This window comes from Eleutherodactylus coqui, chromosome 2, assembly GCF_035609145.1.
Source record: "Eleutherodactylus coqui strain aEleCoq1 chromosome 2, aEleCoq1.hap1, whole genome shotgun sequence".
NCBI classification, from domain to species: Eukaryota; Metazoa; Chordata; class Amphibia; order Anura; family Eleutherodactylidae; genus Eleutherodactylus; species Eleutherodactylus coqui.
This window is the reverse complement of record NC_089838.1, coordinates 58,807,995-59,081,292: the sequence shown is the minus strand read 5'-3', so window position 1 is coordinate 59,081,292 and position 273,298 is coordinate 58,807,995. Positions and strand designations below refer to the sequence as shown.

The following is a 273,298-nucleotide window of genomic DNA, read 5'->3' as shown; positions in this document are numbered from 1 at the left end:
AGAGAGGGTTGTTGAGAGCCCTATGATGTGGGTTGGAAGTGGTATTGTTTCTCATTCTAAGGCTACCCGTCCACGGGCGTTGCGGTATCCCCTGCCCAGGAGCAGGAGCCAGCAGACGGATCTCCGCTGTCAGTCTATCTGACAGATAGGCTGACAGCGGAGAATTGCGGCAAATCGCAGAGGAGAATCACAATGATTCTTCGCTCGTGGACGGGGGGCTGCACTCTCCATAGCAACACAATGGAGAGTGGCCGCGGGAAACGCAATTCAAACCCGCCCATGGACAGGCAGCCTACGGAGACTTATAAGGTCATGCATGCTCCTCTAGGACATTAAGTATATGATAGGAGATGTTATAATGCATATAGGGTACCACCTATTACAAGGCAGCATTCCTGCAAGTCAATGCCTGACCTTTTAAAAGTCCTTGTAACATGACTAGGAATATATAATTATATGTATCTCCAGTTTACTGTGGGCAAAGCAGAATAATTCTTATTGGATTGATCTTTAATAGCTCATTTACTAAGTCGTGTGTTTGCAAGGACACAACATATATAGAGATTTCTATACATGCGTTGGCCATGTAAACAGACAATATCTAGTGGAGCAGCTAATAAAGAACAATCCAATAAGAATTATGCTGCTTTGCCCACAGCAGGATGACAACACATTTAATACCTACAATATAAAGATAACTGAACATATGAGGTTAGGTAAAACTAGCTTCAGGAGAAGTAATGATTGTGTACACACTGACTGCAGGTCTGAGAGCAGTGAGAGTGTAAGCGAGTGAGCCTAATGACAAGCAATCGCTTTAAGCAGGACTGGCACTTCAAACTTGATTTGCAGTTTTGTTCAGAGCCTTACGCTATTTGTGTAGCCCATTGTATCTTATTGATAGCCAGACTACAAAAATGGCATAGGCACACTATGATAGCTAAATAGCTTGATGCAATAGTAAATATAAACAGTGCTATATCTGTAGCCTCAGAAATAACAAACGAAGGTTTGCAAGTAAGTAATAGAATAATTTTTCACAGTGTCACCTATTGAAAGTGTGGCGTCCGGGCTCTCAAGACAGTTGTCACGGGTGGCTCAGTGATCTCTCCCCCCAAACAATGGTGTAACATAGCCCAGCTCAGCCATGTGCAATGCAAAATGCACAGACAGATGTAAATAATGGTGATTAGTTTTAATGGTGTTGTCACGTGACACCAGTACCTCTGTTCAAGCAAATGGTTGCCCGTTGTTAAATAAAAGCGTCCACTGATGAAGAGCTAGTTTTCAAACTCGAGCTACATGGTTTTCTTTACTCACATAGTCCACCCTTGATTTTCCAAGTATAAAGCAAGAAGACAGCTTCAGACACAACACCTCTGGCAGGCTCACTTCTGATATCAACTCTGTTACACAGACATGCGTTCTTCTAGGAGACACTTTGCTTCCCGTAATCAGGGTGTCCTCAGTCTAAGTTCTCTGCAAGACGATCCCCAGGGGTACATTCCTGACACGGTGGGTATAAACACAACTTTTGCCTTTTCTTGCTTGCTAGTTACTCCTCCCAACTTGTCATAACAGGAACTGTTACTCTGAGCTTCAGTCCCCGTATGGGAGATATCCCATGGCAAATGAAATAGGCCCACGGCTCTGCACAGACAAAAGCTAAAGCCTGCTTCAGCCTCCCACTGACAAATCCTCCTCCACCGACTACATCTCTGCACCTTTTCCCTCTCTCTCTCTCTAGGCTCCACATCCCAACTTCTTCTGAATTCCCAAAATACCACACACAACAAACAAGTTAGGTAAGACAGATTTTGCCACGACAAAGCTTGTTAGCACTTACATAGAACATAGATCAACACAAATATACACAAGACAGTTTACACCTATTCTAAAGACACCCCAACTCTGGACCACTACAGAAGGTAGTTACATTATGATGTAATATTCCTCCTTTCAACAGGCCTTACAACATGACCAGTAATGTAAGCCAAACCAGAATAGCCAAATGCATAGAGCTGTTTTAAGGTTCTTGCCCCTCATAAGTGGACAGTAGGGTTCTGGATGGCTAGTTTATCCACAGGATAATGTTTCTCTGTTGGAGAACACCACAAGGTTGTAGGGAGTCTTATAGGTCATGCATTGTTCCATGGGAAATGGCCATGCAAATGAGTAATGGAATAATCTTCTGTAACAACAAATATTGGAAGGGGGTTATCCTATGAGTAAATATCCAACTTGTCAACAAGCCATGGCCATAACTAGTAATGTAAACCAAACCAAAGTACCCGTGTACCTAGAGCTGTTGTCCCTCGTCCGTACGCAGAAGGATTCCTGTTGAAAGCGCTACTTTGAAAACTTCTCTGGGACAATTGAAAATGAATTATGTCTTTATAAAATACTATGTTGCTACATCTAAAATACTAATTCCTCTGTCAACAATCAATGTGTTTATTTTTTTTCATGGATGGTCGAGTGAAGTTGAGTAAGCAGTGATTGCTGCTAGGCACATACTGGCAAAACATACCACTCAACACTATTACAACATCATTAGAAGGAAGTGATGTCTAAAATATGAAAGCAAGAGTAAAAAGGTATATACTGTATATTCATTCTAGTCATCTTCACAGCTCTGTAGTGTTTTCCAGAGTCAAGAATAGAATAATTATACAATTCACATCCAGAGTCCTCATCCGTGGACAGCTTTCTGTATTTGGTAAGTATGCTTGCTTTATGAAATAGTGACAAACGTTCTCACTTTTTATATGTATTTAGCTTTTGTAGAATATAATGTAGGGCAGATAAATATAAATAGGTTGTGTGGAGCTACCGAGGGATTAATGGCATGCATATAGGATAATAAGAGAAATGTAAGGTCTCTCGTATGATGAAGGTTGGACAAGAGGTGATTATCTTAACATACATAAATATACATAAGCTATAGAATCTCAGTTAATAACACGCTACGTTGTGTTTCAGCATATTTTACTGTACTTTTTGCACTTGAAGGGCATTTTTTTGCACACAGTATCCAACTATGCTCTGATTTAAATAGCTATTGAGCCTAATGAGTTCCAGACGTGTCCTTTTTTCACAGAATTGTGCAGCATATTGCACATCCCACTGCGCATTGGGCACGCATTTATGTACCCCACAACAGACTTTTATGGGGAGCTCTGGTGTGCAAATGTGCACAAAAGTAGAGCATGCTGCATTTTCTTTCGGACCCGTGGAATGCAAGCACAAAAAAGTGATGAGGATAAACCCATTGAAATCAATGGGTTCTATTTTCTGCTTATTGCATGTGCAATTTTTGCATGCGTAAATATGCTCATGTAAAGCCGCCCTTAGCAGCATCACTTGCAGATTTAGTGCAGTTTCACGCGAGTATATTTGTGTACACAAAATTTGTACAGATTACGCGTGGAATAGAACCCATTGATTTCAATAGGTTCATTCTCATTTCCTCTTTTTGTGTGCGTGAAAAAAAAACATCATGCCCTACTTTTCTGCACATTTGTGCACCAAAGGTCTCCATAGAAGTCTATAGGGAAGCGCAATGCACAATGGGACACGCAATTCCGTGAAAAAAAAATTATCTGGAGCTCATTAGGCTAAATAGCCATTTAAATCGCGGTGTGGTTGTGTCCCAGCAGCAAAAAAATTATGGCCTGCAAGCATGAGAAGTACAGAAAAATACGCCGATACGTGCAAAAAAGACCGGTAAATAGTGCAAATACGTTAAGCTGAGTTGTGCGCAATTGTGCATACACCCATGGAAAACTACCCTAAGGCATTCCCTTTATTGGGATAAAAGGGGCTTTTCAAAGAAAGAGTAGTCAAACTTTGCAATGCCATATCACAAGAGGTAGTCAATGATCTCTTACTGACACATGATGGATAGAGATGAGCGAGCGTACTCGTAAAAGCACTACTCGCTTGAGTAATTTGCTTTATCCGAGTATCGCTGTGCTCGTCCCTGAAGATTCGGGTGCCGGCACGGAGCGGGGAGCTGCAGGGGAGAGCGGGGAGGAACGGAGGTAAGATCTTTCTCTCCCTCTCTCCCGCCCGCTCTCCCCTGCTCCCCGCTGCGACTCACCTGTCAGCCGCAGCGGCACCCGAATCTTCAGGGACGAGCACAGCGATACTCGGATAAAGCAAATTACTCGAGCGAGTAGTGCTTTTCCGAGTACGCTCGCTCATCTCTAATGATGGACATGCACTGGTTCTGTATATTTTATTGTGTTTAGTAACTCATATTTAGCAATGTGTGCTAACAAGTAGAACTCTGCACACAAAACCACGCACCTGAATTATGGCAACTAAGGTTGCCTGCTCTTTAATCCAGTGCTCCACATTCACTCCAACTACAGATCTTCCTCTTTTTCACGGCAATCAGTGTCTGCTAAATGTCCCTTGAACCGAAATGTCATGTGTGCCTTAAATAAATGACAGTATTCAAAGACATAATATTGTATGTGGAGCTCTATTTCTTATTTTAAAGAGTGATGTCCTACTCCAACACTAACCTAAATATATCCAAGTCCCATAGGCACTCTTCTGACTATCCCCTTCCCGACTGCCCCACATAAATATACAGCAGCTATCAGATGAGCTTCAGCATATTTATAGACCTTCCTTTTACAGCCAAAACTGGGCTCCAGTTTCGTGGAGGTTCCAGCTATGGCTGCAACGAACAGCCTCTGATTGGGTGCTGACATCAGGACCTGATTGGTTCATAGCCTCTGATCCAGGTGCCATTAGCAGAACCTGAACCAATCAGGTCCTGATGTCAGCATCCTGTCTTCTCTGTATTTCTTTGACTACAGATCACTGCTAAAAGTGATCTAATGGGCTTATTGCATTAGATCTCTGTTATTAGTGGTGTGTACGTGGGGACAGCAGGGAACATGCAGTTAATGTGTTCCCTGCTAACCTGTGTACACACAGTAAAAAAAAAAAAAGAAAAAATGTGTACAAATTTTAAAAGTTGTGAATAAACATTTAAGAATGTAAAAAGTAAAAAATGGAAAGCCACCCCCAAAAAACTATTGTAGACATACAGCATGACACAAGCATGTTTTGCATGGGGCATCACGTGCTTATGCATTAGTCAAAAAAGTTGCATGTTTGAAAAAGCCCATTGAGGTCAATAAATCAGTTTACTGACCATGTCCATGCATGGCGTCACTGATTCCTTTCTCTCCAGCAGCACCAACTAGTCCTCTCCGAAAACACTGGTGACCTGCTACTCTGAGCTCTCTTATTGAGTGTTTCTTCTCCTCTGTCAGTAGCTTGCAATCAGGTAGCTGTCTCTTTCTACAAGCAGGGCAGACCTGGGGGACCCATGCTCGCTCACTCCTGAGCTACTCCAAAACTAACTGCCTGACTAGTACTCTTAGGGCATTCTCCACAACAACTATTCCACCCCTTCTTTGTCACTTGACTTATAGACTACCAATCAGAAGATCGTCCAGAGTAGTGATCCAGAGGTGTAACTGCACAATCTGGCCACTAGGTGCCACTATGAGATCAAGTTTTACCTAAGTCTGTATATTTGTCAGCTATAATGATTATGTGTGCATTTTCTTCAAAACATGGTAGCCCCTTACATCTATAGTTAATGAAGCTGCTATAAAGCAAATCTCTAAATGCTATTAACTGCAGTTCAGGCAAGATGGCAACCCCACTGTGATTTACAGAAAATAGAATTTGAAAACCCAATAAAAACAGATTAGAAAGGTGGAAAATGTTTCACTATCTGGTCATTGAATCATAGATTGGTAGAGTTGGATTCAACCTTAAGGGTCATCGGGTCCAACAACTGAACAATGCAGGATCACTAAATCATCCCATATAGATGTCTGTCCAGCCTCTGTCTGAAGACTTCCATTGAAGGAAAACTTACCACCTCCCATTGTAACCTGTTCCACTCAATTATCACCCTCACTGTCAGAAAGTTTTTTCTAATATCTAATCTGTGTCTCCTCCCTTTCAGCTTCATCCCATTGCTTCTAGTCTTTCCTTGTGCAAATGAGAATAGGGCTGACCCCTCTGCACTGTGACAGCCCTTCAGATATTTGTAGACAGCTATTAAGTCTCCTCTCAGCCTTCTTTTTTGCAGGCTAAACATTTCCAGATACTTTAACAGTTCCTCATAGGACATGGTCCTTCAAGTGTGTGTATATCTGTCTCCCAAAAGTATTCTTCAAGTCTCTCTCTCGTTCCTAAAATTGCCCTTCAAGTGTCTGTCTCAAATTTGCTCTTCAAGTCTCTTTCACTCTTTTCCGAAACTTTCCTTTAAGAGTTTCTCTAAATTGCCCTTCAAGTGTCTCTTTTGAAATCTTTCTTCTAGTATCTCTCTCACCTCTGCACTCCGGGATTCTCCTGACATTGTCCTTTAAGTGTCTCTCTTTCTCTTTCTATCTTGAAATTGTCTTTTGTCTTTCTCAAAATTGCCCTTCAGTTGTCTCCCTTTCTCTCAAAATTGTCCTTCAAGTCTCTTTTTTTCTCTAAAAATTACCCTTCAAGTGTCTCTCTCAAATTTGCCCTTCAAGAGTCTCTCAAACTCCTCTGCACTCCCAGAATTCCTCTCTTTATATCTCTCTTTTCCTCCAGAACTAGCCCTTTGAGCCATTGATGGTGAAGGAAATGTGTCTTTCTCTTTACCCAAGAAATTGGCATCTGAGCAGTTGACGGTCAAGCAATTGTGACTAACATTATTTAAAATATAAGTAGCTAATACACTTATCTGCATTTTAGATAATGTTGTAGACAATTGCTTGACTGGCAACCAATCAACTATTTGGGGCTCAGTCAGACGAGCGTGTTTTTCATGCATGTATTGGTGCATTTAAAAAACAGCTCTGTTAGAACCAATGCTTTCCAATGAAAGCGGTCACATGTCCATTTTTTACAAGCGCTAAAAATTCACATCTGCAAAAAATAGGACGGCGTTTTTCGCTTCACACGAAAACAGTAGGAAATCCTGTCAAAGCCTTTAAATAAGCCCTAGCTGCAAGAAAAAAATTAAAATAATACATCACCTAGAATCGCTGTCTGGCTCTGGCATGTCTTCTCCCCAGGTTCGCATAAAAGATGGACGATGAGCTGATCGCTTATCGCTCAGTGTAAATAGCGTTCATTCAGTATTAAACGGTCGTTATGTCAATGGAGAGAGAAGAGAGAAATCTCCTGCAGCCCCCCGCTGGCCGCTCCGTGAGCAAGACAGCTCTGCTAGCTCCCGTGCAGGAGCATGGGAGCGAGGACACACAGGGACAAGTGTTGGGCATCGTTTGCTCAACATTCATTCTGTGTAAATAGGCCTTTACTTTAGTATTGTCTAATGGCTGATGACTATTTTGAAATTCGACTCAGATTAGTCTCAGACAACCCCTTCAACTTACATTGCATTGTACATTGTTGGGGAATTTGAGCTTGCATTCCGTTGCCGAAATTCAAGAGGAATTCCACTTTCTGTGAACTCACCTTAAATTTTCCAAGGTGGTCACACCTACTCAGTCTTGATTCTCTGCAGTTAGGCCGGGCTCAATATCGTCGTGTTTACCTGCAGGCTCTGTGCATATCTCTCACACATAAGTACTAGAGATGAGCGAACGCGTTCGTCCGAGCTTGATATTCGTGCGAATATTAGGGTGTTCGGGATGTTCGTTATTCGTAACGAACACCATGCGGTGTTCTGGTTACTTTCACTTCCTTCCCTGAGACGTTAGCGCGCTTTTCTGGCCAATTGAAAGACAGGGAAGGCATTACAACTTCCCCCTGCAACGTTTAAGCCCTATACCACCCCCCTGCTGTGAGTGGCTGGCGAGATCAGGTGTTCGCCTAATATAAAAGTCGGCCCCTCCCGCGGCTCGCCTCAGATGCGGTGTGAGTTAGATGAGGGACAGTGCTGTTTATACCGGAGCTGCTGTAGGGAAAGAATTGGTAGTTAGTGTAGGCTTCAAGACCCCCCAAAGGTCCTTATTAGGGCCACTGATAGCTGTGTGTTGGCTGCTGTTAGCAGTGGCTTTTTTTTTTTTCTCAAAATCGCCTCTGCAGACCGTTGCACCTGGCATTAGGGACAGAAGTGCTGCATAGGCAGGGAGAGTGTTAGGAGTGAGTGTAGCCTTCAAGAACCTCAACGGTCCTTTCTAGGGCCATATTTATCCGTGTGCAGTACTGTCCAGGCTGCTGTTGGCTGTGCTGCATTTTTTTTGCGCTTCTCAAAATCGCCTCTGCAGAGCATTCCACCCTCCATTGATACTGCAGGGAAAGAATTGTATAGGCAGGGCCACAACACAGTTATTATTCATAGAATATACGCAGTGCTGCCTTTTGGTGGGAAAAAACTGAAAACAAATCTATTTGTCCAGCCTCTGTCCGTCCTAACGCCTGTGGACACGTGTGAGCTGCGTGAAAAACATTGCTAAATCATACGCACCCAGCTACGCTTTACTGCTGGCTTCGCCATTTGCTTTCCTTAATTGGGAAAAAAAATTCCTGCTCTGCCAGAGTTATAATAACTCTGCTACCCTCACGTTCTGTGACACATAAGCAGGGACACAGCACAGTTATTAAACTTCTCATGTTCATTGAATATACGCAGTGCTGCCTTTTGGTGGGAAAAAACTGAAAACAAATCTATTTGTCCAGCCTCTGTCCGTCCTAACGCCTGTGGACACGTGTGAGCTGCGTGAAAAACATTGCTAAATCATACGCACCCAGCTACGCTTTACTGCTGGCTTCGCCATTTGCTTTCCTTAATTGGGAAAAAAAATTCCTGCTCTGCCAGAGTTATAATAACTCTGCTACCCTCACGTTCTGTGACACATAAGCAGGGACACAGCACAGTTATTAAACTTCTCATGTTCATTGAATATACGCAGTGCTGCCTTTTGGTGGGAAAAAACTGAAAACAAATCTATTTGTCCAGCCTCTGTCCGTCCTAACGCCTGTGGACACGTGTGAGCTGCGTGAAAAACATTGCTAAATCATACGCACCCAGCTACGCTTTACTGCTGGCTTCGCCATTTGCTTTCCTTAATTGGGAAAAAAAATACCTGCTCTGCCAGAGTTATAATAACTCTGCTACCCTCACGTTCTGTGACACATAAGCAGGGACACAGCACAGTTATTAAACTTCTCATGTTCATTGAATATACGCAGTGCTGCCTTTTGGTGGGAAAAAACTGAAAACAAATCTATTTGTCCAGCCTCTGTCCGTCCTTACGGGCGGTGGAGACGTGTGAGCTGCGTGAAGAACAGTGCTAAATCATACGCACCCAGCTACGCTTTACTGCTGGCTTCGCCATTTGCTTTCCTTAATTGGGAAAAAAAATTCCTGCTCTGCCAGAGTTATAATAACTCTGCTACCCTCACGTTCTGTGACACATAAGCAGGGACACAGCACAGTTATTAAACTTCTCATGTTCATTGAATATACGCAGTGCTGCCTTTTGGTGGGAAAAAACTGAAAACAAATCTATTTGTCCAGCCTCTGTCCGTCCTAAGGGCTGTGGACACGTGTGAGCTGCGTGAACAACATTGCTAAATCATACGCACCCAGCTACGCTTTACTGCTGGCTTCGCCATTTGCTTTCCTTAATTGGGAAAAAAAATACCTGCTCTGCCAGAGTTATAATAACTCTGCTACCCTCACGTTCTGTGACACATAAGCAGGGACACAGCACAGTTATTAAACTTAGATTATTCATTCACTAGAGGCAGTGGGGCCTTTCGTTTTCCAAAAAGGGCAAAAATTATATTTGGCCTGCAGTCTTGCGCCAATTTATTTCCTGCCTGTGAAATCAAATCACTGGTAATACAGCATGCTGAGGGGTAGGGGTAGGCCTAGAGGACGTGGACGCGGCCGAGGACGCGGAGGGCCAAGTCAGGGTGTGGGCACAGGCCGAGCTCCTGATCCCGGTGTGTCGCAGCCGACTGCTGCGCGATTAGGAGAGAGGCACGTTTCTGGCGTCCCCACATTCATCGCCCAATTAATGGGTCCACGCGGGAGACGGTTATTAGAAAATGAGCAGTGTGAGCAGGTCCTGTCCTGGATGGCAGAAAGTGCTTCGAGCAACCTATCGTCAACACGCAGTTCTGCGCCGTCCACTGCTGCAAATCCGAATCCTCTGTCTGCTGCTCCTCCTTCCTCCCAGCCTCCTCACTCCACTACAATGACACCTGCTCAGGAGCGGGAACACTCCCAGGAACTGTTCTCGGGCCCCTGCTCAGATTGGGCAGCAGCGGTTCCTCTCCCACCAGAGGAGTTTATAGTCACTGATGCCCAACCATTCGAAAGTTCCCGGGGTCCGGGGGATGAGGCTGGGGACTTCCGCCAACTGTCTCAACAACTTTCTGTGGGTGAGGAGGACGATGACGATCATACACAGTTGTCTTGCAGTGAGGTAGTAGTAAGGGCAGTAAGTCCGAGGGAGCAGCGCACAGAGGATTCGGAGGAAGAGCAGCAGGACGATGAGGTGACTGACCCCACCTGGTGTGCAACGCTTACTCAGGAGGACAGGTCTTCAGAGGGGGAGTCAAGGGCATCAGCAGGGCAGGTTGCAAGAGGCAGTGCGGTGGCCAGGGGTAGAGGCAGGGCCAGACCGAATAATCCACCAAGTGTTTCCCAAAGCGCCCCCTCGCGCCATGCCACCCTGCAGAGGCCAAGGTGCTCTAAGGTCTGGCAGTTTTTCACAGAGACGCCTGACGACCGACGAACAGTGGTGTGCAACCTTTGTTGCGCAAAGCTCAGCCGGGGAGCCAACACCAACAGCCTCACCACCACCACCATGCGCAGGCATATGATGGCCAAGCACCCCACAAGGTGGGACGAAGGCCGTTCACCGCCTCCGGTTTGCACCCCTGCCTCTCCCCCTGTGCCCCAACCTGCCACTGAGATGCAACCCCCCTCTCAGGACACAGGCACGACCGTCTCATGGCCTGCACCCACACCCTCACCTCCGCTGTCCTCGGCCCCATCCACCAATGTCTCGCACCGCACAGTCCAGCCGTCGCTAGCGCAACTGTTGGAGCGCAAGCGCAAGTACGCCGCCACGCACCCGCACGCACAAACGTTAACCGTCCGCATCGCAAAATTCATCAGCCTTGAGATGCTGCCGTATAGGGTTGTGGAAACGGAGTCCTTCAAAAGTATCATGGAGGCGGCGGCCCCGCGCTACTCAGTTCCCAGTCGCCACTACTTTTCCCGATGTGCCGTCCCAGCCCTGCACGACCACGTCTCCCGCAACATTGTACGCGCCCTCACCAACGCGGTTACTGCCACGGTCCACTTAACTACGGACACGTGGACAAGCACAGGCGGGCAGGGCCACTACATCTCCCTGACGGCACATTGGGTGAATTTAGTGGAGGCTGGGACAGAGTCAGAGCCTGGGACCGCTCACGTCCTACCCACCCCCAGAATTGCGGGCCCCAGCTCGGTGCTGGTATCTGCGGAGGTGTATGCTTCCTCCACTAAAGCACCCTCCTCCTCCTCCTCCTCCTCCTCCTCTGTCTCGCAATCAAGATGTGTTAGCAGCAGCATGTCGCCAGCAGTCGGTGTCGCGCGGTGTGGCAGCACAGCGGTGGGCAAGCGTCAGCAGGCCGTGCTGAAACTACTCAGCTTAGGCGATAAGAGGCACACGGCCCACGAACTGCTGCAGGGTCTGACACAGCAGACCGACCGCTGGCTTGCGCCGCTGAGCCTCCAACCGGGCATGGTCGTGTGTGACAACGGCCGTAACCTGGTGGCGGCTCTGCAGCTCGGCAGCCTCACGCACGTGCCATGCCTGGCCCACGTCTTTAATTTGGTGGTTCAGCGCTTTCTGAAAAGCTACCCACGCTTGTCAGACCTGCTCGTAAAGGCGCGCCGGCTCTGCGCACATTTCCGCAAGTCCCACACGGACGCTGCCACCCTGCGCACCCTGCAACATCACTTTAAGCTGCCAGTGCACCGACTGCTGTGCGACGTGCCCACACGGTGGAACTCTACGCTCCACATGTTGGCCAGGCTCTATGAACAACGGAGAGCTATAGTCGAATACCAACTCCAACATGGGCGGCGCAGTGGGAGTCAGCCTCCTCAATTCCTTTCAGAAGAGTGGGCCTGGTTGGCAGACATCTGCCATGTCCTTGGTAATTTTGAGGAGTCTACCCAGGTGGTGAGCGGCGATGCTACAATCATTAGCGTCACCATTCCTCTGCTATGCATCTTGAGAAATTCCCTGCAAACCATAAAGGCAGCTGCTTTGCGCTCGGAAACGGGGGCGGGGGAAGACAGTATGCCGCTGGATAGTCAGGGCACCCTCCTGTCTATTTCTCAGCGCGTACAGGAGGAGGAGGAGGAGCATGAGGAGGATGAGGAGGAGGGGGAAGAGACAGCTTGGGCCGCTGCTGACGGTACACCGGCTGATTGCCTGTCATCCTTTCAGCGTGTATGGCCTGAGGAGGAGGAGGAGGAGGAGGAGGAGGAGGATCCTGAAAGTGATCTTCCTAGTGAGGACAGCCATGTGTTGCGTACTGGTACCCTGGCACACATGGCTGACTTCATGTTAGGATGCCTTTCTCGTGACCCTCGCGTTGCACGCATTCTGGCCACGACGGATTACTGGGTGTACACACTGCTCGATCCACGGTATAAGGAGAACCTGCCCACTCTGATTCCCGAAGAGGAAAGGGGTTCGAGAGTGTTGCTATACCACAGGACCCTTGCGGACAAGCTGATGGTAAAATTCCCAGCCGACAGCGCTAGTGGCAGAAGGCGCAGTACCGAGGGCAAGGTAGCAGGGGAGGTGCGGAGATCGAGCAGCATGTACATCCCAGGCAGTGCAACAGTCTTTAAGGGCCTGGCCAGCTTTATGGCTCCCCACCAAGACTGTGTCACCGCTCCCGAGTCACGGCTGAGTCGGCGGGAGCACTGTAAAAGGATGGTGAGGGAGTACGTAGCGGATCGCACGACCATCCTTGGTGACGCCTCTGCCCCCTACAACTACTGGGTGTCGAAGCTGGACACGTGGCCTGAACTCGCGCTGTATGCCCTGGAGGTGCTTGCTTGTCCTGCGGCTAGCGTCTTGTCGGAGAGGGTGTTTAGTGCGGCTGGGGGAATCATCACAGATAAGCGTAGCCGCTTGTCAACCGACAGTGCCGACAGGCTAACACTCATCAAGATGAACAAAGGCTGGATTTCCCCAGACTTCTGTTCTCCACCAGCGGACAGCAGCGATACGTAAGCAATACGTAGCCTGCACCCGCGGATGGAAGCTACGTTCTCTCTCACCATCCAAAACGGGGACATTTCTGCTTCATCAATCTGTGTCTAATATTCCTCCTCCTCCTCCTCCTGCTCCTCCTCCTGAAACCTCACGTAATCACGCTGAACGGGCAATTTTTCTTAGGGCCACAAGGCTCACTCAAATAATTTTTCAGAACAATTTTTATAAGTTTCAATGCGCTTAAAAGCGTTGGAACTTTAACTTGAACCAATTTTTCGTTACACTGGGCTGCCTCCAGGCCTAGTTACCACTTAAGCCACATTAACCAAAGCGATTAATGGGTTTCACCTGCCCTCTTGGCTGGCCATGGCCAATTTTTGGGATGTACATTAGTACTGTTGATACAGCAATTTTTGTGGGCCCTCACCTACAGTGTAATCAAATTAATTTTTAGCCCACCTGCATTACAGCTGACGTAACCTCAGCTGTGTTGGGCAATGCAATGGGATATTTTTATGTACCGCCGGTGGGTTCCAGGGAGCCACCCATGCTGTAGGTGCACACGGAGTTTTTAATACATCTGTACACTTCTAAAGAACCCCAGTCTGACTGGGGCATGCAGTGTGGGCCGAAGCCCACCTGTATTACGCACGACATTACTACCTCAGCTGTGTTGGGCAATGCAATGGGATATTTCTATGTACCGCCGGTGGCTTCCTGGCACCCACCCAGGCAGTGGGTCCACAGGGAGTTTAACCTACATGTGTCCACTTCTAAAGAACCCCAGTCTGACTGGGGCATGCAGTGTGGGCCGAAGCCCACCTGCATTAAGCACGACATTACTACCTCAGCTGTGTTGGGCAATGCAATGGGATATTTCTATGTACCGCCGGTGGCTTCCTGGCACCCACCCATGCTGTAGGTGCACACGGAGTTTTTACTACATCTGTACACTTATAAAGAACCCCAGTCAGACTGGGGCATGCAGTGTGGGCCGAAGCCCACCTGCATTAAGCACGACATTACTACCTCAGCTGTGTTGGGCAATGCAATGGGATATTTCTGTGTACCGCCGGTGGGTTCCAGGGAGCCACCCATGCTGTGGGTCGACAGGGACTTCACAATAGGGAGTTGTACCTGCCTGTGTCTATGAATTAAAAAGCCCGGTCTGACTGGGGCATGCAGACACCTTGTCAGAATGAATAGTGTGTGGCACATAGGTTCCCCATTGCTATGCCCACGTGTGCAGCTCCTGATGGCGGTGGCACAGGATTCTATTTCTCATTGCTTCTGTACAGCATTGTGGGCTATCGCTCCGCCACTTTTAAAGAGGGTCGCTGCCTAGCCGTGCCAACCTCTGCAGTGTGTGCCTGCGGTCCCTCGTCATGGCAGACGCACTTCTAAATAGACATGAGCGTGGTGTGGCATGAGAGCAGCTGAAGGCTGCCCAGGGACACTTTGGTGTGCGCTGTGGGGGGGAGGGGGGGCGGTTGGTCAGCATGTAACCCAGGAGAAGTGTCAGTGGAGTGTCATGCAGGCAGTGATTGTGCTTTGTTGGAGGTAGTGTGGTGCTTAGCAAAGGTATGCCATGCTAATGAGGGCTTTTCAGAAGTAAAAGTTGTTGGGAGGGGGGGGGGGCCACTCTTGCCGGTATTGTGGCTTAATAGTGGGACCTGTGAACTTGAGATGCAGCCCAACATGTAGCCCCTCGCCTGCCCTATCCGTCACTGTGTCATTCCCATCACTTTCCTGAATTGCCCAGATTTTCACACATGAAAACCTTAGCGAGCATCGGCGAAATACAAAAATGTTCTGGTTGCCCATTGACTTCAATGGGGTTCGTTGTTCGAAACGAACCCTCGAGCATCACGGGAAGTTCGTTACGAATAACGAACACCCGAACATTTTGGTGTTCGCTCATCTCTAATAAGTACGCAATGACATGTACTTGCTGCGTGCCACCAATCCCCATACACTATTTTTGTGTGTATGCATGAGTACTATGCGCCAAGATAGAAAGTATGTAATATGCAAGCAAAAAAATATATAGACGTGAAACCAATTGGGATTGCGTGTTGCACATGCAAAAATTGCGCAAGTGACTTGCAATGACATTACACTCGAGTGAGCACGGCCTAACTCTGTTTCACTCACTTATCACTGCCTCAACATCTCTACTGACATCAGAAAACATTTTGCCAGTTCAGAAGCAGCCGCCCACCACACCAGGAATCCATGCATTAAACTATGAACAATATTTTCTGAGGGACAACCCCTTTTGGCATCGATGGAATGAAAAAGTACCAAAACCAGCACTAAGTGGTAAATACTAACTAATTACACTTTATCCTATAATATTGTTGGAAGCTGTGGGTGAATACAGTTAATATATTACTTCCAAGTCTAACTTGCAATAACTTACTAAGGAACAGAATGGGCCTCATTTATCAAAACTGTCTAAAAGAGAAACTGTCTTTATTGCCCATAGCAGCCAATCACAATGCAGCTTTCATTTTGCCCGAGCAGTTTCAGAAATGAAAGCTGTGCTGTGATGGCCTGCTAGGGTCCACAAAGACAGTTTTTTTCTTTTAGACAGTTTTGATAAATGAGGCCTAATATGTTTTTATAACAAATAGTAATAACAGTATTTGAAAAGCGAGAAAAAAAAGGAGGGCTCAGAGACGGCAAAACTGTAATGAAGTATAATTCTCTGCAGCAGTATAACTCTGTGGAGGGCACAGAGGGGGCTATGTAACCTGCAGGGGCTCAGAGAGAGATCTATAATTTTATGAGGGCATAGATGGGGTATTATTACTTTTTGAGGGGCACAAAGAAGGTATTATTTATTGTGTGGGCAATATGGTGGAATTACTACTATATGTGGGCACTATTACTTCATGGGGCACATAAGAAGCCTCTGATACTGTTTGGGGCGGAAAGGGCGGACTACATGAACTATGGAGAAGCATGGAAACTGGCATTGGGGATAGTAACAGGATGCAGAGCTGAGACATGGCTAGAATAATTCTTTATGGCAGTCTGGGCCCAGCTACAGAAGAAAAAGGGAAAAGTGAATGACCCCTATTTCTGTGAATGCCATGTGTTACTGGTTGCTTATAGGCGGTACAGGAGCATTTACAAGGGGAACTCTAACTGTCACTGATCATGTGGATCAAGAGATAATAGGAGATTTATGAAGAGTAGGGAGTAAGGCCTGTGTCACACAAATGTATTTGCGCAGCGTTTTGCACGTGCAGAATTTGCATGCACAATACGCTGTGAAGATAATCCATTGATTTCAAAGTATTCTATGATTCTAAGTTTCAAACTTGGATGTTAAAATCGTCCATGTGAATCAGCCTTTACATTATGTATAGAATGAGACTCTGTGTTGGCTCAGACTCAAACTTAAAGCTGAGTATAACCCTAGAAAGAACCACAACTGCCATTAACCCCTTGAGTGGCACGCCCGGAAATTTTCTGGGATGAGCTCCACTGCTCATAGCAACATAGCCCGGAAGATTTCCGGGCTATGTATCACTATGGGAGCTGCAGAAACAATGCCACAAGCTGTGACAGTGTGCTCTGCCTGCACAGACGCACAGAGAGCAAAGCAAGGGCTTTGAAAAACCAGCAGAAGATATTGCCGATATGTCGGCAATCTTCTGCTTTGTTTACAGGTTGCCATAGAGACCATCGGCTTGTCAGAAGCAAGCCGATGGTCTCTGTGGCAGGGAGAGCTGGTTGTTAGCTGTCAGAGGACAGCTAGGTACTAGCTCTTACAGCAGAGATCAGAGAAAACCTCTGATCTCTGCTGTGTTAACCCCTTATATGCTGCAGTCTATGTGACTGCAGCAAGTAAAGGGCTGTCACTGCAGCATGTAAAGGGCTGTCACCATCGGACCCCCGGAATGTGATCAGGGGTCCTGATGGGTCCCTGTGGAAGTCCCCTAAAGGGACAAAAAAAAAATTAAAAAAATTAAAAAAAATAAAAAAAGTTTAAAAATTATAAAAAAAATAATAAAAACACTTGTCTCCCTTTACTTTGTAAAAAAAATCAAAAATACAATCACACATGTGGTATCCATGCGTCGTAATGACCCAGAGAAGGAAGTTAATGCATTATTTAACCCCTTAATGACATGGCCCTTTTTTTTCTTTTTTCCCCATTTCTTTTTTTCCTCCCCCCTGTTTAAAAAATCACAACTTGTCCCGCAAAAAACAAGCCCTTATATGGCCATGTCAATGGGCAAATGAAAAAGTTATGGCTCTTGAGACGCAACTGCAAAATTAGTTGAAATTCAATGATTAGACCATTTTAAAAAACCTGCCCTGGTGGGCACGACAGGGTGGTAGGAAACCCGCCACTCAAGGGGTTAATCTGCTTAGTCTACACATTCTTGAAAATTCCATCTAGCATTCCAAATGGAATATGACCATTGAATACTCAAACTGGAGAGACGCAGGTGAATATGTCGGTTTAATGTCGTTTACTTATTAAATTCCTATTACATTACTTATTAAGTACCTTTTCAGCTTATTTCCACATTGGTTGGATAACAGAACCTTATGTAGTATAATTAATCCTGAACCTTCCAATTCAGGCTGTATTCACATGTACTTTGGCGCAGATAAAACCAGTTTGATGGTAAATGGCTGTGTTTCTTCCTCAAGGGCGCCCACCCACTGGCGATTGCGATTTTCGTGCGTGAAAAACGCTGCGTTTTCGCTGCGTTTTTTGCCGCGTTTTCGCGGCGTTTTCGCGGCTTTTCCATTGACTTTCATGGGTGCATTAGGAGAAAAATAAGGACACATATGCAACTGACAGTTCCTATGTTAAAAAACGCAACGCAACGCAAAACGCCAGTGGACAGGAACACATGTTATCTCTATGCCTGTGCAGGAAAAACGCAAAACGCAAACGCAGGTAAAAAAACGCAAGTGGGTGGGCGCCCTCAGACAGGGATCATTGAGGGAACAGCTCAGCAGTTCTAAAGTTAGTTCTCACGCCTGATTGGCTTGTTCACTTCATTAATAATGTCCCTTTACTAGCACTCATAGTGGTAAAATAACTGATGAATATTTACCCCTCTTCTGCTGCTGGGATCCAGCGCTGCAGCCCCACCACAGTCCCAATGTCTGTTGTATGCAAGTAACAACAAAATAGGTCCGCGCTCCGGGGATATGGCACTTCAATACTTTAATCTCCACAACGCGTTTCATCCCTTTACAGGGACTTTATCAAGACTTGATAAAGTCCCTGTAAAGGGATGAAACGCGTTGTGGAGATTAAAGTATTGAAGTGCCATATCCCCGGAGCGCGGACCTATTTTGTTGTTACTTGCATGCATTTGAATTGAGCGGCTCTCTGTGTGAGAGACGGAGGAGGACCGCGGCTCCCCGGCTGACTGGCCCAGCAGGACATCAGGGGATTAAAGGCGCAGGAGCACATATTTACAGGAGAACTTGGATAAAGAGTGTTAGTGAGGACCCTAATAAACAGGATCCTCACTAGGCACCGGGTGAGTGAGATATAATTTATGCACCTATATCTATCTATATTTTCTCAGCACACTCAGGCAGCGCTATCCTAATTTTTTCTGCATATACCAATGTCTGTTGTGACAGCTGTCACCGGAAGTCAGATGACTGCTGCAGCCAATCAGAGGCTGTAGAATCTCCACTCTTTCTCATGGCATACATAATGTTTTGCTGTAATAAGACTATATGAGTTCTGCTATTCATCTATTAGAAATCTGATCAATATTAGTTAAATATCAGGAGTCACGTAACTAACACTATGTTTAGTCCATTTTTATGGACTGGTTATACCATTCTACTGTACAAATAGAAGGCTACTGTGCTGATATAACAAAGGTATGTGAGCAAAACTTTAAATACATGTATATTAGAAAATGACATGATCACCTATTCTATAACTAAATAAAAACAGTAAAAAGTGAACAAAGCTTTAAATTAGCCAGCAACTTATGCTAGAGTACATCTGTGGGATTGGACCAGACAGGTTAGCCTTTACTCCTCACACACATTAAAAGTCCTTGGATGTCTGTTGGCGCTTAACTGGTTGTCTTTTCTTGGACCACATTTTTTAATTACCACTCCATCCTGGGATTCCCCCACAAGACTTTCTATGTTGGATTTTGGAGATGCTGTGACTCAGTAATCCTACTATCACAATTTGGCCCTTGTTAAAGTCGGTCAGATCCTTACATTCGCAATTTTTTCCTGCTTTCAGCATTCTGGGGGGAAATTATCATCAAGGGAATTTTTGATGGCAGTTTTCTGGCAGTTTTTTCATCTTCTCCAGTTTAAAATACAGCAGATTAACAAATGTTGCATGATGTTGATAAATTTGTCGCATCTTTAACCCTTTAAGGACATGGCTTATTTTGTCCATAAGGACACAACGATTTTTGGGGGATTTTCATCTACTTTTCAAAGACATAACTTTTTTATTTTTCCAACTACATGGCTGTAAGAAGGCTTTTTATTTGTGTGGCAAACTGTAGTTTTTACTTGTACCACTTTTGGGTACATATAATGTATTGTAACATTTTTATACTTTTTTTGTGGACAAAGAGAGAAAATGCATCAATTCTGCAATTTATTTACAGCATTAATCATGCAACATAAATTATGGGAAAGTCCACAAAAAGTTTTTTTTTGTTCCTGTAGGGGACTTGAACAATAAAAGCTCTGATCGCTATGATAATGGACTACAGTACTTCTTTACTGCAATGCATTATCACTCACAATAGCAAACACAGGCCATGGCAAGCCTGGACACCAGTGCATGGCATTTCTGTACCATGGCAACCCATTGCCCTCTCCCCCCTACCCCCACGATTACATTTGTGAGGTAAGCCCCTGATCTTGGGTGAGAAAGTCTGACTCATTATAGAATGGTGCATTATTCAGTTGGCATATACCATCATTGTGGGGGAACATCAAGTTCATGAAGGGCTACAAATGGTCATCAAGCAGTGAAATGTAGTAGGCACCAGTCAATGATGGGTTTAGGCAGACTAGTGGACCCAACTGATGCCATGAGAACACACCCCATGGAACCACAACCTATCTGTACAGTGCCTTATTGAAAACTGTGATCCATGGGTTCATAGATTCTGTGCCACACATGAACCACACCATTAGTCTGAAACAACCGGTAGCATGTCTCAGTGGACCCTACCACATACCGCCAGTCCTCTAGGGTTCAATTTGCAACCTCAAGAGCCAAGCTGAGGTACTGTTTCTGGCTTCATGGTGTTACCAGAGGTACTCTGAGTCTTCTGCTCCCATATCCTATTGAAGGTAAAAAGTGCTACACTGACCTGCAGGATATGCATGTGGGGCCTTCCATATTGAATGTGGATTTCTTCCACTAGTTCACTGGAGCAAGAGTAATCCAAAGAAACGTAATTTAATTAACTGACTAGACTACCAATAAAATTTAACTTTTAATAATACCCATTAAAAATCATCTACTGAGCAAACAAACATTTAATAGGGTCGTAATCCATTAAATGGATAAGGTACGGAAAGGAATTTGTGAAGAACACAGGAGATTAGATGTTCTCTACTACCTCACTCGTTTAGTGAAGTGAGAGGTTGTTGCAATATGTGTCACACAAACTGTTGATAAGCAATGGTCAATAAAACAGACGCTGTTTTCCTAATTCTGTTCCAACTCACAGCCTACCATCTGGGCTGTTGGTTTATTCATTTGTTATTTTATTTTGTTTTTTTATCTTGCTGGGTTATTATGCTAGTCTTTATCTTCTGCTAGCAGTAGGAAATCACTTTAGCTAGCTTTGTTTATTGGAACACAATTAGGAACAGTCTTAGATAGGCAGAAAAGATAGGAAAAAAGACAGATCTTGAATACAAGGTCCAATTTGAATACAGCAAGACCATAGAATTAGTGCAGAATCAGCACATTTAATTGTGGAAAGGATTTCTTGTGAGATCAATAGGATTGCGTCCCCTAGATGCGCACAGAGGATTGCAATTGTTGTGAAGGAAAACTAAGTGTTAGTTAATATACAGCACCTTACTAGTCTATTCCTTCACTGCTCCTATTTCCCTCTACAACCTTAATTAAGGGACTAGGAGTACATTCATCTTCTACATGTGTCAGGAAATATAGTTTCTATTGCGCTCTTGTGCATAAAATTATTAGAGGTCATTTAGGTCCCTGAGGAGCTCACCTTGAGCGAAAAGCGTTAGGATAAAAATATAACCTGGGCTAACAACCTTTTTGAGTAGTAGCAAGCAGTAGTGTAATCAAACCAACGTTTCTCAATTCCATCTGAGATAAGCGTCTGTTTTTATTGACCATTGCTTATCAACAGTTTATGTGACACATATTGCAACAACCTCTCACTTCACTAAATGAGTGAGTGAGTAGTAGAGAACATCTAACCTCCTGTGTTCTTCACAAATTCCTTTCCATACCTTATCCATTTTATGGATTACTCCCCTATTAACCCTTTCCAATCCAATTTGTATCCTGGTTTTCCTAGGCGGCTTACTCTTTTCTGCTGTTATACAACAGCGCTATATGCTGGCTAGAGCCAGTACTGTATGAGGTGACACGTTGGATAGGCTCCGAAAGCAGAGGCTGGCAATATACAGTAAGAGAACCCTGACAGGTGTCTTCCAACATCAGAGCTGTACAGCCTTAAATTATAATGTCTTTAGGCATCAGACAGTGGATTGGAAAGGGTTAAATGTTCGTTTGTTCAGTAGATGGTTTTTAATAGGTATTATTAAAAGTTAAATTATATTGGTAGTCCAGTCAGTGAATTGGATTTCTTTCACAGTTGCTTGTCCGTTCGGACGCACAATTCTAGCCTGACTCTGCTGGTTGCGATCATTAAGCTGCACTGTCCACTGTGGTTGGTAATGCCTTCTATGACATTTCATGATAAACCTGAATTCAATAGCTAGGAGAGGAACTGTATTAGACAGTAAGGAGACAGTAAGTACTTAAAGTTAATGTGTTGGAAGCTGAAACAGTGGGCAAGCATAAGGATCTGAGCATCTTGTGATGACTAGAGGACGGAGTCTAAGCATCTCTAAAGCAGGTCTTGTGACATGTTGTCAAGGTTGCCGATCGTTCGTGAAATGTGCCCTACAGTAAAAATAGGGCGCATCTTTGCTTTCTACATTTTTGGAGGCTGGAGCCGCTTCTGTAGACTATTATGATTGTAATTACCATCATTTTACAGTTCACAGTAAATGGTGCTAATAGATTCATATGATTATTCAGAGCTATAAAGCAATATAATTACAATTTTTATGGTTCTCCAATCTGTCCGTGAAATTTTTTTTGCAGTCTGTGACTTTTGGACAAGTTGTCAGAAATTAAAATCAGGTTGGCACCTCTGGGTGTTGTCTTTGCAGAAAAGGACAACCAATGAACTGTTAACAGGACCATGAGTGCCTAAGGCTCATACTGATCACTTTATCAGATATACCTGCTTGTTAATGGAAATATGTAATCTGCCGGCCATGTGACAGCAACGTAATAAAAATTAATAAAAAAAACATGCAGTACTAATCAGGTTTATGTGATGTTCGGACCAAAGTGTAATTACACTCAGGAAGAGAAACTAAACAATCTTGGAGATATGATATCCCTACAAGATTATGTGGTTTCACTAACTGAAAGCAGTTAGACTTTTTTTTCAAACAGTTATGGTCAAAACTTTTTACTTTTGTTTAGACCAAACACCCCTAGCTTTCATGCAGGAGTGTGTATTAGACTGTATTCTGGCAAACTGAGTCCCTGTAGCTCCATAGCATGTGTGTTACCGTTTGGCTTGGTATATAATGTCAGAAACATTTTTCCGTAGTAGTAATACAGTGACCAAGGTACTCTCCTTAAAGGGGTTGTCTCGCGCCGAAACGTTTTTTTTTTTTTTCAATAGGCCCCCCGTTCGGCGCGAGACAAACCCAACGGATGGGTTAAAAAAAAAATATATATATATATATATTACTTACCCGAATCCCCGCTCTGCAACGACTTCTTTCTTCCTTCTCCAAGATGGCCGCCGGGATCTTCACCCATGATGCACCGCGGGTCTTCTCCCATGGTGCACCGTGGGCTCTGTGCGGTCCATTGCCGATTCCAGCCTCCTGATTGGCTGGAATCGGCACACGTGACGGGGCGGAGCTACGATGACGACGCGGGACCAGCTCTCCGGCACGAGCGGCCCCATTCACAAGGCAGAAGACCGGACTGCGCAAGCGCGTCTAAAAACGCCAGAAGACAGCGAATTTAGACGGATCCATGGCGACGGGGACGCCAGCAACGGAGCAGGTAAGTGAATAACTTCTGTATGGCTCATAATTAATGCACAATGTATATTACAAAGTGCTTGCCCACTTGCTGCCGCGAGACAACCCCTTTAAGGAAAGATGATACCCTTACTGACTCACGTTATAAGTCTCTCACTAGCCAAGCTAGAAACCTACTGCACACTGATGAGGGGCAGAAAACCCCAAACTACTGTCTGTGTATGGATTCTGGCTTGGCTTTCAATTTGCAGTCATTGTTATAAGGCTTATAGAAAGTCAAACATTGGCTTGCAGGAATGCTACCTTCCAATAAGTGGAGCTGCAGAGGTATTATTCTATTTTCCTTATTTGCAGTGTCCAATGTAGTATGCCACAGAATTTTTTTCCTTATGGATTCTACATAACTCCAACAACAACAAAAAGCCTTATGCCTTTATATATAATTGAAAGAATACAGAAGTACACTAGGGTCCCAAAAAAGTCTATAGGTGCTCTATTCAACTCAGAAGTTGTATGTAGTTGTAATGTGATCATGTGTATGAGCCCAGGGGCGTAACATGAAGCTTCTGGGCCCCAATGCAAAATCTGTAACAGGGCCCCCAACTATAATGCTTTATTCATAGTACTGGGCCCTTATATGGAGAGGAGAGGCCTTCTGGACACATCCCCTGCATCCCCTATAGTTACACCAGTGCATGAGCCTAGGTAATATTAAGCACAGTATGATTGTGGAGCCACATGTGATTGTTTTATGTAATAAGTGATGCGAGTATTATTCACTCAACGCTTGCTTGGACTTGCCTATTGGTGAAAGAGTCTAAGGCCTTATTTACAGGAGCATTTTTACATAGACATGATAAAACGCTGTGACCATCTGAAGCATTGGATTTCATTGCATTCATTCAGATGACTGATTTTTAGCCACGTAAAACGTCACAGATGAAAATATAGACCAAATAGGGTGGCTGATTTTATACGCGCCTGGAAAAGATAGGTCTTGCTCTATCTTTCGTCCGATATACAATGGTGGCTCCCATAGGCTTCTATGGGAGCTGCCGAAAAAGGTTGGGGGAGGGAGTTTAGCAGCGGCTAGCACTGTGAAAACATGACAGGTGCCTCTATTTAGGCATTAGAAGTAATTCCGAGGATTAATAGGGACCAATGGAATTCCGGGCTGTGTGGATGAGAAAACGCTAATTTTACCCGCTTTTTCCCATTCGCGTGTTTTCAGCAGCGATGCGGCCAGCGTAAAGATGCATCGTCTGAATGAAGCCTAAGTGTCCTTTATAGCAGATGAGAAAAATAAGGAGCTACTAAGTGCTTTATTTCTCTTCCTAAATGTCAGTAAAAGGACTAGTCATGTCTCTGCAGCTTACCAGACAAAGAAGAAAGAACACATTAGCTTATTACTTGTTTTCTTTAAATTTTTACCTAATAGATATAGAGTAGTTAATGAGTTGCCTAGGCATATCACAGGAGATTACAGAGTAACAAGTAACAGAGTACTCCATTGATGTTTTCTTGAACAGATTTGCAACTTGTTGCATCTGAATTGAAGCTGAAATGGATGAAGAAGACACGTCTCCAAAGGTAAAAAGTACTTTTTTTGTAATTCCAATTCATATGTTATAATGAGATAATTGGTATTGTTGTAGAGTTCTTTCTTTTTAGTAATTTCCCTTTGATTTTGAAGAAAAATGAAACTGTTGCTTGTGTTACTGTCATTTTAGTGATTGACTACACAATAGTACTGGTAGGTTATACCTATGTAATACGCAGTGGAGCTCTGTAGAAGCTTAACTATATGCAAACATTGAATTTTGAAATAATTCAAATGATTTAAAAATGCATTGCTGCTACACTTTTAGGCCTCATTCACATGGGGGAATTCACACAGCTAACTTACATGCACAAAATAGCGCAACTATTACAACCAATGGTTTCCTATGGAAACAGTTAGACAAAAGAATTTTAGGCGCCCTAAAAAGATAGCACGTGCACAATTGAAATCCCACAAATTCCCTGCTGCATAAAAAGATAGGACCTGACCTAACTTTGGTGCGCAAAGACCAAAAGCCTCCATAGACTCCTATGAGCAACTACGCAAGGTGTCCGTCAAAGGCGGAATAAGGGATTTCCCCGCTGCAGGGAGAAAGAGAGATGAAGAAAAGCCCTGTGGGAACATCTTTGTGCGGCTTCCCTTCATCTCAGCAGGGCTGGAGGAATAACCCCACAGTGGGGAGAGACAGAAAGCGATGGAAGGAAGGCCCAGGAAAACCCCCTTTTTTTTCCTTGGAGCTGAAGGAATTTTCCCACAGCGTGTTTCCCCTGCAGGGGAGAATAAGAAATTCCCCAGTAGCAGGGAAATATCTTACTCTCCCCTGCAGGGGAACACCAGCATCGCACTGCTGGAGATTTCCTTCTTCTCCCCTGTGGGGGAACCTTGCTCTCCCCGCAGCTGGGATGTCCCTCCAGCCCCGCTAAGATGAAGGAAAGTCCCATGGAGAAGGAGGTTCCCCCGGGGCTTTCCTTCATCTCTCTCTCTCTCTCCTCCCGACACAGCAGTGCTTTTTTAAAACAACATGCAGCTCCCAATCATGTGAATGAGCAATTCCACTGCTAATTAAGCTTAGGACTGGATAGTGGGAAATCATTCATTCACGTGATTTTCTAGCAAGTTGATCACAATTTTTTGCGTGGTTAACACCTACGTGATTTTCACACCCATGAATGAGCCCTCAATGTGAGGCTTTTGGCACAAAGTTTGATCAACTTCTGTAAGCCCCCCTGTGACTCATCAGTGCAAGAACCAAACTAAGGCTATATACATGGGTATTTTGGTTTGGCTCAGGTTCCTAGTCATGTTTCAAGCTCTGTAATAGGTCAGATATTGCCTTCCAATAATTAGGGATTTGGAGGAATTATTTTATCACTCATTTGCATAGTTCTTTCCCAAGGAGCATTGCATGGCCAGTAAGACTCACTACATGCTTATGGTGCTCTCCACTGTGATACTTTTAACTAGGAGAAACATGCCTTTCCCCAACTCACCTTTAGGGTGCATTCCCACGAACGTATATCGGCTCGGTTTTCACACCGAGCCGATATACGTTGTCCTGGTGTGCAGGGGGGGAGGATGGAAGAGCCAGGAGCAGGAACTGAGCTCCCGCCCCCTCTCTGCCTCCTCTCCGCCCCTCTGCACTATTTGCAATGGGGAGAGGTGGGGCGGGGACGGGGCTAATTCGGGAAACTTAGCCCCGCCCCCGGCCCACCTCTCCCCATTGCAAATAGTGCAGAGGGGCGGAGAGGAGGCAGAGAGGGGGCGGGAGCGCAGTTCCTGCTCCTGACTCTTCCATCCTCCCCCCTACACACCAGGACAACGTATATCGGCTCGGCGTGAAAACCGAGCCGATATACATTCGTCTGAATGCAGCCCCCTAGTAACCTTAAATAGTAATTACTGTATATTGGTGTATTGCATTCGTCTAATAAGAAATAGTACATTAGACTATGTTACTTACATACCCTGGATACAAAAAGGGACTAACATTCTACCTCAGTATATGAAAATGTGCTACAATAATGATATATTACACATACACACCATTATTCATGGGTGAGCTCTCCAACAATGAAATGTCAGGACTCGTTTATTAGAAGTGACTCGTAATCAAAATTGAAAGCCTCTAGTTAATTTGTGTTATATTTAAACATTCAGAACCAGGATCTGGATAACAATGGCTGTCTATACACCAGCTGTATTCTGCTGGAATAAGATGCGCCAAATTTATTAGGAAGCGCTTGCCTCTTAATAAATCTGGGTCAAGAAGGATGTCGTCTCCCACGTCACAGGCCTCCTACCAGCCAAGCCAGAAACCTGCTGCACACGGATGAGGGGCAAACCCCCCGAAACAGCTGTCTATGTATGGATTCTGGCTTAGTTTCCTATTCCCAATCATTATTTTACATACTTCTTAAAAAAGTCGTACATTGAGTTACAGGAATGCTGCCATCCAATTGGTGGCGCTACAGAGGTAAATCTTCCTTATTTTTTTAATAAATCTGGCATACCTCATGGCAGACCATGCTCTAAGAGATCAAATCTTTGTAATGAACTAGTGTAGATATGTGTCATAATTTACACCAGCTTCTTGCAAAAATTCCAGGCTGACATAGGTCATGCCTTCCTGATAGACCCCACCCACTTTTTTTGAAAAGTAGTTAGCATGGTGGAAAATTTGAAAAAGTTGCTAAATTTCATGCAACAATATTTCTAACTTTTTTATGCCAGGAATCTGGTGACATAAATTCTCTGTTCAGTCCTTCAATACTTGATCCAAATTTACCTGATGATGACCACCATCTGCCTGAAAGCAGTCATTATAATCTATTTGTGCAATCAGCAATTACAGCAGCCTAAGGGCTCTTTCACACAAGCGTTTTCTCTCCTTCTTTCTGGCTGTTTGCAATGGAAGGTGGGCGGTGTGGGGGCGGAACAAAACTCCAGCCCCCTTCCCTTGTCTGCAGCCAGCAATGGGAGGAGGTGGGACGGGGTGGCACTTTGCTCTGCCCCCATCCCACCCCCTCCCATTGCAATCAGCCAGAGGGGAGGAGAGAAGAGGGAGGGAGCTTAGCAGTCATGCTGCTAAACACCCTCCCACCTCCCTTCTCCGGCCGCTGTGATTGGCTCCCATAGGAGCACATGCAGTGGCTGACGTATTCCGGCCCAAAAGCTAGTTCCAGGACTATCTTTTGGGCCCGGCGCTATATTGGCCCAGCTGGGCGCTTCTACGTCCCAGGAATATGGGCATGTGAACTGATGCATTGGAATCCAATGTATCAGATCATAGCATATATTGGCCGACCGTGAAAATGGCGGGCCAATATACACTCATGTGAAAGAGCCCTAAGGAGGGTGCTTTCACATTTTGTGGAATATTACACCATAGGAGAAACATACCAAAATCCATATGTCTAACATGCAAATTTCGGTGTGGAATTGCTACGTAATTTTTCCATCTGCAAATTTGCAACAATTCTGCCAAAAATTCATGGCAAAATCCACATGTTAGAAATGCATTTTTTTCCGTGGCGGAATATTCCCCTTATGTTGGAAAGCACCCTAAGGGCTTATTCCCACGAGTGTATATCGGTCAGGTTTTCATGCCCTGGCGATATAGACTACCATCTATGCAGTTTCCCCCTTCTCTCCCCCTCGCCATCTCTCTCCTCCAGTTCTTCATTTGCAATGGGAGTGGGCGGAAGGGGGCTCTGTCCCGCACACTCCCATTGCTGGCTAAGGAGAAGGGGCAGGGAGGGGGTGGGAGCTTAGCTCCCCCCATTCCGCCCATTGCAAACCACTTGGAGGGGAGGGGAGGAGAGAAGCAGAGAAGCGGTGAGTGGGAGGGAAGGCATATATCAACCAGCCATGAAAACCCATCCAATATACGCACATCTAAATAAGCCCTAATTATGTACTTAATCCTTTGTAACGTCACATATGGGAACCTTTATCTTAATAAGATGAAAAAGATCTTTAAACCAGCACTGAACATTTTTCTTTTTATTAACCATTTATTTAACAGAACAAGGATGATAATCCATCATTGCCAACCATAGAAATGCAAACAGAATTTGATATGTTATACAAAATTGAAGATGTTCCTCCGTGGTATCTTTGCATTTTCCTTGGACTGCAGGTAGAGTAAAATGTGTATTTTATAAGCAATGTAAAGTAATACCTGCTATATACTATACTAGCTGATATACTCGGCTTCGCCCGAGTTAATTTGGTACTGGTGTTTATCTGGTGTTCACACGGAAAATCTTATGAAGTCATGGTTACTTTAGAGATACCGAGGAAAAACATATGTTCACCATTTTGCATAGTTCTCTGCGTTACGCAGGAAACACCACAGGAGGTAACCATGCGACGTTTCCTTTATATAAAATGACATCAGGAAGGTAGAGAATTGGAGTCCATACGTAAAATTTGGACGCTAATTCTTTTGCACTTAGAATTGAATAATCGAGTTTGGACCCATTAACTTTTCCAATTCATGACATAATCAATGCCCATGCCAAATTTCAAGTTTCTATGACATCGGGAAGTGAGAGAATTAGATTTCGTACGTAAGATGTGGACGCTAATTCTTTTGCGGTTAGAATTGAACAATCGAGGTGGGACCCATTAACTTTTTTTATTTATGACATAATCAATGCCCGTTCCAAATTTCATGTTTCTATGACACCAAGAAGTGAAAGAATTAGATTCCGTACGTAAAATTTGGACGCTAGTTCTTTTGCGCTAAAATTGAATAATCGAGTTAGGACCCATTAACTTTTCCTATTTACGACATATTCAATGCTTATAGAAAATTTCATGTTTCTATGACATTAAGTGAGAGATTTTGATTATGTACGTAAAATTTTGACGCTAATTATTTTGCGCTAGAATTAAATAATCGAGTTGGAACCCATTACCTTTTCCTATTTATGACATAATCAATGCTTGTGCCAAATTTCATGTTTCTACGACATCGGGAAGTGAGAGAATTAGATTCCATACGTAAAATTTGGACGCTAATTCTTTTGCGCTTAGAATTGAATAATCGAGTTGGGACCCATTACCTTTTCCTATTTATGACATAATCAATGCCCGTGCTAAATTTCAAGTAAGAAATTTAGATTACGTACGTAAAATTTGGACGCTCATTCTTTTGCGCATAGAATTGAATAATCGAGTTGGGACACATTAACTTTTCCAATATATGACACAATCAATGCCCGTGCCAAATTTCAAGTTTCTATGACACCTGGAAGTGAGAGAATTAGATTCCATACGTAAAATTTGGACGCTAATTCTTTTGCGCTTAGAATTGAATAATCGAGTTGGGACCTATTAACTTTTCCTATTTATGACATTATCAATGCTCATGCCAAATTTCATGTTTCTACATCGGGAAGTGAGAAAATTAGATCCCGTACATAAAATTTGGACGCTAATTCTTTTGCGCTAGAATTAAATAATCGAGTAGGGACCCATTAGATTTTCCTATTTATGACATAATCAATGCTTTTGACAAATTTCATGTTTCTATGACATCGGGAAGTTGGAGAATTAAATTCTGTATGCAAAATTTGGACGCTAATTCTTTTGCACTAAGAATTGAATAGTCGAGTTGGGACCCATTAGCTTTTCCTATTTATGACATAATCAATGCTCTTGCCAAATTTCACGTTTCTATGACACCGGAAAGTGAGAAAATTACATTCCGTACGTTAAATTTGGACGCTAATTCTTTTGCGCATAGAATTGAATAATCAAGTTGGGACCCATTAGCTTTTCCTAATAATGACATAATCAATGCTCTTGCCAAATTTCACGTTTCTATGACACCGGAAAGTGAGAAAATTACATTCCGTACGTAAAATTTGGACGCTAATTCTTTTGCGCTAGAATTGAATAATCGAGTTGGGACTCAATTACTTTTCCTATTTTGGAAATAATCTATGCTTGTGCCAAAATTCATGTTTCTACGACATCGGGAAGTTGGAGAACTTTTAGCGAGTCTGTCAGTCAGTCAGTCAGTCAATCAGTGAGTCAGTCAGTCAGTGAGTCAGTGAGGGCTTTTGTCTTTATATATATAGATAGGAGAGGTGCTGTGAATACCCTCCCTAAGGCTGGATTCACATGAACGTATTTGTGCAACAATACGCAGTGAATAGAAGCCATTGATTTCCATGAGTTGGTTCATATAAGCGTTTTCAGTGCACATTTTGGTATGTAGCACGCTATATTTTATTGCACATCGCAGGGTAAGAGCACATAAAGAACTAAGTGCCCATTTCAATGAACGGGAGCATGGTTGTGTGTCTTGTGCGCATGCAAAAAGTACAGTAAAACATGCACATATATATATATATATATATATATACACACACACATACACACACACACACAAATATGCCACTCCCATTGCACAAATGCACATGTAAATGCCTGTGTATACCTGTGGGGCACCACTTTAAAGCTTAAAGACATCGATCAAAAGATATATTTGGGGCCCAAATATGATGTTCGCAGCTTACAGGGCTTTTTTCATTTCAAAAAATTGCTCCTCAGCCACTCTGTACTTCCTGGTTGCTGCTGACCATGACATGTGACTACTGTAGCCAATCACTGACCACAGCAGTGACCTTCTATAGCCAGTGATTGACTGCAGCAGTCACATATCCTGGTCAGCAACAACCAGGAAGCACAAAGTGACTGTGAAGTAATTATAAGTAATGGGAAAACTCCTTTGAGGCTGGCTAACTTTCTGTTTAGTCAGTGGAGGCCATAGAACAATGCAGTTCAGTTCCGTGCTGAGACAGAGCCTTTCGGCCGTGGGGATTCCCCTGATGCAGGTGTGAAACCACCCTTAAATGATGCTGGTCAAAAAATTAAATATACTATAACAAATTTGTTAATTTATTTGCTTTTGTCATTCGAGTGACGGTTATTCAAAGTCATAGCTGGTGGTTGATAATGACAGAGTGTAGTAATGAACGGTTGGGAAGGTGGACTTGTATGGCGAGAGGTTGGTGGGGCATATCACTTCCCAGCTTCCACTCCTTTATTTGGTTAATACAACTTGTGGGTTGTATAGTTGAATTTGTTTTAAATTAATGCTGTGACCGACTGCCATCAACTTAAATTTTAACATCTGCCTTGTGTGTTTATTTCAAGGAGTATAGGTATGTGTTCGTTCATGCTGTTGGTCTTGGAGATGCCATGGGATTCTGGTGGTTGTGTCTTTGCCATAAGTACTGGGTCTTGCCAGAAGCTGTGAAAGCTCTTCTCCCGTTGCCCAATAAACAGGCTCTCCAAGGCTACTTTTGTGTAGTATACTCCAATTGAGAGATTGTTGACTGCTAGACATGCTCTACACTGCTTTTGAAGATGTTTTTCCTAATTAACAAACTTTGAGAAGGGTCGGATCATTGAGAAAAGCAGGATGGTTATTTCCACTAATTCCCTGCCATCTTGGCTGTTGTGACCGAGTTGTTAGGAAGTGTTGGGAGCAGTGGTTACCCAAGGACACACACACATAGGTAACAGGTTCCAGATTGTCCAGACAGATCACCAACAGAGAGGACCATTTGATCTGCTGACAAGCACGAGTAGATCCAACAGTTTTGTTGGCCATCGTCTAGACACTGGTGGCAGCTTCATTACAGAACCCTGTTTCAGCTGGACCATTTTCAGGCACTTAGCAGAAGGAAATTTATTGTCACGGTGGCCATTACGTGTCCTGCCATTAATATCTCAGTGGTGTCATGAATGAGAAACCTGGACAGCTATGGACTGGAACCATATCCTCTTTAGCGACGATCCCAGATTCTGTTTGGGAGCCGATGATGGTCTTCTGTTGAGTGCTTCAATCCTGCCTTTGCTAAGGAGCAACACACCGCCTCTACTGCTGGGGTGATGATCTAGGAAACTATCACCTAGGACAGTCAATCACCCCTAGTAGTGATTGAGGGACACTAACAGCTTAGTGATATGTGCTGGAAGATCTGCGGTCACAGGTGTTGCCTCTTGTGGCTGGCCTTCCAACAGACATTTTTTAGCAAGATAATGTTGGTCCTCACACAGCAAGGGTTTCTAAAGAGTGTCTTCACCAGGTTGCCATACCTTCTTGGCCTGCCCAGTTGGCAGATGAATTGCCAATCAAGCTTTTATGGAACCCGCTAGTACACCAGCTTCAGCAGTCTATGAGTGTGCAGGATCTAGAGGCTTCAGTGCAACATCTATGGGCACATGTGCCACAGGAGAATATATGAGGCCTGTATGTCTCCACGCCTGTAAAGCAGATGGATACTGTGGTAGTGACAGACGGAGGCAGAGACAGCACACATTTTTTTATCAGAAATAAACTTTACTGAACAGCAATAGTGGAAACATTACTTTGGTCCGTAGGAAGGTTTCTAATAGTTAAATGTCGCGTCATAACTCTTATCAATATTCTCTTAAAGCGACAGTAATCATTTATGGCAAACCCGAATTACCATTACTAATATTCGGTATATTATATCAGTGTATACCCTGCCTCTCAATTTTCTGGCCTGGCAGCAGCAGCAAAGCATATGAATTTATGGCCTCTCTAATCATACCCATCTCACTTACATGCAGCACCATCCAATATTAAATTGAGCTTCTTTATCTGTAGACCCGACCTCTTCCACTCCATAGGAAGAAAGAAAGAACAATATAGTTGAAGCCTTCTATATTCAGAGGTCTCTCACCCAAAATAAGCCATGGTTTTACTCCCATGTCACTTGTGTATCTAAATATAATATGTTGCTCAACACTAACAAGTGCCTTGCTGCACCATTACATAAACACTTTAGATGGCCTCAAACATAGTACATTCTAACTACATAACATAGCGACTACTCTGCAAGGCCTTGCACAATCATATAGAGTCCATGTCCCCCCATCCTATGCAGTCCCGGGGGCTAAATATTACACTCACTCTCTCTGGACACTGTTGGCAGTTGCTTTCTGCTTCCTTCTTCATCTGCGCCATGTCTGATTTGCAGACTTCCCGAAGCGCCCATTGCACCTCTGCCTCTAGGTGATTGCAAAAATGTACAGATGTTTACCTTATGCATTGTCCTTCAAATCCATTTCCACAATGTACCCTATAGGCACAGATAGAGCGTGCTCCACATCTCGGAACACGCTTTGTGACGAAGGTTACTGTTATGACAATAATCAACAACATGGCTGCCTCCCAGTATGAACAGTGGCCACATAAAATATTGCAGCATCAACCTGTATGAACCCTATGTGTCAAGTAAGCAACACCGCTTAGGGCTTAAACACAAAACTGTGATTTCGGATTATTTTGTGGGTGTGATTCTCATGCAATATTACTAAGCGCGAGAAAAGATAGGCCTTTCCCTATCTTTCTTGTGTGTAGTTTTTATACGTGCTTTTTGTTTCTCGCGCAGTAGCGCAGAGTTTAAAGTATTTTTTTTAAATATAACTTTTCACTGGTTCATGGACAAATACTCTCTGTAGCGGTGAAATGTATTCGCGCATATGCCAGTGTGAAGAAGCCCTTAGAGATAAATGAGTCCCGCTCCACGTGCAAAATATATATAGTACATGTAGCCCATTTGGGAAGAAAAATTCCTTCCCAACTCCATAATGGCGGTCAGAATAATCGATGGATCAACGTTTGAAAGTTCCAACCTGACTCCAACACCCGGATCAACAACCCCGCTGGTCATTTAATATCTATATCCTGTAATATCATAGTACTCTAAAAAGACGTCTAGTTTCACAGTCTCACTACTTTTACAGTAAAGAACCTCTATTTGTGTTGGTGATGAAACCGTCTTTCCTCTAGACTCAGAGGATGCCCTCTTGTTACCGTTGCAGTCCTGGGTATAAACAGACCATGGGAGAGATCCTTGTATTGTCCCCTCATGTATTTATACATGGTTATTTGGTCGCCCCTAAACCATCTTTTTTCCAGAGTGAATAATCCCAATTTTGCTAGCCTCTCTGGGTATTCCCAACCTCCCATTCTGTTTATTAATTTAGTCGCCCTTCTTTGAATCCCCTCAAGCACTGTAACATCTTTCCTGAGCACCGGTGACCAGAACTGTGCGCAGTATTCCATGTGAGGCCTGACAAGTGCCTTATAAAGTGGAAGAATAATGTTCTCATCCTTCGCCCCTATGCCTCTTTTAATGCACCCCAAGACTTTATTTGCTACAGTCAACTAGTACCCTCAGGTCTTCTTTCTATGATTTCTCCTGCATTATTTGTTAAAGGGACAGTACTTTCAGTGCAAATCCTTTTACAGTTTACATAATTGAAAAATAGTTTGGGGTTATTTTTGCTCTCTTTGGCGATCAGTCTTTCTGCCTTCTTCTTGGCAGTTTTGATCTTTTCCTTACATACTTTGTTTTTTGCCCTATATGTTTTTAATGCTTCTTTGCTGCCTTCTTGCTTTAATAATTTAAACACTTTCTTTTTTTCATTGCCCCTCTTTCAGTCTTGTTGAGTCACATTGGTTTCCTTCTACTTGTAGTTCTTTTGTTTTTAAATGGTATGAACTGCTCACATGGGGTAATTAGGATACTTTTAAACTTTGTCCCATTTGTCACCTCTACTGTTATTTTTGAGGACATTGTCCCAATTAATATTGCCAAGAGTAGTTCTGAGCTGTTAAAATTTTGCTTTACTAAAGTTTAGGTTTTTTTGCCTCCCTGATAAGGCTTCCTATTGAATGGCAGCTGTAATTTAATTATATGGGGGTCACTATTTACCAAGGGTCCCTCAGCCTGCACCCCCATTATTCTGTCCGGTCTGTTAGTTAATAATAAGTCCAGGATGACCCTTCCTCTAGTTGGCTCCAGCACAAGTTGGGAAAGGTAGTTATCTTTTATTGTTCTCAAAAATTTATCGCCCTTGTGACATCCGCAGGTTGCATCTTCTCATATTATATCCAGATAATAATTAAAGTCCCCCATAATAATTACTTCATTGCGGTTTGACATCTTTTCTATTTGTCTTAATAATAAGTTTTTAGTTTCTTTTGTTATTTTTGAGGGCCTATAGAAAACCCTATCAGGATTTTGTTATTTTTCCCTCCCTGTATTTCTACCCAAAGAGATTCCACGTGTTCATCCCCTTCACCTATATCTTCTCGTAGCCTCAGCATTAAGTACGATTCAACATACAGACACACCCCTCCCCCTTTCTGGTTCTCATGGTCTCTTCTATACAGATTGTAATCCTGTAAATTCACCTCCCAATCACACTTATCATTGAGACTTCTTGCACTTGTTGCCATACAATTTATACGATAGTTGTTATTCTTTATATTCATTATGCTACTTATGGTGCTATTAGCTGTTCTGTCAGTTCTAACTGTACTACCCCCCCCCCCCTCCGCTCAACCCCCATCCCCATTACTTGGTCCCAGGTCACTGTCTACACTGTCTTCCCCCCTATTGCTCTTTCTGCCCTCCACCCGGTGCCTAGTTTAAACACTCCTCCAACCTTCTAGCCACCCTGTTGTACAACCTCTAGCTTGGAAGAAAGATATGATACGAGTGGGCATGGAGGCTCTAGTACCCTTTTGGGTCACCTCTAGCTTGGATACAAGATGTGATATGGGTGGGCATGGAGGCTCTAGTACCCTGTTGTACCAACTCTAGCTTAAATACAAGATGTGATACGGGGAGGCATGGAGGCATAGAGGTCCACATTTGCTGTAATTGAGCCTCTAGATTGAGCGAACTTGTAGGTTTTTGAAGTTGGTCGTCCCATACACGTTCTTTTGGTGATAAGTCTGGCGACTGGGCCGGCCACGAAATTGTGGCAATGTTGTGGAGGCATTCCTGTGATACTCTTATGTGTAGCCGAGCATTATCTTGCCTTGTCATATATATATATATATATATATATATATATATATATATATATATATATATATATATATATATATATATATATATATATATAACCATATCTGAACTAAACTTGGTAGAACTCTTAATTGTGAAGTATATGGGGTAAGTTCTGCATCTTGACTGCCCACACTTAAAAAGCCTTGGGTGCACAGCCAAGTAACCTTTATACAAACATTAATGACAAAACTTGGGGCTGAAAATTGGGTGTTCTCCTAGACACAGTTCTATCAATCCTGTTCCAGGACATTTGCTAATTCTCCAGCAGCACAAAAAAAAGGCTAAGGCTGCCTTCGTATCTGCATAGATCCAGCACAAAATACCGGAAGAAATAGCACTGCATTCAGCACTTTTTCTACCAGTAAAATACCGGGCAGCTGAGCGGAAACCGAATGGACGCCATTATAGTCAATGGGGTCCTTTCAGCGCTGTTTGGCCAGCAGAGTCCCCTTCCAGCCCCCGAACGGAGTAGGAAACTGGAACCCCCAATGCAGATGTGAAGGCAGCCTAAATGTTTCAAAGTAATCTGCCTTATTTCTGTAAACTGTTTGCTACACTACAATACCAATACAGGCCCATCACTTTTTTGACCACACTAGTTCCTTTTTAAGACAATCCAATCCAGATCTACAAATCATTTGTCATTTGGCCTTATCTACCAACAATGAAGGGTAACCCCTCTTATACAAATGGGGTGCCACTGTATGAGACTCCTTCTCAAATTCAATATCAGTATTGTAATTACTAGTTGTTAGCGCTCGTGCAGAGCATTTAGATGGGCAGATCACCGCTGAATATCGCTGACTTCTCGCTGACTTCTTGCTCAGTACTTCACATTCCATGTGAAGGGCTGACCGGGGAGCATTTAGACGCAGTGAGAAGTGAGCGAACCAGCAATGATTTTTATGCTGGTTAAAAGTGACCAACAAACGAAAAGTAAGCGAATAGTAAATGATGGCTTTGCACTGAGACGGAATGATTATAACGCATTTTCGTTCGTTTGAATGAATTTTGCACGATAATTGTCCAGTGTAAATGACCCTTACGTCCCTGAAACTGGTTTTAAGGATCTTCCACTGATCTTTAACCCATTAAAAACCAAGCACCATAAATATACAATGCTTGATCCTGGACTTTAATCCCGGCCAATAGGAAAAGCTACTGCAATCTTGTAGGAACAGGTTGGGTGCTTAGTTGTCAGAGACATAGAAGACATAGATGGTTTATAACCGCTTCTGCCTTCTCTTTTACAGGCTACATACAGCTCAATGAGCTCTATGTCAAGAATAGAGGAAGAGGCAGTGCCATTTCCTATATGGGACACAGCAATCACTTGATTAAGCTACTGGGTATTAGCAGACCCAAGCTCAGCTCTGCCAATGACCACTGTCACACTAGAAGGATGTTTCCTTGTGTAACTGGGGCTCTCATGGCTTCCCTAATTATACTGGAAAACTGGGAAATAAGGAGAAAAAATAACAGTGTGAATGTCCTCCAGAGGTTTTATATGACATCATAGGGGTTATATATGTGAAAATAAAAATAGTTACAAAAATAGGTAAAAAAATTTACAGAATAAAATACAAATATATTAAAAAAAAAAGAAAATAGCTGTAAACCATTGCCATATCCGGCCTGTAAGCCAAGACTATAAAAATTATAATGAAATAAGCAAAACATCCGAAATAAAATGGGAAACCTATTCTTTTACTTTATTTTTGCATAATTATAATAATTTAAAAAATAAAGGAATACAAATAACAGAATCTTTTTTTTACTTGTTTTTAATACATATTGCCCCTAATAAAACAAAAGAGGGAAAAAATGAAGTGACACAAAGTTTTAGAAAATAGCCCTACATGTCATGAAAAAATGTAGTAAAATTGACTTTGGTAGCCCAAGAAAAAAAATACAACCATAAAACCACCACATACATAAAATCGCTAAAAAGTGTCTTATCCTTTAGGGAGTTAACTTGGTCATTGGTGCCAATGTGCACCATGACAGTTGGGTCTTCACCAGCCCCTTCTATTAATCTGTCAACCCAATCTGCAATATGTCAAAAATCGAGCACCAGAAAGACAACACAATGTTCAATGATCCTGGTCTTTGTGGCAGATTGCCCTGTCTGTCCCCCTAATAATGGCCTCCACTAGCAGGATGTCAGGACAGTGTCCGGGATATGGGGGTCCCTGAGATATCCCGCAACCCCTGTCCCTGCCTACTTGCCCCCCTGGGCTAACCCCCAGGGTGACAACTGGGCGGCGGTCCCTACCCTGACTAGGGAAACGGGACACGGGAAGACAAACAGACACTGAAGACAAACAAACGGTAGAGTGGTCAGACAATCCGGGTCGGCAACAGGAGGGTACGCAGTACAGAGGGGAAGGCAAAAACGTAGTCAAGGTCCAAAAGCAGAAGTCAGGAAAGCCGGGGTCACAAAGAGCAGTCAGAATAAACGCGGGTGCAGCTGGAGAACCAAACTAACACTGGCAAGGGCTGGAAGGAAAACACACACTTTTAAATGCTGTCAGAGCTCCCGCCCCAGCAGCTGATTGGGGCGGGGAGCCTGACAGCAGCAGGGCAATCAAGGAGGTGCTGGGGACACGCCCCCAGCCTTGCAGAACAGACCGTTACCAGGGAAGCCAGCTAGGTAGTCAAGTAACTAGAGAAGCACCTGCTGCCTCCCTAGCAACCCGGCGGTGACCAGTTTTACAGCGGCCCGGGGAGATTACTAGAACCGGGGCTCCCCTACGCCGCACTCCTGTAACCCGGGTGGCATGACCGGTGGTGCGGGCACCGCGGCCGCGAGAATTGCTGGTTCTGACAGTACCCCCCCTTCTACGGGGGGACACCGGACCCCATGGCCAGGAGCGGGCTTGAGCGGGAAAGCCCTGTGGAATGATCGGACTAGGCGTGGCGCATGAACATCCCTGGCAGGGACCCACGTCCTATCCTCAGGGCCAAATCCTCTCCAGTGGACCAGGTACTGCAGCACACCTCTAACCCGTCGGGCGTCAACAAGCCTTTCTACTTCATACTCCAGTTCCCCCTGTACCAAAGAAGGAGGGGGCGGCGGGTTCTGGGTGGGTAAAACTGGAGTCACGTACTTTTTAAGCAAGCTTTTATGAAAAACCTTGTGGACCTTCCAGGAGTCCGGAAGTGACAACTTATACGACACCGGGTTGATAACCTGCGACACAGTAAATGGGCCAATGAACCGAGGAGCAAGTTTCAGGGAGGGAACCTTAAGTCTCAGATTCTTGGATGACAATAAAACTTGCTCCCCAACCACAAAAGGTGCCGAGATAGTACATATTTTCTTGGAGTATTTACGTAGTTTCTCTTGGGAACCCTGAAGGTTCTTACGAACCTGGGCCCAAACTGTGCACAGTTCCTCAGAGGATATGTCAGCGGCCGGATTGTTCGAGACAAAAGGAGTAGAAAGCGAGAATCGGGGGTGGAACCCATAGTTACAAAAAAAAGGTGACAATTGGAACGACGAGTTAACATGGTTGTTAATAGCAAATTCGGCGAGAGGTAGGTAGTTGGCCCACTGAAACTGGTTATCAGAGACAAAAAGTCGCAGGTACTGGATAAGTTCTTGATTCATCCATTCCGTTTGTCCGTTACTCTTGGGATGGAAGGCGGAGGAAGAAGACAAATTAACATTTAGATTTTTACAAAAGGCTCGCCAGAAGCAAGCGACGAACTGTACCCCTCTATCAGACACAATATCCTCGGGGATCCCATGTAGCCGAACAATCTCCTTGATAAACATTTCAGACAGAGGTTTGGCGTTAGGCAACTTGCAAAGCGGAACGAAATGTGACATTTTAGAGAAATGGTCAACCAAGACCCAAATGACCGTATTCCCCAGCGAGGATGGCAGATCAGTAATAAAATCCATTGACAAATGGGACCATGGCCTAGACGGAATGGGCAAGGGAAGAAGAGGACCCTCAGGACGTCTCCTGAGATTCTTCCCCCTTGCGCAAACCGGGCACGCGGACACAAATAACCGTACATCCCTAGCCATATGCGGCCACCAATAGAGTCTGGATACTAACTCTAGAGTACTCCTGATACCGGGGTGTCCAGCTAGGACTAAAGCATGTGTCTCCTCTAACACTTTCAATCTCAGTGACAACGGAACAAAAAATTTGCCTTCCGGAAGGGCTTCAGGGGCGGATTGTTGAGCGGCGTGTATGAGAGGTGAAAGGTCGGAGGAGACAGCAGCGAGGACCACCCCAGGGGAGAGAATACTCTCAGGCTCAGACTCGGAAGGTTCCGGGGAACCAAAACTCCTAGACAGGGCATCTGCCTTGACATTCTTTGAGCCGGGTCTATAGGTAACAACAAAATTGAACCGAGAGAAAAACAAGGCCCAGCGGGGTTGCCGAGCATTTAACCTCTTAGCAGAATCTAAATAGGTAAGGTTTTTATGGTCTGTGAGTACCGTGATCTGGTGACGAGCTCCCTCCAAAAAATGCCTCCACTCCTCGAAAGCCCACTTAATAGCCAGCAATTCCTGGTTGCCTATGTCGTAGTTCCATTCAGTGGAAGAGAACTTTCTAGAAAAATAGGCACACGGTCTAAGGTTAGTGAGTGTGGAGGGACCTTGGGACAGTACCGCTCCCACACCAAACTCTGAGGCATCTACCTCCACAACAAACGGGCAGGACAGATCCGGCTGTACTAGGACGGGCGCTGAAGAGAACGCCGCCTTTAGGGTATCGAAGGCCATAAGAGCATCAGAAGACCAGGTACTCACATCTGCTCCCTTTCTGGTGAGGTCCGTTAAAGGTTTAGCCACCACGGAGAAGTCTTTAATGAACTTGCAATAGTAATTGGCGAAGCCGAGGAAGCGTTGAAGAGCTTTAAAGGTACCTGGCCGGGCCCACTCTGTGATGGCTTTCACCTTCCCAGGATCCATCTGGAAGTCGCATGGTGTGATGATATACCCTAGGAATGATATCTTTTGTACCCCAAAAACGCATTTCTCGAGCTTAGCAAACAGCTTGTTACGTCTGAGTCGAGCTAGCACGGTCTGAACATGAGTACGGTGACTTGGCAAGTCGAAGGAAAAAAATCAGAATGTCGTCTAGATATACAACAACGAACACCCCCATGATATCCTGAAACACAGAATTCATGTACCCCTGAAAAATGGCGGGGGCGTTACACAATCCAAAAGGCATTACTAGGTATTCAAAATGACCGAGAGGCGTATTGAAGGCGGTTTTCCACTCATCCCCCTCCCGAATGCGAATGAGGTTGTACGCTCCCCTGAGGTCAAGTTTAGAAAACCATTGGACACCAGCGACCTGGTTGAGGAGGTCAGGAATGAGTGGAAGAGCATACTGGTTTCTGACTGTGATTTTATTTAGCTCTCTATAATCTATGCAGGGCCGGAGACCTCCATCCTTTTTCTCGACGAAGAAAAACCCGGCACCCACCGGGGATTCTGAGGGCCGTATGTGCCCCTTGGCCAAGCTGTCCTGGATATAGTCCCTCATGGATTCTCTCTCTGGAACCGTAACATTATAAATGCGGCCCTTGGGAAGTTTGGCCCCAGGAATCAAATCAATTTTACAGTCCCATTCTCTATGAGGTGGCAGGGCTTCAGATAATTGCTTGGAGAACACGTCCGAGAACTCGGAGAGGTAATCTGGTAGGGGAACCCCCTCGCAGGTGGAGATACCCACCTCCACCGGACATAGGTGGTTGGCACAGCGGGGACCCCACTCTACCAGTTCCAACGTCTCCCAATTTACTACCGGATTGTGCTCCCGAAGCCAGGGGAGACCTAGGACGACGTCCACAGACAAATCTCTCATCACCAGAAATGTGCAGGTTTCAACATGTAGGGCTCCTATTGTAAACCTTACCTCAGGGGTAACCAGATTAACTACCCCTGCTTGCAATGAAGTGGAGTCCACTCCTGAAACAAAAATCGGAGTCTCTAAACGTAACAAAACCCCGGACAGTTGAGCAACGAAATTAAAGTTAACGAAATTAGCAGCAGCCCCAGAATCAATGAAGGCTTGCCCAGTACGGTGGAAAGAATGGAATTCTAGGGTGCAGGGCAATAACATTTTGGACAACACAGGGAGTACCTTGGCTCCTAGACAGTCCTCCCGACAACTGCCTAGGAGCGGACGTTTTTCCCGCCGTGGTTTCTTGGCGCAGGTTGCAATGCGGTGACCCGGCTCCCCACAGTAGAAGCAGAGATTCTTCTTCAGGCGATATTCCCGTCGCTGCTTGGGGTTCATGGCTCCCAGCTCCATAGGCTCGGTGGTGGGAGGTGAAAAAGTCGGGTCCGTAGAAGAAGTGGGCGTGGGGAGTGGAGTGGTCCGAGCGGCGTGTCTGGCCCTCAAACGTCGGTTGGCCCGAATAGCCAGCGACATGGCTTGCTCCAGGGTTCTTGGCTCCTGGTGGGCAACGAGTAGGTCCTTAAGACCCTCAGACAGACCGGCCAAAAATAAGTCTTTTAAGGCGGCATCATTCCACCCGGATTCCGTACAATGTTGGCGGAATTGGGAGCAGTAGTCCTCCACCATCTTGCAACCCTGGCGCAGGGCCAGAAGCTTGGAGACTGCGTAGCCGGCCTGGTCGGGTTCGTCATAAATTTGGCCCAAGGCGGAAAAAAAGGCGCCAAGGGATAGTCGGGCGGGAGAGCCAGCTGGTAACGAGAAGGCCCAATTTTGGGGCTCCCCCCTCAGGCGGGTAATTACAATTCCCACTTTCTGGTACTCAGTACCAGAGGAGTGGGGTCGGAGATCAAAGTAGAGCTTGCAGCTCTCTCTAAATGCAAAAAACTGACCTCTCTCCCCGGAGAAGCAATCCGGAAGCGTGGCTCGAGGTTCTGACATCGCTCCTGGAGCGGAAGGGGGCTGCATGGGACCTGCAGCCGCCACTTGTTCCTGTAGCTGCAAGCGGTCAGTTAGGTCCTGGGCAAGGTTCGTAAGGACCTGGACCTGGTTTGCTAAGGCCGCCACAGCCTTCATCGAGGGGTTCAAAGTTGCCGGGCGGATACAAGGGTCTGACCTTCCTTCGGCCAGTGTTACTGTCAGGACAGTGTCCGGGATATGGGGGTCCCTGAGATATCCCGCAACCCCTGTCCCTGCCTACTTGCCCCCCTGGGCTAACCCCCAGGGCCACAACTGGGCGGCGGTCCCTACCCTCACTAGGGAAGCGGGACACGGGAAGACAAACAGACACTGAAGACAGACAAACGGTAGAGTGGTCAGACAATCCGGGTCGGCAACAGGAGGGTACGCAGTACAGAGGGGAAGGCAAAAACGTAGTCAAGGTCCAAAAGCAGAAGTCAGGAAAGCCGGGGTCACAAAGAGCAGTCAGAATAAACGCGGGTGCAGCTGGAGAACCAAACTAACACTGGCAAGGGCTGGAAGGAAAACACACACTTTTAAATGCTGTCAGAGCTCCCGCCCCAGCAGCTGATTGGGGCGGGGAGCCTGACAGCAGTAGGGCAATCAAGGAGGTGCTGGGGACACGCCCCCAGCCTTGCAGAACAGACCGTTACCAGGGAAGCCAGCTAGGTAGTCAAGTAACTAGAGAAGCACCTGCTGCCTCCCTAGCAACCCGGCGGTGACCAGTTTTACAGCGGCCCGGGGAGATTACTAGAACCGGGGCTCCCCTACGCTGCACTCCTGTAACCCGGGTGGCATGACCGGTGGTGCGGGCACGGCGGCCGCGAGAATTGCTGGTTCTGACACAGGACTTGTCTAGCCTGCCCTGCACTCCTATTCTGATTCTTACTGGAGCATCAATCCCCTTGGCGGTCAGAGGACATGTTGTGCTGCCGCAGTACTAATCCTGTAATAGAATTCTCCTCATCCACAAACTTTTGGGGTTTGCCAGATCAGTACTAGCCTCCCTAACACTCTTTCCTCTACCCTTCCTTCTGTCACTTAGCTAGCTGCCTGCAATAAAGAAATGACGTGACAGCATCAAGTAGTGCAAAAGATGATCAAATGTTCTTTTTTCCAACCAGACGAACAAATAACAGTGACATTTCGACTCACATGAGTCTTTATCAAACTTGATGCTGTCACGTCCTTTCTTTATTGCCTGTATATTGAACCTTGGATTCAGATTCTATTGTGACTTTGCATCAATGCTGGCCCGCTGGAGACGGCTTAACTGATTGCGCTGCTGGCATCCTTTCCTTTCTTCTATCAGCAACTTGCCTGGTCATGTTGTCACTGGATCTGTGTTGCAAGCTATGATCTAGGCTTCCAAATATGCACCATGTATACATCTCGTACAGCACTATGTACTCTCATGGAGATCCAGGATGCACAAGGAGAAGCTTGTCAGACTGGATTAGGGAAGTACTAAAAGTTTATGCACTAAACTGCAGTGTAATGTTAATTGGTCAGTGTAAAGTGTAATGTCAGCAGCGCCTGAACACGGTATATTACTGCAGAATCTCCTGAATGATAGGTGCAGAGTCCAGGCCAGTGCAGTGATGTGATCTGCTGCCTCATCAGTTTACTATGTACAGTAGAGGAGAAGCTGTAAATCAGCAGCTCTAAAACCCACTGGACCCCAGCATATAAATGATCTGCTAACTGCAAAAGCCTCAAAATATTTTGTTAAAATGTTAAAAATGTTAAAAACCCTGATAGAGCCCCTCATTGTTATATGCACCACTATGTAGCTTGTAGAAATAGACATAACCTTGTTACTGCAGATAAGGGCTGGTAACAGAGGAAACTGAACCTATTAGTAAAAATTAAAACTAAGTCCCCTGACATGTTTCACTGTAGATGTGGCTTCATCAGAGGGTTGGGTCCAGAAACCAATATTCCCAGTCTGATGTATCCCTGCATTTTCCACTGTTGCTGAGGAAAAATATGAGGTACAGGAGATTCTCAATATAGAGCCAACGCCCATTCTCTAATTTTGACCCCAGTCAATCCTGTTCCACCTCTGGCTATTTTAGGCCTCCTGCCCCCATGGAGAATCCCTAAGCAATTGCTCCTATTAGCCAAGACCCTCTATTTCTGACTATTCTGACTTCTGTGCTCCCTGAGCTTGGCTCTGTATTCTTGACTTTATTATTTCCTTCTGCCTGCCCTGACTTACAGCTTGGACGTCGTTATTGCACATATGCCACTAGCCCTGGCCACAGCTGCTCTTCTGGATACTCACCTACTCATACAATCAGGTACTGTGCCTCAGCCCAGTGCAGCGTCAGCAGCCACAATACCTAGACTGTCTGGATGACTAATGGCTTAGGGACCCCACAGCAAAAGCCTATCCTGCTTGAAGGGGTTAAGGGTGAAAATTGGGATACTCTAGGTGCTGCCTCTTCAGATAGCCCAAAGTCAAATCAGTCTGTACCAGACAATTACCTTTAATTAGCTAAATATATTCATCATGTGATCATTGTAATAAAATGAAAATGGTCACCCTGCGTACTGCTTGGTCAGTCTGGCAGGATATTGGATGCACGGACCATGACTGCAGCAATAGGCAATCTACAATCATCTGTTCTACAATCAGCCACTGATGCTGCAGCCACGGTCCATCCCTCCAATATTCTGTTAGGCTTAGTGCCAATCAGTGAGATATATGCACGTGGCACGCAGTCAGTACACAATGACGCTGCGTACCAGCTGAGTGCCCAACATCACAATATACTGTCTTGGCGTGTATGCACTCGTATAACATGCAAAGAACATTCTACAATTTTTCTTGCGTGTATATTTTGTACAATTCGTGTGAGCGGTAACATTGACGCCTATGGGAGATTGGTACAGCGTATTCCTCGTGCAAAACACCTCATATTGTTAATACTCTGTTAAACTATTTAGACTAATAATGTTCAGTTATTTCCATGATTTTAAATGATCTCATTTAGGTCCCCCGGTGGTGAAAGCACAAGAGCAATTATCCTGTTTGCCTTCCCTTTAATCCTGCCTTGAATTTTGCTAAGCATTAAAGGGGTTGTCCCGCGAAAGCAAGTGGGGTATACACTTCTGTATGGCCATATTAATGCACTTTGTAATGTACATTGTGCATTAATTATGAGCCATACAGAAGTTATTCACTTACCTGTTCCGTTGCTAGCGTCCTCGTCTCCATGGTGCCGTCTAATTTTCAGCATCTAATCGCCGGATTAGACACGCTTGCGCAGTCCGGTCTTCTTCTCTTCTGAATGGGGCCGCTCGTCCCGGAGAGCGGCTCCGTGTAGTACTTACGCACCCGAGTACCGCCATTTTCGAGTACTTCAGTACTCGCGCGCAAAGATTCGGGGGGCGCCGGGGGGCGGGGAGAGGCGCGGCGGTGCGGGGGGGAGCAGCGGGAAACCGGGGGGAGCCCTCTCTCTCTCCCTCTCCCCCCACTCCCCACTGCTACCCCCCGTGCCGCCACGGCGCCCCCCGAATCTTTACGCGCGAGTACTGCTGTACTCGAAAATGGCGGTGCTCGGGTGCGTAAGTACTCGTAACGAGTACGTTCGCTCATCTCTAACAAGTACCTATCCACATACTCTCTGGCAAGAAATCACTTAGAAGGCTTAGCCTAGAAGCACCCCTCACATTCTCCGCGTGGGTATCAAAATCACGTACCTCTGTGTCGTGATCCTATTGACGGACGGCCACACAGGAAAAATAAATGCCTGTAGTGTGAACGGGTACCTTTATACAGCATTATTTGGGGAGGATTGCTCTCACTCTGGGGAATTGTTAGTGACTCACTCGTTCTCTCATGCGTTTCACATATGGCAAGGCTGTCCCTCCGTCTCTTCCATATTAGACGCGGGGAAACCAGAGATGTCTCCCTGCGCCCCTGCGGTTTCTTCAGCTGATCGGGGAAAATCCTCAGCTCCTCCATAGGGAGCCTCTCCTTCTTCTCCATTTTCAATGCAGAGAAGCTGAAGGTGCTTCCCTGCATCACGATGGGTCCTCCAACAGCATGGGTAGATGGAAGATCATCAACCACCACTCCCACTCTCAGACACTCACTTTTATAACCTCACTTGTACCACATGACACTATAAGAGAGATACATTCAGCAGCTGGAGCTGACAGGCAATGATTTTAGGGGAGTTAACCCTTCAGACGCCGTAGCTGTGTGACATGACAGTTTTGGACAGTGCATCCACATAAGACAATACATGTATGACAATTATGGAGGGGACCAGGATGTTGTTCTGGGACACTACATTACAGCAAGCTTTCGGGTCTTCTATCGACCCTTTATCAGGCTAATGAAGGGTTGATATCCTGAAAGCTCACAATTACATCATGTATTTTTGTTAGCCATTAAAAGGTATCATATCTATAAGATTACTTGGATTCTCTTACTGAGAACAATCACACTTTACTCTATTGGCTAACACAGTACCAAACCTTTTTTACGGTTTTACTGTTTTTCAGCACTACTTGACGTGTTTCAGTGGAACAATCGCTATACCATTTCTTCTAGCAAATGCTCTTTGTGTCGGAAATGATCAACAAACTGTAAGCCGGCTTATAGGAACAATATTCACATGTGTAGGAATCACTACATTTATCCAGACGGTATTTGGTATAAGGTATGCTATAATCATCCCTTGTTTTGGCATTTCCAAATTTTACACTGCATAGCATGCTGTTAACGGGGTTATACAAAGACTAGACGTTATCCTGTATCCACGGGATAGGGGATACCTTGCTGATTGGTGAGGATCTTGAGAACGGGGCTCCCGTGTCCCACTCTGCCTGTCATTGCCGGATCGCTTTCCTCTTATCCCCGCAGTGACGTCAGAATGAATGTAGGGTTGGCTGAGCATGCACCGTCAGTGCTCCATTCATTTCAATTGGACTGACAAAAATACCTAAATGATAAAACTCGGCTGTCTCAGCAGTCCCATTGAAAGTGAATGGTGTGCTAGTGTGATTGCGTGACCATTGTTCCATTCAGTCTCCTCCACACTGCAGTCTGTGCATTAACTCCGAGGTGGAGGAAGGACACGGGAACCCTGTTCTCAAGTTAGGTATGGGTGTCAGTTATTTTCTATCCTGTGGATACATTTCTAATTTTGGACAACCCCTTTAATGATTCTACTTTTCCACTTTGTCTCTTTGTTTTCTCCATGTATAATCACTTTGTGTCGAGGACAGGAGTTGTTCAGGATCTTGCACAATACGCATGGTATTCAGTTAAAATAAAGTGGAGCCATTTTCATCCAATATTCAAATCTGTAGCTCATCCTGGAACAGCTTGGGATCCGTACAGTACAGGTAGTACAGGAAAATAGCAGTAACGGTTATATCCTCAGAGTTAAACAACAGAAAAAACAGAAGTTTTGGACCCGGATAGTGCCAAATGGACCCCATTGACTAACTGGACACTTTCAGTTTCCGGCACGCAGGGAGACATTTTCCCAGACAATTTAGTGCAGCAGGCTGCACTATGTCTTCCGGGATTTCACACCGAAACTGCATCAGAGGCTCTGAACAGATGTGGACCTAGCCTTGGATGCTGCAGTAAGCGGTGACCACAGTAAATAAGTGGTTTACAGAGGGAGAGACCTCCTTGGCCTTCTAATGCAATCACAGAGGGTCAATAGATAGTCTCGGCAATAAGAGGCCTAATAGTAGGCCTGCCGTTACTGGTATACTATCAAAGAAGAGAGTTACAGCAGTCCCTCAACATACAATCTTAACTGGTTCCAGGATGACAATTGTAAGTTGAAGATATTGTATGTAAAACCATGGCTCTGTGGAAAACTGATAATTGGTTTAAAAGCCCCAAAATGTTGTCAAAAATAATACAAACTGAAGATTAAAGAACATTAAAGAGTAACTGTACTTTCATTTTTTTTTTTTTTAAATCTACAAAATAGACAATGATAATAATTTTTGCAATATGTTTTATTGGCCTATTCTTTAAATTTTGAATACAAAACTTCTATTCAGCTATGCAGCTAGGTTGCATGGGACTGAGAAATTCACCTTCAGCTAGCTAACTGCATAGCTGAACAGAGAGCTCCATCTGTGCCCACACTATTCTCTCCAGTGCAGGCACAGATGTTTCTATATAAAAGTTTACTAATAAAACCTGCTATATATTTTATTGATTTTCAAACGTAAGTGGTCATGTGTCCCCGTGATCTGTTTCTCAGTGCTGGTTTTATTAGTCTATTGCCTCTGCTCATCTGCCCCCTTGTGCTGTGTAAGGAGAAGCCATTCTGTGTCGCAGACAGCTTCTCCTCTTCACAGTGAGCACAATCCCCACTAGCCTAGACGCACTATCAGGGTCTCAGTGCATTGGGTTGTGACATGTAGTGCTGTACAGCCAATGTGGATTTTAAAATGTGGATGTGGATTTCGGCATGAAATATGAATTGTAATCAATGTGAAAAATACTTGTGTGAACGTAGGTATGGTGTCGGAGTAGCCTATCTGATTGAAACTCACACGTGATTTCATAGTAGCTTACACAACTAAGACTAATGAAGACACCCCTCACACCTGATGCAAACACAGCTGTGTTGTCACTGTAGCTTGTGATATTGTTAGGCGCACATGGGTAGTGATATCATGCTGCAGGAGGGGTCAAAGATGGTTGCAACACATACAAAAACCTCAATGTACATTGTACCTAAATATTTACATGCTTTAGTCTGAAGGAGTGCGCACTACTTCAAACATTGCCCCTCCCCAAAATCCACTGCAGTTACACAGTATGCATGCAGTATATGGTATGTCCACATCTGCTTGGTGCCTTTAAGGCACGGCAAATTCTCCATGAGTGCTGATCTGTTTTCATTCAAGCCTTTAAGTATATTAGAAAATTGGTGAGAATTTGACTCGCCAAACCTGAAACCTTTCTTTTATGAAAATGAATCACGTCAGATAGGCCTAAAATAACCAATCAATCAAGTGAATGTATAAATAATATATGCTTTGTAATATAATTCACTTTTCCTATTCTAGGCTACCTCTCTTTCAAGCAAGTGCATTTGCATTTTTGGTACCTGCTCGAGCCATACTATCCCTCGATAAATGGCAATGCCCACCTGACGGTAAAGATTGCTTTTGTAGAAAACATTTGATGTCTCAAAGTATTATTTCTGACAATGCATAACAGAAGAATACATGCTTGTTTGTATCATCTAGGGAATTGGTCCCCATCCAGTGGCTTGTGACCCCTTGCTCTGTGGCTTGTAATAGGAGTCCAGAGTTATTAGCATGTGTACCCACTATTAACATTATTGCAGACATATTCCAACCACAAAGTGGTGCCAATTTATATGGCATAATACACATTGAAATATTAATCGGCAAATGTCCGCTATTTCTTAACATCCTGTCCACATTTAGTCTAGGTCTACATCATTTTTCTACAAGGTCTTCTTCCCATTTAGGCTAGGACTACAGGGTGACCTTGGGAGGGCACGCTGTGCAGCTAAAGACCACACTAAGGTACTGCTACATCAAATATTACTGTAAATGAGTACAGTCACATTGTGACTCATGAGTTATTTTAGATTCTTCTGATTGTCAGGTCGTGGACACTTGCAATTTGCAAAACTCCTGCACTCACTTACACCAGGATACGATGTAGCTGGGCCATAGTCTGAACCTTGGCCTAGTGACATGTTTCATGGCTAAAGTCGCCATGTAGTCCTAGCCTAAAAATTTACCTCCTCAATTTTTCAGTTCAATATGGCTCCCGACCTTGACTCAAAGTTGAATGTGTAGTACTTCTGTTGAAAGTAGAAAATGTTGGGGACCTCTGCTCTAAGGATGCATAAATATCCTCTACTAATAAAATAATATCCTAATTAATGTCTCTGGAGAAGGTGTCGCCAAGTTCATGATGCCCGAACCACAGGCAGCATAAATTTGGGACAGGTATGTGCAATGCGGTCATGAATATCTTATTCTTAAACACTGTAGTGTTTCAAAATAAATATACTTTGAAGATTCATTCCAAATGGAGTTCCAAGTCAAGAGTGACCAAGACTGACAGCTCTCTTGCTCCGTGTTTGTGTACAGGAAGGGAACTGTCACTCTAGAAGATCCCGGTTAGGAGACACCAGTGTGGCGCCACTCCATGACCCCAAACTCCATTTGGAATGAATCTTCTAAGTATGTTCATTATGAAACATTGCAGCATTTCAGAATATGACATACATGGGTGCACCGTACATACCTGTCTGGGGTCCATGCTGCCCTTCCTTCCCTAACAATGAACCTTTTTGACACACAGACTCATCACATACTCTTACATACTCTTTGGATGTGTGAGGTTGAGCTGGGAATTTGAAACTCTGTAACAGAAAAATTTAGTTCTAGATGCTATTAAGGTAATTTATTAAATTATAGGAAAAAGGATAGAAGCTCCGTAATATTTGAAGCAGTTGGTTACTTTCCAGTATTAACCCCTTAATGACCGCCAATATGCCTCTTGACGGCCTCCCAAACTGGGCTTTATTCCACATGGCCTCACTTAGGGCGCCTACCCACTTGCGTTGCCGATTTTCGCGCGTGAAAAACGCGGCGTTTTCGCGCGTTTTTTGCGTGTTTTTCGCGGCGTTTTTTGCAGCCCTCCATTGACAATCATGGGTGCATTAAGAGAAAAATAAGGAGACATATGCAACTGACAGTTCCTATGTGAAAAAACCCCACGAAACGGAAAAAAAAACCCAGATGGACAAGAACACATTCTATACTAATTGCTCTTGAGAAAAAACGCAAAACATCACAGGAAAAAAAATCGCAAGTGGGTAGGCGCCCTAAGGAATAAAGCCACAAACCCAGGGGGTGTCACAGCTCTAGGCTCTCCCCTACCGGAGGTAGATGGGAGTCTGCATCGCACCCTGAGAGCCGCGGTGAGCGTTCGGCGGTCACGCGATCACCGATATCCACCGGATAACAGCGATCAGATAAAACTGTAAAAAAAAGTTAAATAAAGTTAAAGATTCAGCTCCCCTCATGGATCAGATCCATGAGGGGAGCTGAAAGTACTCATCCCCGTTCTCCACGATGGTCCCACAACTTTCTGGTGTTTTTCAGGCCCCAACGTGACCTTCTGCGCATGCGCAACAGATGTCAAGTGTCGATCGCACGCTCAGAAGGCCACGCGGCCTGGGAGATTTAAAAACTCCCTGCTCACGTCAAGCATAAGTAGCGGTTCCTGGTCACATGATCGCCTTTATCCAATGGATCATCTAAAAATTTAAAAAGTTTTTTAAAAAGTCTTAAAAGTTTAAGTTTCATATCCCCTGAAGGGATCATATCCATGAGGGGAGATGAAATTATGTTCCTAAGGCCCCCAGATTTATCTGTGGACCTTACTTCGCTTCTGCACATGTGCCCATCACCAGCATAGAGGACGCATGCGCAAAAGCCAAGGATCGCCAGGATAATTTAAAATCTCCCTCCTCCCGGCTACCAAACGTAGCTGAGAGCCAAGAGAGATTCCACGGGGAGCTGTGGTATGCGGTCCCTGGTCACGTCATCGCTATTATACAATTGAAAACAGCGATCATGAAAAAACAATAAAAAAGGTTAAAGTAAAGTTTCACCTCCCTTCATGGATACGATCCATGAGGGGAGGTGAAATTACTTACCTAAGGCCTTACTTACCTAATGTACCTGATGTACCTCGATGGGATCTTTATCTGCAGACCTTTCACCAGCTTTGGCGCATACGCCCGTCGGCGAAATGACATACACATGCACAGAAGCCAGGGAGCGTCTTTGAAATTTTAAATCCCCTTCCTAGCTACTAAAGAGAGCCAAGAGCCTGGAGCAGTGACCGAGCACCGCGGTAAGTGGTCCCTGGTCATGTGATCACTGTTGTCCAATAGATAATGGCGATCACAAAAAAGTTTTTAAAAAGTTGAAGTTTAATCTCCCCTCACCGATCGCATCAGTGAGGAGAAATGAAGCTTCTGACACGATCATCCTCCACGGACCTTCCCCGGCTTCTGCGCATGCTCCCACTGGCAAAATGACGGACACAAGCGCAGAAGCCAGGGAGCGCCTGGGAAACTTAAAATCTCCTAGCTCCTTGCTACTAAAAGTAGCCGTGAGGCTGGAGCAGTGACCAGTGGCCTCGCTGAGCGGTCCCTGGTCATGTGATAAAAAGGTAGCGATCTACCTTAGGTCGGTCTCACACTACTGGATAGAAATTACGGATTCCGCATGCGTTTGATCCGCGGTAATAGACAGATCAATCAAATACACTGGATTACACAATTCCGCTCACATTAGTGGGTCGGAATTACGTAATCCAGTCGCAGAAAACAGAACACAGCATGTTCTATTTTACCATGGGTATCCACAGCAGAGAGCCTATTGGGCTCTATGGTCGCGGATATACCCGCAGCCCATACGCAACTACATTGTGTACGGGCTGTGGGTACCCTCGTCACCACTAAGCCACCGCACGGAAAATATAAAAAAAAACAAGGTGTACTATGCATGACCACCTGTGTGAGCACGCATATTGCACAGTACATTACGCAGCCGTACGTAGGTCCATGGCCAGGCTCACAGCTGGTAGGCACTGTAGGCCTCCACGAGCGGATTCCACATATGGCCGTGTGAGCCCGGCATTATTCAGATCACTACTTGTAATCCATAATTTACAAGAAGCCCCGGGAATGCTCGCCTTCCTGAGGCTTGTTGAACGCCTTCTGCTTGAGACCGCCGCACCTCAGCAAGCTTACAAAACCTCACAGAGCGCCACTTTTTATACCCCATCCTTGTCGCTGAGGTCAAGAAATACCCCCCCAAAAAGTGTGGGGTTTGCAGCAAGCATGGGAGGAGGAAGGATCATTGTCACATTTGCCCATCCCAACCGGGCCTCTGTAATTATCCCTGTTTTCAGACATACCACATGATTTTACATAATTACTTTTATCTAAGATTAGGGAAACACTAAAAAGGGCGTGGAGGGGGGGGATTATTTTTAGGGAGTCAATTCTTTTCCTGCACAAGTGAGCAATGGTGCCTGAAATTTATTCACTTGTGCTCGAAAATCCAATGGGTGTTCCATGTGTCCGGTAAACAGATTAGGGCCACAAAGGGTAAGTTTCTGAACACGGCGCAAACAGGTGGATCCATTTTCAGCTCCAAGTCTTCATTTATATGTGTGCTGTACAAAAAAAAACAGTTTTTAAAATGACAATTGACAAAAAAAATGAAAATCATAATTTTTTTCCTCTGCTTTGCTTAGATTCATTAAAAAACTGTGGGGTCAAAATACACAGTATACCCCTAGATGAATTCATTAAGGAGTCTAGCTTTCAGCATGTGGTCATTTGTGGGGGTTCCCTATTGTTTTGGCAGCTTAAGTGTGTGATGGGGCCTAAAACACCTTCAAGCAAAATATCTGTTCTGAAAGTTGTTCCTTTCAGTTTGGGCCTCGCTGTGCATGCAGACAGAAGATTAGGGCCACAATGGGTATGTTTCTAAACACAGGACAACCAGGGATATCCAGGGGTACATTTACATGTACAAAAAGAAAAATTGCATTAACTCCTGAAAAGAAACTGTGGGTTCAAAATACTCATGACACCCCTGCATACATTAAGATGTATATTTTTGAAAATGGGGTCATTTATGGGGGTATCTATCATTCTGACACCTATGAGCCTTTGCAATTTTGACTTGGTGTAGGAAAACAAAATGTTCCTGAAAATGTTAAATTTGTACATCTTCTAAACGGTTAAAAAAAATACTAAAGTTTTTCAAATGTGCGTCCAGAATAAAGTAAACGGGTGGAAATATATATCTTACCAAAAATTTGTACAGTATGTTTGCACATATTTGAGACATTGCAGTTAGAAATCTGAAAAAATGATAATTTTTTCAAAAATTTCCCATTTTTGCCGCTTTTAATAAATATACACAAATTCTATCGATCTATTTTTACTACCTAAATGAAGCATGATATGTGGCGAAAAAACCGTGTCAGAATCACTTAGATATGCAATACCTTTACAGGGTTATTCTATGTTAAAGTGAAACATGTCATGTTTCCAACATTTGGCTTAGTCATTAAGGCGCAAATAGGCTTCGTCACTAAAGGGTTAAATGTCAGGCTACTGTGAAGCTTTCACAGATATTTTTTGGGATTTTATACAAGAAGAGTCACAACTATATTTGCATATTAAATGCATACAATTGCAAGAAAATTAAATGAACCCTTTAGAATTATAGTCACAGCTATAGACAAATACAATCTAATTGAAGTAATAACATGCAGACAGTTGTATCTTATTCATGTCTTTTATTGAGTAAACTTTCATAATACAGGGAAAAAAGTAAGTGAACCATTGAGTTTAAGAACCTGCAGATTTCTCTTTAGTACTAGTCACCTGCACCAATTGCTTCCTGTAACTAGGAAAAGCTTTAAAGCAGTTGTCCAATTTTAAACTATTGATGACCTAGCCATAGGATAGGCTATCAATAGTAGTTTGGCAGGGATCACATTGAAGTGAATGAGAACTTTTCCTGCAATACCAAGCTGGGCCACTGCAGTAAGGAACGGAGCTGTCTGCATCCTATAGAAATCAGTTCAGCATATGAATGTACTGGCCTGGTGAACAGCAGATCTTCGGGGTCCTATCGTAAGGATACTAATCATTTTTGTATGATTATATATTATTATATGTATTACCTTATTAACAACTATTGATAATGTAATACTTTTTTCCTAGATGAAATTTATGGAAATGGTACAGTACCAATTGATACATCACACATCTGGCAACCCAGAATAAGAGAGGTAAGAAGATTTGGTTACAGTATGTTACCTATCATTTAGTAAATCTACTAAGCTATGTTGTACAGCATGCTATTACATGGATTCTTATTTAAACATAAAGGTTACATGAATAACACATAAACACGTTGATAATTGCTCTAAAAACCTTGTTTTCTGTTAAACAACATACTGTTATGAAAGAATACTTGCCATATTCCAAGCCGCCTATTTCAAACATTTATGTACAGCGCTGTGAAATGTATGTGCTATGTAAATAAGCACAATAAATATGTGTCACTAGTCAATATACACAAACACTTTTTCAATTTAACTGCATTCATTTCAAAAACATAGTTATTTAATGTAATCTTCAAAAAATTACGTAATGAAAAGTTTTGCTGCTCCACCTCTTGGAATCCTCACCAATCAGCTGTTTGCCAGGCCAGCCTGGTCCTTAAGGGTTTAAAGGGTTTTGGGGGACTTAAGGTGCTTTTAGATGTAACGATTATTATTCAAAAACCTAAACTTGAGCCAACAACATTATTGATATCTACTCTTGGTTACATATAAATAGTTCTTCAGCTATGTTGCTAATTGAAAGGTCACTCCAGCAAAAACACATTTCTCCATTCCTGCACCCCTCACTTGATTGCTTATCGCACTTTGGATGTCTATGCACTTTGCAGTCGCTTTCATGCTGTGCAGCCTCCTGTCTCATCTTAAGGTTCACATTTGTCCCTGCTTTCTCTTTCACCATTCTGTGCTATCAATCCCATGATGCATCAGCACATGACATGAGCAGCTAAAGACTGTACCATCTCTGCCTGCTAGGAGAAGAGTGTAATTATTACCTTCTATATTCACCTAAATAAACTGAAAAAAACAAGGTAATACTAGTCAACTTGTATATAGGGGAGGGCTAGTTACATAGTGAATGAAAAAAAAAAGCACTGAAATTACCGTTCTTTTACAGTCCTCTTTTCACAGTAAAAGTATTCATTGATCCTAAAGGAAGGTGAAGGCTAAATTAAAAAGTTATATTTCTCTATTTTTGATATAATAAAATAAACATTTATAGGCAAAAAATTGCAGTTCTGAATTTAAATACAGATTTTTTTTGCACAAGTAATAAAGTATTTTTCTTACAGATACAAGGAGCAATTATCATTTCAAGCCTGGTTGAAATAGTGATTGGGTTTGTTGGCCTTCCAGGAGTGTTGCTTAACTACATTGGTCCTCTAACAGTTGCACCAACAATATCCTTGATTGGTCTCTCTGTTTTTGAAGCTGCAGGGGAACGAGCCGGGTCCCACTGGGGTATATCCATTTTGTAAGTAAAAGAACACAATTTTTAAACATATTTGTATTCACATGAAGATAAAAAATGATGCACAACAATCTTGCTTGCTATAACTCTTGCTTGTGCTGTTCCTCTCTTCTTCCTTTTCGAAATACACAAATAAATTGTCAACATTGAGTGTGTGCAGCAAGTGCACAAGAGACAGTGTGACCTTCTGCGTGAAAGAATGGAGACAATTAAAAACTGGGCATTACCTTTCCTCTTGTTACTAAAGTGTGTCCCTACAGAGTCTGGCACTGTCAGAATTGATTGGACAGTGTTAGTTTCTCAGGACATGCTGCTACATTTTTCATCTGAAACTTGGTCATCCTGCTGCATATTACCGGTTTATATCCTGAACAATCGGATGATTAGGTTAGGGGTTTAGAGCCAAAAGTATAACAGAAGAAATCGCTTCCATTTATGTCAATGGGAGCGAAGCCTTTTTACTTCACTTCCGGCCCTGGCCACCAATAAGGATATCTAGCTCCGATACCCAGAATACCCCTTTAGGCGGAAAACTAAAGTGATTTTTAAGAGGCTTCCACTTTAAAAATCACTTTATAGAATTTTCTGTTGAGTTAGCAGTGAAGCATTAGAAGCATTTCTACCAACCAAGGGAATTCCAAACAGCAGCGCATTTTTTTGGCAACACGCCGCTACAGAACGTCAGAACCGGCAATTTAAATGATAAGGAAGCTCAGGGTTTGATCACGGCAAATCATCCATTCATGCGATTTTTAGTAAAGTTTTGTGCAATTTTTTGTGCGCTGAACTATTGCATGTTTAGGTTACTCGTGTGAACAAGGCCTTAATCTGAGGCGCCAATCACATCTGTGTTTGAGTTCCGTGAGGGCTTTCTATTTCTCTGTCCCGTTTTTGAGGCCACTTTTACGTGGCCGTCAAAATCTTTTGAATGGGATCATATATATGAGTTATTTTTTTCCACAATGCAATGTGGGAAAAATTTGCGGCATGTCCTATTTTTGGGCGTTCTCTTGGTACGCATCACTCATTGTTTTCAATGGGACAGGAAAACACATTGCACGGTGTGCGATGTGCACGTGAGTGCGGTGCTAGGTTTCCCATTGAAAACAATTAGAAAGACTTGCCAATCCTCCAACACAGCTCAAAGCCACGCCGAAGGATCGCAAACCTAACGAAGTGATGGGAGGCATTTTATACAGAAAAACGCCTCGTATCCACCGGTTACATAGCATGTGCACCAAGTTTCACAGCCCGATATTGTGCTCGGCAGTGTGTAAGAAAAACTGAATTTAAACTGACATACTTTTCCCATTGAAATCAATGATAGAAAAAAACTGAAATGTTTCCATTTGAACCCGTTCTGTTTGACTTCAGTCTTTTTGTTGTACCAAATAGAAAAAGCGAAGTCAAAATGGAAAGGATTTAAACAAAAACATTTCTTTTTTTTCCTATCATTGAGTCAAAAGATGCTTTATTTTTCACGTTTTGAGATTGGCAGACCTCTTCATCAGACAACTGGGTATATATGGATCGTGTGGATGACATCTTGGTCCAAATACAATAGCGCAAATAGACTGCAGGTCAGCTTATTCTGCATGTGGCCAGGAGTGAGAAAGAGCATGCAGAATGCAGATTCCATCTCAAAAACTGTTGTTTTCTACCTCAGCTCTGCAAACATGGATTTAGTTATCAGTGTGCAAATCCACAAGCAGATTCTGTGTCAAGAAGTGGCGCCACGTTTTTTCTTCACATGTGGATTTGAAATCCACACTTGGCAAGAATTTGTGCTATCTGGACTACAGCATAGATTCCCATTAAAAGTCATAGAATCCGCATCAAATTTTCCTCTGTGAAGAGCCTTACTAATCACTCTCACAATCTCCCTGGATTTACTGATCCCAATGCCAATACACTTTAGGCCTTTTTTCTGGACTTCAAATGAGTATTCACATCCCTGCTTTTCATTGCCAAGATGGGAAAATCCGTCACTCTATGTTGACCACCTGTCAGAAAGAGTTCAGTGTTTCAGCCCAGCACTGTTTCTGTAGCTCTCATTGAAGTGAATGGTAATTACGAAAACAGCATAGCATACTGCGCTATGCTTTTTCCATATCTCCTATTCACTTTAATGAGAGCTACAGAAACAGTGCTGGACTAAGCACTCAACACTTTCTGTAGGCTCCAGCTAGGTGGCTGGTAACAATGGCAGCAGTTTCCCATCTCAGTTATGAAAAGTTGAGATGGCAATACCCTTTTAACTGTCCACAGCTTCTCTTGGGCTCTTTGTCATCTTCAGTTCATCAGCTTGCTGTTTTTCTGTATGTTGCGCAGTGGCCCAAGTTGGAACTGCAGGCTGAGTCCTATTCACATCAATAGCCTGAAAGTACCAACACAGGCCACTGCACAATATACAGAGCTGTCTTCTTCCTGCCGCAAAACTGCAAGAAGTGGGACAATCGACAGCAGATAAGTAATGCTGAGGAATTTTTCATAGCTTGCCCTAAAATCCATGCAGATTTTTGTTTCTGCCGCATGTTATGGAAGTCAGAAAACATTAAACTTGTTGCTTATTCAAGAACTCGAACCTGTGCTCCAGCCAGTATCTCTCCCCAGTAAGCTATCCAGCTTGCTGGACAAGTTCCTCTGCCGAACCTAGCCTTGTTCCTTACTCCTGTGAAATCTAGCTCCTGTCTCCCTGTCCTGGCCCCACCCTGCTTCTAATTAGGCTCAATATAAAAGCATGACCCTGCCACTGCACCAGCATGTGATTATTGTCCTTACAGCTGTAAATAAGCGCCTCTTCTCCTTCTCCGCAACAAGCGACCTGAGACTTCCCAATAATGACTCCTGGCTTTCTGCACGACAACGCTGCCCACCTCCTCCATCTGCACCGTGACCTAAAACCTCCGGATTACGACTCCTGGCTATCCTGACTACTCTCTAGATCTGCACGACTACTACACCCGCGGCTCCAACCTAGCACCTCAAATGACATTTTTTTTATTTGTCCAGGATCAAACTTTTACTTCATCCCAGAGTTTTATTTTAATTCTTTTTTTATTCAATTGAATACATTTTTTAAATACATCTAGATATTATTTGCTGGAACCAGAGTTGATTGCAAACTTTGTTGTATGGTCATTTGTATTATTATTTTTTGTATACATTAATATTTTCAAGAGTGAAACCAAGAGATAAAAAAAACTAATGGAAAACCGTGCACCCCGTCCATGTTGTGGATCCATGCCTGGTTCTGGCTTATAAATACTGTACTGATGCAAAATACTGGTGTATGAAAGTGGCCTTATGTATAGACTGATCATTATACTCTATTGTTTCTCTCTTCCAGGGTCTTGGCATTGATCATATTATTTGCGCAATACCTTAGAAACATTCCTCTTATTATACCTTACTATAAATTTGGAAGAGGGATGAAGACTTACAGACTGCAAATCTTCAAAATGTTTCCAGTAGGTAAAACTAATCAAATGTTGCATTAACCGTTGTTGCAAGCATTCTCTTGTAGCTACAATTCTGCTGTCTTGTTTGAAGCAAGTCTCAGTATGAAACTATTGTGGCATCAACGACTACTTTAGTTTCAAAGGTATTTATTAAATGAAAGGCATGGTATACATATCAAACTGTAGAAGTAGAACACAAAGTAACAGGTAGAGATGTACATACGAAAAAGGTCGTCCTCAAGTTAAAAGTTAGCGCCTAAGGGTAATTCGCATGACAGCAGAGTGGTGGCAGCAGCGAGCAGGAGCAGCAGCTGCCATAAACAGTAGCTCTCTCTTACTGTACCCACATAGTTTCCGTACAATGCGTGTTGTGAATGCTAAACATGTCGGGTGCCAAGCGCAAAAGCAGTGGTGATGCAGGTATTTCTTAGAAACACCAGGCCATCACGATGGAAACAAAGGTTGACATCATAAAAAGAGTGGAGCGCGGTGAGGAGATGTCAGATGTTACTCGCTCATAGGAGATGAATTGTTCTACCATCGGTACCGTTCTGAAGAACAAGGATAGGATCATGGAACATGTGAGAAGTTCAGTGCCTATGCACTCTACTATTATGAGTAAAAAATGTGGAAAAGTTATGGAAGAACTTGAAAATCTTCTGAGCATTTGGATGGAGGATTGTCATCAGAAAAGAAAGCCACTAAGCTTAATGCTGATTCAAGAGAAGGTTTTAAGTCTTTTTGAAGATGTAAAGACAAAATATGAGGATGAAGCAGCAGATGTAACCTTTACTGCAAGCCATGGATGGTTTAACCGCTTCAAGGCACATGATAACCTCCATAATATAAAGGTGACTGGAGAGGCGGCAAGCACAGATACGGTAGCAGCCCAGGAGTTCCCTTCCACACCTAAGGAAATTATCAAAGAAGGTGCGTTTTCACCTCAGCAAATAATGCTGACAAAACAGACCTTTAATGGAAAAAGATGCCAGACAGAACCTACATCAGTAAGGAAGAGAAGTCTATGCCTGGCTTCAAATCCGCAAAGGACAGACTGACGCTACTGCTTGGTGGTAATACCGCAGGAGATATGAAGATCAAGCCATTGTTAGTGTATCATGCTGAAAACCCAAGAGCCCTGAAAAAGGCTTCACTTCCTGTTGTGTGGAAAAATAACCGAAAAGCCTGGGTCACTCTTGCTATGTTTGAAGACTGGTTTATCATCTTTTCATCCCCGACGTGGAGAGGTACTGCCGGTATAAGAACATTCCCTTCAACATTCTTCTCCTTTTAGATAATGCACCTGGCCACCCTCCTTTCCTGGATGATTTTCATGCAAATGTGAAGGTAGTTTTCCTGCCACCCAACACTACCTCCCTACTCCAGCCAATGGACCAGGGGGCCACTGCAACCTTCAAAAAAATACTATCTCCGTTGCATGTTTCGTCAGGCACTGAAGGCAACTGAGGGTGATTCTGGGATGACATTATGTGAATTTTGGAAGAACTTCACTATCTATAATGCCACTTCATCGCTACCGGGCCATATACGATGAGAAAAAGGCGGCCACCACCCAGGCATCCTTAGACTGGTTCTTTAGGAGGATGAAAAGATGTGATGAGTCTAATCATGACCCTGAACCACTGCCATCGACGTCAGGTATTACAGCATCCACGCCAAAATCTTCTCACCCTCCCTCTAATGTTGACGTCCCATTACCACTGAGTGCTGATGACTCATCCTACAAATGTTGATGCATCATTGTCTCCAATTACTGCTGCTCCACCATCACCCAACGCCTCCTCCAGTTCCAGTCAGTAATTTCACACAGAAAGCCAGTCCACGTACTCCACCTGTGTCACCTTATCAAGGTAAGATCCAATTTTTGTTACTATTTTTACACCCAACGATTCTATTATTTGAATGTGCATTTGTTTGGACATACGAACAAAATGTACTTGGGAACAGGCTCCTGGAACGGAACCTGTTCGTAAGTCGGGGACTATCTGTAGTTTTGGAGATACTGTAAATATTTACAAAGACAAAAATAAACAAAAACGATTCTATAAGAAAGCTTACAAGGAAGGCCAAGTTCACATCTGTGCTGGAACTATCGCTCTCTGTTTGGAGGTTCCAACATAGATCCAGTACAAAATCCCGAAAGAACTAGCGTTGCATGAAGAAACTGAATAAACCCCATTATAGTCAATAGGGTGTGTTCGTGCTGTTCCTGGCCCCCAGGACTGCCATGATTGTTTACCTATTAAAACATTTTCCAGACATGTGACGTCTTTAATAGGCAGCCTGGTAAAATTAAGTATACTACAATACCTCATATTGCCTTATACTGTATAAGAAATTGAACGTTCAAGTCCCCAGGAGGACTAAAAAAAGAAAAAGTAAAAATAATGACTTTTTAGTGATTATAAAAAATATTACAAATTTTAAAAGCCCCCCTTTTCCCAGTTGTCACAATAAAATAAAAAATGTAAAAATTGGTAAGCCCGCATGCATAAAGGTCTGAATTATTAAAATATTAATACTGCATGGTGAATGCAGTCAGAAAGAAAAAATTGCAATACCAGAATTATGCTGTTTTGGTCACCCCATCTCCAAGCACAAATTTAATAAAAAGTGATCAAAAAGTTGTATGTACCTCAAGATGATACCAAGTAAAGACAAAGGTCACCCTGCAAAAAATAAGCACTCCCATAGTGCTATTCATTCAACTTTTTTTTATCGTGTATTTTGATGCAGAATTGCTGACAGTATTCTGCATGTAAGGCTGGATTCAGACGAACGTATATCGGCTGGGTTTTCACGCCCAGCCGATATACGTCGTCTCTCTCTGCAGGGGGGAGGCTGAAAGAGCCAGGAGCAGTGCTCTGAGCTCCCGCCCCCTCTCTGCCTCCTCTCCGCCCCTCTGCACTATTTGCAATGAGAACAAGCGGGATGGGGGCGGGACTAATTCTCGGAACTTAGCCCCGACCCCTTTCATTGCAAATAGTGCAGAGGGGCGGAGAGCGGGTGGAGAGGAGGCAGAGAGGGGGCATGAGCTCAGTTCCTGCTCCTGGCTCTTCCATCCTCCCCCCCCCTGCAGATGAGGACACCGTATATCGGTTTGGTGTGAAAACCGAGCCGATATATGCTCGTCTGAATCCACCCTTAGGCTGGGTTCACACAGGGTGGATTTGCTGCGGTTTTGCCGCGGCTTTTCCGTTGTGGTCTTGCTGCAGAAGAAATGCTTCTGCGGGAAAACCGCTTCAAAGGTTAATTTTGGCTTGCGAATTTTCCTGTGGATTTTCTTGCGGAAAAATCTGCAAGCGTTTTTTTCCGCAGCGTTTCTTACTTTTTGCCGCGGATTTTGGTGCGGATTTTGCTGCATCCATAGAGGTCTATGGACAAAAAAGCGCTGCGGAAAAGACAGAAGAATGGACATGCTGCATCTTTGAAAACTGTGCCGCAGTTGCATTTCCGTACTGCGGCTGTGCGGAAAAAATCCGCCCTGTCGGAACAGCTTTTTTTCAATCTTCCAACCTCCTCCCCCTGCAGACAGAGACGCCGTATATCGGCCGGCGTGAATACCCGGCCGATATACGGTCGTCTGAAACAGCCCTCATGCTGTGGAATTCAACCCTAGCAATATAAAGGTTAAATTCTACAGCTGCTCCCCAATTTAAAATGTGGCCAAATCCACGTAAGCGCAGATTTGGCCACCATGGATTTTCAGCAGAATTGCTGTGTGTATTCCATTGCAGAGTGCCCGCACTGATTTTGCCGCATGTGATGTGGCCTTAGACCTCCCTCACGAGGGCGCTTTTTTCTGCGATTACTGCAGCGTTTTCAACGCCATAGTATAACACTCCCATTGTTTTCAATGGAGCCTCTCAGACAGGCACTCAATTTTTGAGCAGAGTGTGTTTTATTTTTCAGGGTTTAGCACACCTCATCATTGATGGGTAGCGCTAAAATACTGCAGCCGAAAAGGGAAGTTAATCGCAGCAAAGCGCCGAGATAGCAAACCTGTTGCTTTGCCAAACGCCTGTGTGAGGGAGGCCTTAGGATGCTATTACACAGAGCATCTGTCATCAGAAAAATGTAATCAGAGCAAACCCAGGTGCCAGCTGCAATCAGGGTTTCCTCACCTGCATTTAATGTGAGAGAAATGCTCCCATGTAATAGCAACCTTAAGTCTCTTTCACTTAGGTAACAGCGATATCGCCACGAAAAAAATCACAGCAATATCGTAGCTGTCTTCTGTGCGATATTGGCATTTTATGGCACTACAAAATCGCGTGACTTTGTAGGATTTTTTGGGGTGTTTATAATATAAACACTACCCTGAAAATAAGCCCTAGCTACATTTAGAAAAAAACTATACATTACCTAACAGGCGATGTCCACTCTGCCGCACTTTAAATCCACAAGCGCCTTTTTCTGCTGCAGATTTTGACAGCAGTTTTTATGGGTTTAAATGAGGGGGCAGAAATCCGTGTCAAAATGCTATTTTTATGTGGATTTTTTGCTGCATTCACTGTGCGATGTTTTAATATTATAGCTTGGACTTTCAAGGACGTGACAGTAACAATGATGCAGGAGTTTTCCCACTTTTCTGTAAAGAATCCAAAGGGGGTGTTTTCAAACATTTAAAATGTATCATTGTTTTGTATTTTTAAAAGTATTATTTCACCTAATTTTACTTTTTTTAAGTCCCTGTAGGAGACTTGAACTTACGATCGTTTGTACAATAAACTGCAATGCTGAATTTATGAAATATTGCAGGGGTCCCCAACTCCAGTCCTCAGGGACCACCAACAGGTCATGTTTTCAGGATATCCTATAGTAAGAACACCTGTGGCAATGTCTGAGGCGCCGACAATAATTACATCACCTGTGCAACACTGAGGAAATTCTGAAAACATGACCTGTTGGGGTGCCTGAGGACTGGAGTTGGGTAACACTGAAATATTGTATAAAGAAATCAACCAAAAGAATTACAACCCAGATTCCAGTGCAGATTGTAGAATCTATATCAGTATCTATGCCAAAAACTTATGTCAACAACCTAGGGGCTTATTCACACAGACATCAGCGTTTTTACGTTCGCCCACCAGCAACGTAAAAATGCAGTTCGTGTGACTGTTTAGACGGCCTGGCGCATTTACGCCAAGCCCGCAATGCTGTCAGGTAGGGGCAGACAGTTTGGCTCCACTAAACTGTCTCCCCTTTCCCTCCCCCTTGGCAATGGGTGGAGGCAGGATGCTGTGTTCTAAGCTCCCGTCCCTTGTTTGCAGCCAGCAATGTGAGGGGGTGGGATGGGGCAGGAGCTTAGTAACTAGCTCCACCTTCATCCCGGCCCCTCCCATTACAAACAGTCGACAAGGATCGGAGAGAAGGAGAAAAGGGCGAGGGAGTTTAGCGGTCACGCTGCTAAACTCCCCCCCACCTCCCTTCTCCGGCCGCTGTCATTGGCTCCCATAGGGGTCTATGCAGTCGCAGATAAACTCTGACCAGGAAGATAGTTCCAGGACTATCGTTTCTGGCCAGCGTGAAAGCATCCTGCTAAAATGCGCTATCTTGGCCGGCCAGGCGCTTTTACAGAGCAGAAAATCACCAATCTGATCTGATGCATTGGAATACGGAGGCTGATATACGCTCGTGTGAATAAAGCTGGTTTCACATCTACGTTGGAACATCCGGTTGGGATTTCCATTGTGGATCCAGCACAAAATAGCAAAAGAAAAAGCGCTGCAGGCAGCTAAGCAGAAAGTGGACGGACCCCATTATAGTAAATGGGATCTGTTCAGTACCGTTTGGTTCTATCCTAAGACAGAGCCGTTCAGCCAGGGGATTCCACTTTCCTGCTCCCTGATGAAAAGCGAAAGCCCTGATGTAGGTGTGAAACCACCCTAAGGGCGAGCACCCACTGGCGTTTTTTTACCTGCGTTTTGCGTTTTGCGTTTTGCGTTTTTCCTGCACAGGCATAGAGATAACATGTGTTCCTGTCCACTGGCGTTTTTTTTGCGTTGCGTTTGCGTTTTTAACATAGGAACTGTCAGTTGCATATGTGTCCTTATTTTTCTCCATGGAAATTAATGGAAAAGCCGCGAAAACGCTGCGAAAAACGCCGCGAAAACGCCGCGAAAAACGCCGCAAAAACGCTGCGTTTTTTTCCCGCGGAAAACGCAAACGCCAGTGGGTGCTCGCCCTAAGGCTGGGCTCACGAGTGCATAACGTAGTGTTTTACCGCTGTACCAGACGGGCCTTTGCCGCGTATGGCAATGATTTTTCCCTGCGCACGACAGAGTATCTCACACAAGTCTGACTTGTTTCTTCTAATTTCCTGCTCTGTTGCTTAAAAACGTTGCACATAAACGCAGCGCTTGTAATTGCGTATGTACAGGGTTTAATATGTACCCATAGACAGCAATAGGGTTCTATCGCACGTACCACGGGGTAAAATAGAACACGCTGTGCTCTTTTTTATGCGTGTATTATACGCAATGCATATACGCAAGTGTAAATGGATCAATAAACATTTATGCATTTCCAGTGACTCCATTCACCGCATCAATACGCTATTAGATTGCGCTGGTGTGAGCCCGGCCTTAGACTCGCAGTGAAGGGAAGAATGTGTCATTTAAAATGACTTGATTGTTGTTTTTCTCAGAAAAAAACAAACATTCATGTTATTCAAATGTCTTTAATTATAAAATATTTTCTTTTTTGTGTCAAATAGCAACAAGCTTCAGGGTAGACATATGTGGAAAACCATAGTAACTCATCTATACTTTGTGTTTCCATTACAGATCATCTTGGCTATAATGGTGTCATGGTTGCTGTGCTATACTTTGACCCTGACTGATGTGTTCCCTTCAAATAGTACAGCATACGGATTTAAAGCAAGAACTGATGCAAGAGGAGAGATAATGTCCAGCGCTCCATGGTTCCGTTTTCCATACCCATGTATGTATGCTTACTACAAGCTGGAGCGCCTTATCTTAGAACTATACACTGTGCCATTCCTCTGTTATTCCTCCTGTAAATGTATACCTAAAATGACAATTGGCATTACCATTCACTTTGATGAATATGAGGTCCAGCAGCATTCACAGAAACAATAAAGCAACCTGTGCAGGGTGGCGAGGAAAAGGAATGCAGAGCCAGGATAGGGTTGATGAAACCCAACCCACAATACAGGCATAAGCAAAAAAATCCGGCAGGATTCAAAGGGTGATTTTTAGAATAAAAGTCTAACCTTAAATGTTCGATAGTTTTAAAAAGATCTGGCAAGGTTTCAACTTTGAAATGTCTTTGTCAAGCCTGATCCGCCATACAACTTAATCCCTATATATTCAAATCACTTAGAACAATCAACAAATGAGCATCAGGTATCCGCCCACAACAGAATTATACATATACAATAAACAGGTGTGATTCCCGATACCTCCGTACTAGAGTGTCAGCCTCCACGTTCCGCATAGCTCCCTCCTTCCCACGGCGTTCAGTCCAATATACGGTACATGCGCGAGATTTACATAGGTCTCGCGAGCGTCGGCTGGATTGCACAGACATGTCAGCCGGGCAAGCGCAGTGGAGCTATCCCATCAGGAAGCCCATCTAAAAGTGCGCATGCGCGAGAGTATGCAGTCTTGCGAAAATACAGCCATGATAAAAAAGGGCAATGTATCTGTTGGCTAACACGCATGCTCGATGCCCATTTATCCATACTTAAAAGTATAAAAAAACTCAGCATTTTATAATAATATTATATAATATCAAGGCCTCTCCCATAAGGCCTCTCTTCTCCATATAGGGAGCCCAGTACCATGAATAAAGCATTATAGTTGGGGGCCCTGTTACTGGTTTTGCATTGGGGCCCAGGAGCTTCTACTTACGCCTCCGTGTTAAGGGGTTTAGAGAAGTTGGGCCCAAGATAAAGCAGGCCCATAAGCTATGCCTCTGTGCTGACCCTTAGAGGTGTCAGGCATAGTTCATTTTGATCAGTTTTACTTTCTAGCACTCTTTTGCCAGGATTTTTAGGGGGGTTACTGCAGAGGAGACGTGTGCCGGAGCTGACAGCGCCTGATATGTGATGTTTTTTGTTGTTTTTTTAATGCAGCTCCTTATTTTAGGACTTTTACAGTAGGGTGTTCTACTGCAAAGGTTGCACTTCAAGAAAACCTCGTTTTCATGCATTGCAACACAAAGGAAGGCTCCATAGGGAAACATTGGCTACAAAACATGGCAGCTGTATATAGCATGCAGCAAATTTTTATTCTCCCAATGTCGCAGGCTGCTAAACATCGCTCATGTGAAAGAACCCATTGGACAGCATGGGCTTCACATACATGCGATTTATAGGGATTAGGGATGAGCGAGTATACTCACTAAGGCACTACTCGCTCGAGTAATGTGCCTAAGCCGAGTATCTCCCCGCTCGTCCCGAAAAATTCGGGTGCCGCCGCGGGGCGGGGAGCTGCGGGGGAGAGCATGGAGGAACGGAGGCGAGATCTCTCTCTCCCTCTCTCCCGCCCGCTCTCCCCTGCACCCCGCCGCAACTCACCTGTCAGCTGCGGCGGCCCCCGAATCTTCAGGGACAAGCAGGGAGATACTCGTCTAAAGCACATTACTCGAGCGAGTAGTGCCTTAGCGAGTATACTCGCTCATCCCTAATAGGGATGTTGCATTGTGAGAAAATCGTGCAATTTTGTCATCCGTGTGGAAGCAGTTTAAATGATACATATTTGGCCAAGGTCTTTCTTGCAAACATTTTGCTGCGGATTTTATCCCTTGTGTTTTAATGGTTTTAGTCATGCGGTGGATTTAGACTCTACAGACATTTTAAAACTGCTGCAAATTAGTTGTGGAAAATTGCCCTACCAAGTGAAGGAGATTTCTCAAACCTTCTCCACATGGCTTGTACTAGAAATGCTGCAGAATTTCCGCCATGTGTAAAGCTGGCCTAAGGCGGAAATTGGTTGCAGAATTGCAGCCGATTTTGCTATTGAATCAGATTCACATGTACATAAATGCAAAATCCGCAGCATTTACTGTGCAATTCATGTGAAGGAGACTTCAAAAATTACATGGAGTGGAAAATTTCTGCACTCAATCATTAGCGTTTTTGAAAAATACTGCGGATTTATATGCGTTTTCAACCCTAGAAGTACAAGGATTAAAACTCACAAGAAATCTGCAACAAAAAGCATATCTAGCATATTTGCTGTGAGTTTTCTATTGCGGAACGCCCGGAGTTAATAAACTATGTGTTAAAGTACCTTAAGGGATTTCCGCAGTTGATTTTTCTGTGGAAATACCATAGCATTCAGGGAATGGGCACCAAAATGTGCCAAAGGTGCTACGTGGGACATGTGTACTGTTGGGCCGCCTTCACAAGGGCTAGAAATTCTTAAGATTTTTGATGCTGTATTTCCTTGAAATACAACATAGAAATACACTTTTTGTCCAAAATAAAAACTCAGCTCTTAGAAGGAGTTGTCGTTTTGCTGCAAATCTCGGCATGCAGTTCCATCTCAGGCGGATATACAGATAATTAGAGTTGTGGCATGATTAGATGAACGGTCTTGTCACCTGAGGCCCTAAAAGTGGTTCCTCCCCATGGTCTATAAAAGGCTTTCGAAGGTTCCTTGTGTGTAGTGACCTCTTCTTCCGCTTCTGTAGAGCTTGTTGACCACTAGACGCCTCTACAACGCAGAGAAGAGATTTCACCCCATTACCAGAGTCTGAGAGTGACACATTATTGGGGTGTGAGAAGCTGGATGGTCATATCCACTAATTGCCTGTCATCTGGACCGTTGTGACCAGACTGTTTGGAGATGTTGGGACCAGGGGTTGCAGGAGGGCACACGAGGCAACTAGGCTCAGGACGCAATCAAGAGACAAGTATAGAGGATCATCTGATCATCCAACACGCATGAGCAGCTCCAACTGTTTCATTGTCTGCCATCCAGTGACATGATTGTTTTGGGCACTGATTGCTTTGGGCTCAGCGATATGTTCAGGACATTTTGCATCCACATGTGTTCCTCTCATGGCGGCTTCCAGCAGGATAATGCTTGGCCGCACATACAAGGGGGTCGCAGGAATGTCTCCACAACATTGTCACACTTCTGTGGTCTGCCTGGTTGCCAGATTTATCGCCAATAGAACATGTATTTTGCCAATAACGCATTCATGAATGTGATAATACGATGCATCTCACTTTATACCAGCCTGTATCCATTATAGGTTCTCGGCACAAAGCACTGTTCATGCCTAGATTTATTTAAATGACTACTTATTTGCAAAATATATCATCTATATATATATAAAGACGAAAGCCCTCACTGACTGCCTGACTGACTGACTGACTCACCACTAATTCTCCAACTTCCCAATGTCGTAGAAACATGAAATTTGGCACAAGCATAGATTACGTCATAAATAGGAAAAGTGAATGGGTCTCAACTCGATTATTCAATTCTAGCGCAAAAGAATTAGCGTCCAAATATTACGTACGGAATCTAATTCTCTCACTTCCCGATGTCATAGAAACGTGAAATTTGGCACGAGCATTGATTATGTCATAAATAGGAAAAGTGAATGGGTCCCAACTCGATTATTTAATTCTAAGTGTAAAAGAATTAGCGTCCAAATTTTACATACGGAATCTAATTCTCTCACTTCCCAATGTCATAGAAACATGAAATTTGGCATGAGCATTGATTATGTCCAAAATAGGAAAAGCTAATGGGTCCCAACTCGATTATTCAATTCTAAGTGCAAAAGAATTAGCGTCCAAATTTTACGTATGCAATCTAATTCTCTCACTTCCTGATGTCATAGAAACTTGAAATTTGGCACGAGCATTGATTATGTCATATATAGGAAAAACTAATGGGTCCCAACTCTATTATTTAATTCTAAGCACAAAAGAATTAGCGTCCAAATTTTACGCACGGAATCTAATTCTCTCACTTCCCGATGTAATAGAAACTTGAAATTTGGCACAAGCATTGATTATGTCATAAATAAGAAAAGCTAATGGGTCCCAACTAGATTATTCAATTCTAAGCACAAAAGAATTAGCGTCCAAATTGTACGTACGTAATCTAATTCTCTCACTTCCTGATGTCATTTTATATAAAGGAAACGTCGCATGGTTACCTCCACGTGGTGTTTCCTGGGTAATGCAAAGAACCATGCAAAATGGTAAACATGTTTTTTTCTCGGTATCTCTAAAGTAACCATGACTTCAGAAGATTTTCCGTGTGAACACCAGATAAACACCAGTAGCAAATTAACTCGGACGAAGCCGGGTATATCAGCTAGTACTAAATAAATAACTGTGGATTATTAAAAATGTCAAGAGAATAATGGTCTTTTTCCTACCCAGGTCAGTGGGGACTACCTACAATTACCATTGCTGGTGTTTTAGGAATGTTCAGTGCTACACTAGCTGGAATTATAGAATCCATGGGTGATTATTATGCTTGTGCAAGGTTATCAGGAGCGCCACCTCCACCTGTCCATGCAATCAATAGGTATGTATAAATGTAAGGACATGTGGTCTAGTCAAAATGTGCAGATGACAGCAAACAGTTTTTTTTACCAAGTTATTGCAGTTGTGATGTATTTATTTAACTTTGTGTCTAAAGAGCACATTAATAGTACTGGTGTCTAGTATAATAGATCCAAACAAACTGAGCAATATCACTACACCAGTAGGCCCAGAAACATGATGAATGATATTAGAACGATCGTCGGCTGATTGCATCTTTTATGCAGCCACAAAAATTGGCCTCTGTACAAGGCCAGGTAGATGAGCATCAAACACCTACATTAATCCATGTAAAAGGGTCCTTGGGCCGAGGCTACATGCAGACTTTTTGTTGAGTGATTTTCCAATTTTAACGATAGAGTAAGGATACTGAACTGATGGAGCCCTTCTGTTGGGATGAAACAAAGGTGAACTGCTAGCAAGAATCTTCATACAAACTGACCAGTCGCACGGATGCCAGCTGGAGCGCTCTGAGCATCATCCGACTTCTTTTGCTCCTACTGTAAGGCCGCATGCACACGGGCGGGTCAGATTCTGCATGCGGGAGCTTACGGTGGCTTGCATCATCTGACATGCATCACTTTATAACTTTGGAATGCTTTTACTTATCCAAGTTATTCTGAGAATGTTTTATACGACACGTTGGGGGTGTTTTATTGAGACTGATATTTCATATGACGGTCTTAATATTATCCCCATCAGCACATCTTGACTCCTTCACGTTCCTCAGCCATGCCCCTTCTGACAAGCCATACCCCTTTTTCAGGTAAGTAGTGTAGAGTGGTGTACCTGTCAAAAAGTCACAAACTTCTTGTGCAAGCAGACTTTGCACAAGATTTTGTAACTTTTTTTATGCCAGAACCTGGAGTAAACAGTTTTTTATTAAATTTCCTGCGCTGTAATTTGTTAGTAGTGATTTTTGATTAATGTGTTTTGCATTTATAAAAAGAAAAAAAACTACATTTAGACTCCAGTAAATACACTGATTTATATCTACACCTGCAGCTCTAAATCCCTTACTTCCTTTCATACCGAGTATCACAAATACTTAGCTGCAGCAGGCATCACTAGGGGGACAGGTAACTATAGGAAAACACGGACTGTCAAGGATCAGATCAATGCCGGATCCCATGGTAGCTGCCGGGTCTGCCTCTTTGGTAGGTACCCCACAGAAAGCCCACCTAAGTGCAAGCTGGAATCATCAGCCCAAGAGTGAAAGATTAAGTGTTAAAAGAGGAGTTTGCAAAATAATTGAAAAGCTTGAATAATTCCACAAACGGCAATCAAATACAATAATGTTCTATTCTGGAAATGAATCCCAGCGCCATAAAACAATATTTAGTTCTTAATGAGCATAGTCCTTCTTTTGCAAAAAGCATGATATTTATACAACATTTTTATTAGCATGTGTAAAAACGCTAACACTATTATAATAAGTAGGTCTCAAAAGTAACATATAGTCTAATTCACAAATTAATGCTTTTTTTCAGAGGAATTTGTTTTGAAGGAATTTGCTGTGTTATTGCTGGATTGCTGGGAACTGGAAATGGTTCTACCTCTTCAAGCCCAAATATAGGTGTTTTGGGTATTACAAAGGTAAAATCCTAAAAAAGTATCATATTTACTGATTACAACGGTAATGACCAAATAACTTGTGGTGCAATAATATAGAAGTGCAATATTATCTGAGAGCGAGCCTGGCCTTCCATTCACCATTAAGGATATATAATAAGATTACTGTACATTCAGTAGTCTATGTGCTGTTAAACACTGTTGTAAAAACAAAAAAAGAAGCATTATGAAGGTGATACCTTTATTGGCTAACTATGTTATTTTTGCTCTACTTCATACATTCAGTAGTATATAATAAGAGAGCAGAAAGACAATGTGGTAGATTTACAAATCCTGTTTAATAGACAGTGCAAACTTAGGCCTGGTAGTCTGAAAATATGCCAAATTTATCACAGTGGCTAATGCTGGTTGATGAATTTGGAGCATATTTAGTAGACACTGGGGTATTGAGTGCAGAATAATTGGGAAAAACGAGACATTTTGTAAAATGTGAACATAGTAAAGGATCTGAAGACTTTCTAGATCTACTGTGTATGTATATATATATGCTCCATGGCTACTGTGAATACCTGGGAGCCATCCTCTTCTTCTGAATGTAAGTCTATATAGGAGGCTAGGCCGTGAGCTTACTGCACATGTGGAAGCAGACAGTAGCTACTGTAAGTACGTGACCAGCATTGTAGTGAAATAATGGCTGTAACCCGTGATGGTCATCTTGCTAAAAGAGTGCAAGAGGGGCTTGGATGCCTCTGAGTGTAATAATATTATATGTTATAGTCACTGATTATTTCAGAAGGGTTGGTGATTCGGGGATTGCCACATTGGAGTCGGGAAGGACTTTTATCCTTAAAATGAGGAAAATTGGTTTCTACCTCACTGAGGTCTTCTGCCTCTCTATAGATTAGATATATTGAAGAAAACTATGCTGAACTGGATGGTCATAGTATGTAAGGCCGAAAAAAGACCTATGTTAGAAAAATGGAATAGATTTCACTATTTGGTTTTAATTAATAAAAAAACCTATAGCTGATGCATTCCCTTTAGAACAGGATGCCTATGTAGTTGCATCCTCTTGCCTTTGACTTGCACTACGAAAAAAAATAAATTGTAAAAAAAGATCTTTATCATGTTCTTCATTAGGACAGAAAAGGCAGCACTGCTGGGTTGTGTTTTGATTGTAAATTTAACAAAAAAAGAACTTTTGACCAGATACAAAAATATGATGTGAACTGAGCCCATTTTTGGATTGATGTAACCTTGGAATCCTGGGACATAACAGGAAATGAAGTGTGAATGTCCCCTATGCCAACCAACAGGTGGTATAAAGTTAGACAAAATAGACTGAAGATGTGCCAACTGTATCATCCAGCATTAACTATCATGATAAATTTGACACATTTTTAGACTAAACAGTTCATTCGGTCAGGATTAGTAAATCTGCTCTTCTGTGTTGCAAATCTGCACACTTTTTTCTCCTTTAAATTTGTACTTGTAATCTTAGGCCTTAGTCAGACGGGCGTTTTTAGCCGCGATTTGCGCATGCGTCCGGCGATTTTATAAAACCATTGCTTTGCAATGGTATCGGACACATGAGCGCTTTTTATGCGCTCGTCCGATAAATTATAGAACAGAAATCGCAGATCGCACCTATCTGCGATCTGCGATTCCTGTTCTCTTCTCTATATGCGCTCAATGGGGCCAGCGGCAGCAGCGCCGACCCCATTGAGAACATATAGAAGAGAAATCATTCTTCTCTGCCACAGCTGTAACAGCTATGGCAGAGAAGAACGATGTTTGCCCATTGAATTCAATGGAGCCGGCAATACAGCCGTCTCCATTGAAAGCAATGGGCTGCCGGACAGCGCTGAATTCATGAATGGGTGTGACTGAGACTTGCCTCTGATTGGCTCAGCGCTGAGCCAATCAAGGGCAAGTCTGAGTCACACCTCCTTCACACCCACTGCAGGACGGCCGTGCGGATCTCCGGCTGCCGGGAGCAGGTGAGTACATACTGTATATATTTTTTATTTTAACACTTTTCTGGATGAATTGCAGGGAAGGGCTTATATATTTAAGCCCTTCCCGACAATTCATCCCACACTTGCCCGCAGCGCATTGCTTTCAATGGAGACGGCTGTATTGCCGTCTCCATTGAATGCAATGCGCTGGACAGCTCCAGCCCGTTTCTAATGAAACGCGGCTAGGAGCAGATTTTTGGGCGATTTTTGGGCCGATTTATCGGCCGCGGGTCACGTGATTTGCGCATGCGCATCCGTCATGCGATGCGCAAATCGCGCGAAAAAACGCCCGTGTGACTAAGGCCTTAAAGTGAATCTGTCAGCGTGAAGGTGCTCTCCGAATTTCAGGCAGCATCCAGGAGGAGCTCAGCAGGTTGATATGTAGTTTCTTGGGAAAAGGTCGGATATAACTTGTGTTTTAACCATTTAAATCTCTGCTAATTCTATGGTTAGCGGTCCAGTAGGCGGTCTTATCTGTGTATGACACAAAACTATACACCAACAGAAATTGATAAATCCTAGTAGACTGTAGGGACGGATGAGGTCTGTTAGGTTTCCATTCAAGTTCCAGTATTTTTGATGGCAAAAATAAAAAGAAGATAAAATGGATAGCGCTCCAAGAAATGGATAAGATGTGGTTGTCAAAAAATACAGAGAGTATACATAAATAGATAAGGGGCAATCGTATGTGGGAGATAACTCACCCCGTGACGCCGGGCCCGTCTGTAGGGTGCCCGTGCGTCAATATCCAAGATGGCGTATCAATCCAAAAAGAGATTCCTCGCACCGGTCTCTCGAGACATCCTGGGGAGAGCGTCTTGGTTGCTCCCGGCGATGAAAAAAACACCACGGAATAGAGATAGATCAATGTGAAAAATGATGCTTGAGAAAGGCCGATATTACGGCCGAAACGCGTCGCAATAAAAAGAATTACTATATACACCTTCTGAATTCTGCCTGCCACCTTGGATTCAGGGGTGCTTAACCATTAGCACCCCTGTAAAGTAAGTAACATCCACATTATACATACCTCATTTGCACAATCTTGCATCATCTGCCTTTTTCCGAAGCACCGGAGCGCTGGTTAATTTTCTGTTTTTCACATTGATGGCAAAAATAGCAACTCTGACTGCACTATTCTTGCCATCAAAAAGAAAAAAGTGAACAGAACCAAACAAAGAAGGAGTGTAAAGTGTACATAGAATGTATAATATGACTGCATAATCCAGCACTGCATAATTCAGTTTTGTGCAGTAAGAGGTACATTTTAATTTACATTTATATCATTATTTATTGCTCAACAGTTTAAAGGGGTTGTCCATTTGTAAACTATCCATGTCCTATTCCCAGAATAAGCCGTCTGTAGTAGAATAACAATAGACAACAAAAATGCGCTTTGAGATTTTTTTTCCATTCTCAAAATAGTTAAACTACTGTAATTTGGGGTCGAGAAACACGAATGTGACATCAGATTTTGTTTATTAGCTCTGATCTCATAACTGGATACCAAAATATTGGCGATATGCAGTTTTTATGATTGGAATAATTCAACATTCCTAGGCAGAAAATGTCACCTCACTACACATGTAACAAAAATTTTCAGAAGAGTTTTTACAATTACGTGGCATCCTGGATTCGAACATGAAATTACGAAAAAAAACAAGTTGGAGAACACGCCTTTTTCTATTGTAATATATACATATCAATTCTAAGATTTAAGCATTACGGTATCTGATTTACATTATAGTCATTCAACTATTTTCAGTGTCATTTCTTCTACGATGAAATGATTAAGAAATACCTATTTTCAAGTCAGAAAGCTTTTCACTGTTGACCAGTGTAACAGAAGTCTGCGTACCTGGGATCCAGGGAGAACTGCTGTTTCTCATGCCTGGCAATACTGACCAGAGCGGATTTCTGCCGGAAGTTAATATCTTCAATTCCACTTCAGTGGGAACTTTGAAGGCCACTACAGAGGGATTGGAGCTGTCTGTTTCTGGCAGAAATCAACTCCAGTTAGTAGAACACTGGCTGATTACTTGGGGTTCTACTATTGATTGCCTATCCTGAGGAAATCCATCAATAGTGTAAACCTAGGCAACCCTTTTAAGGACTATCTAATTGGTACTTTTTGTACATAGTATAGAATTGGAAATTACATGTTGCTTTTTGTTTGTCTTTATTTTTGAATTCTATTTCCATCAGGTTGGCAGTAGAAGGGTTGTGCAGTACGGTGCCGGCATCATGTTCATTTTAGGAACAATCGGGAAATTTACTGCTCTGTTTGCTTCTATTCCAGACCCCATACTTGGTGGAATGTTCTGTGCATTGTTTGGTAAGAACACACCTACATGTATGTTATCAATAATTACTTACCAGTCCCTATCAGTACTCAACCATAGCAGCTAATGACTAGTTGTAAATCTCCAATTAACGTAGAATGAATATAGTGATGTAGAAACTTTCACAGCAAGATAAAGAAAACAATCTGGAGCTCAAATTAAAGTGAACAAACATTTAACCTAAAACATGTTCATGAAAATATCATGTGAAAATGGGTCAAAACTCAATTTCAGTAATTAATTGATTAAAGGGAACCTGTCATCTCCTAGGAGCTCCGTAAACTAAGTTTATGGCCTCCTAGGACAGGTGCCATGGAGTCTGTTCTGCGTTCCTTTACTGTTAGTCTGGGAAGCCGCCACTCAATGCAGCAGATTTCACCCCTTCCATTTGAATTGAATGGATGAAGTTTGCAGGAGATCCACAAAAAATAGGCAGGAAATTAGAAAAAAAATGAACACACGCTAAAACACACTGCAAGCGAAAGTAAAAAGCACAGTATATACAAAATGGTATCAAAAAACTTAATACCGGTAAAGTTAGTTCATCCATTAAATCATAAATGCTTGACGTATACCTCCACCTATCAATAGAATGGAATCTTCATAACCCTCATTTGTGGAGACTGCTGGCCACTTTCCCATAGAAGTCAAAGGAGAAAGGAGAGATAGCTGCCCCCTCTCTATTAAAGTCTATTGGAGTTAGTGAAAGAAACCAGTGCTTCTCCCCCACCTCTTCTCAACCCCTCATCAATGATTGATGGCTGATGTGTATACGGACAGCTTATTCAACAGGCATCAAAAACTGTTGAGGAGGTGAGAGGAAAGATGGTGGAGTGTATCCAGGAATATTGTAAACTCTTAGGGCTTATTCACATGAACGTATTTATGTGCGCATTTGTGCACTGGGCTTTGTGTACTTGTGTGTGCATGCTGCGTGTTTTACTGTACTTTTGGTGCGCGCAAACCGTAAGTCCATGTGAAAAAAACGTAAATGTGTGTAGCCTCATAGGTTATAATGGGGCCATGTGCTGTCCATGGAATTACACAGACAGCACATAGCCCTAAAATACGCTAGTGTACACCTTGCCTTAAACAACGTTTCCAAGACTACTACTAAGTTCCTTAGCACCTTGGTACTACCTTACTAGAGGGCGCCAAGAATTCTCTGTTCAAAACAAAAGATACTATAAAAGATTCATCAAAGAGAGGGCCAAATCCTAAGAATATTCTAGCAGGAACTCAGCTTAGATAATATAGAGATTATGAAAACCCACGAGAACTAATGAAGGAGGCTGTAGATGCCAAAGACCCAGATGTGCGATAACACAATAAAACACAATACCAATCCTGGCCAAATATTTGTTATCATCTAACATGTTGTACAGACTGGCTGGCACTCAGCTAAGGGGTTACTAGGAGTTCTGGGTGGCGGTCACCCACCGATCTACTATTGATGGCCTATTCTGAGGAAATCCTTAGTGTTAAGGCAGCAGAATGCAGTCCTAAGCTCTCGCTCACGACCTGAAGGTTGCGGGTTCAATCCTCACATAATTTAGGTAGCCGGCTCAAGGTTGACTAAGCCTTCCATCCTTCCAAGGTCGGTAAAATGGGTACCCAGTTTGCTGGGGGATAAAGATGACTGGGGAAGGCAAAGGTGTCTTCCCCGGTGCAACCACCCCTCAAAAAAAGTCTGCCAAGAAAACATCACGATATGATGTCACCCTAGGAGTCGAACCTTAACATGTTGTACAGCTTATGTAGCTTCCCACATGGTATGTAGTTGTGATATTTAATACATAGGAAGTGCTATAAAAGAACTGAGTAACAGAATCAATCAGCACAGATATAACACTGAAAGTGGTTGCTAGGAGTTCAGTATTTCTGCTCATCAGTCTACAAAAAAGAAAGAAATGGCTGGGCTCAGACGGACGTAATTCGCTACGTCATCTGCAAGAGACATGCGCATCAATGACATTTCATACTTGCTGCGTGCCACCAATCACCATGCACTATTTTGGTGTGTATGTGTGCATACTACATGCCAAGATAGAACATGCTGTGCTTTTTCTTGCATGCATATTTCTCATAATTTGTGTGAGTGACAACATGGCAGCCTATGGGAGATCGGTAAAGCGTATTACGCATACAAAACCTGCACACATAATATGCTGTGACCACACTCTCCTGTGAGCCGGGCCTAAAAAGGAGAGGTGTATTCTGGATCTACAAAAGTTTGCAACCACAAGGGCTTAATGACGTTTTTTGGAAACACATTTTTTTAAATATATTCTGATGCCATCTTGTGGCTTAATTTCATTACAACATCTTGATTGCCACAAAGTTAGTATAAATGTACTCTGAGGCCCTCTAGTGGCCATTCTCATTTACAAACAACCAATTTTATTTCATTTCAAGCCATGCAGATTCTGTAGTCCCAAAGTGACCACATAGGTCAGGGGTGTCAAATTCATTTTCACCAAGGGCCACATCAACCTTATGGTTGCCTTCTATGGGCCAATTGTAATTGTAAGATAGTATAGTAAGGGCTTGTTCACATGAGCGTATTTGCGTAGTATATTATGCAGTGGATAAAACCCATCCACAAGTGCATGAAAAAATATGCAGCATGACCTATTTTGGTGACTATTACGCATGGCAATAAGCCACTGCACGGAATGAGGGGGGGGGGCGTAATTACGCAGTGAATGCACAGGAAACCTGCATATTCACTGCATATTTGTGCACCATTACAACGCGCATATATGCTTAATTTTTAGCCGGCGCAATTACGCCGTGTATTTGGGCATGCATAAACATGCTGGAGAGCCAAACAACGTGAGCATAAGCCATTTTCAGTCATGTAAAAAAGCAGCATATTTGCGTGACCGAAATGCGCTTGCGTCAATGTGAACAAGCCCTAATAGTGGCCCCAGTAGTAATAGTGACCCCCATAGTGGCCCCACCAATAATAGGCCGTCCCCATAGTGGCCCCAGTAGTAATTGTCCCTTATATCCCAGTAGTAACAGTGCCCCTGATATTAGCCCCAGTAGTAGTAGTACCCCCCCCATAGTAGTCCCAGTAGTAATAGTGTCCCCTACATTGGCCTCAGTAGTAACAGTGCCCCTGATATTAGCCTCAGTAGTAGCAGTACCCCCCATAGTAATCCCAGTAGTAATAGTTTCCCCTACATTGGCCCAGTAGTAATAGTAGCCCCTACATTGGCCCCTGCAGTAATAGTGTCCCCTATATTGGCCCCCATAGTAATGGTGGCCCCAGTAGTAAGCCCCAGTAGTAAGCAACCCCATAGTATTTCCAGCAGTAATAGCAACCTGTTGGCATCGGGCATTCCACTCACCCAGCCTGCAGGTCCGGTCAGTATTAGTGTATCTTGACTAAGAGTGACAGGGGGTGACAACCCCTGAACCTGATTGGCTTGAAAAAATGGGCTGGCTGAAGGTCCTGTGATGCCACAATAACTATTCAGTCCCGGCCCCCAGGCCGTTAAGTGTGCTAGGCATTCCTCTGCTCTCAGTTGCAGTACTTTGTTCCCCGGCACTGTGTTCCAAGGTAGTGCTGCAGCGTCGGCAGCCCTCTGCTCCCATTTAGTGTATTTTAGTCCCCGTTGCTGTGCTCACCCCTTCTGCTGTAGCGTCCCCAGCGCGCTGCTCGCAGGTGCTGTAGCTTTATTTCCCCACCACTGTGCTGCCCGCTCCTGCACTTGCCTCTGCGGTCCTCTGCTCCGAGGTGCTGTCGCGTACTTCCCGCCGCTCTGCTCCCTGCTCCTGCTGGATTGTCCACCCCACCGCTGAAATACTCCCTGCTCCTGCTCTGTACTCACCTGATGTTCACCGCTGCAGCTCGTCATCTCCGCTGGCAGCCAAGTTCCAAAATCGCCTCCACTGTCCTCTCTGCGTGTTACGCTGCTGCACTATCTTCGGCTGCACTTGCTGCTGCTGAATTTCATCCCCGGACACACTCTCCCCTCTGCGCCGCCAGCAGCACTGCTACATCTCAGCCTGCTTACTGTGCATAGACTGTTGGCTGCCGTGGACGCTTTAGGGATGTTTCCCCTGTTTGCCCTACATTGTTACACATTTACCATGGAAGCATTTACAACTAACCATGCAAGGCAAACAGGGAAAACATCCCTAAGCATCCACGGCAGCCAACAGTCTATACACAGCGTCCTGCTAGGACCTTGGACTAGTCACCCAATCAGGAGCTAGGGGTGTGACAGGGGCATTTCTCCTGTCAAACCCCTAGCTTCATGGTTGCGTCAAGATACACTAATGCAGGTCCAGCGGCGGCAGTGCAGTCTGTGACCTCTGACCTCTCCCCTCACTATTTGTGCTGCATACAGATCGGCGCACACAGATGTCGGGGAAGAGAGGTCAGCGGTCAGAATGCACTGTCACTGCCGGACTGCAACTGTTTACACTGAGTGAGAAGTCACTCACTAGTTGTTTCATTCCAGTGAGCTTGAAATGAAGCGACTAGCGACTAATGAGCGATTCCTTGCTATCGGATCCTGTGTTTACACAGGACAACTATCGCTGCATATCGCTCGCTTGAGTGATTTTTTGGCCAATAGTGTGCCCTTATAAAAGTACTCTACTTGTGTTAAAAAGATTTTCCAAGCCATTTTTATTGATGAACTATCTGATCCTCAGGATAGGTTATCAATAGTTGATCAGCTGGGGTCCGCCACCCAGGACCATGACCGCCCAGCTGTTCTGCGTCTGCTGTCACTGGCATAACACAGGGTATGCAGCAGAAGCAAATCACCCCAACCCCTGTGTAGTGGCCAATGTTAATAACTGTAGGAGCAGCTCCCATTAAAATGAGTGAGAGATTAGATTCTGTTTGGCACCAGAACAGCTGATGACCTATCCTATCGTCAATAAAAATAACCTTGAAAACCCCTTTAAGAAAGATATAATGTTTTATATACACACCTAAGATAAACTAGATTTGTAGCAATTTGGTATGATGAATATAGTTCATTCATTTATGGTTTTTTTCAGGCATGATTACAGCTATTGGACTGTCTAATCTACAATTTGTTGACATGAATTCATCAAGAAATTTATTCGTGTTGGGGTTTTCATTGTTTTTTGGACTAGTTCTCCCAAACTTTTTAGACTCAAATCCCAACTATATTAAAACAGGTAAGAAAATAACTTAAGGGGGAATATATAACCATTAGAGATGAGCAAGCCTACTCGCTAAGGCTAACTACTCGAGCGAGTAGTGCCTTAGTCGAGTATGCCCGCTCGGCTCTAAAGATTCGGCTGGCGGCGCGGGTGACAGGTGAGTTGCAGCGGTGAGCAGGGGGGAGAGAGGGAGAGAGAGATCTCCCCACCGTTCCTCCCCGCTCTCCCCCGCCGCTCCCCGCCCCCTGTCGGCAGCCGAATCTTTAGAGACGAGCGGGCAGATACTCGACTAAGGCACTACTCGATCGAGTAGTTAGCCTTAGCGAGTATACTCACTCATCTCTAATCACCATCTTTTTGTAGCTCTCTCTGAAAGCAGTATAAGGTAGTCACAGCTACACGGATTACAGCCATGTTTCTGCTGTGTGTATCTGGACAGTAGTTGCATTTTATTAGTAGCAGCCACACATAAAGGACTACAGGAAGTAGTTTTCAATAATCATAAGCTGCAGCCAGTCATGCCTCCCCAGGCCATTGATAGACAGCTAACTCACCATGAGCAGTAGTAGGAGAACAACTGTCAATCAGTAGGCTAAGGCCGCCTGCAGACGAGCGGGTCGGATCCGGCGGCGAGAATTCTCGCCGCGGGACCCGACCCGAGCGCCTGCAGAGACGAGCGCGTACTCACCCGCGCCCGGCGGCCCCGGCTCTTTCATGTGCCGGCTGCCGGGCAGCCGGCGCATGCGCAGACCGGAGCCGGCGGCCGGGTGAATGACGTTTCTGTGCGAGGCTCTGCGAGCCCCGCACAAAAATAGCACATGTCGCGGTTTGTTTGCCGCGTGAGATTTCGCGCGGCCAAACCGTGGCCGCCTGCATAGGAGTGCGTATTGTAATGCACTCCTATGCAGGCTTTCAGTGGCGGAAATCCTGCCGCGGGATTTCCGCCCGTGTACAGGCGGCCTAAAGATGGTAAATTTCAAGGACTATTTCCTGTAGTCCTCTATGTGTGGTTGCTGCTAATAAAATCCAAGTTTCTCCCAAACTATTGCATATATATATATATATATATATATATATACATATATATATATAATGTTATAGCAACCCGGGGATCATTCGCTCACATCACAGGTAGACACCAATGGGTTACACTCCAAATTTATTTTCACCTTCACAGCAATATCATCTTGCTTCAGCACAGCACTTCATCAAGTAAACTTGAATGTCCTTTTCAGCAGGGTTTCATGTAGTTCAATAAACAGTCCAACTGTGTTTCTCACCCATTTTCCAGGGCAACTTCATACAGTTGTCTTCAGGTCAGGACTCACTCTGTTTTCCTCAGGAATGCTTCACCCAACTTTCCTGAGGCACACGAACAGCCTCTTCAGTGTCCAGGTCTCTCTCTAGACCTCTTGATCTCAGTCCAGGTCTCTCTCTAGACCTCTTGCTCTCAGTCCAGGTCTCTCTCTAGACCTGTCTCTGGTTCTCAAAGCCCAGGTCCCTCTCTGGACCTCTCTCTGGCTTGCAGTCCACTTCACCACTGACTGTAGCAGCAATGAACACCTATATCCTACTTCCTGACCACACCTGTGGGTGTTTTCCCTTGTCTCAAGCACCAGACTGCCTGTCTGTTGCCCCCTACATGCCATTCTCTGTAGTCCACCTCTAATATATATATATATATATATATATATATATATATATATAGCAGACTTACTCGGTACTAATGGGAGTCTGTCAGCTTGATCAAGCTTTATGGGAAAAGATTCAGTATATCTTGTATTTTATTCATTTAAACCTTTGCTCAATCTAAGCTTTATAGTCCAATGGGTGGAGCTATCAGTGATTGACAGCTATCTGTGTGTACATATAAGGGTAACTATCAAACACTGATAGTTCCACCCATTGGACTGGGTGCTTTTGTTTCCCACATTGCATTGTGTTGCAGGAGAAAATCGTAGCATGTCCTATCTATGGGTATTTCCTTGGAATGCATTGCCATTGTTTTCCATAGGACAGGAAAACCCATCACACAACATGCAATGTGCATGCGAGTGCGATGCGAGATTTCCCATTAAAAACAATGGAAAACACTTGCCGATCCTACGACACAGTTGAAAGCCGCACCAGAGGATCACAACCTCACTCAGGTGATGGGAGGCGTTTTTTATAGATTCTACACTTTTTTATGGTGCTCACTAACAAGCTTTCTGATGCATGTGCCTTTTTATGGTGCTGCCTTGGAAGCTTTGCCATGCTGGGTAAAATATGAGCTCAGTCATCTGATGATGGCTGGGTTCCTGCTCACACTGTAGCAATCAGAATGAAATCTGATCTTGGCTGTTAAACCCCTTAAATGTTATGGTCAGCATTGACTGCAACATCTAACATGCACCGGTACATCATACATGGACAAGCGTGATATCGGGGTGAGTTTCACAGCCTGATATTGCGCTTGGCTGTGTGTAGGAAGCCTAAGTGAACCATTCAGATGTTATGGTTAGCATTGACTGCAACATCTAAGTGGTTTAACAGCCAAGATCAGATTTCATTCCGATTGCTACAGTATGAGCAGGAACTCAGCTGTTACTGAGCTCATACTGGGCATGGCAGGGTTTCCGAGACAACACCATGAAAAGCTACATGCATCTGAATAAAGCTTGTTTGCAAGCACCATAAAATGTGTAAAATCACCAACAGGTTGAAGCAAATACAAATCTTTATTGGAAACACTAAGTGAAAAATTTCATGTGGGATCCTGAAATAAAATCAGAACCTTCAGCTGGGGAGAAGTGTCTGTGTGAATACTTCCATTGAAGGAGAACTCGCTGCTTGTCGGTCACAACAGCGTTGTGGCATGGTGGCCTCGACACAGGCCAAGACCTGTCGCCTTGTTTGCAGGACAAGGGTTAATGCAACATGTGCAGAGACTGCTGGGTGCTGTCTCTCTTTGCTGCATGGAAGCATGCTGGATTAGTCATGCCTGGGAGAAGGTTGAAGGTGTGGTTCTCTAATTGCTCTGCCAGCCCCCAGGTGTGGAGTAGCTTTATATTCTCACCCCTCCCTTTGCTCAGTGCTGCTTATTCAGCTCCATAGAGGAGTATTGGAGAGTGGAGCTCCTCTGTGCTGGGTGTACTGCTACTTCTAGATAAGTTGCTGCAGTTTACTTTTAAGTCACATTTCTGTTTTCATTTCTGTTTAGTTCATCGCTAAGGGGCCTCTATAGGGACAATCAGGGCCCAGGAAGAAGACCGTGGGGCCACCCCTATCAAGGCGATTGCTCCACTTCTAGGCAGGGACCCTTCACCCCCCCTGGTAGCTTAGGGCTAGGCTTCCTTCTTCCTGGAGTGGTGCTACTGTTCAGCATAGCGTGGTGTGCACTGTTCTACAGTGCATGGTATTATCAACTGCAGTATTTGTGAACATCACCCTCTGTCCGTGCTGAGCGTGGTGCTTGTGTGCCGCACAGACGTGACAACCACCTTCCGTGGCAACCTGTTCCGCTCATTAATCACCCTCACTGTTATTTCATAGCTCCTGTCATCTTGCATTGTGCAGACATAATTGTTGGGGAATTAATGAAACCTAGAGAAAATAAGACTGCATACTTTTCTAACAGTAATGATTGGTTTTTACAGGTGTACCAGAGCTGGATCAGATATTTACAGTGCTTCTAACTACAGAAATGTTTGTTGGAGGATGCATAGCATTTTTCCTGGATAATACCATACCAGGTGATGTACATTACAATAGTAAACCAGCAAACAAAATAATATTTTAGTTGTCAACTAATAAATAATTTGAACACAATAGGGGTGATGGCCCTGCTTACAGTCCGAGAAAATAGATGCTTGTTCTGCACAAGGAAACAGACATATTTCACTAAATCGGTTAAAAGGGTTTTCTTGGAAAAATACTATTGATGACCTATTCTCAGGATAGGTCATCAATAGTTGATCAGCTAGGGTCCTTCGCTCAAGACTGCGACTGATCAGCTGTTTGTGCGCCCTCCGTGTAGTATGTTGGCGCTTGTAACTGCAGGTACTGCAGGAAAATCGATTAGTGGTAAGATACAGTAGTCAAGCTAAGAAACAATAATTGTTCTTGCTTCTTTCACTGTAAAAAGAAGTTTGATTTCAGAGATGTTTTTGATGTGCAGATGGCATGAGTGTGCAAGTGATTGAATATAGGGAGTGGAAAAAAAGACTGGAGTAAAATTTTACTCCAAGACAGTGGGGAATTATGATTATACGACACACCAAAATGGAGACATCAAATGTATTGATTTTCTTGTGCAGGCAATAACACTAGGCAACCACCCCTCTCATTATAAAGAGGCTTAATGAGCTCAAACTGGTCCACACTAAACCTCAGGCTTCCAGTTCCTGATGCGGTGCCTTCACACCGCCTCTCACTAGTCAACACTGGACCTCAGGCTTGCAGCCCTTCTAGCTTTGCTAAGCTGTTCCTTTTCCCCTGAGTATGGTAGGAACTGCTCCTTTTATCTGATTTCCTGCAACACCCATAGGTGTTTCCTCTCTCTGCAGGTATCAGAATGGCTCTGTCTAACACCCTCTGGAGGCCCTTCTGTACACTGCACTCCCTCAACACTCAAACCTTTAACTCTCTTCAAAAAGATATAAAGGGGGGCATTTATTAAAGGGGTGGTCTCGCGAAACCAAGTGGGGTTATACACTTCCGTATGGCCATATTAATGCACTTTGTAATGTACATTGTGCATTAAATATGAGCCATACAGAAGTTATTCCACTTACCTGCTCCGTTGCTAGCGTCCTCGTCTCCATGGTTCCGTCTAAATTCGCTGGCAGCTTGCTTTTTTAGACGCGCTTGCGCAGTCCGGTCTTCTCCATTCAGCACGAGCCGCTTCAGTGTGCTCCCCGCTACAGCTCTTCTGCGCATGCGCAGACGAGCTGTCACTGCTCGGGAGCGCGCTGAAGCGGCCATTCTGTACCTTCCTCTGTTAGAGGAAGGTGCAGAAACTGGAGCTGCCCAGCGGAGAAGCCCAGCCCAGCCCAGCAGCCCCGAGAAGCCTCCCAGGTAAGTGATGGGTCGGGGGGTCGGGGGGTCTGTCGCTGCGCCGGGGGGGCTGCCGCTGCGATGGGGGGGGCTGTCGCTAGGCCGGGGGGGGTTGCCGCTGCGCCGGGGGAACTAGCGCTAGGCCGGGGGGGGCTGTCGCTGCGCCGGGGGAACTAGCGCTAGGCCGGGGGGGGCTGTCGCTGCGCCGGGGGAACTAGCGCTAGGCCGGGGGGGCTGTCGCTGCGATGGGGGGGCTGTCGCTAGGCCGGGGGGGGCTGCCGCTGCGATGGGGGGGGCTGTCGCTAGGCCGGGGGGGGCTGCGGGGGGCTGTCGCTAGGCCGGGGGGGGCTGCCGCTAGGCCGGGGGAACTAGCGCTGGGCTCCGGAACCTAGCGCTGGGCTCCGGGGCCTTCACCTGGGCTGAGGGTCTAGCGCTGGGGAGCCGGGGGCTAGCGCCGGTTACCTGCTGTCTGGTCGGCGGCTGCGGGGCGTCTGGTCGGCGGCTGCGATGCGTCCGGTTGCCATGGAGACACAGCTGGCGGCGTCTCGGGAGCGCGCACGTCGGGCTGCAGCGAGCGACTGGGAAAGAGCCGGCGGCCATCTTGGGGAAACTTATATAAGTTGCTGAAACGCTGGAACGGTAAGTACGAACCAGCTAGAAATGTCATTTACAGGGGGGCTTAGTAATGTATGTTTAATGGGGGGGACTGGGCAAAAAAAAAAATTAACTGCTTCCTCGAGACATCTCCTTTAAGCTCAGCATTTCTGATACTGGGCTTAGTACAACTTCTTTGGGCGCACAATGCGCTGCATACATGAAGAGCTGCATAACACTTCATGTATTAGGCGAATCCTCAGCAGCTCTGTGCACCTAAACAGAAATGTATACCAGGTTTAACAAAAGTTAAACAAAAAGGCACTTCACAGTGAAGAGATACCCAAACAGAGGGCATTAAGTAAAAACATTCAGGGCTCCTGTCCACGGGTGAATTTTCACTGCGTTCCCCGTGGTGATAATCCGGCTGCGGGAAACACAGTGAACGTTTTTCATAGCGTTGCTATGGAAAACGCAACCCCCCCTCTCCACGAGCGGAAAATCATAGTGATTCTCTGTTCGCGTCCGGCAAATCGCAGCATGCTGCAAAGTGCCGTGATTCTCCGCAGTGAGCCTATCTGTCATCTGGGTCCTGCTCCCCGGTGGTGGCTCCCGCGGCAGACATCCACCATGGGATATTGCAATGCCCATGGACAGGCAGCCTTAGGAAAACAGGTACCTCCAAAAGGTTGTACAGCACCACAACACCATAGAAGTGCTAAATACGTTCCAGCAGCAGCTAGTACCCACAGAACAATGGGGAGTCCAAGCATGGAAAGTAATCCAGGCATGCTGAAGAGGAAGACCAATTAATTAGTAGATCAGCAACACTTTATTAAAGCTATGCAGCGTGTTTCTGTGCCAGACCGCCACCTTCATCTGACCATTTAGACAGTAACGCTGGAGGACAGGAAGATTTAAAAAACCAACATCTCAAGTCTGCGAGTGATGTCAAAGTCAGAGCAGGGAACTTCTGAAGAGAAAAGTGATCCAGGCGCGCTGAGAGGAGGACCAGTCAATGAAGTGCTGCTGCATAAACGGCCAGATGAAGGTGCTGGTTCGGAACAGAAACACATTGCCTAGCTCCAGTATAGTGTTGCTGACCTACTGATTGACTAGTCCTCCTCTTCAGCGTGCCTAGGTCACCTTTCTCTTCTGGAATTCCCTGATCTGACTTTAAGCAGCGGAGAACCGTGGTGGAGCAGTAGGAGCCAGTTATCAGTGCCCTGTGGGCCAAATGCAGGTGAGTATGCTTTTTGTTATTTTAATGCATGACCGGCCATTCTTATAACACAATTTGTTTAAGAAAGATCTACATTTATAGTGGAGTATGTGTTTAGAATTAGGCTAATTTAGCTAGTTAAGTGTCAACTGGAAACCTAGCTTATTTGTTTTACTGTGTTTCAATGGCATTTTGTAAATGCTTTTGATGTGTGTTTACCATCAAACATTGCTGTTTGTGGTGTGATTTTGAGCAGAGTAACAAACCAGCTTATACTTGCCTTTCTCAGCTCCTTGCTATGTCCAGTGCCGCTGCTGCAGATCTCCCCTATGCCATATTGTCTACAGGCCACTCAATTGCTGAGCTCTGGCATTGGCTGCAGCGGCCTGTAGCGTCCCATACAGAAGCAGCTGCAGCCTGTAAACAATATGTCACATGAAAGACTCAGAGCAGCAGCACCGGACACAGCTGGAAGCCAGAAGAGGTACCGTATATACCGGCGTATAAGGCGACGGGGCGTATAAGACGACCCCCCAACTGTCACCTTATACGCCGGTATTCAGTGGAGAAAAAAAAAATAATTCATTACTCACCTCCCCCGGCGTTCTGTCGCGCTCCGGCAGGATGTCGCTCGCTCCGGCAGGCTGTCGCTCGCTCCTCGTCCCCAGCGCAGCATAGCTTTCTGAATGCGGGGCTTGAAATCCCCGCTTCCAGAAAGCTAATACACACGCCGGCAGCCATGACAGCATTGAATGGCTGTGATTGGCTGAAGGCGCACGTGTTAGCAATCACACTATTCAATGATGTCATTGAATAGTGTGATTGGCTGAAGCCACGTGCGCTTTAGCCAATCACAGCCATTCAATGATGTCATGGCTGCCGGCGTGTGTATTAGCTTTCTGGAAGCGGGGATTTCAAGCCCCGCATTCAGAAAGCTATGCTGCGCCGGGGACGAGGAGCGAGCGACATCCTGCCGGAGCGAGCGACATCCTGCCGGAGCGCGACAGAACGCCGGGGCAGGTGAGTAATGAATTTTTTTTTTTTACACTTTTTTTTTTTTTTAATTACCGGCGTATAAGACGACCCCCGACTGCAGAGCAGATTTTTCGGGGTTCAAAAGTCGTCTTATACGCCGGTATATACGGTAAGTTTAGTTTGTTATTTTTACACATGGGGAGTGTGTTGAGATAAAAATTGAATAAGCTGGACTTATGTCATGTTTAGCCTTTAAGGCTAAACATGACATAAGTTGAATATACTAAGTAGAGGTAAATAAACGTACTTTCTGGCCTGCTACATCATTAAAACTAATGAGGATCAAAGTATATAACAAATGTTTATAGGTAGCATCAGATCAAAAAGGAATACAGATTTATGTACCATTATACTTGTAGCTATTAAAATGGAGAGTCAGCAGAGATGTGGTTAATACATCAGTAATTAAATTGACTATGTAACATGAAGTGGCCACTAGTACTCATCTATACCAGTTGAACGCTAGTGGCCACTAGCTAGTGAAGACTGTCTTGCATGGTCTCATCCCATAGAGTTATCATAGTGATCTTGTGAGGTCCATGATTTGATGTGTCCGAACTGGTTTTGTGGGAATGTGGGAATTTAGGCAGTGTTTTTATGCTAAGGCTGGTCAGTGTTTTTCTGCCACAAAATTGCAAAACAGTTTGGACTTTCACAAAACCAAAAGCAGTAGAATGAGCAGAGGTAACCAACTATGAGACTCTTCTGTTTAAAATAAGTGATAGCAGTAGATTTCATGTCAACGTGTTATGTTGGATGGGTGGTCTACTCTGCCTTTAAGGTGGCCATACATATCAGGTAGTTGTTGGCCGAACAGGTTGGCCAAATGTGCATATTTTCTCAATGGGAGAAGAGAATAAGTCACTGTTGGATACCTTCTATGAGAAATCAGTTAAATCTTGATATCATTGGATTTGGGCAACATTCATCTTATGTGTGCACATTTGATAATTCTATTAGTTGTTATTAATGAGAGACTAAGGCTTCTTTTACACGTAGCGATAAATTGTTTGCACGAGCAAAAGATGACGGAGTTCACTCATTCTGGGCAGCCTGTTTATACGGGCAGATAAATTGTTCACAATTTTATTTGCATATCTTTTAGTTTTTGACATTCAATGCACCAATGAATGTGAACAATTAAACGATCGCTGTTCACACCCAACGACATGCGAACAAGCTAACGATGATTTTTATGCCTACATAAAATGAATAAGGAGTAAACTAATTCTCGTTCATGTTTCAATCATGTTTACACTAAATGATTATCATTCAAATTCACCCGATCCAACAAAATTTTTGAGCTATATAATTCTTCGTATAGAAAGACCCTAAAGGGATTCTTCTGTACTTTGTTTCCATTCATTAATATTTTGTAATTATTTCTTTCAGGCACAGAAAAAGAGCGGGGCCTGGTGCAGTGGAAGCAAGGAGCACATGCCACCAGCGACACATGCATAGACCTAAAAACTTATGATTTTCCATTTGGGATGAAATTACTTAAGAAAGTAAAGTGCTTTAGATGGCTCCCGATATGTCCAACTTTTAAAGGATTCAAAACCAAAACCAAAAATAAGATGAATCGGAATCAGGGAAACACATCAATATGTACTAAAGTATAATATACAATATTATCCATAAGTGATGAAAGACTATTTCCTATAAAAGCTGCTACAACAATTTTAAACCCCAATCCCAATGTAAAATAAAGATTTTGGTAAATGGACTCACGTGGGTGTTAATTTTTTTTATATTCTCCGCCTCCAAATGATTTTTTTTTTAGGTCATTAAAAGTATTGGACTGGTCCATCAGAGGTCCAGAGCGTTCTACAACGGGCCCCAGCCTGGCACTGACTGATCATGCATTTGTAAGGTGCTCGGCGATTCTCCAACAACATGCAGCAACCTCTGCTGCTCCATTTCCCCTTGCAACCCGGGCTGCTTCATTACCTTCATCCCTTGTTCATACACAGTTGCCTGCCACAGCACAACAGCTTGCATAGCCCGACTCCCCTATATTCAATTCTCCTCAGACCCCTTTCATTGACAAAGTTGTTGAAGTCCACAGGATCCGCTTTTGCTTATATTGTTCCATTCTACGTATACTCTCGGCACTAATGCAAGAAGAACCCCACAAGATTGCTAATTTTTGAAATCCTGGCCCCCGCTAATCTAGCACCGATGACCAGGCCTCGTTCGGAGTTGCTCTGATCGCTTGATTTTCCCAATCTACTCATGGATTGACATTAGAACTCATATGCAAGAAAATTGCTCACTTGATTTTGCTAGACTCCAGAGTCACATGTCTAATTTCCTTACAGGGCTCAGAAATGCTATATTTTTTCTCCTTAAGGAGAGCAGTGAGTGAGGAGACTTAAAAGGCCATTCATGCTCCTCTGGGTAATATGCAAGTAAGGGAGATGGAACAATACCACCACAGTGCCACCTATTGGAAGGCAGCATTTCTTCAAATCAATGTTAGACTCCTTATACAAGCCTTGTAACAATGACATTATTACAAGGCTTGTATAAAGAGACTAACATTGATTTGAAGGAATGCTGCCTCCAATAGTTGGCACTGCGGAGGTATTGTCCATCTCCCTTATTTGCATAATTTCTTTACAGGGACGCTCCAATCATGAGAAGGCAGGTGTCTGAATAAAATGACCATTTAGTGTATGTATATATGTGTATGTGTGTGTTGCATTAACCATTAAGAAATTACAAGCATTTATATACTCCCTTCATTTTAAATGTCAGAACAGTTTTCAACTACAGTGTTGCCTGGCCTGAAAAGAACATGATGTACAGTCAAATGTGCATTGAGAGTACACAAAAAAATGCAGAAAAATTGTATGTATAAAAATATTGCTTTTGTTGCACTTACAATTGAAGACAAACAGACTCAAAGTGCAATAAGGGTCAAATGGCATATCTTGAATTCTGTATCACCCAATTTTTCGTAGCAATTAAAACCAGATAGAGAAACATTTAACATTTTTCTAATCGTTTTTATTTTTTGATTGTCAACATTTTTATTCTATTGTTTATACATGGCTGCCATTTTTTCTGAGCTTCTTGGGCCCTTCATACAATATATAGGAGGGAACTTGTCATTTTGCAGGGGTGGGGGAGTAGATAGTCACAGCTAATCATCTATTGGAGTTGTCATCTGTTAGCTTGGAAGTGTTCTGCATGTAAAAAAAACATTCAGTTAAAAAGCTTGTTAATTTGAACTTGAGGAGCTACATAACGACATGTCAAAAGTACTGATCAGTGGGGGTCCCGCTGCTTAGACCCCCGCTGATCGCAGAAATAAGAGGGCTGCAGTGCTGACCTGAGCACCATTCTCCCTTGGCTATCTTTGCTCATTTTCGTCAGCTTCCAGCAGGTGAAGATGGCCCTATACATATCTATAGCGCTTTCTATACACCTCTGTGCAGACCATCTTCAGCTACTGGAAGCAGCCGAAAATGAGCAAAGATGGCTTAAATTGGACCTATTATATATCTATTGAGGATAAAAGCATTACAGCTTGGCACTAACATTATATTGGTCCTCCCCGTCATTTACATGAGCAGGTTTAGTGTATATGACGCTTGTATATTGAATATGTATTTGGGAGGTGCATCATGTGGCTTCTAAGGTTTTTCTTTTGTTTTATTATTATATCTATTATCTATATTTATTACTATTGGTCAAAAGAAACACAAGCAATATGAATATGCAACGTAAGGAATTTAACACCTAAAATGCCAGGCAAACGCAGCGCAGATGCAGAAATAATCCTACATGATTAATTTCTTGGAACAGTAAATCTAAACAATAAATTGTTGAGAGAGAATGTTTAGGAACATATGTGAACAGCTAGGAACATGTCAGTTTAAACTGCCGGACAGTCTGAATGCTACATAGCTATCTTCTTTAAGCAAAAGCCTTAGTGAGTCACTCAAGGTTTATAAAATAACCATTTAATATCCATGAATGCTCTAGAAAGAGGACAAATGAAGACAGTGAAAAGAGGCACAGAAGATGGCTACTTGCTTACAAAATGGCTACGCATAGGATAGAACATGGAGTCATATTCATTTCACTAAAAATGTAAACTTGTGAACAACACTTTTTGTTAAACCTAATAATAACCAAGTACATACATGTATGTTGCTTGGTTGTGAGTTTTAATCCCGCACTATTGTACATGTACGTTGCAGGCTTAAAGTTCTTGCACTCTAGCAAGGGCAGGTCATGTGCTGGATCCTGAGGAATAGGCAAAAATATTTCATAACAGCTTCTGTTTTCTCTTTTTCCAACCTACATACATATTGCTTAATCAGAGGTAAAGTAGTCAATGTTCAACCCAATGATCATCTGATCACTGGGTCCTCCCTGCATGGGAGAACCCACTGGGTCCTATAGAGGCTTCAGATACAACAGAAGACTGAAAAATGTAAAAAAAATAGGGTGGATGTCCTCCGAAGCTTTTTAAGACCTCGTGGGAGCTATATTGGAGTATATTTACTTATCTTGTCTTATAGTTAGACAGTGTAAACTTTAACTAGATGGTCTGAAAATGTGCTAAATTCATCACAGTGGCTTATGTTGAATGGTAAATTTGAAGCATCTTTAGACTCTTTTGTGTGAGTTTACATTAACTATTGATTGGCTTAATTTAAGCCATAATTTTGGTGCACAGAGTCACATCTGAACTATGTCCCTTTCCCTATGCAGGAGATTTGGAGCTCTCTAACAGAAAATCTGCCACTACAACGACATACTAAGGAATTTATTCCCAATGCGTGGCTCAAAATATTCATGATATTAAAAAGATGAACACCTACTATAAGGCTATGGAAAATTTTGTGCATGAAAAATTCATATGCAGATATCTTACTAAATTTCTGCAGAAAAAAATGATGCACTTGCCTGTTTTGTTTTTTGGCATGGAGTTTTCCTTCTCATTCATTTAGAAAGCCTCATAACTGGTTTTGTTCTCTTACATTCAAGTGTTCCCTGCACTGAGCAGCTGGTCTGTTTCATGAATGCACACAAATGCAGCTCCCCCTCCCCTCTGCACAACTATTTCATTCTCATCCTCTCTCTGAGTAGCTGCTGGTCCCGTTCCCCCTCACTGTTGATACTAGCTCCTGATCTCCTAAACCATCACCCCACACTGTCATACAGCCCTCTGTAATAGCAGTTTTCTCTGCTCTACTATCGGTCCTCATGTTCTAACGATTGGTGTAGCCCCAAACCTTATATATTTATCACCTATAAATGTACTCCATAAGGAAACCTTTTTGGTCCCTTAAAGGGGTTGTCCCGCGAAAGCAAGTGGGGTTAAGCGCGTCAAATCCAGGCAGAAGAAGGCTTTGGTCGGCGCCATGGAGATTGGGAACGCCAACACCGGAGGGGGTAAATGTATAACTTCTGTATGGCCAATATGTAATGCACGATGTATATTACAAAGTGCATTAATATGGCCATACAGAACTGCTTAACCCCACTTGCTATAAATTTATTTTAACTATAAAATGATAAAATGTACAGTACAGCAGAAAATAATCTATTATATATCTGGCTACTACTGATATTTTTATCTTACCATTGCTTGTTGCAGAAACAGCCCAGATCCTTGCTTTAATTTACTGAAATGTTAATTTCAGGAGCTTTTTCTTGATATTTTAACTCCGACTAGAGTGAAATAAAGCAGAAAAAATGCTATAAAAAGGTGTTTGGTGATTGATAAAAACAACAAAACTTTGTTATATATGTCCTCAGAATATTTTATAGAACAGCTGTAGCTTTGACTTGTAAATGTTAAGTCTTTTGTCTTTATAATACTACTAAATTCATTTATTTGCTCTTCCATCCCACCGTCAGACCCGGGATACACCGGGGTCAGGACAGAAGCCTCTGCTCCGACTCTCTGTAGTGGACAGAGTTCATAATTGCAGATGCAGCTCTCATTAAAATTGGGGATTTAAAATTGTTAGACTTTATTTTGGGGGACTTTAGAAGGAAGCCACATATCTATTTACTGTTATTTTTGCTTGTATAAATTACTTGATTACTTGATTTTTATCTATACCATCCCCGTTTTGAATGTGCTCCATGATTGACAATGCAGTCCAGTGTACATCTTGTGCCATGTATAAAGTCGTTGAAGAGACGTTCGTGGGGGGGCATACTGCTGTACAAAATGTGAGTGTGTTGCACATTTCAAAGACCAGATCCAGGATCTAAATACACAGCTTGCAACGCTGAGACCTGGAAAGGGGTTTGCGGCTCACTGAGCAGATACTCGCTGGGGCAGATGTGGAAAGGATGGTAGGGGGTGTAGCACCAGTGGTCATGGTGCACATTGTCATCAATGACAAAGTTTGAGGTAGGTGGAGGGTCCTTAAAAACAATTACACAGAACTAGGATGCAAGCTTAGGGCAAGGACCTCAAAAGTAATATTCTCGGGGGGCGGAGCCTGGCCGCTGAGGTGAATGGCCGTGTGAGAGTGTAGCTCCCGCGGCAGGACTCCGTTACAGGACCTTCAATAGCTTCCAGCAGCACAGAAATGAGGAGAGTCGGCAGGGAGAAGGGACCGGAGCCTTCAGGGACACCGCGTGTGAGCAGAGGGCAGTCCGACATGCAGCGCTACCTGAAAGAGAAACCTTCCCGCTCTCCGCTGTTCCCTGTAAAGATGGCGCCGGCCCAGCTATCGGCTGCAGCTCACAGTAAGGAGGGGGAGGAGGGGGCTGCCTCGGACAGCGAGGATGATGAAGCCGTGTCTAAAGGCTTCATGAAGGACCTTATAATGAAAGCCCTGAGCCCTGTCATGCTAGAGCTGGGGGAAATTAAAGAAGACATTAAGCTTCTGGGCAGACGAGTAGAGGACCTGGAGACTTCCTCCTCCGCCATTATCACACATGCCACGGAGGTAGAGCGCACCCTGCGTGAGCATCACAACCATATCAATAAAGCACTCCTGATGCAGGAAGATCTGGAGAATCGTAACAGACGATCTAATGTACGCATCAGGGGTCTTCCGGAGTCATGGGCTGCAGATTCCCTCCAAAAGGTAACCAAAGAGATTTTTTCACTTCTCCTAGGGGCAGAGAGAGCAGCCCCCATTTTGATTGAAAGGGTACATAGAGCCCTCAAACCCCCCCCAGCAAATTCAGAGCCCCCACGGGATGTTATTTGCAAAGTGCTTGCATTCCAGGACGCTTTCGCTATCCTAAGGGCAGCCAGAAACTATAAGGACTTAAAATATGCGGAGGCTTCGATAAAGATTTATCAGGATTTGGCCCCGTCTACGTTGGCTAAGCGCCGCCTTCTCCGTCCACTACTTGATGCGCTGAGAGAGAGGGGGATCAGGTACGCATGGCTGTTCCCCTTCGGTTTAGGCGTATCTCACCAAGGTCGCAGGCTGAGCATCCGTGACCCGGAGGATCTCCAGGCCTGCTGGCAGTTCCTCGAGATGGAGCCCCTAGATGTACCATGCTGGCTCCCTTTACCAGAGATGCCAAAACTCACAAATCTACCCTCCACAGCTGCCTGGAACCTGGCACCACCGGCCAAATCACCGAAGAATAAAAAGAAAAAGAGCCGCGACCCCACCCCCGCAGGGGAATGAAGATCTAACCTAGCCCGGGTGCTGCTCGGGTGAAATTTTGCTTTTGTTTGACCTCGGTTTGCATAGATGAGACTCCTGCCTGACAGCTGGACTGAATAGGTTGCGACTATCAAGAGATCGGGCAGGACTTTGGGATCATCCCCTGCGACCATACCATTTCTGGGAAGAACTCTTATATCGCGATTGAGGCCCCAAAGGTCTCTCACACATATCAGCCGATGGTCACTTTGCTGTTATTTCACAATTTTACTGGTTTTACCTTCAACCTCTCTCTACCTCTCTTTTCCTTCCTTCTTTGCATTCTTTGTCCTCCCCCCCCTCTCCCCTTCCCCCCCCCCGCCACCCACTCCCTACCCCCCCCCCCTCCTCCCTTCTCTTCTCTCGTTCCATCACAAATATTTTTGCATTGCTGGTTTTAAGAGGTTTACTACAAATGGTCCTAAGGAGTCGTCCAGGGCAGGTTTAGTACACTTCGGTCTCCGTCTGATCGGTTGGGAACCCCAATCCCCACTGTTGGAGCGGACACCGTTCTGTACCCACCCCCCACTGACCGTCCTAGGACGAATCGGTCTTGTTCTTTCTAAGTTTGTGTATTTCATTGCAGTACTACCCCTCCTTTCTGTGTCTTATACTTCCCTTCTGTGTTTGTTCCTTACCTCCCTCCACTGACACACCCCCCCTATCGATAATTTGCTTGAAGTCTCACTGTGTTTTGTGATCCCTCCTCTAACAACAGCATGTCTCCGGGCTTCACGTTGCCTCCTCCGTTGCCTGCTGCCGACGACCGCTTCCGTCTCTCCTCGTTTAATGTGAGGGGGTTGAACTCGCCTTTCAAAAGACATAATGTAGCACAACTTCTGCGAAAGTACGGTACTAAGATCGCCTTCCTACAAGAAACCCACTACAAGGAGGGTAAGTGCCTTTCATTGCCGGGTAGACAGTTCCCACAGGGCTTTCACAACCCCCACCCAACATCCGCCTCCAAAGGAGTCTCTATCCTGTTTCACAGGTCCACCACATTTAAGTGCGAGGCACAACACACTGACGGAGAGGGCAGGACCATCTTCTTGAGAGGACGCCTTAATAACTTCCAGATTACCCTGGCCAATCTCTACACTCCAAATTCCAATCAAGTGGCGTGGTTGGTGGGGCAACTGGAGACTCTCAAAGAATTTGCAGTAGGTCCTATCATCCTGGGAGGGGACCTGAACCTCACTTTGAACCCCCTGCTCGACTCGTCAGTCGGGCGTTCCCAAATATCCCACCCCAAGCTGAGACGCCTACAGAGATGCATCTCGGAATTGGGTTTAACTGATGCCTGGCGCCAATGCTCACCCTCCACTAAGGACTTCACCTATTTTTCACACGTCCATGCCTCGTACCAGAGGCTGGATTACTTTCTCATAGCATCCTCCCTTCTCCCTATGCTGATAGATTCCTCCATCGCCGCCACCACTGTGTCCGACCATGCCCCGCTACACGTTGATCTTAGGCCACTATGCAACTCCCCCCGGGAGTGGAGGTGGAGGCTGAACGCCTCCCTTCTTGATTCCGCGGAGGATAAATCCGAAATTTCTATACAATTAAAAGAATTCTTTGAGCTGAACGGTGGCGGGGACCAGTCGGTCCCGGTGGTGTGGGAAACGCATAAAGCGTTTGTCAGAGGTGTCCTGATAGCTCTTGGAGCTAAGAAAAAGAAAATCCAACAAAAAGAAATAGATGACCTCCTGAAGCGTATAGCCAAGTTGGAATATACCACCAAACTCTCGGCCAGCAAAGAAAATCTTTCCAAACTATCTGATACCAGAAAAGAGTTAAACCTCTGTCTGGAAAAACGATTCAACAAAAAGTGTTTATATTTTAAACACATTGCCTTTACCCAAGGTAACAGAGGCAGTAAATATACGACTGCTATGATTAAGAAAGCCCGTACCAAGAATCAAATTGATTCAATAAAAACCCATCTAGGTCCCCAAGCCACTTCATCTCAGGATATTGCAGCTGAGTTTCAGCACTTTTACTCCCAACTCTATAATTTACGTCCGCAACAAGATCAAAACGAGTTGGACGAACCTGATAAACAAATAAAGGACTTTCTGAAACAGCTTTCTCTCCCTAAGCTAGACCCAGAAATAGCTGATCAACTCCTGGTCCCTGTTACGGAAACGGAGGTTGATGAAATCCTGAACTCTTCCCCCCCGGGCAAAAGCCCTGGCCCTGACGGCCTCCCCCTCACCTATTATAAGTCCTTCCGTACCACACTAGTACCACGTCTTACAGAACTATTCAATGCCCTCCTGGTAGGTGGATCCCTCCCGAGACAAGCTCAGGAGGCCCACATCACGTTGATCCTGAAGGAGGGCAAAGACTCGGAGGTGTGCGGCAGCTACCGTCCCATTTCTCTCATTAACTTAGACGCTAAATTATGGGCCAAACTCCTAGCGAAGCGTATGGAGGCCCTCATACCTAATTTGGTGGATAGGGAGCAGGCCGGATTTGTGAAGGGGAGGGAGGGGAGGGACAACTGCTTCCGCATCCTTCATGCAATGCATTACGCCCACATAAATAAAATCCCACTCGCCTTAGTAAGCACCGATGCCGAAAAGGCATTCGATAGAGTCGACTGGCAGTACATGAGATCGGTTCTTCTTCACTTTAACTTCCCACCGGCCTTTGTCGCAGCCATTTTCTCTTTGTATGCCGAACCCTTCGCCAGACTGAAAATAAACAACATCCTCTCACCGCCATTTGATATAAAAAATGGCACGCGCCAGGGCTGCCCCCTTTCCCCTTCCCTGTTCGTACTGGCATTGGAGCCTTTGCTCCAGTGCATCAGACTGGACCAGGAGATACGGGGACTCACAGTAGGAGACCAATCTCTGTCTGCAGCCGCGTTTGCAGACGATATCATCTTCCTAATAACTAACCCAGAAACGGGCCTCCCCAGACTCACCTCACGCCTGGAGCAGTTTGGGAACCTCTCAAACTTTAAAATAAACTTTAATAAATCAACGGCCCTCAACGTCTCGATCCCAAGAGCGCGCTGTGCGAACTTGATGTCTGACTCCCCGTTCTCCTGGTCCAATACTGAAATTGCCTTCCTGGGTGTAAGGTTAACAAGGAGGACAGAGGACCTCTTCGCGGCAAACTTCCCCCCTCTGATTTCTAAAATTAAAGCTCTTCTGCATAACTATGACCTCCCTTACATTTCTTGGTTCGGGAGGAGAAATATAATAAAATCCTACATATTTCCAATTATCTTGTATCAGATCCGGTCTCTCCCTATCCATCTACCTGCACATTTTTTTAACAACCTCCGCAAGATGTTTACCAAATACATTTGGAGACAAAGAGGCTCCAGATTGCCCTATAGCCTCTTGACAAAGAGAAGGGAGGAGGGTGGGATGGAGCTGCCGAACATCTCTGACTTCTACGTCGCATCTCACATTAGCTATTGGCTGAGATTGACCAGGCCAACAGGAGACCCGCTCCTGTTCCGGATGATTACGGCCATGTACGGCCCCTCGCTGCTGGAGAACCTGTGGTTCCCTAAAAAAGCCATTTATAGAAATAAGAACTATAACATGCTCCTGAGGGGCCCTAGTGAAGCGTGGGCTTCCCGAATCGAAGTATTAGCGCCCACTCCCTCTCCAATCTCCCCACTTTGTTCTCTCCCCTCCCTGATGGGTCTCCCCCCGGACCCTTGTTCGGCCAGACTCTGGCAAAGATTCAATAACAAGTCCCTGGGAGAGCTCCAGTCCCTGAGACATTTGGACCCTGGGGAGATAGTGGGGTCATTGCTGCCCGACCAGTCCCTACCTTTCCTTCAAAGAGCTCAATTTGAAGGCGTTATTAAGGACTTCAAGAAAACTTTCACTTCCACTAGACCCCTCACAGCCTTTGAGAGGGCAGTAGAGGCAAACAGCACGTCTGCCGGAAAGATTGCTTGCTTACGCAGACTTTGTTTCCCGCCCCCTCCACCTGGCAAACCCGCGTTTATTTCCTCTTGGGAGAAGGAGCTAAATATTACCTTATCCTCATCAGACATACAATTAATTCTAAGGTTCGCCTACGGAGTCTCCGCTTGCATCATCAATCAAGAAGCCCACTACAAGTTACTGGTCCGTTGGTATAGGACCCCACAGTGGTTGGCCGACCACAAACTTACCTCTAACAGCAAATGCTGGAGATGTGAGAACGACTCGGGCTCATACCTCCATATTTGGTGGTCCTGTCCTCTCCTAGGGACCTTTTGGCATAAGATAGCCGATGCACTAAAAATAATACTACCCAATTTTACATTGACCCCGGAGGTGATGTTCCTGTGGAGGCCCTCTGGTGACTTTAGCCCTCTGAGGCATAGATTATTGGCGCACGCAATTGACGGTGCCAAGGCGCTTATCCCCCCCCTGTGGCTGCAGAAGACTCCACCTGTTTTCTCTCAGTGGAGGGACAGAATGGACCGGACTTACAACTTAGAGGAATTATCTAGTTGGTCCAACGGCTCCCATGAGAAATTCATTGAAATCTGGGGCCCATGGCGAAGAATACGCTCAGAGCTCTCGTGCTGACACCCTTTGGGTGGGGAGACGGCAGCGGTAGACCTTGGATTGCTTGCGCATGTGAGAGGCCCCCGTCAAGAGACGTGATTACCAGCACAGATCGCACGTAAATTTCCCCCCCCCCCATACTCTCCTCTGACCTCCCCCCCCCTCCCCCTCCCCCTCCCCTGTGCTGTAAGTCTTTGTCTGTCCACACGTTTTGTCGGGATATGTTCTTTCATAAGTGGAATTATCGGCCCAGGTCCATGATGTATGGTGCAAACCTTCCCGCTGGATTTACCAGGGACCTATGATTCCCGACATATTTATCGATACCTGTTTTTTGTACCTTATGTTAAAACTCAATAAAACTTGGATTTAAAAAAAAAAAAAAAGTAATATTCTCTGAAATACTACCTGTACCACATGCCACAGTAAGGCAGTGCTAGATTAAGGAGGTAAACAGGCTCAAGAATTGATGTAAGAAGGAGGCTTTGGGTTCCTGGAGAATTGGATCAACTTTGCTGTTTGCTACAGGTTCTACCGTAGGGATGGGCTGCCTCTCAATGAGGAGGGTGCAGCTGTGCTGGGGGAGAAGAAACTTGAAGGAGTGCTTAAATTAGGGACTGGGGGTAGAGGGCCACCAGACAGATAGAGGGGAAGATAGTGTAGACAATAATCTGAAACTAAATAATGGAAATGGGGGTGGAGCGACGGGAGGGGTTAGTACAGTTAGAACTGGCAGAACAGTTAATTGGGATACAATTAAAATAAAAAATAACCAAAACTTTCTGAACTGTTTGTCAGTGTTAGACATCTGACCAATAAGGTTGATGAACTAGAAGTAATAATGTCTGAGGAAAACCATGACATAGTGGGACTAACAGAGACCTAGTTGGATGAAAGCTGTGACTGGGTGGTGAACTTAAGGCTGATTTAGACACAACGATTTTCACTCAAAAATTGCTCAAAGCCATCTTTTGAGCGATAATCGTTGTGAATAACTGCACTGACATCGTTCAGTTTTCGTTAAGCTGGGCGCTCCGAGCAGAGAACAGCTGGGTGCAGAAGACAAGCGGCCCTGCTTGTCTTCTGCATCCTCCACTCGGAGGGCTCGGCTGTATAACAGTCGGGTGCTCAGAGTGGGGAACAGCTGGATGCAGAAGACAAGCGGCCCGCTTGTTTTCTGCATCCCTCGCTTGGAGCACTAAACTGTATAACAGCCAGGAGCTTCAAGCAGAGAACAGCTGGATGCAGAAGACAAGCGTCCCCACTTGTCTTCTGCGGATGCGCTCAGCTGTATAACAGCTGGGCGCTCTGATCGGGGAACAGCTGGATGCAGAAGACAAGCTTGTCTTCTGCATCCCCTGCTCAGAACGCAAGGTGATTGCTCAATGTTTCAGCGATCTCCCTGCGCTGTAAAAAAGCACACAACAATTATCGCTTAAAAATCACTCAAAAGATTTTTTGAGTGATAATTGTTGTGTCTAAACCAGGCTTTACAGTTTGTTTAGAAAGGATAATAAAATGGAAAGTGAGTTCAGGTTCAGACTTCCCGTTTTGTTCTTGTTTAGAGTTTTTCTTTTGTTTGTATTCGTAGGATATTTTCACCCATTGAGAACATATACATTTACGCCCTGCATAGATGTTACAGGGCCTTTTAGGACATTATATTTACATTTGCGCATGCTACCTATAAATAAGCCCTGCACGGACGTAGCAAGTCTTTTAAGCAAACTTTACACTGAACAGCTTTTTATCATATTTTTGTATGTGAAAATGTATACATTTGTACAAACAGCTTTAACCTTGATTAACAGTAAGCATTGAATAAGTTATTATGTAACGAACAAGGTAAAAATTAAAAAAGGTGTATCCATCTTTTAAATTAATGTATTTACAATGCTGACTTACATCTTCACTGTCGGTTGAATCTGAATCTTCTGTCTTAGACTCTTCATCCGTTACAACTTTCTCTGGCAAAATGTCATCCAGCCAGCTTAGATCATGTAAACAGAAAATATACTCCATGGCCTTCCGTATACCAGCAAGAGCCAACAGCTGAAATAGACAACATAAGCATTTAGATATTTAACTATTAGACAGAGTTCAGAAGTTTGGTTGTTGTCTTTGCAATAGAGCTGGGGGAGACCCCACATGCAGGTGGAATAAGACCCCCAACATGCAGCAGGAATCAGTAGTACATTTACTTGAACGCAACACATAGCTAGTTTTAGAGTACCATGACACAGTCAAGCGTCCTCTAGGAACACTGTTACGACTCACCAGCCTTTGCAGAAACAAGTTACAGTCTCTCACATAAATACAGGCCTGTTGCAAGTTACTATGCTTCTCAAATATGCACAAACCACTTTAGTTACGTGTAGGTCAGGCAGACCTTTCATGGCTCTGTGGGCACTCGACACATTGCTCACATTCTTTGGAAGTCTCTTACATTTTCTCTGCAACTGAGCGGAAAAATAACCAGAGGTACCCCAACCTCTACAGTTAATTGTCAGGGCACACTCCTCCGGACATGAGGCTTCGGGACCTCTTACACAGCTCACATGACACTGCTACTCCTGACCTCTCACACAGCCTTCCAGAGCTCTCAGCATGGTTCTTTGGTTCAATCACACCTAACCTTGCTCTGCCCGCTTATACTTGCTGGGTTTCCTCAGCATTCAGCAACACAACTACAATCTGTGTGTCACACCCCACCTTTTAGAACTCATTCGGCAACACCCTGTGGGGCACAACTTGACTTCCCATTTGCTCACACATGCACAAGTCCTACCCAGCAGGGCAACTGATTACAATGCATTCCCCATTTGTCACCAGATATGGGTTCGAGAACACACACACACATACACATCCTCATGGGCCATGACAGAGACTATTATAAAACCCAGTTACATAGTTTAGCATAAACAATATGAGTCATACTTTACTAGTTGCACAATGCACAGTTACATTATTGTTTCTTCCGCAGCTATTAGAAAGAGTGCAAGGTAAGCATCGGTAAGTAATTACAAAAAAGGTACAACTTCTGGGCCAAAACAGCAGTATAAAATACAAGAAGTGACACAGTACAGAAAATGCATACTCCAAATATATACATTATAATATACTTTATTAAAGCCTACACCATTAAAAGCATTGAAATCCAAGAAAGCCAGGAGACATCACAGACATCATCAATAGATATAAACACATCAGCCAATGCAAAAAAAAGTGCAAGCAATGGTAATATATAATGGATTGCATAAATATGATTTGTATAAAGCGCATATCTCTTACAAGTTGATATATCTATTCGTAAGAAGTAATGCATGCAAATCAGAAAAATATACTATAAAACAATTTTAAAAAGGGTGCGAAAGCAATGGCTGTGACATCCAGAGGATATAATCTCAAAAAAGCTGAGTAATGACCGAAATTAAGCCATTGCTAAAAACTGGTGTAAAAAGAAAAGTGTTAAGCCGCCTGCAGATGGGTGGAAACTCCGCGGCAGGATTTCCCGTGGAATTTCCAGCTGTGGAAGCTGCCATAGGGTTGTGTCAACAAACGCAATCCTAAGCAGACGGCCGCGATTTGTCCGCGCGAGAACAAATCTCGGTGTACTCTATTTCTATGAGAGAAATCTCACTCCCCGGCCGCCGGCTCCGGTCTGCGCATGTGCCGGCGGCACGCCAGCCGGCACATCAAACAGCAAGAGCTGCGGGAGCAGGTGAGTGCGCGCTGCTCTGTGCAGGGGCTCGGGTCCGGTCCAGCCGTGAGAATTTTTGCAGCCAGATCCGACCCAGCCATCTGCAGGCGGCCTTACTCAGCGCCTGTGGTGCAGATCTGGCACAAAATCCACGATGAAATAGCTGAGCTATTTCATCCAGAAAGATTTCAGTGGGCATGCTTGAAGGTGGATGGACTTCAGAATAGTCAAAAGGGTCCATCTGGTGTTGCTCAGATCAAGCATGTGCTAGATCCAGCGGTTCTGGTATTTTTATTAATCGGATCAGAGGACAGAAATCAACAATGGACATCCCATGGATATCCGAATGCAAGTGTGAAAGGGGCCTAAATGCACCAATGGTGATCATCCCACAACTTGAATTAATAATATACATAAAAACATTTTTAGCATATTTACCATCAATGGGAAAATAATTGCTGCTTCAGTTGATTTCAGTATCCACAAGATGACCAAACAAGATAGCTGAATTAGGGTAAAGAAATGGACTTTTCGCAGTGGAACATGACGGAGGTATATTAGGTCTGGCTGATGTTTTGGTGGAATAAACAGCAACTTCAACCGTTCTGTGAACTTTAAAAAAAAAAAAAGCTCTGTTAGTGAAACATTGAAAATCATACACAACCTGAGGGCCCTATTGACACTGGCCAATAAATTGTTCAGATTCCAGTATTTTTGTGACATATTGTACTTTATGTTAGTGGTAAATTCTCAATAATAAATTTTGTCTTTATTAAAATAAAATTCTAAATTTTCAGGAAATGTTGAAAATGTTGCAATTTTCAAACTTTGAGTTTTCTACTTGTAAGACAGTCATACACCACAAATTAGTTTATAATTAACATTTATCATAGTCCTACTTTGTATTGAAATCAGTTTTTTAGCGCTCTTTTATCTTTTTAAGAACTCAGCAAAGTGTATCAATTTAGCAGTAATTTTTCAGATTATCTAGAAAATTTCAAAAACTGATTTAGTTAGGGACCAATTCAGTTCTAACATAGCTTTTAAGGGCCTATACAGGGTTATTCAAAAAGAAGGGACAGATTTAAGGATTTAATTACGAACAAACTACAAAAGACAGGAACACAATCCTCACATCACTGAAAAGAGCAAAGTTCAAAGTTTTTTTAAGATATACCAGTAAGTTCCATTTTCTGCCACATCGCAGTGGTGGGTGTTTGCTTTACAGTTTTATGGTCCCTGAGGTGTGTATACATATGCAAATAAGTCCAACAAATTTGCTGTGCCACTCATAAATTTGCTTATGATGAGGCGGCTGTTTTTGGAATAGACAACAAAAATTACATTGCACTTGATCAATGGATTCAAACTTAGCAAACTGAAGCACACAAACGATTTCTCCTGTGGTGTCGCCACTTTCCTAAAAATTGTAAACAAGTAACAGCGCTGCAGTGCGGCAGAAAATGGAACTTACTGGTATGTCAAAAAACTTTGAACCTTCCTCTTTTCAGTGATGTGTGGATTGTGTACCTGTCTTTTGTAGTTTGTTTGTAATTAAATCACCAAATCTTCTCCCTCTTCGAATAATCGTATATATCAGAAAACCCCCAAGAATCACCCCATTTTAAAAACCATACCCCTAAAAGTATTCCAATCGGCATTTGGGAAGATTGTTACCCCTTTAATATTTCACAGCAATTAAAGCAAAATGGATCAGCAATTAAAACATTTCTCTTTTTTTCAGATTTTCAATTAAAAATGTTTTTCTATAACACAGCAGGATTTAGCAGAGAAAAAAATTTATTACCCTAATTTTGCAGTTTTTAGAAATATCTTATATGTGGACATATACTGCTGTTTGGGCACATGACAGAACTCAGAAGGGAAGGAGCAGCTTGCAGCTTTGAGCCATTTTTCTGTCACTTCCACCGTGCACTCCTTGATCTGTCTTGTACAGGTATACGTCTGGCTGGCAGCACCTCCCATATACACTTGTACCATTATTCACTAAGGAATGTTGTATATCCACCCACAGAGTAGCTCCACCACTTTTTTTTCACCCTTTCTTTTCCATGTGGCATTGTATGGCCTGATTACTTGATTAGACAGGCCAACGCCTTTCATGTACCTACTGCAGTCTGGCTTGGGGGGGGTTCTGTATTAGTATTTCATACTGGGCAGAGAGTACTGTTCTGGCCCTGTATTATGGACAATAAAAGGACTTCCCTCTTGTCCTTATACTTGACATACAATACTTTGTCACTGTAGCGTGCCCTGCTCTTAACATTTCTTTGCATTTGCCCAAGCAGCGACTTAGGGAGGCTTTTCTTGTTTTTTGTTAAACAGTCCCCCATGCCAGTTTTTCTTGAAGCGATGCTCTGGAATAGGGGAACACTGGTGTAATAATTATCCAGGTAGAGGTGGTAGCCCAGGTCCTGTGGTGGGTGTACCAATTCCCATACAATTTTCTTGTAATTCCCAGGAGGCGGGTGGGAAGACATTCTTGGGGCTCAATTTTGGTGTCCTTTCCTTCGTAAATCTGAACCTTATGGGTGTACCCTGATATAATCTCGCACAGCTTGTACATTTCACACTATACCATGCCCTTTTACTGGGCAGGAACTGGAGGAAACATAGCATCCCTTTGAAATGTACCAAGCACTGATCTACAGAAATGTTTTTCCCTGGGGTTTACGCCTGGGCAAACTTAACATTAAAATGCTCAACTACCAGTCCAATTTGATATAAGCCATCATAATTGGGGTCATCGCTGTGTGGGCACTGCGTATTGCCATTCTAATGTAGGAATTTTATACCTGCTACAAAACACTTCCTTGACATACTCATGTGGAACATTGAGGTGTGGTATAAAATATCCACGCTCCAGTAGGCCCTACTGCTCAGCTTCGTTACTAGCCCCATACATAATACAATACCATCAAATTTTATGATTTCTGATGCATCCATTGGGTCTACCTGTGCTGTTTAGCAAAACTAGAGTTAGGGTTTTTGGGTTATGGGCATAAGATATTAGTTTGGGTAACCATGAGGGCAATAACATCATTTGAAAAAAAAAACTTTAAAAAGTCCACCCTTCTGAGCCCTGCTGTGTCAAAATGTATCCCTGCGTTCCCAATAAAATCAGGGATCTGGGGTCAGAAATGTTATGGGGTAATCTACATAGGATCAGATGAATCAGGATTGCCTGATTTCTTGTAGATTCAGTCACTACGAGATGAAGAGGAAGACACCAGAAAAGTTGCGCCATCCTCACTAGCACAGCCTGTTGTGTTAAAGGGGTTGTCCCGCGCCGAAACGGGTTCCCCCCCCCCCCCCCCCCCCGTTCGGCGCGAGACAACCCCGATGCAGGGGTTAAAAAAGAACACCGGAGAGCGCTTACCTGAATCCCCGCGCTCCGGTGACTTCATACTTACCTGCGGAAGATGGCCGCCGGGATCCTCTCCCTCCGTGGACCGCAGCTCTTCTGTGCGGTCCATTGCCGATTCCAGCCTCCTGATTGGCTGGAATCGGCATGTGACGGGGCGGAGCTACGCGGAGCCCCATTGAAGAAAGCAGAAGACCCGGACTGCGCAAGCGCAGCTAATTTTGCCATCAGACGGCGAAAATTAGTCGGCTCCATGGAAACGAGGACGCCAGCAACGGAACAGGTAAGTGAATAACTTTTTATAACTTCTGTATGGCTCATAATTAATGCACAATGTACATTACAAAGTGCATTATTATGGCCATACAGAAGTGTATAGACCCACTTGCTGCCGCGGGACAACCCCTTTAAGTATCTGCCAGCCAGGACATAAACATACACCTTAGGTGGCAAGAGGTTAAATATACAGTACATTAGACATGTAATTACTTACTTGAATACTTCTTAAAGCAGCCACGCCCATTTGAAGAAAGATTCCATATAATACAGGCATTGGTATATACTAAAAAAACATAAGGAAATTTGAATGATGAGATATAAGGTAGAAATATAATGCAATCTATAAGATGTAGTATCATTTGCTTTAGCCAATATGGCTAAAGCAATTAGATTTTGCTAGCATGCTTAAGGCACCTTTACACGGGCGATTATTGCCCAAATTATCACTGGAAACAGCAATTTTGGACGATTATTGACCCATGTACACCCGGCTTCTGATATGGCACTGAGCGAGAAATCGCTCACTTATTAGAGTTACTTGCTTTTTAGCAGAACTAAAAAACAAGCAACTATCAGCCTGTGAAAAACACAATATTTCAACTATGAACAACTGCTTATTTACTGTAAATACAGGTGGGCGGCCAGAACAATATCCAGCCCACCCCACCTGCATTAATACAGCAACTACCACTCCTGTGTAAAGCACAAGACTAGAGATGAGCGAACCTACTCGTTTCGAGTAATTACTCGATCGAGCACCGTGATTTTTGAGTACTTCAGTACTCTGGTGAAAAGATTCGGGGGGCGCCGGGGGGTGGGGGGAGGCGTAGCAGAGCGGGGGGTAGCAGCGGGGAACAGGGGGGAGCCCTCTCTCTCTCCCTCTCCCACCCACTCCCCACTGCAACCCCCCCACTCACCCACGGAGCCCCCCGAATCTTTTCGCTCGAGTACGGAAGTACTCGAAAATCGCGGTACTCGGGTGAAAAAGGGGCGTGGCCGAGTAGGTTCGCTCATCTCTACACAAGAGCGATAGTTGGACGGTAGTTCGTGAGAAGGCTGCTGGGCACTTGTGTAAAGGTACCTTAGTCCTTGAAAATTAACGTTACAAAAGTACCTTAAGAACTGGTGACAGAAACACGGAGATTCCCGTCAAGAGGAAGACTACTAAACCCGTTACTCTTTGCTCCCTGTAAACACAAAACAGTTTTAAAAGAAAACGTGTGTATCTAATTCAACACCTGAAAACATGTCTAAGCAATTTTACAGACAGTCATATATATGCAGAGCTAGCTAGTGCAAACTTGCAGGTGTGTACTTATATGAACTTTTACATGGAGCTGGTAAATATTCATGATTAAGGGCAAAGCATTCAAAATTTCATTATGGTGCCAAGTCTTTTACTTTTTTTAGATTTTAATACTAATTTATAGTAAGAAGACATAAAAACAAAAAAAAAGTTTTCCTCTGGATTATAAAGCAAATCTTACCTGAGGCCCAGAAATTTTGGTTGTTCCCCAGGAGCAGACTCCGTACTCTCCATTTTTAGGCTATTCATATGTGCAAGAGAGATTACTGTGGCGGACACATACCATGGAAGACCCATGAATGATGTCACGATGATTAATAAAGATATGCAGAAAAAATCCAAATGAAGTCCGGCACCTTTCTGCAAAGCAAAGATTACACTCACAGTTAAATATCAATATGCTTTAAAAAGCCCTTAAAGGGAACCCATCAGGTCTCTAATGGTGCCTGAGCTGTGGGGACTGTAGTATAGTGACAAACGCACTGGTTGTAGCAGTTTGTCACTTACAGAGTTTTTGAAAAGTTACATTTCAAAGTTTGCAGTGAGACGCAGTGATGATTACAGTTTGGCTCATTACTATTTATATACTTGCTGCTCACCGCGCCTTTCCTGCCCACCTGACACTCATTGACAGTTCTATTTATGTTAATATACATACAAAGAGACCTGTCAATCAGTGTCAGGGGGCAGGGTGAACCGTGAAAATAATGGGCCGCACTGGGCTCATCTCTACGACTCACTGTAAACTAGCAAGTATAAGTTTTCAAAAACTAAAATCAACATGTCTGTCACTATATTGCAATAAACTCAGCCCGGGCACCAGAGGTGTTCCATTTATGAGCCAGATGAGACTCCTGCCTCAGGCAGCACCACATTGTGGGAATGGGGGGGGGGGGGGGGGGCAGACAAGTGAAGTAGACAGGACCTGTGTAGGTGATAATTGAATAAGGACCTGCAATGATGTCAGGAAGGGACGGAGCAGTGGAGACAGAAGGATCTGTGATAATAGGAATTGGGTGAGATTTTATAGCTTGTTTCAAGTAACAATACCGGGAAAAGACTACGGTATATAGAAAATATTGTTTCCGGAGGCCATTGTATCTTAAGGGATCAGTATATTTCTAAAAGACATACAGTAGCATGCGAGCTGACACATCCTCCTTGACTGCTTGGGACTCTTTCTGATCAGTACTGTTTTCTTTTGTATAGTCTGGAGCATGATAATACTTTGCAAACCACCCGTGTAGATCATCGCTATAGGTTTGGTCAAAATTGGTGCTTACATAGTGCTTCTATGTTCTACTTATTTTACTTCTTCGCTCAATGATGTCATTCACATACTCAAGCAAGTGGCAAAGGGTGTGGCAAAATAGATCAAAATAATGAAATGTGTCACATTACCTACCACTGTTTTTCTCATTGAAATCAACACAAGCGATGCCTGCAGTTATAAGCGCCGGCCACTACACAGAGGTTGTGAGTGACGAATGAAAGTTTATACTAATTATGAATAATAGAAAATATATTAACCAATTAATTTTACGAAGATGCAATTACCTTCAGCTTGTATTCTTTGCGGTTAAGAATTACTGCAGTGATTTGCTGGTCCATGAATAAGAGGATCGTGATCAAGATAGCTGGAATTCCAGACAGAAGGCATACCCACCAAGGATTTCCTCCAAAGGGATATACAAACCAACCTCTATTTGGGTTAGTTGGCTGTGAATGCAAAATGAATATTGGAGAAAATTAATTATCAAGTAAGTGTATATACATTATACGGCCATAAGCCTGATGAAAACCTCAATTCGAGGACGAAGCATAGAGCATCATATGTATAAAGAATTTAGTTTATTTTAACTTCTATGGCTTGAATTCCACATTTCTTTGGTCCACATAGAGCAGCACTCTGGAAAGAAATCTTTTTCTGGCATATTTGCCATATGGTATTAGGCTAATGGGATACACCTCCAGGTCACTGTCCACTGTCGACTTTGTGAGCCTGCAGACTTGATTGATACACTAAAGTTTGCAAATATTGAGTTGTATCAGTACACAACTCTACTACGTTCTGATTAAATATAACTGTATCTCTACAAGTCCTGTCTATATTTCCCCATTGGAATGCTTTCTGCTCATTTTACATGATTTAGGAAAAGCACCAAAAAAATTATAATACTTGGGCAAAGTCATCAAATAGAACCACAGCCTTTGCTGCTTGTGATATATTCCCTTTATGGCTCCTTATAGCCCTGTAAAAATACATAACAGCACTTAACATATACATGTAAAAGGAACCTGTCACCTCCGAAGAGCACTATAAAATAAGTTACGGTGCTGTTCCTGTGGGATGTATCTTTTATAGTCACCTGCTCCCCCATTCCCGCCATGTCCACTGGTAAATTCTGTGCACAGTCTGAAAATCAGACTCTTTTCAGACCCTAATGCACGCACTCTCCCATAGACTTTGTTAGAGAAATTTAGTTGTCTTTAAGGGTGGATGCCTTTAAGGCATCAGAAAAGATTTTGTAATGTCCTTTCCTTTGACCTTCAGATAATTATAACACATGCTTTTCTCAGAATTTTGGAGAACATCTAAATAGCCAAGATATTATCATCAGAAATAACTCATAGGATGCTGGACGTGTGGGAGACATGTTCCGTGATTGTCTGAGATATCCCAAGAATTATGAATCTATCCAATTGATTCAAGGTAGTAGAATGCCAGACTATAGGGTCTAATTAAAAAGACTTGGGAAAAATTGGTTTCTTACCATTGGCTCTATTTGTTTTCTAGGACAGAGGTTGAAGTTAAAGTTGGTATAAGTCTAACCTAAGCCAGGGGACCGTGAGAGCTGGCACAATAAGGTAAAGCCATCTCTTGTAATGAGAGTTGATTTCGGGTATAGGTAGTAAGCTTTACCCCTGGTTCACTGAGGAATGAGGATTGTCTAGCGAGTGGCCAGATGGTCGGAACTTACTTTGCACACATTTTGTGTGAAGTTGGCAATTCTATGTATAGTAGAATAAGAGCTGGAAAGTACAGTTTGGAAAGAAATCCATTTTACCACAGTGATTGGGATCCCATTGAGCTGACATCCCCTCAAATTGTCAAATACTATATATATATATCAGATACACACACATAATACAGTAGATCAAGTATATAAGTATATAAAGCTTATAGTCACACACAGTATACACTACATACATACTATATAGTATATAATCATACATAATACAAAGGAGAGCCTTATTACTGAGGGGCCACAAAGGGGACATTATTACTTTGTAGGAGATGCAGACTGAGAGGTTTTACTGTGTGGGAGTACAAAGGAGGCATCATTATTTTGTGGTGCACACAATAGGGAAATTATTACTGTGTGGGGGAGCTAAAACTTTTATGTTTCACAAAAGAGGGGTCTGTGTGCTGAAACAAATTCTAGCTGCTAAAAATCTTTATAGTGGTCTGGACCTGCATAGGAAGAAAAGGAAAGTGGACGACTACAGGAAACACGTCACATCTGATCACTGGATGTAACTCTACTATAGTCACTTTCACCATATAATACTGATCCTCTGGGCCTGAGCCGACTGTTTTATAGATGTGCTTCCAATTTTATTATATATTTTTTTAGGGTTTCATTTTTTCCTTTTTTGGGAGCATCAAATGTCTTCTGGTTTATGCTAAGAAAAAAAAAGAGGGTATTCCAGTTCACCACCACCTAATCCAATACTTGTAAATTACAAGGAGGTGCAGGGAAGGCGAAAGACGCTTCAGCAGGGGACACAAGAAATCCCAAAGTTGCAGAGATCTTTTATCACTCCAGCAAATATTTAAAACTTAAAGGGGTTGTCCCGCGCCGAAACGGGTTTTTTTTTTTTCAACCCCCCCCCCCCCCCCCCCCGTTCGGCGCGAGACAACCCCGATGCAGGGACTTAAAAAAAAAACAGCACAGCGCTTACCTGAATCCCCACGCTCTGGTGACTTCTATACTTACCGGTTGAAGATGGCCGCCGGGATCTTCTTCCTCCGTGGACCGCAGCTCTTCTGTGCGGTCCATTGCCGATTCCAGCCTCCTGATTGGCTGGAATCGGCACGTGACGGGGCGGAGCTACACGGAGCTACACGGAGCCCCATTGAGAAGATAAGAAGACCCGGACTGCGCAAGCGCGTCTAATTTGGCCATTAGACGGCGAAAATTAGACGGCAACCATGGAGACGAGGACGCTAGCAACGGAGCAGGTAAGTGAAAAACTTTTTATAACTTCTGTATGGCTCATAATTAATGCACAATGTACATTACAAAGTGCATTATTATGGCCATACAGAAGTGTATAGACCCACTTGCTGCCGCAGGACAACCCCTTTAATTGTTATTCCATGTTGATAAAAGCACAGTTAATACAGAAGCGTAAGATAAAAACAGGAATGCCCTTACAGATTTTGAACCAAAAATCTTGGTCCATACTCATACTATGAGTAAGGACTAAGTTTTTTTTGGCTTGAAATGTATCAGTCCATTCCTGTTTTTAGCTTATGCTCCTGTACTAACTGTGCTTTTATCAACATGGAATAAAATAAAACTAAAGTTTTACATATTTGATGACGTGCTGGAAGATCTTTGCAACTCTTGCACTTCTGGTTTGTGCCACTGATCTTTTAGGCCTCTGGCAATGATCCTGGCTGCTACTGCTGCATAAGTGGGTCACTTAAGAGATGCCGCTGAAAGATATGGATGGGTGACGGTCATGAAAACAAGTTAAAGAAAAGTTATGTCGAGGACAGAAGCTAATCTATTGCACCAGGGCCCATGAGCATTTAGCTACACCCCTGAGTGGGATGGCATATCTGTGTTTTTGTGCTTGATACAAAATTGCAATGTTAATTTGTTATTGCTTTTTTCTTCATTTCCATCACTGTAATATTTATATGCTCCTTAAATGGAATTAAATATTGATATATCTACTTGTGTTACAAAGTGCATATATGTATAAAATGAACTCTCACCTTAAATTCATTTGGAACTACAAGTTTGGGAGTTTCTAGTCCACACATAATATCAACAGCACAAAAAATAACTATAGTCAGTATCACTGAAAAATCGCCTGTCAACTTTCTTATCTAGGAAGAAAAATATAGAAATAGCGGATAAATCAATTAGATATTTTTAATAGAAAAATTGAAAACTAGAAATAAGTATTAGGCCTCGGTCAGACGACCGTTTTTTGCCGCAATTTGCGGATCGCATGTCGGATGCGCATCCGCAAATCGCGTGTTCTCAATGGGGTCGGCGCTGCTGCTGCCGGCCCCATTGAGTGCATATAGAGAACACAAGGAATCGCAGATCGCAGATAGCCGCGATCTGCGATTTCTTGTCCTATAATTTATCGGACAAGCGCATAACAAGCGCCTATGTGTCTGATACCATTGCAAAGCAATGCTTCTATAAAATCGCAGATCGCATGCGCAAAAAAATCGCCCGTCTGACCGAGGCCTTATACTGTATATAGTGCGCATGCATATATCAAAGCACATGGGCTTTTTTTTCTGTAGCTGTGTATAGCTCCAGTCATTGGAAGAATTCTATTTTATTTTTATACGTATGCATTTTTATGCTACTTACGGATGTAGATAAATATTTGCTTGTCTGAAAACTTTTTAGCGATGTAGTACAAAGAAATGTGCCCAAAAATAGAATTACAGACATTAGAAAAATATCAGGTACGTAGTTACAGCTGGTTCCTTCTAGATGTCCACCCAACTCAGTACACTGTTCTTGTGTCAGATTTAGAGCATTTTGCATAGTCTGTGGAGAAAATAAGCAGATATAAAAGTATTTCAAAGGGACAAAATAAGAAAAAGATTAAAGAAACACCAATTACTGAAAATACACTAAAGAGTATTTTTAAAAATCCCAGCAATGGAATACAAAAGTATGTGAAAATTGAGAAAGTGGTAGAAGTAGAAGTTGCAGTTAGACAACCATATGCACACTGCACTATTGGATTGAAATGGTATGTTTGAAAGAAATCTGACAACCTACCACATTATGATAAGGCTCATACAAAGTTAAATTGCTTGAAGACTCATTTCCTGAAATAGATGGAGAACAGCAGAAAAAAATTGTAAATGCCTGAAAACATTTTAAATAAATTAAAAATTCCATCAAATAACACAGGGGTGTGTTGATCAAAACTTTCAAGACTACAGGTTTTTATTGTCGTTTTTTTGTCCCCACCTTGCAAGAGCCTTACCTGTTTATTTTCTATCGATATAGCTGTATAAATGTCTGTTTTTTTCTTAGGAGTTGGATTTTTTCACAGTAGTACTTATTATTGCATTTAATGATTTGAAAAAGTTTTTAAAAACTTTAAGTGAGGTTAAATGGGGAAAAAACTGCAATTGTTTTATTCCTGTTTTAGCTTTTGCTTTTATGGCATTCACTGAGTAAACTGTATACTTAACTGGACCAACCAGTGTCAGGCAGCTGCTGCCAAAACAAATAGGATCATGGGGTGCATCAAAAGAGGTCTAGGGGCACATGACGAGAGCATTGTTCTTCTTCTTTACAAGACACTAGACAACTCATGGAATATTGGTTTGGGCACCGGTACTCAAAAAGGACATATAGGAGCTTGAGCAGGTTCAAAGACAGGCAACCTAAGTAATAAATGAATTGGGCAAACTACAATACCCAGAGAGGTTATCAGAGTTGGGGTAATTTAGTTTAGAAAAAAGATGGCTGAGAGGCGACCAAATAATTATGTAAAAATACATCAGGGCTCAATACAGAGATCTCTCCCATGATCAATCAATTACAGAGAACTGTGACTTTCTGAAGGTTCCTATACCAACATAGAAAGGGGTTCTTTACTGTAAGAGCAGTGAGACTATAGAACTCTCTGCCCGAGGATGTGGTGATGGAGAACTCACTAAAAAAGTTGGTGATCCAGGAATTATTCTGATTGCCAGACTTGGAGTCAAGAAAGAATTTTTTCCCTAAAATGAGAAAAATTGGCTTCTACCTCACTGGGATTTCTTGCCTTTCTCTGGATCAACACTGCAGGAACGTAGGCTGAACTGCATGGACACAAGTGTTTTTTGTGTCCTTCCAGAGTCTATTTAGTCTGAATAACATGTTACTGTGTTATATATATTTACTGTATCTAAGTATTCACATACAGTAGTATGTATACACATTTCTACCAAAATGCAATAGAAAAATAGTTTATCCTACTGCTGCAGTTTTGTATAAATCTTCAACAATTTCTTATAATGAACAACTTTTTACTTTATAGGGGTATTCCGAACACTTAATGTTTTTTCTGATAGCTCCTTGGGGTCTAACTGCTTGGACACCCAGAATCCCAAGAACAGGGATCCCATGTCCCCTCTCTTCCAAACTGCCGCCTTACTGCAACCCCCTCTCCCCCACAGTGAGGAAGGGATTGAATAGAGCAGTGGTTAAGCATTCACAGTGCCACTCTAATCATTTCAATGCAAATACATAGTGCTTGGCTATTTCCATTAGTCCCATTGAAATGAATGGAGCGGCGACTGTACATGCATTATTAGTGCTCTATTCAATTTGATGTCACTGCAAATGAGAGCAACAACCCTGCAGTGAGGGGGGGGGGGGGTACAGGACGCCCATTCTCGAGACCTTTGAGGTTCCAGTGGTCAGACCTCCACAATCTATTAGCTTTCCCCTATCCAGTGGATGGGTGAAAACTTTAAACATTACGTCTCTTGAATACCCCTTACACTTGTTTGCTCTCTGTGATGTACATTTATGTCACAGAGGTGCAGGATGGGTATGAAGCAGGCTTGGTTTACTTCCTATTGGGCAGGTGCTGACTATTTGAAACAGCTCACACCCACCCAAAATGGCCAAAAGCGAGGCTAGCTTTGATCATGACCGTTTGATAGCTTACATGCTGCGTTCAATTCTGACTATGGCAAGTAAGCCACTATTGATTTGATCATGGGTTACTGATGGGTTTACATGGCAGCCTAGGGTCTAGTGCAAGCTCCAAGGGTTGCTATCCATGCAAGCCTATGAAGCCCTGCCTGTGGAACTAACAATATGTTAAAAATTACTCAATATTTCTTTTTGGTTGTATTCCAATTTCCTAACCTAATCATGTGAAAATCACATGAAGATGGCTTTATGGCTATATATTTTTACTATTTTAAAACCAGATATTGAAGTATATTTTTGCAGATATCACTATGCAGGGAGGGGGAAGAAGTGAGCTTTGTCCATCACCTATTGTCAATGTTGTGATCCTGCATTATCTGCTTCCAGCCTTATGATAGCAAGTTTCTAACCTGTCTTCTTTACAGAACAGGCAGTGTTTTGCGAGTGGAAATCTATTACAAGGCTCAATGGCCAATATAAAAACTGTTTTATAAAGGTGGAGACATTCTAAGTTAAAACACCACTCAATTTTTAAAAATGTATACCATGAAAACTTGACTTAAGGGTGAGTTCACACAAGCGTGTTTCTGTGCGCATATACGTGCGCACCTACGTACAAGCAAAAACACGCGTGTATGCAGCTGCGTGCAGTGCTACCAGCAGGCGGGGATTTTAAATCCCTGCATACTGATCGCTCAGCAGCGCTACAGAGTCGGGGACAGCACAGCCGTCAATGGATTTCAGGGAAGGGCTGCATAAGCCCTTTCCTGAAAAGCCATTTAAAATATTGTAAAAAAAAAAAATAAATAAATACTCACCTGCCTTCAGCTGCGGGGGCTCAACCGCCGACTTCTGCCGCTATCGATAGCTCAGAACTACAGAGCCGGGGACAACAGCAGAAGTCGCGGCTGAGCCCAGCAGCTGAAGGTAGGTGAGTATTTTTTTATTTTTTTTTACACTATTTTTATTGGATTTTCAGGGAAGTGCTTATGTTTAAAGCCCTTCCCTGAAATTCAATGCCAGGGATGCCGGCAGCAGGATTCTCTACTGCAGATGTCATGTGTGACAGCTGCGGTTGAGAATTGAAGAATTCCTCTGCTGCATCTGCCACAGATGTGGAAAATGTAGCAGCAGGGAATTCTTTTAACTAGCAGGGGTGAAGGAAACATCTGCCACATGCGGCAGATGTGTTCTTCATCCCCGCGGGGGTCACGGCAGCGGCGGAGAGGTTTTTTTTTTGTTTGTTTTTTTTTACACTAAAATGTTTCTTTTTCAGGGAGGGGCTTATATGTAAAGCCTTTCCCTAAAAAAGAATGCAGGGGGCCGGCAGACCATTGTTTTCAATGGAGCTCCATTGACAACAATGCGTGCATTCCCTGTGATGCACGCATGTCCTATCTTTGCAGGCACGCACCTGCAAAGTACAGACATGTGCACACACCATAGGGAATGCAATGTTGCAAATACAAGCGTGTTTTTGCGTGTACGTATGCATGCACAAAAGCATGCTCGTGTGAAGCCACCCTAAATGATACTTTTGTTTATACACTACCTATTTGTACTTACCAATGTTAAGTAAACTGCACTTACAGCTGTACTGTGTTATATTATCTATATTGTATCTCCAATTAACTGGAAAGTAATCAGCGAGGTTTAACATCTTCTTCACGGCATCATAAATGAAAATACAGCTTATTAATGCACAAAAACTTTCCTCTGTAAAACGAGTGAAATATTGCACCAAATAAGCAGCATTGGTAGCCACCAAAATTAAGCAATAAAATGCTACCCAAAGTCCAATCCAAAGTCTAAATTCTAAATATTCAAAATTGTAGTCTCTGGAAGAAAAAAAAAAGTGACAGTTTTAATGCATGAAAAAGACCATTAGAAGATAAAATCTCTGCAAAACAAATTAAATAGTTTTGTATTTATACAGTATATACAATATGTTATAGCCAATTAGGCTATGCACACAGGCAGATTTTTCACATGGAAGGCTAGTTCGTGTAAAAAAAAAAATTGCCTCATACATGCAATGTCAGCTGCCCACAGGGATGTCTGATGCAAGGCCCTAGGCTATCAACCAGATTTTAGCAGTCCCACAAGATGAACAAGACTGTGCAGTAAATATTTAGGGTTCCTTTACATCGGACTAAATTGCCCAACAGTTGTCCCATCGATAATCACTCCTGTGCTTTCACAAAGGAGCGAGGATCGCTCAATGAATGGAGTTAGAGCGGGTTGGAGATCATTCTAACCACCTGGCTCCATTGACAGTAAACAGGTAGTCATTCATAGAAGAACAACTGCCTGTTTACACAGGCCAATTGTCGTTTGATTTTTATGGCTGCAGAAATAGACTAGTTCCCTCAATAAATATTTTTAACACTTAAACCCTCCAGTTGGTAACTATATGTACAGAATAGGTCACCAAGGAAAAATAAACCTTTAGTTTGTCTCTAGTTTCTGTGGAAATGAATGTATCTCTTATGATCTGGGAGAAGCTGTATCAGGCTGGATTGATATTTTTCAATGGAATTTGTGACACAAAGTCCAGAGAAATCTGATAGTGGTTGTTCTCTTTTTATAAGCTTCACTTTATTACTATTATCACTATTAGCTGCTTATCTTATATTTATGCTAGTGCTACAGGGTGACTGGCTGCAGAGTCAAAGTTCACAGTGTATACCAGTGATTTCCTAATCTCCTCAAAATTTACTATAAACACAAAGTGCAGATTGCAAAAAAGGCAACCTTGCTGGATTTTTTGCAATCTGAATATCACAGTAACGGCAACTTGCAAGTTCTAACGAGATCCACATTGACTTCCATTAGACTAGTATATCACAGGGCTACACTACGATCTTTGACCATGCAACCTAGGTTGTGGCCAAAGTCGTGTATCCCTAGCATTAGTCTTCCTATACATTTGATTTGAACTATAGAATGTTTTGATCATACACATAGGACATTATAAATCATCTGAAACAATAGATCTCACATGGCCAATTTTAAACAAAATGGCCTACCACTTCCATATGATATGTAGAAATGGGGAGACCAACAAGTCTGTTTTGCCCAGAAAGTTTGCCCAACAGCTCTGGCTGGAATTCTGACTACTAATTTTGATTTAGGGGGTAAATTCTGGCTGTCACTGCTAGTTAATATGAGAACTGTGAGGGTCACTTCATATTTTGTCAGGTCTAGATAGAACTCCGCATAAGAATTTTGTCACAGAATCTGATACGATAAAAACCTTTTGAACCATTGATGAAAACGTTTGGAGCATAGAACAAACACATTGGCATATTAATTAACTCAAGTTTATCAATTAAAAATGAAAATTGACCGAATTATCATTGTAAACATTTCTGTACATTTTAAATACCAAAATGTACTCATCTATTTAGTTTGATATAATCTCTTATTTTTCAAATATTATGAAAACTACAAATAAAGTCACTTACTTGCTAAAACTGTATAAAAGTTTCTCAAACACAAGTACAGGTCCCGTGCTGCTTATAATAGTTAGTGGTTGTCCAGAAAATAGACAAAAAAATCCACCACAAATTGCTGTGCCTATAAAATTTTCAAGAACCCCCTGAAATAGAAAGAAAGCACAATAAGTTATTGACTTATTACATTTTAACAAAAGTAAATGCAAGTACAATTATAAGACAAATGTACATATTGTTAAAACATATACTATTTTGTGTGACTAAAATATATCTGTTATCATTCTAAAGTTATTCTAGTTAACCCTTTAGTGACTAGCTTGTTTTGGGCCTTAAAGGTAATCTGTCATTAGAAAAGGACTATTTGATTAATTTAAGTTGTTATACTGAACATATTTAAGAATTGTAATTGTTTTTTTTACTATTCAATGTCCTGTTATTTCTGAGAGGGGTTGTATTTTTTAATTCATCTTAACTTGAAATAACATGAAACAAAAGGCCATTTAAGTAGCTTAATTTAACTCTATGACTGCTTCACTTCAGTCATAGAGTTAAATTATTGTTCAAAAAGTTTTTATTAAAAACTTTGGTATGTAAGATACAATTAAGTGATAAATTGTACAGAATTATGTGATCATCTCTCTTCCGTTTTAGTAGCAATTTGGCTTTCATATTATATTTAAATCAAATAACATGGGCAGGTGTCACGACCTTGAAATGTTTCTCCAAGTCTGGATTATAAAACGTAAAAGTGGCCCGCCGTGGATTCTTCATGTAGAATCTGCAGCGGGTCCCTCCTGCCCCGCGGACATGAGGCCTAAAAATCAGAATAAACTCACCTGCTTCCTTCGCAGCCGGATCTTCTTTCTTCAGCCCATCGTCCGGAGCAGGTGAGTTTAATTCTGGTACAGGTCTCCCGCGGATCCGGACGGCTTCCATAGGCTTCAATAGAAGCCTGCGGGAGACCAGCACGAAAATGGAGCATGTCCATTTTTTTTCCCGCACGCGGATCTGCGCCTGACGGGAAGAATGACATCCGCAGCTATTTAACTACCTGGTGTCCAATGCATCCCTATGGGGCGCGGATCCGCGTGCGGGAAAAACGCTGTGGATTTAAAATAAAAATTATCCCGTGGACATGAGGCCTAAGACATAATGTTAATTTCCCAATGATGGAGGTGACAACTGGCTAAAACATGAGACTCAAACCATTAAAAACCAAAAACCAAGAAATAATAAGTGGTAGGATTAAAAAAGGGTGTATCTTAAATTAATAAAAAAATAGAGAAAAGAGTAAATGATATAATTCTGCCTGCATAGAGCTACCACCACTGGGAGCCAATATTGGACCAGTTGGAGCTTTAAAAAAAAAAACCATCAGGCAAATGTAATGACATAATGAGAAGCAGTTCAAGCTCAGAGTCCCTCTACCCACAGCCCTAAAGCAGTCACATAGTCTTTCTGTAAATGCTACTAAACCAAAATAAAACAGAGAAAATATAAAGTAAAAAGACAAAGATTGTCTGAATGGTAACTACCTGCATGTTATCCGTTGCATCTCCCAGCATACCGCCAAAAGTGATAGCATTTGTTACTGTTGCCAAATAGATAAACAAAATTGAAGCAAAACATTGAAGATTCAGGGCGTCGTAATAATCACTCCAATACCATGGTGCCTTTCTTCTCACATCTTTAATGAGTCCACCAAAAAACCTTAGTGACAAAATAAGCAATTTAATACTTACTGCAAGAGAACACTACAGACCCTTACACCTATCTGAAGCGGTGCACATTTCAAAAAGAGGGCTACTGCTGTGCATTGGGCAAAAGGTAAAACAGTTACTGTAGGACACTAATCAAACTGGAAGAATCAAAATTCTAACGACCACCTGTCCATGAGTGACTGTGTGAGTTACATGCTCTCCTCCTGATCACATGATGGTGACATCTGCAAAGGTCCTTGAACATAAAACATGCAGAGCCTGACAGCAGCAGTGTACCTACAGGACCTGTGATGATGTCACCGTCATGTGATCAGTCACCTGGGCTCGGTGTCCATGAGAGAGTTACATGCTCCGCACCCTGATCACATGACAGTGACGTCATCACAGGTCTTTCATCCCTGTGTAAATTACGGGCAGACAACATCCCCTACAAACCCCCGGGGCCTCAGTTGCTATGGAATACTAACAACCACCTGTCTGTAAGTGAGTGACTGTGTGAGTTACATGTGAAGATGCCATCATCTTGGGATCAGTCACCAGGGCTCTGAGCTTTGCCCCTGATCACATGATGGTGACATCACAGGTCCTTCACTTTGCTAAGAACCTGCAGAGCCAGACAGCAGCCATGTGCCTACAGGACCTGTGATGGTGTCACTGTCATGTAACCAGTCACTTGTGTGGGAGGAGTCCGGGGTCACATGACCAGGGATTGCTCCGTGTGTGTGTGTGTGTGTGTGTGTGTGCCATACATGTAGCAGAGCTGAGTGTTTGTGACATGCATGTAGCATAGTTGTGTGTCTGTGATGTGCATGTAGCAGAGCTGTGTGTGATGTGCATGTAGCAGAGCTGTGTGTGATGTACATGTACCAGAGCTGTGTGTGATGTACATGTACCAGAGCTGTGTGTGTGACATGCATGTAGCATGAGCTGTGGGCACATTGCGCTACCAGAAACACTGGTGCTATAATTTCCTAATAATTACTAACATCATCATAAAAGGAGGTAGTTTGAATGCTTATAGGGAACTGCTCAACTTTAATATGCTGTCTAAACTGCAGGTAGCATGTTATACAAGGAGATGAGCGTGTTGATAAATACTGTAGTTTTATGGGGAAAGATGCATTATAACTTGCATTTTATTCACTGACATCCATTCTCATTCTGGGCATGGAAATCCAGTGGGTGGTCTTATCAGTGATTGGCTGTAAATATAGAACTAGCTATCGACCACTGATAGCTCCGCCCACTGGACTCTTCAGCAAAGAATAAGCAGAATTTTAAATGAATAAAATACAAGTTATATTCAGTATTTCCCCATAAAACTATCTATCAATCAGCTCCTCCTGCTGTAAAACATCATGCCTGCAGAAAGGACTGCATTTTCAATGCGACAAGTACTCTTTAAAGTTCATTGTCTCAGTGGTGCTGTGTGGTTTTATTGTCTGCTTTGTTTTTACCCCTTGTTTATCCAGAGTTACCCGGTTGAGAATTTGTTGAGAATTTTGTTTAAAAAAAATAAAAGAGAAACAATGGACTTGATTATAGCAGATTTATTGCATGGCTGGTACAGTATTTTGATTTTTCGCACATTGTCATATATTTCTTTCTCTGATTTTGATGTACTGACGTGGTAATGTTTTGAAGCTGTATTTTACATGTGTTCTTTAATAAACGCTTGTTTAAAAAAAAAAAGAATCATAGTCATCAAATAACTTCATCCGAGTACACTTAATGTCGTAGGTATATTGCAGAAGTTAACGTGATCTTCCGATCTCAGTTCAAATTTTGACAAGACAGCACTAATGTATAGGAGACAAAGGGGGTGCTGTCCTTATGTTCCATCCTGCTTTGCATTCTTCTGTTTTTATTACCCCACTCCATTCATTATAAAATGTTCACCACCATCTCAGGGTTCCACAGCATTGTTTAAAAATCTGAGACAAGCCCCATTCTCCATGCCCTGTATAACCCACCACCAATTACATGCACATCCTGCCTGTGTCTTCCCTGTAGTTCTCCTTACAAGGGTTCTGGAAGCAGGTTTTCCATTGCAGATAGTAGCGGCTTGCCTCAGGCTTTCTAACAATGCTGAAATAGGGAAGTGAGACAATGGCAGCCATTTTGTGATGAAGGCAACAAGGTAGCAGAATGAAGGCGGGCACCCCCTATACACCTAAACATTAAATATCTACTGTCAACTTTCCATTAGAACTGGAAGCTCCAAAAGTAATTATTATGCAAATGTAATATAAATAAGCCTACATGCTTTTTCTTGCACCACACTTTGTCCCCTTTGCTGTAACTTTGGTGGATGATGTTGGTGTCATTAGATGACACAGATGCTCACCGGTGCCATAAAATCATCAAATGTGAGTTTAATACATTCAGGGACCGTCAGGCGGGTTGGAAGTTACAATGTTAAGTCTATGGCGTGGTGCTGCTGTGCTTCAGGCATGCGTTGGAATGAGTGAAGCGTTGCTAAGCAACACAGCATACATTGCTATGCTGCACTATACACTGCCCAACCAAGAGCAATAGAGAGATAGAGAGACAGAGAGCAATGGAGAGACAGACAGAGAGAAAGAGTAATAGAGAGATAGAGTGAGAGAGCGATAGAGACAGAAAGCAATAGAGAGAGACAGTGAGAGAAAGAGCAATAGAGAGACAGAGAGAGACAGCGATAGAGAGACAGAGATAGAGAGCAATAGAGAGACAGAGTGAGAGAGCGATAGAAGCAGAGAGAGACAGTGAAAGAGCAATAGAGAGACAGAGAGAGAGCAGTAGACAGAGTGAGAGAGAGATAGAGACAGAGCGCGCGATAGAGAGACAGTGGGAAAGAGCGATAGAAACACACAGAGAAAGCGATAGAGAGACAGAGAGAGTAATAGACAGAAAGAGAGATAGAGAGTGAGACAGACAGAGAGAGAGCAACAGAGAAACAGACAGAGTGATAGAGAGACAGATAGAGAGAGTGATAGGGAGACAGATAGATAAAGAGAGCAATAGAAAGACAGACAGAAAGAGAGCCATAGAGAAACAGACAGAGAACGATAGAGAAACAGACAAAGAAAGAGTGATAGAGAAAAGGTGAGAGCATAGAGAGACTGAGAGAGAGATAGACAGACAGAGAGATACAGATACAAATAGATAGAGATAGCAATAGAGAGACAGAGAAACAGACAGAGGAAGAGCGATAGAAAGACAGAGAGAGTGATAGACAGAGGGAGAGCGATAGACAGACATACAGAGAGAGCAATATAAAGACAGAAAGAGAGCAAAAGAGTGACCCAGAGAAAGCAGTAGAGAGGCAGAAAGAGAGAGCGAAAGACAGAAAGAGAATGAAAGAGACAGACAGAGCGACAAAGTGATACCGAGACAAAAAGAGAGAGAGAGAGAGAGAGAGAGAGAGTGAGATAGACAGAAACAGACAGAGAGAGTAACAGACAATGAAAGAGACAGAGAGAGAGAGAGAGAGAGACAAACAGACAGAGAGACAGACAAACAGAGAGAAAGAGACAGAGAGACAGACAGACTGAAAGAGACAGACAGATAGAGAGAAAGACAAACAGAGAGAAAGACAGACAAACAGAGAGAGACCTGTAGGCTTTTTTATATTAGATGTCTGCTCCAAATACAAAGTGACACTCTAAATAATCACCTAACCAAGAAGATTTACAAGTTCAGAACCACCACTTTTGAAACATTTTATGTTCACGTAGCGAACATCGGGTCAATCTAGTAATAATAATGTATGATAAAATAATCCATGAGCTCCTCTTCTGGCACACTTTATGGTAAATATGGTCATGAACTGTGCATAGCAGCCACATTTATCTAGAACTTTATTTGCAATTTTATATAACAACATTTGGAGAATTACTTTTGTGACATACCTGCCAAATTTAGTAGATTTGGATGAAATTATTTGAAGTTATCTAATGACTTTGAACCTTCAACCTATAATTGATTCCTCTTGTTGAACTTAAAGCCTATAATTACATTTCTTGCGCTATAAAGGTTTATTTGGGATCAGTTTACGAAAATGTGCACTGCAGGTGAGCTTTGGAATTAGGTTTGTGTTCACCTGCAATTTCAAAAAAACAGTATATTATTCAAACAAGGGCGTAGCTAAAGGCTCATGGGTTATGGTGCAAAAGTTAAACTTTGGGCTTTACCCATGGAACTTCTCTTTATAGCCTCCAACCATGGACAGTCTGTATGTTTCACTTATATCTCCATCAATGTTCACTCTAAGCTAGTGTGTGGGACAACTAGGGACTGGGACATTGTTCCCTCCAAGCTTGGCAAGATGAAACAGCAAAGTTATATTAACGTGTAGCGTCCTAATCTCCAGCTGTAAAACGGCCATATATACGGGGCCATGTAGCATCCAGGCAATTATTATTAAACATCATCTATTGTTTACTGCAGTGAAGTTTATTGTCGGCAACCCTGGTTGTCTGGGGCAATACAGGGGTTAATGTCAAAAAAGAAAAAAGGAGTTATTGTCAGCATTTCTTCTGATCTAGGGCAGAGAAATGAGTAATGACAATATCCCTGGTGATCTAGGGCAATGAACAGGTTAATGTCAGTATCTCTTGTATTCTAGGGTAGTAAACAGATGTGTATACATTATATTTCCTTTTTGCAAGACACTTTTAGATATGTGCGTCAAAAGATACAGTATGCTTTCAAAGCAACATGGTTCTGAGATAGACACTCCTATCACGAGATGCTTATCACCTCGCAGCCATCTTTTTTAAAAAACGGAATAAGCCCAATTTTGATATAGAGGCTATTAAAATTGGAGTTATTTAGTTTAGAAAAAAAGACTGCTGAGGGGCGACCTAATTACTATATCTAAATATATCAGGGGACAATACAGAGATCTCTCCCATCATCTATTTATACCCAGGACTGTGACTGTAACAAGGGGGCACCCTCTAGGTCTAGAGGAGAGAAAGTTTCTACACCGACATAGAAAGGAGTTCTTTACTGTAAGAGCAGTGAGACTGTGAAACTCTCTGCCTGGGAATGTAGTAATAGCGAATTCACTAAAAGAGTATAAGAGAGGCCTGGCCACCTTTCTTGAATGTAATAATTTTACATGTTACAGTCACTAATAACTGGATTTTTTCCCCTAAAATAAGGTAAATTGGCTTCTACTTCATGGATTTTTTTTGCCTCCCTCTGGATTAACATTATGGGATAACTGGATGGACACGTATCTTTTCTCAGCCTTGTGAACTATGTTAATATGTTATTCTATGTGTCTGTGTGTGGCACCCAGGGGTTGTGTTCTTATTGCAGAATTCAAGGGTTTTCTAGTAATTTGCAGTACTGTATTGAATTGGTTTCATGTGTAATTGTAATCCTTTACAAATTTTAGCTAAAGTAAGGGTGGACATTTATATGCTTGGTGGTCTACGTAAGGCCATTAAATGAAGTATCCATGGTGGTTTTGGAAAGTAAATGTGTTAATATAAGAATCCCTATTGGTCTAGGGCAGTGAAGGGGTTACGTTCACTATACCTAGTGATCTAAGTCTGGGAATGGGTTAAAGTCAGTATACCTGGTGATGTAGAGGAGTGAATGGGTTAGGGTCAGTATACATGGTGATCTAAGTCAGTGAATGGGTCAAAGTTAGTATACTTGGTGATCTAGGGCAGGGAAGGGTGCCTGTATAATGCCAGTATACCTAAGGCAGTGATCAGGTTAATTCCAGTATCCCTGGTGGTCTAGCACATGTAGGGCATAAGGTTCCATAATAAAGAAGCCATGTAGGCTCTGTGCCAATGTTCATAAGCCCACCCCTAAGGAATACATTTCTATTTGCTGACAGATACTTTGGGATTCAAGATACTGGATGCTATGAAGACCACTTGGCACACTATATACAAATACCTTTATACAGTCTATAAGGTTCCCTGCATAGACATTGCTAGGCTTTCCTTTACCCAAAGCAAAGATTTAGTTTATCACCCTAGTTCTGTATTTAACTAGATCAGCTAAGGTAGAGTGGATTGTTGGTCACATAGCCCACAACCCCATTTGTGGCATACTGAACTATGAATATCACTGTATTGTACCCTGTAATATTATATTATACACCACTACTAAGATTCCACTGATTTGTTCTCCATCATGAAACTTACTTGGTTGTTTTTAGGAGTTCTTCGCTGACTTGTGGATGTCCATGTGCTAATTTCTCTGTTACATGGGACTTTCCATTGCAGTGGTTTTTTGATTCTCTTTGTAGTATTGCTTGCCTATTAAAAGAGCATTAACTTAACAACTTGGAAAATGTAGTCAGTATAAATTGGAAATCAATTGAAATTAGAAAGCAGAATAAACAGTTTGTAGGATGTAGTTTTTAGTTTACAGTACATATTTAGCCTGGATAGTTTTTGAGAGTTTGTAGTAAAATACACACAGTGCCCTGTGGGCCATCCAAGATGACATTCTATGTGGCCCCCAGCCACTCCCATTTTTGGATCTTCGGACAGAAAGCAATGAAGTGCAGAAATGAATCTGCTTTCTCCATTGTAGTTTATGTGGGTTGCGAAATACCTGGCTGCTTCCCTAATTCCTATATACTATAATGGCAATAGTCATGCAGGAAACCTTTAATCTTTGTTCACAAAAACAGTTTTTTAACAGAATAAAAATGGAAATCAGAAAACGGAAGTGAAAAGCCTTCATTCCTTTTTACATGCATTATAGTTAGGTCCGTTTTTCAGCATTTACGAAGATGATGATATTGATTGTGCTGGTTCTTTAATAAATGTGATTCTGTGGTCAACACTGTTGCCATATAGTCCTGTGGTCCTAGGTTCAAAACTCATCGAAGACAACATCACGTTTGAAAAACCCAGTACAGACATAACCCTTGGTCAAATTTGAACTCAAGACTCCAGCACTGCAAAGCAGCCGTACTAACAACTCAGCCACCACGCTTGTTCTTTCACCTGTAGAGGAGGTGAAGAGCAACAAGAATAAGCACAAAGAAAACATAAACAACCAATACAGACATCACCCTTGGTCAGCTTTGAACCTAGAACTTCAGCATTGCAAGGCAACAGTGCTAAGGACTGAGGCACCATACTTGCACTTCCTGCTTACTTCTTCTTTGGAGGAGGAGAACAATGAGAAACAAGGGTAATATTTTAAGTCCATGCAGATGTTGTCTTTGGTCAGCTTTGAACCTAGGACTCCAGTACTTAAGGTAAAAGTGCTAATGACTGAAGACTTCAGCAATTCTACAGCACATGCATCCAGATCTGCACAAAGTTGCACGTGTCCTCAGCACTACTGAAGAAGAAGCATTGCATTGCTTCAAAACATGTAATTATAAGCAGGTATTATCAGTGAATTCATCTGACAATATTTGCATATGTGCATGCTCATCAAAGGGTTGCGCCCTATTCCCAGTTTTTGGTCCATACAATTCTGTGCTATACACATGTACCCGTGGGTTGAATATTTTCTGGGTTGACTACACCAGCCACTTCATGTATATATTACTCTTACCAACTACCGTAAGACAAGGATAAATTCATCCCTACTGCAACTAATTTCCACTGGGATAGCTACATCTCCTATCATCTGTCCCAACTAGGTGTGCATTTCTGGCATAATTTAGGCTGGTTTATGGCATTAGTTATAGATGAGTCTGTCAGTCTGGATGACCACGTCTGCTCCTGACAAGCCTTGCCCACTTTTTGGAAAAGTGCCACGGTGGCACAAAAAGGGGAAAAGGCACAAATTTGTGTACAAAGACCCATTTGTGTATAAAATTGCCTCTTTTTTACGCCATAAAGTGTTGAAAAAACCTTTTCTAAATGTGTCCCTATGGGTCCAGTATATTCCTATTAACCCAAAACAACAATATTCTTTATGCCATTTTGTCGAGTAGGAAATTGGACCTGTCCCATTGCTATTCTGCCATTACATAGGACAGCATAATCTGATGACAATTCCACTTTAACTCCTTAAGGATGTGGCCCTTTTTTCATGTTCAGTTTCTCTTTCCCAATTTAAAAAAACATAAGTGTTTTACTTATCTATAGACATAGCTGTATGAGGGCTTGTTTTTTGTAGGGCGAATTGTATTTTTTAATGGTACTATTTAATGTATCATATAATGTACTGAAAATCTTTAAGCATTTTAAAAAGTGGAAGTAAATGGAAAAAAAAGGAAATTTCGCCATCTTTAGTGGGGGGAGAGGGGGTGTCTTGTTTCTATGGTGTACGCACTGCAGCAAAAATGGCATGACATTGATAATTTTTAATGAAATTGTTTTTGGACACAGAGTGACCAAGAAAATTCTTTCTCTGTTTTGCTTTGATTTTTTTTTTAAATTATAAACATAGGAAAAGGGTTTTTAAAAAGCTTTTAAATTGCTTTTATTTTTTGGATAATTAATAAAAGTTTTTTAAACTCATTTTAACATGATTTTTAGTCCTCATGGGGGACCTGAACTTGTGATTGTTTGATTGCTCTTATAATATAATGTAATATGCAGTATTACATTTTACTGCCCTCTGACTAGCATTCTATCGAGTCATACCTGTAGCTTTAGAAGGCCCCAGGCTGTTTTCTCAACTGAACAGCACCCTACGATGGGGGGCGGTCACAAACCCACAAAACTGATCAGAGAATTTAAATGCAGTTGTCAGAACTGACAGCAGCATTTGCAGGGTTAACAGCCATGATCAGTGTTAATGCTGATTGCGGCTGTTGATGGCGGTTGTCAGCTGTAAGAAACAACCGGCATTCACATTGTATGTAGCGGAATTGGCTCTGAATCCCCCTACATACAAACCCCATTTGGGGTTAATACACTTATAAGAAAATGTAACCATATTAAGCATTTTTACCTTCTATGTAATGATGGCAAAAATTTAGGAGGCTGTATGCGTACAGTAGGATCCCATTTACCAGGAGGTAAAACAGCAACTTCATCTAAAAAATCATCAATTCCTGTTGTTAGTTCATCCCTGTTCATAGCTTTATATGAAATTTTCTGGAACAACTGCAAATAATTGTGAAAAATGAGAGGTAAAAAATATTTATTTAAGCAATGATTTTTCAGAGCTCAGTATACATTTCATATTTTTATGCTGAATAAAATTTATAGTCCAGTTCTACACAGAATAATAGAAGCTAAACTGTATACAAGTCTAATGGTGCATTCAAAGGTAGAATTAGCCCACATAAGAAGCGGTAAACTCCATGTGGATTTTGATGTGGAATTAAAAATGGCTTAATTCTACCATCAATTCTGCATGAAAACCTGTTGGTAGACCTGCGGGTTCTGTAGTGGAATTCTTCAGCGGCAGATTAAGCCACGTCTTTTCATGCGTAATGCAGGCTAATTGCACCCTAAAGTGACCGTAGACAAGCTATTGTAATCTGCAAGACATTAATCGTGTTCAGATAATGACAACTGTAGAGCAAGAAATGTAAAGATATTGTAGAAGAAATAAAACATTTACCTCATCGGTGAGTAAGGTGGCCATGGCTCTGCCAATTTCATGGTAAGCTCTTACATTCCTTCTTGGACCCAGAAGAATAAAAATAAATCTGCAAGAATAAAAACTGGTTAGTTGAAAAAAGGTTCATGATGAAATATACTTTTATATTGTATTTAATGGACAGTTTTTGCGGGTACATATACTGTACATGCTGTTGGAATGCAACACGACAGGCACATGAAACAGGTGTCAAGAGAAGTACAAAGTCTCCAAGTTTTCATCTTGAGGTTAGTGGGAGTGCATACCCATCACTACATGGCAACGATTCATGTGTGAGTACCGCTGTGTGATAAAAGAAGGACTACCAACAAAACATGAACACAACATTCTGCGTTGAGATAGACAGTTGAAAGATATGGGTAGTTCACTGGACAAACAGTGTTCAAGAAAACCATCCATCAGTGGTCAGTAGGTACCATCGGTTAGCTGGTTGTAGACATTTGAAGTTTACATCAGCAGTCCAAAGAAATCAGTGTGTAAATATGCTTGACAATTAGACCTTTCAAAACAACTGTTCATAGAGTTCTGAAAAAAGTAAATTTTTTTACTGACTTGAAACTTCAGTTATTACATGCATTCCATCCAGATGATGCATCGCCAAAGATACAATTTTGCTGTGGCTATTCTTGATGAAATTGACAATGACAAGTGTTTTTTACATCATGTATCTTGTCCATCAGCACGACGTAAGAATTTGGGCTAGTAAATGTCTTCAGGAATAGGTTGACTACAAGCGTAATAGCCCTAAAATTAATGTATGGTGTTTTTTTGCCATAGATCGCATGACTGGACCATTTCTCTTTGAAGATAGCACTATGACATCAGACAGTTACCTCAACATGTTGGAATGGTTTGCAGAACTCCAATTTGATAAGAATGCTAAGTTTCAGCAATATGGTTCTCCTCGGCTATATGACAAGGATTGAATTTTAGAGGAGGCCACAATAGTTTTGTGGGGTCACAGAGGAAGCAGCAATTTCTTTGAGGGATCATAGAGGTGGGCACATTTGTTTTGTGGGGGCACATGGTGAAATTATTACTGTGCAGGGACAGTTTTACTTTTTGGGGAACAGAATGGGGAACCATTACTGTAAAGGGTGCACTGAAAAGGGAAGAAGTAACAGCAAGATAGTGAGTGTGTGCATAAATGAGTTGTAGCTGGAAGAAGTCGTCATAGTGGTCTGGGACGAGAAAAAGGCAAAATGTGTAAGCAGATAACTAATCAGGGGATATGTCATCTGCGATCACTGGAGGTAACTGCATTGCACGGTTTTACTATCACTGTGTAGAACTGGTATCTGACCATTATATGGTAACTGCATTATATAGAGGTATTCTAGAGATGAGTTTGCTGTATCAAAGTCTACCATGTTATAAAAGTTGTTTTATACTGTTTCCGGTGTATATTATCAGGGAAAGTGTATATTATGAGCAGAATATAGGGGAATATACATTAATTACTACTACTGTTTTTAATTACTACTACTTTATACTTAAAGAGTAGTACTACTTCTGTAGACTTGCCATGGCCTTTGATGTGGCCTGCTAAACGATTATCACCATATAAAGGGCTCTTCTAGGTTGACATCTCTGCATAGTCAACAGAAAAAAGCCAGTTATTGGGCTGTGTGTCAGATCTTCTGGTGTGTCATCAGGTAACCACAGATCTTACCTAGTGGGAAGAGCCACTTCTGTCAAAGTGCCAAGTACAGCTGCATCCTTTAGTCGAATGAAAGTAGCAAATGGCTGAGTCAAAAAATCCACCTCACCAACAAGAATATTTGCTGCTTCAGTTCCATCGGGAATTTTCCTTCTGAATTTATTCTTTAGCTGAAAGAGAACATAGTAAACATAGAGCAAAATAAAAATAATGTAATACAGTAGTTAGAAATACAGTAGCATGTGACTTAATGGCTATGGACTGATTTGACTTGGAAAAAATATTTTTTCAAGTCAAATTAGATGCAGTGATAGAAAGAGGAGTTTGTTATAATGAACTGACAGCTCGTCCCTCACCTATGATGTCACCAACATCAGCCGCCTGCAGTACCGCATGACGCCTTGTCAGAATGCAGCTGGAAGTGGTTGGTGCAACACAGCGGGACCGAGTAAGAAATTTAAAAGCCCACATATTCCCCTCGATGTTATAACTAAAATATCAGTTAAATGGACTAGCAAGTTGAAAAATTATTATATTCCTATCAAATTGATACAGTAATTAAATAGCAGAGTATAAGATTTCATGAAAGATATAAAGTTATTACAAGAAAGCTGTATAGGAGAAGCCCTCATTCAGACCTGCTCAAAGAGCTGTGTCTGATTGGCTGAGCACTCAGCCAATCACAGGCAGCGCTCAGCCATTCATTGAATGACAGCTGAGTGCTGCCTGTGAATGGTCACAGCGCTCAGCCGCCAATCACAGGCAGCGCTCAGCCATTCATTCAATTCATTAAATGGTCGAGCGCTGCCTGTGATTGGCATGGTTCTGTAATGCAAATCAATGCATGGTCTCAGGAATACTTCCAGAAATCACTGTCTGTGAACACAGTTACGGTAGCAGTGCAATCCACGGATGCAAGTTAAAGCTGTAATATGTAAAGAAGCTGTAACATGTAACACAAAAACTGGTAAAACTTATTGACTTGAGTATAAGCCTAGCTATACCCGAGTATATACTAGGTAAAAAAAAAACAAAAACGCAATACTCACCTCCCAGCCGGTGTCTGTGTCCCCGGTGCGATGCTTTTCCCAGCGGTGCAGTAAGCTGCTTCAGACTTCTGCCCGCTGTCATCACCCTGGCTTGATTTTGAATTCCCTGGCTGTCAGAGCTGTGTAACTAAGCCATATGATTAGATCGAGAGCCAGCCAATCACAGCAAGCGCCTGATAGACCAATACAGCCATTCAGTGATGTCATTCATCACTGCTGTGATTGGCCGGCACTCGATCCTATCACAGCGCTTAGTTAGACAGCGCTGACGGCGGGGGAATTCAGAACCGAGTCAGGGAAATGGCAGCAGGGAGAAGTCTGAAGCAGCTTGCTGCACCACCGGGGACAGCATTGTGCCGGGGACATAGACGGCTGAGAGGTGAGTATAGTTGAGCAGCTAGAATCCTACATCAGGCAAGAATAGGAAAATACTTCTCTCCCAAACTCCAGTAATTGGTCTCCTCTCTTCCCAGATGTTTACAGATTATTGTAAGAAGAAAATGGGATGCTACACAATGTTAGACACATCCCTGGACCAACGTTTTTGTGCTATGCTGCTATCAACCATTTTTAAATGAGTTCATTTTTTTTTTAAAGAAAATGGAAATATGTATCACTTTTAACTTCTGATATGTTTTCTATGTTCTATTGTCAATAAAATAGGGTTATATGACATTTCTAAATCAATGCATTCTTTCTTTCCTTTAACCCCTTAAGGACATGGCCAATTTTGGCGTTGAGGACCAAACGATTTTTGGTATTTTTTCATCTCCATTTTTCAAGGGCCATAACTTTTTTATTTTTCCGTCGGTGCGGCCGTATAAGGGCTTGTTTTTTGCATTTGCGAACTGTAGTTTTTATTGGTACCATTTTTGGGTACATAGACCATATTATAAAAGGTTTATTATTTTTTTTATTATCGTAGGGAGAGAAAACGCATCAATTCTGCCATAGATTTTTTTTTTACAGTGTTAATTATGCAGCATAAATGACACACTTTTTTTCTGCGGGACAGTACAGTTACAACAATGCCAAAGACAGGAATTAGGTTTACCTGTTAATTCCTTTTCTTATAGTCATCCTGACAGCATACACATGGAGGTTGTCCGCTGGACACCTGTTGGGACAGGAAGCGGAAAAACATACAAAAGGCAACTCCCACCACCGGCTCACCAGTGTGTACCAAATAACTACAGTGACCCGGCTTTGCTTAACCAATCATTTTTAATACCGAAATCATAGTACAGTACGTTACGTCACGTAAAAATTAACTGAAGGGGAGGGAAAAGCCCCTATGCTGTCAGGATGACTTCAAGAAAAGGAATTAACAGGTAAACCTAATTCCTGTCTTCCCCTCGTCATCCTGACAGCATACACATGGAGGAATACCAACAACCAAGGGCTTTAGGGAGGGACCACTGCCTGCAGCACCTTCCACCCAAAGGCCGCGTCACGGCTGGCCCCCACGTCCAGGCGATAGTGTTTTACAAAAGTATGGGTGCTTGACCATGTGGCGGCTCTGCAGATCTGGTCGGTTGTCGCCTGGGCTCTCTCCGCCCAGGAACAGGCGACCGCCCTAGTAGAATGTGCTCTAACTTCACCCGGGAGTGGGATCACTTGGGATCTGTACGCCTCTTCTATGGCCCTCCTGACCCACCACGCTAGGGAATCCTTAGTAGTGGCCCCTCCTCTGCGTGGACCCTGAAATTGAATAAAGAGGTTGTTAGATTTCCTGAAGGTATGTGAGACCTCTAAATACTTCAGGATTGCCCGTCTGACATCTAGGTTATGGAACCTCTGTTCCGTGGTGCTACGGGGTTCCAGGCAGAAGGAGGGAAGTACTATCCTTTGCTCTCTGTGAAAGTCTGTGAGGACTTTCGGTTGAAAGAAAGGGTCAGGCCTGAACTCTATTTTGTCCGGGAAGATGGTCATATATGGAGTTTTAATAGAGAGGGCTTGGATTTCCCCGATCCGCCTGGCAGATGTGATGGCCACTAGGAAGGCAACCTTATAGGAGAGGATCTTAACTGAGAGCTCTTCCAGGGGCTCGAAGGGGTGTGCGCAAAGGGCCTGCAAAACAAGGCTCAGGTCCCATGAGTCTGACTGCCCCTTTAAGGTATTTTTTAACTAGCCTATGGTCGCTTAAGGGGAAGTCAAAAAAGGCTCCCAGGGCGGCCACCTGGACCTTAAGGGTACCCGGTTTTAGCCCCATGTCCAATCCATCCTGAAGGAACTCCAGAATCTTATTAATGTCAGGTTGTTGGAGGTCGTGAATACTATGCCTCAACCACCTAGAGAAGGTATCCCACACCCTGGTGTATATATTCCTGGTGGATTCTTTGAGGCTCTCACATAAGGTGGTGGTCACCCTCCCTGATAGGCCCTGGTTCAGGTATTTTACCCGCTCAGCCTCCAGGCCGCCAGTCTGAACTGTCGGACTTTTGGGCAAATCAGGGGACCTTGTTGAAGGAGGTCGTCTCTCCGCGGCAGATGTAGAGGCTCCTGTGTCGAGAGAGTGGCCAGGAGCGGGAACCAAGGTCTCTTGGGCCAGAATGGGGCCACCAGGATAATGGAGCCTGGGGACCCCTGGATCTTCCTTAGAACCCGAGGGATCAGGGGGATAGGTGGGAAGGCGTATGCCAGGTCCCACTCCCAGGGAGCCCCCGTCTGCCCCCCTGGAAAAAAACCTGGGACACTTGCTGTTCTCCCGAGAGGCAAACAAGTCCACCTTTGGTGTCCCCCATCTTTCCGTAATTAACTGGAATGCCTCTGGATGTAGCGCCCACTCCCCGGGGTCTATCCTCCTGCGGCTGAGGTAGTCTGCCATGGAATTCTCTGGGCCCCTTACGTGGAACGCTGAGACGGAAGGTGTCCGCTGCTCTATCCACCCGAGAACTTTCGCCGCCAGGTCTTGTAGTCGGGGGTTCCGCGTGGATCCCTGGTGGCGAATGAGGGACACCGTTGTTATATTATCTGAAAAGATCTTAATGGGTCTACCCCCGATCTCTGTCTCGAGGCCCCGGATGGCCCTCCAGACAGCTCAAAGCTCTTTGTAATTGGAAGATTGAGTAGCTTCCTTCTGGTTCCAGCCCCCTTGGACGTAATGACGGCCTAAGTGGGCCCCCCAGCCAGTTGCGCTCACGTCAGTAAAGATGGATACTGGAGATGCAGGGTCCCAAACCGTGGCCCTGGCAAGGTTGGAGATAGACGTCCACCACCCCAAGGAGGACTTTACTTTGTGGGTAAGGACGACTTTCTGATCCAGGGAAGCTGGTAATTTATCCCAATTGCTCAGGATGAAGTCCTGGAGAGTTCTACAATGTAACTGGGCCCACGGGACTACTTCAATGCAAGCTGTCATGAGGCCGAGAACCCTCATGCCTCTCCTAGGGAGACTTGGGTGGCTAAAGAAAGTGCCTGGCTCTTGTCTTGGATCGTTTTTTGCTTTTTCTAGAGGAAGGGAAGAACACTGGCGGTGTGAGTCCAGAATAACTCCCAGGAACTTTTTCTTTTGTTCGGGCAGAAGACTGGATTTGTCGAAGTTGATGATCCAACCTAACGACTCGAACAGACGGAGTGTGAGGTTGACCCGGCACTGGAGTTCCGAAGCTGATCCTGCTATGAGCAGGAAATCGTCGAGGTATGGGACAATCAACACCTTGTCCGTCCTTAGTGCCGCCACCATCTCTAACACCAGCTTGGAGAACACCCGAGGTGCGGAGGAAATCCCGAACAGCAGGCACGAAAACTGGAAATGAGGGACTGACCCCTCTATCACCAGGGCGAATTGCAGAAACTGTTGGGAATCTGAGTGTATGGGGACATGATAGTAGGCGTCCTTTAAGTCCACCGTGGCCATGACGCTCTCTGGTGCGATTAAGGGGATCGCTGACCTCACTGATTCCATTTTAAATCTTTGGTATGATATAGATTTGTTCAGGTGTTTCAGGTTAATTATGGTTCTATAGGACCCGTTAGGTTTTTTGATGAGAAACAAGGGGGAGTAGCACCCCTTGAACAGTTCTTCTGCGGGAACCCGAGTGATGGCCCCTAGGGACAACAGGTCCTGTACCCCCAACTGGAGGGCCCGAGCAGACGCGGGTGACTGGCAAGGGATAACCACAAACCTCCGGGGAGGAGGGGAGGAAAATTCAATTTTATAGCCCTCCGAGACTAGGTGTAAGGCCCAGGGATTGGAGGTTATTTCGCGCCATTTACTGGCGAACCCCCTCAGTCTACCCCCCACTTGCCGGATCCCGGAGGGCGGATTCTCACCCTTTCCGCCTTTGGGATAGGACCAGCATCCGGTTTTCCCCTTCCCCCTGTATGTTCAAGCGGGAACAAAGGGAGGAGGGTAGGAGGAGGAAGGCCGCTTGAAGGGTTTCTCTGACGGTAATCCCTGGCTCTTGTCTGATGCCTTCTCTAGGAGTGTATCCAAGGAAGGCCCGAAGATCCGGCGTCCTTGGAAGGGCAAGGAGCAGAGCCTGTTCTTTGAGGCATTGTCCCCCGTCCAGGCCTTTACCCAGACGGCCCTCCAGGCTGTGTTCGAGAGCGCTGCTGAACGGGCCCCGAACCTCACTGACTCCATAGAGGCGTCTGCCAGGAAGCCGGTTGCCTGTTGGAGGAGGGGAAGACAGTTGGAGATGTCTTCCCTCGAGCCCCTTTGAGTAATCAGTGTCTGGAGTTGGTCTAACCAGACCGTCATAGATCTCGCCACAGACGTGGCCGTGATATTGGCTTTAATGGTGAGGGCCGCAGTCTCCCAGGCCTTTTTCATTGCCGAATCCACTCTGGTATCCAGTGGATCCCGCAATTGGGAAATGTCCTCAAAGGGGAGGGCAGCCTTCTTTGAGACCCTGGCGACCGCCAAATCCACTTTAGGGACGGTTTCCAGGAACTCAATGTCTTCCGGGGTGAAGACCATCTGATCTTTGAATTCTTTGGACAGAAAAAACTTGTGTTCTGCCTGTTTCCACTCGGTCAGGATTAGCTGTTTCAAGATGTCATTGACCGGGAATGACGATTTTGGCTGCGGTAGGAGTCCCCGGAACAGGCTATCCTGAAAGGATGGCTGCTGCGGCGTCTCTTCCTCCACCTGCATGGTGCGTCGGACCGCGGTTAATAGTTGCCCCAGGTCCGCCGATGAGAAGAAATACTTCCTTGCGTCCTCCATAGGCGGCATGGATTCTGAGGGGGAATCTTCTAGGAGCCCTTCCTCAGAGTCCGACTCTTCCATCTGTGACCGCCTTACCCTTTTCGTGGGGGGCGGAAAGGAAAGAGATGAGAGAGAGGCTTCAATCTCCTCGCGGATCATAGATCGGATATCCGATATGCCCGAGGAGCCTTCCTCACGGACCACTTTCTCCGTGCAGTCTGCGCATAAGGGCTTGGTGTGGCCCTCGTCTAGTCGCCGCAAGCAGACCGGACACTTGCGCACTCGCTTCTTGGCCTCTCTAACCTTTTGTGCTTCTCTGTCCTAAGAGACGGAGACAGCAAAAGGGGAATTTCCAGCACCTGATATTCTCTTCTTCTCCCCTGTGCGAGACCCAAGGAGGTCTACTCACCAGCAGGCTGCTCTCCGTGTCCTCTCTGGCTGACATCTTCTTCTAAGGTGCAGACAGAAGACATGCGGGGAAAATCCAGCTTTTTTTTTTTTTAAATTTTCAGATTTTGGCGCCCTTTTTACGAGGCCCCGCCCCCCCGTGACGTGGCCGCGCTGACGTCATTCCGCCGCGCCGGACCCGGGGGATACCCCATACGTCGGGACGCTCTGAAGAGGACACACTATGTGGAGACGCTGGCTCGAGCGCGCCGGTCGGACCGCGCCGCGCGCTCTCTCCCCGCTGGCATACCTGCTCAGATGCTCTGGTTCCCTGCCTGGAGGCGCCGGCGTTCGGAGGGCGGATTCTTCCAAGCCCTGCAGGTACCGGGCTGTATCTTCCCAGTGCGACAACCCCACTGGGCAGCGCACTGGGGAAGGATTTCCCCGCAGGGAACGCGGTGCTGGGTAGATCCTGCGGGTGAGTGTCCCCACATAGGGTCTCACCCGCGCAAGCCCTGCCAGCCCGAACAGAGAGTTGTCCCCCCACGGGCGGACAGGCTGCATAGGAGTTTTCTTTCCTTCTTTTTTCACCTCCAGCATACACCTGGAGGCTTCCACATGGACTGTCCTGTAGGGACAGGAAGACACTGGTGAGCCGGTGGTGGGAGTTGCCTTTTGTATGTTTTTCCGCTTCCTGTCCCAACAGGTGTCCAGCGGACAACCTCCATGTGTATGCTGTCAGGATGACGAGGGGAAATTCTTATTTGTTTTTTTTAGGTTTTTCCACTTTTCGACAATAGAAACCCTTTTTTTGAAATTATTTTTTTTTCTAAATCGCTGCATTTAAAGTCCTATAACTTTTTTATTTTTCCATGGACAGAGCTCTGCAAGGGCTTATTTTTTGCAAGACGAACTCTAGTTTTTATTGGTACCATTTTGGGGTACATACATTTTTTTAATCACTTTTATTGCGCTTTTTGGGCCTCAGTTTTTTAGTGTTTTTTTAAAACGATTTTTGCCATGCAGGATAAAAAGTATGTTCAATTTATTGTACGCGTCGCGATGCGTCGATACCAAATATGTGGGCTTTTTTATGCTAATATGAGAAAAAGCATAAAAAAAAGGTTTTTTAATAGAGATGAGCGAGCGTACCTGGCCATGCCCCTTTTTTGCCCGAGCGCCGCGATTTTCGAGTACTTCCATACTCGGGCAAAAAGATTCGGGGGGCGCCGTGGGTGAGTGTGGGGTTGCAGCGGGGAGTGGGGGGGGGGGGGGAGAGGGAGAGAGAGAGGGCTCCCCCGTGTTCCCCGCTGCTACCTCCCGCTCCGCCACGCCTCCCCCCACCCCCCAGCGCCCCCGAATCTTTTTCACCCGAGTACTGAAGTACTCGAAAAACGCAGTGCTCGATCGAGTAATTACTCGAAATGAGTAGGTTCGCTCATCTCTAGTTTTTAACTTTTTTCACATTTTTATTATTTGTAATTTATTTTTCTCTTCTTTTTACACAATCTGCAGGACTGAAGATCACTTCAATAAGGCATGGCAGGACTTCTCTCCTGCCATGCCTTATCGCTTATTATAGCGATCTTAGGCAATGGCAATACAGGAAGCGGGTATCTGGCGTCCTGTTGCCATAGCAACCAGCTGGGCTCTCGCGATGTTATCGCGAGAGTCGGCTGAAGTCACAGAGGGAGCGCGCTCCCTACGTGAACCTTTTCCCTGCCGCGATCTACTATTGACAGCCGGCTCCTGCTGCGGGATAGCGCGAGATCTGCTATGATCTTGTACTATCCCTATGACGTAAGGGTACGTCATTTGGGGAGGGAAAGAGTTAAATTTATTTACTTTCAACACAGAATCTTAATGTTTGCAATTTGGATTGTATCTAAATTGCCCCTCTGTGGTCCCAATTCCTGCTGATAAAGTCCCCCAAACTCAAGCATGTTACATCACCACGATGTTTTACATTTACATGACACGATTTCGAAGTGTCCATGTTGGTCCGTATGCAGCTTGGATGTTTCAAAATCTGTTTCCTAAGATCTTGGAACGTTGTCCCTAAATAGATTTTAGGTTAGGAACATTGTGCTATATAAATAAAAACCATGCTCCTACAGTTAATAATCTGTCTAATGTCATATGTTCTACCATTGTTAGGATTAGTAAACATTTTAGACTTGCCCACTACAGTAAAGCAGGAGCAATAACCACACGAATAACATCCTACATTTTCATATATAGCGAATTTGTGCTGGATTCTGTAGTCCAGCAGAAACACTATGGCCTGGGAAGAACCCAGAGTGGGTTTGAAAGCCCACTATAACTTTATGTATTTTTGTTAGCCATTAAAAGATATCATACCTACAAGATTACTTAGCTTCTCTCACTGAGAACAATCACACTGTTGGAAGATGAAACCTGGGACCTATCTGTAGCAGGTCCAGGTACAAAATCCTTGTGATTGTTTTCTCATGAAACAAGAAGGGCCGTACACTTTCCTACAGACTATAGTACAAAACACATTCACCTTGGGGGCAGTTGCACATTCTCTCCACGTATACATATGAGTTTTCCCTCCCCCGATTCTGACATTATGTTTGGTAACTTTGCCCGAAAGGTAGAAGGCGGCTTCATCAATAAATACTAAAGACTCCACTAAACCATCAGCTTGCATTAGAGCTTGCATGCTCGCGCAGAAAGAACATCGCTACGCTTTGTCCTCCAGTTTCACTGCCTGTAACAGTTGCAATTGGTAAGGATAACATCGTAAACATTTGGGCAGTATCTTTCACACGGTCGGCTGCGGGACGTCCAATTTTCTGCTTTGACAGTCGATTTCAGAGGACTTCGTGTGACTCTTGCACGGACACGTTCCGCTGCTTCCACGCTTACTGGTGATGATTTTTGCTTAAAGATGCAACCTTTTTGCTTAAAATTCGAACACCGCTTACGAATTGTTTGCCAACTAGGTGGATCTTCAAAAATAATGTTGCACACTAAAAACAGACTAGTAGACCTGAAAATCAAGGACACAAAATGCTCTCCTGGCTTCCTTGGCAGCCATTTAGTCTCAAATACCCCTAGTGACGACCATGGCAGAATAAAACTTTTTGGGCCTCACTTAGTAAAACTGTCTAACAGTAAGACTGTTCTTCTTGCCCGTAACAACCAATCACAGCGCAACAGCTTGGGAAATGAAAGTTGTGCTGTGATTGGTTCCAATGGGAAACAAGGACCATCTCACTGGTAGACAGTTTTGATTCATGAAAATCTTTGAGTTTCTATTTCGATTGATACAAAATGTATGTATCTGAGTGTCATTAAACCTGAGTGAGGGTTTTAGATTAGGAAGATAACTTTAATAACCCAGTATTTACTCTGTGTTTACCTGTTCACGTGAAGGCTTTTCAGGTAGTTCCAGAAGTGGGTTTTTTGGAGATGTCTTCTTGCCTGCAATATAAAAATAGGTTCTTACACACAGATCATAAGAATGGATGTGAATAGACTACATGCATTTAGTTATACTACAAAAAAAGTTTTGTGTAATTGTATTTGTGAAGGAAATCAAACCATAAACATGTTTAGATGCAGCATTGTAGGTCCCTAAGCCTTGATGCAATCTGTAACTGGTACACGCAATGTTACATGAAGTGTACACAGTAGTATTGAGGAATATGTCCAGTGGCAGATTGGGAAATCAAAGTGGCCCTGGAAAAATTATAAAATTGCCCCATGTTGTGGGCCCAAACCAGCAGCAAGTGGGTTGAATACAAGTAGGCAGAGTAGTCAGCAAATTGTCAGCTGCAGCCAGAAAGGTAGTAGGAGAGAAGGTAAAAGGTAAAGGTGCAAACAGGTAAAAGGTAAAGGTGACGTCACATCGTGATGTTTTCTTGGCAGAATGTTTTTGCAGGGTGGTTTGCCATTACCTTTCCCAGTCATTTTTACCCCCCACCAAGCTGGGTACTCATTTTACCGACCTCAGAAGGATGCAAGGCTGAGTAAACTTTGAGACGGCTACCTGAACCACATGGGGATTTTGGCGAGAGCTTACGACTGCATTCTGCTGCCTTAACACTCTGCACCACACAAGTCTCAGAAGCCTATCTATTTCATACTTGTTATTCTTCCACGATGTAAATGAACGTCATAGAATGGCTTGTCTCCAGCTTCTATGATGGCCATTTATGTCACGTGTCCTGTGCCTGCATGAATCCTGTTTTGATTGACAGCTGAGCTCTCACTGTAATGGCCAGGATCAGAAAAACTCTGATCCCTGTTACTTAACTCTCTAGATGCTACAGTCAGCAGCGACCATTGTGTCTAGGTGATTAGCGGGGAGCTCCATCTATCCTCATCAGCCCTCACAAATGCAATTACAGGATTGCAATGGGTAACCATTGCAGTCCATTGCTAGGAATGGACCCCAGGCATACCATACGTGTATTAGGTTGATCTTTCAGAACCGCCTTACGGTGCATTCACGCAGGCATGAACACTTTTTTGCAATGGGCACATTTACATGGGCTAACGTGGATTTTGATAAGGATTTGTGGCAGAATTGCTGCAGATTTGCATTAAAATCTATATTATACTTGCAGATTTTGATGATCATATGTTTTCCGTAACATATTTCCATGCATATGAAAGCACCTGACCTGTTCATGTGAGCCTGGCCTTAGAAGCTTCATAGCAAAGGACGTGAATACCTGTACACAACTTTAGTTTTTATTTCTTTTTTTTAACAAGGTTTTTTTTTTTCATTTCAGTGTAACAATGTGAACTATTTTGTCAGGAATGCTACATAAAATCTAAATTCAAATCCTTTTTTTAAATAACAGGTTGTAATGCAACAAAACAGGAAAACCACTGAGGGGGTGAAAACTTTTGCAAGGCACTGTAAATGCAGATTCCCCCTTTTGGACCTACATCTATGTCCAAAGATATACATCTCACCTGCTGAGGTGATGCCGGCTTATCAAATTTAGGCAGAAAATAAATTTGAACTGATCTCTTTATTCACGTCTATGGAAGTTACAGAAACAGCCGAGCAAATTATCAGAATTATGCGCAAAGTGATGTCACACAACAGGAGGAATGTGAAAGATAATAAACAGTTATATCACAGCTAATGCAAAGAACCGCTGTTTAGTCACAGCACAGGAATTGCAAATATAGCATCCTAATGCAAAGACTAATGCTGTACGCAGGCATTCAAACAGACAACCCGTTGGATCAAAAGACCTGGAGCTCCAAATCGTGGCTCAAAGACTGGACAAGATATGTCTTCGTCACACTTCCAAAAAAAGGTGATGCTCAAGAATGTTCCAATTCACCATTCCTCATACCTCAAGCGAGAAAAATACTTTTAAAGATCATACAAAAACGCATTGCGACAATTGTTGAACGGGAACTGCCAGACGTTCAAGCTGGCTTCTGCAAAGAACATGGAACCAGAGACCAAATCGCGAATCTGCACTGGATCATGGAGAAGACTCGGGAGTATCAAAAGGACGTGTACATGTTTGTCATTTACTACCACAAGACATTTGATTGTGTTGAACATGATAAACTTTGGAATTGTCTGAAGCAAATGGGCGTCCCAGAACATACTGAGCAGCTTATAAGGTCGTTTTACAACAACCAAGAAGTAACAGTCAGGATAGCTTATGGAAACACAGATTCGCTTGGAATCCAGAAAGGCGTACGGCAAGGCTGCATTCTATCACTTGTCCTTCTGAATCTGTACGCAGAAACGATCATGAGGCAATACAATCTGGATGAATCAGAAATCAGAGTCAAAATCGGTGGCAGAAATGTCAACAACCTCCGATATGCAGATGACACCACCCTGCTTGCGGAAAGTGAAAGGGACCTGGAATACTTTATCTAAAGAGTGCAAAAGAAAAGCAAATGCATGGGACTGTATCTCAACAGCAAGAAAACAAAACTCATGACCACGGTAGGCAATGTACAGTGAACATAAAAATTAACAACGAAGAAGTCGAGTCAGCCCAAGATTTCATCTTCCTTGGATCCAAAATCGATGGCAACGGGCAATCTGGACCTGAGATCAAGAGACAGATTACACTTCATGGGATTGCAATGCAAGGAATGGGAAAGATCTGGAAAAGTAAGGATATTAGCATTGCAAAAAACACCAGACTGGTCAATGCAATCGTCTTTCCCATAACGACGTATGGTTGCGATAGTTGGACGCTCAGGAAAACGGACAGAAGGAAAATTGATGCATTTGAACTCTGGTGCTGGAGAAGAATGCTGCGGATACCTTGGACTGCCATGACAACGAACAAGGTAGTGTTAGATCGCGTCAAACCACAAATATCACTAAAGAACAAAATTATCAAGCAGCGACTCTCTTTTATTGGCCACATGATGTGCGCTAACTCACTGGAAGCAAGACAGATGCTTGGCAAGGTCAGTGGAAAGAGAAGATCAGGACAACAAAGATCAAGATGGCTAGATACAATCAAGGCCACCAAGAACATATCAATCCTGGAACTGAAAGCCATGAAAGATAGGAATGCATGGAGAACATTGATTCCGTTCAGTCGCATTCAACATTTGTTCACTCCATGGATCAATCAATCAATGCAAAGACAAAACACAGTGATGCTAGTAAATATGTAGTCAGGCAACAGCACACAGACTTCATGGAAAATGCCACTTTTTTGTCAGTAGTAACACTGAAAACATCCTATAAAGCACTGCAGTTTTTTTAGTGATATTTTTTCTCACTTTTGCTGCATTTTTTAGATCCAATAAACACATATACATACAGTACATAGAAGTTTACTTTTACAGTCTTGAGATGAGGCTTTAACACACTGAATTCTGATCTATCAAATAACTTACCTTTATACGACCGTTTAAGAACATCCTTAATCATTTTACTGTATGATTTTTTGATTTGGTGTTCATGTCCTTGAAGAAGGGTATATAATATGTTTGCATTTTCTTCTTCAGTTATCCCATCACTGGAAATTCTTCTTTTTAGAATGTTCTCTGGAGAAAAAAAAAACAATTCAATATCTGTCAATATTTAAAGCCCAAGTTCAGTGACAAAACAGCATTAACCTCATGTAACAGATGCAACATGCCATGTAACAGCATTAGGGTGTATTTACACTGGTGATTTTCAAGCACAATTTCTGTGCATTGCGAAATACATAGATATCACACGTAACAAGAAACCATTACTATACATGAAATCAGAGAGCTGAGAGGAAAACAGAAGCGTTATTCACTGGAAAAGAGACAACAATGCAGTACCTGATAAAGTGCAGAGCAGGCACATTCGCCGCTAAGCAGGCATAATCGCCATAGGGTAGGCACAATTGCCGTAGACCCTAGTAAAATGCAGTAAGCCAGACTATAGACTGGATGAGCTAATTGTCCAGTGCAGACTAATATGCAGTCACCAACTCAATCCAGCCCAGATTGGGGAGGACCAACTGCAGACGAACCTAGTCTGCAATGTGAACGATACCATAGAAGCGCGCCAATGGATGAGTGCGTCGGCGTCCCACCATACAGGAATTCAACTCACGCTGACATGGCAGTCAGTTGCCCTGTATCTCAACAGTTAATTTAAAGGGGTGCATTTACATGAGTGAATTATCTCTTGTAAATGTCCATAGTACAGATCCATAATATGGAGATATTATGACACAAGATGCATTAGTATTTATCTTCATCTGTATTTGCATTGATTGGTATTATTTTCTATTTAGCAAAAGCTGATTAATTGTTTTCATAATAGGAAACAATGTAAAAGAATTCTAACACAGATGGAAATACATGTTAAATACGGATAGAATAGAAACGCTATAGGGATGCAGCTGTACTTTAATCATTCTCCATAAACATCAATGGGCGTAATGCATCCATAAAACAGGTGAAACTAGTGCATGCTGCATTTTCAAATGCACACATATTTTACACACCCGGGTAAACAGATTCATAGATTTTCAATACCTCTGTATTATAGTCTGTATAACATGAGTTAGGCACAGATATGAAATGCACTCTACAGAAAAAGGATTTGCTATTGTGCTGGCCTTTCCGCTCCTAAAGTGTACCTAACTTTTCAGTTGACTTTTCAGAACTTGCTGTTGTGTGTGCACATGAGGAACCCCACTATATCTGGTCATTATATGAATTGTATCCAGCATTTCCCCCCGCTATAGTTCTCTCAGAATTGGTGAGAGGAACCTGGATGCTGTGGTATGTTCAATAGACTGCGCACAGGGAACTGCAGGTTCTGCTTTCTAACTGTCTATGACACACACATAAACATCATTTAAGAGAGTGTATAGAAGAATTGAGCAGTGTAGATGTGAATAAATACAGTGGATATAAAATGTCTATCCACTCCTTTTAACCCCTTAAGGAAATGGCCTATTTTGGGCTTAAAGACGCAACGATTTTTGGCGGATTTTCATCTCCATTTTTTCAAAAGCCATAACTTTTTTATTTTTCCGTCGACACGGCCATATAAGGGCTTGTTTTTTTGCGTAGCGAACTGTAGTTTTTTTTGGTGCACTTTTTGGGTACATAGACTATATTGTAAAACTTTTATAATTTTTTTATGACCGCAGGGACAGAAAATGCATCAATTCTGCCATAGATTTTGGGGGGTTTTTTACAGCGTTAATCATGCAGCATAAATGACACAACACATTTTTTCTGTGGGTCGGTACGATTACAATGATACCAAAATTCATATTTTTTTTAGGTTTTTCCACTTTTCTGCAATAAAACCCCTTTTTTTTGAAAATCTTTGTTTTTTCTAAATCGCTGCATTTAAAGTCCTGTAACTTTTTTAATTTTTGCATGTACAGGGGTATGTGAGGGCTTATTTTTTGCATGACAAGCTGTAGTTTTTATCAGTACCATTTTGGGGTTTTTTGATCAATTTTGTTGCATTTTTTTTAAGGCAAAATGCTAAAAATTAGCATTTTGCCTCAGTTTTTTAGTGTTTTTTTTAACCCTCTTTGCCGTGCAGGATAAAAAGCATGTGCAACTTATTGTACCTGTCGTTACGGACACGACGATAAAAAATATGTGGGATTTTAATTCTTTTTACACTTTTTTATGCTAGTATGAAAAAAAGCACCCGAAAAGGTTTTTTTTACATTTCTTTTTACATTTTTCTTTTTTGTACATTATTTTTTTCTTACACCATTTGTGTCCCTGTGGGGGACTTACATTATAGCACCGATGATTGCTATGATAAGGCATTGCAGGACAGAAGTATCGCTTGTTACAGCGATCACAGGCACTAGCAATACAGGACGCTGGTAATTGGTGATCTTGCGCTATCCCCAGGACGTAAGTTTATGCCCTGTTTCGGGAAGTACACCACTGCCAGGACGTAAGCATATGCTCTGGAGCGGGAAGGGGTTAAAATGCCAACTTTTTGTCATGTTAAAAAAAATCCAACAAAGATGTATCATTTCAAATGCATTTGCACCTTCAATGGGATCCATTGTCTGTACAATTCTAAGGAAAAAAAACCTGAAATCTTTTAGGCCGCCTGCACACGAATGGGTCAGATTCTCCACAAACCTGTCCGGAATCTTCTTGGTCTGTACTACAGATGGTCCAACCTTTGCGCCAACACACATAGTCAGTACAGATTTTGATGACATGGATCCCATGACCTTTCCGTAATGATGATTGTGGAATGGCCGCAGGACAGATGGCTTCTATTGACTTCAATGGAAGCTGTTCGTGCGGAATGTGCACTAAAAATGGAGCTTGCTGCGATGGCATTTTAATGGGTCTATCCAATGTAGCAGTAAGTAACTCACCACATCACACAAAACATAATAATGAATGATTTTAAAAATAAATAACACCTCCCAATTAGGGTACCATAGAACTTCACATAGACCATGACAGGGGTGCAGGGGCAATCAAATTAGGATGGGTACCCTCTGTTTTTTATCCTGTGGCCACCACTCACCAAACATTTGAGGAACGAAGCTCCTAAACCTTGCAAATATATTTCAGGTTAGCCAATAAAGGTACCACCTCTATACTACTTTTGTCTAAATTTTTTAATAAAAGAGTATTTCTGGCTAACAGGGTACCACACAACCTTTGCTGTACTGCATTACAAAAATAATGTGGGCTGTTCTAATTCTCTACATTTTCTTTAATTGATGCTAACTTGTATTGGATGCTACACCATGTGTAATACCATTTTTATGTTACTTACCCACAATTTCTTTGAAGGTGGTATTTTCTGCATCCAGTGAAATAATTCCTCTTTCAAAACACATTCTTAGCTCCAATAAACTATGCAAGGTGAGTGTGGTAACATGGGGCTTACTCCATCTTTCTCCTCCATCTTCAGTTTTTTCTTCAAATGTAATCCACCTGTAGAAACAGCAGACATAGTATTAATACTATTCATTCTGACTTCATTACAAATGGAGAACTCGGCAAAATACTTGTTTGGGGTAACATCAAAGGGAATGTGTTAGCAGAAAATGATCTACTGTATAAGGGCTTATTTACAAGAGCGTATATCAGCCGGTATTTTCACGGCCGGCCAATATACACTTCTATCTAAGCGATCCCACCTTTCCCTCCCCCTCACCGGCTCTCGGCCCGAAACCGTGGTCTGGAATGTGCAATATTTGTTTCAAAAAAGCTTCTCATCACCTCAGGGAAGTAGCGATCCTCTGGCGCAGCAAGTGTTTCTCATTGTCTTCAATGGGAAAACTTACATCACACTGCGTGCACTTTGCATGCCATGCAGTGTTTTTGCTGGTCCCATGGAAAACAATAGCGATGCATTCCAAGGGAACGCCCAAAGATAGGACATGCCATGGTTTTTTCCCCAATGCACAAATATTCCGCAACATTTGTTTCTAAACGCACAAATTTAGCACGATTTTCTCGTGATTTTCTCCTGTGAAAGCGGCCTTAGCTGCAGTACTTTCTCTAATGAAACCTCTCTTTGAAAGGACATGGCAAACTCAACAGATGTAATGTATCACACCTTGATTAGGTAACCCACCCTTAATTACACATGTGTGCAAAACATTGGAGCTTGAACACACTAGAAAATTATAGGTGGTGTAACAGGGTAAGAGGAATGGTCTGGAGTGGAAGGTATGTGTCACAGAGGTTATTAGCCTCTGTGAGGTAGTCCGGTCCTATCTTTCACTTCAGGCCAGATCTTACCACCTGCCCAGCATGCCATTTAAGGAGACAAGTGGAAGGTAGAGGGAGGTGTGTGTGTGCCTGGGAGATACAGGCTGCAGTACTTTGTGACTTCCACTGTGAACAGAGAGAGGCGCTGTGGACGAGGCGCTAGCTGGTTGCAGCAGGACCCCTGGAGGGGATACCCCTGCCCTTGGACTACAGCCTGAGAGAGTGAAGGCATAAGTACCAGCGGCGCTCTGGACATCCACAGGTCTGTGCACCTCTAAGGACTTGTATGGTTTACTCAGCTGAGGATTTACCTGCGTCACCTCCGGACTGAGGAGGGTTAAACCTGAACAGAGACTTTTGTGTTGCTATCATTTACTATGCATCTGGAGACCCAGTTATTTATGTTTCTGTTAAAGACTGTGTAAATAAACCAAAAGAAACGAAAAGTGACGATTTGGAGTGCTCTTTAACCCCCGCTGTGCTACAGTGGTTTTACATGTAGCAATGTATAACAATGTTACACGCTACTATATCCCTCAGCACAAAATATTTAACTTCTAGGAAAAACATATATATATATATATACACTGTATAATCTATAAGACTACTATGACATGATATAAAACACAAATAAATAAATACAAATAAAAATACCAGCAGAGATCCACCCTGCAATATCCGCTTAATCTTAAATCACACACTTAAGACACAACACACTTCAGATTAAAGCACACACTCGCACTCTACTACACTTTCTTTTTTGTTGGTTTATATAGTTTTTAGCTGCAGTAACTCCTCCAATGAAACGCCTCTTTGGAAATGAATGATGTTAAAATTTAAGGGAACTTGTCAATACAGTTCAGTCCTTCCTTGAGGAAGCTGCAATCATAGTGATACACGTGGGATCTTTTCCCACAGCCTTCCTTTTATTCTTATCCATTCTTTCAGCTCCTTGGCTGCAATTCTTTATATGGGTGACATAATTGCCATATTTTTTATGCATTCTGACACTTAGGATGTCATATGTGGCATCCTGACCATGAAAGAAGCAGGAAGTGTAATGGGATCATGCTGGTGCTCCTATTGATCTTCAAGGAAGTGAACATGTTGCAGATGCTGTTGACAGCGGACCAGAAAATCAGATGATGGATGAGGGTCCTGGGCAGCCCCGTTGATCAACTACTGATGGCCTATCCAGAGGATAGATCATTGGTTAAAAGAAAAGCCCAGACAACCCAATCATTTGCACCTTTGCTCTTTGTTTTGTTGGTCTCTTGAGCACAACAAAAAATGATATAAGTGCCAGATCTAGCACTTAATCCACCCAAACAGAGCCAGATGAACCCCATTGTCTATAATGGGGGTTCATCGGTTTTCCAATATGCCACCATGCATTTTAATGGCCAAAATAGTACAGCATGTTGTGCTATTTTGGACACGAGCCTCTGAGGCAGATGTGATAAGAGCCTTAGCCAGTAGTACAAGTAGTTTTTATTAGAATACTTTCTACCTGGTGGAAATATTTACCAAGAATAAAATCAGCATCAGGGCCAGGGAAAGGTATGTTTGGGTTCTAGGCAGATTATAATCTAATTAGACAAATTGTAAAGGTGCACAATCACAAACACACACACACACATCACATGTAGAATCAATTCAAAATGATCCTACTTGTTGATAAATCAGAGTTAAATACATGTTAGAAGCAAAATAAATAGAAATGAAAAGACAAAATCTTAATTGATATTGTGTTATCCTTGGCCAATCCATTGTCAGACTTCCCTAGTCCATATATGTTGTAAGACCTCTAGGAGACATTCACAATAATATTTTCTTAATCACTGTTTTTTACTGTATGTGGGGCATCCATAGGAGCCCCAGGATACATCACAAGAGCTTACAAACTATAAAGTAGGGGTGGCATAAGCGGTATAAAAGCTTGTTCTGTACAGCCTGGGGGGAGGAAAAATATATGTATATGTAGTGCATTCTACTAAGCCTATCACAGAAGCCTATTAGACTCTGCCAGAGGTGGGGCTTAATAGGCTGAATTACATGGCAGATACAGAGACCTTTGTCAAGCTCCTGGCTGCCAGAATTTATTAGCACCATGCCATGACACTGCGAGGTGCCACTAGGTGACAGAAAGAACATACTAGCCCTGTCATCTGCTTACATATTGCAGATGCTATTGATTATGGCATGTAAGGGTTAAACTGCCTGGATCTGAGGTTTCTCTATTCCTGGCGGTTAGAGCAGGATCCTGGCTGTCAGTACTCAGCCAAGCCACCACCTTAAAAAGATGTATGTGCAGCCTTAAAAACCTAATGGTGAGGTCAGTAAAAACACATATTGGCTGTCACTAAGGGGCTAAATAAATGAATGGAAATTGTAATAGTAGAATGACAGTAATACCAACAGCAACAACATTGACAATACCTTGCTGTTTCCTTCCATAGTTGATCTTCATGTACTGTGACAAGTTCGTTAAGTTGTGTAAAAAGGACACGTCTGTCTTCATCCTCCTCTTCTTGGTCATCTGCATGAAATCTAACCTCAGCCTCCTCTGCCGTTGGAGGTGTTCTAGAATGAAATATGCTGCGACCCGGTTCTTGAGACAGAATGATAGAACTCCGACTTCTCAGGCAACCAGTGTGTCCATAATTCCCATTTTGAAAATGCTGGGACTCAATGTCTTGATAATCAAGGAAGCTATCATTTTCTACTAGTTTCATCCTAGAAATCTCCAAGCCAGAATTTACTGAATATACAAGAACTGAAGTGAAATTGAAGTATTCACTTTATATACTGAAGCACAACAGCCTGATGTTTACACTAAACATTCATGGCCCTGAAATGCAACGAGGGTCGGAAATTGCCTGTTGGAACAACCCAAGACAAGCTGCCAGGAACAGTAACAAAACACTGTCTAGTACACCTGTACCTGGTGGAGCAGCTTCTTCATAACACAGAGACAACATATGTGGTGTAATCCTGACACCGTCATCTTTAGAAAGTCATCTATAATAATTAATAACAATGGGGCTCATTTCGGTCCGTGAATATGCAGTGTAGTCGTGGGCCACAATACACTACAGCGCTGCGTTTTCCTGCCTATCGGCAGTATTTTAAGGCCGATTTCACACAGACGCATGCACAATTACATGCACTTGCGTGCAACGTTTTTGAGTTGTGAGCTAGGCTTTTTGCATGTGTATCAGTGTATTTCATAGTACTCTGAAGAATGGGTAAAGGATCTGGGAATGCTTAGCTTGCAAAAAAGAAGGCTGAGAGGAGATTTAATAGCGGTCTACAAATATCTGAGGGGCTGTCACAGTGCAGAGGGGTCAGCCCTGTTCTCAATTGCACAAGGAAAGACTAGAAGCAATGGGATGAAACTGAAAAAGGGGGAGGCAGATTAGATATTAGACAGTGAGGATAACCAATGAGTGGAACAGGTTACTACGGGAGGTGGTGAGTTCTCCTTCAATGGAAGTCTTCAGACAGAGGCTGGACAGACATCTGTCTGGGGTGATTTAGTGATCCTGCATTGTGCAGATGTTGGACCCGATGACCCTGGAGGTCCCTTCCAACTCTACGAATCTATGATCATATTTGGCAAACAATTAGTTCTAGATGTATTCCTTAACCAGCGCAATTGCGTTGTGTTTCACGCATGCGCATTTTTGCACCCTCATTAATTTCTATGGGGGCCTTTGTTGCGCAAATACGCAGAAAGATAGAACATGCTCTATCTTTTTTGCATGGCCGAAATGCGCATGCAAAATACGCACATATGAACGAACTCATTGAGATCAATGGGTTCTATCAACTATATACTGTGCACACAAGCACAAATATGCGCACAAGTATGTCTGTGTGAAGATGACCTAAGACATCTTGTACATAGTATTGCAGGCACAGATCCCATCCACTTAAATTGGAACAGTACATTGAGTACCATGCTGGGCCATAGCACAATGTGCGGAGCCAGCTGCTTTCTGCTTCATAGCAAAAGCGTGCTACAAAGTCACGCGACAGCACGATATCACCGCGAGAAAACGCAGTGAGGCCGCATAGAACACAGATGCGATATCGCTGTGATTTCTCGCGGCGATATCGCTGTGGCCTGTGTGAAAGAGGCCTAAAGTGGATATGTCACTACTTTTATGCTGCCCTACCGAGCAAGTTTCAGTAAAGCCGCTGTCATTGACTTGATAGTGGGTTGCTCTTGCTCAGTCTTTCCCCTTTTAACTCCTGTCAAATTCTTTCAAACAAAAACGTCCCAGGCTGCTTGCAAGGCCAGGGCCTCAAGTTTACTACACTGTGCAGCATGCATCATGGCAGCTGCAGCAGCACAAAGTGGCAGCCACCAACTGAACAGACAACTTCACAGGCTGGAACAGTGACCTGCCTTCACCATGCATAACCCTTTCCAATCCATTGTCTGACGTCAGAAGACATTATGATTTAAGGCTGTACAGCTCCCATGTTTGAAGACATCTGTCAGGGTTCTCTTACTGTATATTGCCAGCCTCTCTGCTGTTGGAGCCTATCCAACGTGTCACCTCATGCAGTACTGGCTTTAGCCAGCATATAGCGCCGTTGTATAATGGCAGAGAAAGAGTAAGCCCCCTAGGAAAACCAGGATACAAATTGGATTGGAAAGGGTTAAATGACAGCGGGATGCCCTTATATTGATCACACAATGGAAGGCCAACCTCATGTGATGTTCTCAGAATCTCAAGTCTTCAATGAGGTAGAGCTGCCCCCACCTTAATATCAGACATCTCTGCTCTTCTCTTCCTCATTGATTTCCATGGGAGTGAAGCTGGTGCTTTCACTTCCTCCCCTCCCACTGCTGACAACATCCGACCCCACGGCACTGATAGAGAGCTGAACGATCAGCTCATCAACTGGGTTCTGGAACGGCAAATCTCTGTGGATCAACTACTGATGACCTACTCAGAACAGAGTCCATACAATTTTACAGTGTTCTCAGTAAATAACTTGGTAACGTCCCTGACACTTGGAAGTCCAGGTAAAGCCACTAAGTGACACATTTTACTAAATCTGTCGACAACCACCAAAACAACTGTATTTCCTCCTGAACTTATAATTGATAGGCTGACTGGGTTAAAAGACAACCCAACCAGCTTATCAGCACTGGCGCCGGAGGAAAATGTTTCTCCCTCAGCATTCAGTGCAGAATAACACAGCGCACATACTGCCCAGCGCATCACATGATCTAGAGTTACGAGCTGACGTCATCCCGGACCTACAGAGAACCAGGACGTCACGGCATGTAAGAAATACTGACTGGTGAAAGTCCAAATGCTGAGCCCCCCCACCGATCACCTAAGCACTTTGCCTGTTTAGCTACTATTGACGAGCTGTGTACACATTTCACATACTTTCTTTGGAACCTGTAGATCGCTCCAAGCAGGGGCAGAAACAACTTAACGAGCGCAGTGTAGTTATGCCCTTTATGGTATGTCAGAAGGTTTTTTTTGTACTTTAGTTAGGCTGCTTTCACATCTGTGCCTGAACATAGGAGGTTCTGTTGCTGATCGGGCACAATATACCAGTAGAAAAAGTCCTGCATGCGGTCAACTGAACGGAAACTGACCAGACCTCATTATAGTCAATGGGGTCCGTTTGGCGCTGTTCGGTTCCATCATAAGATGGATCCATTCAGCTAAGGGATTCCCCTTTCCTGCTCCTATAATGCAGCAAGCAAACAGAACCCCCGACGCAGATGAGAAAGCACCCTCACCCTCACCCCCACACTGCCCAGTGTACACATACTTTCTAAAAACTCCTGGACCCGAGGCGTCTTTATGTGAAAACAGCCTCGCATCACTGCGGGGGTTCCGTTTATCCCATTGCTTTCAGTGGGGTGCAGCAGTGCCGGCCACAGTTAAAGCAATGGGAGAACATCGTGATCTCTTGCCGCTGCTGTGGTAGCTGTGGCAGGGGTTTCCTTCATTCCTGCGGGGAGTTCCCTCGTCACTGAACACGCTGCCACTGCTGTCACAGTGTTCAGTGATGAGGGGACTTCACACGGGGATGAAGGAATCTCCTGCCGCTGCTGTCACAGCAGTGGTAGGAGATCACAATGTTCTCCCTATGTTTTCAATGGGGCCGGCCTCATTGAGAACAAGGTTAAAGCCCTGGATGTGACAGCCTCTCATCCATGCGGGGTATAGGAATCCCCTACTGTAGCTGTCACAGCTGTAGCAGGGGATCGCGATCATCTCCAATTGCTTTCAATGGGGGCGGCCCCATTGGAAACAATGAGCGTTATCGCAAAAAGATTTTTTTGACACAGCATTGCAGAATGAAAACATCGCAAATGACAATGAAACCATTGAAATTCATTGGTTTCATAATCATGCGTTTTCACTCACTCTCGCAGCGCGAGAAAATCGCCCGATTTTCAGGCCAGTGTGAAGGTGCCCTTACACTTTAAAAACTGTAATTATGTATTTGTTTGTTGGGATGGGATGTACATACAATTTCTATTTAATTTCATGGCTATTTCAGATTGCCCTTTTATTAGGATGGAATTCAAATTTTTAACAAAAACTTTCCAGGGTCCAAAGTAAATACTGAATATGATTGGCTGCACTCACCCTTCCGCTGCTGCATTTTGTGATGGGCTCCTGAGAATCCTCTCCGCCAGCTGCAGTGCAGTGGCTTGTCGTAGCTTCCTCCTCTCTGTTCTCTGACGCATGGAGTGCTGCCGTGAGTAATGCTGCGGCGTATGGGCTCCCGGATCAGCATCTGCAGCGCCAGCGGCGGGAGTTCACACTGCAGGGGAGAGTACACATGGGAGGCAAGGTCCTAGTGGCGGCTATGTGTGTGTAGGGGGGGGGGGGAGGGGGTTCAGACACCAGCGGCTAAGTTCCTAGGAGCATGGAAGGACTTTGTGCTTGGATGGAGGATAGCGTTATGGGTAGTTTAACAGTTAGGCGTACATTCTTTGCTGTAAATGCTTTCCGCATTAACATGGAAGCATTTACAGATAATAATGTAAGCCTAACTGTTAAACTACCCTCAACCCTCCATCCCAGCACAAACTCCTTCCACACTCAGGCAATCAAGAGCGTCACCTGGCTGTCAAACAGCCTAACATTTGACTACCACTTCCAGTGGCGTCAAGATACAGCAGTATCGACAGGATAAGTTAGCTATAAAATGTGTCTGGAGTAGAGGAATTTCAATGCATTCACGCAGGACAGTTGGGATGCGATTAAAAACACCTTGGAAAATAAGGTCTACAGTTTGCGGTTTTTACTGCAAGTGCGGCAAAACCGTGGCAAAAATGCATGCAGTTTTTTCCAATTTTTTGTGCCTTTTTAACCACATAAAAACTGCGCCATGTGAATATACACTGATCAGGTACTGATGAAAGTGAAGACAAGTGTAGGACTACAGAGCAGTCACCTGAACATTCGCACAACATGTGCACAATATACTAAACAATGCAGCTCTGTATATATTATCTATGCAACAAGATAGTGATTGTTAGAGGGACGGGGTAGTCAAGTGGCCAAAATATGAAGAGGTTCCCAGTAAGCTAAGGGTCATAGAATGCTTGCCCACGCAGTGTTTACTACACATTACATCACATCTACTGTACCTGTTTGTCTCTTCTTGCTTTGTTTTATCTCATAACAAATGTTCATTTTTACTCTATACTTACTATCTCATTCCTACAACATTGTACTAATTACAAGGAACTTAAGAAAGCATCTTGAACAGTAATGGATGGTAATCCACTGGCAAATTGTATTATGAGCCATTCAGTAATAATGTTTATCAAGCAAATATAAATTTAGTCTTTTAAACTAATTTTAAGAGGATTTGTCATCAAGTTGTGTTATACAAGATTATTGTGTGTATTAGTGTGCATATAAGACGTTCTGAAGGTTACAGGTTCAATCCCCGCATGATTCAGGTAGCCGGCTCAAGGTTGACTTAGCCTTCCATCTTTCCAAGGTCGGTAAAATGAGTACCCATCTTGGTGGGGGGTAAAAAGATGACTGTGGAAGGCAATGACAAACCACCCCACAAAAACAAGAAAACTTGCACCATGGGACTTTATCTATAAGATGTTCTAAAGTCATATTCTTATATCCTTTGTGGCATTAAATTAATTATTTTATAATCTTTGATTTTCAAAAACCATAACTTTTCATTTTTCCGTCCACATAGCAATATGGGGGCTTGTTTGTTGTGCAGCAAGCTGTAGTTTTTATTGGTACCATTTTGGAATACATAGAATGTATTGTATAACTTTTGTTAGTTTTTACCACTACCATCACTTGCCAACCCATGCTACCTGTCAGACTGAACAGTAAGATTAGAGGACAGAGTCCTCCCAGATTCAGCACACAGCACTGCGTTCACGCTGCCATCCAGTTATGAGGTCAGAGTGTAGAAGGGCTTCCAAGCAAAATTCGGTGCGGATTTTGATGTGGTTTTGGATGAGGATCCACAGCAGTTTTCACCCTTTCAATTGAATGGGTGAATTCTGCTGTGCATTTACACCAAAATCTGTATCAAAATTCGTACCAATGGTGTGTTTTTAGCACCAAAATTGACACAGCAGAAAATCCGAACCAATTTTGCTATGTGGGAACGTACCCCAAGGGAGACCTACCATGTGTTCCAGAAACACTGAAAGGGCTAATAGACAGAATTCTGGTTAATTAGAGCAGATAAAAGTTTAATGGGGCACACCTATGGTGGTGATCTAGAACAGTGGGGCATTAATTGAGTCCACCTTTGGTGGTCTGGGCACTGAGAACTCTCAGCTTGGCCTGTGGCACATGTCCAGTATGGCTTAACAGAGGAAATAACAGGGGGGAGAATATAAGGGAAATGCAAGTCCCGGCATGCCAATGCTGTCACTATGTGATAGTTAACATAACAATATATTACAGAGAGGGAGTATAAAAGAACTACAACTCCCAGCACATCCAGGATAATATAATGGTAAGTCAGAAGGTACAAGAGGAGAGAACCTCAACTCCCAACATTTTTCTGGCTATAAAAGATCACTCAAATATTCATGTTAAGAGGACCTTCACTCTTCACCGCTGCGCTCCTCCCCTCATGACATCATCACTAGTCCTTAGTGATTCACTTCACGTCATGGAGGTTCCTTAAGTTTTAACAGATAATTTCAACTCAATATTCATTACCCTGGTTCTGCAGCTTTAAAATAAATATCTGATATATTGCTCTAGTGTGCTACTTGACTCAAACACAGGCTTCAGAAATCAAGGAGTATGTTGTGGATTTTAGGACCTTGTTTTTTTTAATCAGATCTGATGCAGCATCTATGGGGAAGAAAGAGGTAGGAACCGCCCTGTGTCACCCATCAACCCCTCACAATCGCAATTGGTTGCTATGGCATCAGGAGGCCTAACAGTGGCCTCCAGGATGAACCTGCAAGATGCCCCCTTGTTACAGTCACAGTCTTGGGTATAAAAAGACAATGGCAGAAATCTCTGTATTGTCCCCTGATATATTTATACATAGTTATTAGGTCGCCCCTCAGCTATCTTTATTTTAAACTTAATAACCCCAATTATGTTTCAAAAAGATTTTAATTCACATTTTCAACTTTACTGGCATGCTGTGTGAGCTCGGGTGCGTTACATTAGAAAAATCTAATCAAGAACTCAATCAAAGCCTGTCACGGCATTACAACATACAGCCAAGAGAAATAGGGGGGAAAAAACAATAAGAACTACGAATAGCAAGAAGAAAAAAATCTTGTAAGCAGTTAGACGGTTTAAGACACACAAGACACAAATGACAAAACAACTAGACAAGAGAACCACAAGAGGGGGGGTTGGGGAGAGATGATGGGGTGGGCCTCAAAAATATATATTACCTAGGATAGGATAGTGGCGCCCATGCCGAGCCACGGCCGGAATTACTGGGTTTACTCATTAAATCTGTCCCGTATCTACCCACGTTTTGAATCTCTCTGAGGTTCGGAAGGAGATCCATACCTGACAGAATTCTTCATATGCGTCACTCTCGTCTGCCTTCATTTCATCAAAGCGCATCAGTTCATTGAGCTTCTCAACCCACATCACCCTCGACGGAGGAAATAACCCCAATTTTGATAACCTCTCTGGGTATTGTAGTCCACCCATTCCATTTATTGCTTAAGTTTCCCGCCTTTGTACCCGCTCAAGCTCTGATATGCCCAAAACTGCCCACAATATTCCATGTGTGGTCTGACCAGTGACTTGTAAAATACTATGTGTCAGAGTTACGAAACTGTCTAAAAGAAAAACTGTTTTAATTGCCCCTAGCAACCAATAACAGCTCAGATTTTATTTTGCAGTCTACTCTGGTAAAATGAAAGCTGAGCTGTGATTGGTTGATAGTGGAATTAAGACAGTTATTCTTTTAGACAGTTTCATAAATCTGCCCCATAGTTCTCATCCTGTTTCCTCTGTTCTTCTTTTGATGCACCCCATGATCGTATTGCTTTGTCAGCAGCTACCTGACACTGGTTGCTCCAGTTAGTTTACAGTTAACTAAATTCCCCATGTCCTTTTGCATGTCAGTTTTAAGACCCTTTTGCACAAAACAATTATCATCTAGTTAATCGTTAGATCCTGCAAAACTGAATGATAACCGTTCAGTGTAAACATAGGCAACAATTGAACAACGAATGATGATTCATTGACTTATTACTAGTCATTCATTTCATGCAAGCAGGAAAACTTGAGGATAATTGACCCATGTAAACAGGCAGTCGTTCATCTATAAATAATTGCCTGTTTACTCTGAATGGATATCTTGATGTGCAATCCCTCCACCAGGTTGTTAATAAATATATTAAAAAGAATGGAGACCAATACTGCCCCTTGTGGTACCCCACTAGCAATGGTGACCCAATCGGAGTATGTACCATTTATAACCACCCTCTGCTTTCTATCACTGACCAGTTACTTACCCACTTACACACATTCTCGCCCAGACCAAGCATTCTCATTTTATACACCAACCTTTTATGCGGCAAAGTATAACATTCTTTGAAAAAATGAAGATATACAAGATCCAATGACTCTCCTCAGTATAGTCTAGAACTTACCTCCATGTAGAAGCTGATCAGATTTTTTTTATGTAACTGCCTCCCCCTACATCTGTCACCACCATGCCATTACAGTATCACCCACCTGCTTCACATGCTCTTTGAACTTTAGACTTCAACCTACTCCATCTTCCTCTGTGCTATGCTATCAATCCCATGATGCCCCAGTCCACATGGGCTATAGCCAGTACCATCTCTGTCTGCTGTGAGGACTATGTAGTTATCCTCCTAAGTAAACTATTGGTGCTTTCAGATGGAACTAATAAGCTGTGGTTAAAAAAATACACAGTTTTTCTGATGTGGTTTTAACACAACCAAACCGCCCCATGTGAATGCATCCTTAAGGACCATTAGTATAAAGTTAGGGAGGTTAAAACGGTCATCTTCATTATAACTGTGGGACAGGGGTCTAATCATCAGCAGTGAAGGTACCTTTAGGGTGCTATTACACAAGAGCTGGCAGCTGCCACTAGTGCAAGCATTTTCGAGAGATTTGCTGGGCTTAACCTGTAAGTGCTGGTATAGTCCAACAACTAGCTCTATTACATGGGTGTTAATGGTACTTGTGTAATAGCACCCTCACATGGCTTGATCTGACCCATGTAATGAGCACTAATCAACAGTATTGGTGCTCATTTACCTGGCCTCAACACAGCCTGATTCAGAATTATTGTACATATAATCAGGGGTGCCTCTACCATACAGATACCTGAGACTGCTGTCTTAGGATGTCTTCTTCAGGGACCCATAGGGGCAGTGGATTGCCAACTGGTTGGAAATTATCTTTTAGCAGTAAAAAAATAACTGCCACCAGGCGGCAACCAGACAGACATTTCACTCAACCCGCAGCTTCGGTCCTCTGACAGCACCCACTGCTTAATCTGTGCCCCCTTATCCCTTCCCGGGATCTGTGCTGCGTACAAGTGTTCCTGAGGTCAGGGGTCACAGACTCAGCAGTGACAACCACTGGAGCTGCAGACTAAATGTTTGTCAGGTTGCAACCAGGCCAGTGGTGCTGGGACACAATTGCTACTGGTATCACTATGGTAGTCATTATTACTACTGGGGCCACTATGGAGTCATTTTTACTACTGGGGCCATTAGGGGAGACTCTTACTATTGGGGCTATTACTGAAGGCACTATTTGTCAGGAATTGAACCAGGGACCTCCTGCACTCCAGCTACTGGTTCTCACTACTGTCCAGCCAATGGACAGTTCCCTTGCATAACTCTCAGCCTTGTTCGCTGATCTTAGTTATCTAGTTCCTGCCTCCTGGTCCTGATCCACCTGTTCTTGAATGCACTTCCTATCAAATCCTGGCCCTGCCACTCCTTCAGTGCATGATTATTCTGCTCCACAGCATTGACTGATTAAGCTCTACTTCTACCTGCTCTTCTGCTATTGTGACAGGATTTTCTGATACCGACTTCTGGTCTTCCATCTGAACTACGTTACCTCCCTCATCCATCTGTACTACAAACCAAGACCTCCTGTTGCTGACTCCTGGCTCATCCCTGACAACTCTACAAACCTGCAGCTATTACACGTGTGGCTCCAACCCAGTGCCTGAAACCATTACACTATTTACTCTGTCACTTCAGACAAGTCTCAATGGTTCAAATATGTGTTAGGTATCTTTTTTACTGTCTGTAAAATGAGTGATTTTTTTGCAAGGGGGAGCACTTTACACTTCCTCTCACGCAGCATAAAGGCTTGGGGTACCCCTGTATATGATCATTTGTCATCCACACAGGGAAATGTGTTGCCAACAAGAATGACTTTTTGGGGGGCTGCACAAAAAATGCAATTAGCTGATGAACAAGCGGTGGCCCATTTGTCAGCTGATTGAGTACAGCTTCAGATGGACCAACGATCATCCTTACGAAGGCAACGATCATCCTTGCCTGATCATTAGACTGTATAAAAAGACCCTTAACTATTTGGATTCCACAACTAAATCTGCAATAAATGAGTCTAACAGTGCTAAATATGACTGTTCAGATCTGGCATGTGCCACACCCAGTGCTTTTGTTTTTCCCTTAGTTCAACTCATATGGCGGAACTGAAGAACATGAACCATAGTACAGGTGTAAAAGTCACACAAATACTTATTTTTAGCTAATATCAACAATATTTCTTAGGTATTAATGCAATGTTCAGATAAAAAAAAAAATCACTTTCAGACTATAAGCAACTAGGTCTGACTCATGACCACACTCCTTGTATGTGAGTAGAGGGCAATATGAAGTATAAACATACTGTAGTAATATGTAAACCAGACGAGCTAAATAAAATCCAGAACTTTTTTGCTCACATTGTTACTTTAAGTTCTCGTATTTCTGGTTAGGTTACTTTACTTCTCAACATTATAATATTTACATAAAACAAAAACAAGCACATTATTGCACATTGTTGCACTTTTGTCATATGAATCATGTTCTTCTATGATTATTTTGATATTTTACAAATAACAAAAGTCCTAAAGCAGGTAAACAATAAACTGTCACATAACACACAACATACTCACATTCAAAAGTCAGGACTGCCTGGAATATCTTCTGCGCGAAAAGATATAGAAGTAGGAAACTGTGTAGAACACTTAGAAGAGTGAGGGAAAACATTAAGTCACTATGGAGGTGCCTCTTGGCCATCTTAGTGGCAAACATCTTGTATTCACTCCAAGAAACTTCAATGGAAAGGAGTCATTGGATACATGATTTAAGGGTAAAATTTCATCAAAAATTGATAGGTAAAGTCATTTTTTCAGTAACTGCAAACAATTTCCAGTTATGGATAATATCATGTCGGGTGTTAATAAAAGTTGGTTTATGGAGAATTATGTGGTATGGAAAACACTAATTGCGTGTCTTTTTGGGTGCTAGAACACGCCTTTAACAATACACGTCAGAACTGATATCATACTGATAGTCAGTAGAATTTCATTTGAGGTTGCAAAGACTTTCAATCAAGGACACCCAGAAAGACAGGCAGTGAGTGCACAAACTATCAGGAAACAGTTTCAGAAGTCCACGGAAAGTGATAGTGTCCAGGAGAAGCTGAGAACTGGTGATCCAAGCAGCGTTTCCAATCCCTAGGTGCTGACAGCTCTGCTAACCGCTTTCATGAAGAGTCGACAGAAAATCACTGACACTTACTGACCACTGACAGAGTTTCAAGCATTTGTCAAGGTCATCTTCACATAACTTATTGTTGCTGATGCAGTTTGTATGGGTGTGATTTGTGTGTCTTCTTGAGGATCTTTGTGACAGTTGATTGACTCACACCATACTCCAATGCCACTCTCCTGGTGTTTTTTTGTTGCAAGCCGGGGCTACTCACCTGCGGGATCACCAACCTCTCGGACCAGAATGGACAAGACACGTGCATACAGGCTCCAGGAGACTTTGTGGTTTTGTTTACAATGGGCTTCCACCAACATCTATTTAACGGCACATGAAAGGTATACAGCATATCACACGAATGTCCAGGGATCATAACCCGCAGGGTCTCCATCACTAACCCAACTGGGGCATCTAGAAGTCATCCTCTGTCAGACCAAGTGACAGGCACAACTGGTTCGCACCGGACCCCAAACTTCAAGTTCCTGATGCGACTCCTACACTGCTTCTCACTCTGGCTAGCAGCCAGCTTTCTTTCCCCTGAGTGTGGAAGGAACTGACACTTTTATCTTTAGCGTCTGCCACACCCCCAGGTGTTAACTCTCTCTCATGTTCCAGGATGCCTGTCTGTAGCCCTCTGCAGGCCATCCTGTGTACTGCACTCCTAATATATATATATATATATATATATAGTTACAACCTATGGATTAAAAAAAGCTTGGATTGCAATTTTTTTTGTCCAAGGATGGGTAGCATCATACCTAAGAAAGCACTCCACAATGTATTTTTTCTTTAAAATGTCTTCACCATTTTTCATTGTTTCACTTCAGCTCTGCAGTATTCACACTGTATATCATATTTCACGGTGCATGGCCGTTAAACACCTGGCCATCTGGCCTCTAACTAAACACAATACATCACCTTGCTACCAAGCCTAGTGCCACAGATGGTCACCACAGGTTTGGTTGTCTATCTTCATAAGGGCTTTTGTCAACAGCCCGTTTCTTCCCAGGACTTATAGGATCTTCTGAGAGGCACTCATTTTCATTAAGCCCCCTCAGGTCCCTCGTAATAAACAAATAGGGGCACCCCTTCCCTGTCAGTCAGACTCTCAAGTAGTCCGTTATGAAGCACCTAGTGGGCATTTGCTCAGTTGCACTGTATATATATATATATATATAAACTATAACATAGGAGAGCAGTTATATGGATGGCCTATAGGGCACTTGATGGCGGACTGTTTAAAAGTATATCTGGCGGGTAAAGGGTACATTTGTCCATTAATTAGGAGACACTGGGGAGGTTGCCTTTTGAAAAAAAAGCCGCTGAATTTCTCAGCTCAGGGTCCGCTGCTATCTAGGGAGATAAAAGCATGACAGGGGAGGACGCCCCCTATGCTGACACCTTGATAGTATGCACTATTGAACGGTAAAGTTGTGGCATTAGAATGTAATACAATGTGAATACTGCTGTGCTTAAGCTGAATGTTAGACAGGTGGATGTGACTCCACCTTGTCACGCACCAGTGTGATTGTGGGCTGCAGTGGCAGCACATGGGGAAACCTCGATTTTCATGCTTGACCCTTACAGATGGGATACAGGCTTTGCTGTGGGGTTCCCAAGCCATTATACACTCAGATAGCATTGGTAATGTTGCTGCCGACACTGCACTGAGCTGAGACATAGTACTTAATAGTCTAAACAGGCACACAATTGAAAAGCAGTCTTGGGTCAAGACTGGCAGTACAGGTGCATAAAGGAAGTCCAGGCATCAGGTCAAGGCAGGCAGCAGACAAACAATATAGTCCAATATACTGAGCTGAGGTCAGGGATTACAGAAGTCAAAATAGCCAGTAAACAGTCCCGAGTCAAAACCAAGAATACACAACATGCAGGGGCTTTGTCACAATGGCTCAATGTGACTAATTGCTTAGGCGTCCAACATAGAGGGAGGATGCCTAATATAGCAGGTGTGGACTGCTCATAGCTCATAGCTCATAGAGTTCAAGGTAAGAAGGTTAACTGTTCATTGACCGAGATGTAGCCAAGCCAGGGAAAAGAACAGCAGAGTTCATGACATGGAATAATTAATGCTGATGAAGGAGGACTGTAAAGAAAAGATATGTTGTGGATGTGAGCACCTTATATAGTTATCAGGTCATCTTTGTTGCAGCGTGTACGCCGTAGAAACAAGATGCACTCAAAGATAGCAGAATTTAGGTTTTTTTCCCATTTCACTCCACTTAGAATTTTTTTTAAGTTTTTCAGTACATTGTATGGTACATTAAATAGTACCATTAAAAATTACAACTCGTCCCGTAAAAAAACACACCCTCAGACATCTACGTCAATGGATAAATAAAGGCGCTATGATATTTTGAAAGGGGGAGGAAAACATGAAAATGCAAAAAAAAAAAAAAGAGCTGCGTCCTTAAGGGGTTAAAGGGGTTGTCCAACTTATAGCTTATGGATAAACTACCTTACCTATGCACTAAAATAACAAATAGTGATATACTCACCTCTCCCTGCTACCATTTTACACCGCGTCCTCTATGCTTGTGTTTATTTACAGCCTGCACTCCTGCCCCATTTACGGAGTGGCACAGGCACTGCAGCTAATAACAGAGCTCAGTGATCGATCAATGAGCTCGGTTACTGGCCACAGCACCTGCGACATCCCGTAAATGGGGCAGGACTCCAGCCCGTGAACATGATATCACAGGGAAGATTCAGAAAAGTGCCACAGGACAAAGCGGGAGAGTGAAAAAGTGAGAATACATCTATTTTTTCTTTTAGTGCATGGGAAAGGCATTATACCCAAAAGCTATAACTTGGACGACCACTTTAACCCCTTAAGGACATGGCCTATAGTAGCCATAAAGACGAGATGATTTGGGGGGATTTTCATCTCCACTTTTCAAAAGCCATAACATTTTTATTTTTCTGTCAACATGACCGTATGAGGGCTTGTTTTTTTGTGTGGCGAGCTGTAGTTTTTATGGGTGCCATTTTTGGATACATATAATGTATTGTAAAACTTTTATTTATTTTTTTGGGAGGACAGAAAGAGAAAACATCTATTCTGCCGTTGTGTTTTCTTCTTCTCTTTACATCGTTAATCATAAAGCATAAATGACATGATAAATTTTTTCTGTGGGCTGATATGATTACGATAATTCCAAAACTATTTTTTTAGGTTTTTCCACTTTTGCACAATAAAACCCTTTTTTTAAAATTATAATTAAAGGGGTTGTCCCGAGAAAGCAAGTGGGGTTCAGCACTTCTGTATGGCCATATTAATGCACTTTGTAATATACATCGTGCATTAAATATGAGCCATACAGAAGTTATTCACTCACTTGTCTCCCTCCTCACGCTGTCTCTGCGTCCCCATCGCCATGGTGCCGTCTAATTTCTTCCTCAGCAGTCTGTTTTAGACGCGCTTGAGCAGTCTGTACTCTCCCCGCTGTGAACGAGGCCGCTCCAGCGTGCCCGCACGATACAGCTCGTCTGTGTGGTCAAGAGAAGGGAGAAACAGCTGTTTGCTGTATTCTCCGGCAGACTCCACCTCCCGCTGTGATGCGTTCTGCCGACCAGCCAAAGGGGTGGCTGGATCGGCGTTTCATTCATTACAAGTGCACGCCTCCACCGATGACATCAGTCACCTGCTCACGTGACCGGCGTCTCGGGAGCGCACATGAAAGCCTCCTGGAAGCGCGGTGCACCGTGGAACGCACCCTGGGACATCACAGGCGCCATCTTAGATGAAGAACTTTATAAGTTATTATTTCTTCTAAACAGTAAGTAGGAAGCGGTTTATAACTGCTTTAAAGGGCTGCTTTATGCCGGGGGGTGACAGGGGGAATGGGCTAATTGAAAATTTTGAGGTTTTGGCTCGGGACAACCCCTTTAATTTCTTTCAGCATTGCATTTAAAGTCCAATAATGTGTTTATTTTTCCACGGACCAAGCTTGTTTCGTGCAAGACGAAATTGAGGTTTTATTGGTACCCGGAGACGTTATCAAAATTAGTATTATTTAGTTTAGAAAAAAGACTGCTGAGGGGCGACCTAATAACTATGTATAATATATCAGGGGACACTACAGAGATCTCTCCCATCATCTGTTTATACCCAGGACTGTGACTGTAACAAAGGGGCGCCCTCTGCGTCTAGAGGAAAGAAGGTTTCTACACCAACATAGAAAGGGATTCTTTACTGTAAGAGCAGTGAGACTGTGGAACTCTCTGCCCGAGGATGCGGTGATGGCGAACTCACTAGAAGAGTTCAAGAGCGGCCTGAAGGCCTTTCTTGAGTGTTACAATATTACATTATAGTTACTGATTACTTTAAAGGGGAATTATTCTCCCCCTTAGATTAGATTGGTAGATTTGAAGTCATGAAGATTTTTTTCCCCCTAAAATTAGGAAATTTGGCTTTTACCTCATGGGGTGGGGGGAGTTACCTCCCTCTCGATCAACATTGTAGGATAATAGGCTAAACTCATTGTAAAAAAATCAAGAATCTCAAAGAAGTTGTAATTTTGCTGCAAAATTTAGCATGCAGTTCCATCTCGGGCAGATATGTAAATGATTAGCGTTGTGGTGATTAGATGAACGGTCTTGTCACCGGAGGCCCTAAAAGTGGTTTCCCCTTGTCCTATAAGAGGCTCTCGGAGGCTCCTTGTGTGGAGTAACCTCTTCTGCTTGTGTAGAGCTTGTTGACCACTAGACGTCTCTACAACGCCATGGAAGAGATTTTGCCCAGTTAACAGAGTTTGAGAGGGGTCATTGTTGGAATCGCCTACCTGGGCCGTTCTGACCAGACTGCTAGGAGGTGTTGGGACCAGTGGATGTGTGAGGGCACACAAGGTGACCAGGCTTAGGACGCCTCATACAGACCACCAGTAGAGAGGATCGTCTGACCAGACTGTTAGGAGGTGTTGGGTCCAGTAAATGTGTGACGGCACACAATGTGACCAGGCTTAGGACGCCTCATACAGACCACCAGTAGAGAGGATCGTCTGACCAGACTGTTAGGAGGTGTTGGGTCCAGTGGATGTGTGAGAGCACACAAGGCGATTGGGCTCAGGACACCCTTGACAGACTATCAGTAGAGAGGATCGTCCAACAAGAATGTGCAGCTCCAACTGTTTCGTTGTCCGCCATCCAGAGACAGGGGGCACCATTGCTACTGGCCCCTGTGTCTGTCAGAACCATTTACAGGCCATGGGTTGAGGGACATTTGGTTTGACACCCAGCATTGCCTGTTTGCAGTGGTGTCGTGGATGAAACTGGACGCTATTGAGTGGAACTAAATTATCTTTAGCAACAAATCCAAGTTTAGTTTGGGCGCTGACTGGAGACCTCGGGGTGAGTGCCTCGATCCTGCCTGTGCTGTGGAGCGGCACACTGCCCCCTATTGGTGTGATGGTTCAGGGGGCCACTGCATACAACAGTCGGTCACCCCTAGTAGTGGTACGAGGGACAATGACAGCTCAGCGATATGTTCAGGATATCCTGAAGCCACATGTGTTCCTCTCATGGCGGCTTCCATCCACAACACCAGTACATCTAGTGAATGCCACCACTACTCACAGCAGGCGCACTGATCCACGTGGTAGACGGCCCAGCAGAGCGTGGAGTTCATATGACCTAACAGATATATTGCCGGAGGAGCTAACAGTGTTTATATGTCCTCCAGCAGGGCGGCGGTAGTAGTGATGTGGATTCCTTCATTTAACACTAATGCTGCTCTTCCCTCCAGGCAGGACTCCTGCCCCTTGTTAGGGCCACCATTACAGGACCCCTCTCTGTATGGCTCTGTCTGCTACAGCTGGAGCCGTGGACGGTGATGTCACCGCTTGCGACACGTTCTTCTGCACCCGGTGATGGTAGAGACCGGCAGAACAGCGTCGGGCTACCGAGGATGCTTCTGTGGATCAGACTTAGTATTAAACTAAGATGCTGACTGATAAGGGCGGTCCTCTTTTTTTACGTTTTCTATCAATATAATTACGCTATTTTAGTACTCGATTTTTTTAGATCGAAATCGCAGTGTTTTGCCGACAGCATGTGTGAGAGCGGCCAGAGAGTGCGGAGACTTCGGAGCTGCGGGGAGTGCGGAATCTTCTGGAATTACTTGGGGAAGCGCAGCTGATTTTGAGTCAAAATCTGCACTGAAGTTGCAGATCTGGACTCTGTTTTGGATGCGGCCATGCTGCAGCATTTCTGCTACATGTGAACATAACCTTTCCTGACTGCTTTGTGAGGGGTCCCCGGTCAGGACTCCAGCACTGAAAGGGTTACAGCCATTTCTGGTGACTCCTATGAGGTAAAGCCTTCAGAGCGCATATTAGCCTTTTATCCCCACTTCTACACGAGCCAACCTAAACAACCAATGACCGTGAATCAGGCAAACCACATAACCAATCACCGTCAATCAGGCAACTCAAATAACCAATCGCCGGGAATGAGTAAATCCAAACAACCAATCAGGTTGCGAATGATGTGCATTTGGGGAGTAATAGAGATCTATGCCTCCAGAGCTCTATAGCCTGCAGTAATGGCAGTGCGTACATAACGGGTACAGCTTCACGCCGGCAGAGGGAGCACAAGAGCATTAGCACTGCAGAGAAGGCGCCACAACTCCAATCAGTAAAGAGAACATCTCGCTTCTCTTTCCGGCCACGTGACTGATCACGCGACGATTACGTCACAGAAGTCGTTTAGCTGACTAGCAGAAAGCAAAGTCCCTTGCAGGCCGCCGTAGCGCTCAGTGGGCGGAGCTGTTCCCTTGTTTTCCCGTGATGGCAGCTGGCCGCTGAGTGCTCTCCTCTCCGGCACCTTCCACGTCTGCGCCCTCTAGAGGTCAGTGGTTTGGGGGCAGCGGTGCTGCTGGTTTGGAGCGGCCGCGCTGTAGCGGCTTGTGGTGACTGCTGGCGCCTCACTGCGGTGCCTGCAAGTATCGCATACTGGCATTAGGGCTCATTCACTCCGGACAGACAGGCAACCTGCACATTGATGTCCGGGCTGCGGCATTTTGTTTACACACAATATCATTGTGGTTTTGTGTGTTTTTGCTACGTGCGCAAAAAACTGCAGGTAGTAAGAAAAATGCAAAGCGGCGGCGTACTTTTGTGAATAGGCTGCAAATTCACGTATGTGTGCCTGTCCGCGGGCGTATCTGTGTGTTACCTGGGTAATGGCGGTGCTACAGACCGTTGGTTTACACTGCGCCGTTTCATGTGCAGCATTTGTGTTTTAGCGTAATACCTGCGTTGGTGAGTGTCACGCCGTTATCATAGCCGCTGCGTAATATCTGCATGTGCAGCAAATGCACGAGCCGCAGGCTCATCGGAGCGCGGTGTTAGGGCTCCACACTGGCCACCGCGATATCGCCACGGGAAAATCACGGCAAAAGCCAGAGCTGCTTTTTCTCGCCTATTTTTTTTCTGCAAACTTTTAGCATGGAAGTCAATAGGACTAATAAAGCATCGCGATACGATAAAAAGGCGCTCTGCGGGAAACACTGGAGATAAGGGAAAAAAACGCAGAAAGATAGACGTGCCGCAATTTATTTTTTTCCTCTTGCAGCGTCGCATGAGTGAAAACAGCGCAAATGTGAAGGAAACCATTGAAAATCATTGGTTTCATAATTCTGAGTTTTCGCTCACTCTGGCATCGCACAAAAAATCGTGGTGTTTTTTAAATTCTTTTTAAATCACCGGTGTGATGGCGCCCCGAGGTGTCACACGGCCGGAATCTTCTGCTTTCCGCAACAGAAGTCGTAGTAAATCGCGCAGACTGCGATGCAGAGTGAAACGGGCTTATCTCCTGTGATGGAGCACCACCATCCGCCGCTGCGCGTTGTGATACTGAATTCCGTAACTGCAATTTCCACTACATCCTGGGCAAAATATTTTGCTTGTGGGACAGAGACTTAGGCGCACAGGCGAGCGTGACCGTGAATCCCACCCCCATGCGAAACACGTAAATCTCACGCTATTTTTAGCGCCCGCGTGAAGCCGGTCTTGGGGCTCCTGCCCACTGGCGATCACGATATCGCCGCAAGAAAATCGTGACCTGTCTGAACACCAGCGGTGCTTTAGGTTGCAAAACAATGGCTGCCGCCTGCGTTTTTAACATTAGAAGCTCCTATTGTCGATCACGCGGAAAAAAAAAACGCAACGCACGAAAATCGCTCAAGTTCATGCGATTAAAAAGGAGGCTCCAAACATGGGAGATATTCCCCCCCCCCCACGTCACAGGAGTGAAACCGTTAAACATCATTGGTGTCATAATTCTGCGCTCCCGCATTGCTCAAGCAGCAGCCGCCAACGCTTGTGTTTTCCCGCCAATTGCCCGGTAGCGCTCTGCATCTACTGCTGTTAACAAGGTGTAATAGTGCTAATTACCAGATGGCACCTACACGTCAGGAGCCTGTGAGCGCCGGCGGCTGCCGCCAGCGCTTCTGTGATAGCGCCATTATACACACAACCCCTTGTTGGATGTCGCATTACTATCACTGCCGGTTGCCTGTAGCGCCGCAGCCGCCGGCAGCGCTGTGGTTGCCTTCTGCCGGCGTGCATCGTACGGTTGGCGTGATTTCAGTGGCAGGCTTCCCAATGAGAGCGGGTGCCGGGTCATGTGACCGCTACACTGACTCCCGTTATGTAACTAGTTGGTGTGGCTGTGTGCCGCGTGCTCGCTGGACGCCGCAGGCTCCTTCTAGACCTTGTGGACATTCAGGCGTTGGTCACACGAGGCTGATTGGCCGCAGATTTTGTGCGTTGAAAATCTCTAGCATTTCCGTGCAGCAAATCTGCATTCAAATCCGCGGCTGGCGTTGTGGATTAGTTCCGGGTTTTTGCGGAATGTTTTCTACGTATTTTCTGCCCGGAAAATCTGCAGCTTCGGGTACAGGTTTGGCGCATATTTACTGCGGATTTTGGCATCTCAATTGGCCGTAATCCACAGCAAAATTCAGTATTTTAATTGACTCGCTGCAGATTTTGTGCACATTTTTCCACAGCCTGTAGACAATAGTTTAAAAATCCCACCCACTTTGCTGTTTCTGTAAATGTCGCGGATTCTTCGTGCGGAGGGTCTGTACCGGAAATTCGTGGCAAATTGGATGTGGGGTCCAGGGTTATTAACTGCCAAAAAACTGGAAGTAGAAATGCTGGGAGTGCAGGGAAGCGTTGGCATTTGGCCATATATGGCCATGAGATGGCGCTAGAGGTGGAGGTCATCAGCGTGACATGACTGCTTGCATCAGATTGACTTCTGTTTCTGCGTTCTTGCGGTTTCAGTTTCTCAGGCCCCTTATTGTTTTCTTTCTGAGGGCTTGTTCACACTGCCGCTAAGACGTTCCGTCACTGGGGGTGAACAAAAACGGAAATGCTGAATCCAGCAAATGATCGTCCCAGATGGCACCGATGGACCCCATTGTGCATAATGAGTACCATCCAGATTCCGGTATGCCCCCTGGTATTTTCCAGGATGAAATAGCGCAGATGTTACCGAGCTCGCCGTAAGTCTTCCTTCAGGCATTTTTTTTTCCCCCCTCTATTGTGCAGTCTGCGGTTTTTGGATGTCTTTCTTGGAATTTACTACGACTTCTGTTGTCTTTTTTTTTTCTGCTTACACTTGCGTTTTCTCTTTGGTCTATTTTCTTCCTATAGTGAAGCTTAGAGGAAAACGCCAGACTTTGAGCAAGTTGTAATTTTGAAAAATGCCATGGACCCTAAAAATGCGGCAGATGGCTTTCCATAATTACAGAAAACATCTCAGCATGGTGTCTTTTACTGCAGAACAAACTACAAAACATTAGTGCTGTTGTATAGCATCAGATACTAAGGCCTCCTTCACAAGGGCCGACAAAGTCATGCAATTTTCTCGCATTGCATCAATGCTACAAATCGCATGTATGTGAAGCCCATTCTTTCCTCTGGGTTTCTTCATATAAGCGATATTTTTTTAGCGTGCGACATTGCAAGTAAAAAACACCTTGCAGGTCCAGCGATATGCCCACTACTTGCGAGATTTTGTAGCCCATGTTTTCCTATAGAGCCTTCCTCTCTGTTGTATCGTCAAAGTACTAAACTTAGCCCTAGCTGCAGAAAAAATAAATAATAAAAATCACCTAAGAGGCGCTGTCATCTCTGGCGCGGGTCTTCTCTTCACCTCTGACACTTGTATTCAGTCTTCTGCCAGCCCTTCCTGGATTGGAGGATCAAAATCCCCGCCTCCAGGAAGGGCCGGCTGTAATTGGCTGAGCCACGGCACTCGTGAACCAATCACAGTCAGCTCTTTCAGCCAGCCACGCCTCTTGGGCCCCCTGTACATGGGCGGAAATTCCGCATTGGGATTTCCCGCAGAATCTCCGCCCGTGGAAGCTGCCATAGGATTGCGTTCGAAAATTTTTCTATTTCTGTGCGGGTTTCGCAGAGGCCCGCACAGAGATGTCACTCCCGGGCTGCCAGCTCCGCTCTGCGCATGCACCGGCACATCAGAGAGCCGGAGCCACGGGAGCAGGTGAGACCCGCACTGGTCCCTGCAGGGGCGCGGGTCAGGTCCCGCTCCGAGAATTCTCGCAGCAGGATCCAACCCAGCCGTCTGCAGGCAGCCTTAGGTGATGTTTTTTTTTTTTTTTTTTTACTGCAGCTATGGCTTATTTTCGGGATAGAGCCAATATTACAAGTCCCTTTCCTCCCAGAAAATCCTCGCAGGTGGTGCTATAAAGTCACACAACTTTGTAGCACCTTGTAAGACTTTGTAGCGCCACACAATCGCAGTATCGCTGCGATAATAAGGGATATCGCACAGACCACCAATGTGATATCTCTGTTATGTTTTTTTTTTTTTTCTCGCAGCGATATATCGCATTGCCGGTGTGAAAGAGGCCTAAAGGACATGAATAGTGTGCCCCAAGCTCCTCTTTAACCACTAGATTGGTTTGGGACTTGCTAGACAACAGCCGGCAATGCTCGGGGCAGGGGAGAGGGTCACAATCTGTGGACAGTACTGAAGACCAAGTTATGTTTCTCTTTTTAAGTTTGAGTATGGTTGCAGTTAACCCAAAAATCCTCCTTCCCGCCAAGTCACACTCTCGGGGGGGTCAGGCTGGGACATGAGTAGTTGTGGCTGGCAACCCCATATTGCTTTAGACATCCTGATGTCTGCAAGGAACAGAGATTTTCTTTCACTAACAGAATATCAGCACTGTCATGTACAGGCAACGCATCTCTATAGGATAAGGACCTACAGCTCCTGTATTTCAGCTTCCAGGACTCGTGAGAGGGTGACATAGGGAGAAGACATACTTATACTGACATGTTAGACCTCTTTGGCCCTCAGCACCACAGCGATTCTTAGTGACGCCATTTTTTACGGGAATATAGCTACACAAGGGCTTGTGTTTTGTGGGACAAGTGCAATTTCCCTTACGCCCATGACAGCACCTGTGAAGGACCACCTACCTTCTGAACAGGAAATGGGAGCCTCCCAGATCCTGTTCCTCAGTTCCTGTTGCCCATCTGTGGGACAGAGGGAATACGTCTCCAGGTTCTCTCCGGATCAGTCACGTGTGCTGCAGGGCCTGACCCTCCAGAGGACATATTATGGGGAGGTTGTTGGTTCAGTGTCAGTTTCCATGGGGGAACAGATGCAGAGCAGAAAAAAGGGAGTGGAGCAAAACCCGTATGGAATGAGTGGCCCAGAATGGAGGTTTGGAGTGTGCAGGAAATCCCAGAGGTGCTGTCGGCCAGAAGACATGGGTGTCCAGAGGAGTGCAGAAACAAAACCCCGATGGCGCAGCGCTCCAAAAATAACTGAAAAATCTGAACAATTATGTGGAATTTTCTTCTTTAATTGGTCAAATAGACAACCAGCATTGGAAAACGTGTTTTGAGGTAAAACCCCTTCATCGGTTCAGCTGGATAACCTTTTCCAATCTATTTTTGGATTGAGTGTTTCCTAGAGGGCTTGCTGTTTCTGCTGTTATACAATGTCGCCATCTGTTCGCTAAAGCAAACTACGTGATAGGACGTATTAGAGCAGTACGGCTGGCAGACTAATATAAGTATACACTGTCTGAGATCTTCTGCTAGCGGAGCTGTGCAGGCTTCAGTGGTTATGTTGGAGGATGTCCAACTGGATTGGAAAGGGTTAAATACTAAGCCAGTTGGAGACCTGAGCATGTCCCTTTTTTCCTTTCAACCACGATCCCTCCACCGGTATCCTATTGTCATCTCCGGCACTTGGATAGGAGAGCAGAGGTCTGTCTTAAAAACATTTGGGAAGTGTCCACCACCTCCTTAAACTGTGATGAAGACCCCTGTGAGAGTTGAAGTGTGTTGTACTGTATCATTTATCTTGGCGGTTCAACAAATTTGGTTGGATCATAATTGGATGGTGTCTGGAGCTTCTACATGTTTCATTCTTACCAAGCCGGTTGTTTGGGACTACACCTCCCTGAGCTTGCCACAGCTTGTAGCTGGTGGAACTGATCAGAAGGGACAACCTCTAAATTCACGCAATCATTGGAGTTGTGCCCTGTCGAGCACAACCAATTCAGGTGAGAGGAACAAACTCATTTTCTTCCTATTTCTAAGATTGCTACATTTAGATCTACACCCTTGCCCTCTCTATTTTTCTTTGATTGGAGTACTTGAACTGAAAAGCTATGATGGCATTGATGGGTATAAAACATGCGTTCTATCACGTCCCAATTCATCCAGCATCACCAAGGTATCTTAGAATGGCAGTGAGGAGCAATCAGTCCATGCTGCACCTTCCATACCAAGCCCTGCTATTTGGATTATCCAGGGCTGTTTACAAAACTAGTAGTTGAAATAATGGCCCATATTGGAGAAGGCTATCATAATAGAGAATCTTCTTCTAGTTGGTCTCTTGGAATGTTAGTCAGGTCAGTCCAGTTTCGTCCCAGACTCCTTCAAGCTCAGATGCTGGAGCTGTCAGACAAAAGTTTATCATTGCCCTGACAGTAAAGAACTCTCTTTATGGTGGATAATCCCTTCAAATTTGGAGAGAATCTCATTGTTAACCCCATAGATGTGACCACATTGGAGTATGGCGCATATTGGGAAGTGTCTCCTTCAGGGACAGTGGGATTTTCCCAAGGGACACAGTCTCAGAATGTAAGAACGTTGGGAGCTTTTCTCCTTGCAGTGTCACTTCCATCCCAGTTATTGTGGGAAGGCATATCAAAATCTCTCCAGACAATGGGACTGCAGTTGCACATATAAACAGACTGGGCATACCAGATCCCGGAATTTGTTGGACATTGCCCAGGATCTGCGAGCTTAGTAAAAGTCCATACCCTGCCCCTCATAGTGTTGTACCTTAAAGGAGCCGACAACCTTCAGATAGACTTTCTGAGCTGTCACCAGATCAATCAGCGGGAATAAGAGTTAAACCAGGAGGTCTTCTATCAGATTTCCAGTCTATGGAGAAGACCTTCTTTGGACCTACATGGGTTGAACAAAGATATGGAAATGCTGTAGGAAATGCATGCCTTAAGTTAAATGGAATTATAGATCATATTTCACGATACCACCAATAAATTTTAACTATATCAATAAGACATGTAGTGACCGATTTTTGCATGCAGGTAATATGACACAGATCTTGCTGGGCAGAAGTGGACATCTATGAAGCAACAAGGTTCCATTGGTAGGGGTTTCCATATTTTTGTCCACTACCTAGATTTGCCATAAGGGAACATGCCAAGTGCAAGAACTTATTTTCTCTGAACCCATAGGACCGGCATGGGGATAGATGCCTTCTCCTAGTCTAGGAGTGACAATCTATTTGCTATTTTTCCCTTCTGACCCTTCTTGTGGGAGTTATGGAGAACACCAGAGTAATCCTCAGCGCTCCATTTTAGCCCAGATGGGTCTGGTTTACTTGGCTGAGGATAACTTCGCTCACAGATACCTGGATTCCTCCAGAAGGCTTCCCTTGCATCACACAGAGGTGAATTCCCTTCACCTGACTGCATGGAATTTGAAAGTCGGGTTCAGAAGTCTAACTCTTCATCCGGAGCAAGTGACATCCGTTCTGCGTTATAACTGAAAAGAAGTGACATTTAGTGACATCCGTTCTGCGTTATAACTGAAAAGAAGTGACATTTAATTGAGAATTTGGACTTTTTTTTACATTTAACAGTAATCAGGTTGACCTCTTAAAGGGTCTTGTGTACACACATATTCTTAACTCCCTTCAAGAGGGCTTTAACAAGGGTCTAAGACCCAGTACTATTGCAATTTCCTCCCTTTTCCCTTTATATAGTTTTTCTAGAAGATGGAGTGGTTATTAAATGTGACCCTGGTTTTCTTCCCAAGCTAGTTTTAGACTTTCGGCTCTCAAGAGATCCATTTTGCTGCCCTTCTGCCAGGATCCTAAAGAAGAAATGGAAGCCTAATTACATATGGAGGTAGATGGCTCAGCTTTTTGTTCAGTTCATTGGTGTTAATAAGGGTCAAAAAGTTACAATTAGAATAGCTGGAGCTATTAAATTGGCATGTACTGTACATCAGCAGGTATGACTCCGCCTTCAGGTTTTGGCGATCAATCCATTAGAGCTATTTCGACCTCATGGGCTGAAAGAGCCAGTGTTCTCATCAACCAGACTTTCAGGGCGGCTATCTGGAACTCCCCAAGCACTTTCAGTCAGAGGAACAATTATTCAGCAGTTAGCGCCCCCTTTAGCTTTAGTCATCTTGTTGAATCTTTCACAGATAACACAATAATTATCATGGGTTTACGGGAAACCTTGAGATTACTTACTGGTAATTGATTTTATTTTATTTTTTTCCATGAGCCCATGATGGCACCGTGTTTTTGCCACCCTTATAGAGGGATGTGTTTAAGTCCCCTTTAAAAAAAAAAAGTTATGTATTTATAGGTAAAATATTAATTAAAAACAAAGTTGAGAGTGGTCTTCCTGTGGATTCATGAATCCTGCCACAAACTGAGGAACGGGAGGTTGTTACCAACTTTAAACCAATCTGGGGGGATCCTGTGTGGATGGGAGGTGGTCTCTCACAGGTGCTGTCGTGGACTCATAAAAAATGGATTATTAGTTGAATCAGTTTGGTTTAGTTTTTTTCAATAGTACCATTTTATAGTCCATATAATGTATTGGAAAAAAGTACATTTCTAGGTTGTGTGAAATAGAAAAGAGCATTGTGCCATTTATTTTGTTTTGTGAGGAGGGGTTTATGGCGTTCAAGATGCAGTCAAAATAACATTTTATCTTTAGTTTGTGGCTATGATCGTGGCCATACCAAATTTTGTATAGTTTTTTTGTGTGTATATGTAATATATATATCAAAATAAGTTTGCATTTAAAAAATAAATGAATAAATACTTTCTATCGCCAACTTTTGACCTCCATACCTTCTTTATTTTTCCATTGATGCAAAAACCGTTATACAGTATACTGCAGTATAATGCTATTGTATTCTAGCAGGCATTTTATTAAGTCGTGTCACCGGCACGACTTAACAAGCAATCATGGAAGCCCTGGGAGCTTTCAGAAAGTTGGATGGCGACCAGTGAACTCATCGCTGGGGGGCCATTGGAGACATTTCAATCCTGATCGGGGAGTTTAAGTCCTGCTGTCTTAATTAACAGCAACATCTAAAAGGGTTAACAGCTGTGATCGGAGTTCTCTCTCTGGGTCCCAGAGCAGAGAGACGCTCGGTAATGGTGGCTCCCACCCTGACGCCTCCACATCTTTGCATAAACCCTTATGTGGCTTTGTCAATGCAAGACCTAAAAAGTCATGGGGAAAACAATTGAAAACCTAGCATGTGCAATGATGGCGGTGGGAGCGTAGCTGTAACATGACTTTCTTCTATCCTCTACTATAACCGATTTTAGATTTTGTTTGAGATTTGAATATAAATTTGAATATGTAAAAATCACTTAAGAAATAAAAACCCTCCCAGTGCAGCTTACTAATATAGCCTTAGGCCTCCCTCACACAGGGCGTTTTCAGCCCTGTGCTAAACGCTGTACAAGGCTCCCATTCATTTCAATGGGGCTGCTCACACAAGGAGCACACGTTTTGAAAGCGCTGCATGTTCTATCTTTGGGCGTTTTCAGCTGAGTCTCCCATTGAAATGAATTGGCAGCGTTTTCAGCTGGGCTGAAAATGCAGCGTTTTTGCAAACGCCCTGTGTGAGGGAGGCCTTACTCGAAGATTATAGCAGAAGAGTTGGTGTCATGCGGCAGAAGCAATGATTGTAAATGTCTTCCTCTATATCTTTCAGTGTTACATACAGGAGTTAGGATGGATGAACGAGTCAACTTGATGAACATCATGAAGATTACTATAAAGGTATTGATCCAGTCTGCGCTAAATCTGGACAGAAGTCTGGATTCTGATTTCCCTCCGCTGCAGCAGTTTTTCTTCGTGCTGGAACACTGCCTGAAGCATGGCTTGAAAGGTGAGTTATGATCTGGGACTGCGTCAACTTGAATTCACTGTCACTTCTCCTGGCTTTAAATTTTTTTTCTCATCTTTTAGGCTACATTGACACATTTAGGGGAAATTTACTAAGACTGCACTTACCAGCATCAGTCTTAGGCCTCACATCCACGGGCATAATCGAATTGTGGAATTCATGTGTGTCTCCTGCTCGTGTAATCCGCAGCTCAATCAGCCTGTGGAGAAGTATAGGGCATCCGCACGTAATGAAATACCTGCGGATGTCATTTTTCCCAATTTCGCGAATTTGCACGTGCGAGAAAAAAATCACAGCATGCTCCATTTTTCTGCAGGTCTCGAACAGATAACTTCCATTGAAGTCAATGGAAGCTGTTTGATCCGTGGCATACCCGCATCTGACACTGTGGATCTGCCACAGACCCTGCGGAAAAAGCAGGAGATTTAAAAAGAAAAAAAGCTGTACAGCAAAAATGGGTGGGAGGTTATCTAAAGGTCTACGTGTTGTATAATATATATTACTTGGTACTATAATAATGTCCTTGCCACAATTTTCATGACCTACTTGTATTATTCTTCTGCAGTTAAAAAGAGCTTTATTGGCCAAAATAAATCTTTCTTCGGCCCTTTGGAGCTAGTAGAAAAACTGTGCCCGGAGTCAGCTGACATCTTTACAAACACAAGGAATCTTCCTGAAATTAAGTAAGTGGAGCACACAAATGAAACTGCTTGGAGCCCTGCAGTGTGCAAATGCTCATATATGGGTGTTCTAACAGCATTTTGCAGAAAAAGACCACCTTTTACTTAGTGATTTTCATGTTTTGTGTTGCACAGCCAGATGTTAAAGGACCCCCTTCCTGTGAAGCAAAGTGATAGCACGCTGCAGTGAGCTCAGGAGCTGTGTGACTGTGCCATCACTTCTGGGTGCCAGCTGTATTATACAACTGGCATCCAACACTAACAGAATTTGGAAATGACTCTGTCTCCAGCCCTTTAAAGCCTTCCATAGGTTGGTCAGTGCAGACTGTCATGTATGAGTGGTCACTGCATCCTGGAGAAGCCAATGGCTTGAAATAGTCGTAAACCTAGCGGTGGCCTCCACCCTGCAATGGCTGACATTGTACCATAACACTACTAGTGCACTGCAATACAAAAGCATTAGCGCATTACATGAATGAAGGATGTGCAAAAATAACAAAACCTGAAAAAACTTTATAAACTTGGTATCGCTGGAATCGATTATTTTGCACACTGTAGAAGTGAAATCGAAAAAACAAATGACAGAATTTTTTTCCCTAATCCCCCTAAAAAATTTTTTATAAAACTTATTCAGTACATGGTATGAACCCAAAAATGAAGAAGTTCAAAAATACAACTTGTCCCGCAAAAAAGAAAGTTCTCATGTGGCTATGCCAGCGGGAAAATCCCACAATGATGGAAAAAAGGAGTCGGTCATTAAAGCGCAAACTTCACCACTAAGAGGTTAAGAAAAGAGGGTATTCTGGGAATGTTTGTGGTGCAAGATTATAGCGAGAAAGGGAAAGATCTTAGTCAAGCACAAGACTTAGTGCTCATTCCCACGTGATTGCATATCCAACGCTATACATTATACGCTATGAGACAGAGCGGGGAATTAAAAAAATAAATAAAGTTAACGTTATGCATGACAGCGTGCATGAGATACTGTCATGCACAGCGCACAATCGCTGCCATACACGGCAATAGCCGACTCACGCCGGCTTCCACAGTGGTAAGTCACAAGGGTAGACGCCTACTGGAAGAAAACCTACAATAAAATGTTAAAATACTCTACTGCAACTTTTCAAGAACATTCTATGTCCTGATTGGTAACCTCTCGATTCTGCTTAAGGTTTTGAAAAATTCCACCTCATATTACAGAAACGTGTTCTGGATGAACTGACTTTCAGAATTTTCACAGTTTTTGTGTTGAATGCAGATTTGCACCTTGTTCTTTGCAAAGGGTGAAATCCACGATGAAAATCCGCAACATTTCTGTAACAGAATGGACATGTAGCACATTCTAAATTTGCAGCAGCCCTGACTATCACATAATTTTATCTGCCCCTAATATGAGTTTCGCGTATTTAAAACCTCCATCCGCCTGTATTTTATTTTGAATTGCCACAGATTTTGGTGTGAAATCCACTCTGACCATACATAACAATTTTCTCATGTCTGACCATGGCCTGGTATGTGGAAATCTTTGCTGTGAATTTAGTGCATAACTTTTCGAAGATGTCAACCATTCTCCAAAATGTACATTTGATGTTCAACTGATATTTCTGTACTAAAAATTAGTTTAAAATTCTTATTTTTAAGGACTTCGGTTGGCAGAGGGAGAGCTTGGTTGCACCTTTCATTGATGCAAAAGAAATTGGCTGATTACCTGCAAGTTCTTATTGATCACAAAGATCTATTAAGGTACTCTTAGTAGAACGCAGTTAGCATTTTATAGTCTTTATCCAGTTAAATGAGTTGCCTTTTTTATAGAAGAAAAAAAAGTTTCCGAAGTACTTCTTGGCTATAACATTTTTAAAATACGTGACTGTGAAGAAGGTTGTGGTCCACTATGGTGTGGCGATGACAGATGGAGACACATCCCTCGCCAAGGGTCATAGCTTATTGGAAAAGGGCTATGGCTTTGTGAGCAATGGAGTATGGCTCAATGCATCAAATTATGACAAATAGGTGGTATACACTTAGTGTGTGAGCATGAGCCACTGTGATAAATACGACACATTTTTAGTCTGCGTAATCTTGGGGCCCTTCTATGTGTCCTTACAGCAGCTGTATAAACAAGGGCCGATCAACAAGATCAGTGCACGTTTAAATGGCCTTTACAGGTGCACCTCATTGATTTGAACAGGAACTGTTGCTGCAATTACCATCTCCAGCCATTACACAGGGGTCAGAGTGATCTGCTTCTGCTCTGCACCCTGTCTATTTTGCTGGTGACTGTGGACCCCACCCGATCATCTACTGATGATCCACAGGTTCGAGGATATGTTAGAGAGAGAATACTTATGGTAATGTCTGGGGCAGGGGCGTAGCTAGAGGCTCATGGGCCCGGGTGCAAAAGTTTAGCTTGGGGGCCCCCTTCCAGACCCGTCCACCCACCACTCCTTTTCACAGCTACTCCTTGTATATCACTTTTAGCTACATTACTGTTTTTTTTTAATGACCCATCAATGGATCATTAGTAATCAGGGGTTTTAGATTTTTAAAACATCCAGAACACAAGCCTCAAGGCACGCTTTGCTTCCCCAAGAAAGAAAAAAATAATGATATATACACATACATAATACAGGCACACATACATTGGAGACAGCATGAGCTAACTTTTATAACATGTTAGGGCTCATGTGCACGGCCAGGTTTTCACCACGTATTATGCACACGTGGTAATCCCAGCATGCTCTCTTTCTCTGCGTACCACGTAACGTGAGCCCTGTAAACTTGTATGATACGCTGCCCATACACATTACATTGTTTCCATACGCATTGTCACTCTAAGCAGAGTGGGGAATTACAATAAGAATCCCCCTGTGCATGTGCAGTGCTACACAAAGCCATATGCGGTCCCTGCCGGCAGCGTGCATGGCTGGGAAATGTGTGAGATGCTGGTGGTCCCCCACAGTGTTGTAGGCTTACGGCAGTGGCATTGGCATTGAGCCCTTAGTCACCAATACAGCGGCTCGGTTCTAGCATACCTCTAATAGTGAAGTCAGGTGCCGGCTCGCAGAACCCCACTCCCCATCACACAGAACCCCCCTCACTCACCCCCACTCCCCATCACACAGAACCCCCCTCACTCACCCCCACTCCCCATCACACAGAACCCCCCTCACTCACCCCCACTCCCCATCACACAGAACACCCCTCACTCACCCCCACTCCCCATCACACATCACACAGAACCCCCCTCACTCACCCCCACTCCCCATCACACAGAACACCCCTCACTCACCCCCACTCCCCATCACACAGAACACCCCTCGTTTCCCCCACTCCCCATCACACAGAACACCCCTCGTTCCCCCCCCCCCCCACTCCCCATCACACAGAACACCCCTCGTTTCCCCCACTCACCATCACACACAGAACACCCCTCACTCACCCCCTCCCCCTTCTTAATCATACCGAGGAGGTTCCCTCTCACTGACTGCACTTACTTTCACTATGGTCTCTGCGCAGGCAGGCACATCGGTGCACATATCCGGGCACATCGGTGCTTCCTCCCGGACCTCCGCTCAGACTCCTCCCCTCTGATGATCTCTGTGCTGGAGAACCAGATGGGGGAGGGGTCTGAGCGGAGGTCCTGGGAGGAGCGCCGATGTGCAGGAGAGGCTGCCTGCCTGCGCAGAGACCATAGTGAAAGTAAGTGCAGTCAGTCAGTGCCGCCTGACTGACTGCAAAGTAAGCCCCGTGGGCCCCCTGGGGCTCAGGGGCCGGGTCGCAACCGCACCCCCAGCACCCCCTATATGTACGCCAGTGGTCTGGGGCACTGCCAATAATTACATCACCTGGTTTTTGGGAAACCTTGGTCCAATTATTAGACAGTGTTAGTGAATCTGCCTGTGTTGTGCTGTTCACCTATTATTCCTTCTAGAAATTCCTGAATGAATTGAACAGCATCAGACTGTGTAGGGATAATGGCAATACCCAGTTGTCAATGTTTTTACACCTTTCCAGATGGAATAAGGGTATGCTCACATGTACAATGTAAAGAAAATATATTCTGGGGAATACAATTATTTACTGACTCTGACAATCCCGTCTGGTTTACGGGATGTCACAGGGGCTGCAGCCAATAGCAGAGCTCACTGATTTCGGACACTGTGACGGCCCTTAAATGGGGCAGGACGGCAGCTGCAGACACAGACTGGAGTTTGGGACCAAGCACCATTGCAGGAGTGAAGAGAGGTGTTAATACATGGGGAACAGGTTGTACCGAGATATTGCAACTCTGACAACCCCTTAAAGTGATTATTTGGAAGGAAAAGGGTATTTGCTGCTCCCCGAATGGAGCTCGGAGCTCTCTCCAAAGGGGAATCCTGACTTCTGAATGCTTTCGCCTCTGGACAGAACCGTTGACTAGAATTGGCTTTGCCCGGTTTTGGGACGGAAGAAAAAGCACTGCATGCGGTATTTGCTGCCGCATCTGTTATGGGATTTCGGCCAAAGGTTTCAACGCAGATGTAAAATCATCATCAACCACTTCAGCACCCAAGGCCACCAGGGATGCGCCATTAGCATAACACTACAGATCTGAAGATTATACAGTACTCTGCACCTCTTGCTGTGTAAAGTCACTCGGCTGGCTGTAGTGACTCTGTTGTGGGGATGCTTTATTGGCATTTGTCATTTAACATTATTTTAATGTTTATACAAATGGTAGAAAAATGTAAAATAGTTGATTTAACATATGATTCTGTATTACTTCTAATGTTGCTTTTTTCCCTTTTGAACAAGTGACTTTTATGAGCCTGGAGCTTTAATGATGGAGGAAGAAGGAGCTGTTATTGTGGGTCTTCTTATGGGACTGAATATGATTGATGCTAATTTATGCCTCAAGGGAGAAGATTTAGATTCTCAGGTAAGAGCATGGCAAATTGAGGAAATCAATAAACATTACTTGGTATGTTCTCTTAGGTAAGCACAGAAGTAGAATAGTGTTACCGCTTAGGAAAATAGCACAATTTACATGGCTACGATTCAAGTGGGTCTCATTATGTCTGTGGTAGAATTGTCCTTGCGCTTCCTATAGATCATTGTGCCTACTATTGAAATGTTTTGTATTAATATAATGTATACCAAATGCTGTGAAGCATTGCTGCACCTAAAATGTAACCACCCACCGCTAATGGAATAAAAGAAAAAATCTGACTCTGCCCAGCCTGACTATCCATTAGTAAATTTCATAATTTGAAGAAAGTATGCCAGATTAGAGGGGAAGTTTCAGTTTATTAGCTCAAAGTTTCTCTTTTATTGCTTTTTTATTTATTTATTTTTGTTTGTTAAAGATTATGGTGTGGTGGTGGTTTGTTTGTTTTGTTTTTTTTTTATGGATACTTTAAAAGACTATTTTAAAGAGTGCTTTCTTTTTGTATTTCACTCTATTTTGCGTTATTTTTAATTTGTACTTTTTTCTTTTAATTTTTTTATTTTTGCTGTTTTTAGGTGGGCATCATTGACTTTTCTTTCTGTCTCAAGGATATACAGCAAAACGATAGTGAAAAAAAGTATGTATTACTATTCAATTGTATTTTCCATTTTCTCTAAAAATATAAAGTTGTTTTTTAGAAACTATAAATAAAAGTAATGATTGTAAAAGTAACAGTGCTTGTCTCAAAAGTAAGGGGAAAAGCCATATAAAATACATTTTTTCTTAATTTGTAAACAATGTTCCCCATGCCCTAAAAAAGTAAACAGTCAAATGTTCCCCACAGTGTCCAGTGCCACCACAAAGTATTAACGGGCTGCAGCATCTCATTTACAAGTCGTCGCAGGCTGCTGCAGCCAATTACAGATTAGTGCTCAATCCCTGAGCTCTGTCTTTAGCTGCTGCAGCCTGTGACATCCCATACGTAGACTAACTGTATCCCATAAACTGATATGGTTCGACGAGAGCTGACCATTATATAGGTGACGAGAGCTGACCGTTGATCCCGACATGTGCAGAGGGATTCTGGTATTAAGCTGTTATCCAACTCCTAAATCTAGGGCCCATGCCCACCCACCCCAGAATCTCCTCCAGGAACCTCCAGCCCACCCTATCGAATGCTTTCTCCGCGTCCACAGAGAGCAGACACGGGATCGCCAGAGGCACGTGCCCAGGACACAAGGGCAAGTGTTTTTGATTGTGTTATCCCCTGCCTCCCTCCAGGGCACAAAGCCCACCTGATCCCTGTGGATTAATGAGGGAATATGGGATTGGAGACGAGTAGCTAGGATTTTTGAGAAAATCTTGGTGTCTATATTTAATAGCGATAGCGGTCTATAACCGCTGCAGGATGCGGGGTCTTTCCCTGTCTTAGGTATTACCGTTATCACTGCTTGTAACGCTTGAGCGGGAAAGGGGCAGGAGTTGGTGATAGGATTGAAAGCATTAACCCCTTAGTGACCACCCTATAGTGTTTTTACGTCATGCAGCTGCAGGACGTGTATGGAGGGAGGTAGCGCCGCTATCTCCCTCCATACAGCGTGGGTGTCAGCTGTTTATTACAGCTGACACCCGCGGGCAATAGCCGCGCTCAGCCGTTCGGCCAAACACTGCTCTTATTCTAAAAGCGGCATTTAAATCCCCCGAACGCTGTTTGGGGGTCCCGCACGCCCCCCGCGGTGAGATCGGGGGATCCATGCAGGTGTCATGGCAGCCGGGGGCCTAATGAATGGCCCCAGGGCTGCCTTAGCAGACTGCCTATCAAGCCATCCACACAGGGTGGCTTCATAGACTGCCTGTAAAAAAGCAGTATGACGTAATGCTATAGCATTACGTCATACTGCAGAAGCGATCAAAGCATCGCATGTTAAAGTCCCCCAGGGGGTCTTCAAAGTAAAGTAAAAAAAAAGATCAATAAAGTTTTTTAAATTGTAAAAAAAAAAAAGTTATAGAAGTTTAAATCACCCCCCTTTTGCCATATCCATTATTAAAAAATCAAAATCCTAAAATAAAAATATGTATTTGATATCGCTGCGTCCGTAAAAGTCCGATCTATCAAAGTAGTGCATTATTTTTTCTGCACGGTGAACGTTGTTCGAAAAAAAAAATAAAGAACGCCAGAAATGCATTTTTTTAGTTACCCTGTCTCCCAAAAAAAACACAATAAAAAGCGATCAAAAAGTCCTATGTATTCAAAATTGATACTATCGGAAACTTCAGGACATCCTGCAAAAAATGAGCCCTTGCTCAACTACGTCGACGGAAAAATAAAGTTATTGCGCGCACAAAATGACCGCAGAAAATAATTGAAAAAAATTAAATATCTTAAAAAAAAAATACAAGTACTACAGCAAACACAATACTATATGTTTGGTATCGTAGTAATCGTACTGACCCATAGAATAAAAATATCAGGTCTTTTTTGTTGCAATTTGTGTGCTGTAGAAACAGGACGCACTGAAAGATGGTGGAATGTCGTTTTTTTTTTCCATTTCTCTCCGCTAAGAATTTTTAAAAAGTTTTTCAGTACATTATATGGTACAATAAATAGTGCCAATGAAAAATGCAACTCGTCCCGCAAAAAACAAGCCCTCATACAGCGACATCGATGGATAACTAAAGGAGCTACGATTTTTTAAAAGGGAGTAGGAAAAAACAAAAATGGAAAAAAGCAAAAAAGCCCGGTCACTAAGGGGTTAAGCATCAAAGGGGCTAGACTCTCTCCGAGAAGCTTATAAAAGTGGGACGTAAAGCCATCTGTCCTGGGCTTTTCCCAATTTTTAGGGACTGAATTGCTTCTTTCACCTCCACGAGAGTGCAGTCCCCCTCGAGCGCTTTCTGATCCGCGTCTGAGATCTGCTTGGGAGCAAAGTTGAGTAAATAATTGTCCCTATCCCGCAGCAGGTCCTCGTTTTGGTCCCCATGCCTGTCCAGCAGGTTATAGAAGTCATGGTAATATTTATGAAAGCCGTTTACTATTTTGGAATTGGTGTTAACCAGACCTTCTGGTGTGTTCAGTGCTCTGGCTAGTCCCCTACCGCATTTATTCCCGTATTCATAAAAATTTCCCCTAGCTCTGTCCCTTCGACAAAGTGAGGCCTGATCCAATAGATGCAAGATCCGGCCACGCACCTCCGAGATTTCCGATGCCCTAGCATTTGATGGATCAGCCTTATTTGTATTCTCGAGGTGGTTCAGTTGGGATAAGAGACCCTCCAGGGTGTTAGCTCTTTCCTTTTTCAGACGCGCCCTGTGGGAGATGAGAATTCCCTGAAGCACGCATTTAAGGGCCTCCCATTTTATGGGGTCTGGGGTGCTGTCAGAGGAATGATCTATGTTGAAGTTTTCAATAGCCTGCTGTATCGGTTGTATCATTCAACAGGTTGTTTAGGCGCCAATTGATGTTAATGGTGTCCCGTGCGGCGCCTCTAATCGACCCCCATACCGGAGCGTGGTCAGACCATATGAAGGAACCTATGGTGCTTAAGTGATCATGATCTAAAAATTTGTGTGAAATGAATAAGTAGTCTAAGTGCTGGTAGGAGTTGTGGGATGGGGAAAAGAAGCTATGATCTCTCTCCCTAGGATGCAGAGTCCTCCAGAGGTCAATCAGTCTAAGGCTAGTCAACACTCTACGCAACCTACGGAGTCATGTGTGTGCAGTTACAGACTTACCCCCAGAGGAGTCGAGTGAGGGTTCCAAGCAGAGATTGAAGTCCCCACCTAGTATATTGGAGCCGTCAGCGAAGGTCCTCAGGGCCCCAAGTATCCGGATCCCAAAGGAACCTGGGCTTGATTTGGAAAGTATATATTAGCAATAGTTACCTCTTTTTGAAAATTCAAATCTGTAATGAAATAGTATCTCGAAGAAGAGATAAATTTATGAGGGAGTTGTTTGTATATAGCTATGGACGTACCTCCTGCTTTTTTTTATTAGGGTGTAGGCTGGGGTGCCATGTTGTATAGTTCAGTTTTTGCATTTAGGGATTTTGTTTGCTTTGAAATGCGTTTCCTGTAGAAGCGCAATCCTAATTTTATCTATGTAAGTGGTCCAAAATTTGCCCCCTCTTGGCAGGTTTGTTCAACCCCCTTACGTTGTAGGTACCAAACATGATGTTAGCCATATTCCACACTCAATTGAGGAAATTGTCTCAAGGCCAGGGTAAGGAGGGATATGGTGACAGAAAAAGAATGAAAGGAAAGAGAAAAAAATAAGAGGAAAGGTTTACGTTAAAAAAAAAAACCTTTTACGACGTTTAGCAGCCGCAAGTGAAAAATGTTGTGGTCGCAGCTTTGTGCGACAATTCACCTCAGGTGGAGAGTGGTAGGGCACCAGGTAAAACAGGACTGCCCCCTCCCCGAGACAAATATTGAGTTTGGGTACCTGAAAGGGACCCTGCAAATAACCCCCAAGCGACGGCGAATCAGGCCAAATAACAGTGTACTACAACAACAACCTGAAAATATCGTGAGTGGTGAATGCTCAAACAGTGAGAGAGGGTGCAGCCAACCGGGCGGCTAAGCCAGTCCCCACGATCTCCCCACGCCAAAAGACCTGGCTAAGCACGGGAGAGGGAAACTGCAAAGGTATGGCTCCAGACTCTCTCTGTTCCCCTTCGGCAGAGTCCCTAGACTAGTTCTCGTAGAAGGGCTTCAAAGTGAGGTAAACATCAGGTGCCTGGTTCAGGGCCTCCAGTGCCTTCAACGCTGCCTTGGCTGTACGGTCTGCCAGTGCCCCTGAGCTGTGGATGCAATGAAGGTTGGGGCAGTTGGCCAGTCGGGAAGCGCAATCAATGGAAGTTGAAAAGTTCCTAGAAATTTAGGCAGATCGCCTAATGTGCAAAGTGTGGCTGATTTAGCCTTTTTTGGCGATCAGGGTGAATGGATAATCCCAGCGGTATGCGATTTCCTTATCTCTAAGCATTGTTAGCAGCGGCTTCAGTGCTCCCCTAAGATAGAGAGTGTGGCACGCTAGATCTTGAAGTAAAATAAGAGGTTTGCCATTGTATGCAAGGTTTCCTTTTTCTCTGGCAGCGCGCAGAATGGATTCTTTATCCCTGAAAAAGTGCATCCTGCAAATAATGTCTCTTGGTCTGTTTGGGTTAGCCGTCCTAGGTCCCAATGCTCTGTGTATCCAGTCAATTATGACCGAGTTGTCCGATGCGCGGTCTAGTAATTGTTGAAAGAATGTTTGAGCCCAAGTCTCTAGTTGGAAGCCCTCCATTTCCTCAGTTAGTCCTTGAATATGGAAATTATTCCTTCTGTTCCTATATTCCAGATCGTCTAGGTGCATAGTCAGGTTAGCAATTTGATCTGCTTGAAATTGTATAGCTTGTCTATGTGACTCTAAAATGGCCGCTGTGCCCTCCTGTGCTTCCTCCACCTGAAGCAGCCTGTGCCCCATTTGGTGTATATCAGAATGGATTCGGTCTAGAGCTTGCTTATTGGATGTTTCAAATCTTGTGAACAGAGCATCAAGCTCGTTTTTTGTGGGGATTGACATTATGTGAACTCTCCACTTTTCATTGTCATTGCCAGCAAGTGCCCCTTCATATAAACTATTAGCCAGGCTGCTAGTTGTACTGTGTTCTGGGGATACAAACCACCCCAGGGGGTCATTGCCCCTTTGTTTCTGGGAGAGTTATAAGTTGCAGCAGGTGAAGCTTCTGCTGATGTGGTCTCATGTGCTGTGAGAGGGTCTACGGTGGTGGTACGCACGGTTCTGCTGCCATTTATTTAAGTCCCTGTGTACCACTTCTGCTGGGTCCTCCTGTGCTGAGAGCCCCACATGTGGAGAGTTCGCCGCCATCGTTCCCGATGAGGCAGCGACCGGTGATAGTTGCTGCGGCTGCATTATCAGGCTGTCCGGCATTGTGCTTGCTGGAGAAGGCAGGGACCCGCGTGGTCTCGCGGGAGCAGGCACCAGCGCCATCTTTTAGTTTTCTCCAGCCGCCTTGGCATGGAGCGCCGAGAAACCGCTCCATAGTCCTTCTTCTGCCGCTCGGAGCTGCTGCTTTAATGTCCAAGGTGTTCCTCTTACCCATCCTGTTGTGGATGGGCGAAATTCGCCGTTCGCTAGAGGATTGCCACTTGGGCTCCCGCTGCACTCGCCTCTCCCTGTCTCTCACACGTCCTATCCAGACATCCGCAGGCCACGCCCTACTTAGCTCCTAGTTACCTCCACATACGCCTGATATGTAGGATCAACCAACAGCAGGGGAGATACAAGAGGCCAGGAGATGAGAGTATATAATTTTGTTGTTTTGTTGCATGGGGAGCATGCTTTTACAAAAAAAAAGAAAAATCTTTACCAATCTCCTTAAAGGGGTTGTCCCGCGCCGAAACGGGGTTTTTTTTTTTTCAACCCCCCCCCCCCCCCCCCCGTTCGGCGCGAGACAACCCCGATGCAGGGACGTAAAGAAAGCTTACCGGAGCGCTTACCTTAATCCCCGCGCTCCGGTGACTTCAATGCTTACCGGTGAAGATGGCCGCCGGAATCCTCTTCCTCCGTGGACCGCAGCTCTTCTGTGCGGTCCATTGCCGATTCCAGCCTCCTGATTGGCTGGAATCGGCACGTGACGGGGCGGAGCTACACGGAGCCAGCATTCTGCACGAGCGGCTCCATAGAAGACTGCAGAAGACCCGGACTGCGCAAGCGCGGCTAATTTGGCCATCGGAGGGCGAAAATTAGTCGGCTCCATGGGAACGAGGACGCTAGCAACGGAGCAGGTAAGTAAAAAACTTTTTATAACTTCTGTATGGCTCATAATTAATGCACAATGTATATTACAAAGTGCATTATTATGGCCATACAGAAGTGTATAGACCCACTTGCTGCCGCGGGACAACCCCTTTAAGTTTTATTTTTGTACATTATATCTTGTTTGCTCTCAAAGTGTAGCTTTTGGCAGCTCGGTAGCTGTTTGCAGTGTGCGATATATATGTTTAAAAGCATTTGTGGATGATGGCCAAATACTGAATTCCCTTTGTTTCAGAGTTTTTGAGAGCAGGAACTCCTGTTGAAGTAAAGGATTGTAGTAGACATGAGAACTTGGTACATCTTGATCCATTATCTTTCCATTACTTTTGTGTGTTAACCTTCTGCATGTAGGAGTGTTTTAGATTGTTTTACATTGATCCTCTAGTCAGGAACTCAGAATTAACATGCAAGTCAGTACTTGTGGGTAATGATTTTTTTTTTTTCTCATTTCTTGCACCTTCCCTACTTTTTAGCTCCCCCCAACTAGGATAGAGCTGTGAGATGTGATTTATAGTTCATTGGTTCGTGCTATAGAGAAGGCAGCCTGAACCAATGATGGGACAGGGGTTGTGTCTTAGATAACTTAAACCTGTAGCTACTGGCACATCGTGGATGTTCTGCAGAGTTCACAAGGAAATTTCACAGCAATGTATAGTACAACATAGTCCACCATGTTGGCTAATAGACCAGACTAAGAATTCAATCGTTAGCCTTTTGTGTTCTACCCCAGCGTAACTGAAGAAGAGATTGCGCCTCGCAACGTGTTTTTCTGCTTGTTCTAAACTTTTTTTTCTAATAAAAATTACTATTTATGCTTCATCTTACGCTTCATGCGTCACTTCTTTTCGGTGAGTTGCGCCTTGTACTAGATTTTTAGCCACTTCTCAACACCAGGTAAATGTTCTAGAAACTGTTTTTACAGAAATTGTATGGAAACCCACTGGGACAATACAATTACTTGAGGTTTCTGTTGCAGTCAAGTTTATTCCCTATTGAAGTCAGCGGGTGGAAAACATTCAGGTATTTTGTTCATATTGTTACTCCATTTTTTTTTTCCCACAGAGCAGATGAAATTACTACTGTTCTTGATCAAAAGCACTATGTGGAAGAGCTCAACAGACACTTGAGGTAAGAAATATTGTCTGTATTAGAATTTTTTTTTTTCTTATTCTGATTTCAGTCTTGGTTCTTTACTGTATGGGCATCGTATCCTTAACCCCATAGTGGTGTGCCCTTTTTTATATATATATATATATTTTTTTACTTGCACTATTTCTTTGCTTATTATTTGCTTTCTTCTCCCCACTTTCAAAAAATCATCACTTTTTTTCCCCATCAATCAAGATGTCTTTTACAGTACTCAATGGTACTTTCAGTTACCATATAATGTACTGAAAAACTTAAAAAAAATTTCTAAGTGGAGTGAAATGGGGAAAAGAAATGCAATTTATGGCATCCTTGTTTTTATGGTGTGCACACTGCAGCAAAAATTACATAACTTTATTTCGTGGGTCAGTATGATTGAGGGTACCAAATGTATTTAGATTCTTGAGTTGCACTATTTTGCACTTGAGTTGCAAAGTAAATAAAATATATACATAGTACAATTTTTTTTTTTTTTTTCAAAATATATTTTCTGTCGCCATGTTCTGACCACCATAACTTTTTTAAAATTATTCAGTGGGAAGCCCAAACTCCGATCAGGGTTAACGGCAGCGATCAGTGTGGGCGCTGATCGTGGTTTTTGCTGGCGGCTGTTACCTGTCGTGAACAGCTGCCACCTGCCCTGTATGTATTAGAATCTGCTCTCACTCCATACACACCGTGACGCTTAGGGGCGTACATGTACACCCAAAAGCGTCAAGGGGCTAATGTGAAGCTAATTCTTATCTGCAGTGATGGTGCAGGTAGGTGACATCTGTAACATATAGGTCACACCCTGCAGCAGTGACTGGGTTCAGAGGTAGATCTGAGGCTGGTTGTTTAACTTCCTTAGATACTGCTTTTGTATTCTACTAGCTCCCCTCACAATGTGATCATGGGGTGACAGAAGCCTAACAATGGCCTCCATGTGTGCCTTGTATGAAAGTCCTGTCTTTGGGCTGCCTGTCCGTATAGAATCGACAGGTGTAATACACCTCAATACAGAAGTACTGCAGTGTGATCAGGGGAACGAATATTGAAATCCCCAAGTAGACTTTAAAAATTAAATTAAATTTAAAAAAGCCTTTGTTTCCTTAGCAAGCACATAATTTGGTATCACGATGTACTTAAAGACCTAGACTATAACATTCTGCACACTGAACACTGTAAAAAAAATGTAAACCAAATTTTAAAAAATGGTATCGAAAGTGATTAGAGTCCACATGTTCACATCCCAAAAGGGTACCAATGTAAAATACAGCTCGTCTCACAAAAAAGCCCAGGCGTCGCTGCAGTAACGAAAAAATGTTATGGCTATTAGAATATGGCAACACAAAAACTTCCCGATTTTAGTTGAAACGCAAGGTAGTATAAATCTGGTAATATTATCCTTCCCAGAGAATAACGTGAACATGCTTATACCGCATAGTGAATAAAAATTTTCTATATAAATGGCACACACATTCGCTGTACGTGTCATCGGGGTTAAGCTCCAAACTAGGCCATGGCCTTCAGGATTTCAAACAAAGGAAAGTTTACGGTAAATTTTTATTTTTTTCTTAAGGCAATACTTCTAAATCTATTTCTATACTTTAGTTGCACTGTTGGAGATCTTCAATCAAAAATTGAGCTTTTGGAGAAAACAAATTCAAAGTTAAATGAAGAGGTTTGTAACTTTTTTTTCCCCCCTCTTTATGGCCTGATTTCTAAGATTGTGCTGCTTAGAAAGTTTGAGGCCCCATTTACAAGATCGACAGTCTCACATAAAACATGTGCAAAAATAGAACGCATTGTTTGCAATGGGTCCATTGATATGTGCTATTTTGCTATAGCAGTAATTACTGTGAGACTGCAAACGCAGCGGGCCTAGTTCCGTGCGAGTCTCGACTGAGAATACATGCAAATGTGCGGTTTCTTGCATAGGATACAGCGTGACAATCGTGGGCTTGACTTGCTATTGACTGTGTCAATTCGGCCTTAGTCGGTGTATTAATCCCATCCTGCTGCCACCCTTTTTTGATTTGCTCATTTTCTTTTTTCCCTCCCTACTGTCAAAAAATGATTTTTAAAATTTTATTTTCGGGGTTACATAGCTACATGACGGCCTGTTTATTTGCAGAACAAGTTATATTTTTCAGTGGTATCCTTATAACTTTCCATATAATGTACTGAAAAACTTTTTTTTTTTTTTATTTGCTTTCTGTCGCCAGCTTTGAACACCCATAACTTTTTTTTTTTTGTCGCTTTTTGGGTTTGTGAGAGGGCTCTTGTTTTAGCAGTAATCCATAGCTTTTTAATCATACCATTTTGGGGTACATACGGCATTCGGATCGCTTCTTATTCAATTCTTTCTTGAATGAGATTTTTAAAAAAGCACAAGTTGGGTATGTTTACGATCTAGGAAAGCATTTGCGCAGACTTTTCATTGACAGTAGAGGAAAGAATAGACTGAGTCACGAGGAGGGAGATGAGAAAGTTACAGGAAAAAAGTGAAGAATTTGGCCTACGTCAAACAACTCGCAGCACAGACATTGGCCCAATTTCGTACATAAAAAAATGACCATTTGATGCACAGTATAACTGTCCATTTATTTTATGGCATATTTGACAACCGTAAACTGATAGAGCGATTGTGCTTCATACATGGCCCCCCATTTCGTACTAGACTGATATGTGGAGTAAAATGACAAGTTACTATCAGCAGTACAAATAGTTGTTCTTAAGGCCATCTGTAGAAAATGTTCTTAAAGGGGAATTCCTAAGGTAAACTTTTTTATCATCTAATCGTAGCATAAGTGATCAGTTTGATCGGTAGGGGTCTCACCGATCCTGACAATGGGGTACCGTGTCACCCTTTCTTGTCACTGCGTGCTCAGTGCACCCACCAGCTGTGATATCAGGCTAAATGGAGAGGCAGTCATGCATGCATGGCGCTGCTTCATTCACTTCAATGGGGCTGACACAAATGGGCGACTACAAGCCCTCAGCTATCCCCTTGAAGCTGAGTGGAATGGCCCTGCGAATTCATGACCGTCACTGCATTCAATCTCCTCAATGCAGATGGTGCAGCAAGCCTGCAGTAAGGAAGAGATGGAGAAACAGGACCCCCGTTCTCGGGATTAGTGGGGATCTTGGCAGTAAGACCCCCAACTATCACTTTTATCATCTATCCTAATGATAAACTATATCTATCTTGGGAATGTCCCTTTAATAGTTTAGCCCATCGTATCTCCTTCTTTTAAAGAAGTTGTCTATTGCCCCCTTTGTGCCTTGTGGAAATGTGCAGAGATCAGTAATTCATTTAAGCCATTCCTAACGAAAGCCTTATATTGGGAAATGCCATCTTTGATGTGTTGGGTTGTTTCACCCTGTAACTGTTGAAGGGTTCTATAGGAGTGTTGTAGTCCACAAAATATGACGGACTTTCTAGTATAGTTGATTTTATCAGAACAATTATGACTTAAAATGAACATTGCATCATTTCCAGCACACAGAGTAGAAATAAAGCAAGAGTCAATCAGAAGTCAAGCAAGATCTAGCCAATGATTTCCTTGGAGGTAGGACTTCCTGGGAAGACATGGGACTTCTTTTAAGTAGAAAATACAATCTCCAACAACACATTGACATTCTCCTCTCCTTCCCAGGAGATCCCAATCTCTTATACTCCTTTGGTCAGGAATATACTTGTGTATTTCGACTCTGTGCTGGTGCCTCTGAATAGTGATGTCTCATGCCTCCACCTGATGACTCATTTTGCTATGAGTACACATTATACCTATATATACAAAATAGAAGGAACTACAAGAGCTACACCTTAATAAACAGCCGAGGGAGCTTTACTATGCTGTTTCTGTAACTCCCATAGAAATTAAGCAAAACAGCAAGCTACACAAACTTTAGAGAGGAGAGAAAATCTCAGTTTTGATGAATCTACAACACTTTCATGACATTCGTTGTGATTTATGTTAAATACCACAATCTGGTTTTGGTCTCTTTGAAAAATCCAAGGGCAGCACAATTACTGATGCACTTCTAAAATGTTTAAAGAAGCTCTGTTATACAGCTAGCAACTTTTATGACTGACCTTGGAGCATCCTCTGTGCCTTCTGATCCATAATATTCCTTATACATAGACTAGCTAGGCAGGTCTAGCAACAAGCTGAATCTTTGACTAAGGGGTTAATGGCTGAGACCCCTCTGTGGCCTAACCCTTCTCTTGACCATCTCCTGTCCTCACAGAACTCGCACTTCTTGTCCAAGCTTGGCGTCACATACCTGGAGCCTTTATATGTTACAGGTGTCCTGAGGTCTTCTTACGTTCTAAAGGAATTGTATAACATACCTCGTACGGCCTACTATAAGTTTTTTACAACTCTGGCATACAACCCTAATTCCAAAAAAGTTGGGATGCTGTGGAAAATGGAAAAAAATGCATTGATTTGCACATGTCATGTCACCATATTTTACTCCCTATAAAACACACATATATATATATATATATATATATAGACGAACGCCCTGTCTGACTGACTCACTCACTCACTGATTGACTGACTCACTAAAAGTTCTCCGACTTCCTGATGTCGTAGAAACATGAATTTTGGCACAAGCATAGATTATCTCCAAAATAGGAAAAGTAATTGGGTCCCAACTCGATTATTCAATTCTAGCGCAAAAGAATTGGCGGCGAAATTTTACGTACATAATCTAAATCTCTCACTTACCAATGTCATAGAAACTTAAAATTTGGCACGCGCATTGAATGTCATAAATAAAAAAAGTTAATAGGTCCCAACTTGATTATTCAATTCTATGCGCAAAAGAATTAGCGTCCAAATTTTACTTACGGAATCTAATTCTCTCACTTCCCGATGTCAGAGAAACTCGAAATTTGGCACGCGCATTGAATATGTCATAAATAGGAAAAGCTAATGGGTCCCAACTCGATTATTCAATTCTAAGCGCAAAATAATTAGCTTCCGAATTTTACTTACGTAATCTAATTCTCACTTCCAGGTGTCATACTTGAAATTTGGCACGGGTATTGATTGTGTCATATATTGGAAAAGTTAATGGGTCCCAACTCGATTATTCAATTCTATGCGCAAAAGAATTGGCGTCCAAATTTCACGGACGTAATCTAATTTTCTTACTTGAAACTTAGCACGGGCATTGATTATTATGTCATACATAGGAAAAGTTAATGGGCCCCAACTCGATTATTTAATTCTAAGCACAAAAGAATTAGCGTCCAAGTTTTACGTACGGAATCTAATTCTCTCACTTCCCGATGTCAGAGAAACTTGAAATTTGGCATGAGCATTGATTATGTCAGAAATAGGAAAAGTTAATGGGTCCCAACTCGGTTGTTCAGTTCTAAGCGCAAAAGATTAAGCGTCCACATTTTACGTACAAAATCTAATTCTCTCACTTCTTGGTGTAATAGAAACTTGAAATTTGCCATGAGCATTGATTGTCATAAATAGGAAAAGGTAATGGGTCCCAACTCGATTATTTAATTCTAAGCGCAAAAGAATTGGCGTCGAAATTTTACGTACATAATCTAAATCTCTCACCTCCCAATGTCATAGAAACATGAAATTTGCCATAAGCATTGAGTATGTCATAAATAGGAAAAGTTAATGGGTCCCAACTCGATTATTCAATTCTAGTGCAAAAGAACTAGCGTCCAAATTTTACGTACAGAATCTAATTCTCTCACTTCCTGATGTCATAGAAACTTGAAATTTTGGCACAGGCATTGATTATGTCATAAATTGAAAAAGTTAATGGGTCCAAACTCGATTATTCAATAAGTGCCAAAGAATTAGCGTCCAAATTTTACGTATGGAATCTAATTCTCTCACTTCCTGATGTCATTTTATATAAAGGAAACGTTGCATGGTTACCTCCACGTGGTGTTTCCTGGGTAACACAGAGAACTATGCAAAATGGTGAACATATGTTTTCCTCGGTATCTCTAAAGTAACCACTTCTTCATAAGATTTTCCGTGTGAACACCAGATAAACACCAGTACCAAATTAACTCGGGCGAAGCCGGGTATATCAGCTAGTTAAAAAATAAATGTATAACCTCATTTAGAAATGGGCAACACATCTCAAAAAAGTTGTGACAGGAGTAACAAAAGGCTGCAAAAGTGACACTAAGGAAAAACAGCTGGAGGGTCAATTTTCTACGAAGTCATATGACTGTATAAAGAGCATGTTAGAGAGGCAGAGTCACAGAAGCAAAGAGAAGAGGTTCACTTGCAATGATATATAATCTGTTCCTGCAAATGGATCTCTTCAGAAGACATTCTAGTGCTAAGGCTTTACTACGACTTTTTTTTTTGCCTGTTTACCCCATTCAGCTTATTTAATGTGCTTCGATTTGAGGGAATCATTCCTGCATAATAGTAATATTAAACTGCGTTGTTTTTTTTTGTCCTGTAAACAAGCAAATAGCTATATTGTAATAATGATGATTTTGTTGAAAAGTGCAAAAAGACCATCGATAATAGATTAGCAGGAGTCTGCTAAATGGGACCCACAGCTGTTTGCCGGCAGAGTTCCTTTCTGCAGGGAGTTGGCAGCTCTGTTCCTATTGCAGTGGCCATGGTTGGTATTACAGGCAAAGTTCCCATTGAAGTGAATGGAAGCTTTGCCTGTAATGTCAAATCTCATCACTGCACTGGGAATGGAGCTGTCTGCTTCCTGTAGAAATCAGCTCAGTGTATAAGCACAATGGTCCAGCAAACAGCAGATCAGAGGGAGCCCTGTTCTACTATTAGTGGCCTATACTAAGGGTCCTTTTTTAGACGAGCCGATTCTCTTTTAAAAAAGCAAGTAACTTCACTGCTAACTCGTTTGCTTTTGTGCAACCTGCTTATATAGGCAAATGCAACGTTGACTTGTTCAAACGAGAATCGTTCAGTCATTCACATTAGCTTTATAAGCAAAAGAGAGGGAATGAATGAGCGCTGTTTAAACCAAGCGATAAGCGAGCAAAGCCAGCGATGGCTTTTATGCCTGCATAAAATAAATGACAAACAAAAAGCGAGCGATTCTTGTTCATCCTCCAGTTGTTGGCTCGCATTTACACCAAGTGATTCTCATTCACTTTTGCTCATTTGAATGATTTTTTTTATTTTTTGAATGATAATTAGAGATGAGCGAGCATGCTCTCTAAGGACAAATACTCGAGCGAGTATTGTCCTTTTCGAGTACATGCCCACTTGTGAGAAAAGATTCGGGTGCTGGCAGGGTTGAGCGCTGTGTTGCAGGAGGGAGCGGGCGGGGGAGAGAGAGGGAGAGATCCCCCGACGGCACCCGAATCTTTTCTCACGAGCAGGCAAGTACTCGAAAAGGACAATACACGCTCGAGTATTTGTCCTTAGCGAGTATGCTCGCTCATCTCTAATGATAATCGTTCCGTCTAAAATCGCCATAAGGATAGGCCATCAGATATTTCTAACCCTGTAATTCTTTTTCCTTTTTAATCCATTCCTTAAATAGTTGGTTGCTGCAAAAGATCGCATTGTGTCCCTGCAGGATGAACATAATCAGTTATTACACGACAGCATACGATTTCAAAAGAAAAGTGAAAGACATTTAGAGGTGAGATACGAGTAAAGCCTTACAATATATTTCCGTGGATTGGTCTGCAGACCAGCATGTGTAAGGCGCCCTGCCCACGGTTGAGGCGGAATATCGCGGGGGAGGAGGGGGGAGAGCTGACAGGTCTCAGCGGTGAGCCTAGCTAGCAGATAAGCTCACCGCGGAGAATCGCGGCATGACGCGATTTAGATCCTGGGAGTGGAGAATCGCTATGATTCTCCGCTCGTGGACGCCGGTGCTGCGCTTTCCATAAATCGGTGGATCATTGCCCGTGGACATGCAGCCTAAATGTGGCCTTATAGTGAGATTCCTCTTTTAGATTAAATATGAGAACCTCTGCTACCTCATTTCCTGCTAAGGATAGGTCTGGGCCAACAGAGTGCCACCACCACAATAAGCCATGACGCACAATGCAGTCTTCTCTGAATAGCGATAGTATTTGCAGGATTTGCATCATTAACAACATAAATAACACATTTTTGGTTATTTATGGGTTAAAAAAGTCACTTTTTTATTGGCAATTTAAATTCTATGATTTTTTTTTTTCTGAACTTGGAAGTGTAATGTTTTTAAAAATATTTAGTATAGTTTAGGAGATATGATGCAATGGGATGAAGGCAATCCCAGCAGTGATTTTGTTTTTGGGGAAGGGCTTGAAATAGAAGTCCTTCCCTGAAAATCATCCCTAGCTTGTGTAACAAAAAAAACACATACTCGCCTCTCCAAATGGTACCCTAAAAATTGAGATCGATCGATCTATCTAAAATATAATCTATCTATATCTCATAAATATTCACCTCTCCAAATGGTACCCTAAAATTCTCCCGCTGTCAGGGTCCAGCGGATTTTGCCGCGTGTCTCCCCAGCTCTGTCGCAGTGTTTAGCGATGAGGGTACTCCCTGTGGGGGTGAAGGAATCCTCTGCCACTGCTGTTAGAGTAGTGGTAGCGGATAACTATCATCGGCCATTGATTTCAATGCGGCCTGAGCTGCTCCCACACGTCGTGTGGCATGCGTCGGAGACAGATTTTCAATTTTTCTCCCGAACGCATGGCTGATAACAGTCAAGCAAGGGGTTAAAGCGATCATGATCACAATGTCATATTCCCTAGTGGGACTAAATGAATACATTTTTCAGAAAAATGTTATTTTAAACTAATTGGAGTGAAAAAAAATGTTAACTTTTTCAATAAAAACTGGTTTTTGCATTTTTACCAAATAAAACCAAACATCGGTGAGGGTTAAAACTCCAATATTTATTGAGTGCAAATATGTCTGATCAGTGGAGAAAGAGGCGTTTATAAAGTTATTTACAAATTGTATTTTCTTTGCCTGAATTCTGCAGTTATGGAAGAAACTAAACCTGAAGTATGCTTAAGTACAAACTGTACGATCTGTATTGATTACAGGTAAATATGCAGGATACAAAGGTTGAATTGGAAACTTATAAACAAACTCGCAAAGGATTGGATGAAATGTATAATGAAACCTGGAAGCAGCTGAATGTAGAGAAGCAAGTTAGAATGGTATGCTATTATTTCCCCTTGTTATGTATCATGAATGTGTAAATAGACTTAACTGCAATAAACCCACACCCCTGTGCTTATTGGATAGTAGAAGTGCACAGAGGCAGGAGTTAAGGCCCATTTACATATAAAGTTAATCTTTCAAATGCTTGAAAGATTGAAAGTTTTAGCGATCTTTTTGCATAAAGTGTTAATGGACAGTAATTCCCACTAACACTTTATCATCATTTGCATGTAAATGGGCCTCCATGAGCTGTTTGCAGGGCCCTGCATCTGACTAATCACATGCCCTGCTGTGCAAACAGCTGCATTGTTCAAGTGGCTCCCAGCAGAATACAATGTAGTCTCCCGTGGAGAGCACAGCATGCAGTCTGAGTGTTATAGTAATGATATTTGTATGCTATATATCATATATTACCTTGTCATGTTTCTTATATCAGCTTAGGCTAATGCATACATATATACTGTTATATCTACCCTCTTGGTCAAAAGCTAGCACTTAAAAGTGTTCGTGTACAACATCAGAATGTGTTAGAATCGTGTATGCCTCTTACACATGATTCTCACAGAGCAGTTGTGTATTCTGATTGGATAAGCTGCTCCCTTACAGATAACATTTATATGCTTCTGCAAATTCTTTCACTTTTGATACTTTACTGTGAATTACCCTATTATTGTATTAACAAATCCTGTATGAGCACAATAACTTTTTGTATCAGAAGGGTATTAGAGAATGACCGAAACAGGAGTCAGACTCAAATACCATTTCATGCATGAAACTTCTCATTATAACCAATTTGGAGCAGACAGTGGAATCATCTGGAATATGATAATTATTCCCATAACAAGAGATACTTTATCTCTCTGCGGCTGAATAATGGATCTTAAAGGGGTGGTCTCGCGAAACCAAGTGGGGTTATACACTTCCGTATGGCCATATTAATGCACTTTGTAATGTACATTGTGCATTAAATATGAGCCATACAGAAGTTATTCCACTTACCTGCTCCGTTGCTAGCGTCCTCGTCTCCATGGTTCCGTCTAAATTCGCTGGCAGCTTGCTTTTTTAGACGCGCTTGCGCAGTCCGGTCTTCTCCATTCAGCACGAGCCGCTTCAGTGTGCTCCCCGCTACAGCTCTTCTGCGCATGCGCAGACGAGCTGTCACTGCTCGGGAGCGCGCTGGAGCGGCCATTCTGCACCATCCTCTGTTAGAGGAAGGTGCAGAAACTGGAGCTGCCCAGCGGAGAAGCCCAGCCCAGCCCAGCAGCCCCGAGAAGCCTCCCAGGTAAGTGATGGGTCGGGGGGGGGCTGTCGCTGCGCCGGGGGGGGGGCTGTCGCTGCGCCGGGGGGGGGCTGCCGCTGCGCCGGGCTGCGCCGGGGGGGCTGTCGCTGCGATGGGGGGGCTGTCGCTAGGCCGGGGGGGCTGTCGCTGCGATGGGGGGGGCTGTCGCTAGGCCGGGGGGGCTGTCGCTGCGATGGGGGAACTAGCGCTAGGCCGGGGGGGGCTGTCGCTGCGATGGGGGGGGCTGTCGCTAGGCCGGGGGGGCTGCCGCTGCGCCGGGCTGCGCCGGGGGGGCTGTCGCTGCGCCGGGGGGGGCTGTCGCTGCGATGGGGGGGGGCTGCCGCTGCGCCGGGCTGCGCCGGGGGGGCTGTCGCTAGGCCGGGGGGGGCTGCCGCTAGGCCGGGGGAACTAGCGCTGGGCTCCGGAACCTAGCGCTGGGCTCCGGGGCCTTCACCTGGGCTGAGGGTCTAGCGCTGGGGAGCCGGGGGCTAGCGCCGCTTACCTGCTGCCTGGCGGTGGGCGTCTGGTCGGCGGCTGCGGGGCGTCCGGTTGCCATGGAGACACAGCTGGCGGCGTCTCGGGAGCGCGCACGTCGGGCTGCAGCGAGCGACGGGGAAAGAGCCGGCGGCCATCTTGAGGAAACTTTTATAAGTTGCTGAAACGCTGGAACGGTAAGTACGAACCAGCTAGAAATGTCATTTACAGGGGGGCTTAGTAATGTATGTTTAATGGGGGGGACTGGGCAAAAAAAAAAATTAACTGCTTCCTCGAGACATCTCCTTTAAGTTCACCTTAAAATCATCGTTCAGACGAAAAGTGCACGATGGCAGCGTTTACACGTAACAATTATCGCAAATTTTTGGTCGTTTAAACGAATTTTGAGCTATAATTGTTGCGTGTTAATGGGCCTTTATTGGATGTGGTTTTGCTACTTGGCTGTTTTTCTAAGGACGGAGATGTCTGGCTAGAAGGTGCTTGCAGAGCACAAACTACACATACTGTATTTTTTTCTGTGTGTACAAATGTCTGTTATCGGCACACTGAAAGCCATACTTGGAGTCCTTTTAGACGAGCCAATTCTCGTTTGAACGAGTGAATGATGCCATCGCTAGCTCGTTTGCTCAGTCTGTTTAGACAGGCAGACATATTTTTGGCTCATCTTAAAGAGCATCGTTTAGTACTGTTCAGTCTTTCACATTCGCTGTGTAAGCAAATGTGAAAGAGTGAAGAAGTACGGTTTGACTTGAACGATCAGTGAACGAGCAAATGCCTGCAGAAAATATAGGACGAGCAAAAAGCAAACCATTCTCCCTTGTTCGGTCATTGTTGTGTGTTTACACCGAACAATTATGCACTTTCACTCATTTGAAGGATTTTTTTTTTTATTTATTTTTTTTTAAGCTATAATCGTTCCATATAAAAGCACCACCATAGGCTGTTCACGTCTCGTTCTTTGCTTACATTTAGCACATTTTAGGAGTTTTTCCTGTTATGTTAAATTGAGACTGTAAGGGCTTCCTAACAGCGTCCATCTTCTCTTGAAAAAATCTTATTCATATAATAGTTTTTTCTTTCTTCTCCCCAGAGGGCTGCAATCTACAGCGCACACTGCCTTTTCCATATGCAGAGTTTGCTGATTATTTGTGACCGTTTTTCTGATATGTGACCCTGCCTTAGTTTCGTCATCCACTCCTTGCCATCTTCCTCCCCCATTACGTATATTCGCATTATGTGGTTGTTAAATGCATGATGTACGCATATCACTGACTGTATGGGCAACATTCTTTGTGATTTGTTATATATTAGGAACTAGAAAAGGAGCTAAATTTGCAACTGGGATTGAAAACTGAAATGGAGATGGCCATGAAACTTCTCGAAAAAGATATTCATGAAAAGCAAGATACCCTAGTAGTCCTGAGGAAACAGCTGGATGATGTCAAATCCATCAATCTTCAAATGTGCCAAAAAGTCAAGGTAAAGAGCTTTAGTTATGCCATGATAAATAGTAAACAGACACTATTTAATCCCATAGTTCAGTGCAATTAAAGAGATGCCAAATTTATGTAGTTTTATTATAGTAAAAAAACAATGGTATATTTTGACATTCATAACGATTATTTTACCGTCAATGGAGCGACCTGTAATTTTGTATTGGTAACATTTTGGGGAATATACAACTTTTTGTTAGCTTTTTATTCAAATTCTTGGAGACGGAGTGACTGAAAAAAATGCCATGTTGCTATTGCATATTTTGTTGATGGAGTCAATCATGCAGAATTAATGTGATATAATAATAAATTGGGACTTTACGATTGATACAAATTTCTAAATAACTTCGATCGTGGCTGTTGCCGTGTAGGTGTCAGCTGACAAAGCTATAATAGCCTCCGTGTAAGGGATCGAGCCCACTCCATCTACATCATATGCTGTGGATGGCTAATGCAGCAGTATGTCACTGAAAATGGCCATACTTACTGATACAAAGGCAGGATGCGGAGAGGCCGCTCACACACTCGCATTATATGAGGGAGGTTGCACAGGTTCAGCATAGCTGAATGGTCCACTCAATGCCATTAATTTATAAGGAAAGGAATGGGCAGTATTCTAATTGCACACAAGACTTCTGTAAGGTGCCAGTCACACGGTTAGGTGTAGTGCAGCATGCTGGCTAACAGCCAAGTGGTGGAGGCAGTACTAGGAGATCAAGGCATGCTGCCCAACACATCACTGGGAAGTGCCACGCTGATACAAGGACAGGGTAAACCAGCAGTTCCCAGAAGGATGCAGAAGACCCACACACTTTATTGCATCTAGATGTTGTCCTAAAATGTACGGGGGGATTCAGAAAGAATGGTGCAGAAGTAAAGCTGATGTAGTCATGCAGGAATACAACAGCCAGAATGACATAAAGTTGAACGCACCTTACAGATATTCGATGTGGGCGTCATTGGGGACGAGGCAGATAGTCTGTAGTACACTTCTGCCCAGACGCGTCCCGGCATATACTCTGTTGTCCCACTGTTGTGAGATGTGGGGTTTTAGTTTGTCTAGTGTCACCAATGACACTAGGAACACCGTACCCTGAACATCTGTGAGAAGCATTGAAACATGAGTTCTTGTTCATGTAGTTCAGGCCATTGTGTCAATCCATGTTTGAGTAAATTAGCTTTACTTTTGCACCATTCTCTTTGCATCACCCTGTACAATGCTGCCTCAAGTATTAGACTTACTTTTGAAGAAAATACACCAAAAATAATAATCCATTCGGTTTCGGTGAGACCTTCATTCGTTGGATCACTCTTCTGTACAAATCCCCCCCTAGCAGCTATTTCCATTAATGGGTCCTGCTCTCCCTATTTCCAATTACATAGAGGAACTAGACAGGGGTGTCCCCTATCCCCCATACTATTTGCTCTGGCCATTGAACCGCTAGCTATGTTGCTACGAGAAACCCAGCTATACAGGGGTGTCACAGTAGGAGACAGGGAAGACCGGGTGGCTTTATACACCGATGATCTCCTGCTTTTCTTGGCGGACCCTGAGTCAACCCTCCCCCACGTAATAAATCTAATCAATATATTTGGTGACTTTTCAGGCCTTCAAATCAACTGGACTAAATCAGCCCTGATGCCTGTTTCCAGGGGAAGCCGTTTGGCAGATATTGACTCACTCTGCGGCCTCCAGATCTCCAATCAGTTTAAATACCTGGGGTTACAGATAACCAATGATGTGGGAAGGTCTCTAGAGCTAAATGTATTCCCCCTCATAGATCTATTCAGGTCCAAGTTTAAAATATGGGGCTCCTTGCCGCTTTCAGTGGCGGGGTGCATTAACCTTATCAAACTGATAGTATTACCAAAGTGCCTATACATAATGCAGCATGTGTCGGTACATATCCCGACCCGCTTCTTTAAATCCATGCAGTCCCTGATGTCTTCCTTTATTTGGAGAAACTCTCGCCCCAAATTACGAATCTCGACGCTTCAAAGGCCGAAGCAAGATGCGGGTGCTGCCCTGCCAGATCTATTCCTCTACTATGTGGCCAGTCAGCTAATTCACTTGAGAAGCTGGCTGAGTGATGACCCTCTCCCCAACTCTGAGGCGCATCTAGCACATTACCTAAAAATCCCTAGATTGTGGCCCTTGCTGGAATCTCCTATTTTAACAGGCAAAAGGTTACCTATTCATAGGTTAGCCTCTCAGGTCTGGCGGCAGGCCAAGTCAATTAGCCAGTTCATGGACCTAATAGCTGACACTCCCCTTTGGCGTAATCCTGGGCTTCCGGAAGTGCTCTGATTGGAAGATGCCCAGGTTTGGGAACAATATGGCATCCGGACCCTGGCAGACCTCTAGCCACAGAACACCCTGTCTTCATTTGAGCAATTACAGAACAAATACGAGCTACCCCGCTCCCATTTCTATAGATTTCTCCAGATCAGACACGCTTTGCAGGCGCAGTTCCCACCGCCCAGACCTGCTATTTCTCATTACCCCTTAATAGGCATCCTTTGCTCCCAGGGCCCTCAGGGACTCATATCGGCACTGTACTCCCACCTTATCTCAATACGAGCCTCTCAGGATATACCCTCTGCCCTAGTAAAATGGAGGACACGGATACCGACTCTTACAGATGATACGTTCCAAGAGCTTTTGGAATCTCCTCTATATGTATCCCCAACAGCCAATAATAAAATGATCCAGCTGTATATAGTGTATCAGTGCTATCTCACTCCAGCAAGATTGTACAAAATGGGCAGAATACAGTCTACAAACTGCATTCGGTGTTCCTGCGAATATTCCGATTTTTGGCATATGATGTGGGAGTGTCCTGTTATTGAAAGCTTCTGGGGGGAGGTCACAGGTTTCCTCTCTGAACTTGTGGAAGTCCCTGTTCCACCGAGCCCAGAGACTTGCCTATTTGGAATATTAGATGAAGAAAGCTGGCAACACCATAAAAAGATTTTTCTGCGGGAATCTTTGTTCCTTGCTAGAAAAACAATTGCACTGCGATGGATGGATCGTAAGAACCCCTCACTCTCAATGTGGAGGAAGCTGGTCAATTCGGTGGTGCCATATAATTATATAGTCTACAAGGGACAGAAGTGTCCTGAGAAATTTGATAAAGTGTGGGGTCTGTAGTGTGAATCCCCCCTCACGTTATATTCACCACAATTAATGTCTTCATCTATTCTGGAGCTCAGACGTACTCATTAGTGGATACATGTTCTGGAGCGGGACCCGTGGCCTCTGGAATTTGGTCTGCTTATCTGACCTGACTTGAAAGCATTAAATCGTTATTCTTGATGTATCAGGGTGACTGAACCTCCCTACCAATCTAACTATACAAGGTTATGTACTATTTATGTGCTGCACCTGTCTATGACTGTATGTTCCTTATGCTACTTAATTTTCAATAAAACGAGTTTAAAAAAAAAATAATAATAATCCAATGCACTTTGCTTGTAAAGTGGATGTAGCCTAAAGGATCATGCCACCATATCCACTGCATTTATTCTGGAACTAATTACTTTTGGCAGTAACCAATACTGTATTAAAGATGATAACCCATTACAAAGATAGTTACCATTGATGTACACCATGGTGCCCCTAGGCTTTACTACCGCCTCGTGCATTGTCCGTTCATCCAAGTCTTCCCACCAGCGATGGAGCAGGTGCAGTAAATTCGGACTCTCAGCATTCTAAGACAGTGTTGTTTGGCCTACAATTGTACTTTTTTATCCCTTCACCGCGATCAACTCTTTATAATCGCAGTGAAATCCCGGCATGTGCAAATAGGGGAATAATATTATCTCTGCTGAGGGCAAAGCTCTAACTGTATGAATGTTTTCCTGAAAAAATATATTTTTTAAATGTTTCCTTTTTTTTCCCCCCATCAGGAAACAGAAATTGCCTTACAAAATAAGAATGAACAGGTATCTTTACTGCAAACTAAGTCTGATATGGTAGACTCTTCAACAAAAGCTCTGGAAGAAAGGTGTGGATATTTTAGAGTCGCATTAAATACTGACGCTAGACTCATGTGGCGCTGCAGACGTATACAGCTTGTACACCTATGAATCCCTATGTTAAACACTTGACACCCACCTTTGACGACACAATTAAAAAAGCTAGCACCATTTAACCACTTACGCTGCCCCTTTCATCGCCCTTCTCTGCAACATGATTATGGGATGGCAGTGTTTAGCATGGTAGCCTGGCACTAGAGTTGGCCAAAATGTTTCATTTTCAGAAAAAGTATAGGATAAAAACCACCCCTCAATTTATTGCACAATTTCTCCTTGGCACAGCAAACCCCTTATGTGGTTGTAAACTGCTGTCTCGGCATATGGTTGTAAACTGCTGTTTTGGCACGTGGCAGGGTTCAGAAGTGAAAGAGCTCCATCTGGCTTTTGGAATGCTGATTTGGCTGAATGCCATGTTTTATTTGCAGAGCCCCTGAAGCACCAGTGCAATGGGAGCCCCTAGAAGTGCCCTCCTTTTGGAAACTATACTGCTCGAGAAATTCCCCAAGGGATGATTCTAGCACTTTGACTCCACAGCGATTTCCTGAATTTAATTTGCAGTGGATGACTCAGAGTGAAAATTGCAAGTTTTTCACATGCGGTTTCAATGTCAATTATGCTATAAAAAGATCACTTCAGGCTAACTTCACACGGGCGAGCGAGATATAGGGCTGTGAATCCCGCCCCCACGTCATGACCGCCATCCATGTAAAATACCCATGGATATCAGGCAGTTTCATGGCAAAACAGCCTTGCATCATTTCGGTGATGCAGGGATCCTCCAGTGCGGTTGTCACAGCTGTGGTAGAGGTTCGCAGAGTTTCACCAATTGCTCTCATTGGGGACGATGATGCTGCCGCAGGCCCCATTGGAAACAATGGGCGCAGCGATGTGACAGCACACAGAAAGATAAAAAATGCCATAATTTGTTTCCCGCATAGCATCACGGTGTCTTGCAGGAAAACATCGCTCATGTGTATGACCACATTCAAAAGAATGGAGTTCATATTTTGTGCGTCTCGCAAGGCACAAATCTCACACGATTTTATTGCCCTTGTGAAGTCTATCTTATTATGGTGTTTCGCTGGTTTTAAATATGGCCTAGGTTTGGTCCTAATCTGTTGCCGGAACACATGACGTTGCTCATGAGTGAAAGCACACGATGGACATTTGAGGTTTAAGTTAAATGGTCACTAACTTTTCAAACAACTCATATTTGTGTGTACATATGATAGCCAGTGTGTTAAAGGGGTCATCTCAGAATCAATAATTTTTTCCAAAAAAGTGCTGTAATTTCTTAGCACAATCCTGTTGGGTAGTCAGTTTTTTCTTATCACTGTTTTTTAAATCTCCCGTTTTTTGTTTTTCATTACTTGCTTTCTGCTAGATTTATTGAAGCAGGTGAATGTCTATTCTGCGTCATTGATGATCCTCTATCTTGTGTGATGATGCTCTAATTATACCAGTTGACTGGGGCAACGGAAACCTTCTCGCTCTGTCCAGGGAAGAGGTGGGACTTAGCCATCATTCACTTTCCCTACATGGTGGCAAACTCTTCTAAGCAGCTTCCTTGTCTTTCTTATCCTTTTTCTGTCGGTTGCCCACTTGGATAATGGATTGACTTTATAGGCTTTGCAGAGAATTTGTGTCTAGTAGCTGATGTGGGAAGTTGTGTACGTTCTTGTTATAGAGCTGTAAATTTTTTTACATCTAACGGTTTGGTTTTTTTTTTTTTTTTTTTGTCAGACTACAGGAATCAGAAAAAGGTAGACAAATATCTGAAGAAAATTGTATAAAACTGAAGAAGGACATGGAAGCCAAATCTGACACTTTGAAACAGCAGCTTCAAAAGCTGGATTCGCAATGGTAAAAAAAATCCTTTTGCTACATTACAAAATGAAATTCTAATATTAATAGACTTGTTGTCACAGAACAGTGACTGGTAGATGTATCATACCCATGAGGTCTAGAGGAGGCCATAAAGGGATAAGATTATGGTCATCAAACAGTGATTTTGGGGAGGGGAACGATCTTCTGGCTATTTGCTTCAAACAACTGCTGCAATTTGAATATAATTTAAAACCAGGGCTCTCTAGCTGCAAGTCACAGCATGTGAAGTCAGGACAGACGGTAACACATAGGTCACAGGGATATTTTCTGACTTCCATGTGGAGTCGGAAAAGCGAAAAAAGATTTCCTGCTTTTGAGGCAAAATTTGCTAAAATTGTGCCCGGGTTTTGTATTATGCGTTCCTCTGGAACAGGTCTGAGAAATGGTGAACTTCATGGTCGAATAGCCATACCTGTATAACAGGAGGTGGCGTTTCTATAACTTAAGTGACCTTTAGGCCTCCTTCCCACGAGCGTGACGGGCTCCGCAGCGTAATATTACGCTGTGAAGCCCGTCACGGCGCCCCCCAGAGCCCCTATACTTACCTGCGGGAGATAGCGTGAAATCGCTTCCCCGCCCACCACCGCCGCGTCACCGCTCGTCACCGCCCACCGCTCTCGCGTCACCAGCCTTGTCACGTGCACGGCCGGCCGTGTCACGTGATGCGGCCGGACCGCGTCATTTGGCGTCATATGACGCTCGGCGGTGGGCGGGAAAGCGTTTTTTCACGCTATCTCCCGCTGGTTACAGCGGGAGATAGCGTGAATGGACGGCTTCCATTGACTGCAATGGAAGCCGTCAGTGCGTACAGCCCGTCCTCACCCGCAGAAAATAGAGCATGCTGCGGGTGAGGACGGGAGAAATCGCGGTGCGTAATTCCGCGGTGGAATTACGCATCGTGAGCATGGAGCTATTAGGTTCAATAGAACCTAATAGCTGCGTGCAACGCAGCGGATTTTCGCCGCGAATTACGCGGCGGAAATCCGTTCGTGGGAAGGAGGCCTAAGTCTGTTTGTCTGGTTACGAATTGTTGACCACAGTAATGCAGTAGTCCTGCATAGTAGAAATATATTGTCTGGGTTGGAAGTGGTCTCCCAAGTGACATCTCTCCACCATGTGTCAGGTCAAAGAGGTGTGATCAACTTCTGTACCTTATATCCTCTAAACAATAGGGTTACTAAGGCCTTGTTCACACAGCCGCATCAGGGTCAGAAAAATTCAATGTAGATCTGTCATCATTATCCATGGCAGAGATTGTGGTGGATTTGTATTTGGTGTTGCCATGAATTAGCATGCAAATTAGCCCTTTCCAAACATGTTGTTTGCCATTATTTTGTCTAAGATTTCCCTCCAAAGTGGAGGAGAAACAAAATTATTCCCAAAGTTGGCCATGTTTCCGGCTATCGCCTTCATTTTGTTAGGTAAGTTTAATGCCACTCTAGATCCTCTTATAGACACACAAATTCCTCCTTTAGTCCACAATAAATCTTTATTAAACTAGGCCCAAACACACAATCTTACGGAAGTTCGGAGACTTTTTTTTTTTTTTTTGTCATGTCTCTCCGTACCACTAAGTCTTTAAAGTAGATTTGGCTTTTGCTAGCCCCAATATTTTCCCTCAAGTTTCTTCACATATCTCAGACCATGGGCTGCTTGTAGTGGTTATTACCCAATTAGTAGACCACCCTGGTAAACCATAGAGACTTATCCAATGTGGCTTGATGTGGCGCCTATTGGAGTAATGTGCAAGCCTTAAATGAAAGGGCCATTGTGAGTAGACTTCCTTTCTGTGGGGACTGTATTGTAGTGAGATGTTACTGTTTAGGAGATATTACTACATTACATTGTACCTAGAGAATTGAAATGGAAATTCAATTGTTTGCTCATTATTATTCTATTGATATTCCATTGTTCACTTTTATTTCTGTATTCGTAAATGGGTTTTCTTTCCCAAAAGCCTATTTATTGTGCAATACTTACTAAATATACACCTATATGATTTGTTTTCGTATCACTGTAATCATAATGACAAAGCTTAGACTATTTTTACCACCAGATATCTTAACACTTCTGTATATATGTTTATATTTCCAATACAGCTCCCATTTGGAGCAGAATCTACAGTCTGAGAAAGGGCAAAAGAAAACTCTTCAAGAAGAACTTAATAAAGAGAAGGAAAAGAATAAATCCTTGCAAAATGACCTTCTGCAATATTCACAACTGAAAAAGGTATAATATATGAAGTTTTTGAAACAGTCCCCAGTGTTGATGAAAGGAGGGTATGACTTGAAGGCGTTAAATGAATACCCAGAATGTACAAAGTACTATGAACATCAAGACAAGAGGTTAAATAGGTTTTCCAAGCAAATACTATTGACCTATCCTCAGAATAGGTCATCATTAATAGTTATTTGCTGGGGATTCACCACTCGAGATCCCAAACAACCAGCTGATCACCCGGCCCACTGTTGGTTCAGCAGGGCGGGACGTCGTCATCTGTGTTGGAACATGAAGTCACCTATTAAAGTGCAGAGCCAGAAATGTAATGGACATCTGCAATCTCTCAATAGGAGTGAAGCCACCTCTTAGACTTCCTGCTCTGACTCCGACGAGAAAATCCCACCCCGCCGCACAGACAGCGGGCCAGATGATCAGCCGATAGTCATGGATTTTGAATGTCAAATCCCCAGCGATCAAGTATTGTTGACCTATCCTGAGGCTAGATCATCAATAGTATTCGCCTGGAAAATCCCTTTTAATGAAAAATTTATCATGTTGTACCAAGGTAATTAACTTCAGTGATTGTCACAAGAGGTAAATATTTCAGGGGTGATGAAATTAAATATGGGGAAAGACCACTGAAACAACATTAATTTTTCTACAATCTTTATATAAAGATCAATGGACATCCTGTACATTACTGTTTGAACTACACAGAGTTGAAGGGGTTGTCCCACTTCTAGCTGTTTTGCTGCAGGACTCATACCTCTCCTTATGTTTCAGTTCAATAGGACTCCAGTACTACAGTTCTCACCAGACTCTCCATTCCAGCACTGTGTCCTTGCAGAGTCTTTGCACGCTTGCAGCTTGACTCTTTTTTTGCGTGTGCATTTTCTATTCATCTCTATGGGAGGTGTGTGCATAGAAAAAGTCGAGTTGCTGGTGTGCACCAACTTTGTCAAGACTGTGCTGGAATGGGGGTGCCTGGCCAATATGAAACACAGCCCTCCAGACTCCCTGATCCCTCACGTTTGAGCCCCATAAGATAGTTCATGACAGGTTTCTTTTTATGTGCAAATGTGTTTCAAGAAAAAAATGAAAAAACAAATACAACGGTGTGCCAGATATTCTCTAAACACTAGAGATGAGCGAGCACCAAAATGCTCGGGTGCTCGTTACTCGGGACGAAATTATCGCGATGCTCGAGGGTTCGTTTCGAGTAACGAACCCCATTGAAGTCAATGGGTGACTCGAGCATTTTTGTATATCGCCGATGCTCGCTAAGGTTTCCATTTGTGAAAATCCGGGCAATTCAAGAAAGTGATGGGAACGACAAAGGAACGGATAGGGCAGGCGAGGGGCTACATTTTGGGCTGCATCTCAAGTTCCCAGGTCCCACTATTAAGCCACAATAGCGGCAAGAGTGGGCCCCCCCCCCCCCCCCCGAACAACTTTTACTTCTGAAAAGCCCTCATTAGCAATGCATACCTTAGCTAAGCACCACACTACCTCCAATCACTGCCTGCATGACACTCCGCTGCCACTTCTCCTGGGTTACATGCTGCCCAACCCCCCCCCCCCCCCCCCCCGCACGACCCAGTGTCCACAGCGCACACCAAATTGTCCCTGCGCAGCCTTCAGCTGCCCTCATGCCACACCACCCTCATGTCTATTTATAAGTGCGTCTGCCATGAGGAGGAACCGCAGGCACACACTGCAGAGGGTTGGCACGGCTAGGCAGCGACCCTCTTTAAAAGGGGCGGGGCGATAGCCCACAATGCTGTACAGAAGCAATGAGAAATATAATCCTGTGCCACCGCCATCAGGAGCTGTACACGTGGGCATAGCAATGGGGAACCTATGTGCCACACACTATTCATTCTGTCAAGGTGTCTGCATGCCCCAGTCAGACCGCGGTTTTTTAGAAATAGTCACAGGCAGGCACAACTCCGCAATGGGAATTCCGTGTGGACCCACGGCATGGGTGGCTCCCTGGAACCCACCGGCGGTACATAAATATATCCCATTGCAGTGCCCAACACAGCTGATGTAACGTCAGCTTTTATGCAGGTGGGCAAAAAATTAATTGGATTACACTGTAGGCGAGGGCCCAAAAAAATTGGTGTACTAATGTACATCAGAAAAATTGCCCATGCCCAACCAAGAGGGCAGGTGAAACCCATTAATCGCTTTGGTTAATGTGGCTTAATTTGTAACTAGGCCTGGAGGCAGCCCAGTTAAAATAAAAATTGGTTCAGGTGCAAGTTTCAACGCTTTAATGAGCATTGAAACGTATAAAAATTGTTTACAAAAATTATATGACTGAGCCTTGTGGGCCTAAGAAAAATTGCCCGTTCGGCGTGATTACGTCGGGTTTCAGGAGGAGGAGGATGAATATTATACACAGATTGATGAAGCTAAAAGGTCCACGTTTTTGATGGTGATAGAGAACAATGCTTCCATCCGCGGGTGCAGCCTACGTATTGTTTAGGTATCGCTGCTGTCCGCTGGTGGAGAAGAGAAGTCTGGGGAAATCCAGGCTTTGTTCATCTTGATGAGTGTAAGCTTGTCGGTACTGTCGGTTGACAGGCGGGTACGCTTATCCGTGATGATTCCCCCAGCTGCACTAAACACCCTCTCTGACAAGACGCTAGCCGCAGGACAAGCAAGCACCTCCAGGGCATACAGCGCGAGTTCCGGCCACGTGTCCAGCTTCGACACCCAGTAGTTGTAGGGGGTAGAGGCGTCACGGAGGACGGTCGTGCGATCGGCTACGTACTCCCTCACCATCCTTTTACAGTGCTCCCGCCGACTCAGCCTTGACTCGGGAGCCGTGACACAGTCTTGCTGGGGAGCCAGAAAGCTGTCAAAGGCCTTAGAGAGTGTTCCCCTGCCTGTGCTGTACATGCTGCCTGATCTCTGCGCCTCCCCTGCTACCTGGCCCTCGGAACTGCGCCTTCGGCCACTAGTGCTGTCGGATGGGAATTTTACCATCAGTTTGTCCGTCAGGGTCCTGTGGTATAGCATCACTCTCGAACCCCTTTCCTCTTCGGTTATGAGAGTGGAAAGGTTCTCCTTATACCGTGGGTCGAGCAGTGTGTACACCCAGTAATCCGTAGTGGCCAGAATGCGTGTAACGCGAGGGTCACGAGAAAGGCATCCTAACATGAAGTCAGCCATGTGTGCCAGGGTACCTGTACGCAACACATGGCTGTCCTCACTAGGAAGATCACTTTCAGGATCCTCCTCCTCCTCCTCCTCAGGCCATACACGCTGAAAGGATGACAGGCAAGCAGCATGTGTACCCTCAGCAGTGGGCCAAGCTGTCTCTTCCCCCTCCTCCTCATCCTCCTCATGCTCCTCCTCAATGCGCTGAAATATAGACAGGAGGGTGCTCTGACTATCCAGCGACATACTGTCTTCCCCCGCCTCTGTTTCCGAGCGCAAAGCGTCTGCCTTTATGCTTTGCAGGGAACTTCTCAAGAGGCATAGCAGAGGAATGGTGACGCTAATGATTGCAGCATCGCCGCTCACCATCTGGGTAGACTCCTCAAAGTTTCCAAGGACCTGGCAGATGTCTGCCAACCAGGCCCACTCTTCTGTAAAGAATTGAGGAGGCGGACTCCCACTGCGCCGCCCATGTTGAGTTGGTATTCCACTATAGCTCTACGCTGCTCATAGAGCCTGGCCAACATGTGGAGCGTAGAGTTCCACCGTGTGGGCACGTCGCACAGCAGTCGGTGCACTGGCAGATGAAACCGATGTTGCAGGGTGGCAGCGTCCGTGTGGGACTTGTGGAAATGTGCGCAGAGCCGGCGCACCTTTCCGAGCAGGTCTGACAAGCGTGGGTAGCTTTTCAGAAACCGCTGAACCACCAAATTAAAGACGTGGGCCAGGCATGGCACGTGCGTGAGGCTGCCGAGCTGCAGAGCCGCCACCAGGTTACGGCCGTTGTCACACACGACCATGCCCGGTTGGAGGCTCAGCGGCGCAAGCCAGCGGTCGGTCTGCTCTGTCAGACCCTGCAGCAGTTCGTGGGCCGTGTGCCTCTTCTCTCCTAAGCTGAGTAATTTCAGCACGGCCTGCTGACGCTTGCCCACCGCTGTGCTGCCATGCCGCGCGACACCGACTGCTGCTGCCGACGTGCTGCTGCTGACACATCTTGATTGCGAGACAGAGGTTGAGGAGGAGGAGGAGGAGGGTGGTTTAGTGGAGGAAGCATACACCGCCGCAGATACCACCACCGAGCTGGGGCCCGCAATTCTGGGGGTGGGTAGGACGTGAGCGGTCCCAGGCTCTGACTCTGTCCCAGCCTCCACTAAATTCACCCAATGTGCCGTCAGGGAGATGTAGTGGCCCTGCCCGCCTGTGCTTGTCCACGTGTCTGTTGTTAAGTGGACCTTGGCAGTAACCGCGTTGGTGAGGGCGCGTACAATGTTGCGGGAGACGTGGTCGTGCAGGGCTGGGACGGCACATCGGGAAAAGTAGTGGCGACTGGGAACTGAGTAGCGCGGGGCCGCCGCCGCCATCATACTTTTGAAAGCCTCCGTTTCCACAACCCTATACGGCAGCATCTCCAGGCTGATAAATTTGGCTATGTGAACGTTTAACGCTTGAGCGTGCGGGTGAGTGGCGTCGTACTTGCGCTTGCGCTCCAACACTTGCGCTAGCGACGGCTGGACGGTGCGCTGCCAGACATTGGTGGATGGGGCCAAGGACAGCGGAGGTGACGGTGTGGGTGCAGGCCAGGAGACGGTAGTGCCTGTGTCCTGAGAGGGGGGTTGGATCTCAGTGGCAGGTTGGGGCACAGGGGGAGAGGCAGCAGTGCAAACCGGAGGCAGTGAACGGCCTTCGTCCCACCTTGTGGGGTGCTTGGCCATCATATGCCTGCGCATGCTGGTGGTTGTGAGGCTGGTGGTGGTGGCTCCCCGGCTGATCTTGGCGCGACAAAGGTTGCACACCACTGTTCGTCGGTCGTCTGCACTCTCAGTGAAAAACTGCCAGACCTTTGAGCACCTCGGCCTCTGCAGGGTGGCATGGCGTGAGGGGGCGCTTTGGGAAACAGTTGGTGGATTATTCGGTGTGGCCCTGCCTCTACCCCTGGACACCGCACTGCCTCTTGCAACCTGCCCTGCTGCTGCCCTTGCCTCCCCCTCTGAAGACCTGTCCTCAGTAGGTGTAGCAAACCAGGTGGAGTCAGTCACCTCATCGTCCTGCTGCTCTTCCTCCGAATCCTCTGTGCGCTCCTCCCTCGGACTTACTGCCTTTACTACTACCCCACTGATAGACAACTGTGTCTCATCATCATCGTCCTCCTCTCCCACTGAAAGGTCTTGAGACAGTTGCCGGAAGTCCCCAGCCTCATCCCCCGGACCCCGGGAACTTTCCAAAGGTTGGGCATCGGTCACGACAAACTCCTCCAGTGGGAGAGGATTCGAAACCCTTGCTGCCCATTCTGGGCAGGGGCCCGAGAACAGTTCCTGGGAGTCTGCCTGCTCCTCAGAATGTGTCATTGTAATGGAGTGAGGAGGCTGGGAGGAAGGAGGAGCAGCAGCCAGAGGATTCAGAGTTGCAGCAGTGGACGGCGCAGAACTCTGGGTGTTCGATAGATTGCTGGATGCACTTTCTGCCATCCACGACAGGACCTGCTCACACTGCTCATTTTCTAATAAAGGTCTACCGCGTGGACCCATTAATTGTGAGCTGAATGTGGGGACGCCAGAAACGTGCCTCTCCCCTAATCCCGCAGCAGTTGGCTGCGATACACCTGGATCAGGAGCTCGGCCTGTGCCCACACCCTGACTTGGGCCTCCGCGTCCTCGCCCGCGTCCACGTCCTCTAGGCCTACCCCTACCCCTCAGCATGGTGTATTACCAGTAGTGCAGAAACAGAACGCTGTAATTAAATGTGCCGCTTATTGGCCTGTGGTTGGAGGCTGACTTCGCTTACGGAACGCCAGGAAATAATTTTGCGCAAGCCTGCTGTAACACTTAGCTGGCTGCGTATGAATTAGGAGGACAACTACACCCAGCACAGACCCAGTACACTGAGGACAGTCACAGGCAGCCCAAATAGATTTTTTTTCCCAAATGTTTTTGGAAAGGCCCACTGCCTATATTCAATAAATATGTCTTCTGTCCCTGCCTCACCACCACTACTGGCCCTGGACTATGTATAATTACTGCAGGGCGCAATGCTCTGCACGGCCGATATACAAAAAAAAAAATGTGCAACACTGCAAAAAGCAGCCTCCACAGTACTGCACACGGTTAGATGTGGCCCTAAGAAGGACCGTTGGGGTTCTTGAAGCCTAAAACACTCCTAACACTCTCCCTACAGCAGCTCCACCAAGATACCACTTTCCCTCCTCTATGTCAGAACGCATCTGTGACGAGCCGCGGGAGGGGCCGATTTTTATACTCGGGTGACACCTGATCTCGCCAGCCACTCACTGCAGGGGGGTGGTATAGGGCTTGAACGTCGCAGGGGGAAGTTGTAATGCCTTCCCTGTCTTTTTTATTGGCCAGAAAAGTGCGCTAACGTCTCAGAGATGAAAGTGAAAGTAACTCGAACATCGCGTGGTACTAGTCTCGAGTAACGAGCATCTCGAACACGCTAATAGTCGAACGAGTATCAAGCTCGGACGAGTACGTTCGCTCATCTCTACTAAACACACATAGTATAGATTCTTTTGTTAGTCCAGTTTCCTCCATTTAGTTAATTTTTTAATTTTTTTTTTATGATCTTGGAAAACACCCCTTTAACTCGCATTACTTTCTCTATAACAGGACTTTGATAAGTTGTTCAGAGAGAAAACACAAATGCAGAAGCAGTGTGCAGAACAGGAGCAGGCCCTGCAAGAAATGGGCTTTCATCTCAGCCAGTAAGTTTAATTTCATGTACGTGCGTTAATGTGCAACTTCATATGTACTTTTAGATTGTGTGTGTTTTGTTTTTTTTTTGTTTGTTTTTCTGCAATAAAAATAGGAAAAAAAGTTAACTGTGTATATGTGTGCATTAATTGTCAAAAAAATCAAGCGCCTAGAAACAGTTTTCGGAATTCAATGAAACTTTCTCTGTGTGATTGTAACGTTGATATAAGTGATTACAATATCCGAGCAAAAGGAGAGTTTATTGAACTTGTCAGACGATCCTCTCTACTGGTGGTCTGTTGAGGGCGTCCTCGTGTGTGTGCCCTCACACATCCACTGCTTCCAACACCACCTAACAGTCTCGTCATAAAGGCCCGGGCAGTTCATTGATGCGACAATTCAGCTACTTGCATTCCAATAATTCGCCCCCTCTCAAACTCCATTAATTGGGCAAAATCTCTTAGATTGCGCTGTACAGACATCAAGTGGTCAACAAGCTCTACACAAGCAGAAAGAGGTCCCTACACACAAGTGTCCTATAAAAAGGCTTTCGGAGGCTAAGGGTGGAATAACTTCTACCAACAGGTGACGAGACCGTTCATATAATCACACCACAACTCTAATCCTTTGCATATCTGCCTGAGATGGAACTGCATGCTGATGTATGCAGCAAAATGACAACTACTTCTAGGAGCTTTTTAAGAAATTTTTTTACAAAGTGTATTTATTTTAAAATGCTGCTTATTTTAGAACTTGGTAAGTAAGTGAACCAAAAAATATGTGCAACGGTGTCCATAGCATTTTAAGGGGTTTCTACATGTTCTAGTTTGTGCTGTCAATGAGGGTGAGACGAGCTGTCTTAGCGAGCAAGACGACGGCTTCAAAATGCGTCTTGCACCCTATTCTGTCAGTTGAACCGTTTACCTCACTCTGGTGTATGCAGATGTGCCACTGACATGATTGTGATCTTTATGCTGCAAAATCTTCACATGTGATATCACTAGAGGTGTGCAAAAGTGGCATTTTGTGATGTGAAAAAAAACAATTGCTATATTAGTTGTGTTGTCATTTTTAAATTGTGGGGGATTTTTGTTTTTGTGTTTTTTGTTTTGTTTTTTTTGCAGACAGCTGAGAATTTGTAAATTTGGCAAATAAACCTAATTTGCAATGGGGGTTGAATAATTTTGATTGCAACTGTGTGTGTATGTGTATATATGTGTTTTTCAGGCTACAACACGCACCCAGGTTTTGGACTGAAGAACATGGGGGGGAAAAAGTATTTCATGCTAAACTTGGATAGGTGTAGTTATCTAGGGAGGCTGTCAAATTACAAATACAGGGTGTCCCAGACAGATGTATACACACTTCCGTAGTTATCTATGCCCTTTTTTTAAAATCCAAAGTGAATTTTATGGCAGCACTATGTAGTATTCGGTCTAAAACTGGCAGTAGTCGTAGATGTCAGACATCCTTTAGCTTTGTAAATCTGGTAATAGAGCTTTTATGCCAATATTTTTCATGTAGATGTGTGTAGACAATCAGAGCAGTAATGGTAAAGACACGTGGAGCTGCACTGATGTGGCCAAAGCACACGCCCACAAAAGGTCACTTTTTAAATAGGAGGCACACTAGGTAGTAATGGCTCTGATGGAAAAAGTAACAATCCCTTTCAAAGTCTCCTAACTCTCACACTCTGTTGTATATTTTCAGTCCTGCAGGAAAGTAGTTGGCAAACCTGGAGCCGTACATGTATGGTGGTATGCAGCAAACACAGAAGGTTATCTGGATCTGTCAGTGTAAAACTAAACTATAATACACTGCAATACCTCTGTATGAGGCTGGGCCTCTTTAAACAAAAAAAAAGTAAACTGTTAATTCAATATTTTAAAGAAGCCTGATTTTTTTAATTTTTTTTTTTTTTTTGTTTTCACCAGAATCGTGAAAACTATTTTAGCCCCACCCTCACAGGCATCTGTGGCTGAGCAGAATTTCAGTCAAAAGCTCTTTGGCTCAGATTACACATAGCAAGAGAGTCCATGCTGGGCAGAGATTGGAACATCCTTTTCATAAAGGAGCTTCTCCTACAAATGCCTGCCAGTGCCTCCAAACTTTGTCATCGAAGGTAGCCTCTTTTCAAGGTGCTGAACCATCCTTATCTTTACCATTCTTAATTGAACCCCATTATGGCTACCTTTTCATACATTTAACTTCACAATTTTAAAGGGGTTTTCTGAGACTCTGGAAAATGTAGCTAGAAAATGTTAGATAACAAAACAAGTATTAATCATCTGCTCAATCTCCACATCAATCCCATGTGGGTAATGCTACCTGGCGGGATGAAAAGGTAGAATCCCTCACCAAAGCTTCCTTTGAAACTGTGGGTTCGGCACTCCAGCCTGTGTTTGCCTCTATCGGAGTCAGTAGGTCCACTACTGAATGGGCTTAGCATGTACATCAGTGCATTCTTTCTGGCTCTCCTCAGGACAAAATAGCCAACATTGCCTAGCAGATCAGCCAGGTGGGGAAGCTTCTCTGTGAAGCTTCTTTACATATGACCAAACTCTTGGCTCACACATCAGCTGCTTCAGTAACCATGGACCACACACTACGGCTCAAATCTTGGGCTGCAGATTCCACCTCCTAAGCAGTCATTAACTTGCCTTCCCTTTGCCAGCTTGCGTCTTTTTGGCATCAAACTGGAAGACCTTATTTCTGAGGCCGCTTAGAATAACCATTTGCATCTTCCACAGCATAAAGCCTGCCATGCAAGATCTGTACAGAAGAAACTGCCTGTTTCAGTCCTTTCGTAGTAACACCCCCAGGTCCTCAAAGAACAAGAATCCTTGCAGGATCAAAATTGCAAGCCATAACCTTCCTAGCGCTCACCATTCCAATCCTTCAAGTCCGTTTCCACAAAATCTACTGCATGAAGGGCAACCCCCACCCAGTCCTTCCAGGTTTGGGGGGGACTTTCGCTGTTCAGGAACACCTGATGAACTTGAGTCTCCAATGCCTGAATTCAGGAGGTTGTCTCTTTTAGGCAATGCCATAGAGGCTTCAGCTCATCCCCCAGATTTCATCTTTGCTTCTAGAAACTCAACATCTCTTTCACCAGCCACTGCCTTAGATCAGGCGATACAGGCTTCTTAGGAAGTAATAATTCCTGTTCTTTCCTCAGAACACCTCAAGAGCTTTTACTCCAACCTGTTGGTGGTGCCTAAAAAAGATGGCACTGTCAGACCTGTTCTGGACCTGAAGTTGAACTGCTCTGTCAAGGTCCGTCACTTTTGGAGTCGTAGAGGTCAGTCATGTCGTCCATGGAACAGAGGGAGTTCCTGTCTTTCATAGATCTCAAGGATGCTTTTCTTTATGTGCCCATATGTCGAGCGCACCAACAATTCCTTTGCTTGCCATCCGCTTAGAGTTCATAGCTCTCTTGATTTTTTTTTACAAAGGTGTCCTGGCATCTGTGATGGTTCTCCACAACTTCATGGGGATAATGAAAAATGTTCTTTCTTCCTATGCATTTTTAGCCATCTCACCTTCTGCCTTTCCTACAAGAAGGGTTTGACATGGGACTGGGCCTTTGTTCCCTTAAAGGGGTTGTCTCGCGGCAGCAAGTGGGGTTATACACTTCTGTATGGCCATATTAATGCACTTTGTAATATACATTGTGCATTAAATATGAGCCATACAGAAGTTATTCACTTACCTGCTCCGTTGCTAGCGTCCCCGTCGCCATGGCTCCGTCTAATTTCGCTGTCTTCTGGCGTTTTTAGACGCGCTTGCGCTGTGCGGTCTTCTGCCTGGTGAATGGGACCGCTCGTGCCGGAGAGCTGGTCACCGCGTCGTCATCGTAGCTCCGCCTCCGTCACGTGGTGCCGATCAGCCAATGAGGTGGCTGTATCGGCAGTGGAACGCGGAAGACAGAAGAAGAAACTCCACGGTGCACCATGGAAAGACCCGCGGTGCACCATGGGAGAAGACCAGCGGCGCCATCTTTAAAAGAAGAAATGAAGAAGCTGCAGAACGCTGATGCAGGTAAGTGCAATGTGCTTTTTAAAAACTAAGAAATGCTTTCTTTTTCACAGGGCAGAATGCAGGGGTCCATTTAAACAAAAAAAAATTTGCTTTCGCCGCGAGACAACCCCTTTAAGGGTCAGGTATCTGCGTTATCCATTCTTTTTCAATGCCCTCTGGCCTCAAAGTCTTGCTGTCTGTCTGTCTTTCTACAAGGAGTCAGTCACACCGCTCTTCCATAACATTCTCCCAGCCCTCCTTCACAAAACATTTATGTGTGTTGCAAGTGCGCAACATCACAGCTCATCTTTTCTCCTGTTTAGTAGTGATCCCTTCCATCTGCAGAGTTTTGGAGCTAGCAGCTTTTGTCATCCCTCTGGTCAAGGTAGTCCTACATCCTGTGCCCTCCTTCTTACCCAAGGTGGTGTCAGCCTTCCACATCAATGAGGACATTGTTTTGCCTTCCTTCTGTCCCACCGCTACACACCCAAGGGAATCTGCTCTTCATAAATTGAACTTGGTCTGAGGCCTCTCCAAAGCATCATCTTTCAGACGCTCTTACGCTCTGTTTGTGATTCTAGATGACTCGAAACGTGGCCTACTGGCTCCCAAATCTGCTATATTGTTTTGGATTAGGTCTTCAGTGCGACCTATTGCGACAAGGGCAATGAGCCTCCCTTCCATGTTACTACACACCCTACGCTGGCAGTGGCTTCCTCTTGGACAGTATGCAATGGAGCCTCCGCTCTAAGTGTGTAATGCCGTTTCGTGGGCTTCTCCGCACACCTCTAAATTCTATCGGATGCGCATTTTTGCATCCTTTGACTCCTTTCTTGGTTGAAGAGTCTTGCTTATGGCCAAAAAAAACTGACCGCATGTATTTGAATTTTACTCTTCCCACCCTTGAGGGACTGCTCTTGAATGTCCCATGGTCTATGCAATCCTGAAAGTCTCCCGCTCCATTTAGCAGGGACTTTCAGAACCCTTGTTCTCTAAATTGGTAAGGGTCCCAGCAGCAGACCACACCAATCAGTTACCTTCTATCCACTGGATAGAGGATAACTTTATAACTTGACACAACCCCTTTAAGTGTGAACCTAACCAAGTGTGTTTTACATCTTAAGCTTGATTTATTGCCCTTTGACTTAGGCTAGTTTCACATCTGTCATAGGTATATCATGATTGTCATCAATAGCATCTGACAAACAGCAATGACTAATAGGTCATGGTGTTTTTTTATTTGTTTTTACTTCAGGAAGGATAGCACTGGATGGTGCGCTGTTCTGATGGAATCTCTGTATCCTTATGAAGTCTAAGATTTAGATGTGAAAAGAGCCTAATGCTTATGAGACAGCACTTTGAAATGGTACTAAAGGCTCTTTTCAGAATTCCCTTTTGTCTCTGTCCCATGCTCATGTCTCTAAGTTCTATCTCAAATTCTGGAACACTGGATGGAACCATAGACTTTAGGCTTATTTCAAATGAAGCATCTGGCACAAATGTAGACATTGTCTTAGAAGTATAGAAGAGCCTAGTTATCTGATTTCTACCTGTATACCCTTACTGTACAGTGCACCGCCGAACCCTCCCCCCTTCCATGAGGACAAGTTAATTGATAGATGAATAACTTGACAAAGAACAGCTACCTTATGGCACAGCAGGTAAAGGGTTCAAGAACTTACAGGAAGTGCTACAGTGGCAATCTGAACCAGACGTAGGAGTGAGTGAGTCATAGGTGCTGAGTGGCCGGCAGTTAAGAAGTGATGCTCTAGACTTCGCCCCAGGTCACAGGCTTTCTCTACAGACTGCAGAGGAAGCCTGTGACTAGCTCTATATGTAGACCCATGATTGTTAGCGGAGCAGACTTAACGGCTGCCCACCAATTAATGAAGTGCTTACCCGGAGGAGCAGCCAGATATAAAGTCTCTCTCTGGCAGTCCAATGGCATCCGTATGGCCTGTCCGGTGGGAGGTGAGGTCCAATGTCAAGGAGAAGTTGAGCAAAATAAAAACATTCTGCTACTAGGGTCGCAGACGCTCTCCCTCTCATAGTGGACACTCTAGGTACTGGTCCTCCAATGCCTAGTGGCAGATATGCTAATGCAAATTCAGTAATGGCAAATAAAAGCATTTAGTTGGATAGTTTTCATAGGTTAGCAGGAGAGAGGTTTAGTACCAATATTGTAAAATGTGTAATTTCTATCCATCTTGTGGCACATGCCCCCAAAGTTGTAATTCATGTAGACATTTAAAGGTGTTATACATTTTTGAATACTAGTTGGCATATACTTTTTATTAAAGAACACCAAGAAATGGAGGCACTGACCTCGGCCACCACAGTTATTAACATAAATCCCTAACTTCCTAAGACTCTCACACAAGTTTAAATTAGTATGAAATGTTTCCTATTTTCTGTTGTCTAAACCTGGGTGCATTCTATAGTCAGATGGTCTTTCAGCTTGATAAATATAGTATTTTGCCTTCAGTGTTACAGGGTAATATTTTTATTTTTTTATTTTTTTCAGTCTCACCATGTTACTAACGATAATGGGTAATTTTTTATCTGTTTCTTAGTGATTTGAAACTTTTACACCCTAGTTTATCTAAACAGATACATGCAACTTTCTACTTTTATCATTGTTTTAACTTTTGTGGTTTTTCTTTTTAGATCAAAATTAAAAATGGAAGATATCAAAGAAGTCAACAAAGCTCTTAAGGTATGGTAATTGTTACAGGCAAGTGAAAACTTTTTAGAATAGTTACAGGCAAAGCCATATAAGTCTTGTTCAAACCTACACATTTTATCCACTCGTGATGTAATCTACACTTCTAAGACTTTGTACACTTACGGCCTAATGACAAACATTCAGGAAGAACACGGTTATATGATCAAAACAGAGGAAAACATATTTATAGAGTGTAAGAGCGCATTTACACACACAGCTAATCGATCGTTCAAAAGATTTTGAGTGATTGTTTTGCATAAACTGCTAATGGACACTAATATCCATTAGCAGCTTATCGCCTTCATTTGCATGTAAATGAGCCTCCTGGACATTTATGCAGAGAACAGCAGGTGGTCTGTTCTCCACATTCAGCTCCCTTGTTCTGCCTTGGGGCTGCAAGCTGACTACAATGTAATCGGTGCTCTCATGGAGAATACAGCACCATGGACAGCAAACGGCAGGTGGTCTGCATTATCTTCTATCCAGCTAAGGATGGATTTTATACTCACCTAAAAATCATCGTTCAGCCGAAGAATGAAAGATGGGAGTGTTTACACACAACAATTATCGCTCAAACGATAGCTCTTGAGCGATAATCGTTGCGTGTAAATGGGTCTTAGAAAAAAACTAAAACATTGCAATTCAAGAGTTTTACGATTGAAAAAAATCTTAACTTTCTTTTCATCCAAGAAACCACCTTTTAGTCTTTGAAGCACTTGACTCTTTTCAGCATTCTGTTGACTAGAGTTTGTAAAATGGTTCTAATAGCTTCCGTGAGGATTATTATATATTCCAGACGCTTTCTGGAAAGGTTGAACACCGTTTCTTCACTTTACTGTCAACATAAAAACATAACATAGGGGGAAATTTACTAAGAATGGCTCTTCCAATACCAGTCTTTAGTATAATTTTCCCAAGCGAACAAAGCACCTAATACGTGGACAGGTCCACCCATCTTCAAGTATTAGGCGCATCCTGGCACCTCCGTGCACCTTCTCAGAAATGTACAACAGATACGACCTGGCATTAATTCCTGGTGTAATATGCTAGAAACTAGCATAAATTATACATAAATCTGTCTGGGGAAGCATGGGAGTGATCTCTGTATTGACCGTTTTATATATTTGTATATGGTTACTAGGCTGCTCTTCAGCATTCTTTTTTTCTAAGCTAACCTCAATTTTGATAAATTGAATGGAAAGATTACAATACCCAGAGAAGTTTATTACTTGAGTTGCTCGGCTTTGAACCCTGTCAAGTTCTGATATGTCCTTCTTGAGTACCAGTGCCCAAAACTGTAATATTCCATGTGTGGTCTGTCCAGTGACTTGTTCGCGTCATGTGCCCCCAGATCATTTTTAATGCAGCCCATGATTCTTTTCTAGAGCAACCAGTGTTAGGTAGCTGCTGCCAAGGCAAACAGAAAGTTTTAGATTTTTTTTTCATTTTAACATTTCACTTTCCTCCATGAATATGCTAAAGAAAAGATTTTCTTTCTCTTCATCACATTCTAGAATTCTTCTGTCATTGTTTTTTTTTAAGGCAGAACAGTTTCTCTAATCGTTTTTACTATTTTTTTTATAATTGAACAGTTTTTTTTACTCTTTTTGGCAATGAGTCTGTCTCCTTTTGCTGCTTTTTATTTAGTTTTTACATAGTTATTTTCCTTGTAGGTTTTTAGTGCTTTTTGGTTATTGCCTCCTTTTTACATCTTTATTTAGCCACATTGGTTTTCTCCTATTCATAACTCTTTTTTCCTTGTATGGTATTACCGCTTACAATGAGTTTATTTAAGGTGCTTTAAAAAAAATATCCCAATTATTGACTGTACTCTTATTTTTGAGGACATTGCCTATAGTCTTATTTTTTTTTTAACTGTACTGAAGAGGCAATCTGATTTTAAGTCTCCTCTTGATAGTTTCCATAGATACCTGCTTGTTTTGGCCAACGTTGAAATAAGAAGCAGTTCTCCATGTATTTTGTTTGGAGAGCCGCTTGATGGAGTGATCCTCTGCTTTTGTAGTAACCCATGACTTTGTGGTTGATGTACTCATTGTCAAAAAAATCAAGCACCTAGAAGTTGTCAGTGTCGATTGAAACTTTTATGTGTGATTGTAATGTTGATATAAGTAAGGGATTACAATATCAGAGTAAAAGGATAATTTTATTAAAGAAAACTGAATGCTTGAAGGGAGGCTTTACTACCCTGTTGGGCCACTGCTAGATGTGATACAGGCTGGCATAGAGGCATACAGGTTCCATATGGTATCCTGTGGCATTTCGGTCCACGATTGCTGTAACTGAGCCTCTCGATGGTGAAAACTCAGTCTGTTGAAGTTGGTGTCTCAGTCCCATACGTTCTATTAGCGATACGTCTGGCGACCGGTCCGGCCACGGAAGTGTGACAATGTTGTGGAAGCATTCCTGTGATAGCCTTGTGTGTGCGGCCGAGCATTATCCTGCTGCCTCTTTGAAGCCACCATGAGAGGAACACATGTGGCTGCAGGATGTCCTGAACATATCACTGAGCTGTCATTGTCCCTCGTAGCACTGCTAGCCCCCCAGACCATCACACCAGCAGGGGCAGCAGTGTGCCGCTCCGCAGCAAAGGCAGGGTTGAGGTGCTCACTCCTAGGTTTCCAGATACTAACACGCCTGTCATTGTAAAAAAAAAAAATTGGATTAATCACTGAAAACAACCCAGTTACATTCCGTAGAAGTCCAGTTTCATCGTTGACGATACCACTGCAGATAGAGGCGATGGTGGGTCTGTGTCAAAGACAATATACTTAATGGGCGCCATGATGCCAAATATCTTTGAGCCAAATGCCTGGAAATGGTTCCGACATACACAGGGGCCTATAATGATGGTGCCACCTGTCTCTGGATGGCGGACAACAAAACAGTTCAAATTGCAGTGCTTGTCGGATGATCGCATGATCCACCCTACTGGTGCTCTTTCGGTGGCGTCTCGAAACGACAGTTTTTCTCGTATTTGTACAGTCTGGTCTGAAAGTCCCAGGTCGTGAGCAATTATCAATATGACCATCCCGCTTCCCACATTCCAATAATGCACTCAAACTGTGTTTAAACTAGGCAAAATCTTTACAATTGCTTAAGTCAACAAGCTCTACACAAGTGGAAAAAGAGGTCCACTACACACAAGTAACCGCTAAGGTGCATGATTATTTTTCTTTTTTTTTTTTTTTTTTAACAAAGAGTGTATTTGTTGTTCCAAGTTTCATAGAAACTTTTGATGGTGTATGCAACAGTTGACCTGGGGGTCCTCCCTTTAAAAAAAAAATGTCACGAGTGGATAGACTTTCTTTGTTATAGTATGCATGGATTATGGCCCTTGTCTTTGCGCACATTTGCTTGCAGCCAGAGAGCTATCTCCTATGATTCACTAACTGCTAATCCCTATGATCACGTGATAATAACGGTATTACCATGACTCCTTGTTATCAAGTACTTATCTCTCACTTTTTTACTGTTTTCAACTAAAGGCCCATTTACACCAGCCGATGATCGCTAAAAAAATCTCTAATCAGCAATCGTTTTGGCGATAATTCGGTGCATGTAAATGTGCACCATCGTCTGCTTTTCGGGCACTGCTGGCTGATCATTAATTTCAAAATCGTCCCTCGCTTTTATCAGTAGTTCTCCATAGGGAGTGCGGATAGCATTGTTCCCCCATGGGGAACAAAGGATCTGAGTGCAAATAATAGCCTTGGGCTATTAGCAGTGTTCAGTGAAGGCTTCATTTGCACACCTAAATGGTATTTAAGTAGCTGAGTAGCTACTTAAATACCAATTAATTTTTATGCAAAATAGTCGCTCAAAGCTGTCACTCAAACTGTGGTTTGAAGGATCATTGACCCTTGTAAACCAGCCTTTACTAAGGTCTTGATAACACACAAACAGCGACACAGTGCTGAGCAGGATGTCAAGTTGACCACTTTTAGCAGGTGACATTTGGGATATGTTGCTCCTTACTGACATACAATAATAGCTTTTAATGCGACAATGTCTACAAGTTTGTCATTAGTATTTGTTCCGAAACTCCAAAAGCTCATGGTGTCCAAAGACTTTTGACTGGCATTCTATATGGTCTCATGAACCTGCACATGAAAGGAAGTCACATGTACAAGATATGGACAAACCGTATTGTGTATATGTGACTGAGTTTTACATTATGTTGTTATAGCCGCCAAATATTCCTAATGTTCAGGAGGAATCGCATGGTTTATTGTCTGAACGTTCTCTTTTCACTGTACTAAGTGTAATTGTTTTTCTGCTTTTTTTCCCCTCTGTTTGTTAATGCACAGCTGATTTTTTTTATTTTTTTTATTTTCCATTTTGGTTGCTGAATAATCCTGCAGATCTTGCATCACTGAGAATCTCTCTTTGAAGGAACAGCTGGGATGCTTACTGAACAATCCTAATGCCAAACAGGTGCTTTTTGCACTTGTCCTACTCTGATGTCCTGTATGTGGGTATATTTACATAAGGCTTTTTCACACAGTTTTGTTGCAGTTTTTACTTCAATTTTTGTAATTATAGCAACACTGTGGCAGATTTAACATAACTCTGAAAATCGCAGTAAAAAAAGCCTCACGTGAATATACAGCATACTTTTATAGGAAGGCTTAGGAATGGAAATATATATGGCTGCATAGGGGCAGATCTTGCCCTCATATGGTGACCAATGGTTGCGCAATGTAGCTGTAGAATCCTGTGGCCATTGGTTGAGATGGTTGGGTGCGGTCTGGTTGCATGCTGTCAGCTGGACCGTGTATTTCAATCCTTAGTTCATTATAGCTCATGACTTCTTAGTATATCTCTAGCCACTTGTTCTCGCTAAAATTAGGAAACAATCGCTTTGGGCCTCAATATCATTTTCATGACAGATTATGTACACATATATAGCATAGATGGTTTATTTTATTACATCATTAAAAAGTCAGGAATATTTTTCCAATATGTTTTAATTCCAAAAATTATAATCGTGTCACAATATGTGTAACATAAGAAAAGATCGGCTGAATCCTCCAAACCCTTAGTGTAGTGTGTAAAGAAAAAATGACCACATAACCATCATTGAAAGTACTATAATTTCTGGATTCAGCTTTGCCACGCTTTTATTTTATGAAGTACAATATTCACTTTTTTTTTCTAGATATTTTCAAATTTAGATGATATTCTTTAACTAGGAATTCTGTTTACCATCCAGAGACTTGGTAGCTAATATCATGTTTTGTCAATTAATATTGCTCTTATTAATGCTGCTACTTTATATGTACTTGTTAGGTATAGCAGACATGTCTGCTGCTCTGCTCTGTCTGTTATCTAAGTTGGTGTTTGTTTTGCTCCAGCATCTTTGGCGTTAACACTTCCTGACTCCACCACTCAGCTGGAGGCTGTTTGCCAACCACTCTACTATAAAGCTCCCTCAGACCTGGTCATTAGTGCTGCAGTGTTATTATATTTGTATGACAGCTTGTTGTGGCTGCTGCTCCTGCAGTGATTTCTGTTGCTACTGATCACCAGTCTGCTGTAGCTATTTGCTACTTGTGTTCCTTCCGGGTTCTCTGTTACTTAGTCTCACCCTCTGCCTCTGTTCCTGCTTGGTATGACCTGTTCTGGTATTAGGGTCGTGACACAGGTTAGTCAGCGCCCAGGTTCCAGCTCAGGGCCGTCCTTGTCGGGACGATTACCCTGCTCTGTTAGGCAGGGATTTCCCTATTCCTCACCAGTTCAGGGCTAGTTCAGTCCTTGTTTCCACCTCTTACCAAGCTACGCACTGAGTGGTGAGTATCCGGCCTCTGGGTTAAAGCTGTCAGTTCCACCAGGTGATTTTCCTGCCCAGAGGGATGACACAGTGGTTCCATACCCGACTTCGTAACACTTGTATATTAGATTTATCACCTAGTGTACAAATCAATGGAGACTTCTCAATATTTTCAGAATTTATGAACATTTTTTTAATATCTGTCCAATATAAATATAATTTCAGACATCTGCATAATAAGTGCGATAATCAGCTGAATTTACGAATACATTTTGAACACTTTAAAGACCCTTGATAGCCTATTTTATATACAGACTCTGAGGTTCTATAAATTATGTGATACTGAGCACCCTGCATAATATTGTATTCATAGCATCCATAAAAATCATTGAGGTAGGCAAAAAGCATATCCCAGCAAGATATAAAGTTTCTGTCATTTGGTAACTAGAAAAACTATGTAGCTCACTGTGCTATGTAATGTGCGTAACTCCTATTGACTTGTGTAGGAGTTACAGAAATATCGTAGCTCAGCCAAGCTTGGCTGCTTTCAACATCTCAGCCACCTTGTAATCAATGGGGTTTCCATCTTAGCCATATTAGGCAGGATGGGAACACTACTTTAAAGTTTCCTCACAACAGCATATTTACAGCTGTCATTAAGGGGCTGTATTCTGATGCATACACCTTTTTACAGCGCTGCCTAAGAAAACATCACTTTTTTTTTTATTGTAAATCTTGAATTCATCCCTCATGTAGATAGTTGCCTCATTACCCTGGTTTCTTAAGTGCTTATTAACTCCCTTAGCTTGAATTCAAATGTAAGGCGCCTTTTACACTGGTGGTCTAGTTACCGTGTGTGTGTGTGCCCTCACGCATCCATTGGTCCTAACACCTCCTAGCGTTCTTGTCAGAACGGGGGCCAGTTTGTCGATACATCCAGCTTCTCAGATTTCATTAATGCACCCCCTCTCAAACTCTATCTTGGTAAAATCTCTTCAGTTACATCGTAGAGGCGTCTCGTGGTCAACAAGCCCTACACAAGCGGAAGAAGAGGTCACTACACACAAGGAGTCTCTTATAGACCAAGTGTATAACCAATTTTAGGGCCTCCGGTGGCAAGACCGTTCATATAATCATACCACAACTCTAATCATTTGCATATCTGCCTGAGATGGAACTGCATGCTGAGTTTTGCAGCAAAATGATGTGTATGCTTTTCTTCCTGAGTTTTCTATTCTGCATCCCCAAGTTGACTTGCTTTTTGCTTCTTTGCATAGCTTCATACATGTCTGTTTTGTATTTTACAAGTAGAACTAATTGTGGAAACGTACAATTAAGATAATACCGTAGCTTTTGCTCGAAAGTGTTTTTCATTATAGAGGTCACTGCCAAAGGCTATTCAATCCCTGCCAGTACTTACTGAAACTATCACTGCCTAAGGCTTCTTTCCCACAAGCGTATATTGGCCGCCGCTTTCACAGTCAGCCAATGTACGCTACCATCTGTGGCATTAAAGCTGCTGAACGGGCACACAAATCTAACGTTTGTGTGCCCATTCATACTGCATGGGCCACGGCACATATACGCCGAGGCTGCCATGCCGTCGCCCCTTTCCCCTCCCTCCCCCTCACAGGCTCACCTCTGCTCTCCTCCCCGCTCGCTCTTTGCAATGTGAGGGGACGGGACACCCATTTCAAAGAGCGAGCGGGGAGGAGAGCAGAGGGAGGGAGGTTAGCAGCCATGTTTTAGAACTATCTTTTGGGCCCAACGTAAAACCGCCTGGGGCTATATTACCCAGACGCTTTTACGTCACGAGAATACGGCCATGTGATCTGATGCATTGGAATTCAATGCATCAGATCATGACGCATATTGGGCAGCCGTGAAAACAGCGGGCTGATATGAGCTCATGGGAAAGAAGCCTGAGGCAGAAGAAATACAATCGCACATTAGATTCACATAATAGGGAAATAATTTCCACACTCTAAATGTCATTGACCCTCATGTGATCCTAGTAGACACTATTATTTTCTATGCCTAGACGGGATGAGCTCCCTGAAAAGCGTGACCCTGTACCAGAATCCTTTTACACTCTATCACGTATTCTATAATGAATGTTCTGAGGAAAAACCACTAATATCAATACAGAGTGCTCAGAAAAGATAGGAAATCTAGGCTACATATATACTATTTAAACCTAAATGTATCCCATTCATTTTTACGTCCTGGCTTTATCAGGTAGCCACAATAGCAAATAGTATAATAAAAACGTATCCATTTTTCCTCCTCGTATAGCGAGGACTTGAGGCATGTCAAGATTAGATTCTACCTTGTGCCATAATCGGCAATCAAATGGCTAATCTTATTGTGGCTAAAGAATTTGCTGTCAATCAACAGCGCATCCCTACAGGCTGTCTTCCTACCCATGAGATGACTGGTGCTAGTCATTCGCATTCGCTCCTGTCAAACTCCTGTCTGTTATTAATGAGCACATGTACCTCCATAGTTGGGTTCAAACGTTATCCCGCTCCATGAGCAGATCAGCTGAGAAGAGTCAGGTTGATTCATGAGCTGCCAAGCTAATCACGCCTCTTTTCTTACACCACAAACCCTCTCTTGATAGCTAGACATGGGATCATTAAGAAAAGAGGGCACTAGTGATTTTTGACTTTTTTTTTTTTTCCCCCTCTGCAGGTCCCTTTTTGGAGTCAGTTTTAGGCAGCTTTCTCACAAGCAATTCATAGTATTCAGGCTGTCATTTTTCTAGTACACGATTCGTATTGCCAAGTTCTACATACAGAATGCTAATATGCAGGTGGTGATGGGTGGTTCTGGACACGCCTGATAAAATATGGCATTGATAATACCTTATATAAAGCATAAACTTCTTATTGCCATTTTTACGTGCATGATTCCTCGTGCATACTGTCATAGTTATTCAAGATTTATGATGCCTAGTTATAATGAAATTCTACTACAATACCCTTAAGCATTTTAACTAGAGATGAGCGAACGTACTCATCCGAGCGTGATGCTCGTTCGAGTATTAGTGTGTTCGAGATGCTCGTTACTCGAGACGAGCACCACGCGGTGCTCGGCTCCATTACATTTCCTTCCCTGAGAAATTTGCGTGCTTTTCTGGCCAATAGAAACACAGGGAAGGCATTACAACTTCCTCCTGTGACGTTCCAGCCCTATCCCACCCCCTTGCAGTGAGTGGCTGGGGAGATCAGATGACACCCGAGTATTTAAATCTGCCCCGCCCGCGGCTCGCCACAGACACAAGCTAAGAGAGATCAGGGAAAGTGCTGTCTTGCTGTAGCTGCTATAGGGAGAGTGTTGGGGTTCTTGAAGACTAAAATAACATCTAACGGTCCTTCTTAGGGCCACATCTGACCGTGTGCAGTACTGTTGAGGCTGCTTTTAGCAGTGTTGCACAATTTTTTTTCTTTTGGATATCGGGCGTGCAGACCATAGCGTCCTCAGTCTGCAGTCCTTTTACAGAGTATAGCGGCAGTACTGCTGAGGCAGGGACAGTGGTACAGGGAAAGAGGTATACTGGCTATATAGGCAGTGGGCTTTTTCAAAAAAATTGGGAAAAAATACTATATTTGGGCTGCCTGTGACCGTCTTCAGTTTACGGCGTGTCTGCTGGGGATAGTAGGCACTGATTAATACCCAGCCTTGCGCATAATAGTTTCCTGGCTGCACTGTGCTTTCAGTAACCACAGTCATCCTCCAACAGTGAAATCCATATACAGGCTATATCACAGGCAGTGGGCTTTTTCCCGAAAAAGTGGAAAAAAATACTATATTTGGCCTGCCTGTGACCGTCTTCAGTTTATGGCGTGTGTGCTGGGGGTTGTAGTCGCTGATTAATACCCAGCCTTGCACATAATTGTTTCCTGGCTCTGCTGTGTCCGTTACATGATTGTCGTCATCCCGCCAGAGGGAAAGAGTATACATATATATACGCTGCATACGGTGTCTATCTGGTTTTTCACCTCACCATTTTAAAAAATTGAAGCAAAATACTTAAGGCCTACCACTGGCCTTTGGCCACTTGACTGGTTCTGCCCTGTGAATTCCAGTAGCTCAGTCATACGCACCTAGGTCTCACTACAGGCTTGCGCATAATTGTTTCCTGGCTCTGCTGTGCGTTCCGTAAGCGAAGTCCGCATCCAACCACAGGCCAATAAGCGGCACATTTAATTACAGCGTTCTGTTTCTGCTCTACTTGTAATACACCATGCTGAGGGGTAGGGGTAGGCCTATAGGACGTGGACGCGAGCGAGGACGTGGAGGCCCAAGTCAGGGTGTGGGCACAGGCCGAGCTCCTGGTCCAGGTGTATCGCAGCCAACTGCTGTGGGATTAGGAGAGAGGCAAGTTTCTGGGGTCCCCAGATTCATCTCACAATTAATGGGTCCACGTGGTAGACCTTTATTAGGAACTGAGCAGTGTGAGCAGGTCCTGTCGTGGATGGCAGAAAGTGCATCCACCAAACTATCCACCGTCACCACCCAGTCTTCTACGCCGTCCACTGCTGCATCCCTGAATCCTCTCGCTGCTGCTCCTCCCTTCTCCCAGCCTCCTCCCTCCCAGCAAATGACACATTCAGAAGAGCAGACAGGCTCCCAGGAACTGTTCTCGGGTCCCTGCCCAGATTGGGCAGCAATGGTTCCTCTCCGACCGGAGGAGTTTGTCGTGACTGATGCCCAACCTTTGGAAAGTTCCCGGGGTCCGGGGGATGAGGCTGGGGACTTCCGGCAACTGTCTCAAGAGCTTTCAGTGGGTGAGGAGGACGATGACGATGAGCCACAGTTGTCTATCAGTGAGGTAGTAGTAATTGCAGTAAGTCCGAGGGAGGAGCGCACAGAGGATTCAGAGGAAGAGCAGCTGGACGATGAGGTGACTGACCCCACCTGGTTTGCTACGCCTTCTGAGGACAGGTCTTCAGAGGGGGAGGCAAGTGCAGCAGCAGGGCAGGTTGGAAGAGGCAGTGCGGTGGCCAGGGGTAGAGGCAGGGCCAGACCGAATAATCCACCAACTGTTTCCCAAAGCGCCCCCTCGCGCCATGCCACCCTGCAGAGGCCGAGGTGCTCAAAGGTCTGGCAGTTTTTCACTGAGAGTGCAGACGACCGACGAACAGTGGTGTGCAACCTTTGTCGCGCCAAGATCAGCTGGGGAGTTACCACTACCAGCCTCGCCACCACCAGCATGCGCAGGCATATGATGGCCAAGCACCCCACAAGGTGGGACGAAGGCCGTTCACCGCCTCCGGTTTGCACCACTGCCTCTCCCCCTATGCCCCAACCTGCCACTGAGATCCAACCCCCCTCTCAGGACACAGGCACGACCGTCTCCCGGCCTGCACCCACACGCTCACCTCCGCTGTCCTCGGCCCCATCCAGCAATGTCTCTCAGCGCACCGTCCAGCCGTCGCTAGCGCAACTGTTTGAGCGCAAGTACGCCGCCACGCACCCGCATGCTCAAGCTTTAAACGTGCACATAGCCAAATTGATCAGCCTGGAGATGCTGCCGTATAGGCTTTTGGAAACAGAGGCTTTTAAAAACATGATGGCGGTGGCGGCCCCGCGCTACTCGGTTCCCAGTCGCCACTACTTTTCCCGATGTGCCGTCCCAGCCCTGCACGACCACGTCTCCCGCAACATTGTACGCGCCCTCACCAACGCAGTTACTGCCAAAGTCCACTTAACAACGGACACGTGGACAAGCACAGGCGGGCAGGGCCACTATATCTCCCTGACGGCACATTGGGTGAATTTAGTGGAGGCTGGGACCGAGTCCGTGCCTGGGACCGCTCACGTCCTACCCACCCCCAGAATTGCGGGCCCCAGCTCAGTGGTGGTATCTGCGGCGGTGTATGCTTCCGCCACTAAACCAACCTCCTCTTCCTCCTCCTACGCAACCTCTGTCACGCAATCAAGATGTGTCAGCAGCAGCACGTTGTCAGCAGTCGGTGGCGCGCGGGGTGGCAGCACAGCGGTGGGCAAGCGTCAGCAGGCCGTGCTGAAACTACTCAGCTTAGGAGAGAAGAAGCACACGGCCCATGAACTGCTGCAGGGTCTGACAGAGCAGACCGACCGCTGGCTTTCGCCGCTGAGCCTCCAACCGGGCATGGTCGTGTGTGACAACGGCCGTAACCTGGTGGCGGCTCTGCAGCTCGGCAGCCTCACGCACGTGCCATGCCTGGCCCACATCTTTAATTTGGTGGTTCAGCGGTTTCTGAAAAGCTACCCACGCTTGTCAGACCTGCTCGGAAAGGTGCGCCGGGTCAGCGCACATTTCCGCAAGTCCAACACGGACGCTGCCACCCTGCGCACCCTGCAACATCGGTTTAATCTGCCAGTGCACCGACTGCTGTGCGACGTGCCCACACGGTGGAACTCTACGCTCCACATGTTGGCCAGGCTCTATGAGCAGCGTAGAGCTATAGTGGAATATAGTGGAATCTGTAGCAGGCCTGTACACGGGTGATTATCTTCTATGTAGAGCTCAATGGTACAGCTGTGCACAAGACTTACATTTATTTTTCTTATTTAAAGGGCCATACATGGCTAAAGGACGATGAAGCAACTGGTTGCAAACAATGTAACAAAGAGTTCTCCATTTCAAGGCGAAAGGTAGACTGGATGTTTTTGTTTTTTTTTTCTAGATTCTTCGCTATGCATTTTAACAATGTTGTTCATTTTTTGTCACCTGAATAATACAAGTTTACTGGTTTCCTAATCGGTTTAAAGGGATCTTTTCACATCTATAAATAGAAACCATGGCAAAGAGCCAGATCTGTGATATGACAGACAGCTCCGCTCAGTGGGCATCCTGGTGACTTATAGTATGTAAGGCTGACAAAAGATATATGTCCATCTAGTTCAGCCTATTGCCCCCCCAATGCTGATACAGAGGAAAGCAAAAACTCCATCAAGGTAAAAGCCAATTTTCCTCATTTTAGGGAAAATAAATTCCTTCCCAACCCCAGTTTGGCAATTAGAATAAATGGATCCCCAACCCTTCTGAAGTATTCAGTGACTAGAACTTGTAATATTGTATGGTATATTTATACATAGTTATTAGGTCGCCCCTCGGCCATCTTTTTTCTAAACGAAATAACCACAATTTTGATAATCTCTCTGGGTATTGTAGTCCACCCTTTCCATACCTTAGTTTAGCTGCTCATCTTTGAACACAATCAACCTCTGATATGTCCTCCTTGAGTACCAGTGCCCAAAATCGGTACTCAAGAAGGACAAATCAGAACTTTTATTTGAAATATTTTTGGTGAGTTTATATATATATTTGGTCACAATCTACAGCGTTTCCCCAAAAATAAGCCCTATCGTAATTTTTCAGGATTTTCGGGGAGGCTTGAAATATAAGCCCTACCCTGAAAATAAACCCTATATGCATTACATTCTTTTAAAAAAGGAATAAATTACCTAGCAGGCTTGGTACAGGTCCCTTCCGCTGCTCTCCAGAGCCCTGGCATGGTTCCTGCAGTCCTCAGCCACCCATACAAGATCGTTTCCTGGTTACGGGATTCATAAACCTCGACTCCGATTGGCTGAGCAGCGCTCGACAAACCAATCAATGCTGCACTCAAGGAACCAATCAGAGCCTTTGCTTTGTGGAGGCGGGATTTATAAATCCCGTAACCAGCAAGTGAACTTCTGTAAGTGGCGGAGGACAACAGGAACCGCATCGGAGCTCTGGAGAGCAGTGGGAGGGACCTAGACTGAGCCTGCTCTAGGTAAGTATAATAAGACCTAGTGCCTCTTTTGGAGCAAACATTAATATTACAGGGTCTTACTTTGGGGGAAACACGGTATACGTTTTGTTTTAATCTTAAAATCATGCAATTTTCACACGGACCACAGAGCCCAATACTAGTCTGTCAGTTCCTGATCTGTAGAAGAAGCTTTGCAGCAGTCCATCCACACTAACATTACAGGCAGGGTTACATTGAAAAGTCAATTGGTCCTGTCCTGTCAATTCTGGGCGTTGCTCATGAAGCTGCTGTAAAGCATATCTCAGGAAAGATGGCAGCCCCCATAGTCATGTACAGACAACAGATTAAAGAATTCTACAATCGCAAAATAAAAACTAATTAGGAAAAAGTTTCATTATCTGGTTTTAATTAATACAAAAAAATGTGGTGATATAATCCCTTTTAAGGTCTCCTGTGCACGGGGAAAATCAGGCCCGCTACGGATTCTCCATGGAAAATCCGTAGCGGGTCCCTACTGCCCCGCGGACATGAGCGCTTAAAATAAGAATTAATTTACCCGCAGCGGACCGGGCAGTTGTTCTCTTCTTCACGGCCGGATCTTCTTCCTTCGGCCGGCGGATGTGCTCGGCACGCCGGCTGCGTGCCGTGCACATCCACCCGGCCGAAGAAAGAAGATCCGGCCGTGAAGAAGAGAACAACTGCCCGGTCCGCTGCGGGTAAGTTATTCCTATTTTAGGTCTCCCGCGGATCTGGGCGGCTTCCATAGGCTTCAATAGAAGCCTGCGGGAGCTGTCCCCGCGGGAGACCCGCACGAAAATGGAGCATGTCACGTTTTTTTCATGCTCAATTTTTTTTTAAATTCCCTTTTATTGACCATCCGCGGGTATTTATCTACCCGCGGGTGGTCAATGCATCCCTGTGGGATGCGGATCCGCATGCAGGTGATCCGCTGCGGATTTTAAATCCTATTTTGCCCGTGGACATGAGACCTAAGAGGGGCTATATTACATAAAAATATTTCAAGGTCATAATAGTAGCTGAAAAGTAAAACTGAATGAATAAAACTGTTTTATTATGTTGTCTTCAAAAATAATGCTTATTTAAAGGATAATTTAAAGTGGAGGATATTTTTTTCTATTTTCTATATAATTAGTTATGAATCAGTGTTATCCATGTATGAGGGGGGAGCAGTTACTGATGTCTTAAGTTACATTTGTTTTTTCTTTTCCTATTTATTTTTTAAGCATCATTGTCGAAACTGTGGAGATATCTTTTGCAACACCTGCTCAAGTAATGAACTTTCATTGCCGTCATACCCCAAGCCTGTCCGTGTATGTGATACGTGCCACAACCTGCTGCTCCAGAGGTGTTCATCTAACTGCTCTTGAGGTTTCATTCTTTAAAGTGTCAATTCAAAATCTTGCAAAAAAATTTTTATATGTGAAATAATTTTTGGCCTGTTCCATATGTGTGATTTATTCTTGTTATCATGTTCACAAAGCTAATCACTTTGACACCATTCTAACAAAGCATACATTTAGCAATTGTATCACTAATATATCACATATTTTGTGGAAATCTGTACTAAAATGGAAGAACCTGTACTATTTTTGTGAGTATCTTTTGGAATCTTCATATCAGACATATAAAAAGAAATGTGCCTTGTTTTTACAGTACTTCACTTTTATCAAAATATGCAACTCATGTTTGCTACAAATCATCATTATTTGATACCACAAAGTAAGAAAAATATACATTTGATTATGAACCAATTTGTACGATTCTTATTTTTTCCTCCATCTGAACAGTTTTCTCTTTACTCTGTCCAAGTTTCCGACATTTCATGATCTAGAATAGCGTACTATTAGACAATGATACAATAATATTAGAGCATTTGTTCCATACATGGAAATTTTGCTTCCTGTCACTGTGTATAACAAAAGACATAAATATACACAGGAAAGGAAGGTTTGATAAGTACTGTTCGAAAAAAAGCTAAACAGGTGCGCTGTAACCAGATTATGAGATGTTTGCTTTTTTACTATGTGCTATGCAGTGTGCTGTGACATAATAAGGGTGAATAGTCCACACTAGTAGCAAATGTCTAACCTGTCTAAGGCTAGCTTCACATCTGGGCTCCAATTTCTCTGTTTTAGTTAGGATCCATGACATGTACCTAGCCATACCCACCATACCTCTCTCCTCCATAACTGCTGTGACCTATGATGTATTCCTACATTATATGTGCATTAAGAAGTTAGAAAATGTAAAGACGTTAAAACTAGCAGTTAAAGGGGATTTCTTGATATTCTATTTTCTTTATTTTTTTACACTTAAACCTCTCTGCCCCCAAACATTAGTTTATTATACTACTCACCAGGGATCTCACCAATCCTGTGCTGTCAGGTGAAGGGGATATGCAAATCAGACGTGTGAGCAATAGGTGTAAAGGAGAGGATCACACAGGCATATCCCAGTACAGAAACCATCAGAATGTTACAAGGAGTAAAATGGACATACTTCCAACTGGGTATGGTGGTGGGATGTTACCTGAGCAACCAATTAGTATGGGATATCACAGCACTTTTGGACCTTCCAAAGTCCAGTGCTGCAATGTAATTTTGGAAATGGAAACCATCTGATATCTGTGCAGTGCAGCCACGTTTGGGAAGACCTCGTAGACTGACAGAATGTGGACAACGAAGCCTTGTATGAGCTGTGGAAGCATCACACACATCGTTGGCTGAAACACTCAGTCAGGAGGTCTCACGGGCCATTGGAACATCCATTAACCGCGGAATCATCAGTAGGGAACTGCATGTGATGTGAAATTGGGCTTGTGTGCAGCTGCTCATCATATGGTAACCCATCAGCAAATGCACAGAGACGTCTGCGATGGTGCTTGGAGTGTGCGTAGTACTTGTACTGTAGATGAGTGGAAGCAAGTGTTAGGGACAGCTGCATCATCATACCGCATTTTCAGATTGGATGACCACACTTGGGTGTGGTAGTTGCCTGGAAAGCAGTTTCTATGCGACTACATTAACCCAACAGTGAGATTTGGAAGAGGTTCTTGTATGGTGTAGGAGTGGTTATGTTGGGAAGGACTAGGGCCATTTGTTCTAGTGAAGTCCACTCTCAACACCAATGGGTACAGAGATATTCTGGAGAATGTGGCATTATCTACCCTGTGGCAATACTTTGGTACAGCTCCATGTCTCTACCAACATGACCGAACACCATGCCTTACAGCCATAGTGTTAAAGGGGTTCTGACATTAAAAAAAAATTTTTTTTACTCACCTTGCCTGGCCAGGACCGATCGCCAGGCATGTCCCTTCAATCCGGCATCTTCTGTGGCTTCTAGAAGCCGAGCAGGAGCGGTCAAAATGACCGCTTCCTGCTCTGCTCTGTCCCTCAGCCACTTCCGAGGTAAACGGACGGGCCGCCCACAGCAAGCACATCACAATCAGTGCTTGCTGTGGGCAGCCCGTCCGACCTGGCTGAACTCAGAGATTCTGAGCAGTGGAGGCACGGCCCGTCCTGACTCCTGTCAGAGGGCACCTCTCCACTGCACATGCGCGCAATCCCGGAGGGGGGGGGGAGCCCGTCCTTGGCTCGTCGGGGGAAGAAGACTGCCTGCTGGGAGATGACCCCCTGATGACAACAACAGAACACAAGGTAAGTATTATGCTTTAACAGACAAAAATCGTGGGTTCCCTGTGTCCATTAGGCAAACCAGGGAACAATGGCTGTTAAAGCATAAAAACACTACTCGTGTCAGAACCCCTTTAAGGCTTGGTTTGAGGAGCAGAATGTCATTTTGTGTACATCTGGTTTCACACGGAATTGACGCATGGAAATTCCGCATGCATTCCTAAGCTTGAGGGTAAGCAGCAAAGTGGACAAGATTCGCAAAAATCTCCACGTGCTGCGGACAAGCCACGTGAAAACTTACACGTAGCGAGGAATTCGAATCTGCGACATGTCAATTGTATTGCTGTTTGCGCTGCCGGCTCTCTATTGCGAGAGATTCCTGCAGCGAAAAAGCCATTTCAAACCCACACAAAATGGTGTGGGTTTTGAAGCTGCTTTTCCACTGCGGAAATCTCTCTGAATTTCTGTATGGTCCCACTGCGGACATTCCACAGGATTTCTGTTTTATGGGAACCTAGCCTTACTGTGTCTTTGTTTTTTTTCTTTAATCTGTATGTGACCGCCTGTAAGTGTTTTGCTTGGTTTTTTTTTGTATGCTTGTTTTATGACTGTCACTAACAGGCTCTGATCCTGCCAATGTGCCTTTTAATGGTGCAGCCCAGACAAGCAGGAAAACCACTGTTGATGGAGGACGGGCTTCTGCTCCAATGGCATTTAAACCCTCTTAGATGCTGTAGCTCAGTGTTCCCCAACTCCAGTCCTCAGGGACCGCCAACAGGTCATGTTTTCAGGATTTCCTCAGTATTGCACAGGTGATGTAATTCTTGTGAATGCCTCAGACATTGCCACAGGTGTTCTTACTATAGGATATCCTGAAAACATGACCTGTTGGTGGTCCCTGAGGACTGGAGTTGGGGACCCCTGCTGTAGCTGAGGCAACTAAGTGCTTGACAGAGGGAAGTAGCATCCTCTCACCTGTCAGCACCTCATGATTCAATTTGTGAGATGCCAGGGAATATTCATGAGGTCCTAAAGTTAAAGTGACAGCTGAGTACAGTATAGAAGTGTTTTGCCATCTGGAGATTAACCAGCTTCTGACACAGGTAATGTTGTTAGGACCTCAACCAATCTGGTCCCAATGTTTGCATCCAATCCAGCCGCTGTTAGTTCTACCCATGGCTGTAACCTCTCTGCATTACGCATTGTAAGATGCGGCTTAATGTGTCACAGTGTAATTCCACTTCAAAACCTGCAGGTCTGCATGCAGATTTTAATGCAGAATTTTCCGCAAATTTGAGCGATTTTTATTCCTGAATCAAGTCACCAGGAGGCTGTGGATTTTGATGCAGAATTGACTCTGTTTTGCGGTGCATAATGTAGAAATATCCTGCTTGTGTGAAAGAACCCTTATTGGACCTTTTTTGCAGCAAGTAGCATTTCCACTACCAGTAAACATATCTAAAGGGGTTTTGCAATTAGAAGATACATTGGTGGCAGTGGGGGGATGAAATGTATATTTAAAAAAAATAAAAATACACACCTCTCCACTGCTTCCCTTCTGCCACTCCAGTCATTCTGTATACTTTCTCCGCAGTAGTTAGGTAGTCTATCAACGTCACCATTGCATCCAATAGGAGGCCCCGACTCTGGACGTCATCAGTGACATCCAGTAAATAGGCCAGGGCTTCTACAGAAGTCTGTGACCTGTTTACGAGATGTCACCGGGCCAGACGACTCGGTGACATCACAGGTCAAATTCTGTGGTGCCAGGGTGCCACAATATGCAAATAAGTAAGATGGAGCACCTATTGAATGGCAGCATTACTGCAAATCAGTGTCCTACCCTTTATACAGGTCTATGCAACAATGATTGGGAATTAAAAACCAAGGCATAATCCATACACAGACAGGTGTTTCAGGATGTTTGCCACTCATTGGTGTGCCGTAGGATTCTGGCATGGCTACTCTCCTAGGAGACTCTGGCATGTGGCCTAAAGCGTGATGTGAGCAGTGGAGTCACACCAGGAGAGCTCCCACCTTATATGCTAGCGTGGGTTTCTTCCTGGGTTGGTGTTTTTTGACTCAGCTGTGCTGGCTGCCTTGCTGGTCCCTGGTTCTTTGGGTTGTGCTGGGGGGGGGGGGGGGGGTCGGGGGTGTGCAATGAGGAGGAGAGGGGAAAATGAGACCTCCATTTTTGGGATCGATGGGGAGCTCCGCAATGAAACCTCTCCACTATCCCCCTGCCCAGTCAGTGTTATCACCCATCGCATGCTTCGGTGATAAAACTGAAATCTAGGTCAACCCCTTTAAAGTCTTATATTTCAAATAACTCGTAGAGAAAATGGAACACCATGAAGAATTTGTCACAGCATTATTCAATTTTTAGGGTATGTTTAGAAAAGCAAGTTATGCAAATTGCTTCAGTTACAGGCCAATCACATGATCTGGGCACATCATGAAAGGGGAAAACCATTCTGTGAAGTCAACTTTGGAGTTGTCACGCCCATGGAACTGGTTTGTGTCATTTTTTGTTTTTTGTGCCTAGATAAAGATTAAGTTGCTATTGATAACTATTTACTCAAACTGACAAGTTTACTAAACGTTGCATCATTCATAGGTCTACATACAGCTTGTTGGTCTTTGCGCATAAAGTAGCAAAAACTTAATGGATGCCACAACTGTGGGTTGAATTTGGAGACTGCTTAGCAGAACAAAATCTGCTTCATTGTAGTGGGACTGGAGCACTGATGCAAACGGCACAACACACAGATCGACCCATCTAGCGTCATACAGTAGTGGCTCCACAATTCACAGATGGAGACATTCTGCGAAGTGTACGGAGAGATTTGGATGCTCCAATATCAATGACTCTTTTGGCTAAATTCACTGAGGCAGGTTTGTGGTCAAGCCATTAATTGCAAAGACTGCCCCTCACACCACACCATTGTTGTGAACCTTGCAGTGGTATTTCTCAAGAGCTACCTAGTGGGACAAATAGAATCTCAATTTGTTGCTGGACACCACATTGCGTTGTCTTGGCTATGAAGAGTGCTGAGTGAGGGTCTGGAGGTGATATGGTAATTGGGCTGATGCTTCCACCATTTTGGAGTGCCATAATTGTCAAGGTGGAGTCATAGTTTGTATTGCCATCAGCATCAACAGCCTATCATTTCTAGTATGCATCAGGGGTACAATGATGGTATGCTATTAATGTTGAGGAGATCCTGCAGATATGGTAGTGCATTCTCCATGACCCTGTAAAGTAAATATCAGCAGACCTGCTTTGCAAGACATCCAGGTGATTCCCTGGATCTCTCTCCAGTTGAGAATCTGTGGGACACAGTTGGATGTTGTGTAATAGTGTAGTAATAGCAATAGTGTTGTCTGTGGTAATAAATAGCAATCTTATCCTCTATAGTAATATATAGCCATACAATCCCCCACTAGTAAATAAGAAGTTATACTGTCCCCCTGTAGTAATAAATAGCCATATTGTCCACTTCTAGTAATAGCCATAATGACCCCTTTTGTAATAGCTGTATTGTCACCCTGTGGTACTAATAGCCATAATGTCCCCCATAGTAAAATAATAAAGTCCCTCACTTCCCCCACAGTGCCTTCCAGCCACTGTCCGGCCTCTTGTCGCTGACATCCTGTGGAATGACGCCCTGCATCACATAGAAGGCGGCGGTGCAGGTAGCCCAGAGTAGCTTTCGGTACTAGCACTACCAATATTAATTGTATCCATGCCTTATATATGCAGGTACAATTAACTTCAAATACTGCCATAAAGGCTCAGGTGGCCATGCCGGCAGCCTGTTGACCCTACGCAGGTGGCAACTCTTTTGTACATTGCCATCCCCTTGCAGTAGGGAAAGGGTGCTGCCTGAGGCAGAGAACTCAACTTGCCTCAGGGGCGCCCCATCTATGACTGAGTGTTACCAGGTGGGGTGTGTGGAGACAGACCTCTTTGAAAGGAGCAATAGTAACATGCAGTTGTCAATTAATTCATACATTTCCAGACCGAATAACAGAAGACTTGCATAGCAGAGTTCTAAGAAAAAAATGCTCCAGAATAGTTTTATGAAGAACACAAGTATTTGCTAGAACAGACATGTCAAGAGTGGTGACTGCTCCTTTTTAAAGGGATTATCTTACCTCAGATCTGTTTAATGGTAGTAGATGGTGGTAATATAGTAAATGACTTTGTTTGATGACTCCTTTGACCTTCAAACACTAATGGTATCTTCACAAGGCGGAATCTGTCTGTAAAACCACAGCAGAAATCTGTGGCTAGGCTGCGGATTTCTGCGGCAGGTCCGTACACAGATTTAGCATTTAGCCTTGTTAATGGGCAAAATTGTGACATTTTCAGTATGGATCCGCATGAAGAAGTGACATGTCACTTGTGGACGGCAATCTCCGGAAAGTTGAGTTGGAAATTACACACACAGGTGTCAATAGAAGGATGCAGGTTAGGACCTGTTGAAATATCATGGTGGGCATTGGAATACCTTCAGGCAATAGTTCCTGCTTTTATTACAGTGGTGGCACCTGAACAGCAGATGTGGCGATCAATCCAATATGCTCATATCAGAGTTACTTGGCATAGTACTTACAGGGTGCCCAGGCAAAATGCTTTATGCACCGTGCCAGCTCTGCAGTTCTACAACCCTCCACCTTCCGTTATTGTATATAGGGAGAGCAGAGACATTGCCCGGACTGATTTCTGTTATTTCATGATGAATGCCTGCCTAGTGCCTACTAGTGATGGGTCGTTCACAAACAAGCTGGCCGCTTCTGATCAGCATGGGAGTGGGCAACAGATCCTGTATATTACAGGTTGTAACCCTACCGGCTGTGACCTGCACTCCTCTCACAACAATGGAGCAGTGAGGACAACTAGTTAGGAGTTTAAGGGTTATTCAATGTAAACTTTCCACTGAGCCCTGTAGCATGTATAGCACATATAGCAAGGAGGGGGCATATTACACACTGAGCCCTCAGAGGGGTTTCCAACAGATGACAGCTTAAGGTCCTTCTGCAGTGACAGGAAGAAAGTAGTACATTGTAATTTGAAGGTTCCTGATGATAGATGAAGAAAGGAGTGGAGCGACCCCAAATGATAGATGAATGTAGTGACGCTGAGGTTTCTAGAAATGGGAAAAAGAGGGAAGGACTTTCTAATGATGTATGTAGTCCGTGGTGATTGGACTCAGGTGTTGCCAAACCAGGTGGACGCTGTACCCACAAAGCATAAAATTGGAGAAGATAGCAGGAATAGGGTACAACCTGATATTATGATCAACAAAGGCACAAATTTGTGTAATAGTTAGCCTGACTTCTCTGTTTGTTAGTAATATCAACAGAAAGGGACATGTTTCAAAGCAACAATGCCTCTTCATCAGTCTGGCTGGGAAAACACTGCAGTGTGTGTGATACAAACAAAAATAACAATATGAGTAGAAATTGAACAGAACAAAAAAAATAAAGGTTAAAAAGAGTAACGCAAGAGATAAGTGAGGAGCACAAGGGATGAAAACAAGAGAGCAAGGATAAAATACAATATTAATTGTGTGAATGAGCTATAAAGAAACTGCGCGATGCCAAAGTAGATTACCTGATAAATAACGTATGTCCGGCTTATAGAGGGAGAATGGAACATTAACTACAACGAGTAGTCTTAGGTAAATGTCTAAAAAAAAAACATTAAAACAATTTAGGAAGTCCATTGGTACAAAACACAATAAAAAAAAAAATATTAGGACACACAATTAAAAGTTTACTACAGATAGTCCCCCACTTACGAACAGGTTCAGTTCAGGGAGCCTGTTCGTAAGTGCATTTGTTCGTATGTCCGAACAAATATTTGTATGGAGGGAGATTGCGAGTTGATCCCACTCCATACAACGGGTCCCGGCTGTTTCTTACAGCCGACACACCACCCGGAACAGATCTGAAAAGCTGCGCCAATCATCGGCGCTGTTAAAACTTTAAATGCCGCTGATGGCATGTAAAGGGTTAACAACTCCGATAGGTGGTGCAGCTTATCAGAGCTGTTGTGGGCGGGTGTTGGCTGTAAGAAACAGTCGGCGCCTGACGCTCGAGGGTCCCACACTGACCCCTGTGGTAAGATCGTGGGTTGCCACGGCAGCTGGGAGCCTTCTTAAAGGCTTTAGGGCTGCCTTTGCAGAGTGCCTATCAAGCCATGCCTATGGCACGGCTTGATCGAATGCCTGTCCAATCACTGTACAGTATGATGTAATGCTATGACATTACATTGTACTGCAGAACAATTTTGTTCATATGCAGCGAAGTTCATAACTCAAACGTTCGAAAGTAGGGGGACTATCTGTATACGGAAGTATAATAACTTAAAAAAAGATATATGTCCATCCAGTTCAGCCTATTTCCCCCACCCAATGTTGATCCAGAGGAAGGCAAAAAAACCTCAATGAGGTAGAAGCTAATTTTCTTTCTTTAAGAGAAAAAAATTCCTTCCTGACATGTATGTCAGCCATTCATGAAAGATTACATCTGTTCATGAAATTCCTATAGATCAACAATAAATACATATACCCTGTTTCCCCGAAAATAAGACGCGTCTTATATTAATTTTTGCTCTCAAATATGCGCTACGTCTTATTTTCAGGGGGTGTCTTATTTTTCAATGAAGAAGAATTCACATTTATTGTTTAACAAAAAAAATGAACATTTATTACCCTGTATACAGCACAGTACCGTAGTTGTCACCACAAACCAATATAACTAGACAAACTGTGAAAACAAAGCAAAAATTACTCCATGACCGTCATGTCATCATTTTCTGGCACATCATCATAAACATCTGAACCCGGAATCTCCTGCTTGACACTCCATTTCTTGTAAAATATTCGGGCCAAAGCAGGAAGGTTTTTGCCCCAAGAATCTTTCACGATTCCTTTCTTGTACTCAACGGAATAGCTTTCTTTTTGCGCTCATGTCTAGGGGTAAAAATATACGGTAGCAACATTTTTTATTTCTTGTACTTTAGACTCTTCAGCAAAAAAGCAGACACCCCCTATTGAATCAAAATGACACACTGTTTACCTGACTCACATACAGGGCCACAAAAAATAAGGGCTGGCTCCCACACCCTGTCTGGAGACTGTAATGCTCACCCCCTAAGGGTGCCTACCCACTGGAGTTTTTTTTTTCCCTGCGAAATTCGCAGCATTTTTTTTTCTGAAGAGGTCTATGGGACTTGTAATGTTAAAATCGCGATCGCGCAAAATCGCAATTTACCGCAAAATCGCGGTAAATTGCGATTTTGTGCGATCGCGATTTTAACATTACAAGTCCCATAGACCTCTTCAGAAAAAAAAAATGCGAATTTCGCAGGGAAAAAAAAACTCCAGTGGGTAGGCACCCTTAGGCTGGAAATACACCCTGTGAGAACCCAGCCTTAAGAATCACACATATGGTTGCCTGACTCACACACAGAGCCATAAAAAAAAGTTACGTACCTGCAGAGTTCCTATACCACTTGTAAGCAGGGATGGTATTGCAGCTTCCGACCACCAGAGGGAGCTCATCACAGCAGACGTGTCCAGCAGCAACAGGATGATACTATTGAGTTTTCCAGCCAGCAAGAGGAGCTTACAACGGCAGCACACTCGTACAGCACAGCAGGAGGTAGGAGACAACGGGGATGGCAGCAGGGGACAGGCCTCTCGACCTGCCTGCACACTTTAGTATGCCTTATTATCGGGGTGTGTCTTATATTAACGATTTCTGCGAATTTCTTAATGTCTTATTTTCAGGGGTGCCTTATTTTCGGGGAAACGCGGTAGATCAAAAGTAAATATATGAATAGAATAAATGGATAACTAATCAGACTTGATATAGGAGTTCATGCAGAAGTGAACAAATATTAAATAAATCTAATGATGACTATAGATGTCACTGGAATCAGCAGAGCAAAGTGTCGCAGGAAGACTAACTGTATTTTTCAGACTATAAGACACACTCCAGGTTTAAAAAAAACAGGAAAAAATATTGCATATTCAAATATAATATCTCTGGGGGTCTAATAAAGTGGAGCGGCTACCGTCATTAACTTTAGTGTCCTAGTATAGAAAAGGGGGTTAACAGTGAACTATCAGCTTCTATTAAACCTAGTGCGTCCGTTCAAACAATGGCACAAACACTTGAGTTCATGTTATACACATACACGGCACTGCTGTACACACATTGTACATGTGCACAACACACACAGCTCTGCAGCATGCTTGAGAAAGGCCCACAGGGGGCTGAAACGTCGCATTTTTATGTTGAGACTTAAATAAAAGAAGCACTCTTTGTGCTACACAAATTTTAAAGAAAAGAATCTCTGGTGTGCTGCTTCTACCACCCATGTTTTGCTCAAATTTTTGTTTGTGAACATTTGTATTTCAATCAAGAGGGGTGTCCTCTCTGCATTTCTATATTATATATGTGCCCCATCCAAATCAGTTTCATTTTAGCCTGATGAAGGATCGATAGAGGATCCGAAAGCTCACTGTAACATCATGTATTTTTGTTAGCCATTAAAAGGTATCATATCTACAAGATTACTTGTTTTCTCTCACTAATACATACCGAAGGTGACAGCGTTCTAGCATTTATGTTACAAAACGTGAGGAACTTTATCTGGAAGCTTTCTTTAGTAGTATAGCTGGTCAAGCTGTTTTTTTCTATTCACAATGTTTGGCAACATTTGCAGTTTATCTTATTGTACTTGAAGCAGCACATTATGGTTGGGAATAGCTGCTGATGGCAAATCTCATTCATTTTTATCTCTTTTTAACCTACTGGTTCTAAGCTACCTTTTAAAAAAATTCACTCTTCTGAATATGATATGCGCTTTGGGTGGGATGTCTGTAGATGAAGATAGGGTTCTTGCAACAGAATTGGCTAATATTGATTCAAAATAGCCCAGACCATTGAATGCAAGGAATTGTATGTTGTAATAAAATGGAGACTACATTTGTGGGGGTCATCTGTCTTTTTTTTAATTCATATTCAAGGCCTGCATGTGGGACTCTTTTACATGCTGACATAATTGGGCTACGTGCATACCCCTTCTGTCGTAATCATTCTTTAAAGGGGTTGTCCCGTGGCAGCAAGTGGGTCTATACACTTCTGTATGGCCATAATAATGCACTTTGTAATGTACATTGTGCATTAATTATGAGCCATACAGAAGTTATAAGAAGTTTTTCACTTACCTGCTCCGTTGCTAGCGTCCTCGTTTCCATGGAGCCGACTAATTTTCGCCGTCTAATGGCCAAATTAGCCGCGCTTGCGCAGTCCGGGTCTTCTTCTGTTCTCAATGGGGCTCCGTGTAGCTCCGCCCCGTCACGTGCCGATTCCAGCCAATCAGGAGGCTGGAATCGGCAATGGACCGCACAGAAGCCCTGCGGTCCACGGAGAGAGAAGATCCCGGCGGCCATCTTCAGCAGGTAAGTAAGAAGTCACCGGAGCGCGGGGATTCAGGTAAGCACTCCCCGGTGTTCTTTTTTAACCCCTGCATCGGGGTTGTCTCGCGCCAAACGGGGGGGGGGGGGGGGGGGGGGGGATGAAAAAAAAAAAAAAACCGTTTCGGCGCGGGACAACCCCTTTAATGATGTTGTTTTGAGAAACAAAGTCTTCTATTTTAGTCGGAGTCTTCTTCATTTTCTATATTCTTTTTATCATGTGCACTTTTATAGCCTAAAAGACTATTGGCATCTGTAGGTTTAAAATACGTCTTACAGGAGGCGGAGTCTAGCTGATGCCGGAGTAGGACGCTCCTCAGACGGGCTCCCGCTGAACCTGCCGGTAAAAAGCACCTAACGGGCTCCAGACGCCACACGGACCACACCGACAGCAGCATGGGGAAGAGAAAGACCGCGGGGAGGATGCAGGAGGCGGCGGAGGACCAGTCGCAGAAGATCGAGAAGTTCTTCGGCAGCCGCGGACCTCCGGCTTCCACACCCAAGATGGCGCCGGACCACGTGCGCCCGAGACCGGGAGAACAGAGCGGAGCCAGCGGGGAGACGAGCGGCGCGAAGGAGATGGGAGCGCCGAAGCCACTAGCACCACCAGGGACAGATAAGTGCTACAATGCCCCCAGGGTGGACCCCAGCGATACCGGGAGCAGTGGCAGCCCTGGTCTCTCCCCAGATAACAGGGAGGGAGAAGATCAGGAGCGACCCCAACAAATCACCCAGCCCAATTCAGTCCCACAGGGGGGGGATGGCTGCCTCATATATGACCCCCTGTGCCCACAAATAGTGGGTGCGCAGACCACCAGCCCGCAAAAAAGTGGGGGCCCTGAGTGCACCAGGGGCTTGCCACAGCCTAAAGGGGGGATCTCTGGGGGAAACCGGGCGCCGCACCACATGAGCCCCTCAGAAAGCGCCTCAGCACGTCCAGATGGGGGTAGCAGTCTCCCGCAAAGAGCACGCAGGAGCAACCTCGCGACCGCTAAAAACTCCCCAGCTACCCAGGCCTCTCCATACAGCTCTGCTACTGATGATGACTGGGACTGGAAGGAGCATTTAAGATCACTCCTGACAAAAAGGGACTTTCAGAGGCTGGAGTCCCTTTTACATCAAGAGCTCAAAAACGTAGGACACCGCCTAAATACGGTGGAGGAAACCCAGGAAACAGTCCTTTCCACACTTGACGAACACAGTCAAGTAATAAATGCCCAAGCCCTACAAATTGCAGATATACTAGCGCATTTAGATGACCTAGAAAACCGTCATAGGCGCAACAATCTGCGGCTGAGGGGTCTATCTGAGGAAGTGGCGCCTCCCCAACTGGAGGAATGGGCCCGCAACTTCTTTGGCTCGCTACTGAACCGCAATCCTGATGAACCGGTCCTAATCGACCGCATACATAGGACCCTTGGCCCTAAACCAGACGACCCTAAAAGGCCGCGGGACGTTGTGTGCCGCATACATTACTTCAAAGAAAAAGAAGCCATCATGAAGTGCGCCAGAGATAGAAGGGACACCTTAACTCACAATGGCACCCCTATTGCAATATACTCAGACCTGGCGAAACGTACCCTACAACTACGTAGAGCTGTAAGGCCCTTGCTGGATGTGCTGAAAGCTAACAAAATTCTCTACCGCTGGGGATACCCGTTTCAGCTTACGGCCTCGAGGAATGGCAGGTCAGGGACTTTCAGATCCCCTGCCGATCTTCCCAGATTTCTAGGTGCCTTAGAACTTCCGATGGTGGCACTGCCGGATTGGCCACACCTCCCCCACCTACCCACTCCCGGCCCCAGAGAAACCTGGCGGGAGGTGGGATCGCCAGGGTCCAGCGGCCGCACCAATAGACCACCACACTGACTGTAAACTATCCAGGCGAGCCGATAAGGTCCCCTGAGGCGGTCGAGATGTCTGGCGCCGTCCCTTTCGGGCATCGGCGCCCTACCACGAGCCGTCGGGTTCAGTCCTGTTCTGTTCTGCTTTATGTGACTGAATAGCCATGCTTCTGGTCCTAGCGCACCTGGTTCACGACCAGATATAATTGAAACGTACCTCAGCTGATAGATTGTTGGTTACACACGTTATCAATGTTACAAGTGTTATTACTGTTGTCCGGTATTATGACATTTGAGTCTGATTGAGTAGTAGTGGTGGGGGACCCGAGTTGCTCGGGTATCTGTGACTCCCCCTCCTAATTGGGTTGACGACACCACAGTGCCATCTATAACTGACCGTAGGTTGGTTCCCCGCTAGTTGGACTGGGAATACACTTCCTAGTCGACAGAATGTTTGTTTTCTGTCACCTTATTCCTTTCCCCCTCTATTTTCCCCCCCTCTTAAAGTTCTCGCTTCTCTCTCTCTCCTTTCAATTTTGGTTCCGGGAACTGGGATTGTAACGGCTCCACTTGCACCCACTAACATACCACCATGACTAACTTATCTTTCTGTACCTATAACGCCAGGGGTTTGAATGCCCCGGCCAAGAGGGGTCAGATACTAGCACATATGCACAAAAAAAGGATCGCGATAGCCATGATACAGGAGACACATTATAAAAAAGACCACGTCCCCAAGGGCAACAACAGATATTATACAAACTGGTACCATAGCACACACCCGGACAAGAAAGTCGGTGGAACGTCTATTGCAATACATAAGACACTCCCCCACAGAGTTCTTACTTCCAAGGTGGACACTGAGGGCAGATACCTTTTTCTTAAAATTGATTTAGGATGCCGCATAATTACAGTTGCTAATGTATATCTTCCCAATACAGGTCAGATTGCCTACGCCTGTCGGATGTTGGGGGAGCTGACTCAGTTCGCCGCGGGTTCGCATATCGTATTGGGCGGTGATCTCAACCTGACCCTGGACCCCTCTCTGGATGCTTTGACGGGTACGTCCAGTCTATCCCTGGTGGCCCTGCGCAGATTGCGGAGACGACTGTCCGAGCTGAAACTCGTTGATCTCTGGAGGACACTTCATCCAGAGATCAAGGACTACAGCCACCACTCCATCGCCCATAACAGCTGTGGACGCTTGGACTACCTGTTTGTGTCCCACGGTCTTCTAGATTGGAACCCTAGGTGTTCAATCGGTAACTTTATCTGGTCGGACCACGCACCTGTCTACGGGGCCCTGTTGGGGGGGGAGACAGCACGGGGACTAAACAGTTGGAGACTCAATGACAACCTCCTAGGCGATACCTGCTGCCTCCAGGAGGTCAGACGGACAATAGAAACCTTTGTAGAAACCCACAGGACGGACACTACTTCCCCGACCATTCAATGGGAGGCCCTGAAATGTGTCCTAAGGGGAGTTTTCATCTCCCACAGGACAAGGCTAAAGAAAGACAGGGTGGCAAAGTTGGCGGACCTGATAGCCAGGTTGGAAAGGGTAGAACAAGCTAATAAGGCCAGCGCTTCTCCGACTTTAAAGGCGGAGATTTCAACATTACGCCAACAAATTCTGGGGAGCAGGGACCAGGCATACCTGCACCTGAGAGACAGAATAAAAGGGGGGTATTACGAATTTGGCAACAAATGCAGTTCCTGGTTGGCGAAAGCGTTAAACCCAAGAGAGAACCAGTCATATATTTTCGGCATGAACTCAGGAGATAAGGGCAGAGTGCACGCAACAAATGACATCCTAGAATGCTTCAGGGAATTTTATGGGAAGCTATATAACATAGAGGGGACAGCCGAAACACCAGCGTCTGACCAATACTTACAAAAACATGCCCCAACAACAATCTCAGCCGAAAACGCAGAGAGGTTGGAGGAGGATATATTAGAACAAGAGATACTAGACGAAATCAAAAACCTGAAGATTGGTAAAAGCCCAGGACCGGACGGCTTCACGCCTAGGTTTTACAAGACATGCGGAGACTTGGTGGTCCCTATACTAAAGAGAGCTTTTAATGCGGTATCTGAAAACTGTCCATTCCCATATCAAGCCCTGCAAGCAATTATTACAGTCATCCCGAAACCAGGCAGAGATCCCATGTCATGCGGGAATTATCGTCCAATATCTTTGCTAAACGTGGACACTAAAATATTTGCTAAAAACAATAGCCTCCCGTCTGCGCCTTCTTGTCCCTGAGCTTATCCACAGAGACCAGGTGGGATTTGTAGCGGGATGCAAAGCTAGGGACAACACGATACGGACCCTATCACTGATAGAGAGATCGCGAGAAGAAAATAGCTCACTATGCCTCCTCTCAGTCGATGCTGAAAAAGCCTTCGACCGGGTAAGCTGGGGGTTCCTGGAGGCCACGTTGAGGAAGATTGGACTGGGTAATAGGACAGTTAGTTGGGTAATGGCCCTATATAACAACCCCACGGCGCAGATACGGGTAAACGGGAAGCTATCCAACCCAATTAACATAAGAAACGGAACACGGCAGGGATGCCCGCTGTCACCGACACTCTACACCTTAGTCATGGAGTCGTTGGCCAATGCCTTGAGAGAAAATAAAGAAATACAAGGCTATAAAACAGCTAACCAAGAACATAAGGTTGCCCTGTTTGCTGACGATTTGCTAGTATACATCACTAACCCTAGCAGGGCATTACCAGCTATCCTACAAGAGTTTAATAGATATAGCCAGGTCAGCAACTTTAAGATTAGTTTGAGCAAATCAGATATTTTAAACATCACACTCCCGACTTCAGAAATCACACAGCTTAAACACTTGTTCCCCTTGAGCTGGCGAGAGGATAATATTAAGTATCTAGGGGTAGTTCTCCCGGCAGACCCCGGGAGGATATATGACCTAAACTACGAACCTATGTATTCCGCCATGACAAAAGACTTTGAGAGATGGAGGTCGTTGACCCTTTCGTGGTTTGGCAGGATAAACACTGTCAAAATGAACTCCCTCCCTAAACTCCTATATCTATACCAAACTTTACCTATACAAGCCCCGCGGAACTTCTTCATTAAACTGCAAAAAGCTGTGACGCGCTTTATGTGGGGTGGTACTAAACCATGTTTAAACTTTAGACTACTAACCCAACAAAAAGGGAGGGGAGGGACAGGTCTGCCAAACTTGCTTCTCTACCATAGAGCCGCTGTATGCAAGACGGTCCTGGATTTGGTCCATGAGGGGATACCTAAACGCTGGGTCGAACTGGAACAGGAGACAGCGGCAGGCCGGATCAGGGGTCTCTTTTGGCTACGGGGCGGGCTAGGGAGGAGAGGCATTAAAGTCTCCCCTCTTGTAAACTCCCTACTGAAAACTTGGGATAGTTTCGCACCAAGGCACGGTTTGGTAAAAGTCCCTGGTCCCTGGACACCATTGAGAGGAAATCCAGACTTTCCTCAAGGAGACTCGGGACTACCCCTTCTAGACGGATTGGGGTTGGAGTTCCCCAGCGTCAGGGATGTGATAGACGGAGAGGGTATTAAGCCATTGAGTGTACTCTTGAGGAATGGAAGACAGATAGCAGGTGCGTGGTTCTAACACTTACAGATAGGCCACTACATTCGAGCCCTAGGACCAATCTCAGAACTGACGTCATCAAACACACCCTTTGAAGCGCTATGCAGGAGACCGCAGCGGACAAGAGGAGAGATCTCCGCGATCTATAGTTCCTTGGTGGCCGGGGAGGGACTGGATCCCGGAGGAGGGTTCAGGAGGTCATGGGAGAGGGAGCTGGGAAAGGAGCTCACAAAGCTATATGTCTGACCCACAAAATGACGATCTCGAGCAGTCATCAGGAGTTAAACTACAAGCTATTAACGAGGTGGTACCGAACACTGGTGCGCCTGGCTAGGTATGGTAGAGGAGCTTCTGATCTGTGTTGGCGATGCTTAAAAGAGATCGGTACACTCTCACACGTATGGTGGTCATGCCCTCAGATTAAGTCACTTTGGAAGGAAATAGAGTCCCTGTATAACGCATTGAACAAAGGAACCCTCACATTGACCCCCGAGATGGCCCTCCTGTCGATCCTTCCGGGTTCTATAAAAACTAACAGGAAAAGCTCCCTCAGATTTTATCTCCTAGCTATGCGAGCGGTGATACCTAGGCTATGGAGATCCCAGGACCCTCCCACAAGAGTGAACTGGGTGACCGCCCTAGACGAAATAGGCCGCATGGAAGAATTGAAAGCAAGAGATGACGCGAAATACTCCGTGTATCATGCTACCTGGGAACCCTGGCTAACGTTCCGCAGATCCCCAAGGTTTGACCAATGGCTGGTGAATGGAGCTTTGCCTAACCAATAATAAGTCTGTAGAAATGCGAAGCAGGCCTGGGACCAAGATTTCTCTTAACCTTCTCCTTACCTTATCTGTTCTTCATATCTGTCTCCCTTTCCCTGCCCTGCATATTGTTTTCATTTACGTCATCTGTGATGCTCTCCCCCCCCCCCCCCCCCCCCCTGCAACACTCCCCCCTGTGCGGACCAGAGGGCTCCTATGGGTGACCTTATGGAACCTCCCCCCACCATACCTTCGATTTCCCCCCCCCCCCCCTATTTTCTTTCTTCTCTTCTCTCTCTCTAAACTCTACAAAGTTATACAACTTATAGGTAAATAAATGCGTTTGCTTGAAGCAACTATAGTTAATAGTAGATTGGGGCGGGTGGGATGATAAATCTTATGGGAAAGTCTATCAAGCAAGAACATGTTAAGCAGGAGCACCGTTAATGATATTAATGCTATATTTTGAAATGCCTTGCTGATTGATTGTACTACGGAAAAGTTAATAAAATACATTTTGAAATAAAATACATTTTGAAACAAATAAAATACGTCTTACTAGTGATTATATTGTCCTCGTGGCTTAGTACAAGATATAGATATTCACTAAAAATTTGCCAAGTTTTTCCTGGGAAAAAAAGGATTAAAATGATTCTGATTTAAAAGGCGGCAAAAGCATTAAATTCTTCCCCCAAGCCCTCCCATAAAAAAATCAAATCATCTATATAACGTTGGTATAACAATATTGTTGGACGATCTATGGGTTAACATGATGTATTGTTTTTCAGAATCACCTACAAATAAATTTGCGAGACCCGGCACAAACCTCGTTCACATTTGTCTAAAAGGACAAGCGTTAAAAAGTAAAATAGTTCTTTTGTTAGATACCATTTCTGTCTTCTATATATATAAAATGGAATGTATGCGTGTGTGTGTGTATGCCTGCGTGTGTGTCTGTCTGTTTGTCCTTTATGTGTTACTACACCATTCATCCGATCGCCATGAAACTTTGCGAAGTTGTTGAGTACACTCCTGGGAAGATTACTGGCATAGTACATCTATCCTACGATAAATGGCGTGCGTGCGAGCGTCGTCGACAGTTACGCCCCCCACGTAGATCGTTCGATTTCCTTAATTGCCACTAATTCACTCACTTCCCGATGTCGTAGAAACATGAAATTTGGCACGAGCATTGATTATGTCATACATGGGAAAAGTTAATGAGTCCCAACTCGATTATTCAATTCTAAGCGCTAAAGAATTAGCGGCCAAATTTTACGTACGGAATCTAATTCATTCACTTCCCAATGTCATAAAACTTGAAATTTGGCACAAGCATTGATTATGTCATAAATAGGAAAAGCTAATGGGTCCCAACTCCATTATTCAATTCTAAGCGCAAAAGAATTAGCGTCCAAATTTTATGTACAGAATCTAATTCTCTCACTTCCCAATGTCATAGAAACTTGAAATTTGGCACGTGCATTGATTATGTCATAAATAGGAAACGTTAATGGGTCCCAACTCGATTATTTAATTCTAAGCGACAAAGAATTAGCGTCCAAATTTTACGTACGGAATCTAATTCTCTCACTTCTCGATGTAATTTGGCACGAGCATTGATTATGTCATAAATAGGAAACCTTAAAGGGTCCCGACTCGATTATTCAATTCTAAGTGCAAAAGAATTAGCGTCCAAATTTTACGTACGGAATTTAATTCATTCACTTCCCAATGTCATAAAAACTTGAAATTTGGCACAAGCATTGATTATGTCATAAATAGGAAAAGCTAATGGGTCCCAACTCCATTATTCAATTCTAAGCGCAAAAGAATTAGCGTCCAAATTTTACGTACGGAATCTAATTCTCTCACTTCCCAATGTCATAGAAACTTGAAATTTGGCACGAGCATTGATTATCTCATACATAGGAAAAGTTATTAGGTCCCAACTCGATTATTAAATTCTAAGCGCAAAAGAATTAGCGTCCAAATTTTATGTACGGAATCTAATTCTCTCACTTCCTGATGTCATCTATATATATAAAAATGAATATATGTATGTCTGTCTGTTATGCATTACTACACCATTCATCCGATCACCATGAAACTTTGGGAAGTTGTTGAGTACGCTCCTGGGAAGATTACTGGCATAGTACATCTATCCTACGATAAATGGCGTGCGTGCGAGCGTCGTCGACAGTTACGCCCCCCACGTAGATCGTTCGATTTCCTTAATTGCCACTAATTCACTCACTTCCCGATGTCGTAGAAACATGAAATTTGGCACGAGCATTGATTATGTCATACATGGGAAAAGTTAATGAGTCCCAACTCGATTATTCAATTCTAAGCGCAAAAGAATTAGCGTCCAAATTTTACGTACGGAATCTAATTCTCTCACTTCCCAATGTCATAGAAACTTGAAATTTGGCACGAGCATTGATTATCTCATACATAGGAAAAGTTATTAGGTCCCAACTCGATTATTAAATTCTAAGCGCAAAAGAATTAGCGTCCAAATTTTATGTACGGAATCTAATTCTCTCACTTCCTGATGTCATCTATATATATAAAAATGAATATATGTATGTCTGTCTGTTATGCATTACTACACCATTCATCCGATCACCATGAAACTTTGGGAAGTTGTTGAGTACGCTCCTGGGAAGATTACTGGCACAGTACATCTATCCTACAATAGTTGGCGTGCGTGCGAGCATCGTCGACAGTTATGTCCCCCAGACAAAGATCGTTTGATTTCCATCTCAAGCACGAAAGCAAAAGGCATTACGATAAAGCGTGTTCAACTACAAAATGATGCATCTGCCGAACGTTTCACAAGACAATTGCTGGATATTGAGAATGCTGAGGTAAAATGAAAGCTGTGCTGTGATTGGTTGTTATATATTATAATGCTGAGGCAACATGAAAGCTGTGCTGTGATTGGTTGCTACTTATACTGCTGAGGTTACATGAAAGTTGCGCTGGGAATGGTTGATATTGCTTATACTGCTGAGGTAAAATGAAAGCTGTGCTGTGATTGGTTGCTATTTCTTATACTACTGAGGTTATATGAAAGCTGTGCTCTGATTGGTTGCTATATATTATACCGCTGAGGTAAAAAGAATGCTGCTCTGTGATTGGTTGCTATTTTTTATATTGGTGAGGCAGAATAAAAGTTGCGCTGTGATTGGCTGTTATTTCTCTTACTGCTGAGGTAACATGAGAGCTGCGCTGTGATTGGTTATTATTAGAGATGAGCGAGTGTACTCGGATAAGCACTACTCGCTCGAGTAATTGGCTTTATCCGAGTATCGCTGTGCTCGGGTCTAAAGATTCGGGTGCTGGCACGGAGCGGGGAGCTGCAGGGGAGAGCGGGGAGGAACGGAGGTAAGATCTTTCTCTCCTTCTCTCCCGCCCGCTCTCCCCTGCTCCCCGCTGCGACTCACCTGTCAGCCGCAGTGGCACCCGAATCTTTAGACCCGAGCACAGCGATACTCGGATAAAGCCAATTACTCGAGCGAGTAGTGCTTATCCGAGTACGCTCACTCATCTCTAGTTATTATATATTATACTGCTGAGGTAACATGAAAGCTGCGCTGTGATTGGGTGTTATATATTATAAAGCTGAGGTAACATGTAAGCTGCGCTGCAATTGGTTGTTATATATTATAACACTGAGGTAACATGAAAGCTGCGCTGTGATTGGTTGTTATCTAGGTATATAAAAACGAATGTATGTATGTCTGTCTGTCTTCGCAGCAACGCGCGACGGGTAAGCTAGTCTACAATAAAAGTGTTCTATTAAGGGTGTATAGAAGGGTCTTGTTCTTAGATGGAATCAATGGTATTTATTCCCAATTCATGCAGAATGTTAAAGAAAGGTTATATCAAGTGTGGCCCCATCCGTAAGATGGCGGTCATTGTATATCTGCTACAATAGTGAGCAGTTGTGGAGTATCTTTAAGGTTGGATTCAAGATTTATAATGTATCTCTGTAGTAGGATGGCAATGTAATGGGAGATGTTTTTTCTCATCTACTGTGTTTCCCCGAAAATAAGGCACCCCCTGAAAGTAAGACATGCAGAAGTCCCAAATATAAGGCACCCCCCCGATAGTAAGGCATACTAAAGTGTGCAGGCAAGTCAACAAGCCTGTACCCTGCTGCCATCCCCGTTGTCTCCTATCTCCAGATGTATAGGTAGATCTGCAGACAGTCTGCTGTTATCCTGTCCCTGCTGTGCTGTACGAGTGTGCTGTTGTGAGCTGCCCTTGCTGGCTGGAAAAGTCCATACTGTATGTTCTGTTCCTGCTGTACACGTCTGCTGTGATGAGCTCCCCCTGGTGGCCGGAAGCTGCAATACCATCCCTGCTTACAAGTGGTACAGGAACTTCTGTCTGCAGACAGGTACGTTACTTTACAGCCCTTAATTTTTTTTATGGCTCTGTGTGTGAGTCAGGCAACCTGTGTGTGATTCTTAAGGCTGGGTTCTCACAGAGCGTATTTCCAGCAGAAATCTCGCGGTTTGGCCACAGCGATAAACAGCGAGATTTCCGCCAGAAAAGCGCTGCTTTAAAACCCACGGCACTTAGCCGCTTGTTTTGAAGCGACCTGGGCGCACGCTTTTCAGTTTCTGTGGCCGCGGCAAAATAAGACACCCCCTGAAAATAAGATGTAACGCATATTTGGGAGCAAAAATTAATATAAGATGCGTCTTATTTTCGGGGAAACACGGTATATGTATTATTTGTTATTAAAAAGTCTCTCTTCTTTGTAATAACCTGATTGTAATAAGCCTTGGGACTAGATTGATAAGAGCTTTTTTTGTACCTTCAGTCGAACCTGTTGGAATTGGAATATAGTATACATAGGATTCTCATGGCTTCGCCCACATAAACAGAGTGCTCTGATAGCACTGTGCTGCCCCCTATGTCCACATTACAAATTATAATGTCAGGACTGTGTATTACGGAGTGTTTGTTTTAGCTCAAATTATATTTTCCTTGGCACGGTTTGGTTATCACTGAATTTAGAGACGTGGAGAAACTATTTCGCTCTGTAGTTGAGATGGTAAAATGTGGATTTTGGTTGTAATTCGGTGTGTAGGGGAGGCGGTGACAGTAGCTGTTCTTGATTGGCTGTCTGTAAACTGTTATAAAGAGTGGTGTGCCGAGTGGGTCTTCTTGTATTTTCTTCAATGGCAAAATGTCTGGTGAGTGCCAATTTTCTCATAAAATTGTTATTGTCAATAAATAGGATAAAGTCATTACATTTTTCACTAGGACAGAAAGAGAGGCCTTTATTTAAGAGCTCACATTCTGTTTGAGAAAGAATATAACTGGAAAGGTTAAAAATCTTTTTCTTTTGTCTCTTCTTGGAGTTGGGTCGTTTTCTCTTTCCTCTCTTGGTTTTTATTTTCTACATAACTTTCCCTTCTGTCCTATAGGATTGAAGAACTTTGTGATCCAGGTGGTTTTAAGACTTATCTTGGTCTGTTGTGTGGGGTAGAAGTTAGTGATGTAAAAGTTCTTAAAAAAGATAAGAAATGGTTGGACTGGCTGGATGTGGTGAGATCGGGCGGAAACTAAACATTCCCAGAGCCTTTAACCGTTCCTCATAGGACACGATTTGCAGACCGCTCACCATCTTGGTAACTCTTCTCTGAACTTGCTCCAGTTTGTCTATGTATTTTTTAAAGTGGGGTGCCCAGAACTGGACACCGTATTCCAGATGAGGTCTGACTAAGGAAGAGTAGAGGGGGATAATTACCTCATGTGATCTAGACTCTATGCTTCTCTTAATACATCCCAGAATTGTGTTTGCCTTTTTGGCTGCTGCATCACATTGTTGACTCATGTTCAGTCTATAATCTATTAGTATACCCAAGTCTTTTTCACATGTGCTGCTTCTTAGCTCAATTTCTCCCATTATGTATGTGCTTTTTTTCATTTTTCTTGCCCAGATGTAGGACTTTGCATTTCTCCTTGTTAAAACCATTCTGTTAGTTGCTGCCCACAGTTCAAGCTTTTCTAGATCTTTTTAAATACTCTCTCTCTCTGATGAAGAGAGCGGGCAGAATAGCGACAGGCTACAGAGGACGGTTCTTCTATGAACAACATTTTGCATGGAATTAAGACGCTCACCAACAATTCCTTTAAAGGGAGTTGTTTGACTTTTTTAAAGCTTTAATGACATGGCCTATTTTGGGCTTAAGGATGCAACGATTTTTGACGGATTTTCTTCTCAATTTATCAAAAGTCATAACTTTTTTATTTTTCCGTCGACGCGGCCATATAAGAGCCTGTTTTTTGCTTGTTTTTATTGGTGCCACTTTTGGGTACATTGACTATATTGTAAACCTTTTTTTTTTATGATAGCAGGGAGAGAAAACGCATCAATTCTGCCATATATTTTTTGGGTTTTTCTTTACAGCATTAATCATGCAGCATAAACGACACAATCTATTTTTTTCTGCGGGTCAGTACGGTTACAATGATACCAAAATTCTTTTTAGGTTTTTCCACTTTTCTGCTATAAAAACCCTTTTTTAGGAAATCTTTTTTTTTTCTAAATTGCTGCATTCAAAGTCCTGTAACTTTTTTATTTTTTTATGTACAGAGCTCCATGAGGGCTTATTTTTTGCAAGACGAGCTGTAGTTTTATTGGTAACATCTTGGGGTACATACGTTTTTTTTATCCCTTTTATTGCGTTTTTAGGGATGTTTTTTTTAGCGTATTTTTTTTACGCTTTTTTCCGTGCACAGTCAAAAGCATGTGCAGCTTATTGTATGTGTCGTTACGGACGCGACAATACCAAATATGTGGGGGTTTAATTTTTTTAACCTTTTTTTATGCTAATATGAGAAAAAGCATTTAAAAAAGGGTT

The 273,298-nt window shown here is 43.8% G+C and overlaps 3 protein-coding genes across 9 annotated transcripts; 2 read left to right on the top strand and 1 right to left on the bottom strand.

The window, feature by feature from the left end:
* Positions 1-42,235: 42,235 nt before the first annotated feature.
* Positions 42,236-93,773, top strand: SLC23A1 (solute carrier family 23 member 1). The gene is made up of 13 exons (XM_066589256.1): positions 42,236-42,358; positions 48,431-48,588; positions 50,975-51,063; positions 56,716-56,796; positions 57,897-58,092; positions 61,439-61,559; positions 68,360-68,516; positions 72,949-73,096; positions 74,604-74,709; positions 78,909-79,038; positions 84,071-84,214; positions 87,838-87,933; positions 93,480-93,773. The coding sequence occupies exons 1-13, from the start codon at positions 42,236-42,238 to the stop codon at positions 93,707-93,709; spliced, it is 1,779 nt and encodes a 592-aa protein (XP_066445353.1). The 3' UTR covers positions 93,710-93,773.
* A 1,304-nt stretch (positions 93,774-95,077) lies between these two features.
* SLC4A9 (solute carrier family 4 member 9) lies at positions 95,078-171,851 on the bottom strand. Of its 3 annotated transcripts, none has more exons than XM_066591036.1 (22): positions 171,782-171,851; positions 154,071-154,231; positions 150,701-150,850; positions 147,216-147,277; positions 137,249-137,406; positions 135,538-135,625; positions 134,920-135,074; positions 132,195-132,308; positions 125,854-126,028; positions 124,328-124,461; positions 122,427-122,698; positions 118,983-119,032; positions 118,563-118,745; positions 117,947-118,060; positions 114,493-114,654; positions 113,117-113,295; positions 112,744-112,816; positions 111,844-111,912; positions 108,404-108,577; positions 106,171-106,317; positions 97,690-97,778; positions 95,078-95,278 (listed from the first exon to the last, which is right to left on the bottom strand). In XM_066591036.1, exons 2-21 carry the CDS (start codon positions 154,132-154,134, stop codon positions 97,725-97,727), a joined length of 2,577 nt encoding a protein of 858 aa, XP_066447133.1. In that variant the 5' UTR covers positions 154,135-154,231; positions 171,782-171,851; the 3' UTR covers positions 95,078-95,278; positions 97,690-97,724. The 3 variants fall into 3 exon arrangements, with proteins under 3 accessions (XP_066447133.1, XP_066447132.1, XP_066447131.1); XM_066591035.1 differs by lacking the exon at positions 171,782-171,851 and adding an exon at positions 169,483-169,580; XM_066591034.1 differs by lacking the exon at positions 171,782-171,851 and adding an exon at positions 157,454-157,772.
* Positions 171,852-175,975: 4,124 nt separating this feature from the next.
* LOC136611421 (RUN and FYVE domain-containing protein 1-like) lies at positions 175,976-248,804 on the top strand. 5 transcript variants are annotated; one of them, XM_066591031.1, is made up of 19 exons: positions 175,994-176,129; positions 178,606-178,794; positions 185,564-185,740; positions 186,324-186,441; positions 188,080-188,181; positions 191,233-191,356; positions 191,941-192,002; positions 199,245-199,310; positions 200,922-200,991; positions 206,841-206,942; positions 208,351-208,467; positions 211,557-211,724; positions 215,648-215,745; positions 217,520-217,639; positions 219,763-219,892; positions 226,672-226,766; positions 233,443-233,491; positions 245,859-245,936; positions 248,284-248,804. In XM_066591031.1, exons 3-19 carry the CDS (start codon positions 185,584-185,586, stop codon positions 248,425-248,427), a joined length of 1,800 nt encoding a protein of 599 aa, XP_066447128.1. In that variant the 5' UTR covers positions 175,994-176,129; positions 178,606-178,794; positions 185,564-185,583; the 3' UTR covers positions 248,428-248,804. The 5 variants fall into 5 exon arrangements, with proteins under 5 accessions (XP_066447127.1, XP_066447128.1, XP_066447130.1 ...); XM_066591030.1 differs by lacking the exon at positions 178,606-178,794 and having other exon boundaries at positions 175,976-176,129; XM_066591033.1 differs by lacking the exon at positions 178,606-178,794 and having other exon boundaries at positions 176,045-176,129; positions 185,564-185,631.
* The last annotated feature ends 24,494 nt before the right edge of the window (positions 248,805-273,298 follow it).

Coding starts and splice junctions, on each gene's coding strand:
- SLC23A1 (XM_066589256.1), top strand. CDS start 42,236: ATGACCGAGAGGCGTATTGAAGGCGGTTTTCCACTCATCCCCCTCCCG. Junction 68,517..72,948: donor GTTCCGTTTTCCATACCCAT/GTATGTATGCTT, acceptor TTTCCTACCCAG/GTCAGTGGGGACTACCTACA. Junction 84,215..87,837: donor TCCCAACTATATTAAAACAG/GTAAGAAAATAA, acceptor TGGTTTTTACAG/GTGTACCAGAGCTGGATCAG.
- SLC4A9 (XM_066591034.1), bottom strand. CDS start 157,749: ATGAAACTAGTAGAAAATGATAGCTTCCTTGATTATCAAGACATTGAG. Junction 135,626..137,248: donor GAAGTGGCTCTTCCCACTAG/GTAAGATCTGTG, acceptor TTATTCTTGCAG/ATTTATTTTTATTCTTCTGG. Junction 111,913..112,743: donor TTCTGTCACCAGTTCTTAAG/GTACTTTTGTAA, acceptor ATGTTTTTTTAG/TATATACCAATGCCTGTATT.
- LOC136611421 (XM_066591029.1), top strand. CDS start 182,936: ATGAAGCAACAAGGTTCCATTG. Junction 182,958..185,563: donor GAAGCAACAAGGTTCCATTG/GTAGGGGTTTCC, acceptor TATATCTTTCAG/TGTTACATACAGGAGTTAGG. Junction 226,767..233,442: donor ATGGGCTTTCATCTCAGCCA/GTAAGTTTAATT, acceptor TTTTCTTTTTAG/ATCAAAATTAAAAATGGAAG.